The 257,328-nt window shown below is 36.5% G+C and overlaps 17 protein-coding genes and 2 long non-coding RNA genes across 31 annotated transcripts; 13 read left to right on the top strand and 6 right to left on the bottom strand.

Moving 5' to 3' along the window:
• The first annotated feature begins 12,532 nt into the window (after window positions 1-12,532).
• LOC100649962 (ribosomal protein 63, mitochondrial) lies at window positions 12,533-13,342 on the top strand. The gene is made up of 2 exons (XM_003396966.4): window positions 12,533-12,705; window positions 12,990-13,342. Exons 1-2 carry the CDS (start codon window positions 12,647-12,649, stop codon window positions 13,252-13,254), a joined length of 324 nt encoding a protein of 107 aa, XP_003397014.1. The 5' UTR covers window positions 12,533-12,646; the 3' UTR covers window positions 13,255-13,342.
• On the bottom strand, window positions 13,243-17,386 carry LOC100649657 (apoptosis-inducing factor 3). 4 transcript variants are annotated; one of them, XM_012310896.3, is made up of 9 exons: window positions 17,244-17,386; window positions 16,806-16,943; window positions 16,629-16,758; window positions 15,271-15,563; window positions 14,866-15,202; window positions 14,436-14,783; window positions 14,136-14,341; window positions 13,843-14,059; window positions 13,243-13,760 (listed from the first exon to the last, which is right to left on the bottom strand). In XM_012310896.3, exons 3-9 carry the CDS (start codon window positions 16,699-16,701, stop codon window positions 13,501-13,503), a joined length of 1,734 nt encoding a protein of 577 aa, XP_012166286.1. In that variant the 5' UTR covers window positions 16,702-16,758; window positions 16,806-16,943; window positions 17,244-17,386; the 3' UTR covers window positions 13,243-13,500. The 4 variants fall into 4 exon arrangements, with proteins under 4 accessions (XP_012166286.1, XP_012166284.1, XP_012166285.1 ...); XM_012310894.3 differs by having other exon boundaries at window positions 16,629-16,741; XM_012310895.3 differs by having other exon boundaries at window positions 16,629-16,741; window positions 17,248-17,386.
• Window positions 17,387-18,447: 1,061 nt separating this feature from the next.
• Window positions 18,448-19,885, top strand: LOC100649536 (ER membrane protein complex subunit 10). Its single transcript, XM_003396962.4, has 4 exons — window positions 18,448-18,887; window positions 18,956-19,219; window positions 19,306-19,572; window positions 19,653-19,885. Exons 1-4 carry the CDS (start codon window positions 18,828-18,830, stop codon window positions 19,746-19,748), a joined length of 687 nt encoding a protein of 228 aa, XP_003397010.2. The 5' UTR covers window positions 18,448-18,827; the 3' UTR covers window positions 19,749-19,885.
• A 165-nt stretch (window positions 19,886-20,050) lies between these two features.
• Window positions 20,051-23,865, top strand: LOC100649414 (Bardet-Biedl syndrome 2 protein homolog). Its single transcript, XM_003396961.4, has 11 exons — window positions 20,051-20,378; window positions 20,480-20,599; window positions 20,836-21,024; window positions 21,089-21,271; window positions 21,369-21,591; window positions 21,670-21,881; window positions 22,092-22,262; window positions 22,579-22,683; window positions 22,810-23,122; window positions 23,325-23,579; window positions 23,655-23,865. The coding sequence occupies exons 1-11, from the start codon at window positions 20,154-20,156 to the stop codon at window positions 23,747-23,749; spliced, it is 2,091 nt and encodes a 696-aa protein (XP_003397009.2). The 5' UTR covers window positions 20,051-20,153; the 3' UTR covers window positions 23,750-23,865.
• A 1,143-nt stretch (window positions 23,866-25,008) lies between these two features.
• LOC100649178 (ras-like protein family member 11B) lies at window positions 25,009-29,568 on the bottom strand. 3 transcript variants are annotated; one of them, XM_012310892.3, is made up of 5 exons: window positions 29,436-29,568; window positions 29,082-29,352; window positions 28,502-28,724; window positions 27,824-28,010; window positions 25,009-25,509 (listed from the first exon to the last, which is right to left on the bottom strand). In XM_012310892.3, exons 2-5 carry the CDS (start codon window positions 29,218-29,220, stop codon window positions 25,327-25,329), a joined length of 732 nt encoding a protein of 243 aa, XP_012166282.1. In that variant the 5' UTR covers window positions 29,221-29,352; window positions 29,436-29,568; the 3' UTR covers window positions 25,009-25,326. The 3 variants fall into 3 exon arrangements, with proteins under 3 accessions (XP_012166282.1, XP_048264146.1, XP_048264147.1); XM_048408190.1 differs by adding an exon at window positions 27,242-27,316 and having other exon boundaries at window positions 25,317-25,509; window positions 29,082-29,441; XM_048408189.1 differs by having other exon boundaries at window positions 29,082-29,441.
• A 2,060-nt stretch (window positions 29,569-31,628) lies between these two features.
• LOC125385567 lies at window positions 31,629-35,051 on the top strand. The gene is made up of 3 exons (XR_007224989.1): window positions 31,629-32,990; window positions 33,069-34,730; window positions 34,823-35,051. It is a non-coding gene; the product is annotated as an uncharacterized LOC125385567 (long non-coding RNA).
• Window positions 35,052-47,623: 12,572 nt separating this feature from the next.
• LOC100648980 (insulin-like growth factor I, juvenile form) lies at window positions 47,624-63,602 on the top strand. The gene is made up of 3 exons (XM_048408191.1): window positions 47,624-53,986; window positions 58,962-59,235; window positions 60,226-63,602. Exons 1-3 carry the CDS (start codon window positions 53,646-53,648, stop codon window positions 60,319-60,321), a joined length of 711 nt encoding a protein of 236 aa, XP_048264148.1. The 5' UTR covers window positions 47,624-53,645; the 3' UTR covers window positions 60,322-63,602.
• Window positions 63,603-67,994: 4,392 nt separating this feature from the next.
• LOC100648786 lies at window positions 67,995-69,444 on the top strand. The gene is made up of 2 exons (XM_003396957.4): window positions 67,995-68,780; window positions 68,996-69,444. The coding sequence occupies exons 1-2, from the start codon at window positions 68,585-68,587 to the stop codon at window positions 69,208-69,210; spliced, it is 411 nt and encodes a 136-aa protein (XP_003397005.1). The 5' UTR covers window positions 67,995-68,584; the 3' UTR covers window positions 69,211-69,444.
• Window positions 69,445-72,662: 3,218 nt separating this feature from the next.
• On the top strand, window positions 72,663-77,182 carry LOC105665983 (coatomer subunit beta). The gene is made up of 10 exons (XM_012310888.3): window positions 72,663-72,807; window positions 72,978-73,392; window positions 73,468-73,801; window positions 73,879-74,167; window positions 74,243-74,583; window positions 74,672-74,936; window positions 75,096-75,463; window positions 75,580-76,024; window positions 76,098-76,333; window positions 76,536-77,182. Exons 2-10 carry the CDS (start codon window positions 73,025-73,027, stop codon window positions 76,764-76,766), a joined length of 2,877 nt encoding a protein of 958 aa, XP_012166278.1. The 5' UTR covers window positions 72,663-72,807; window positions 72,978-73,024; the 3' UTR covers window positions 76,767-77,182.
• On the bottom strand, window positions 77,181-86,046 carry LOC100643451 (transient-receptor-potential-like protein). 3 transcript variants are annotated; one of them, XM_048408188.1, is made up of 18 exons: window positions 85,729-86,046; window positions 85,382-85,596; window positions 85,080-85,302; window positions 84,754-84,951; window positions 84,024-84,213; window positions 83,454-83,642; window positions 82,562-82,752; window positions 82,312-82,490; window positions 81,580-81,864; window positions 81,080-81,270; window positions 80,893-80,975; window positions 80,617-80,738; window positions 80,363-80,550; window positions 79,876-80,066; window positions 79,310-79,509; window positions 78,946-79,227; window positions 78,078-78,216; window positions 77,181-77,636 (listed from the first exon to the last, which is right to left on the bottom strand). In XM_048408188.1, exons 2-18 carry the CDS (start codon window positions 85,559-85,561, stop codon window positions 77,365-77,367), a joined length of 3,303 nt encoding a protein of 1,100 aa, XP_048264145.1. In that variant the 5' UTR covers window positions 85,562-85,596; window positions 85,729-86,046; the 3' UTR covers window positions 77,181-77,364. The 3 variants fall into 3 exon arrangements, with proteins under 3 accessions (XP_048264145.1, XP_048264143.1, XP_048264144.1); XM_048408186.1 differs by having other exon boundaries at window positions 85,735-86,046; XM_048408187.1 differs by having other exon boundaries at window positions 85,878-86,046.
• A 4,630-nt stretch (window positions 86,047-90,676) lies between these two features.
• LOC105665995 (putative eggshell protein) lies at window positions 90,677-94,115 on the top strand. The gene is made up of 5 exons (XM_012311046.1): window positions 90,677-90,839; window positions 91,414-91,496; window positions 93,240-93,473; window positions 93,626-93,769; window positions 93,948-94,115. The coding sequence occupies exons 1-5, from the start codon at window positions 90,677-90,679 to the stop codon at window positions 94,113-94,115; spliced, it is 792 nt and encodes a 263-aa protein (XP_012166436.1).
• Window positions 94,116-95,205: 1,090 nt separating this feature from the next.
• On the top strand, window positions 95,206-105,370 carry LOC125385571 (GATA zinc finger domain-containing protein 14-like). The gene is made up of 5 exons (XM_048408213.1): window positions 95,206-95,307; window positions 100,638-100,974; window positions 101,414-103,632; window positions 104,364-104,597; window positions 105,029-105,370. The coding sequence occupies exons 1-5, from the start codon at window positions 95,206-95,208 to the stop codon at window positions 105,368-105,370; spliced, it is 3,234 nt and encodes a 1,077-aa protein (XP_048264170.1).
• An 11,963-nt stretch (window positions 105,371-117,333) lies between these two features.
• LOC100648558 (allatostatins A) lies at window positions 117,334-137,605 on the top strand. The gene is made up of 3 exons (XM_003396956.4): window positions 117,334-117,527; window positions 135,036-135,326; window positions 135,543-137,605. Exons 2-3 carry the CDS (start codon window positions 135,066-135,068, stop codon window positions 135,870-135,872), a joined length of 591 nt encoding a protein of 196 aa, XP_003397004.2. The 5' UTR covers window positions 117,334-117,527; window positions 135,036-135,065; the 3' UTR covers window positions 135,873-137,605.
• Window positions 137,606-138,262: 657 nt separating this feature from the next.
• LOC100649022 (protein amnionless-like) lies at window positions 138,263-147,009 on the top strand. Its single transcript, XM_020864065.2, has 7 exons — window positions 138,263-138,399; window positions 138,505-138,802; window positions 140,350-140,654; window positions 141,132-141,255; window positions 141,349-141,583; window positions 143,424-143,577; window positions 146,496-147,009. The coding sequence occupies exons 2-7, from the start codon at window positions 138,524-138,526 to the stop codon at window positions 146,839-146,841; spliced, it is 1,443 nt and encodes a 480-aa protein (XP_020719724.2). The 5' UTR covers window positions 138,263-138,399; window positions 138,505-138,523; the 3' UTR covers window positions 146,842-147,009.
• Window positions 147,010-148,589: 1,580 nt separating this feature from the next.
• On the bottom strand, window positions 148,590-196,494 carry LOC100648901 (cyclic AMP-responsive element-binding protein 3-like protein 2). The gene is made up of 7 exons (XM_012310887.3): window positions 196,090-196,494; window positions 190,429-190,654; window positions 161,885-162,221; window positions 159,212-159,531; window positions 158,105-158,380; window positions 157,041-157,184; window positions 148,590-155,959 (listed from the first exon to the last, which is right to left on the bottom strand). Exons 2-7 carry the CDS (start codon window positions 190,492-190,494, stop codon window positions 155,774-155,776), a joined length of 1,329 nt encoding a protein of 442 aa, XP_012166277.1. The 5' UTR covers window positions 190,495-190,654; window positions 196,090-196,494; the 3' UTR covers window positions 148,590-155,773.
• Window positions 196,495-197,395: 901 nt separating this feature from the next.
• Window positions 197,396-202,511, bottom strand: LOC100648637. Of its 3 annotated transcripts, XM_048408049.1 has the most exons (6): window positions 202,326-202,457; window positions 200,875-200,889; window positions 200,343-200,417; window positions 199,957-200,260; window positions 199,430-199,875; window positions 197,396-199,317 (listed from the first exon to the last, which is right to left on the bottom strand). In XM_048408049.1, exons 2-6 carry the CDS (start codon window positions 200,875-200,877, stop codon window positions 198,769-198,771), a joined length of 1,377 nt encoding a protein of 458 aa, XP_048264006.1. In that variant the 5' UTR covers window positions 200,878-200,889; window positions 202,326-202,457; the 3' UTR covers window positions 197,396-198,768. The 3 variants fall into 3 exon arrangements, with proteins under 3 accessions (XP_048264006.1, XP_048264004.1, XP_048264005.1); XM_048408047.1 differs by lacking the exons at window positions 200,875-200,889; window positions 202,326-202,457 and adding an exon at window positions 201,816-202,057; XM_048408048.1 differs by lacking the exons at window positions 200,343-200,417; window positions 200,875-200,889 and having other exon boundaries at window positions 202,326-202,511.
• A 253-nt stretch (window positions 202,512-202,764) lies between these two features.
• On the top strand, window positions 202,765-204,387 carry LOC105665982. 2 transcript variants are annotated; one of them, XR_007224941.1, is made up of 4 exons: window positions 202,765-203,007; window positions 203,092-203,156; window positions 203,451-203,844; window positions 203,903-204,387. XR_007224941.1 is itself a non-coding variant. In XM_020864256.2 (4 exons), exons 2-4 carry the CDS (start codon window positions 203,800-203,802, stop codon window positions 204,365-204,367), a joined length of 414 nt encoding a protein of 137 aa, XP_020719915.1. In that variant the 5' UTR covers window positions 202,765-203,156; window positions 203,451-203,799; the 3' UTR covers window positions 204,368-204,387. The 2 variants fall into 2 exon arrangements, 1 of the variants encoding a protein (XP_020719915.1); XM_020864256.2 differs by having other exon boundaries at window positions 202,765-203,156; window positions 203,903-203,939; window positions 204,036-204,387.
• A 589-nt stretch (window positions 204,388-204,976) lies between these two features.
• Window positions 204,977-256,963, bottom strand: LOC100648516 (sushi, von Willebrand factor type A, EGF and pentraxin domain-containing protein 1). Of its 3 annotated transcripts, none has more exons than XM_048408040.1 (37): window positions 256,546-256,963; window positions 234,089-234,164; window positions 230,207-230,240; window positions 226,956-227,037; window positions 226,188-226,354; window positions 224,797-224,937; window positions 224,159-224,388; window positions 223,638-223,991; window positions 223,164-223,538; window positions 222,888-223,056; window positions 222,346-222,708; window positions 221,784-221,966; window positions 221,537-221,713; window positions 221,188-221,390; window positions 220,280-220,903; window positions 219,828-219,951; window positions 218,309-219,631; window positions 217,606-218,058; window positions 217,305-217,522; window positions 216,950-217,202; window positions 215,818-216,659; window positions 214,701-215,584; window positions 214,324-214,571; window positions 214,105-214,236; window positions 213,860-214,025; window positions 213,474-213,725; window positions 212,824-213,365; window positions 212,513-212,725; window positions 212,269-212,424; window positions 211,936-212,059; window positions 211,603-211,665; window positions 210,234-210,424; window positions 208,941-209,578; window positions 208,214-208,563; window positions 207,527-207,729; window positions 207,331-207,444; window positions 204,977-205,924 (listed from the first exon to the last, which is right to left on the bottom strand). In XM_048408040.1, the coding sequence occupies exons 2-37, from the start codon at window positions 234,158-234,160 to the stop codon at window positions 205,893-205,895; spliced, it is 10,695 nt and encodes a 3,564-aa protein (XP_048263997.1). In that variant the 5' UTR covers window positions 234,161-234,164; window positions 256,546-256,963; the 3' UTR covers window positions 204,977-205,892. The 3 variants fall into 3 exon arrangements, with proteins under 3 accessions (XP_048263997.1, XP_003397166.1, XP_012166274.1); XM_003397118.4 differs by lacking the exon at window positions 256,546-256,963 and adding an exon at window positions 255,135-255,517; XM_012310884.3 differs by lacking the exons at window positions 211,603-211,665; window positions 256,546-256,963 and adding an exon at window positions 255,135-255,517.
• LOC105665981 lies at window positions 237,137-239,252 on the top strand. Its single transcript, XR_007224942.1, has 3 exons — window positions 237,137-237,918; window positions 237,997-238,160; window positions 238,852-239,252. It is a non-coding gene; the product is annotated as an uncharacterized LOC105665981 (long non-coding RNA).
• Window positions 256,964-257,328: the final 365 nt, after the last annotated feature.

Raw genomic sequence — 257,328 nt, 5'->3', positions numbered from 1 at the left:
CACACGCGAGAACGTACGTGCGCGTTTTTCGTACGCGGAACTCCAGTCACTTTTCCTCGGATAAAAACGTTCCGGCAGAATGTTGACGTCGGCGTAGGTTCGCGCGAAATACGAAGCACTCGAAACAATGACCTTATCAGACATTTTAGCGGCACGTCCGTCTATCGATCGTTCGCAAATCAATGTCCAATTTCGAAATTTCCGTGCCTAGGTAGGTAGGCAATATCGTTTTGTTTCGCGCTCGATCGACGAACCGCGAGCGGTTGCTCTGTGCACGCTCGATGCTTAGATCAATTAGAAAATTTTAGTTGACCGTGAAAACGCGAACCGTTATCGGGGATATTCCCGATATACGAATTGACCAGCGTTTAGGTAAAATTATTTCGCGAACGTTGTCGAGATTCCACGCGTAGCGGACAAGTGACATATCGCTTTCGAGCACGATCGACGCGACGGCATATTACGCGCGACTCGACGAATTTACATTTCTCTCTGCTAATCGGGAAAGTTGCGAAAGAACAAAAGTCGACGATCCGCGAATCACGAAAATCGGATGGACTCGCTGCTTGACGTTGGGCGTACGAACACCGCGCGCGACTCCTGCGTTGAAAATAGGGGCTGAAGCCGCGAGAAAGTATGGATAAAGGGAATAACCGCGACTCTGCAGTCGCCTATAGCGAAACTTTATACGTACGAACGTGCACGCGTACACACGATGGAAACGCAAATCTGCCGGCAATGGCACGCTAAGAATTTAAAGCAAAGAAGAGAAGAATAATAACGATGACGATTGATAATAATAATATTAATAATAATAATAATATTAATATTAATAATAATAATAATAATAATAATAATAATAATAATAATAATAATGATAAGCTACATTTCGCAGCAAAGTTATTGTTTGAGAAAATCGCCCTTAAGAAAAAAAAAAGTAACAACTACAACAACTACAAGAATAACAAACAATATGTTAGGTATGATTCTTCACCTCCTTTGTAATATGTGTGATAAAGCATAATATATAATATAATGACAATTATATATGTGTATATATATATATATATACATACATACATATACATATACATATATGTATATACGCGTGTATACATGTATATACATATTTGTGTGTGTGTGTATATATATACATATATACACATATATGTGTGTGTGTACATGTAGGTACAGGATATAAAATACTAATATATAATTGATAATAACGATCGAAATATTTAATATATTCTGATGGACTTGGAAAAAGAAAAGATAATGGATGTAAACCTGAAATATAGATGTTGATTGCGCGACACGACAGTAGCGGAATGCAGGAGAAACGGATAGGAAAATTGTGGAGCGTGGAAACGCGTCGAAAAGCGGAGAAGCGGAAGTTTCGAATAACGAAAGATATCGCGATGCCGAGCGAACGATGCTTGCATAAGCACAGGCGCGACGTAACACGTACACTGTCGTTCGTGTAATGCGCACGAGTGATTCAAAAACGTATGGGTTACGAAACAGAATGGGAAAAGCGAAAAAAGAAGGAAGGATGAACATTTTGGGGGAACGAGTAACAATGGTAGTCACTTACGATAGATTTGTATTTTTCAGTGTTGAAAAGTTTTTTATACCGCTGTTATATTCTTGTCTAAATATCTTAGTTCAGAGAAAATGCGAGAGACGATGATTGCGTCTTAGCTTGCATGAAATTATATAGGTGCGTCCGAATACACCGAATACGTGTGTGTGTATGTGAGAGAGAAAGAGAGAGAGAGAGAGAGTGTGTGTGTGTGTGTGTGTGTGTGTGCGTGTGTGTGTGCGCGCGCGTGTGAGAGAGAGAGAGAAAGGAGGGTTTATGCGAAGGAAAGGAACGAAAGAAACGAAACGAGTGAAATGGCTTCGATGGAGGCAACGGAGAGAGGAGACGAGAGAGTGCGCGTGAGAAAGAAAAAGAGAGAAAGAGAAGCGAAAGTCGAACGAGTAATCGGAAAAGCACGAACATCGTGTATAACGTAAGCTGCAAAAGAGGAGGACACGATGTACTCGCCACGAATCGACCCTCGAGATTTTATTTTCAACGCGATCTACCATGGCGCGTTCAAAGTTGCACTCGATAAACGTCGAATAGAAGCGGTGCGACGACGTTTTGTTGTCATCGTCGGGAACAAGCGCGGAACGATCTCTAGCTTGATCCGATCGTCTCGAAACGATTATTCGCGAGAAAAATCGACGATAAGAGAGAGAGATCGTTATAACCGCGGACGAGATTGGGAAGGTAGAAGCGTCGTGAGTCTCGGTGATCCTTGGCGAGTGGTCGTTCGTCCAAGAAAGAAAAGGCGTTCACGCTTTCGAGACTCGCTCTGCGTAAACCCCGAGAACACGAGCGAACCGACGACGATTAACGGCGGAAAAGCGAGATTGTAGCGAGCGCGAGATACCAGGCACGAAACACGAAGCGCCAGACGCGATCGACCAAGTCGATCCTACCTCTAGTTAGCTCCTGATATATGCTTGAGCAATCCTATTTCTATCTACCATTTTCCACGTACAATTTTATCGATCGATTTATATTTTTTTAAGCGTTACGATTTTTATCGCTCTCGTATTGTATAGATCGCGTTCGAACGACTAGCGTTCGTTTAGAGGCAATTTGCAAATCTTATTTTTCTCGTTTAATCTGTGTTCTTGCTGGACTTCCCGCCCACCTTCCTGTTCATCGCGTTGTTCTTTCTACGCGCGTCTTTTCTTTTCTTTCTTTTTTTTTTTTTGTTTTTTAACTCGAGCCATACCTCGCAGATAAAACGCGGACGATCGAAGGCGACGGACTGCGGAAAGTTCGCGCGCCCACTAAACGATTTTTCCTTTTTCGAATTTCCGAACGAGTAATCGAACACGTGGACGAACGCGAACCTCCGTTAAACCGTTGCGCGGTCTTTTGCTCCGCGCGAAAACCCATCATCTTTCGTACCTTCGTATTTTCTTCGTTTTCTTTTTCCCTTCTTTTCGAAGTCCTACGAAAGGCAAGCGATCGTTCAGTCGCCTTTCCTTTCATCGTTCTCCAAATTTCTCTATTTTTGTTACATACGATATACGTTCGCTACGAAACGCATTACTACTAGTTGATAATGTTTTTAACGCAATCAATATAGTCGCTGTTATTTTTGCAATTGTCATTATCGTCATTACTATTATTCGATTACTAATTATCATTACCTTTATTATTATTACTATCATTAGTACTATTACCATTATTATTATTACGATTATTATTATTACTGCTGCCAATGCTGCTACTACTACTACTACTATTACTATAATTATTATGATTACGAAGACGGTAATGATTATTATTATTATTATTACTACTATTACTATTACCATTACTGCTATTTCTATTGCTACGTCTATTGCTACTACTACTACTACTACTACAACTACTACTACTACTACTACTACTACTACTACTACTACTACTACTACTACTACTGCTACTACTACTACTACCACTACTACTACCGCTACTACTACTACTACCACTACTACTACCACTACTACTACCGCTACTGTTACTGTTACTACCACTATTACTATTACTACTACTACTACCGCTGCTGCTGATGCTGCTGCTACTACTACTACTACTACTACTACTACTACTACTACTATTACTACTACTGGTAGTACCATTACTCTTACTATTACTATTACTACCACTACTTCTACTACCACTACTACTATTAGAGTGTCTACTGTAGATGTACGCATATATCTGCATGTACCAAAGAACAGTTGAACATATTTGTACATCTGATGTATACATGGACATGTGCACGTTAGGAAACGTACAGATCGGCACGCGTACAGAGAACAAAAGCCGGTAGAAGAGTACTTTCGATGCGAAAACTGGATTTCGATGTGAGTCTCGTTAAAGCTGGAATATCCTGTAAGCGTCAGACATAAGTGTGATCCGTAGATCGTTCGGAAGTAACGTTCTTGGAATAGTTGCTTGTAATATACGCGAGCATCGCGCATCGATAGAGATCTCTGTTCAACCAAAAGCGAGCGAAACCGTTGGTCTGACGCCGATAAGGAATTACATGTTTGCGCGTTGCCTTCGATACGTAAAATCGTATCGCGATCTCGGGTCAGCAACGCGTCAGCTTCGACCGCTTAAAGGATCCTCCGAACGGACGATCATCGCTGCGATCCATTCTTTGATCGTCGAGCTATGTTCTATGATCGATCTCGCGCACGTACGTTGTCAGCGTAGCTTCCCTTGGAAGAACGGGAAGCGTGTCTGACCCGAGGTCGAGGGATCGCATCGCGTCCACGGACACCAGAGTGTTTGCCGTTGAAAAAGAGACGACGAGATATAGCCTTTTTCGATGAGAAAACCGAACATCGTATTCATTGCCACTCTACAGTCACTCGCCTACAGAATGATTTCTGCTACCCTGTTGCTTGGCAGCCGGATCGTAGCGCGCCATCGATAGATTATACGGGGCAAAATACGATCGCGTTCGCGGTACGCGTGAACCACGCAGCTACAAACAGTCTGGATGCGTTCAATGGAAATGCGGTACAGCGATAAGTTCAATGTATGTACGTGTATATGTTTAACGGAGACACTTAGAGCGTAAAACGTGATAAGGCTATAAGACAGTATAAGTTTGGAGCTGGGAGCCGTGCAATGTTGTTATCGGACGAATGAAAGCGGACGGGTATAACAGTGGTAAGAATGCGGAAAGAGAGAACGAGAGCGAGTGCGAGAGATACGAGGAGAAAATAATGGACAAAATGGGAATTTGCCAGGAGCGAAAGTTATCGCGGAACCAGAGGAAAGAAGATATTTTTTTATTTTTTTAACGAGATCTTGGAGACGAAAAAGAGATAGAAAGTTTACACGCAAGAAGGAAATAGCAAAATGCTGGAACAAAGAGGCAGGCGGAAGAAAATCAAGTAACAGAGAGCTTGCGTGTGCGCGTGACTGTGCTTTCGTGTTCTTTGTTCTGTGTGCGTGTTTATGTTCGTAGGTGTGCTTGAATGGTGGGAAATGTATGGTGGAGCGTGCGAGCGAAAGATAGAATGAGAGACGGAGCGCGGAAAATGGAAAAATACAGAGCTAAGTGCATCCCAGAGGCGGGCACAGTGCATGCGTTTTTTACGTAGAAATAGAAAGTCTGACTGCTTTTAATTTGTGGAAATTTTTACGGGAAATAGTTAACGTCTCTTAGATATTAAAGAAAAGTTGTTCGAGTAAAAACAAGCTGAAAAAAAGTAAAAACATTGAGAAAACCACAGAAAAAAAGAACGAAGAAGAAAGGACGAACGAAATTTACAATAGCGACGATGATGAAAAAGAAGATTGAATTTTTTAAATGTCGTTTCGCCTTTGTACGTATCTTTTTATGTACATTTACACGTCGACGTTTGTTTTTATCGTAAAAATTTCACCATTTGTATTCGTAAGTTATCATATAGGAGACTCCTGTTACTAATACTACTGTTTACTTAAGATAGCCCCTTATTTCCTAGCGTATAAAACGATGAGAACGCAAATTTCTATATAATTTTGTAATATAATCGATGCCGAGGATACGAATGAAATTAGAGGAAACTTACAAGTGCAACTTAAGTCTTAACTTGAAGTTACCAAGCTGCGAGTTTTTCATACTCTCGAAAGATATAATTTTTTATTAAAGCAATTTTTTGCGGAGCTCGTTTTAATCGATCATCTTTATTTTTTTATATATACCAGTGGTAGTATTTTCTGCCCACCTCTGGGTAAAAACGGCGTACGAACGAATAACAAAAAAAAAAAAAAAAAAAAAAAAAAAACAAAGTCACGCGACGTCTGTCGTGATGCAAGACGCGATTTTACCCCTTCTTACACTGCATTTCTATTTTTAATAATGTATGCTCTTTCATATTTCGCTGCATCGGGATACGACACGATAGCGTCGCAATAAATAAATCTTTGTCGCGTTTTGTAAATAAATCGTCGAGGGTCGCGTCTTGTATATCGACGGAGGTTTTCTTAGGAAAAATATCGAAGAAAAAAAGGAACAAAAAAAAAAAACGGAAAAGTAACCAAAAAGAAAAAACGAAGAGAAAAATGATAAAAAAAAAAAAAGAAAGAAAGAAAGGAGGAGGAGAAAAGGCGAAAGCAAGAATATTACTAGTCAATCCTCGATCCACGAAAGTTGCACGGAAATTACGAAACGAACGAGAAAACTTTTTTTATTTTCGATTCGTAAAAGGAAAAGACTTTCTTTGTATCTCGATCCCTGAATTTTTGATAAAAACCAATAGGTATTATTAACGCGATTTAAATATGTGTCCTACTGATTTAGAGACTATTTACACGATTCGAGAAATCCTTTTTGTACGTTATTTCTACGTTCACCTGTAATTTAACATTGTCCACGTTATTGTAGCGAATAGCGTATTGTATCGTTGTATGGTGATCTTTATTTTTAAACACATTTTTATTATCGTTGGTAACGTTAAGGGTACTTTAGCTCGTCTGTAACCGAGGAAAGTTTTCAAGTACTTTATTATTGTATTTGGATATAGCAACGTTGACTTGGTTTCCCTTATTTCATATTTTTCTGTTTTGTTAATGAATTTCTATTCGTACTACGGTTAAATGCAAATTATGCATACTTCAACGATATCGTTTCGTGTCTGTTTTTTTTCACATTTCACACACGCTTGCCATACACATACGGTTAAATACACACACACACACACACACACATACACACACATACAAGAATACAGGCACTCTTACACAAAATACGCACATACACACGTAGCACATCCTTCTCCCTTGCTTCCTATAAACTCGTCGAACGATTCGAAGCCCGATACAATCGAAGGACCTCGATCGAGTGTACGACAGAAGGTACTCCCGTGGTTACATTCGGTGAAAGTTACGTTTATATATATATTTATATATATATATATATATACTCTGTCGTGTAATTTTTTTACACATATCTATATAAAGTAGACGTTAGTGGCTCGGAACTGGCACGAATCAAATCCACGTTCGACTTTTACGCTACTTTTATTCTAACGAAACGATCTTTCAACGATAATAAACCGAGAGAGATGCGTAAAACACGATCGCAAGTACATTGAACACCGTGTGGTCCTTCGAGAAAAGGCAAACGAGGTGGACTTGATTCACCATGCAAGTCGTGTACGTATACAGGTTTTTTATATGTTTCCATGAGAAGGAAAGGAGCGAGCGGGATAGAGAGGAGGAGAGCGGAAACAATGAGAGAAAAAAGGCATAGGAAAATAATAGTTTTATCGTTTGGTTTGTTATAGTATTAAAGTTAACGTTAATGGACGATCGATACGATCGTGGCTTGAAAAAAATCGATGTGTCTGACTGAACGAACGACGATCCAAGTGAACAGCGCCTGAGAGGAAATCGCGCTGTACGTCTTAGGATATTGTACACATTACGCTTAACGTAACTTTAAGTAAGTAACTACGCTTAAGTGAAACAAACCACTTATTACTAATTTGATGGTTGCGCTGGTTCGTCTCTCTATTTTCGCCAGTAGATTTATGTAAAATAGTTACACACTCCCTTTATCGCATAGGCAAAGCTCACGGATGAACGAAACGTATCTTCTTTGTCCTTCTATACGATACTTTCTTCCATCGAGAATCTTTTCAATAAAGACCATTCGCTCTATGCAATCACGGTCAACGATTTTTTACGCGAAACGTGGACGCAACGAACAATCGTCTTTTTTTATTTTTTTGGAAAAATTGCCGATCGCAGAACGTTGCACCTTCGTCGTTGGACTTGATTCGGTTCAGTTCCCCGAGACTCTGGTAGATTTCGGAACGCTAGCGTTGAGGTAGAACTTCGCTTCGGAAATAATTATTTCGAGAAATCCGAGTGAAACCACACGAACGAAGGAACGATCGAAAATTGTCGTTAGCGAGCTCGTCGCTCGACGAATTTTACCATTCGATGGAAATCCTCGGTGCAAACCGAGCGCGTTCTCCTTTCCCTTGATCGCATTCGTTCCGCGTATTCCACGTTTTCTCGGATTTTATTACGAACTAACCGATCGTTCGTTAAATATAGGTTCATCGACTTACGTACGAGTCGACATTTTTGTAGAAATTTCGACGAAAGAGAAAGAGGCAGAACGCGATATCGTAACGATAAACCGTTCTCTGCGTTCGTATCCCGCCGACACCGTCTCCACAAGTTCGACTAGCATTTTTAATGAAATTTAGTCTCTTTACCTTACTCGAATCGATTTATCGTGTAAGAACCATTCAACTACTTTTAAACGCCGCATTTGTGCGTTAGGTTAGCATTTAAGTATATCGAAGCAATACTACCTATGTGTATGCGATATATTTCTTACGTCGAGAGGTTTAGATCCAACTTTCTTCTCGTTATCGAAAATGCACGAGATCGAAGTTATTCGAACGAAGAGCCAGCCAGGACTCTTGCTCCGAAACGAGGGAATTCGCGTCGCTGTCTTCTTCTTCTTTCCTTTTTTTCTTTTTCTCTTTCTTTTTCTTTCTTCGTTTTCTCGAACGAATCGAGCGTCGCGCGATTTCGTGCAAAATCATCGGAGACGGATATCGAGGCAGAGCGTCACTCGGCAGGATAAGACAACAAGAAGACACGATATCCTAAAGCTTATCTCTTCTATCGCGAATCTACGTGCAGATCTGTTTGTTTCTTCGCGGACGCGCGATTATGCGTCGACCGATTCTGGTAAAAGTAAACTGTAGCGCAAACTCGCGTCCATCTACGCAAAGGATGTCTCGAATCGAAGCGAAGTTACAAAACTTTCTTTAACCCGATACAAGGTGGGGAGAGTTTCGCGAGGTGCTAAAAGACAAGATAGATCTCCGTTCTCTTTGTCGCAATTATGTTCGAATTCGCGCTGTGATCAGTTCCGCGTAAACTAAACGGAAGGTTGTACGCGATCGTAGGATCGGATTCGAAAAATTTTCTTCGAATCGTTCGGCTCTCGTTCGAATGGCGGAAATTGGACGAGAGAGAGAGAGAGAGAGAGAAAGAGAGAGAGAGAGAGAGAGAGCGTGCGTGATATCGTGGGATCGCGATCCATCGATAGAAAGATCGCGAGAGATAATTGTAGCTTAGCCAATACAACGCACGTACATGATAGAATTTATTTTTTTGGTCACAGAGTACCGTTCTAGGTGCGTAAGTAAATATCGATATACGTTTAGTGCGAACGACGAACGATGGGTTTCGTTGTCAGTGAGGCGAGCGAACGAAAGAAAGAGGAGCAGCAAAGCCGAAAACGCGACGAGAAAAAATCGGTCTCAAGACAGAGCGAGAGAGTGAAAGCGAGAGAGAGAGAGAGAGAGAGAGAAAGATTGTGTGTGTGCGTGTGTGTGTGAGAGGGAGAGAGAGAGAGAGAGAGAGGAAAGTTTTCTGAGCGAGCGTATAATCGCGAAAGATGGAGAAAGAAAGCTCGTGTGTCGGGGGTGCACGGTCTGTACGTATATGCATGTATGCCTGTATACGTGTACACGTGTGTACGTGTGAAGGTGCGTGTTGCGTGTATATGTGTTTGTGTGTGCGCTCGCATACGTTTAATCGCAATTGATCGCGCGACGAATCGTTGGACGCGAATAAATCCGGGAACGAACGGCGAACACGCGCGACGATCGCGACGATCGCGACGATCGCGGCTGAAAGAAGAGGAACTCGCGCGCGTCGTTGATCGGTAATAGCGACCGAGTGAGTTCGAGAGAATTGCGAATGTTTCGCGTCGATTCGAGTTAAGGCGAATTCCTTTACTCGTTGAACGATGGGTGCATGAAACGACGATCGATTCGATCGGCGAATCGGTAAAACGGTATTCTCGAATTCACCCGTGAATTTTCAATGTTACTGGCACTGTGGTTCGCCTTCGTTTCGCGCGATCCCCTTATTATCGTTAACTAAACTTTCTATATTCCGCGAACACGAATCAACCTTGTCGAGTACGCGGCTCTATGTTCTTTTAAAACTTTGTAGGCCAAGTTTTTAGCGATTTTTAAAGAAAGAAAAAGACGAAAAAAAAGCGAAAAATATATATATAAGAGAAAAGTGTTATCGCGCGAGACAACTCTTGAACCGAGATACGAGGGACCGCGTGGAACGAGAGGCAATCCTTCCTTTTCTCTTCCGATCGTATATACATGTATATTACGACCGAATCGAACGGTCGTCTAGAATCTAGAGAGTTTAGAGAGGATTTCGGCTGGCTCTCCGTAAGCTTCCTCCGTATTGTTTGGTTCAGAAGGATCGGGACTGTTTGTACTACGTCCACATCGCAAGGTACGGTGTGGTCACTACATATTGTGGCATTAGTAAAATTAAGATCACGTTTAGAGAATGAAGTGGATACACGTGTCGTGCCACGTAGCGAATATTCGATCTGTTGTACTCGTATTTTCATCGTTTGCTCGTTTTCCATCCGCATCTCTCTTATTCTCCGCTGTTCTCTATTCATAGCGAAATGTTCCTCTATACGATCCTGTTCCAACGAAAATTTCGATAGAATCGCGTGACATACCATAGAACCAGTGAAATTAGTTCGATCGATCAAAGTTCAAAATTTCTCTTCCCCTGTATTCTGATATCGAAAATCACGATAGATTAATTTCGCGTCGATGCGGACAAACGACGACGATAGGAGTACAGCAAAACTCACTTTACGCTGATATACGTGTACATGTATGTAATGTGATCTTTTTGGAAAGAAAACTTAATTAATACGTAAGAACGAAAAGTTGGAAAGATGAAAATTCGGGAAGGTATGCGAGGATCAAGCGTGTATGTACGCGTGCAACAACGTAACTAGTTTGCGAATAATGGATAATTAGCACGCGCCTAAATCATTCCACGAGGCGTTCCCCTCCTATGATTACGGAGGACGAGCGGTCGACACTCGTTGGAACCGGCGGCAATTAACAAATGAAAGAAAGAAAGAAAGAAACGAAAAAAAATGGAAAAAAGTGGAAAGAAAGCGTTAAAAAAGCGACGACAAAAAAATGGGAAACACACATACACATACACACGAATAAAAAAAAAAGAACAAAATGTAATATTAGTAGGGAACCGTAATTTTTCATGCTCGTTTCTCGATCACACTACTCTAATTACCCAGATGTAATTTGTACTGTGTAACTATTACTATTTTTATGAATTTTTGTACATTTTTCTAATTATTTTGTATGATAATCCTTAGCGGAAAGAGTGGCGAGTCTGGCACCCAGCATCCCCTAATAGAAATAAAAGTGTTCAAAACGGTGGAGACAGCGTAATCGACATGTTCGAGAGTGATGAAGAAGGAAAAGGGAGATTTCTAATACGCAACGTTAATACGTTACGCAATTGTACGTGTGCACGAGTGCGAAGACGTTCTTTCTTTTCTTTTTTTACGGGGTTGAATAAGGGTGTCGGAATAGAAAGGATTTCAAATTCGATTTATATAGGAAACAAGTGAAACCAACAGAGGGATTTAATGCGCGTAGATCGTTTCAAAGGAAAGCCACAGTTATTGAATAGCGTAGTCCACCATTTGTCCGTGTAGTTTATCTGCTCGCCTATCTATCTGTCTGCCTGTCTGTCCTTCTGTCTATATCTATGTCCGTCTATCTGTCTATTGTCTATTTATATCTACTTTTTCCGTTTAATTTCACGCACCTTGCCATTAACGAATATCGAAAGTCAGGATATAGATATAAATTAGTCGCGAAGAACATTTATTATCGAGATATTTGAATACTGTACAATGCCGAGAAAGCGAGTGCAATTTACGAATGTAAACGTATAATTTAGGAAGAAATAGACAAGCGAGAGGAAATAATGGGAAAGAGGGAGAAAGAAAGACAGGCAGACGACACTTACGAGAAAATAATGGTGATGAAAACCGAAAGCCTCGCGTATAAACGCGGAAACCGAATGTGTGAACCTCCTTCGTAATTTGACAACGTGTTTGTTATTAATTATAAGAATATCACCTTTTCTTTTTGTCTTAAATTTGAAATGCTATCAAATAGATCAATTCTTTCATGGAACCACGATTTCTTTAATTTCTCTCAACCCTTTATTCCTAAACCGATTCTATCCATTAACGAAGATCGATACAAGCAACATACTAGTAAACATTAATTTGTTACATTATTTCTTAAACATTTTTATATTTACCTCAAAATATTATTATTTTTATCCTTATTATCATTACTATCGTTATTATTATTATTATTATTATTATTATCGTTATTATTATTGCGTTTGACTTTCACCTATTACAAGTTTTAATTAATAAGCGGATTAGGAATATAAATAAAAAAATAATAATATAGCGTAATTTAGAATATTCTAAAATGATTCACGAAAGATTTATCGATTAAAGAACGATACATACACTTTTTGTCATCCTAAATTCGTATTTGAATACATATAATTCAAATCTTCGATGATTCAAAAATTCGACCGCGAATTGCGTAAGATATCTAGATAGGATAATGTAGGTGTCGCTGAAGCCACTTATCACGAAAGTACATCATAAACGCAAAGTAAATAAAAATTAAGTATTAAATATCGAAACAAAAGGGAATTGTATTCGATATGCGTATTACGAGTATACTTTACTACAAAGTTCATAATATCCCATTTAGATTTCGTGGGTATGTACAAATCACTCATTTTGGTAAAATTTTAAGGTTACCTTTTACTTATTCGATCACTATACATATCTTTTTTATTATGTCGTGACGATTCATTAATAAGTATAGCATAAAACACATAACGTAGTGTCTAATACGGTGCTATTTGCCGCAAAAAAAGTATCATTTAAACGAATTAATTTCTAACCGTCTTTCCTACCGTAGCATTAGGACCTAAGGTTATATTTATCGCAATTGCATTATCGTAAACACTATTATTAACAAGAATATTATATTTTGTACAGGAAATACGGTATACGTAAAAAACCAACATTGAAAGATATTTTTCAATTTAAACGGGATCTTGAAAGGGAAGAAGCGAATATGTTGATATTAAGGCATCCTTATCTTACGACGGAGCAATCAAATGGTCATATGAGCCATCTTAAGCAACAGAGGGTTGAAAATCTGATGACAAAATTCAGAGAAGATGCAAATGCGAAATTTAACAGAAAAGTCACTATCATGGATCGGTTAGGTCATTTGAAAGTATCCGAATCTTGGGATTAATATTTATTTTCTCATTAGTTACAATTTGTTTGCCATTTTGTTAAACGTAAAGAATTGCGTTAAATAAAAATATATGATGTATCTACAATATAATTGTATAAAAGCTAAACATAGTATTATGTTAGGCTCGATTTTATTTAGAAATTCTAAAAAAATAGATTATAGGAATACAAAATGCATTATAGAATTCAATATCAGGGTCCTGGTATGAGAATTTCATTTAAATAATTTTTATATACTTTCAATTCATGGATCTACGACAGTTTCAGTTTTGAATCTGGTCTCTAAATCCTTTGGTTTATTTCTTATCCAACCAAATGGATCTTGATTAACCTCCGCTTCTGTTAGTATGTTTCCTTCGTGCAGAAAATTTGCAAAATCTGCTGCTATAGGATCTGCTCCGATGCTACTTATAGCAATAACCTTACCATCTTTAATGTAATATGCAAAAAATTCCAAGTTCTCTAGGGAACCATAAATTCTTACTTTCTCTGGTTCTCCATATCCTGTGAAATTTTCAATAATTATCATGACGATATAACGTTCCATCCCTCTTTTACATGTATTATATGTAAAAGCATAACGTACCAACATATCTATAACTCTTTCCGAATAGTGTTGTCCAGAAAAATGGTACGGTACTTAAGGCAGTAGTTTTAGCACATATATTCAGTGCTGCTATTTTACCATGGTAATGGGCCAACGAATAGTGACCTATTGTAGCTGAAATGTCATCGGAACCAAATAGCGGTGCATACGCTATATCACCACCTGCGTATATGTTTTCAACATTTGTTTTCAAGTACTGAAATTATACATAGAATTTTATTAGTTTCCTAAATTTGATACTTCGATTCATCCACTGTTGAATAACAATCTACCTTATCCACTATGATACTGCCATCTTGTAACATTTTGATAGGAGTATCCTTTATCCAATCTGTATATAATTTAGATCCAATTCCGATGATCACTATATCAGCAGGAAGGACTTCACCACTGGTAAGTACTACTGTACCTACAGCATTCTTGTCATCATCTTTTGCAACAAACTGTGTGATATTACGTTCAAATATAAATTTAACACCTTGAAAGAACAATTATTTTTGATTATTTTTTACCTAACTTGATACAAATCAGATACGGTACAGTACCTGGATATTATTGATATACTTTAGTACCTTGTTCTTCAAACTGCCGTTTGATTCTGTTACCAATTTCTGTACCAAAAACTGTTTGTAATGGAACTTTAGACCTCCCTATGATGGTAACAGATGCACATTTATTTACACAATAAGCAGCTGCTTCCATACCAATGAAACCTAATCCAAGTATTACAATATGTTTGTCTGATGATAATTTGGAGGATATAGCATGAGAGTCTGTGTAGTTTCTTAATACATAAATATTAGATAAATTAATAGGTATATCAGGTTTTCTGGCCATACTTCCAGTACAAATAAATAGATAATTGTACGTTAATCTTTCATTATTACTCAAATGAACAACATTGTCATTTGTATTTAATCCTGTAATAAATTTTATCATAAAATTTGATCATATTTTATACCAAAAGAAAGATAGTTTGTGTTAACTTTTTCATTTTTTTACCTGTAGCTTCTACACCCAGTTTGGTTTCAATTTTATGCTCTTTGTAAAACGAAAGTGGTCTCAAAACTGCTTTTTCAATGTCTATATCAAATGTTTTGGATACCTTTACCCTATCATATGGCACTGTGTTCTCTTTACAAACCATAATAATATTTCCTGTAAAAGCTTCCTGTCGCAAACTTTCTGCACAAGTTGCAGCTGCTGGACCACCTCCAACTATTACGACAGTAGTATTATTATTGGGATCTTGTTCGTACATCTTCTTGACCCTTCTATTGAATTCCAAATCCTTACGCCTTGCTTTCACACGTACAAGACCACTATTATCCACATTTACCTGTTTAATTAAAATTTAAATTTAATTTTATCAAGATTAAAAGTAAACATATCAGCTCACTAAATTACTTGGTAACATGGTAAAGAGTCTAATCCTGGGTAATCTTCTATATCTCCTGTTTTGATGTTGAAACATGCACCATGCCATGGACACCTTATTCTTCCATCTCCTAGCGCTCCTGTATGAAGTAATGCTCCGTAGTGCGTACATTTTGTACCAATAGCATGTAATTCTCCCTTTTGTTTAATCAACAAGACTTTTGCCCCACTTTCTCCAAGTGGCAACAGTTTCATTTCATTTTCTTTGATATCTGTTTTATTACACACCACATCTTCAACATAGTCATACTTCTCTGGTTTACCTAAGTAAATATAAATTATTCAAGTAAAACATTTACTTATATCAATTTGTAACTGGAATAGATTTAATTTTTTTTTTTTTTTTTTATTTAATTTGGTAAAATATTTTTAAATATTCCAAGTGTCAATACAATTGCATATTGATAAATTAGATTCATTAGATTTTTCATTAGATACGTTTGCGTGCAAATGGCAAGTCCTTAACTCACAACTGCAACAACATTTTGCTTTATTATACGACCGCCTAATATCTTCAATTTCTTTATTACACTCACTGCAAATGTGAATTTTCCTTTTCTGTAATTCTGACATTCTTCCGTTATTTATTTTCCCACCAACGTGAAATATTGAGTTAAACGATAGTTTCGTACATTGTTTCGCAATGAATAAGCGCATACTGTCAAGTCGTTCTGCTATTATTCACCGTAACTATTCGTCAATGTTACTTAAACATTTATAGATTAGTCATTAAATGAATTGTAACTTTAAAGTGGACTTTTTGTCATAAAGAGAAGTATAGTGAAACTATTCGAAGGTTTCTTCAAGTACACGCATACATAAAACCATTGATGTTGCAAAACAAGATATTGTAACACATGCAATGCATTCTAACTTATTTTAATGTATTGCAACAAATTATCGTGTCTAGTTTTTTAAACATGTTAATACATGCGGAAATATGATTAGATATGTTGGATGTGTTATCTGATATCCGTAATCATTTATTATCGAACGTAAAAACCCATCATTAATTACATTTATCGTATACGAGAGAAAAGTCGATATTCTGGTAGCAACTACGTATATTTATTTAAATTATTTACATATATAAATCACGACAGTTAGAATTTCATATATAAATTGCTTAAATTAAATGTAGATAATAAGAAAAAATTCTCTATTAAAATATTCCAAGTTAAAATTTTCCTTGTTGCTATAAGGAAACTTTGTCTCTTGGTATGCATCGAATAAATAGAAACACCAATATAAAATCCCATATATTATTGAATAATGTCATATATAATTATGAATCTATAACTTAAGAAAAAAAGATATGTAGTTTTCACCTGTCTTGGCGGATGTGTTTGACGTAGCATTAGAACTCCCTGGAAGAAGTCCTTTACAATTATTTCCACCCATTTGTGCGTTCAAGTAATGCCACTCACGGACGGTATCCCAACTGCGTTATCGTGGTATCTATAAATCATCTGACTACTTCGATTCCTACAATTACTTATACTTACATCGCTAAAGACAGTTTCAACTACGGCGATCGACCTTGTGTTTCTACTGGTAAACTATTTTAGATAAACTTTCACTTATTCGTGGAACAATAGATCAAAAGTTATCAAGACACTACTTCGACGAAGTTATTTTAAAACCTGTTAAAAATTGTAGTACATTAAGAGATTAGCGATAGTTCGTTCGCATAATATATTAAGTACTTAATTTAAAGAGAACTTTAGATTAAATGTTATTGCTTTGATTATATTTTTAAAAAAATATTAAAAACCAACTTTTATATTATCCGAAATATAAATATTTTATCATTAATATTATATAACAGTTTTTATTTATACAATATAGCGGTTTAGTATTTGTTTAATATATTTTCTGAGTTCGTAAAATAAATTTAATTATTATAATATACAAGCTGTTAGTTTCAAGAGAAGGATACGAACATACTATCATTTCAACTTCATTCGACACATTATGACTAACGGCAACTTGTTGCAATGATTCAGAGAGCATTCATTTTTGCTTTTAAAGGAAAGTTGAAATCGATTTTCGTATAAAGCGATGTTGCGCATATGCGATACGGCACGAACAAATGATATAATATAGATTAGCTTGCAACAGATGTGAAGGAGTCGACAGCTAAAAACCCTAGATCTGTTCATGGAGGTTTTTGAATCGGTTTTCGCGATTTTTGTATTACAGATAATGTTTTAATCCAGAAGCTAATTTGATAGTAGTCCCTACATTCGAAATATTATCTTTTAAAATTAGCAACATTATCATGTCGTTACGCAGTAACTTTGTGAAATCCGAAACTGCTTCCACAATTAGCAGGACTTCAATTCCTATTGTTACAAAAATATAGTGAATTTTCGGGAAACAGGAAGATGGATTGGCGCCCATGGAACGTCGACCGCTTTATTCGTCCGAGTACGGGAAATATCTAAATAAAGATCTTAAGTTCTACAGAAATGAATAATTTTATTTATACGACTTTCTTGATAATTTTATATGATTTTGTGTCTAATTGTAAAATTATCATAGAAGGTCAACAAAATCCGTATTCTTGCGAAATAGACAGAGACGAGTATAATGAATCTGTTCTGTCTGAACATTCATAACATGTCACGCATGCGCAGAATAAGAACTTTCTTGTCTTCCATGTTGATTTTTCACAACTAGACATGACTTAATTTTTGGACGGTATTCCCTAGGCGTTTGTATATGAATATCGGAAGCAATTTATACGATCGTGGTTTTTCCTAGGATATATTATATACGTGTTGACATCATGACAGATCATAAGACTGGACTATGAGTGTCGCTCATAATCTAGACGATGTGTTCGTACATGATATTCACTATGATATGATTTTTATATTCTTTAAAATTTAGATGAACCTACTTCTTTTTAATGCATAAAAGTAATACAAACTCATGGTTTCATTACTTCCAGTTATTAAATATTTTATAAAATGGTCTTATAATTTTGTTCGAAGTATATTGTAAAAAGCAATACTGTGTGTAACATATACTAAATCACTAATATAGTAAGTTAGAGAAAAATCACTATAGAATTATAATAGTAATATTGTACGCTATTCAGTATACGTAATATGATTGGCGAGGAAAGTATAGTACTTTGTTGAAATATATAAACTTTATAAATATATACTAGAAACTAGCCAATAAAAATAGAAATAGCAGAAACAATTACGCTGTCATGCACAGCCTAATTTTAAAATCCAATGAGTTTTTAAAATAAATTTAGAGAAATAAAATCCGATAACAAATTCGAAACAATTTCAACAGAATATTCAGTAAAACTAATTAGTAGATGCTAAGGTTATAAATATCTAAACCTATCAAACGTTAGTAGACTGACTGTCAAAGCACTTGCACCATAGTGCAAAAATTCGCACATTCCATTAGTATTATTCGATAAATAAATTGTAAAATACATTAATGTTATAACATGAGATTGGTTTGATTTTTTTATACGTCGTAGAAAATAAATAATTTTAATAATGCAAACGATATATATCTTTATAAGTTTGTTAGTCAGCGTATCATCTTTAGCTCATGGGGTTAGTATACCTTCCAAATTTTTATATTTGATATTTTATCGTGTTTTAAACAGCTATTAAAATTTTAGAGCGAACTCGATTATGACGGCTGGTTACAATTACGATTATGGCACGCATTTAACGACGAGCCAGAGCCCATTTTTATAGAACGAGGTAACGTCACAGTGTCAAGTGTTCGTAGTGGTGCTTCTGTTGTTGGACAAAATGGATTGTTACAATCTCATATAAACGAATTAAAAAACCTTGCTAGACATGATGGCAAATACAGACTTAAAGCAGTAGCTCGGACCTCTTCAGGGAATGAAATAACATTTTTAACTTCTGTACCTGCGGTAATCTTATTCCTCTGACTATACTTTCACTTTATATATACATATATATCTATATATACGACTTATAATGTTTTCTCCATGCATAGTGTTATCTTCTTGGTTCTGATCTTGAAGATGTTATAACAATTTGGCTGGATAGCGCAGCTGAGCCAATAGTTGTGAGTGTATCGTCGCCTGGTCCTTGTAGTGCAAAAAATCCATTTACAAATATGTGGACAACCAACATTATCGTTAAGTATCCTGATGGTGGACCAGTTCCAGACACTGCTACATATATTCAGAAACTTGAACGTGAAAGAGAAGCACGGGAAAGAGGAGATGCAAAAGATAACAGATCTTTCCTTGCAAGATATGTAGGTTTTTTTGTTTTAAACAATGTTTGTATATTTAATTTTTTCAAATTCAGTTTATATATTATTGCTTTGAATTTCAGTGGATGTACATCGTCCCTGCATTAATCTTTGTTGTTCTATCATCCGCAACGAATCCAGAAGCTGGGGGTGCAGGAGGAAGTGCCCAAAGACAGTAACATAAAGTGTATGTGGTGCTTCGAAGAGTGTTTGTGCGGGAACCGTTTATTTATAAACTTGTAATGTACTTTCATAATTATAGTTATAAAAACTATGATTGTATCTTTTCCTGAATAAATTCTATGATTTAATTACATTTTTTTGTTTATCCTTTGTTTTATCATTCTAACTAATAACATGTAGAACAAAAATTGTTTATAATGCAATGTACATACATTAGAGTGCTATAATACTTGTGAAAGTTAGCTGTTATATAATCTTCCTATATGTACAGTTTAGTATACCAGGTAAAGTTCAGACAGGTAAGGCAGGGAAAGATCAATAATCTTCCACCCAATGAACAAGGCCACAAACTGTTACCATTATGTATTAGAATATGTGCAACCACTCAAGCTGACCTTAAAATGGCAGCATTTTCTCTAAATATTCAAAAACATGTGGAACCTGGTCTTGTAACTTCCGGTAAATTCGATGGTTCTCATGCTTGTCTAGCGGCTGCAACTTATGGTGGAAATATTTTGGTACACAGCCCTCATAGGCAACCACAAATAACCGGCCAAGACCACGAACAATCCGATAGAAAAATATCTTGGAGCGGAGAACTCGCGGAACTTCAGATAGGAACTGAGGTATAATTAATTAAATAATTATAAAAATACTAATAAAAACTAACTTCTACTACAAATTAATCAATATATTGTATTGTATATATAAATATGTATATTATTAGATTACAGCATTATGCACTGGTCGACTTAGTGATGACGAGAGAGATATTCTTCTAATTGGAACTACATCTCATATTTTGGCCTATCACATAGAAGACAACTCTGATGCTTTTTACAAAGAGGTATTGCAATTATTAGACTACAGATATTTATGCATTCATTTGAAATTTAAAGGTGCATAAAATGTATATAATATGCAAAAATACATAAAATATACGAAGTATATTACTTGTTATAATATTTAATGGATGATTTGTGCTTAGGCTTCTTAGGTTGCCTGGATATATGTAAATTTGCATAAAAATCGGAAGTTTACTTATCATACTAAAACTCAAATAAATTATATCGTTTTTATTAGATGTCTGATGGTGCAAGATGTATAATCGTTGGTAAATTGAGTTGGCTTCCAAATCAAGTTGCAATCGTTGGTGGCAATAGTTCGATAACAGTTTTAGACTCACAAGGCACAGAGATATTTTGGACAGTACTAGGAGGTATTGTAACTTCATTAGCTGTTTTTGACTTCGATGGAGATGACGAAAACGAGGTAAATTATAATAGGAAATGAATCTAATAAAAATCCTTCTCTAATAAATACAAACAATATTTAGTTGGTCATTGGGACCAGAGATTTCGAAATAAAGGTGTACAAGAAAGACAATCTGCTCTGGGAAGCTAAAGAAACAGCTTCGATTACCACTCTAACCGGCCTACCTAATAGAAGATTCGTTTATTCAGTAGGAAATGGGACTCTTGGTGTCTATGAAATGACTCAAAGACTATGGCGTGTCAAGGTCACTCTAAATCGCAGAATATAAGTACCAAGAAAGGAATCGATATACGATGATTGAATTTAGGTCGTAGGAATGTTCGTTTTCATAAATTTTTCAGTCGAAGCACCGGGTGGTGGTCACGAGGAGCTTTGATTTGAACGGAGACGGTGCACCCGAAGTCATAACTGGTTGGAATAATGGAAAAGTAGACGCAAGGTCATCCAATAGCGGTGAAGTAATTTTTAAAATTCAATTATCCGCCGGAATAGCTGGAATCGTGGAAGCTGATTACAGGAGAATCGGCAAATCTGATTTAGTCGTAGTGTCTTCTATTGGCGAAGGTAGAATAGAATATGTATATACGCATACAGCGATAGACTAAAAAGATTGACAGGAAGATTTTTCAAATTATATTTTAGTGCGCGGCTATGGTTCCGGTTCCGCGATGGATACTCCAGAACCTGGCGAGGCAATGCGCGATTTATTGGCGAAAAGGCAGATCCTCCAAATGGAACTTAGGCAGAGGGCCGCGTCTGTTCCGAATATGTTCCATGGAACGAAATTGGCAGTGAGCTTGATGACCTGCAATGGTGCGGCTCGTGTTGCCCTTGCGTCTGGACCTGGTCTTTTTGTAAGTCGATCGGTTCTTGCATAAACCAATTTTTGTCTTTTTGAAATGTTCTTTAACGCTTTCACAGTACGATAAAATAAAAATAAAACAATTATTTCTTTATTTATATAAAATTTCTCATATTTGCAGCATCAAACGTAAAAGATACACACTTTCATCATTTTTAGATGAAATAAATTTTAATACTGTCGTACATTTACTCTGCCCAAGATGTATTGCGCGATAGTTTTCACCGAAGGAGTGTTCGAAGGCGAAACTCTCGTTGTCCATCCCAGCAGACCTAAGGGGGAGCTGGAAATAGAGCTTCGTCCTCCGAAGAATGCCCCTGTCGATATGCACGTTAAAGTATGCGTTGGTCCAGCTGCTGCGGATTTGTTACAGGTACCATATAAAGCAAGGGGCATTTATAAAACATTTTACTGCACAGTATTCTAGTACAGCAGAATTTCATTTATCCGAACGAAATTCTAGTGCCCGGTTAACTGAACTTTTGCTGGTTGAATTCATTTACCCAAACGTGAGCTCCTATCATGCGAACAAAAGATAATGGATAGTCGATGAGCTCCTATTATATTACACGTATAAACTGTTTATTGCCCGACAAATTCAGACGAGTGAAGTTTCATTGGAAATTTTATTTCGATATATAAAACAAGTTTGTCCCAATTTCTATTCTGATTTCTTTACTCCGTTTAAGGTGTTTGAAATGACGCGCCAATTGCCTAGATTTTGCATGTACCAGATCATCGAACGGCCTGCGCAAATTGCGGAGGACTTTGCGAAAAATAGCGTCACAGCTGAGGTATTAGTTTTAAGTTGTTGAAAATTCACATTTATTTTCATTTGCTTATTTTTTAACTTATCTACGCATCCTTCGAGTAATTATCACCGCTGCTATACAGTATATCTATTATTTTTGGTTAATCAGTTTGCGGAGAGACCTCAAAGAATCGCTCTTTGGTTGAATCAAAGTCTCATTCTTCCGGAAGAGTTCGAAATTAAGGAGGACAAACCAAACAACGGAGGTATTGAGATGTGGCTTCGCGGCATGAGAGACAACAAGATTCATTGTTTCATGTCAGACGCAACGGGAAAAGTAACCGTTCAAACGGAAGATTCTACATTTGCCGGCGACATTATTCAGTCGTTAGCCTTGTACTTGGGCCTTAGAGAGCTTTCTTCCGAAGTTTCATTTCCGGCTGAAGAGAAGAAGATGTTGGACGCCTTGGAACACGTCAAAGGTGACTCAAAGTAATAATTAGATTGCGAATATATTGATGCAAATTCGTATTTTCATAAATATAATTAAAAAGATGGAACATAAGCATTTTTGCATCTTCAAGTTTCCCATAAATGCGTAGAAATCCGCGGTCCAACGATAAGAAAAGATATATTTTATGGCTTTCCGAGAATATCGGAGGATAATTTATTTATTTATTGCAGAGTTAAAGGAGATCGATACCAGATTGCAAGCAGAGGCAGCTAATGAAACAGTTTTACTGAAAAATATTATAATTCGCTTGGAGGATGCAAGAATTCTCGAGAATATCGATGAAATGAGAAAGAGACTCGTACAATTGAAAAATGTTAATGTCGATCTGATCAGGGAACATGAAATCAGAATGAAGAGTTATAGAGAACTCACGGCGAATTTAAAAGAATTAAATCTCGGAGTGCAACGTGCAGCTAGATTAAGAGGTGATACTTTTTATCTTACTTTCACTTATTTTCCATTTGCGAAAAATAAAGCGTTATTAAAATTTGTATTACTAGTTGGGAAAAGTGCCTCAAACACGATAGCCCGTTGTAGAGCAGCGATTCAGGACGAGAATCCGAAGGCTCTCACGCTGGCAATAAGACATGGATGAATTCAGGGGCGAATTTACCTTGACGCTGATATCACTGTAAGCGTTGGGCCCCGGAACGCTATGGGGGCCCCAAAAGAGCTTGTCAAAAAGATTAATAAACGATTATTAGAACTACATAAAATATATCCGTTAGTGTGCAAAGACTGGGATGAAAATTCTGGCTTGGCTAAAATGACGTTTGTTGAATCGACACATTCGTATCCATATACTCGTTCGAATATTCGAGACGCTCGATGGACGGATTTTTATCTGATTCCTCCAACAAGACTGGCTTAAAATGGGAGTTTCGAGGACAGCTATTTTGAGGACTGGTCATCGCATCGTGCCGCCTGTTAATTAACGAGAACCAAAGTGGAAGAACTTTAAAGCAAAGTTCTGAAGCTCAAAACTCGACAAATAGCTCTGGTCGTGATCAAATTAATTGGAGAAATTCGTGGCAGATAGGAAAAATTGCCGCGAGTCTCGCAAATGACGTCATATTCCAGGAATTTTTCGAGGTTGCGGTTTTCGAGATTTCGCCAAAACTTTGGAGCGATTTTACGATTTTATATCAGCAGATATAGCGTAGGGAGTAGCGTAACATTGCCAAAGTTCTAAAAAATGACCTCAAATTCTCGGGATTTTTGAGTGTTTACATGCATTGTCTTGTTTATTTATTTTTTAATTTCTTTTATTCATATCTTCAATGATTATGAAATTTTTCTGAATTTTTGACCTTTTATATATTCCAACTCATGAAAATTACAAGGAGAGTGAGCTAAAGATGAAATCAAAATTACAGAGTTAAAGATCAAAGATACGACATTCGAATTAGCTTTAGAAAATCTATTTATTGATTGAATTTGAGAAATTATACAATAATCTTTACAATTAAATATACATTAAATATAACTTAATCGTAACTCGAATAATCAATAATTCATACTTATTTTTAGGAAATGATTATTGTGCAAATTTTATTTCACTGAATTATTTAACATCAATATAATTTACAGAACAAATACCAGCAATAATTTAAATACATTAATATCACATGTAAGAGAAATATTTCAGGTATTAAACGGAATTTATCGATCGTTTATTTACTGCTTAATCAGCAGATTTTTCTTTAAATTTTTTATTTCTATGAAACATATAGCGATTCGAAACTCCATATTGGCCGATAGTGCATTTTTAATAAATTGTGTTAAACCCAAAGATAAAGCAGTCCAAAAATATCTCTCACTGACATATTTGTGGTTCTTTGGCTTTTGATCATGTTTCAATAGCGCACATTGCAGTTCACTCGGAACAGACTAGGACCACAAACATGTTATCTAATAATCTAAAAATATAGTTTAAAAGTTTAAAATCTAAAAATATATCGCAACGCGTGAAAAGATTGTAAAAAATATTTCTCAAAGTGAATACTAAAATATTTCTAAAAATGAACAAAATACACCTTTACGATATTTTACAATAAACGATCACGATATTACAAATTGACAACGAACAGTCGATATTTCTCGAAACTCGAAGGATTAGAACAGCAGCTTTGTTACAGAGCGCATAGTTTTAAGCTCCTAGCTGGTCTTCGCTTAATGAAGGGTTCCTCGAACGGAAATGCTGAATCTTCGTTTGAGGGGAACAGGCGAGGGGCGTCGAAGAGCGTCCAAGGTGCCATCAGTGGAGGCTCTCACCCTGAAGGAATTTGTTTGTTGGCCAGAATTGCCCGGCAATTCCGTCAACAGCTTGGAGATGTCGGTGAAAACGGCCATGACCTGTCGAATAAAAATAATCGAGTCAGTCCGCTGCTATCGTTACGTAACCTCGCGGGATTATCTGCTCAACCGCTATGACGATTATATTTGATATATATTTTTCTCTCATAAAGTACGTTTAAAACCAGTCTCATTATCGCTCATATCACTTTTTCATTCGTGCTTGTGTGTAACAGTTTGCGACACGCGTAGAACAAGTTATAGACCCCCTTCTTTTTACCTTTCCTTGCTCGTACTTCTACCTGAAATTCTTTCAAAGAAGAACATATGGTATCGTCCATTGGATCGTAACATAATTTTGGTCTGTTTCTATATTTATTATACTAAGTGTCATAGCGTAAGAGAAGAATATTATCGTTGTATGGCGTTGAGATGACGCACTGTGGTAAAGCGGAAGAACCATGGAAACCATTCAGAGTGCCGAGAGGCAAGAATAAAATAAAATAAATAAATAAAATATATTCGTTACACGATATCGTGATTCGCCAAATATAGTCACGATAGTCTCGCTAGAGCGTTAACGAAATTTCGAGATGTTTCGTACAGCATACGTAATATATTTTAGACTCTAAACCGTCATCGTGATCGTTACACGAGGTATTCGTGGTTCTTCGAGTTTCGATCGATTTTTAATAGCGCGTTGCGTTTCGTTCCGACGTTTCTCGAACGTTAAGGTTCGCTTCTTCAGGGCTGAAACGATTTCAGGCGTGTTCCCACCTTCGAAACGTATCAGAATAAATTTGAAGCTCAGTCCTCGATACTCGTACCGATATCGTATATCGTTTCCACCTAGTACACATAATTAATTGTGAAACAAATGTTTAATTACGATAGGCACGTTTACGATGCCGATAACGCTGGAACGATCGTTTCGAGATGGCCGCCGTATCGCCCGCGTTCCGCTCGCTCCACGATACAGATTTTGTTTACCACTCTGCGATCACGCGTAAACGCCATGACCGGTTTCCCGGAGAAGTAAACAATCGTTTTAGAAAAATAACGAGGCTGGCGATTAGGCTCGACCGCGGGATCGGTCGTGACAAAGCGATCTATTCGCCAACCTCTTGGTTCTCTCTTTCTCTTTCTCTCTGCGTTCTTTCGCGATTGAAATAGGCGAGTAATAGCAGAACTCCAGCTGAGATTTCCGATCGACGGGGGCTTTCTTTCGCGATCGGTGACGTGTGACGTTACGTCAACGATCTCAATGTCATATCGTCGCGTACGAGACTCCACGAATATTCAACTCGTCGAGATATCAAACGCTTGTCTGCCGAAGCTTTCGTGTCGGATGACGTGGTGTTGTGTCTGGCTGGCTCTCTACCAAATTTTAGAAAACGAAGAAAGTGCACGATTGTGACCCTCCATCGTTCGAGGAAGAAAAGGAATTTTCGAAGATGTTTCGAATGAATTCGTATAACAGATATGTATATCAGATTATATCGTAGATTTTGAATTTATCGAACCATTTGATCGAACGAAGATTACAGAAGAAAAACACGATAAGTATATATTTTCGTCGACTTCCTCGTACTAATTTCATTTTACGATTATAGGAGAATTTGAATACGACATAATTGAGAATGAAAACAACACGTCGTAAATTGAAGTTTATGAATTTATTTTCCAGGGTTTGTTAAATAGAATTTTAAAAATGGTATATCGCTTGGAGGAAAGATCGTTACGAAACGAAGTGGCATTTGTGCAATGAATTTGTTATCTCGTAATTGTTTACCTTATGAATAGCATAGATAGTAATTTACAGGTCGGATGGTCTGTGACTTAGTCCTTGCCACCTAAGGTTAAAAATCTATGGCAAAAGAGTCAATGTCAGTGTTACGTCAAAAGCTCGTGTTTTTATCGTAATAACGTGAGATGCAACGCCGCACCACGCAATGCCGTGTCAACGACTACTGACTCTTCTAAACGTGCATTTGCACAATTTTCCGCTTTCTATTTTTCCGTTGCCGTTATTTTATTTTCCGTTGTCGTCGTATCGTCGACTTGCAGAGTCGATATCGCGTAATGTTACGCTTTGTAATTTGCATGGTTAAAGATTTAAAGATACAAAGCGGTATTTTTTATAAAAATAACGTTGCTACACGTTGGTCCGTAACATTTCTAACATGGAAAATGTCATCGACGCGGTATTATGTCTTTTTCGAGGTCAGGTTAAAGCGCATCGACGCAGCATTGGCAATGGATCTATTATTACTACGCATCTAATTATGGAAGGTAAAGGCCAAGACGAAGGGTGCTCGGTATACGAATAATTATTTTCATGGCAAGAAAATAAAAATGTTGGTATTAATGTTACCTGTTCGACAGATTCTCTGACGGAAATTTCATGAAACGCGTGGGCCTCGATCTCTTCCGCTCTTTGACGCCCTTCTGCCGTAGAAACTACCCTTTCACCAGGAGTGTACGTTAAATCTGCTTTATTTGCTATCAGGATTACTATCGGTGGAACCTTTCTAGTTTTCCTCGCGTGTGATACTAGAAATCTAAAATAAATATCGGGTAAGAAATACTAATTGTACATTTTTACCAGACAGAATTGCAGATATTTAAAAATATATTTATGACACATAATATAAACAGTGAGATGCGATTCTATCGAAAGTTAAGAGTTTGTGATAAAAATGCTTTTTTAATTCGAAACGAACGTTCATTGCAAATATTTAATAGAATATAATATTAAACAAATATTTATCGTAGAAGAAAGGTTGTAAAGAAGAAGTAATATCTTTCAAAAATTCCTTGAGAATTTGTAAAAAAGATATGTTCTGACGTATCCTGTGTAATGTAACGATTAACGATTTAAAAATAGCTAATTATGTTCATTAGTATATTCGCACGTCACTTGACAAATTATATTCCCCTTCTTTGATCATTAATTCATTACGCTTCTTTATTAATAGAAGCGTTATACAGACTAAACACCGTTATTCCAATCAGCGTTGTTCCAATCGGAGCGATTAATAAATTTTCTTACCGAAGACGAGATGTTTCGTCGAAGCTGACACGATCCGACACCGAGTAAACGAGAACGATAGCATCTGCCCACCGTAATTTCAGTTCGGACGGAGGTGGTAGGTATCCTGGGGGATCGGTTATCTCCCACGCCGCATCCAGGAAACTGTCCACTTTGTAAACCCTCTCGATAGAACAATCGTACTCCCCTATATACCGTTTGGTCGCGAATCGCACTGCCAGGGCTATCGATTGTCGATGATACGTTAGTGTTTGCCAAAGATAGAATCATCGCGTAATATTGATCTCACGCGGAGGCCTCGAACGTTTGAAGATTTGGAAACTCGAGAAATCAGAAATTTAGAAATTTGAAAATTTAAAAATTCGGATATCTGGCAATTCGGAGATTTGAAAAGTCGAGAGTTCGATAATTTAGATTATTTGGAAATTCGAAGATGTTTAAAGATTTACAGCCACAACAAGATTTTAGGAAATAAAAGCTTTGGGAATTTGAAAATCCGACAACTCGAATATCAATGTCAATTACTTGCAAAGTATCTCGAGATATTTGAAATATTATAATTTTTAAATTGGATCCTTACCGGTTTTACCGACGCCTTGATGTCCCAGTAGGATTACTTTGACAATTCTCGGATCCCTGCTAGTAAGGCCGAGATTCCAAGCTATCGGAGGGCTAATTCTCTTCCTCAACGACGTTGCTGGCGGACTGAATCTCTCCATGACTTAACTGTCACTGAATTCCCTCTGGGGTGTCTCATCGATTATGAAGCCTCTCTTTTTCCCGCTGATATTTAATAGACGTGTTTATGCACGCATTCTTCGTGCTACCTTTTCCTCCGATCGATCCGCAAACTGGTAAACGAATGATATTCGTTTTAATTTGATCGTAAATCCCACTCTCTGTCACTCTGTGTTTGATCGTGTTTTCTATTTACCTTCATCAGCTCTTCCGTTAACCGGTTTCTCTCTCTCTCTCTCTCTCTTTTGTAATTGCTAATTATTTTTATATCACGTTCTGCATTCTATATTTTATTTTATTTTATTCTTTTTTCTCATATTATCTTACTGCTTATTAAATCGATATATCCGTGTAGATCCTTCGATTTATTCAATTGCCAATTATAATACACTCTCTTGTTCTTTTACAGGCGCTGATAAGCAATTTGTTTCGTAAAGGAACGAATCTCATTGATTTATCCGATGTCTGCTGTTCCCAGAAGTTGGTTTCTAATTTATTACTTTTATTTTTGCTCGAACCGAGTCCGGGACACAGACAACGTTCAAAATAGAACGTTTATCAAATCTGGAATACCGAATTCGCTCGATAACCAATTATTTGGGTAATACGGTTACACAGGGATCGTACGATTTCATGCGTGCACGCGGTTGGGATTCTGCTTCAAGATTATTATCCAATACGTTGCTAGGAATCTCGTATTAAGAAAGTTAAAATGTCAGTGTACGCTTGAACGGAATATGCTTAAACGAACAAATTTTATTCCACGTTTTTCACTCGTTTTCACACGTAGAATAATCTGCCGAGTATTACCCGCTTCAACCTGGTCAGTAATTCATTTCGTTCACACATACTAAGTAAATTTTCAAATTGAATTTCATCAACGACGAAGCACCGCGTAAAAAACCTTTTATTTCACATCATCCGTTTATTTTTTCATGGAATCACTTTCTTATCGATCGGCGGATCATGATCACCGAGACAGCCTGTGTAACTCGCTAATTTACTTGTCGCTCTCACTTCGATTTTCTCGTGCTCCATCAGCGAAACTGTCACAAATGGATCGAGGGACGTTAAATCGTCCAGGAAGTTTCGAGGGACGCACGTGAATTCCATTTTCAAACTTTCTCGGTCAGTGAGTTCACGTGGTGGCAGGATATCGGGGAATGCAAAGGTCGTTACATACTGGCTTAATCAAGATACGCGATATCAGTGTCGCTGGGTCAAACGTTCGAACAGCTGGTTTCGCAATTCGCGGCCCTCCTCCTGGATGGAATAAAACCGGACATCGCGGCGGCTGCACCCGCCTCAGCCGCACGATCCTCTACTACGACCTGGCTACTGGCCCAAGAGACCGGCACGCGTCCAACAGTTGTTATTACTTTTATGTAAGAGACGCGAGGCGGCTGGCCTTTTATCGCTCTCGTTGCGCCGTCCCGCGCGAATGTTGGAACGACTGTACAGAATCAGTGACTCACTGGCGTTTCGATTTCCCACCGTCGTTTCGTGTGGTAATTCCAATAGTTACCATATAAAACAGTTTAAACATTTACCATAGAAAACCGCGAAGACACGTTCAGACTATCGATATTTGTCAATATTGACGAGAATGTTGAAAATCTGGAAATATCGACAGTCTGAACGCTGAGTCTTTGGCTATGTCTGTCCTTAAGCCTGTCCTGTAATTGCTGGTACAAACGATTCTACTCTGAGAAAATCGAGTTTGAAGATTCGTCGAGTATACTTAAATTTGGCTACGTATCGATTTGATACGAATAACGAGTAAACGATTTAAGGCCTCATTTTCAAGAAAATAGAATTTGTTTAAGAACTGATCCAACGCACGCGCATGATATACTTTCAAATTTATTTTTCTCGAAAACAACGCATCCTATGAAGAAATTGTATTCCACATTTTTGACTTATTTTCATACGCAGTTTAAACCATTGTCGATCGTATTTACCTTCGTTCAGTGCAGATTTAGCCAAGTTTATGTATACTCGAGAAAGTTTTAAACTCGATTTTCTCAGAAACGAAGCGACTTAGTCTTTCGCGTAAAGTCATCCTCCACCCGGTTATAGCACACGTTATCGGACACCCTGCATAAGACATGTTCAAATTTTATTAGAACCGTGACAAGATACGACTACCGCGATTATATTAATTTCGAAGCTAATTCGACAGTGTATGAAGTTGCAACGTACTAGCTAGAAGTTTCAAGATATATACTGGAAATGTATACTTTGTAGAAAATTAGCACGTAACACGAATAAATCGCGTTGAACGTACAATTAGAGCTATCTATCGTTAAATATCGAGGATTGTTAACCCCTTGCGGTCGGTGTATTATTCTGGTAGCACTATCAACTAGTCGAAGCAGACTGTAAATACTCGAACCAATAATTGCCGCCGTTGTGGAGACATTCGATGACAAAGGCTTAAATAGAATAGCTGATCGACTGCCTAGATATTTCGATGTACGTTAATGCGTGAAACGTATGTTCAAGTTTTCTACTTTTAGCCATCTTCGTTAATCGCAAACTTCGTCATTCGAATCGCATCGGACAAACACGGACTCGTGTAACATCCAAACACTGGAAAATCTTTAGCACTGAACGTTCTCAGACAACGCACATTGTACATCTTGGAGCATTCACGCAGTAGATATCCCGCGCAAACATTGTACAGCTTGAAGCATTCAAAGTGTAAGCATCGAACAAACACTTAACGTACACAGACAATCATTTTAATCGTCCATTCAAGTTGTATCGAAGTTTAAATTTCGTTGTTTATTAACTAAACACAATTGTTCGCTTTGGTCCCTGTCTGTTTGTGTACACCGTGGCTGAATAATATATTATACAATTACTCGGTACGCATAACTCTCGTTGAAGACAAATAAACAACATCAAAGGCAAATACAGATCTGTCACTGCGAATCAATTCGTCTGAACGACGTGAACGCGCCTGAATCTTCACTGGCGGTCCCGCTGTCACTAGTCGGCGAAATGATTTAGGCGAGTTAGGCGGGGAGCAGTTTTCGGGCATCGTACGAAAACATACGTATCCGTAATCACGAATCCGGATTCCGATTTCCAGGAATCCCTGGTCGATTTCTTCTAAGCGTGTCCGTGTTTCCTGGTATACCCTGGCCGGCCATTGATAATCTAAATATAAACGCCACGAAGTCGGCCGTGTAGGAGGAAAGCGTGCCGCTCCCCGGCGTGACCTCATGCGCGAGTTACCACGGGGTTATCGCGCGTGTAACTCGTGTCCCTTATCGGTTATCGTTGCCACGGCGGCGCCATCACCGTCGAAAAAATGTGCCCGCCAGTTTCACCGGCTGATTCAAACACGGAGAACGCCGCTCCCTAAGGAATCGACCCTTCGAACGTGACCCGTGACCCTTCGTTCTTTCGTTTCCCCTTCGGAGATGTATTCTTATATCCCGGATAAGATAAGGCGATATTTTGTACGATTGATCGATCCGAAGGGAAGTAAAGATTGGAGATTACAAAAAGGTCAGTCTTTCCTCACTGTTTTCGATTATAGCAGACGTTTTAGAATAGCCTACACGAGGCCACGAGTCAACGATACATGGAGGTTCTAGGGGGTTGAAGATTACGAAAAGGTTAATTTTTTTTAATTGTTTTGAATTGTGGAAATTTGTTGACCAGATTTGTTAGCCCGTTCCCCGTTTAATCGGTTCACCGAGAGGAGACGAGCCAACTCGTTATTCGGATTGCCAATCCCGTGAGTATTTCTTTGTTTACTGATTCCTGTAGCTGTCGTTTTGCTTTATAAATAAATAATATTATATTCGTATTTAAGGGCTGCGAACAAGTCTTTGGCTACCAGGCTAAAAGAGATTCCTGCATGAAGCTGACAATCGACCATGAGATTGCTTTTATGAGTTGTAGAACAGGTGCCAATTTTTCCGCCAGATCGTGGCCAATATCGAGGGTAGGTACAGTAAGTCGCGAAAGTATTCGAACATCTGTACGAAACTTTCTTCGACGCTATATTACGCCTGTTGTTGCGAAATATTTTGAGGTCTCATTAGCGCTGCAATAAGACTCGATTGTATCGATTCGATTACGATTATATCGTGAAAATGTACATAGAAGATAGGAGATAATATTTGGTGGCAGTGCATGTCACAGAGATCATAAAAGTATTTAAAGAGTCCGTTATTCGTAGTATTAATAGGCTAGGACGTTGAAAAATTCGTGCGCGCTAGAATTATTAGCTTATTATTAACTATTAACAGGTTTACAAAACGAAGGTGAAAATTAAAATCTGACCAAACGATATGAGTAAATTGGTAACATTAGCTGATCGAGTATTGTAAAACGATAACGTAGAAAGCGTGGGAAAGCGCGCGAGAAATATTCGTGTATTTTGCAAAATTGTAATTTATCAATAAACTTTTGTAAAAGAAAGGGTTCGTAAATATTATCAAACGTCTCGATAATGCATATTGTACAAAAAAATGGTAGCGAAAAAAATTGAAAGAAAAGAAGGAAAGGACAGATATCTGAATCTCATTTTTAGACAAAGTTACATTCCGGTAATATCGATTTCAATAGAGAACAAGTTATTTATTTTTCAGATAGACCGACTCTGATCGATATTTTTAGTAACTTTATGGTTTTCTTGCTTTAGTAGGATACCGTTATCTAGCCATACGCATGTATCTTCGGAGCCTAAAGAGATCCAATTATGCGCACATAATTTCTGGGGTCAGTCGTATTTCGTGACCCCATTTGTATTTCAGCCTGATGTTTGTTTCTTGTTTTTCACCAAACCCCATGGAGGTCTAAAAATATTGTAAACCGACCTTTGGGTGAATATCTCGAGTCATTGGCATCTACGTTTCCTCACTTGCAACCGAGCTACAAACCATAAATCAGATAACGTAGTCATTCACAAAAATGTTCTTGTGAATACAAGGATTCGATCAACAAATTAATTGGTCGCTTGGTCGTATTACTCTGCTCCAATCGATGAATTATTAGTAGGACGACCATTAATTTCGAGAAACGTAATTTCTGGAACGATAGAGAACGCACGCGATTTCAGTTAATTATGCATCGCAGCGATTCTCTCATAAAAGAACCGGAAATAAACTTTATAGAGGCGTCGCGTCGCAACTGCTTTCAAAGCGGTCGTCAAGTCGGAATTTACAAGCTCGTAAATTAATGCTGTGACGAACAAGAGAGTGTTAGCAAAATAATGTCTCGTCACTGGGTGGTCCTATGATAGATACTGCTTCGTGGAAATATTAAACAGCCTTGCCGAAACACGATTCGGTAGAAATGCGGCGTGGGAGTAGCGCTTACTCTCAAACAAAATTTCTCAAGAGGCACTATGGATCGTTTATTTCGAAAGTGGTGTTTTCCTTTGTTTCGAAATATCGAGGTGTTCGCGTTTCTATCGATTGAAAAGTCCTGTTGAGGTCTACGTACTTTGTCCATTTCTCTATATGTTTAAGTAAGCGTAAATTCATTATGATACTTTTATCATTTACATTACGTTTATATAATATTTTTTTTTAAATTAACTAGACCAGTGTGTTTTTTCAGAGTCACGAATGGACCTGCACCACTTACAAAATAAACGATCTATTTATTTAAAAAATAGAGGAATGATACATAAACGTTATAGTGGCTTATGAAAGTATTTGCAGACTTACGGATACTTTCTATGAATATATCATGTACGTTTTACGATATTATTTAATAATCCAACTTCTAATTTATGCTATAATTTACGAGATAACGGGGGAAAGAGTATTTTTAATAGATTTTTATTAATCGTAGGTTAATCTTTCCTCTGCAAACGAGTTCCGACAATGCAATCGCAAGATGATGGTCTCAAACAAAATTACCAACGCGCGTATACCTCGTAAGTACATTCATGCCGCGTGATTGCTTCTTGGCAGAGGCTTCTGCAGCGGAAAGGTTAATTTCTTGATATTAACTCAAGCAACCAGTTTAAAGTTCCGCGTGCGTCCCGCAGATTACTCAAATTTAACCCAATTAAGGTTCACCAATGGCTCATACATAAATCCAGTTATTTTAACGAAGCGTTTCCAACATTTCTATGACTCTGTCTAGTTATGATCAGATAAATTTACGTATACTTGACAAGTTATGTAACTCGATTGTCTGGAAGATGAAACCTCCAACGTTATTTTATTATTTTTGATTTTCTTGCTCGAGTAATAGAATCTCTCTGGCTTCGATCACGTTACCACGTAACGTAAATTATTTATTCTCGTTCGTAATTATTTATTCGAGTCACTTAAGCTTCGACATCTTAAAATTCACAATCTTGCTTTGTACATTACGCGACATCGCTGGTTCTTGATATAATAACCAGAGAATTAGAAGATATCCTGTACTTCATATCCAACGATGAAGAAATATAGAAAACGAGAATAAAACCCTATGGTGGGTGATCTTAGAAAATAGGCAAGAGAAGTTTATTATTGATACGTTGCATCTGGGAACGATGGACGAACCCATTTTCACAGAAACGACGAACCATCGGTGTGATTCTAATTCCACGCGTTTCCTGAGATACTCCCCGTGATCTCGCACGATTTTCATCGGGCGATAGGGGAAGGATTGCCGACCAGCGTGTCTCCCGTGTACCAACAAATTTCTCTCGTGCGTCTCGTAAAAAAGTCCATTACCCGTGCGAGAATAATTGCGACAATAAAGACTGCCGGTTTCAATTATAACGCAGCTGACCATTAACGGCCGGTTTCCAACGCTCGCGACCACACTCTCGCCTTCTTCGCCAACCTTTTTCTCGCCATCTCTCATTTCCAATTGATTGACCTCTGAACCGATGTGAATGTCCAAGATAGCGCGGCCCGTTCCGTTCCGTTCTCTATCTCTGTCTCTGTTTTCACCAGGGGAGAGAGCAAAGCTTGGATGTGTCATGCACCTTATTGAATATCTCTCGTGTTTGTCCGCGAGAACGGCCATTACGTATGAGCGCGTCTTTTATGTATATAATAATTGTTGCACTGGCTGCCGAGGGGTAAAGTTTCATGTTTAAATATAGAACAATAACAGAACGAGAAGCGGATGAGAACAGCGTAATATTCCGAATATTTAGTCGGCTGCCGCGGAAAAAGCTTCGATTGATAAGGAGGAAGAGCCGAGCGAGGCCGATGCTCGATTCTGACGGAACTGACGGCGGTCGATGGAGATTTCATTGAAACGCGTTTCTTCTATTTTCCGTGAATGCTGGTTTCGGCTAGGTAAGAACAGGTCTCTTTTCTGAAATTATAACATCCAGTTAGGCCTTCTTCCGGAATAACGCAAATCAGTGCCGAAAAGATTCTGCGAAAAGGATAAGCTGACAGTCTAAAGACGAGAAACTCAAGTTTGATAAAACTTGGTAGCGAACGAAAGTTTTATTAAAACACGTTTCGTTTACTTTTGATGAATGTTGGTCTGCGTTAGGCTTACGTGTGAAATTATTAATAGCGGGGCTATAGAAAGCGCGAAGAGCTTAAGGATATAAAAATTTGAGTCGTATGGAACTTCATGGTAGCTGGAAATTCTATTATGAGTTTAAGTTCGTTTAAGTTCGCGTTAAGACATCCATTACGAAACGTTTCTTCTATTTTCGGTAGATATTGGCCCATGAACCGGTTTGACCCTAGAAACGATTGTGTTCGCTTTTAATATACCAAATCGTGTAAATATAAATAGGTTCATCAAGTAGCCGATTTTATATGTATGTTATTTTGATGTCAATGCGATTTGTAAAGAGAAGTGCCGTGGCTTTCATAGATGCATTTCACAGATTAGTTGGACAAAAAATTCGAGTGGAATTGCATAACGCGTGTAATTACACGCGAGAGGCGCATGTTCCGCGGAGCAACGTTCAGGGTGTGTTTTCTACGAACCGGTTACGACAATTGTGTAACCAATGTTTTCTCAGTCAAGCGCTGTTTAGGTTCAACTCGGCGTATTTAGCAGGCTTGGGATCTCTGACTCATTAAGGCCTAAGCATCGAAACGTAATTAAACGTAAACGCATAAAAGCGCAACATGATTGAAAAATATAAATTACAGATACCCGATCATTTTGTAATTCCATTAGCGCTTTAACGAGACACGTCTGTCATGATTATATCGGTATAATTTGAAACCAGTTTGAAGGTGTATAGAAATTACGAGATATTTATTGCAAAAGTACATATATTTAATAAAAAGTTAGTATACAGCATGAGTAGTTATTTTAAATATATGATAAGTATATGCTAAATGTGGTCTCACCGAATATCGAGGTTTAAATGGATAACTGATTACTTAAATATTTTTGCGATCTCTGCGAAATGTACATATACTCGTACTAAATATCTTGTTATTTCTAAATATGTGCCGATGATTACGAAAGTGGTCCAAGTCACGCATTTCTCATTTCGAAATATTTAAAGTCTCGCGTTTAACGCGTGAACGAAATTCTGTTTAACGACGTAATAACCAACTCGATCCTACAATTCCTAATCCTAACCCTAACCTTAACCCTAACCCTAACCTTAACCCTAACCTAACCCAACCAACTTAATCTAACAATTCAATTTCTACTACTTTGCAAAGATAGTTTCAAATGATTCTAATATAAATAAAAGCAGCGCAAAATCGCTTTAAGCAAAATCGAAATGATGTGAATTGCTACTCGTGAATCGCCAGTGATATTCGATCACGTTCGTTCGAAATCGAGACGAAGAATTAGTATTTTACTTTTTAAGATACCGATGTAAGAGAAAGAAAAGAAAATTGAATTGTTTTTTATTTTCAATATTAGACAAAATAAATGTACGTTATATGCTGGTATTTTTATGCAAGCTACATCGAAGTACTTTATTAGAAAAAAAAAAATTCAATCGAGACGAAGAATTACGATCACACGGAGCAAATTCGTCCTAGATAAAAAAAATTACGGTGGCGCTCGTGAATGAAGTTCGTCACGACCGTAATTGTGATTCTGCGATCACTGTGATAAATCACTGTTAGTGACTTTGCGTGCCATCTTCATTTCATAATCACCGACACATGTATCTTCAAAGTGGTTTGGGTCAGATTTCTAGTTAGTTTGTCGTCAGTTCATAATCGTGATCAGACTGGGAAACGTGTATGCAGCCTCGTAACTTTACAAATTTAAAGAATGGCATCCATGTAAATTGTGTTACTTATTAAATATTACAACGAGTAGTATACGTATATTACTGCGTATTTTAGATATTCGGCATATTTTCGTATATTATCCGCGACCTGTGTATTTTTGTATCTTCGGATTTCCTACAAGTGCGTGAAAATCTGACTTTCACTATGGTGCTAATGAAATCTGAAAATGTTTTATATTACACACACGTTATGGACGTAAAACTTTTCTATGACAAGTGTTGGAGCATTTTCGTGAACCAGTGTATGTGTCTATCGACATAGCGAGCAGATGCTATGCGACGTGAAAGTTTTCCGACCGGTATAACGATAAGGGTGTCGTCGACACCACTTCGTTCCATCGACACAGCCAGGTCGATCGTGGCGTCTGAACTTGGACCTCGACGGCGTAAATCAGCAAAACAACTATCGACAGATTGCATCCATAATTGTATTTTTATACTCGGGTGTTCACGCGCTGCTCCCCTAGACAATTTGTATCGGCTCCTCGTCGAGAAATTCCTTGATCGTATATAGAATCGTTGGCAAATAGAGAAACGAGACAAGACAAATGTAATCTTCAACAAGGTAAATGTAATCTTCTAAATAGATAACGAGCAATTATCGTCGTGTCTCCTGTGGCAATCGACAGAAGCTCTGCCTTTGATCTTCATCTGCTCCTCATATCCGCCATGGATATTCCTCTTTCTGCTTTCGTCGGGGATTGAAATAAAAGCGTTATCAGTGATCATTTTTGTAGATTTTTCTGAAGCCTTATGATCGTGTTTTATAGCATGAATTTGGTAATATATTCGGTAAGATCGGTACTTGAATCGATAGAGAGACGAAGATGATTCAAAATATAAGAAACATTCATTTTTCTGCAAAGAGAATACCGGTGAGAACATAGAAAATAATCTTTCTTAACCGTTTTGCGTGGCTCGCTTAGTAGTATCCTCAAAAGTAAGAGCGCAAAAATCTGCTATGAAAATGAAATGTGCAGGTAATATTCCGAAGGGTAATATTCCGATAAGTTTTATAGTCACTGTATGCTCTAAAACTGTATTCTCTTGATTCATTCACCACAGTCGACTCTGAAATGACCTAATCATACAGCTGACCGGGGGGTTAAAAAACCAAAGACCTACGTCTGAGGCGTCGCGACCGATTATTTCGGCGCAGCCTGAAAAAAAGATGGACAAGAATGAGTCAGGTCCTGGTGACAAAATTTGCTCGGTAGATTTGCGTGTCTGCCACTTATTAACGATAATCACGATAACGTTGTGTGTCAATCGTGCAGAGGAGCAGCGTCAGTCGGCCGACGACGATAGCTTGGCCAGAGGTCAGGCCGCGTGCACTAATGCCTTGCAACACTGCGGGGGGCGATGTGCATGAGCAAGGTGCATGATCAGTCAACGACAATGAGGTAAGTACGGATGGTAACACAGATTAGGATGATCCTCGACGAACACTGGCGGAGACCTACTTCTTCCACGTGTCTCTTTCGCGGCTCTTTCTAGCAACGCACCCTCCCCCACCATCCTCTGCATAATGCACGCATCCGTCCAACGAGTCAATTCAGGAAGCTTAGATCGTTCAGCTGTAGATTAGTTCAACCGTGCAGTTGAACCGCATATAAAGCATCGTTTGAATTACGGCATGTTACTTTTGCTAATTAGTAGCACTGTGCATTTTCATCCATTTATAGGAATTTCGAAAGTGTAAAATTGCTAAATTAAATGGGAAATAAGATAAATCGGGTCTTAAAAATAATAGTATCGAATGTTAGAAAATAGAAAAATTCGACACTCGTTTTCAATTCGTAGATGTAATTTTTTCTACACACACGGAGCTCGAAATTAAGTCCTTAGTAATCAACTCGAGGACACGTTGAGCAGACGGACCGCTGCCAATAAATTATAGAGTCTAATTCGAAGGGTTAAGGAGCGAATGATTTATGATCGAAATGGAAACGAGAACCGGGCCACTTGTTCTTAAATTCATCGATTAAAGGCGCAGCGACAGCGGACAATTGCAATTTGGCCTGGTGTCAGCCAGAAAATTATTCCAGCGCGTGCATTGAGACTAACGATCGGCTGAATTAGATAGAGTTACCGTGCAATAACAGTGCACTAGGTTAATACAAGTCTAACTCGATGAAACATCACTCTGTCGGATGATTAGACCGAAAAAGCGATAACACGATCAAATCACGCTTAAAAAGATATATTTCTTTTCGAAAATTTGTCAACATAATATTTTATAGTTTTACAGAATAATTCGTAAATAATTCTCTAAATTAGGAAAGGATCTTTCGAATTTTGAAACATTTGGCATTATGTTATGCTTCGATTATATCAATTATGATGTAAAATAATTTCAAAGAAAATATCTTGTATTTTTATCGAATAATTTGCGAATGATTCCTTGACTTGTGGAAGAATCTTTGAAATCTTTAGACATTTGGGAAGCAGTTACGTTAAGGATGGATTGGAAGATTTTTGAAGAAAATACTCGATATCTTTGTCGAATAATTGTTCAAGTTGAGAAAGAATCTTGTAAATGTCGAGTCAGTTGGGAAACAATTATGCCAATTACTGTTCAGCCAGAGGCACAATCATGTTTCATCGTTTAACCAGGACCGAACGAGGCAATAGGTGAATTAGATCACTAAGCTGAATTATTTTCGCCACTCACTCTGCTCTCGGTTCGCTCGAGTTCCGTCCCATTCGATTAGTGTAAACCCTACCATTAACCTATTGAGTCTGGCCTATCGTAAATGCTGCGTGTTAGGTGCTCGCTCTGGTTCACCGTGACTGCCCTCCTAAATAAAGAAGTGATATTGTAGTAGCGTATGTGCTGAACCGTGTCCTCGTTGTTCGTTTGACGAAATACACGAAAATACGATCTATTCGTTTCTTCGATCCCTTTCCTTTCGTTTCTTTGGAATTTTGCATTTTGATTCTTGTTCTATATCTGACAATGTAATTAGAGTATCGTGATTCTTTAATGTCTTGAATTTCTTCAGCTCTTTAAACTTTTACCGCTAAAATATCTCGTTTCTTCGGAGTTTCGAATTTTTGTTTATACTTGACATTGGATGTATCTCTTAATTAAGAATATCTGGTTATTACATAGATTTCTATAGCTAAAGGAATTGTAATTAATTAAAAAAATTCATTCACGTTCAAAGAATTTGATCATCCTTCGTTACATTTATCAACAAACGTCACAGAAATCTTGATTTATAGGTTTGAAAATTTTAACACTCTCTGAATTTGGGGCAAAGAATTATTTCTTCAATCTTTAACATTATACCAACGTGAATTAAGAAGTTTGCTTTATAATTATCTAATTATACGTAGATAGACTACAGATGGTCATACAAATCCATGTCTTTATAAACGTAATCAAACAAATTGAGTTTGATGTTCGCAAATGGAGATTCGTTTCGCTAAATGTTACAACGCTATGCTTAGCACATTTTATATACACCTTTGCAGATTGTATACCTCTTGTCGTTTCTTTATATCTCTATTTACCAAATATTCACGAACACCTTCTATCTAATTAAATAAAACGTATTCAAACTTCACGTTTAAACTTTTCAATATTGCAAATTTTCACCAGCCTCCCTCATATTTCAAAATACCTGCGTGTCCGAAAACAGAAAATGACAAGCTATTAAAATGTTATCTTACACGTACCCATCTTAGTATTCCATTCATGTTTTAAAAACAAAATTTCTCGATTTCCATCGTAAGTTAATTTATGTGTTCCGCGATTTACGTCAATGATGTGAGACACGCGTGAGCGAGGACGTGCTGACAGGTCGCTGACGACAGTTCGCAAGTTTTGTATTACGACTACGAGCATTATCATGGCGAGTATCATTGGCAAAGCATTTCGATTACAAACGTTCTTACCTACTGTGCGTTCGTTGTAGCCGATCTTCAGAATGATTTCTTCCAAGTTTACCCTACATATTCAATTTAGATCGTCGGCTCGCGTTGCAGTGCGCGTTTATTGCGCGCGTTACGACTTTATTACATCGGGGAGTGCTTCTATGATAACGCTGTGCGCACAGGAGAATCGTCTATTTGAACTTTTGATTATGTGGAAATTAATTTCGTTAGGTTTTATCGGCATTTCGCCGCTTGGATTCTTAGTCGTTCTATGTTCATCGGTTTGTAAACCGAAAAATTCTGTTGCAAATGCCACTTCCATAGTTTTCGCGAATATTTATCCTACAAAGATCCAACTGAAACGTATAATTTCGCGAGAAATTGCATTCGTGTACGAAATGTTGACGGTGACTGCAGAGGATCAACAGACACTGTTGAAGATTCCGGTTTGTCGAGAAAACTCACCAACCAACATGTTTACTTCCCCTTCGATGAAGTTCTTTTCTAGTTATACTTACTTTTTTTGCGTCTCGGCTTGTTCAGCCTTGATCCAGAGAATGTGAAAAATATCAGCGGGAAATGGGACGCAATACGATTGGAAGAATTGTAAACAAGTACAAGGTTCGTCGAACAATAATCCAGACCTTGGAAAATACCAAAATCAATACGAAGTTGATAATTCTCCAAATTTATCAACTTTTGGAAATTCTACGACGACTGCCCTCGACTTATTCAAGTTGTTCAGTCGAACACCATCTTTCTTCACTGTTAAATATTAAAAACGATAATAGGTCCCGTTCTATGAATTTCACGAACTATAATATACTTTTTTCGATTTCTGCTTCAGCTTCGCTATGAATTTATCGAATAACCTAATACTATATTTTCAAGACAAAAGGTCAATTTCATTAGATATTATGAAGGAAGACGGCTGACGGAAGAGGTAGAAGAGAAGCAAGACGCGTGCCGCGAGGTCTAAGGTCGGCTCGTGTACGACCTGAAACCGATATGACGATCGAGGAAATAACAATTGACTCGGTATTATCATGCACAAACGTTAGCCACTGATCCCTCCATTCTGTTCCATCGACGTTTCCTTTGATCCTCGCAACTCTAACGAAGAAATATCATTCGTCGCTATACAAACTTCGCCGGTCTAGTTTCCGCGCAACTCCGACTGCTTTCCACGCACTCTGACTATCAGAATACGGATTTTTACGCAAATTCATACATTTGAGAGTATAATTCAAGAAATACAATTTCGATAGAAAATTATTTTATCTACCGTATGTTACAGGAAGCACTGTATATCTTCTTCGTATTACGCGCATTCTGTGCAATTTGACACTTTCAAATTTCCCATGTTTGCACAAAGATCCGCAGTCTGACGATTGCTATTCGTCGAATGTATTTTCACGATCACCGTACCTTTTCCTTTTTTAATCGAATCAAGAAAGTATTCGAATACTTGTATAATAAAAATTTATACGAATACGTTATGTGCTTTGTACAGAGACATTTAAAAATTAATTAACGCTGTAACGAGACTAATAGCATGTCTCTTAGCATGTTATAATCCTATGTATAAATATAACGAAGAATAAGAAGAATCGTAGAAACTAAGATGAGAAGAAGGCAACGGTCAAGAAAAGAGATTGATCCTGATTCGAGCAATTTGCAATTGTTGATTTCCATACAAATTTGAACAAAAGCTATTTGCAGAATACTTGCAATAACAACGTTATCGTTAATTAATGAAATCATAGATAATTTTAACGATTTTGCAAAACATGTGGGAGATGAAAACTAAGAATATTCCATATGCCAAGTGCGAAGTAAGTAGTATAAACCGGTTGCTGTTTTGATTGACCTTCACTGCTCTAAATCAAAGTTTATCAGAACTACAATATAAAGCATGGAAGTTCGATATGTGCAAAATATTTACATTAATAATCAATCAAGGAACCCAGACAAGTCAGCAAATCGGAATATCACGATCTGTCAATCTTTCTCAATTTTTACATCTCGATTCTCATATTTCATCGTTATATAATTCTGACGTCTTCAAATCATAGCACAAAGGATTAATTAAATTACAATCACTTCGATCGATCGAACGTTTCAAATAATAAAACGCTCAAACTATATTCCAAGTCCGATTATTTTGATATCTTATTCGAGTCCTAGCTTATTTGAAGTCTCATTTCAGTCCCAATCGTCTTTGTCAGACGTGATAAATCCAAACTTTCTACAATTTACTCTAACCATATAAACTTAGAATTTACCTACATATTAGAATGCGTCTACGATATCTACGATATAGAATTTACGACCTATTTGCAATTTAGAATTTATTTACGATATCTACGATACAGGATTCACAGGATCCATCTACGATATGCATAATGCATAATTTTAGATCCATTAAAAATATCTACAATGTAGAATTTAGAATCCATTTATATATAAATGCTGAATTACAATATTCGCATGCGCGTATATTCTGTTTCGCTGTTTTAAGACACATTTTCCATTAGACTCGAAGTACTCAAGACGGGATGAAAACATAGTTCAAACGAAGCTATCAAACAGCGCACACCACATACACGCGATTCATTCATAGACAATTATTGCAATAATTCATTGTATAATGCGGCCACGATATAGCGAGGTCGTAAATCAAACTATGGAATAACTGTACAGCAACAACTGTACAATATTTTCTTCTGAGATTTTAGATTCATTGGAAGTAGAAAACCTGTAACTATCAATTTTTTATTTTAACCACTATTTTGGCTCAAGATTCAAAATACAAGAACGAGGAAGAGGAATCGTAATATAAATATAAACCTTTATTTATTTATATAAACAATATTGTATATACATATACAAAATTATAATATCCGAATCTAAATTAATTATTGTTATATCTACTTGTACATCTACATTACATCTAGATTACATCTACATTAGACTGCAAATATTATATTCCTTATCATAACTATAAACACGGGTTACATTGTGTATTTCTTACAAACAAGCATCGATTCCTAAACGATTAAAATCCATCGAAACAATTATCAACCTCTGTTTTTCATTTTTGCTCGTAAAATACCATAGTACACTGTATTAAAAAAAAGATTGAGGCATCCTGTATACTAATACCATACACTAAATCGTACATTACGTGCTTTTCTGAAAATAAATATCGCTTTCTGAACAAACACGATTCGATACAACGATTGGTACAGTTTTCCACTTTACGAGAAACAAACACCCTGTAATATACCGAATACACTGTGTATATTGATACCGTATTAATACTTTGTATATTATACATTTATTACTCTGTATATTGTATACATCGCATACATAGTTTTTCAACCAAACATCGAAGAAAACAAAATACGTAGAATGATCCGCACGTGTCGCGCCGATATCAGTAGTATAACCCAACGCCTGGTCAGCCCGAAATTCCAAAGACGTTTCGCGAATCTGTCTCGCGCTTAACAATTCGCACGTGTCAAAAAACTATCGCCGAGATACATAATACGTACTCATTGGTGATCGATGCATACACAAACCGAACCTCGGCTCGTCCTCGTTCGAACGAATCTGAACGCGGAGGCGCGTGTAAGCTTTATCGCCCTCCCCCGCAAGCCACGCAGTCCCGATTTCAAAGTGCAGTCAACAGCATGTGCACGTGATTCTCAATCGAATCGGACCTAGATTCGGCACAGCTGCACGACCGCGTTTCCGCGACGCCGCCGGTCTAGCATTTCTTAGGGAAAAATCGAGCCAGTAGAAAACAGATAGCTGGAAATGATGGACAGCGAAACGATACCGCTGAAGTGCGGGCGAACTTAACCCCGTTGCCCATGGGTTCCACTGGGGGGCAGATCGAAGTCTAAACACGATTATGCAACGTTGTGTAGTCTGGTCGACAGTGTTATTATTGATTCTTAGATTGCTATTGTATTATATGTTTATGTATCTTTGACAAAATTCAGGATGCGAAAATCCACATAGTGCAAAGATACGGCAGTATCTGTTGCGGTCGAAAATAAATGCACAGTTAGTGAAAATAGATAAATAGACGATGTTTTTCCAAATACAGCTTGTTTACGCAAAAATGTAAATATCATATTAATTTGAATTATTCGCTGCATGATCTATGTACTGTGAGACATATAATAGATAAAACTGTAATATACAGGGTGCGGGAAAAATTGTATTGCACATTTTTTACTTATTTTCCCATATAGAACAACATCAAATAGTTCGTTTACTTGTATCTAGTCGATAATTAAGTACGCTCGAGTATACTTGATAAATTTTCAAAGCCGAATTTATCGGAAACCGAGCTTCGGAGGAAAATATCTTTTTATTTTTGCCTAAGGAATCATCTCGTTCCCGCTTGTACATAACTCTCGGTCGTAGCTTGTATAACGCTAGTGTCAGTTCGATTATGCTTTATCGATAGCTCTACCACCTGTCCGCTTACTTTTCTTCCCCGTTGTATACAGAATTGTCCTAAAATGTCGAGGACAAACTTTTGGAAACGCGTAGTACTCGCCAAAATTGGCAGTAAAGTCTTAACAAACACGAGTCGGAAAACCATTTGTTTTGGACTTACGAGACGTTTTCTACTTCGAGTAGAATTTACACGCAACGATTCGCGAAAGGTGACGCGAACGTGGTGGCCTGCGACATGGTCGGTCTTGTTCACCCCGTTTAAATCTCTCAGACTCTTATTTGTGGTGACATTTAAAAATTATAGCGCACGGTAATTCAATTGCTTCGCAAACTCTATGAGAAAACGTATCGAAGTGTGTGTTGAAATCAACCGGGCACAGATCGAACATATGTTGTAGAGATAATGTCATACTAACAAAAACATCTCGTAATTCCGAAACGAGTAGTTTTTTGACCCATGTCCGTTAAGACATGTTTGCTCGTTCTGACGAGTACCACTTACATGATTCATTTAGTTTATCTCCAACACTATGCGTGTCTCCGAATATCTGCAACGTTTTAGAACACGCTGAATGGAATTTTGAGAAATTGTCACTATGTTCGAACGAAAAATTTGTTTACTTTTTACTTTACGGAAAATGTATTACTTTTATTGAACGAGATTGAAAGTTTGAAGAAAATTGAAAGTGAGGGTTTTCCAGAAAGTAAGGAGTTCCAGGGACAGACGATTCACTCGCTCTAAGAAATTTTTAATTTTAATAAATGTTTAATAAAGTAGTAAAAGTTGAGTAGAGTGACCAATTTTTCCTTTCCGAAGTCATGATGTACGTTATTGAAATATTAAAATACAATTTCTACCAAAGAAACGAAGATGGAAGGTATAAAATGGAAAAAATACGTAACGTGGACGAGCATTTATTCATAAAGTTTACGAGAAATCATAGAAATCATAGAAACACCAAAACCCGAGAACGTCTGCAACTTTCCGAAACTTGTACGGAAGAAGAAAATATCTCTCGTGGTTTTGATATTAATGATGTTTTCTACGTTTCCATTTCTGGCTCCTGCTGACTCCGCTGGAGTAGCGTTGAATAACCGTCATAGTTATTTTTAAAAGACGATAACTGTAATAAGAGGTAGAATAAGTGTAGAGTATTACACTCTTTAGATTGAATTTTTACAAGTACGAGGATGTCGATGGATGTTTTCAAGAGTAAATGAAGTGAAAGATGGTTGATAATAAGGGTGACTCGAGTGGATATTTTCTTGGCAATTTTTACCAATGAAAATTCCGATATTCAACTAGAATAACAAGATAAAAGGAAGATTCAATTAAAATATGCAAACATTTCTTAGAATTTCTGGAAAATTCATATTAATTAAAGAAATAACATATCGCTGTAAAAATGTTATCTCTTACATATGTATACAGGGTGTCTCAGCTAAATTAGATCGTCTAAATATTTGTCTTAATTACGATCGTGTAAAAAATCTTCCCCGATAAAAGGAAGATTCAATTAAAATATGCAAACGTTTCTTAGAAATTCTAGAAAATCCGTCTTAATTAAAGAAATAACACATCGCTGCAAAAATGTTATTATCTTGTGTACAGAGAGTCTCAGCTAAATGAGATCACCTAAATATCTGTCTTATTTACGATTGTATGAAAAATCTTCTGAGGACAAATTTGTACTATTCCAAAGGACACATATAGTGACGAAAAGAACTTTTTCTCAAGTATACTGTATCTTTCGTCGAAGATATAAAAATTCCCAAGTTTCATTCTATGAAAAACATACACATTTTAATGCAAAAAGAGCATGAATAAGCAAATGTACATTATTAATAACATTCTGCTATTTTCGTGCTCTCCAAGTACTATAAAAAAAATTAACGCCAACGTAGCAGATATAATAAAAATACTTATCAGTGATAAAATAGACAGACAGACAGACTGTTTTGAAAGAGCTAAAAAACTTCGCACACATAATCGCCGTCAATCTACATTACCAAAGAAATTATCTGCTTCGGTTCTGAAGATTTCTTCATCAAAAAATTCCATCGCTACTCAAGAGGTAACAACCCTTTTGATAACTCACGGAAATCTGCAATCTTTCCCTTTTAAATCATTCTACGTTTACTTAATTTATAATTCTTGTCAAGTTTAATACGTTTCGACTTAAACCACAAAATATTTATCAATCTTTTAAAATTCCCAAGAATATTATCCTAGTGAGGAGACACGATCTCTTATTTTTCAAAAAAGAAAGAAAGAAGAGAAGAATTATCTAAAATAAGAAAAAGGAATCATAAATCTTTCAAATCTATTTTTTACCACGGTTGACATCAAGATTGACCAAGTTCAAGATTGGAAAGTAGAAAATAGAGAAACGTGACAATTTTGCAAGCATTATTTCTCAAAGATAGAACATCGATCGGGTGAAATTACGAAACTTACGCAAAGTGGAGTGGATTTATCATTTTTACTGACATGCAACACGCCCCTGACTCTAAAGAAAAAATAAATATTCTTCCGCGTCTCGTTTACAATAGTAGGCGATTCTCCTTCTCCAGTTATTTCTATTACAGCCATAACGAAACTGTACAAAAACTTTCAAAATACCAAAAAAGTGGGGACTCTGATATTTCTAGCGTTAGTTACGATAATACAATATCATTAAAATTATCGTCGCACAGCCGTTCGAGTAAGTTACTTGACGATCGCGTATCAGTGCCGAGCGATAAGCGCTGACGATAAGAAGGAATGCCCTACGTCGACGAATCAGTTTACAATTATGCAAATCCTTACCTGTTTCCTCGCTAATACGATAGATCGGTACTTTATATGCCACGCGATACGTGTCTCACCTTCCTCGTCTCTTTAACCGCTTACGTAGGGATTTCAGTAATTCTCTAACGCGATCACGAGCCAGAGAAAATCGCTATCGTACGAGAAAATCATTATCGCTCGAATGCACGAGCTGTGTGAATGCACGTGACGACGGAGGCTTCACTATACCGTACAGTACATTGATACACGTGGCGTACTCTAATCGCAATGGCGCCTGGAGAATCGCGATAATCAATGAACGTACAAAAATAACAACTCTCCAGTGCAATGTATACAATTTGTTCCCATAATCATACGCAGAAATTACACGTGGCGATTTTTTCCTGCGCTCGAACGATTCATGCCAACATGGAAGACACGTCATTGTTTTTGTACATGTTGATACGAGCGGAGAAGCAATTTGGTTTCTTGTAAACTGAGATATGATATTGTAGCTGTGGTTCTTCTTTACGGTAGATTTCGTTGATTATTCAAGATTATTTGATAATTATTTGAAAACGATAAGATTAGATGGGAAAGCTCGTAACGTGAGTCTGGTTTATTCTACGAAAGATTAGGTGAAATGTATTACAAACGATATCTTAAGCCGATTCTTGCATGATTGTTTGATAATTTCTGTTACGCTACAGATATTTATTGTTTGTTCATTTTCTGCCACTTTGTTTCACCGTATGACGATTTTATTGATTTGTACGACGCTTTTTAGTTCGTTTGATTTCATTCTTGATTCGATGGTCTTTATCGTGTTAGAAGATCGTAAAGATTGTATGAAAGCTTTAATTTTGTATCGTCCGACGCATTTTTGTAATTGAACTCGGACAACACGACCTAATTCTCGATAACACGTTATTCCTTTCGTAATCGACACATATATCTTAATTGTTTCGTATTTTGATATAGAAAAATTATTAATCAGGGAAGGATATGAAGACCACACAAGAAAAACATCGGCACAGTTTCATTGATTTTCGTGTTTTCCTCGCTTAATGAGGAATATGGATAAAGGAACAAAATGGATAAAGGAAATTGTTGGTAATATAGGAGTATTCAATGGTACGAAATGTAAAAAATGAGAAACGTAACTGTATGTCTACATGTAAGTTATTACTCCAGTAACTTCTGCGAAATGAGATTCTTCCGGAACGGTTAAGAAAGCAGCTGAAAATATTGCAAGGCCGAAACCATAGGAGCTGTAAAACTGATAGCCTGTACTATTCTGGCTATCCTGCATGCAATACCAGTAATGCAACAAACATAGACGAAGTATCGATGTTGCGAAACCCGTTACACGAGTCTGTTTATAAATACAATACCATCCGTTTGCATAACCAGTCAGCAAAGTGATCAGAAATAGACAAACATTAAAAAAATCATAACTTGAATTCATCAAACGATCAGTTTACTTCCCCAACGTTGCATCCATCTTTCACAGTTGCAACAAAAATTGAAAGACGAGCTTAAAATAAACGAAACAGACGTTCAACTTTTTACTTAAAAAACTAAAAGTTTCCCGGACACGTTTCAATTACACTCTTGAGGTAAACCGATACGAATGCTGACGACCCGTAAGCCGATACCATCTACAATCACGTTCTCGTTATTTTAGATTGTAGGTCTTTACCAATCGACAAAAACCAAAAGAAAGAGAACAAAACTTGTGGAATTGCTGTATCGGCAGAGTATTACATCGCAACGTAAGTAAACTCGCTTAAATAAAGGAAAATATTGAGTTTAACCGAACTTACTTACATTACAATGCGATATTATTGCGTATGGAGAGAATCATATTCGAGGAAGGTTTGCGTAAAGCATAAAAATCGGGATCAAAACGGTTGAATATTTTGATGAATGAAAAGATCTATATAACGAAGATTAAGCGAAAGAAAAATACATAATGTTACCGTGTAAACAAAGTATTAGCTATTGCAAAACGAAGATTAAACTGGATAAAGGTAAATATTAGAAAATTCTTTTTGACAAAGATCAAAGGGAAGAAAAATACACAGAACTGTTACACAAACAAAGTCTCCTTCATCGTACGAGACAAATTCAACTCCATTGAAATTCGAGTAGATCGGGTGAACCGAAAAATAAGACTCTTCCTTATTCTCATCTATTGAACAGAAAAACCTGTCCAATATTCGAATACTTCACCGGTATCGCCTAATCAAAGTTCAATGGAAGGAATCGCGTTTATAGTGGGACGTCACCTCCTAAATCTCGAGTGGAAACATCGGTCGTTATCTACCCGGCTGTTCGCACCCCCCATACGAGGTTTCTATGAATAGAAACGTCGAACAATCTCTCTGTAGCTGGACGATAATCGGAATTGGTACGATCGTCGGAAAGAAACGAGGGTAGGAGGTCGATCGAGCGTCCCCTGTTTCCCCTCGGCGTGTATCGCGAAAATACGCGGACGTATTTATCGAATTTATCGTACTCGAGACGAAATACAGCGCGATTAACCAAGCCGCGACCACCGCCACCCCTTTGTCTTCCACTGACCAAGGAAGAATCACATTCTTTCTAAATTACAACGCATACGAAGACTACGGGAGAAGAACACGATACATTTCCTATTTTATCACGTTTCCTACCTTTTTCAGGCAAATAATTTTGAAATTCGGCACATCGTCGATCGATGCCATTATTTGACTTTTAGACGATAAAACGTACGAATTTACGTTTTTAATTTACGAGGATAAATACCATTTTTCTAAGATTTCGTTGTATTTCATGATGTTTGAACGGAATATGGAATACGATAGTGGATTATCGAAACACTAACGCGCTACATAACTTCGTCGACTCATCGGCTATTTTTCATAGACAGATCCTAACAGAGCCTAACAGAGTATCTTCGTTTTCCCTCGTTTAATCGTAGAATGAAACTCGAATCGGTGCATCAACGAACATAAAATTTCACGCTTCGTCCCTTAACCTTCGTATCTACTCACGCGTTACTTTATTCCTTCGTCTCCTGGCACAGATCGTACGTACACGTGTTCCAGGTATCTGATGAAAAATCGAGATTGACCTCGAGGAACTAAAAACACTACAGACGTTCTATGACAGTTTCACGCGAATCAGTGATAAACTTGGTATTTTACGGTCGTACATTCAATTGGACAACGGACGTAAGAGATAACCAAGTTCACCTGGAGAATATGACTAGGCTAGCACGTTCGGTTCCTCTGTACCGGCCAAAGAAACGTGACAGAGATCGAGCGATCTCGCTCCATCGACCCCTTCTCTCGATCTACTATGAAGCACACACGAGGACGCGTACCACCAGCAGTCCGACGTGACCTCCCCCTTCTCTATGATCGCGTTTGACGCTCCGCCACCTACTCCTCTGCTGATCTTTTCCCCTCCTTCGAGCTGCGCCTCCTTATTGTTCCACTCCTCTAATCCGTGAAATCTAGAACAAGAACCGCGTGGCGAGGCTAGCCGGTACCAGTGGCACCGAGGAACTCGGTACCAACGGAGGTCTCATCTTCGGGAACGAGAACCGCGCTCCCTCTCTTTCTCTTTTTCTCTCTCTTTCTCTCTTTTTCCTCTCTTTTCGTCGTCGTTTACGATACGACCACGTTGAGCACGTTCTCCGATAACGAGCCCCACGATCGGCAAAAGTGCGCGTATAAAACCGATCCTGGTCACCTGGAACACCTAGTCCACCGGTACACCGTGTCAGGAACACATCGTCTCCGTGCCTCCGAAGATCCACGTTTCCAGTTTAGGATCTGCGAATCGAGCAACTACTCGAACATTCGATCGGCCGAAGAATATTTGTAAAAGTTTCGTACAGTTCGAAGAGTGGACGGATCAAAGGCACGTGTCGTGTTTACCAGTGAACGCGATACCTTTCGAGCAGCTTTCGTGAATTAAAGGAACGGCGATAATCCGTCACTGTGTCGTTCGACTGGTTACCAGTGGGAATTACACGTAGCTGTCTTTTCGAAGAAGCGAAAGTTGTACCATTCGCAATGCCACGAAGCGGTTGCCGCGCGAAAACCACCATGTTTGGAAGAAGCAGAGCGAGGACGATAGTCCTGGTCGGCCTGGTGTTGCTCACGCTCCTCGACACGGTTAATAGCACTCCTTACAAGAGGTCCTTGCTCAGGCTATGCTCGAAAAGTCTCAGCGACGCTCTGTACCTCGCGTGCAAGGATCGAGGTTACAACGAGCCGTTTTCCTACAGCAGCGAGGATAGTCCTATGGATTCCGTGGGCCCGGGACTCGCGGAGGAGTGTTGCTACCATACGTGCACTTATACCCAGCTGCAACAATATTGCAAGCCGGAGAAGTCCAGTTCCGTGGACGCCGTGTGAGTGGATGTTAGTTTCTCCTGTTTTTCTTTTGGTATTTTTCTATACTATAAGCTACGAAACTTTGTACACGCTATTTTCCTTGCTGTGCCGCTTCTGCACGATAGTTAGATAGTTATTTATTGGTTGATCGAGTTTTTTCACGAGTAAATTGATCCCTTGATCGAGTTTCTGGGTTTTAACGGGACGAATTATTAAAAGTTTGGTAGTTACGAGAGGTTTCGAAGATTTCATTTTTAGACATGGTTTTTGACAACTGTGCGTCTTTTTTTGACGCGAAGGTTTCTTCTCAGTCTAGCTTTCGCATATAAATCGCTAGATTTCTCATACGCTTTCTTCTTTATTCGTAATTTTGCATACTTTCATAATCTTCGATATTAGATTCTAGAAAACGAATTTTTTCGTAGAAAGTGGTAGCAATTTTCAGTTACGATCTTTTGCTGTTTTCTTTGTTTACGAAGCGTTTGAAACGTTAATTGAACATTTGAAACTTTGATCGATCTACTGCGGCGCAGTTAATTTTCTCCTTCGACCAAATTAAAAATCAATTCAAGAGACATTTGCAAATCTTCTCGTGATTTCATCGATGGATCGATGAAACGAAGTTAGGAGATCAACGTTATTCTTGTTGTCGATCATGGTCGCTTACCTCAGACTTTGTTAACCTTTCCAATAACATTATAATTTCCAATAACACCTCGTCTTTGCCTTGAGGACCAATCTTCGCCAGACGTGTTTAAATATTCAACGCGACGATCAATTTCTTTCCTGTCTTGGCCGGAAATCATCGACTTCGCGGGATCTAGCCGATTTAACTGTTAAATTGACCCGTTCAACGTCTGAATATTCCATTATGCAAAGATTTTTGCAACAACCTCCAACCTTCGACTCGCCTTGGGTTTTTTCCAGTGATTTCGGCTGCAATTATCGGCCATGAGATTAATTTCCCAACGACCTCGTTAACATTCCAAGTTCGAAATAGCTTCTGCGACTCAATTTCTTCTTTTACTTCTGTTATTTATTCGTATATCGTGCTTCAGTTTTATTTCTCTTTCGATGCGCTCGTTTATCAATTTATTAATAACACAAGGAAGTTGTTTTTCGCAAAGATCGTCTTATACAACGAGATGAATTTAAGGGAAAGCAACATTCGATATTTGTCGATGAAAATCGACTTTACGATTTCGAGTTTCTAATTCCAGTCGATGAATTACGTGGAACGTAACTCAGATATATATTTAAATCGATCTTTGATAAGCCAGATCAACGTTCCGACTTTATTTTTGAAACATTTAGCTCAGCTGTCGAAATCTCGATCCAGATAACGTCTATTCAGTTCATCGATCCACTCGTTACCAATATGAACAAATATAATATATTATTCTTCACTGAAAGTTATTCCAAATCCTTATAAATTAGCAAAAATTTGAGACAAAAGTGTATTCACTTTCCAATCCAAGTGTGACAAATCAGTTCACCCAATCGGTGTCCATTATTTAATTTTATTTTAAAGAACCATCGCGGACCAAAGAATTATCTCAAATCATTAGCAAATATTTTCAAAAATTCGTTTAAAAAATATTTGTTCTATTCCCAATTTAATCTCGATAGATCAAAGCAGTAACCAAGGTAACTCTCTTTGCTTTCAAAAGCTTCGACGAATTGTCATCAGGAATTATTATTAAAATTATACTCTTAAGAATTTATTTGACAAAAATCCATAAACCAAACGTATTAGAGGCACTCAAAGCAGCATCCGTAGCTCCCAATTCGTATTCCCCGATCACGTCAAAGATCTTAATACACCTTGACGGAAATTTATGCAGAAAAATGCGTATTCTGTCACTAGACCAAGATCGACAGATCAAAGCAACGCCCATAGGCGGAATTCGTAGTTCGTAATCGGCATCCCATCCGTTATTGGCTCGAGTACGATGAGAATCGCGAAAAGCACCTATTTAACCGCCTGCCATCGGCGAGCTGTTCTTCCAATCAGCTACTTGTTATTCTTTCGTTCCTCACGATAGAAGGGAATTCATCTCGGTGGACTTTACCACGTCGATAGTAGGTGGCTTCGCGGAGCCGTGGTTATTAGCCGGTCCGGCCAGTTCAATTGTCGCAGAGAAACCGGGAGAGACGAGGACAGAAGGCTCGAGAGCGGCGATTATCAGCCGCTCCATGATAATCTCTGTCGCTTTTCCTAAAGTTCACGGTTGCGTGGAGTGGCCTCAGCCAGGAAGGTTAGTCCGAAGTACTAGGACGATCGAGCGCTATCTCTTTCGTCGCTCGATCTACAGTTTTTTTTCCCCGTCTATCTTGTTCCAACGATCGATAAAACAATCTTCTCCTTTTTATTCTCATTCTTTTTCAATATCATCACCCTCGTACTCTTCTCAGAAGATCTTACGCGCATGCGTGCAGCGTTCAAGCAGCTGGATTATCGATTTCGCGCCTATTGTTTATCGCAGATGTGACGAGGTACACGCGAATAGAGTAGAATTTCGAAACGTGAACCACCGAGGACAATGAGTTGAAATGCAGCTGCCGCTTCGATCAGCCTGTTATTTACTTATAAATGTTCCTGTTCAAAGTAAAGTCTATTGTAATTTATATTTGTAAGGTAAAATTCATCTAACTGGTATTAATTTGTTATTCACTTTTAATCGTGTTACGGTAGAAGTTCTGCTCGAGGAATTACTCGATGACAGGATTATTAATGGAAACGCAATATTTTTATCGATATTGTTTCGTTGGTCTGGGTTCGTTTGTCAAAATTGCAACGAAGTTGCTCGCATCTTTGATTATTCGGTAGAATTTGATTTTTATGTTGAATTTTGTTTAATGGAGTTTAGGACCGATTGGCGATATTTCGATGGGTGAAATTTATTTCGTACAGAGTGAACCGCAGTTTAGATAAAATTCTGTCTAATATATTTATTATGTAATTCTATAATTTATTTATGGTTTATTGGCAACTGGTTTATTTATTAAATCTGTTAGAGCGATTACTCTTGGTTTTGACGCTCGTAAATCTACGGTTGGACTTCGCAGAGAAAGCTTCAGAAAACGAGGTGATATTTTCCACTGTGATCGAACGATGTTAGATACTTTACAGCAGCCTTAACATTCAATTTCTCGCTACTAATTGATAACTATCGCAAACTAACGGACGCACTAACAATTTCTAGCGGATGCGCTATTTTTTTACGTATTATTTTATCGTGTTTATGCTTGTGACGTAACACGCCATCGCATGACTATTATTATCTATCACTTTAGTACGAGAAAAATTATTTTATGTTGTATGAGTCATATTTTAAGCAAATAAGGAATAGGTACCGAAAAATATGTACGTAAGTTGCAGAAAATGAGAATGTTAAACCTACAAACGAAATAAATGAATTTGAAAGGTTCGGTATTTTATAAACGAAATAACGAAAATAAAACGTTTATCGCCGCACGAAGTACATCGATAATTGTTATACTTATCAATTATTAATAATTAAGTATCGATATGTGCCAATCTCAGTGTCTTTCATCACTGGTAACATATTTACTTACCAGCTTATATCAATAATTACACTAAAAGTTTATCTGAATATGTAAGACATTACGTTACATCACATTACAATTTTCAACTGTTTTATTTTTATATAATATCTATATCTTGCCATAGTATCTTTTTAACGTAATTCGTTATCAGGCGTGGTTCTTAACCTCTTACATCCATTTCTATTTACTAGAACTTCGAAACATTTATTTTATAGGGAATATTAGCTTAATAATAATTATGTTATAATTTGTTTTCTCCGTTAGAACTCGAATGCCTATACATTTATGACTGCATTTAAAAGTAGAAAAAACTACTGGCTATGATATCTAGTCGGAGCCTAGTTCTTTAATTTATGCTTACAAGAGCGTGAACTTCCATAAGCGCTTACGAGTACAAAGAATTTTCTTGATATCGAATTTGATTTCGCGCGGTTTGTGAATAAAGTTTAGTATCAAAACTCGATCGTACAATCGCTACGCCAGTGTAACCTACGTGCCTTTGAGAAAAGATTTTCTTACGTTTCGTTTTCCATTGCATGGTCGACTTCGTTAACGTCTTTTCAAACTTCTGACGAAGAACATTAATCGTAATTAAGAATAACTTCAGTTGACTCCTCGTCAGACATGTACACATTGAAACACGACAATCTCTTCACGAATGATTTCTTACACTCTAACGAGTATACTCTTTATAAGAAGTAATTACAGAATATAAAAATTCGAAACATCTCAGTGCACGAGAATAATCGGATTTCATGCAACGAGTAATTTATGGTAGCTTAACAAACCTCTTTATTCGTTAATCAATCATCTGTCAAATGTCTCACTGACACTTTTCTATTTCTTCCTTCGCAACTACGAGTGTTTCGTACTTCATGCATGTCCGGTAGGTTCATTGCTCGAACGAATTAAGCGTATCGGAGAAACAAGGAAGTATATGATCTTCCGTAGCATCTGCACTTTCTTGTTAATTAACCTTTCCGATATAAAGTACGGTTATAGTCTTCCTTCGAATCTGTTTCTTTATAGCGGTAGATTTTATACTACATTATTTTATTATTATTTTAAGGAAATGATCTTACGGTAGAGTTTTGTAGCTCAATAATTTTATACATATATAATGTTCTTTAATGTGAAACGATATAATAATATATTTTAATATCTGATTTATAATCTATGACTGATCTGGAATTTAAAAAGTAATAATAAAAGGAAAATATTTTTTCTCAAATACATGGAATGAAACGTTCTTTAAAAGAACCAGATATCGAAAGGCTCGCATGCACATTTTCGTCACAATATTCATCGTGTTTTGCACTTACTGCGCTTTCGCTTGTAACTTCCGGGCTAAGACGCGAAACAATTTAAGAAATAACGCTGCCGATTTTCATAATTCGCCACGTTTGTTTCTGACTTTCACAGAAACAGCCCGGTCTGGATAGAAAAATACCCGTACCTGTCCACGAGGTCGGCAACCTCGTCGTCGTTGGAAGAGAGATCGAGGTCGGACATCGACTACGTCCACGGTACAATTAAATGTAAAATTCACGGGTCGAAGGGAGCACGAAGGAAGGGGGCTAACATGGACCGTGACGACGACGCCGGCGGCTGCGACAGGAAAAACCCGTTGAGGAGGCATCGCGCCGGCCATTGCGGCTGCAGGCATCGACGACAGAGGCGTCGTCGTCTTGGCAAGGTATCTACCACCGTCGCAAACTATCGTTTCCCTTCTTCCTTCGGACAGTTCCATCTGAATTTTTAAATTAATCTGTACGAAATAAATATTTTCTCTAGATTAATACTACCGTTCAACGAATCAGCAGATTTACAATAAAATTTCCATAGTGTTACAGAATTATCGAATTATAACAGAAATTAAACGAGATCCAATAATAAGCAAACAAAGATGATAAGGGATTAGATCAGAGTCTCGCGCAGTGTTTGCATTTATTTCCCAGTCTGACGTTCTTATCTTCAACGTGCAATTTTTATCTTCTAAATTACTTTTCTCAATGGTATTTTGCAAACGATACAACATCATTACGATATACCGTATAAATATCACGCGATAGTCTCTCGAACAATTTTTTTTCCAAATCAATCTTACCAGTCAGTCAATCTTACCAAATCAATCAGTCCAATAAAAGAGAAAAAACACGGAAACCAAAAGTTAAATTTTTTATCCTTTCCTAAAAATCTTCTCATTACCCAATATATTCTTAAAAAGCACAAATGTTGGTAAAAAATTTTACAGCTTGATATAAATTTTTATCTTTGCGATGCTGTATCGCGGAATTTATTGAGCGACAGCTTAAAATGTTATCTACTTGATAATTGATAATTAGACAAATTCTCGAATTATAAAAAAACTACGAATGTTTGCGATCTAGGATTAAATAACCAGTTCAGAGAAATTTCTACTTACATGACAGTTTGAAATATTAATTAATTAATAAATTGATAATCAAACAAATTGTCGGTCATGAAAATAACGAATATTTGTGTTGTAAGATTAAATAATCGGACTCGCAGAAATGTTAAGTAAACAGTTTCGTGCGTTATTTAGTTAATAATCGATAGTCGAGCAAATTACGAATCGTTGAAATTCCAGACGCCTGTATTTTAGAATCGAAGAACGAATTTAAAGGAATTCGTAACTAATAATAGCTGTTATTTCTCGTTACAGATGCTAGAGAGGACATCGGGCGTGAAATCGGGTGCGCCATTGAAAAAAGAGGTAGAAACGGAGACGAAAGCAACGACCCGTGAGGCGCCATTTTGAAGCACCTCTTTCATCTTAGCATCGAACTCTCTGTGTTCTAACTTCTTTCCTCCTTCGTTCGTGCACTCGTCGAGACAGTCGAAGAGATCACGAACTCGAAACAATCGTAACAAACAAAGAGAGCTAAACGAGCAAAAGGAAGAAAAGCGCGAGAGGGAACAAAATATCTAGGGAAGATGAGGCCAATGGACAAGAAAGCGTGAGGTAGTTGATCCAAGAGGACAGAGGCGGACGAAAGAGAGCGTGCAATCAGTAAGATGTCTAGTCCCATAAAATAGTGAGAAATTGGTCATTGTATTTTCTGGAGTTGCCAAGGAAAAGAGATTAGAGACGAGTAAGAGTAAGTCGTTCGATCGTCCTTCCTTCGAATCTACGGCGCGAATGGTCGACTTGAAAATTTACAATCTGATCTACTCTGCAATTGCTAACATATTAGTCGATTATTTTACCAAATGGATAAAAAACAGGAAGAAAAAACATATAAAAGACGGAGAAAAGATATAAAAGATGGAAATAAGATGGTCAATTTTCGTGGATTTCTCGTACATGGGCCATCGCATCGCTTGAAAAACGACGCTCGATGTCTCTGGAAGCACTGCTCGTGACGCGGAGTATCGACATTCACGAGTAATCGCGGCTGAATCTGAAAAAATGGAGAAGCTATACGTATGTAATAAATTGGAAAAATCGATCCGGGCCATCAGTCGCGCGCGATCTCCTAGAGAAAGACTTAAATCCAGTGTTGTAACACGTCTAACCTAACCCTACACAATAAGTGTATGTATATATATTTTTTTGCTCGACTTTTTCGTTTTATTTTATTTTATTATTATTATTATTTGTCTTCGTGTCTTTCTCTCTCCTTTTTTTTAATGAGACGCATACATACACACATACACACATACACACATACACACAAATGTACATACGAGAGATAGGTTTAGTCGGACTCGTTCGCGATTCTTTCTTTATTTTTTTTTTTTTATTTTGTTTCTCCGTTTCGTTGCTCTCGTTAAGTTGCCGGTCACTTTCAGCTCCCTTGTCGAACAATGATCTCACTAGTATTAGAGCTAAGGAATTCTACATTTAATAAATTAGTGCTGAACGAACTAGTCACTAAGGACGATGGTAAGAAGTACCGAGCAACCGAGAGGCAGACGAAATATGCGAGGCGATCGGAATTTTCTCGGAGAACAAAGTCAGAATCGCGATTCCTTTTTGGATGATGAGGTTTAGGTGGAAAATTTCTCGCTTCGTTTTTATTTGCGTGTCTTTTTGAATAGAAGGAAGTCAATCTGGCCTTTAATACCCCTATTGTGTTTAACAGATTTTACGTGATTTAATCGTATCCTTAAATCAACGTATTTTCTTTTCTATGAACTTTTAATGGGGATGTTTCTTTTTTTGGTTTTGTCGATCGAGATAAACTTTTAAGATTTTGACGAATTTCCATTGTTATCTAATACGATAGGAGGGTTAAACGAATCACAAGAATAATGGAATAAGTTTGGTAATAAAACAAATGAAATCTTACAATTTACGTATCCTATGATTATCCTATTCGATTCAATTCACTAACATCATTAACTAGTAAATTATTGCGAATAAGAACATGCAATAGCGCTGTATCTTTCGCAAATCAAAGAATTCGCTTCTATAGAGTCGAGCTTAGATTCTGCGTGACTCTGAACCATTCGACAATATCCAAAATCTCGCAATTTAAATACCGTAACACGCAATTACCGCTTAACTTTACGAACAGTAGAACCAATTTTCCAATAAAATTGGTCAGATTGACTTCTGAATAGTTCGAATCGCTTAATACAATTATGTAAAAGAGCAAGAGGAAAGTTCTCTGAATTTTTCAGCCTGGACAGCGTTAATTCTTGTTCTGCATGAAAAGAATAGAAACTGTTCCACAGCATTGGAATTATTTCGAGGCAAAATTGAACGATTTAAAAATTTATTTAAACTGTCGAGTTTTACGAAATATCGTTGCGCGAATATTGCGACCCGGGAAGAACAAACTCGATAAGACGAAAGAAGAAAGTGAAAAAGAAATGTAATTGTGTATAGCGAATTGAAACACGAGTAAATAGGTACGTAGATATAAATAAACGGATATATCTGCGATAGAAAATAGCCGTGTCGTTTAACAACGTTCAATTTTGCCTCCGTACTGTATAGTGAGATACTCGAGGCACGCTCGAACGGTGCATAATAATTCGAGGGTCGCGAACCACCAGATGTGTTTGACGTCATTCGCCACTAGTTTTCAGTTGTATTAGTTAATTTATTTAATTCGACTCTCGACTCTGAACGCTCGAGTGTGCCATTTCAAATTCTACTGTTTCGAGAGTATACGTAACGGGTAGCGTATACGGACTTAGCGAAGTATCGAAAGAAGTATAGCGAAACATTTGAAAAATTCTATAGTAATAATTATTCGTATCTTTACTTTTTAATAAGAAATAGAAAAATATGAATAATTATTATTATGGAATATGTATATATTTTTTTAATATTAGGCGTGTAAATAAATTCGATGTATATAGATTTAATAACTTTTTATAGATAATTATTTCAGATTTAAATATTTTCCCGTCTTGTAAATTTCTTATAAATGTATAAATATCCTGTAAAGGAGCACCGTTCGTAACTTTGCCCGACAATCTTGAATATGGATTAGAAGATTAATATAGAAATTATTTTAACGACGAAATTAGTATTATATTCCTGAATAAAGCGCTCGATAAACTTTCGCGAATATTGCATCAATTTAATTTACACGCCTATGTATTAAAACGCGTGAAATGCGAATAAGCTTTCTTAAATAATAAAAGTCCAGATGTAACATATAAAGCATTGATAAGTCTAGTGTAAAAATATTAGAAAATTCATTATACTTCTTCCACCAAGTATTCATAAATATCATTTCATAAGCGCATTTATGTACATAGTTTCTCATTTTCTCGTCACTCATGTTCAATCACTGTAAATAAATCCTACATTCGCCACGGGTCCTGTATAACGAGAAACGATTTAAATATTTATATCAATCGAATAGTTACTTGTTCGCAATCTCATTCCTCCTTCCTGTTCAGTCACGTCTATCATAGAAGATTGCGATTCATACGAGACACGTGGCGAGTTCTTGCGTAACCGGCTTGCAGATAGCGATGGGATCGATTTTCGCGTGCTGTCAAAACATATTCATGGAGATTGTTGTCCAGTTCTATCTGCTAGAATTTGCATAAAAAATACACGAACGCTTAAACTGACATATTTTTGTTCGATTTTTTTTTACCCTTCGAGATTTTTCATACTCATTTTACCCACTCATTTTACCTTTTCTCCCGCTCCAAAATATTTGATAATTATAATATTTACAACGAACGGAACGATGTATTTCATTCTTGCGATCTTTTAATCCGTACTCTTTCGAATCTTTAATCAAACTCCATGGGTGCAAATCCAAAATTCATTTTGAAAACGTGGTTTCATGGTTGATAGTTTGATATCTTTCTCTTAAATATCTACAACCGGAAAAATTATCTTTAATATTTAGCGTTTCCTGGCTTTTGTATCGCTCAAAGCGCGAAGAGATTCCCTTAATGATAGATAATCCGATACAACTTTCAAGTAGGTGAAATTGAAAGGAAACGCAATACCTTTACCTGACGCTAGAACTATCAGAATGGTCAAAGTGACAAATTTATAATTCTTCATAGAAATTTTATATATCCCGTCGATTCGAACGATTCTTTTGCAAAATATACGAATAAAAGCTTATCTTGTCCCTTGCACTATAATTTCATCGTTTTTGTACCTCATCTTTTATCAGTATTTCTAGTATGGAGTCATAATACGTTTTAAAATCTCGAAACCTATAATTTCTACGATATTCGTTACGCAAAAATGGTAAAAAGTGGTTTTATAGTAGATAACGTTAATTAAGAAATGCCTTTAACGTGATATATTTCATAAAAAATAATTAGCCTTTATACAGCCAATTGCCTAATTTCGAAAAACCTAGTAGAAATCAATAGATTTCAAAGGGAACGTTCGTCAAGTGTCTTTTGTAGAAGAATTATTGTTTCTGAGAATGTATTTTGGCGCATCTTGTGGCAGATTGAACCATTAACAGGTCACGTTGATGCCAACGTGTCGAACACGCTAGTCGCGCACAAAGAGCATGAACGAGCACAGCATCCTCGTTCTCTGGCCAGTAGAAAGATGTTCGAGAATTCGGTCTTTATTAGGCGATCTCGTGACAGATAACTCGCGGCACTCTGTGGTGCTTCTTTAAAATCAGAAATCGCTCTTGTTAGCACGCTTGTAGTTAAGAATTATTATCCACTTGTTACTCGAATCTGTAATATCTACTTTGGCCGAGAAATACCAATTCCTATAAAATAAGGAGAAAATCCTGGAATTCATAGAATTTGATAATCGTCAATCGTGTTCATTCCCTAACGGAGATCAACGCTATAAAGGCAAGATATTAGGCGTTTAAAAAAATTGAATCTTCGTGAAATATTAATGTCGCATAAACTTTTTATACAAGGGAATCATGGTTTGGTTTGAAGTTATTGAAAATGTATTGATTGGATCAAAGAGTGACTTTGAGAAAAAGAGGAAACTTTCACATAGATAATTTATAGAAAATGTAAGCAAAGGATCGAAGATGAAGTGAAAGAATTTTCATTTATTTCACGATAGAAATATCACGTTAGAAGTTGAAAAGGCCGAGAAAGTATTTTCATCAGTTCGATAATAAGAGAGCCTAGAAAGTTTTGCGGAAACGTTAAAAATCCAATATTCTTCAAATTGCACGGCATAACTTCCGAGAATATAGCATACTGCATACGCTCTCCTCTCTATAAAACCAGAATTTATAAAACCATAACCTTCAACAGGCAAAGGCGGTATTAATTATTACGACGTGTATAACGGCCGTTTCGAGGAGTACTTTACAGATCCAAAAATACGGTCTTTGAAAGCGCGCAAGACCACACGATACGCGTCGTTTTAGGCGCAGAAATAAACTTTACGGCTACTCGCAAAATCTGTTTCTCCGCGACGTAGGGATATAAAAGAAAAAGAACAAAAGAAACGGCGTCTTAGACGAATGACAGAAGTGAAAGAAACTTTTATTATCCGAAAGATTTACGGTTGCTGTATGTTCGTTTCGATCCCATCACTACCTGCGCGATGCCCATTATTCCGGCAGCTATTAACCGCTGCACACGGTTCGCTTGTAAATTGGATGATAGTAGCAAACCCACTACGGGACATCGTTTCTCTCTCGCAATCCTCCGTGCGAGTGCACTTTCGGCCACAAGCACAGTGCGGAATGCAGTCGACAAAAAACGAAATAAACATTGTTCGATCTTGATCTTATTAGTCGATGAATATCATCGGTCTTTGAGTAAATAATATGTAAGTAAATAATAAATGTGAGCAATAATTCCCTCAATGATCGATAGAGGATTAATAAGGATCATTTGTACATCAGAATCTATCGCTCGATAGTTGTATTCTTGTTTGTCAATTCTCGTTAAATAGAAAGACGCGTATAATTTGAATTTCCAATTAAAAAGTCCCTTTCCTTCTTTAAAGGATAAAAAAAGAAATGGTCGAAATCGCGACTGTAATTTTTATCGTTCCGTGTCGACAAGATGTCGTATTACATTGCTATGTAAGTTTTGTTCTGCTACAAACTGTTACGCTGTATGATGTTAATTTTTTTAGTGAAATTCGCTCGTAACCGCGACTTGATCGAAGAGTGAATTTTTGACGCCTATCCTAAGAAAATTTTTAAAGTAACACAAAAATTCTGTTCTTTATCAAATGCCGGCACAATATCTGACGAAACAAAGGGAAGGAAGGGAAACAAAATGATTTCTGCGTGATACTTACGAAAGAACGGTAAGATTGTTCCTGGCATCGGCGCTATTTACTTAAACGTCACCGCGTGTAGTTAGACAAAGAGGTAGCCATTCAAGACATCTCAACTGAGCCAGGGAGCAGAGAAAACACCTCGCATCCCCTGATATCGAATTTCGGGAAAGCTACACATTGTATCCATCTTTTGATCTTTGCCCTCGATCCTCGTTGAAACGTCGCACTGCGAAACGTCAGAATGTGATCTGCAAACCTGCGAAAGTGGCTTCAGAACGTGCAAACCTGTTCCGCGAACGTTGCCCGCGAATGCGACCTCCGAACGTGCGTATCTAGTGTGCGAACATGATCTGTGAACATGGCCTATGAACTTGGTCCGTGGACGTGGCCTGCGAGCGTGCGAATGTGACTTGCGAACGTGCCAACGTGCATACCTAATCTGCGAACATGGCCTGCGAACATGGCCTGCGAACATGGCCTGCGAACCTGATCTGGGAACGTGGTCTACCAGCGAGCGAGTAGGACCTGCGAACGTTGCCAGTGAATTTTTATTTTTGTTCTCAATCGTCATTGGAATGTCGCATTCTGCTAAGTATCTGCGAATGATACACAGAGTGCAAATCTCGAAACGTGTAAGAACGTTCGATTTTTCATCCAGGATCTCTTGCTTCCATAAAGAATTCGTCCTCCGATCATTCTTTTAGTTAATTCGAACGTACAGATTTTTGGTCGCGAAATTGGCAAGTAAAATTTTGTATTAGCCTCGTACACGTGCATTGTACATACGTGGCCGATGATGTATTAATTTTGTTTAAATGCGGTGATTGTTTGTGAGTCGTAAGTGGTGTTCTATTATTCGAATGGAGATAAGGAGAGTATGAATCGATGCTAGAGTATCTCAACCCTTGAGATTAATGGGATATGTCTCAAGGCAATTTTCATACGGAACGCTGAGAATCGTTATAATTTTGAAACCACGCATCGAGATATATTGGAAATATGTATGCGTGAATCTCTCAGAAGCGAAATTCGACGTTCGATTTGATTATCCGTGTAGATGATTAGCGTGCAAGTGCCCGAAAGAGCTTAGATTATCGCTAAACTGCGGATTTGTATGCAAATGAACATTTTTATGAACGTAGTTTGGAAAATGGAAAAAATGGAAAATTGAAAATCATGGCTTAACAAATGGTTCTTCCAAGTTCGATTATAAACTCCAAAATATTGGAGAGTTTTTCTCTGTTTGCGAAACCTATCATCGTATGGTGTAATTTTCTTTACAAATTCACCAGTGTGTTAGCGAAGGTTAATTGCATTCTTTTTAAATGCAATTGGACATTTATTCGATATTTATTTGTAAATATACAGTGTGTATTTATTAAATGCAAATGAAACCTGCCTTCTAGCGAAAAGTGATGACTATTCGTATTTATATTTCGATGTCGTAATACCGTAATGCGTCACGAGGTGAAATTATGTTATGTCTTGAAAAGTTTGAGTATTTTGCTTACTTCTGCAAGAGAATAAATAAGTAGGATGATCCACATTGTTGCGATATTCCAGTTGCGTTCCATTATTTTACCACAAAATATTTCGAACAAGAGCTCAATTTATAATGTAAACGTAAAAGCATTGCGATGCAAATAAATGAAATATGTTTTCGAAATTTCAACTATGGTAATTCATTTTTCATTCGAAATTAATAAATTTTGTTTCAGAAGCTTCGTTATTGAATTATCAAAAACAGCCTAAACATTGTGACGATCTACAAATAAATTACTGCAAATTTTTACCTTTAGTTAATTAGTCGAGAAATCTAAAAGCTTATAAAGTATTAACATCTGTGAATAATGAACGAAAATGAACAATACGATGGATGAACGAATAATAAATGATAATATAAAGAGAATATATCTGGATAATAATACAATAATAATACACGAATAATAAATACCAATAACAATAAATAATAATGGATGATGATAAATCGATAATGAACGCTCTTGTCCGTAAGAACGCGTTACTTCAACTGCAATCATCCAAAACTCGAATAGCGTCATAATTAATACGTAATAATAATTCCATCTATACCCATTCTTGACCTCGATAACATTTTTAGTGACGATAAAATGATAAACCGAACACAAAATCCGACTATCCAATTAAAGCAAACCCGATTGCAAAGTCGGTCTGGCAACACGTTCAAGCTGATAACTTTCTCGTTAAAAGTACGAAGGACCATGGTTAATATATGGAGTAACCGAAAGACCGGCGAATCGACGATCTCGCGTTCTCGATCTGAGGAAACAGCTGTTTTGTTATTTGTTGCAAGCTAGCCGGAGCAGTATCATTGGTGGATATGTGTCAGATTCGAGTGGCGTTATTCACGACGATGTTGCTGGCAATAATCGAGATCTCCATAGCCGACACGATAAGCCGACAGTCCTTACAGTGTAAAAACATCGCCAGGGATGCGATTATGAATAGCTGCAAGGGAGAAAGGATAAAACGATCCATGGACAATGTCCAGCAATTACTTCGTTATCTACGCGATGGTAATGTTCCACACGGTTGTTTATATTTATATTGGTAGGAATTTTCTAATTTTCTATTAACGCAAATCTTTGAATATTCAATTTTGAATATTGAAAGGTGAATATTTAAAGCGAGTTGAAAATTATTTCTTTTCTCGTGCAACAATGTACAGTGTATATTTTGCCAGATCAGCAATATAAAAGATCAATGGACCGAAAATTGATTTCCTTTACAGAGAATGTCGAAGTTTCACGGCATCCAGAAAATCTCCTCGGCTTCGGCTTAAGCTCTGACGAATTGGAAGAACTTCTGGACGAGGTCGGCTATAGAATGCCTAGAAGTTCGAGGGATCTGAGCAGGAAGATCTTCCAAAGCGTTGCCATGAAATGCTGCCCAAATCCGAAATTATGCTACGATAATCCAGGAATAATTCCTTGCATGGGATATTAACGATAACCTTGCAGTTCATTATTCAACTTTTTTAGAGTTTAGTAATGGATCGCGAGATTATCATTGATATGCCATGCGAGAAACTTTAGTAATCTTAATAATTTTAGTACGAAAGAGAGTTTAATCATTTTTGAACAGAAGATCCGAATGACGACTGTTATACGATCGATCGTACTTAAATTTTCAGCTGTGTGTTGAGAATCTTTGAGAAAATAAAGTACTTATTGACTAGGATGTGCTTTGTCTAAAGATTTTGCTCACCTTATTCAAGTCAATATAGATGGTATTTAATTGGAATTTTATATTCGCACACGTAGTGGATAATGAGTTTTCCACTTCGAAATAATTATATCGCTGTAACAGAGGAAGGTAGAATTTTGAAGAATGAATGGTTAAGCGAGATAATTGCCGGCTTAATACAATTTCTTATCATTACGTCATTAAAAAAACGTAAGAAATTCGAACATGTACGTATGTAAGTAATCGTACACTTCTTGATCACGTATTACAGTGTTTAACTCTATAGGAATTTGGACAAATTGATCAACCTTTATTGTTGATTTATCCTTTCAAAAGTTTCTCAATCCCGCCGTTAGCGTCGAACTTCTTAAAAGGTAAACCGATTTATTTCCACAAGTTTATTCATTGCGAGAAGATGGTGCAAATACGGTGAAATTGCATCTATCTAAAGGTAAACTGTAAAATCGTAGTTAATGGGAAGAATCGATTATTATTATAGAAATTATTATCCGAGCTACTAGTTTTTCTATAGATGCAGTTAAATAAAATTGCAAGAAAAGCTGGACGAAAGTAACGTTTACGACATTCCCTCTCCTCTGCATTTCAATTTACAGAGTTAATTGAAATTGCTTCAGGGGCATTAAATTATATGCATAGACCGTAAAACGACGAACGAAATACCAATTACCAGCGGAAACTGAATCGCTCGAAACGGGACAATAGCTCGTTCAACTATAGAAAATGATTCGGGCGATCGAAACAACAAAGGAGACGCCGACAGCGTGACGAACGCGAAGCTCTTTGTGGCAATAATGAGTGATATTCCCGACGATCGGGTTGAAACTCCGTGAAACTACGCCAATAAGAGATAAAAAAGGACGGTGCCGATTATGGCGGAGAGATGGCCAGAACGAGTTAAACGCGTGTCTGACCCCCTTCGTGCGTGCAACGCCCGGTGCAATAGAAGTTAATCGAAAAAAGTAGGTAAGACAGAGACGAGAAGCAATTGAGGATCGGCTCCGGCGTCACGTCGAGACGCTTGCAATTAGCCGGCGCGCGCGCGATCTAGCCGCTAATTTCGTCTGACGCCATAAAACCGCTTCATCGAGCTGGAATCTCGAAAAATTAACAGCAACCACCAATGGGAATTTCTCGAATCGTGTCTAACGAGATCGATTGCTTTTCGCTGGTTAATAGTTCATATTAGTTTGTCCCAGAACTTTCTTTCGTTTTATAAGGAAATAATAGATGCATTTTTGCATGCATTTTATCCATTTTTCGTTGTCCACCTATTATTTCTTTATAAAAGGAAAGAAACTTTTGAGACAACCTAATATCTACGCCGACTCGCAGAAATATTATGTAAATTTTCAACATTTACCATAGAAAATTTGTATGGCTACATGTACTTGTATTATATAAGATATTTTATTAGTTCGTGAAACAATGTGTAACATATGATATAGAATAATGTAACGATATAATATACAATTATGTAATAAGTAGGTATTACGAAGTTTCATTAATGTAATAGTTTCACTGAATATTGATGTTTATCGACATAATGAATAATTGAAAAAAGTTTGTTTCATATTACACAATTTGCTGTTACGGATGTGTACTTTTAATCCGCTCGAAGATATTAGCCTGTTTCTATATAGATCATAATCCGATTACGATTGAAGTTCGCTCGAATATTTGCTTTTATTCTTTCGATAACGAAACAAGGTTCTCTTATTGCAATAAGATTTGATTAATTTTTGAAAACCTATTAAAAGCTCTCATACTTATAATTCTTTCAATTTCATGCTCTTTCTTAATTTTTTCAACTTTACAAAAATAATATTCGCAGCAAAATGTGAAGAAAACATAAAGGGGAATTGGTTTCGCATATGTTAAATGGAAAATTTTTAAAGATATGTATCATCCTCAATAAAATTCTACATGGATGTTTGTTATTCAAAGAGAAAAATACGCCTGTCAATCATAGAGATCTGATCACGTATACATATATGGTAATATGTCATATGGTCATCTTGTTTATCAATGAAAAATGCTGTAATTATTCGAAACGCAACATAATTATTTTTGAATATTCTATATAAGTGATAACGCGATTATGCAATAGCCTCGAGCGATTCTATTTGCAACAAAATGATTCCAATGCCATAAAGCAACATAATATCCATGTTTCTTACAAGAATTAAATCGCTAAATTATTGTTTCATTTTTATTCTCTTTAATAGTGGAATTGTTCAAAGTATTTTTCTCGCGTGTAATACTTCGTTGGTGAAGTTCGCGAACGGGTTATTCGCTTATTTGAACGCAGTTGCAATCTATTTAGTTCAGTTTGTTTTCTAGGTCAGTAGTGCTCCACTTGAGGCAGTTCGCTAATCGAGATGGTTTATCTTTGAAGGAAATAAATTAATAATATTTAGTAACAATGTATCTCGTTCGATTAATAGGTTAAAAGCTTTATTTAGTAAGTATACGCTTTACTTCTTGTTTTTTTCTTCTGTACTTTCATTTAGGAATTATTTGTGGGAACAATTTTAATTGTATATTTCTTTTATGAATCTTTGCGTGAAGACTAAACAAAAACAAGATGCAAGTGAATACCTGCTTTTTAACAGAATTGTAATTCAATCAGATCGATTAATTGTGCAAGTTAAGAAATTTTCAAAAAATATTTAAATGTTTGTAATTTGTAATACATTTATTATTGGATCTTTAAATTTATTATTAGATCTTTAGCAAAATTTCAACTCATACGAATTTAAAACACAAATTTTTAAATTTGCCTTAACAATATTAATAATTAAATTAACATACACTTTACCTTTATATTCATCTAAAACAATCATTTCTTTAAAATTAATTACGATTAAGAAAATGACGTGTCTAAATATTCTCTGTGATCAGTGACATTTAATAACTTTTTGAGAAGTACGAACAATTCAATATTAAGTAAGTATAAACATTCTTTACCGTGTGATTTACATACAGATTTTATAGAAAGATTTCTTCATACATTTGTATTAAAGCATGATCGTTCGTTGTTTTAAAATCGAAGTATTATAGAATTAAAAAAGAAAGAATGACAGTAAATCTTATACTTGCACAAAAACAAGATATAAAGAATATTTTAGAAAAGACATAAAATGACGAATTCAAAAATATGTGACCTACGTGGAAAGCGTAGACCGTGGCGCTATCTGTCCCTAATCCGAATAGTCCCCTTGTGCAGGGGTTTGGACACGTATGCTGTTTTCTTTGATTCGGGATTCGTATAAATGTCGGTTGACCAATTGAAAAATATTGTTGCTTTTTGTTACCGCACGATTTTCTTTTGATCAGGTATGTCAAGCTCAATAAACACAATCTATAGTATCGTCTTCGATATGGTAAAGTAGAGGTATAGTGGAGGGCAACCTAACCTCACTTTCAATGTATTTTCCGAATAACATATCACATGATCAATTTTGATTATTCAGTCGCAAATTATATACAGATTTCTTAATTTGCAGGTCGTAGAAGAAAAAGTTTTCTGACATAGTGCAAAGTAACCGCAAAAATGAGTACTATTGTCGAACAACCTTGCTATACTTTGATAAACGTTCCAACCGATATCGATCCATTAAACGAACTTCAGTTAAAACAAGATCTGGAGAAAGGCGATGTTCATATAAAGATCGATGCTCTTAAGAAAACCATTCACATGATTTTGAGTGGAGAACGCTTGCCTGGACTTTTGATGACTATCATTAGATTTGTATTACCATTACAGGATCATACCATAAAAAAACTGCTTTTGATATTCTGGGAAATTGTACCCAAAACTTCTCCCGATGGAAAATTGCTTCAGGAGATGATTTTAGTTTGCGATGCTTATAGGAAGGATTTGCAGCATCCTAATGAGTTTGTTAGAGGATCGACTTTAAGGTATTAGTATATCGATCGCTTTACTTTAGTTGTTGAAATGCTAAACTAATTTAAAAATATGCTTGTATATTTCAGATTCTTGTGCAAATTGAAGGAACCAGAACTTTTGGAGCCCCTGATGCCTGCAATAATTGCTTGTTTAGAGCATAGACACTCTTACGTTAGACGTAATGCAGTCCTGGCAATTTTTACTATTTACAGAAACTTTGAATTTCTTATACCAGATGCTCCAGAATTAATAGCAAGATATTTAGAGGGAGAACAGGATATGTCTTGTAGGAGAAATGCATTCCTAATGTTGTTACATGCGGATCAGAGCAGAGCATTGGCTTATTTAGCAGCTTGTTTGGATCAAGTGCCCAGCTTTGGCGACATATTGCAGTTGGTTATTGTAGAATTAATTTACAAGGTGCATATATTTTAAACAAGCTCCTACTGGTAGTAAAAAATTGAGTCCCAAATATTAATAAACGTATATTTTTATAGGTTTGTCTTGCAAATCCGTCAGAGAGAGCTCGTTTTATCAGATGCATCTATAGTTTGTTGAATTCACCCAGTGCTGCTGTACGTTACGAAGCAGCTGGTACTTTGGTTACACTCTCCAATGCTCCTACGGCGATCAAAGCTGCAGCTTCGTGCTACATCGAATTAGTTGTTAAAGAAAGCGATAATAATGTTAAATTGATTGTCTTGGATCGTTTGATTGCAATGAAGGATAGTCCTGTTTATGAGAAGGTCCTTCAAGATTTGGTGATGGATGTACTCAGGGTTCTAGGTAAATATCTAAAGATAAATAAAACTTGTAACTCAAAATATAAAAAATTGCTTAATGCTTTAATTCATATTTTAGGTTCTCCAGCATTGGAAGTTAGAACAAAAACATTAGCTCTAGCGATGGATTTGGTAACAAACCGCACAATCGAGGAAATGGTACAATTACTGAAGAAAGAAGTGCTTAGAACAGCTGGCGGAGAACACGAAGACGCTGGTCGATATCGACAATTACTCGTTAGAACACTACATGCTTGCTCTATCAAATTCTCGGACGTGGCGGCTACAGTAATTCCAGTATTAACAGATTTCTTGTCTGAGAATAACGAAGCCGCTGCCACTGACGTTCTTGTGTTTGTTCGCGAAGCTATCCAGCGATTTGAGAATCTCAGACCACTTATTGTAGAGAAACTGCTTGAGGTATGTATTAAAGAAGTAAAAATTAACAAATTAGTATTCGTTTTCATATCTCAACAAATCAATTTTTAATCTTGCGTTTTACGTATAGGTATTTCCACATATAAGATCGGTAAAGGTACACAGAGCAGCATTGTGGATTCTTGGTGAATATGCAACGACGAAAGAAGACATAGAAGCTGTACTGTGTCGTATACGGGCTGCTTTAGGAGAATTACCATTATTGGAAGCGGAGAATAAACGTCAGGCTGGTGAGAAATTAGCGGAAGATGGAAGCGCACAAGTTATACCAGCACAGTTGGTCACGTCAGATGGCACATATGCTAGTCAGAGCGCATTTAGTGCGGCATCCTTACGTAATTATTTATTACCATCTACCTAACTACTTTAATATGTTGCTGTTTTTTTCACTAGAAAATGATTAAAATATTTGATTTTCTTCAACAAAAAAGAAAAGAGCCGATCTATTTATCGATTTCAGACATTTTATAACATTTATTTTTCTAATATTACAGGAAAGAAAGAAGAAAAACGCCCAGCATTAGTTCAATACATGATGGAAGGTGACTTCTTCATAGGCGCATCTTTAGCTACAACCTTAGCTAAATTAGCGCTTCGTTATAAGAGTCTCGAAATAGATGTGCAAAAGAGCAATCGTATACAGGCTGAAGCGATGTTCGTGATGTCCAGCGTAATGCAGTTGGGTCGTTCGGGTCTCCCTTCTAAGGCAATAACGCACGATGATGCAGAACGTTTGTCCTTATGCTTGAGATCACTGGCTTCCCCGACGGCACTTGTGCAGAAAGTTTTCACAGAGGGATGTCGTGAAGCTCTTGGTAGAATGCTGACAGCAAAAGCTGAAGAAGATTCACAGAATCAAAAGGTTCTTTTTCAAATCTATCTAATATATTCTTCCTTAATTCTTATATAGTCTTGGTCTCAGTACTTGTGCCATATAAATATTTTTAATGCAAATAGTACATTCTTTTGCTCGTACAGGCAAAGGAGAAGCCAGGTAGCGTTGTCCAAGTAGACGACGCGATACAATTCTTACAGTTGAGCCGTGGTTCGGACTTGGCAGGTGGAGCTGGTGATGTATTCGAACAAAGTTTGAGTGCTGCTGTCGCTGGAAGACCCGGTGCTAGTGGAGATGCGCCAACTCCCAATGCTTTGAGCAAGGTTACTCAATTAACTGGCTTCTCAGACCCTGTTTATGCGGAAGCTCTGGTTCATGTTAATCAATACGACATTGTACTCGATGTATTAATCGTTAATCAGACCGAAGATACTCTACAGAATTGTACGGTAGAGCTTGCTACGATGGGTGACTTGAAACTTGTAGAGAGACCACAGCCTATTGTGCTTGCTCCTCGAGACTTCGCAAGCATTAAAGCAAATGTGAAAGTGGCATCCACAGAAAATGGAATAATATTTGGAAATATAGGTAGTTAATAAAGATTCGTGCTGCCACTTTGTTTATCAAAGACATATAAGAACGCGAATTCATCGATTTTCAGTATACGACGTATTCGGCGCGGTATCTGATAGGAGCGTAGTGGTGTTGAATGACATACATATCGATATCATGGATTATATAATGCCAGCAACGTGTACCGACCTGGAATTTAGACAAATGTGGGCAGAATTCGAATGGGAGAACAAGGTGTCTGTAAATACGACGTTATCAGACTTGAGGGAGTACCTCGCTCACTTACTAAAATCTACAAATATGCGTTGTCTCACTCCAGAAAAGGTATTGTACTTTAAATTTAATTTTTTTTTTTTATAAATATGTATATATATATTTTTTATGAAACTTTAATCAAGTTTAAAAATAGTGAGAAAAATGATAGCAAGATTCTTAAAAAAGGGAAACATTTGCATTGTCATTAACGGTGGCAAGCGAAACCTTAAATGTTAAATTTCTAAAAATAGGGGAACAAATATATTTTCAGGCCCTTTCTGGACAATGTGGTTTCATGGCAGCGAACATGTACGCGAAATCGATATTCGGTGAGGATGCATTGGCGAATATGTCCATCGAGAAGCCACTGAACAGACCAGATGCCCCAGTGGTCGGTCATATTCGTATTAGAGCGAAAAGTCAAGGCATGGCTCTGTCGTTAGGCGACAAAATCAGTTCTACGCAGAAAGGTCCACAAAGCAAAGTGGTGCAAGCCGCTTAGAGAGTATAGTTACTTGACCTATGGTATCCTCAGTATTCAAGTTATTTCCAAGGTGGAAAAAACGTGTAGCCAATCGAGTTCGTTCAGATGAAAGAACACGTAAAATGCTGTCAAAATGGCAGTAACCATTTGCCTTCGTCAATTCCATGATTCAAAGTTTCTTCGAACGTCACGATGTTGAGATATATTTTATACGATTAGTGCATTAATTAGTGCATTAATTCATGCGTTGTTTTAGTTTTGTTTCCTCGTACCCAACGCCATCCAACCACAACACCGATTGTACCCGTGAGCGAAGAAATATATACATATACGATACTTTAGCTGTACAAGCTTGTATTTTATTCCGTTAAATTGACGTATCTAATACATACACATATTTTTTAAGAAATAAAAAATGAATACTTTACACCGTTCTTTCGATGCTGATTTATTATCTCCTCTACGTATGTCGTAAAAATGTATAGTATACAATTTGTCTTTTCAAAATGTTGGATTTAACAGTTTACTTTAAAGAATATAAAATAAAGAAATTCAGTTCATATGCCTAAATGAAATTTCATAAGCTATGTTTGTTTTATATTATTTATTCAGTGTTTCACAGCCAGCCACCTCTTCGGGGCGACCTATTATTCAATACTCGTGGTGATCGAGACGTTATATCCACTAATTTTTCTTTATCCTCTGGCATGTTTAAATTCTTTTTCGGACTCAGCGTAGGTTTCAATCGCGACTTTATCGTTTTGCCATCCGTATGACCAGATAACGTCGATTCTGTGTCAGTATTAGGTTTCTTCATGGCCCTCACTGGTGAACCGTATGAAGACTGGGGATTGTTCATTGCGTGGATGGGCAGTGCCGACGATGTTTCTGTAAACACACGTATTATTAAAAGAAGAAGTTCATTTCTTCAAATGGAATCATAACTACTAAATTAAAAAAAAAAAAAAAAAGATAGAGAAATTAATTTCACAATTCGCAATAGAAATAGCTTGCAGAATTTTTAAAAAATATTCTACTCAAGTACGCACAAAGTTTAATGGAAAACAAACATGGAGATATAGAATAAAAATATATCCATTTTCATCTACAAACATTATAGATATTTAACTGAATTTCTTTTTATACAGACGATCAACGAAAATATTTATTTATATTGATTTATTATTATTATTTATTTGAGTGAGAAAACAGTTCCCTTGCATTGAAAACATTTATAAGAGCTTTGTGAAAGCAAGTGGTATTGATTAATTCTGCTGTGAATGTAGTAATAAAACAGTGCTCTTTAAATAAAAATAACAAAGTTCTTACCAGTCGATTGTTGGTAGGCCGTGGTTGAAGAGTTCGCGGACTTCCTTTTGACGACTCGCGGCGGCGTACGAAGCGGTACTGGTGGTGCAATCTTAGCGGGCTTCTCATCGACATAGTCCATTGACATCACGGGCTTCGTCTATAAAGGAAAGCAACAACCCATTACGTGACTCCCTTTAGATGGGATCCAAACATACGCGCGTGCAAAGTTCAAAAAAATTACAATCTTTGAATTAAGAAACTCGTGTCTTATAATTAACAATATCGTATTTTATAAGTATTCAATTCTTTCCTGATGTATTAAGAAAAAATTAAAACGCATTAACAAAAATCGAGGATTTTTAAAGAACTTCTTTCTTTGAATAATGAATTTGCTATTGGGAAACAATATTTTTCGGAATTTTCATAGGTTCTAAGTTCGAGTTTCGATAAAAAGAATTACGGAGATCTTAAATTTGGAGAACTAATATGAATTTTCACAAAATCTTTTTTTAGCTTTATATTCAAAGATTGAAGTTTAATATTTTGCAAGAAAATTTACTAAACAGCGAAATTTTTAATTTACGAAAGTTAATTAAATTCCGCGGAAACCAGAATTTTCCATTGGAGGATTAACAGGATTTTGCTCAAAATCGTTTTTGATTTTGATACTCAAATATAAAGAATTATGCTTCATTGAAAAGTATAATCTTCTGAAAGAAAAATATCAGCTTCAGGCTACTAATTTATGAAAGTTCAATTAACTATGATCGACAATTTAGATTATAAATAAATGTAGAAACAGACAATAGATATATCGACATAAATAAATATATAAATATATAAATTTTTATTTATCTAAAGTTTTAATACACAAAGTGGTACTTACTTTAACAACAGTTTCATTATGGTTTGCTGTGAGAGTAAGAATCGGAGGTTCGGCCAATGTTTCATGCGGTTTTTCCTCAGTTTCGACGATGTCCTGAAGAACATGAAGAATCGTCGAAGCTGTGCTTTCAGGTAGCTCTACAGGCGGTATAGGTGGCAGGGAGCTCTTATTGTTCAATTTCTGTGCTTCTTCCATGGCTGCTTTCAAATGCAATTGATTTTGAAGAGACGCTTTACTGTTACTTTTACCAATTTGAGAGCTTTTTATCGCGCTATCCACGACCTGCAATATTTCATTAATTGTTTCTTCACTCACAACGAATCGAATGTTGATTTCATTACGCGAGTTTAAATACGATTTTCACCTGGCTCCAACGATGATTAGCAGATTTTAATACAGCCAATTTGGCAATCCTTTTCCATCTGGTGATGTTATCTTCGTCTTCGTCCGGTTGCTGAAGAGAATCTGACTGTTCTTCGGATTCCGTACCCGAGACAGGAACTGCTACCTGGAAGTCCTTCATCAGCTGCCGCTCCCAGACCCTCATCTTTTTGCCTAGAATGGCTAATTGTTCACAGAAATGATGAGAGTTAATTAGTTGTAAGAATTAATCGAAAAGTTGAACGAGTCATTGAAGTTTTAAGTAAAGATTTTAATTGATCGTAGGAAAAGTACTTTATTTATTTCAATTTTCTTATTCTTATAAATATTCCATATTCATTCGTATTGTTCATTGATATATTCTTATTCTGTATTCTTATTTTGTATTCTATATTTTATATTTTTGTTGTAGAATTTCCTTATTTTCTCATTTGTCGTTTTCTTGTTTGCCAATACTATATTTATTATTTAGCAATTTATCAAACATCAACTACGTCACAAGGAACAGTTTTAAATTTCTTTTCTCTTAAAATCCTCGAAATCACTTACTTCTTTCTTTAGTATCAGCCCCAGCAATATCCATGCCGTTCCTCTGTAGGATATCCAGCAATTCGCATCTCCAAGATGACAAATCTGATTTTAATTCGTGAACATCGTCCTCGGTAACAGGATCCATTTCGTGTTCAGAATGCGAGTTCACTACGTACCGCCATATCAGAGCTCTCATCACGGCTCCATACCTGATCAGAGCAAACAAGAGCGTCGTAAAATTCGTAAAACGCCATGGTAGATATGGTAACTCTTAGCATACTAAGGATCCTTTCATCCAGGAGGATTATTAAAAGACCATAGTCTCATATTTAATATCTAACGAGGAATAATATCTCTAATATATTTATGTCGATTGTCAGAAACTGAAATACGAACTGAAATTGAACTATGAATTTTTCAAATAACCCACTGTATGGCTCGTAAGTCTTAGAATTATTATCAATTTGTATTATGCGATGAATTATAGTTAAAGATCGATTATTACTTAGACTCGTGTGCCCGCTTGCGATCGCTCGTTTCTCTTTCGAATTTCTTCTTCTGCAGACCGCACAGTCTGAAGAGTAATTTCGGTGGTGGAAGAATATTGAACGGAGGCGGAAGCGTATCGCCATCCTCGAAGTAGCTCATCCATAACTTCGTCCGCGCGAACTTCCATTCCTTGTCCGCGCGTTCCTGTTTTACGTGGGATTTTACGAATCGAAATTCTCTCCTTCTTTCGTGTTATGAAAAGTGATTTACCTCGATGACAGCGTAGCTGTTGCTCATCATGGCGATGAGAAGATTCAGCAGAACGATCACGTTGATCACAGAATATGAACCAAACATCAACAGGCCCCAGAATCGAGTGTAAGTCTTGATTCCTCGAAACAGAAATCGACGTAACGAAACCAAGAGCTTTTTTGATGCATAGTAATCAAAATTGAGAAACATGATCTTACGAATTTATGATTTATTTAAAAAAAGAACAACAAGATAGATTTATAGCATAAAAGTTGGATTATTCTCTCGGTTTACCTGCGAGTTCGAAGCTTTCTATGCCAATTCCTCCGAAACTAGCCCAGAATAAGCTCTGGCACGACTCGAAGAGATTGCTGAATCTGTTAAAGAATATTATAAAAAGGGTAATTATTGGGTTGAATTGAGAAATTGGAGAAAATAATTTTTAGTAAATGATTGTTGATTACGATGTACGAATACTAGCCTTCTCCATCTTAAACAGGACTCGCTGGTAGGATCCCAAGATGGGTCCGCGATGTTATCGTAGCATTTCCGCCTCTCCAATTCCGTGAAGTACCAAAGCAGTTGGTTTAGGCCACAAGCAAAGGCGAAAAGTACCAACGTGTAGATGAAGAAGAACTTTACGATGTCTATCACCATTCTACCTAAGGATATCTGGAAGAAAACGTATTTTCCATCGATGATACTGGAGATCAAGAACGACCGAGCTCTTGAAAAAAGATCAGAATTGGAAACAAAAAGAGAATTTTGTTCAGATTTTTGTTGGAATTTTTAGAATCGTAAAAGTTTGTAATTTTGTAATTTTAGAAAATTTTTGGAATTTTTCCTTAACATTTTATTCCTTTCTTTCAAATATTTCTGTTTCCTTTATCCATTTTATATATATCCTTCTTAGCATTGTTTTTTTCAATTTTTAATTGACGTTTTTAATTAAAAATTCACGATATCGGGAATGACAGATACCTGAAGAGGCCCTAAATGAGGATTGATACTGAACAAATGAATGAGTTTCAAAGCGCTGAAGATGTTGGCGGCTGCGAACAAACCCTCCGCTATTAGCTGAGGATCGAAATCGCTCCATGTTTCTCTCGGGACCAAAGCTGCCATAGGATTCTGATTAATCTCCGCTCTTTGTTGAAGGTACGCGGCAGTTCTAAGAACCACAGTTGCGATGTAGAGAAAGTTTTTGGTGAAGTCGATGAAATTCCACATGTCTCGTAAATATGCCTTCAAGCCATCCACATAGGCCTTGAAATTTGTAGCATATTAATTTTTGTTATTCGATTCTACAACATAATGCGTTAAATCTACTATTCTAAAGTAAACTCGGTTTTATACGTGTACATTAGTTTCATACGAAATCTTCGTATTCCAACTATTTCTACATGTCCTAACGAAGCTTCGCGATATTCGACAATTCCTAACACGAAAAACTTCTTTGCATTTTTCTCGAGCTTATAATTCTATAGAATCCTATAGAACTAAAAATTAAGATGCTTAATGAAGTAGCTGTGGTATAATTTTCTCTGGATAGAGATTTTTCAAAGATTCCAAGATCATCTCCAATTTTTTAAATAACGTACATTCTTCTGATAGAATGTATTATACATCTTTGACACAGTATATATTTTTATATGAACTCGAAGGCCTACAGTATAACGTAATAAACAAAATAGAGAAAAAAGTAGAAAGTACCTCTCTCATTTCTTGCCAAATAAATCCAAGAACATAGAGAACAACTACACCCTCTAGAAACGAAGGGGCTGCGCCCCTTTGTCTTGCTAATTCCATCTCGATATCTCTTTTTGCCTTCTCGCTGCCGAATATCTTTACTATTTCCACTTCTGCGCGTTGCGACACCAGCATCAAAATAACTAAACAACGATTATTCATCGTCTGACTTGATCGTTTCATTCCAACAATTATTAATATCATTGTGACTTACATAGAAAGAAGACGTATGAGGCAGCGTGAACGAGAAATTTGACGAATGGCTTTCGCATCATTTGACCAGTTTTCGAGTTTGGCGCTAGTAAGTACATTATCGAGTAGAATGGAAACATGAGGGCAGTTTTTGCAAGAACACCGCACTTTTGCCACGTGGTCATACGCCGAAAGCCAGGCAAGCCGTCGTACCTTTAATGGACGAACGAGAAGAAGATAATTTAATACCCAAAATATAGTATATGTTGTAATATTTAGTGATCGAAATAAGTCTTTGGTTAGATTCTGCTTCTTTATGGGACCAATAATGTGAATTTGTATAAACATCCACAGGCTATCCGTTATATATAGTTAGGTCAATTGGTAATTTTATAAGAATTAATATCTTTATTTTAACGAACCACTGATTATGTTACAATTTATGCCATAAGGAAACGAAAAATCTGTTAAGTAACTGATTTTTAGGAAATTGAACTTTGCCCTAACTACGGAGCTCAATTCAATGACCTTTACGAGGAACAAGTATCTTTATTATCTTTACTGTTCCAAGATTCTTTTGCCTTGGTTGAAAAATTCTAATTAAAATAAAGCTGTATCTTTAAGAGAGATCTCCGAATATCCCTCTTAGTATAATTTCGTCATCTTAATGTTCTTCTTAAGTTCTTCATCTGCTTCTTTAATTTCCACCTCGCAAAATGATTTTTATGAATCATGTTTTAATATCAGTAATCGGTTTTAATATCAGTAAAACGTGACAAGAAGGTCCGATAGTTACAGTGTAATTGAGTTCATTGTTAATGTAATATACGAAATAAAGTTTGCAAACAGCCAGTGGCAATTTCACGCGGATAATTCAGGAGCAGAAAATCGAGGGAACTTTGTAACGAACTCACCAGATCGCCGCCAACAGTTGCTGTACGTGGGAATGGGCGACGAAAGTTTTCTGCTTATATTGTATGGCCAATTCTAATCTAGCCAGCTGTTTCCTAGTGACCAAGTTCTCTTCATCCTCGGGATCATAGTTAAGGATCGTGTGCAATTCCGTGGTAGTTCGCACTTGTTGCAGCAGATCAACGGCGAATCTAATTGAAATGAAATCGACGAAAGCTTTTAAGGATATTTCCAGATCTCCAAGGTTTACATATTAGAAAGGACATTTTGTAATTTCAAGAGAAATAGCCATATTTTTTACATTTACTTTTTTATAACTGCAACAGTTCTACATTGTATTAGTTTTTTTAAATTTAGCTTTACATCTTTTAAGAATATACGATGCAACGTGTTTGGTAACACGTTGTAGAAAATTAAAAATTCTACAAGCCAAAATCTGACGACAATGGTAGAACGAAACTGTGTTTATTTACAAGCCTAAAATTTATTTGAGAAATTTTAAAACTACCCACGCGACAAAATGAAATATCGATGGACAAGGTAAAAACTAAATGAAAGAGAATGAAATTTACCTCTCCACCTGTCGTCGAAGCTTCAGATATTCGCCCCTGCTTTCCGGTTCGGCAATCGTCAGTTCGCGAAGTTCCCAGCTTAATTGAAAAGCTGTTAGCAATGGATCTGGCGAGCTGAGCGCTATTAAGCTTGGACTTGCCAATGCTTTGTACTCGGAAATCCTCGTGGACGAAAGTCTCAGTGGGTCGCCTGGTATAAAAACGAACGATAATGTCAGTGTAATATACGTTTTAAATCAGATTCAAGTTTCAGTTTCTAGATTTATACAACTTTGACATTTTTATAGTGACATTTCGAAAATTGTTGAGTAATCCTTTTACTTTCTTCTTCTTGAACCCTTAATTGCTACACTAAAATGGAAATACGTTCGTAGCAATGGAACTTAACTTGATCGATGATTATCTATACACTTGACGTCATGCGCTACTCGAGAACGAATTGTGACAATGTTTATGACGGCTAAATTCTTTTAGAGAAACCTTTGCAAACATTTATTCTTTTTCTCGTTCGGAGAAGTTGCGCGAAAGCATGAAAAATAAATCGCGTGACCATCGCGTAATTGTAACAACTATAACCTTGTTTACCGATGGCTTATATTTCAACGCACGGTATTTTTATCGAAATCTTTTTCCTTTGATAGAAAAAAGACGTAAAAGTCTTTAAAGAAATACGAACATTTATTATTATTTATTTGAGAATTTATTTTATAGGATTGCTCGAGTGTTTCACCTGTGGTTGATCGCAGACAATCGGCACATCCACATTTAATGTCGTGTGGCATGGGCAAAGTGGCACCGCGATCCAGCAACAACTTCAAAATCTCGTAGTTGTTCCGCTGTGCGGCCAAAATCAGAGGCGTGATTTCTGGCGGATATCTCGCGGATGCTGGATCGATCTTCTGCCAACTGTGGATCACATCTTTCGTCGCTACAAATGCAGATTGCATGGATATTTTATAAGAAACGTCAGGTTCGATCGTTTACTAGTTTCTCAATTGTCCACGTGTTTCGCCGAATTAAAAGATTCGATAGCAGGATGGAACATCGATCACTCACAGTTTTCCTCGGCCAATAAATTAGCAGTCAGCAATTCTTCGTGTTCGAGCAGCAACTCTACAGCTTCCACAAATTCTTGATCGATGGCTCGGAGAAGAGCATCCTTCGTCTCCACACCCATCACCACCAACAATTCAACCATTTCCAAATTCTCCGAATCAATGGACAATGACAAAGCGCCGCGTCCCAAACTATCCACGCAATTTATGTCCAGCGACTTCCCCTAAGATTTAAATACGTTGTACCCTTCTCACGAAATAGAAGTCGATTAAGAAAAAGCATCGATTGGATCAAAGACTCACGTTGACGCTACCCTTATTGGCAAATTGAATGAATCTTTTGACGTTAACTAGATCGCCCCGTTCCACTGCTAATAGATATTTCTTTTCTTCGATGTTCAAAGGTCTTGGAAGATGGACCACGTAGCTTTCCGTCTCGTTCGGAGGAGCTTCTACCTCTCTCTCTGTCTTCTCGAAGCCCATTTTCGACTACGGCCTTAAGGACAATTTTCGAAGTTCTATAACACGAAGAAGATCTTTTATAACACGAGTCTTTAAAGGACAAATATTTTTTACATCTGCTATTGTTGTATTTTAATTAACAGGGGAATTAGATCTTAGGGAAAAGAAGAGATTTATAAATATTTAACCTTTACCCCCAATCGCAACACGCGAATAATGCGAGCTATCTAAGAACCGAATTTCCACCGATTTTCCAGTACACACCAATCTTCACTAACACATTCTCGTCAAACCAAAACTCTGGAAACAACTACAACTCTATCTTTTATTTATTCACCTCCAAACTTGTTTTTTATTAAAAAAAATCTCTTGATTAGATTCTCCAATTTCTGCACCACACTGTCACAAAGTAGTACGAAAAATCAACTACGCTTAACGATTGAAAAAATCATTGATGTATTCAGAAAGAGTCAGGTTCGCGAAGAAAGTTTTGTAAGCGAACGACACTGACGAGAGTCGATTTCGCTTATATAGGGGATGATGGAAATCGAATTACGAGTATTAACCGAGACCCTGTTTATTTGCCTGGTCGCTTAAGGCGGTGTACACACACCGACTAATTTGCTTATCGATATCTCGTTAGCCACACGATGGCTTGTCAGAGGGTGCTCTCGAAGAGTCATCTCTGACAGTTATACCTTGTCTATAGACAGGCTTTTGCATATAAAATAATAATAATAATTATAGTTAATAAATAATTAATAAGTAATAATTAACGAATAATTAGTAATACCGTATGCAATAATAACTACAATAATTATTATTTTACGCGAAAGATCCACAGGAAAAGGGGGGAATGACAGATTTTTACATTTCTCGATAAAAGAAAATTTATTTTTCTGTATACTGGGTGTAACAGAACGTGCGAGATCCGCTTCTTGAGCTGATTGTACACCTAAAAACAATGAAAAATGTTCGTATAAACATGCTCTGGGCTGTCTTTGTCTATGGGGTATAAAAATTTTGTAAATGGAACAACACCTATTGAAAATGTTGAGATACCAAGGTTCGGAATAGAACAAGCTTTGCAACAAATTGGGGAAACGCCAGGAACCATTCAGAGTGTAACCGGATCCACGACAGGACGTCTATAGGCTTGGAAATGGAAGGTGGTAGTTTTGAGCATCTTCTGCGAAAGTAATTAGATAACACGAAGTCAGAACAGAAAATTCGCTACATCTTATAAATGAAGACAGATAGGACATATGTTTTTAGATGTACAATCAGCCCTGGAGGTGGATCCCACGTGTTTCATTACATCTTGCGTAATGTCGCAACTTCATATTTTCTCATAGATATTTTATGAAAGTAAAACGGTTTATTCTTTATTTTATTCTGCATCATTTTCAATTTTTACTTATAATTCTAAGTAATATATGATGCATAAATCTGTAAGAAAATGTGATAAAGGAAAAAAGAAGAGAGGAATCTTAGAAGATTTCATATAAAATGTTGGAAATTTATTAAAAAATTCTCGAGATAAATATGCGATGGATATATTTTTTTATTTCCATGCCTTGTGTGGCTTAGATATTAAGCGATGAAGTATAAAGCATCGTTAGAGTTATATGATCAGTTTACTATCCCAAAAAAATGTAATTCTTTAGACGCGTTTTAGCGTCCTCCGTCGTTATAGTCCTGCAACACGATCATCCTTGATATTCTTTTCACAGGATCTTTTTACGCGGATTGTTTGCTCGAATAGCCCCTAAAAGTTACGATACCCTTAACTCGCGAATCTTTCGAATCGATTTGTCCACCGCTAAGCATCTACTGCTCGATGAAACTTAGCACGCGATGAAAGAGAAATCGCGATATTTCAAAGAAATTATCTCTCGACGATCGGTGAAACAGATAAATACGTCTCTATACGTATAATATTTACTTGGTACGCTTGACAAAAGCGATTTGAATTTCAGATTTTCTAGGAACTTCAAGTGATCAAAATTCTCCTTCCTTTCCTTTCATTCTCAAAGTCTTTAAGCTCTTCCCCTTTAGCGTACATAATGAACGAGGATGCATAAAATACTTGGAACGATGCACAAATCTCTTCTTAAGTTCAGTTTCTTTGATCGCACCCATAAAGATATACATTTGTATGGAAATTCATAGTCTATTGATTAATTAATACGTGTCTCACAATATCCTCACCAGACATCACCAAAGTCTTCGCGACATCTTGGAAGTAGCTCAAAGCAGCGACGAAACACTCAAACAGCATTAAAGGCCGATTATCCGCGCAACCTGGCTAGTTACAAATTGCGAAATTCATTAAACTGGACTATTAAAGAGTTCCCTCTTATGGCTTAGCAGGTCGCCAGATATCAGAGGAACGAGGGATGAAAAAGAGCCAGCTAGCTCTTTTTAGCTAGGTTTGCACTGCGGCTTCATCCACTTTTCCCCTCGTTCCAGTCGATGTTTGCTCGATGGCTAGCGTCCATGAGGGTGTTCAACGATCGTAGATCCAACGCAGATTATCCATCGGCTTCCGTTTATATGCTTCTTTCCACTTCGATCTCGTTGTTTCGAAGAACTTTCTATTGACTATCGAAGAGCTGTTCCGTTACGGATAGTTGCGTATCAACAGGTATTTCGTCGAGAATATTCATGTTTGTTTCACGAGGTGATTTCTTTGGAATTTTCTATCGTAATTGTCTTTTAGCTCTTGTTGTTATTTCGCGTTACAGTATTAGTTAGTTATTATCTCATGTTTTCTCGTGTTTTTAAAACTAATATTTACTCTTAATTGACGAGGTAATTCTTTTGGAATATTTTAGTGGGTTTACAATTGTCGTTGTTATTTAAGGTGAAATTATTACACAGCTGTTACTCTTTTAGTTATTACAAGTGGTATAAGTGGTAATAAAGATATTTTTAAACTGTGCGACCTTTGACTATTTCCTTTAATTTTGTGCGTAGTATACTTCGAGATTTCTATCACATTTGACATTTGACGTCAGTGCTATCTAGCTTATCCGCGTTTTGTAGCTTTTCAGAATATTAGTTTCAACCCGAGTTTTTTCGCCCTTTAATTTTAATTTCAATTTTTTATCGTAATTTGTAGCGTTTTATTTACAGTGGCACAAAATTTTTGTGACGTTTAAAATCCCATTTCCCTCGTGATTTTTCCGAATTTTTCAGAGTTAATATTTCACAACGATGGCGAATGTTTGATATAATATTTGATTGAGAGTAATTCTGAAACATAATCTATTTCTATATTAGTTTATGCGATTCTATATTGCTTCGCATAAAGCTCAAGCTATTATTTATAACTTGATATAATTATTTATAATTTATGCCTAGAATTCGCGTTGATATCGCATAAAATACCGTAAAAACACAGACCGTCACAGATTTGACAATGAAACGTAACGTGTCGAGCAACTATTATTCTTAGGTTGTTAAATTTAAAAAGAAGCTTGCAACTGAAGTTGTAAAGTTATTCGAGGATTGTCGAACGCAAGAAAAATAAATGGACCAGCGGTGCTGACTCAAGGAAACTGTGAAATGTCAACAGCTTGGGAACTCGTTTCTCAGGTGCAAAAATAACACGCTAGTACGAGAAGAGAAAGACTTAGAGCTTATGGCGTTCCGTGAAAATGCTCTGGTAATACTTTATACACATGCTACGTTGTGTTAACTAAAAGAACGTCATTTCTTATTTACGTTAATTGAGAATGATCGTACAAATCATAAGACATCGTTTTCTTTCACTCGTGAAAAGCTTTTTTTTATCATTTCGTAATTTAATTTCGTTTAATCATGCCAATAACACACTTTTCTTCTGAAACACCATGCTACATGACGTATAAATGGTTACTGTATTGATTTATATTAATGGCGATATTGATAATTTTTATTCAAAAATATCGACAAACACTTTTAAGACAAAAACAAATATACGTGTAAAATGATAATACGAAAAAGTTTTGCGGTTTGTTCGTCAAAAAATCCTAAAGAGATCTAAAAAGTCCTTGATCATTTTTTCTTAAACTCTCGTACCCCTTTTCGGATATTATGCATTCGTTCTCTCGTTTTCAGGATAGGTTTGAGCTTTCAAGTTCGAACTTTTCGCACGACTTTGCGAAGGTTTTAGTTCCTCGCCCGCATGTATTTACGTCTGTTCCATTTTCCTGAAACTCGAAGCGTGACTACTATACTTTGGCTGCTAACGAAATTCATAACTTTGTTACGTCGTGACCTATAACACGAAATATATAAAAACAAGAATATAATATAGTAAAAGTATAATACGATATGCACGCGCAGATAAAAATAACAAAATTCAGAAACATTTCAATTCTAATACTCCAGCAAAGTATTAAACGACGCGCGTTATCTTATCGATAGATTCCGGATATTTCTGCGTTTGTGACAAAAAAGCACAGAGTATTCGCTTTGATATTTGCTGCGTGACGCAAATCATTGTCATTGTTTAATTGTATCATTTCGTTCGGTCGCGTGGCCACAATTATTTTTGTACAAAATTCGTAAAATAGAAATTATTGTACAAAGCCAATATAAAAACGAGTTTGCATAAAAGCTCGCAATCTACGTATCGATCTTGTCAAAGAATAGAAAACGATAGGAAAGACAGTACGAAAAAATAAATAAACGCGTGGATCCTTTCGAATATTGCAAAGAAACTCTCCGATCTTCTTTGCACAACTATCTATAAGGGAAAGCGTTTGGGATTGTTAAAAGAATATCTATGTCGATGAACCTTCTGAATAGACACAGCGAATAAACGATTGCGTTTAACAAGCAATCGATGTCAAGCGATGGGAAATGTATCGCGGAGCGGATCGAGTGAAAGCATCTTTTTTCATCGTTCATTCGGAAGCGAACTTTCTTCGTGTCGGAAAAACGCGATCATCGGACACAGAGCGGGAAGGAAAATAACGCGAGAGAGGAACTACGCCTCGAATAAATCTGTCGATCGGATCCGAGCGATCTTCAGTGTTTGCTTTCGTTGCCATCGTTAAATAACGAGACTTCTCTTGCATCATTAATTTACATATTTGCTTTTAAGATCTACGATTCTTCTTTATTTTTTGTATATTTCTATACACCATGGCAATACGTTGCGAGATATTACATTTTACAAGATTCATTCTAGTTTTGATAATTGGTTCGATTCTGATTGGTAATTCGTTTGGTGACGAGAAGATCGAAGATGATCCTGTGAACTTCCGGCACACGAAGGATCTTGAGGTAGCTGCTAGTGAACACGAAGGTAAGTAACAGTTTTACAGAAGTCTATTCGTAATTGCTTCGATATTTTGTTTAGAAAATGATAAATATGTTCATATACATACTTTTCGAAGTAGTTGGTTTAATTATTTTCTTAAGGTACGTTAAATCATTATCTGAGAGAGATTCGCTTGTCAAAGTAAACGAATTTATTCACAATAGGCATTTATTAATTTCCAGAAGCAACTTTCCTAAAGTAAATGAAAGTAAATCGAATCACATTGTTAAAATAATTCTTTTGTGTCTTATTTTAAGGTACGATTCAAAACTAATATTCCTCGATTTACAAAACTATTAAATTAATAATAAAAATTCGTGGCTAATGCTTCAAGCGTTCGAGAGATCAAAGGAATCATTCTTTGTAATTGTCACCTTTGTTTTATTCATTTCTCGATGCAAGAAACGGTAGACTTAATTAATACCGAAATAGAACGCCTTCAGTTACTCGGTAAACCTTAATAACTCCAATTAACACCATCCTTTCATGGAGTTCGAGAATTTCTTGAGAAATTTTCGGCAAAGGGTGAAAAGCTTTATTCGGTAATTAATTCAAACAGGTGGAGGAAGGCAAGAGGAAAAGGGCGGTGGCACCAAATACGAGGAAGATCATCATACCGTTGACGACGAGAAGGGTGACAAGGTACAGCACCATTGTTCGAACGAATTTCTCGTACAAAATCGTTCAACAGTTTCTACGAATTGCACATTCGCAAAAATTCTTACCAAAGTGTTTTATTAAAAGAAGGATAAAAGAAGAAAGTAGAAAACACGATGTTTTAAGCGTGACGTTATTTTGAATTGTTTTTACGTTAAATAAATTGCAGATATTTATGCAAATTCATATCTTCATAGATGCGGATAAATAAAGTGCGTATTTTATTTTTTAACTTTCGATATTTCATATATTTTTGCATTTGTATATTTTTTTTTGCAAATGTTTGCATATTTACACTTGTCAAAAACGCATAAATGTCCGCAGTGTAATAATGACACCAGAACATTCCTTTTAAATTTATCGAACGATTTCATAGAAGCTTTCGCAGTTTTTATACAAATCGTTATTGATGAATTAATTTTATCGTTCCCTGAAAAAGCCAGAGGAAATAAATTAACATACAAGCGATACATTTAAAATAGAAAACGATAGAAGAATGCTCGTTGAAATGGTTTAACGTTACAATAAAGGTCATAAAGATGCAGTAACAAGATCCATTATTTCTTAAAAATATCTTTTCCCAAGAATCATTATTAATACATAAAAAAATACTTTATTGCGAATTATAAAAGAATACTCGTAAAATGCTTCGATACTACAAGAAAGACTTCCAATAACAACTCTCGATATTAATATCTTCGATAAATTGAATTTTATAATCATTACGTTGCACGGAAGGATAACAAGCGTTGCTTTAATCTATCAACTTCTCATTAATTTACGCGTTAATGTCAATCAAAATATCCATACACTTGCGAACAACAGTGTAAATACATTATTTTTCAATCTGCTCTAAATTTCTCTCCAAATTTTTCAAACACGTCCAATATCATCGTAATTTCATCATAAACTCAGCAAACCGTAATATTTCGGCGTTAATTGATAATCTGGCTGCAATATCACAGCTGTAACAAATTTCCTTGGGAGCATGCAACACTCCTCTTCTCCTGCAGCCGTACTCGTCATTGTCGACGTCCAAGACTCTCTTCCCTTTTTATCGCCCGTAATATTAGTGTCCACCCGGTGTTCTTAAGGGATTATTTATTATACGGTCGTCGTTGCGCGAACGATATCTTTGCAGAGACTGAACGACGCTTCTTTCTTCACCGGGAAATTCTTCGTAACGACGAGACGGTATTTTCGCCCCTTTGTCCGGCACACGCACCCTTCGATATTGCTTCTCGCGCTCGTTTCATGGGCCACTGACCACGAGGCAATTAATTCGTTAACGGACTCGTTATTCGCCCAAAAAATTCTTTTCGATATAGCCATTCGGAGAAAATTCTTTGATTTCTTCCAAACCAGTCTCTTTTATGAATTAGAACGTTGCTGTTTTGCAATTCTTTTTTGTAATATTTATAACGGCGAGTAAACTGCGGATTTTTATGCAAACTCGTATCTTTTAAGAGTACGATTGATCGAGTAGATCCTTGTTAGAATGTAGTTGTTTTATATTTTATAGGAAGCACAGTACTTTGGATATTTTGTATAGCTTCTCATATTGCGTGCATTCCATGCAATTTTGCGTTTCCAAATCTCCTATGATCGCATGGAAATCCGCAGTTTGTAGCAATTTGTAGCTGTATGGCATTTCGCCCGTATTTGTTGTGCGATCATATTTTCATAACGCGGATGCCTGTTTCATCGATCACGAATGCTTGAAAACAGGGTTACAAGGTCTTCCATGAATTCGACAAGGGTGAGAAGGGCCACCATGACAACGAGGGCCACAAGCAAAAATACGACGAGAAAAAGGGGAAAGAGGAAAAGGAACACGAGGAGACGGATCATTATGACGAGAGTCACCATGGCGAAGAAGGCGAGAAAGCTGCGAAATTCGACGAGGAGGGCAAACACCAAAAAGGCTACAGCACCAAAGGAGAGCACAGTATTTCTAAGAAGGTTTTTATTTCAAACTGTACAAACTATACTTCAACTATACATAGGGTGGATAAAAGTTTCTAAAGTCGATACGTGGATATCTTAAGAAAAATGTAATTCTCTAGACACAGAGAGTTTTATTAAGAAATTATGATACGAGACGAGTGTTGTAGGACGAGTATGAGAAGAAGCACGATTTTTACGATGAGTATCACGAGGATGGGGAACATGAGAAACATGGAGGGTATCACCACGAACACGAAGGCAAGAAGGGTGGACACGAGAAGAAAGGACATACGGACTCTGCTCGTCGCGAGGTTTGTCAAAATATAGAAATTAATTGGTTTCTTTTCTGATAAATTTATCGTTTATTTATTTGGTTCGTTCGTGGATCAGTTTTAATTTATCCAAATCGTAAGAAATTGTTACATGATTTCTAAACGTTCAAACGTTTCTAAACTTGTCAAATTCGATATTCATTGATATATCTATCAGCATCGGCATGGTAAAAAGAAGAATCACGAGGAGGGTCATCATCATCGTAAGCAGAAGGGTCGCAAGCTCGCTGAAGGCCACGATAGTCATCATCAACACGATAAGAAATATGGAAAGAAGGGTGGACACGAATCAGGGAAGAAATGGTTCGCCAGCAGCGGTCATTAAATTCTCAGGAGATAAAGTATGTTTTCTAAATATGAATTTATGCTTCGAAAGATTAACTCTTCAGCTAGTCATGACAGCGAATATCCGCGTCTTAAAACGATTCAAAGATTCGTTAAAAAATATTTAAATGATTAATATATGACAATTTAGAAAACTCTTAATCCGTTGTATAGAATTTAGAAGAAACAGAATTGATGATTATGGTACGTTATACACATATTATACATCCTTAGACGTAGAAATCATTAGAGATAATTATTCAGTAAAATATTAAACGATTTTCGAACAAATTAGGGAAACTGAAAAATCAATAGCGCAACAAAATATTCATCGTTTAAAATCGATCAAATTAAAGATCACAGTGTATAAAAGATATGCATAGAAATCATAATAAAATCGCAATTTGTACGTATGAAATATTAAGTAGCGTTGGCCCTTAATCCGAACCGAAGTTTATCGATTAGAAACGGCAGGCCGAAAGTCACTGTGCACTTTCGCCGTGATGAAATTTTCAAGGGAACCAACATGTCATCGTTCTCAGAACTCTAATGCAAATGCATAAGAACATTCGGAGGAAGTAGTCGAACGTCGAAACAGAATGCAAGCGCGTAAATAGCGAGGCAGGTGTGTGGAATTGTGTATATTCGTTGACTGTTCGAGGTGACAGCAGTAACGAATGCAAGTTCGGCAGAAAGCAAGGGAACGAAGACTATGCTGTTTATGAACGACGTCTTTATTCGAAAAATTACAAAACTTTATCGCCTGTGCAAATGTCAGTTAATCACTTTTTAGTAAAGTCTGTTAAATATATACGAACACGCGTCAAGAAACTATTTTTATTCAGAAAAATTCGGCTGTCAAAGCAAAGGTTGAATTTATGCAAAGATTTGTTTGACATACCAAGTATTATACTTTGGATATGTTATATATTTTCCCATATTTATTATATACACTTTTAAATTTTCTACAAGTGCATACAAATTATTATAATTGTTAAGTGAATTTTTATCGAACCTTGATTCCTTTGTCTGTCTTTCTTTACCGATACGTTTCTTCGAATATTTTTAATATGCGATATATGACATTGAATATGAATATTTTGTATGATAATACATGCAACCTGCTACAGAAATCTGCATCACTTTTTGTACATGAAATTGTACGACAAGCATGGGATGAGGAAGTCACTTTTGTAAATCCTTTATGAGCTTTAAGGGGATACGCTTGAAACCAGATAATAATAATTCTGGATTATCCATGTTGATAGTATGGTGCAAAATATATCTCTTTGCGCACTCCAACGTTTTGCAATATTTCGATCGTCTAGTTGGATATTTATACATATTTAGCAGTTTTATCTCAAAGGATTCTCAGAGTTCGTTATTCTAACTAGAAGGCTATGTTGCTATCACATTTCGAAAATTGAGTTGTGAAATTAGAATTACTGAGATTATTGTCGAGGGGAATTCTCGTATAATATATTTGCAACGGAATGAGATGTAAGAGGATTAAGAAGAATATTCTACTTTTCAATGTCGTTATGTTTATTTTTATAAATTAAATTTAGAACTGCTATCAAATTTCATATTTCGTCGCCTGAAAAAAAGGCAGAAACACTGGCACGTAAAATGGCATTCTTTCTTCAGAGAATTATGAATCTATATGGCAAAGTTACGAGCCGAGATCGATCAGTTATATATAGCGAAACATCTGGACGAGTAGAATAAGTCAAAAAATCGCGTTGGCCGATCAAGCGAGAATTCGTTCTCTCCCGATCTCTCGCGACGATTATTCCGGCGTGAAAAGTGAAAATCTTGGCGTGAAATTGGCCACGGTCCGCTAAAGCGCTTCGTTGTCGCGCTGTTGAATGAATACGACCGTAGTATCGACTCGAGATACCGCGATTGTTCTGGCGACAGGAAGCCAGACGCGTCCAGTTATCAAACTATTCCGTGAGATACAACGTTGATTCACGAATTCAGCAGTTAATCAGTGCGCCCGAAAATGATTTTCTGGTTCATTTCAGGCAATCGTTATCATATTTTTCTCGCAAATTCATTCTTTCTAACGCCATGAGAATTAACAATCCAACTGTTTATTTGTCAAAATGGTAACAAAACGAAAAGTAGAAGAAAGTTGATGAAATTACACAAGATAAGCATCGATCAAGCGTTTAACCACTTTTGACACGCGAATGTCTCAATAATATTAAGAAGCTACAATAAAAATATCACAATATATTAGCGTAATTATAATGTAATTAATCGTAACGAATTTGGACAGAATGGCGACGAAATTTAATAATACGATAAATACGAAATAAAAACATTGGTACTGTGTGGATTTCACGTTCCGTAGCTCCGTTGAAACTTGTTAATAAAGCACTTGAAGATTTTTTGTTGCATAAGAAAATTTCTACCTATAAAGCAGCAATGTAATGTTATCCTGACAGACGAATGGACATTTTTCGAAGTTGTAAAATCTCTGTTTATTTTAAAAATTGGTAAAAACGTTCAAACCACTTGGATAATATTTTCTAAGTATTTTGACAACTCTGTTTGCGCACTGTTTGAATATAACGAAGTAAAATTATCGTTAATTCACACGAGTAATTCACAGCCAGAGAAATAACGTGGAAATGCGAAGGGAAAAGGGTCGTTCAAAGTCAGACAGAGCGCGTGACCTGTTAAAATTACTTCCTCCGCCATTTTTCATCAATTTATTACCGAAACATTATAGCAGCGTTATAAAAGTACTATTTATCATTTTCAATTCACGCACTCACTTACAAAATTTCAGTAATAATACGCACTTTCTTCTTTTTCTTTTCAAATCGTTTTCATATCGTTCCAACCGATCCGATTATAATTGAAACTAAATTACACTTTCCCTCCGCTTTTTTTCATAGTTTTCTCTTCGTATTGCGACACTGTTTCTCAGCCACGGCTGAGCACGAAATAAAAACAGAAAAATGCCGTGATGCCGTTGCTTAAATACCACGCTGCAAGGGCAAGAAGATGGTCGGATCGAATGGTAATTTCAAGCGATAGCGTTGAACGAGGCCAGTCGTTTTCCATGAATCGAATAAATTCCTCGAGATGAGCCGAAGATTGCCCCTCTGGACAGTTAACGAACACAGTTTTGCAAGCGTAATGGCGGCGCTCGTGGGAGGAACAACGTCAGAAGCTCCGACGCAGCCCTTCGTCGATCTTCGTCTTGCCACTAACGGGCGAATTAAACGTTACAACCAATCCGGGAACCTCTTCTTTTTTCCTGTCTTTCTATTTTCACTGCCCACGCGAAGCGTGTCTTCGCAACCCCGAAACGCTTTTATTGGAAAATGAAAGCAGATGGATCGGGGAACGGCTGTTTCGCTACTAAACTTTAAAGCGTGACCGTGTCACGCACGAAAATGAAAGTCTAAAGTGCATTTCCAAGTGCGTCCGAATGGACGTCAAGGGCGGGTTTTCGAGAGGGTATGGAATACGATGAAAGTTCTAGAGAGTTTGGTAAATAGAACATACTTGGAGATGTACATATGCCGAAGAGAAATATGTTGGACGTATGGTGGATGTAACTTCGTATAAAATGTTTGAGGTTCTCTTTTCTCTTCTTTTCCTATTCTACTTGCTGTTTGTTCGTTTGATATCGTGCGATAAAAATGATATTATCGTGTAATTATTATTCTCGTCTTTTAGATATCGTTATTAATTAACATGTAATTATTACGATATAGATATTTATTTCTGTACTATAGTAATATAACGAAGAACCAACTGCAATTGTTTCAATATTTCTTTGCACGACATCTAATAAACTGATTCTCCCAAGTGTTAAAAAGAAATCGGGCCTTTTGGTCGAATTTTAAAAAGGTTGCTCTGTCTTGAAGAATGTTCGCTTACGCTAATTGCTGTACGTATAATTATATCGCGCATAGCGTTTGTCGATTTGTCTAACTATTGCACAGTAAATCGATGAAAATTTCGATTTTCGGTTTTGTAAGCAATTTTGCTTGCATATTGATTATTGACATGAAAATTTGACGTAATCGAAGCGAAGTATGATTTTAATTATAGGAACGAGCACACGCAGAAAGGTAATTCGACGCGTAATTTGAATTAATAAATAATTTGTTTCGGATAATTGTTACGGACGATTGGAAGTGATAACTCGATTGAAATGAATCGCGTGATCGGTAATCGCATCGCTCAATTCGTCGACGACGGTTGTGCATAATTAATCTCGATACGTATACATTTACGCAGCGCAAATCATAACGATATCATGTATATAATACGTCGGTAGAGTTTTAACGGAATTGTGCAGCGCGACGAAGATAAATTCGTCACAGGTGATTGCAAAGTAGCAATCGATTTACCGCACCAGCGATGGTTACTTCATTAATCTGTTACAAAATGTCTAGCTTCGATCGAAAGATGAGGCTGCAAGATTTTTCTTTCGATCTGGAAGAAATTTTCAAAAAAATATTCCATGTAACTGTTTCGTATACGTTATTAAGCGTTTAAATACAATATTTATATCGTGTATGTACGCGTAATTATAATGTAAAAATCATAAAAAAGCAGAAGACCATAAACGGGGTAAGAAGAGGAAAATTTGCAATTATTAATTTGTTTCTTTCTCTGTTTTAAACCATACGTAATAGAAACGCCATACGATAACCGTCCCATGTTTCTGGAACAAAAAATCGAACAAAAATCACGTGTAATAATCCTGCAACGAAATGTCGTGACAAGCGGAAAAAGTATTTCATCGGATTCTCGTACACAGTGCAATTAAACCACTTTCACGAACCGCCAGCTACAAGCAACAAAACTAAAAATACAATTTTCCCTATATTTTCGCTGGCAAACGAGAACCAGGAGCATGTCACGTTACGATTATTCCAGTAATTAACAGTTCGCGAGGATTTTACTTGTTTTAATCGAGCAAAATCCAACTAGCGAACGACCAACTAAAAATAAGAAAAAGAATAAAGGAAGTTTCCAAATGAAAAACGAGCCAGTTTTATTACTGGGAATACGATGAATTCTAGATAAAAACGTTGAAAAAGGAACAACGAGGGCAAAGGTTTGTGCAATATCGTCGAATAAGAGATGGAAACTTTGAGATGTTTAGCACGATTCGGCCGAGCGACCATCTTGTGCAACTTTATAAATGGAGAAAGGAGGAAGCTGAAAGATTCGATCGACAAGGAGTCAGGTTTGCTGGCTCGATCGGGTAAATCGAGGCTTCTAATCGGTGTGAAATTGTCATATCATTCGCGAATGGCTTTCTGTGGTGAGAAATCACCCGATATAATTGCCTGGTCCAGGTAGAATTGCAGCTCAGTTTACGTTCTGTGGCCAACGAGACATGGGAGCCCGTGTGTTATCGGCAGCCGGCCTGCTGCTTTTGCTGTTTTGCCTGGTAAAGTTCGCCGATATCATAAATAATAGTTTAAAATTTTGAATACTATTCCTAAAACAGTCAAATGATCAAAAATAGTCGACAATTTTTCTAGGCTGTTAAATATACGTACAGTTTGTGTTTTTAATTAATTGGGGTGAATCTTAGTGAAATCGATGGATAATTTAAATTTTAAACGACACGAGTGAAATATAGATCGTACAAAACGGTTGTTTAGTATAAATTATACAAAGAAAAGTATTTTACGTTAATTTCAGTGCGACGATTACTTATTTTGAAGGCTCCTACGGGCTTTTTGGTGGGTTTGAAGCGTATACGTCGGTGTAGGTGAAATTGAGCGAAGAATGTGAATTCAATTTAAAATTGTTTGAAATAGTTTTAAGCAATGAACGTTTTTCGAAACATCGTAGTATAAACTCAATCGAATAAATGCATACAATTTATTTGTTAGAGCCTCGTTAAAGCTTTCGAAGGTATAATTTTAATTTATTCGAAAGTATTTGAATTTTCACGTTTTTTACATTTAGCCATCTTACCAACTTTTCTTTATACTGTACATACGTATATGCTTTGGTATATCCTAATTATTATAACAGAGAACGAACGCGTAATGCGTGGGAATGTACAGAAACTGATGAGTTGCAGATTAAAACGCGTAATTTTAATTGGACTTTTTTTCGCTTTATTCCTGCATGGGATTGTAATTCGTTATAGAAACTGCGCGACGTATAAATACGACTACGTGTAAATTAATAAATACACTTTATCTATGCATTACAATAATTAATATTGCAACATTGCGATAAAATGGATAAAATATAAATCGAGATAGCCACTTGTTCACGATTTCTAGAAATTTTTGTTCCAAAAAGTTGTCAAACTTTCTAGATGAAAAAAACGAGAAAAATATTCACTTTCTCGTGCAACGGTATTAGATCCATATATTTTATTCGTTACGTAACAGGCAACTGTCTCGTAAGATTATAATAAAAAGTTTCACACAAAGAAGTAGCATCATGCTTCAACCGTAACCAGACATAATCGATTTTCTCGGTTGCAAATCCTTTCAATTGCGAAATGTATCTTTGACAGGGCACGAGATCGTCGATAATAAATACGAACATCACCAGGATAAGGAGAGTCCCTTTGAACCCAAGACAAATCGCACTTTTCGATGTCCATAATGCTACAAAAATCAACGATGAGATTTTATCGTTAGCAGAGAGTCAAAATGCGATTCCTGAGAAAAATAGCGTTAAAGGCAGGTTGGACCAACGAGTGGATCGATCGAGAATAGTGTTGGTAAACGCTGGTGATGTAAAAGGCTTGGAAAATTTAAAGCATGTCCTGTCTGTCGTTGAATACGAACCGCAGAAAATTAGTAAGATAGGAAAAAGGAAAATTGTGGACTCTCATAACATCAACCCTGGTAAGTAAACTAAAAAGTAAATTTAAACGAATTGTAATACAAGATATTACTTTCGTATCCTTAGTTTTCTAAAAGAGTACCATTTATGTTTGTAATCAGTGGTAATTATATTAAAAAATCATGTATGCGTCTGCGCATGCAAATACATTTATCTAAGTAGAAATACATTTTCAAATTCTCAAAAAAAGAAATAACTTCAAACGAGGACGTTAGGGGAAAAATACATAACAAGTTTACTTTTATGTATTTTATATATTTTATATTGAAATTATAAATTTTACTTGAAAGAATAAATTTTTATTTATATTGAAAAATTCGCTTATTGATTTATTCGACAAATTAGAAAAGTCAAAAGATAGAAAATTCATCTTCCATTAAAAGATTCGTTCAACTTTCTTTAATCTTAAATGTCATTTCCGAAAAGCAAACTATTTTTCAGATACCGTAGTTCCTAGCCGTGAAAGCGCGAGTCCAGCAACTCCAGACGTTACGAACACTTACTACGAAGTACCACGAACCGAGCGACCCAAGAAACTCGCAACAATACCGCAATACTATTCCAGACCCAACCAAGGCAGCCAGAAACCACTTAAAATCGATTCAAAATCAAAATCTCAAGACCCAGAGCACATATACCGAGTCACAGTCTCGAAAGCAATCAAAGGAAAGTATTCTAGAACTCGTTCCCCGCAAACTCTTCAATCAACTACACCAAAGGATGAAACGAACATCGAAAATGTACCTAACCAAAAGATCACTACTCCTCTGTACAACCCTCACACGTTAACCACTGACCCACAGAAAAAATACTACGCAGACTCCGTAATTACTACAACACCTTCCGGCAACGATTCTTATCCGTCGAAAGTTAGTAGACGGAAGAAAAGTCGCAAACGAATGACGAGTAAAACTGCGCAACAAGTAGAGTCATCCAGTTTCGCTGAAAATACCGAAAATTATCCTAAAGAATTCCTGAAGGCTCGAGAATCGATAACGAACGAAAATAAGAATAAATCGAGGAGATTAAGTTTGCAAGCCAAGTTACCCAAGTATGATATTGCGCCAAGACCATTTTCCATAAGCAGATACCCTAAAGAAAGCCAGGAAGACAATTCGGAGAAAATAAATGGTAAAGGAATAGCCTCCGACGAGATCCGAAGCATCGACGATAGAAATATTCATGGAAATACTGCGAAGATAGATAGTGGTCACTCGAGTGGTTACAGAAATTCTTTGCCTGGATTAAATAAGAAATCGTACGAAAGGAAAGATAGTAAAAGCAGTTCGACGATCCGAGTGAACGTGAAAGATGGTTCTTTGCCTACCGATCTTCGAAAATCTTTGAAATCCGATGCCAATAGAGTCGGTGTTCCTTACGAGGATTCTCAGATCTCCGAAGAAAATGGTTCTTTCGAAGATAAAAGTTCCACCGATCATTCTAAATCCGATGCTGATAGGCATAGTCGTAAGAATTCCCAAATCTTTGTGAGAAATGACTCGTTGGAAGACGAGGCCTCTGTTGATCGTCACGAATCTTCTAAATCTGATGCTTCCAAACTGAAACATAAAAATTCTGAAAGGAAGTATTCCGACAGAAATGGTTCTTTCGAAGATGAAAGCTCTACCGATCGTCAGCCATCCTCCAAATCTGATGCTGATAGGCATAGTCCTTATAAGAATTCCCAAATATTTGAGAGAGACGACTCGTTGGAAGATGAGGCCTCTGTTGACCATCGTGAGTCTTCTAGATCTGATGTTTCCAGACCCACACATAAAAATTCTGAAAGGAAATATTCCGACAGAAATGGTTCTTTCGAAGATGAAGGCTCTACCGATCGTCAACAATTTTCTGGACCCGATGCTGCCAGACTCGGACATTATAAAAGTCCTCGAAGAAAGTTCTCTGGAAAAAATGGTTCATCCGAAGATGGAAGTTCAACTAATGAACCGACAAATGGTAATAATCGATACAACAGTGGGTCGGGTCTAGGTAAATCTTCTGAAGAGTCATCAGTAATCTCATCGAACTCGAATTCTTATGAAAACATCAAAACTCCAGCAGTTACTGTTCATTCGGTAAATCCCATAGTTTCCACTCCATCGCCTTACACAGCATCCAATTTACATTCAAATAACTACGTTTACTATCCGGCATTATTGCCCACTCGGGCACCGGTAAACCAACCTGAGCAAAATGACGCAAAGATACAAGAAAACGATGAGAAGGATAGTATAGAAGCTTCTGATGGTGTGGCGGAAGCTACGAATATTGCAAACGACAAAAGCGGGAATTTGGAAAAAGGCGGGAAATATGAAATACAGAGAAAGTCAGACAAAGATCAGACTGGAATTCATGATTTACAAAGTCACGAGTATATTCGCGACAGTGAACGTGTATCTAAAGATGTAAAAGATGGTTCCGATGGATTTACGAAGGACGAAGACAGTTATGGCCAATATGCGCAGAAGTATGACGACATGGTGGAGGAAGATGTTGCAACCGATGGCTCGCATAATAACGAGAGTCATCAGAGTGCAAAAGAGGGTGCAGCGAGTGGCAACGCAGGTGGAAAGGGTGGTGAAGGGAAATTTGAGAAGGGTGGAGCCACGGAACGCAAGCAAGAGCATCATGAGAGCGATGATGAAAAAGGGGAGAAGGTAGGACGTCAATGCGATTGGATGGGCTATTAATTGCTTTAACTCGTAATTAGTAATTAGCGTTTTACAGTCACTGGTAAAACTCGAAAGTTCACGTTGGATGGAGATTAGGAGAGAAAACGTGATTAGTCTTACGTATATTTAATGATTTTTTTTTATATCAATGGCCGAATGTTTCTAACGATTTTGATCATAAAGAACAATTATTCCTACCCTTTAGACGATATAAAATTACGAATTCTAAAAGTTCTGAATCGTCGAAATGAAAAAGAAATTATTACACAGAATTTTCATAATTAACGATGCGCATAGCGAATCATCCATAATATTGCATTTTCAACTAATTTGATTACGTGTTACAAAATTCTGTGAATTCCGTTATAAAAACCTTTTTATTACGAATTCGTAATAAAAATTATTAATGCCTGCGAGTTCTCAGAAACGAGGATTGTTTAAAATTCCGAACAATATTTTCACACTTATCCTCGCGTATATTACGTTCCCATATTTTTTTTTACTTTTTCTGTGAAAATTTTACGATAAAATTTTCCCAACTTTTTCAGATTCTCGATAATCAAATGCACAGTGATAAAAACCAATAGCGCTTCGTAGTTCCCAAAGATAGGAATATCGAAGAACTGCGAAAAAAAATTAATTAAATGGTTTCTACATCGTTAAAGCTATCACTGATACGGAAGTTAGTCGCCGTGTGTCTAATTTGTTTTTCGTAGGGTTACAAAAGCTGGCATGAGGAGGAGAAAGCTGATAAGGGTCATCACGACAAGGAACGGCACAGCAATTATTTCGACGAGAAGGATGGCGAAAAGAAAGATCATAAAGAGGAGGGTGAATACCACCAGGAACACGATGAGGGCGAGAAAGGTGAAAAAAAGGCGGCATTCGACGAAAATGGGAAACATCAGAAGGGTTACAATACCAAGGGACAACACTTCGTGCACAAAAAGGTAAGTTTCATATGGGGTGGACTGATCTGTTTTTATTAAATTGAAGAAACCATTTTTTGCCTTTATTCACTTTTATCTAAATAGAATTAAAGGGTTGATCAATAGTGAAAAAAACAGAAAGTACACTTTTGCCTTTATTGTCTCTTTCCCAAATAGAATTTTCTAATTATTTATCGTAAATAATTTTAGGATTTATGTTTGATTTAATATTCTATTTTAATTTGAAGATTTTGCGTAATAAGGTTTGGCGATTCATTGTTTAAATTTAAAGAACATTTTTTTTAGTATTTTCTATTATTGGTCGATCCTTTATTTATTTTATAGACAATTCCAAAATACACGTCGTTAGAATTCTTCAATTTCTGTCTTTACTTTGCCTTATTCTCTTTCATTTTACAATTTCCTTTTTTATCTTACAATTTTTATTCCAGGATGAGTTCGAGAAACGAACCGAGTTCTTCGACGAGTTCCACGAGGACGGCGACATGGAAAACGACGGCGAACATTATCACGAGCACGAAATGTCCAAAGGCGGTCACTACAAAGAGGGTCATCATAATAAAGACGACCACGAAGAAATGCATGGGAAGAAAGGCAAATACGAGAAAGGTGGTCATTACGATGATGAAAAAGGTCATAAGGTTAAAGAGGGCAAGGATAGTCACTACGAACATGAAAATATGTATGGGAAGAAGAAAAATCATCATGATGGAAAAAGATGGATGTATAAGAAGGGCGATGGCGGAAATGGGGCTGATAAAAAGGGACACTGAGTCCATTTTTTTTGACAGCTCCAGATATTTTTGTTATTTCTTGTTGATAATTCGTTGTTTGTATAAAAATCAAATACACATATGCGTTTATAAAAAATACTACAGGAGAATTTTAACGTAACGACACATCAAAAAGAAATTTTCATGTTGCAGATCTACGTTGTCTTTAGCCTGACTAACTAAAATTTTGGTTATACGAAAAAAAAATTCCTTACGATTTTTTATAGTTTTGAACTCTACACCCAAAGTTAAAGCTTTCGTACAATTAATATATTTGTATGTATAATATAGTATACGCTGTATAATATACATTGCTCGCGAAAAAATTGCGATACTTGCGCAATGTCGTACTTGATTCGACGAGCAACTAATAGCGTTACCATCTGGAAGATCCAAAAAGACCTGCAATGGCTCAATAACAACCTGTCAGTGACAAAACGAGTCAAAAGATAATTTAGATAATTATAAATCGATGAACTAGTCGATTGTTCGTTACTAATTACTATCAAACAATTATTAATTACGAGCTTAAGACACCCCACTAAATTTCCAATTTAATCGTTGCACCTATTCTACGACGTTTGTAAGTAGCATTAAGATTTAAATATTTTTACCAAATTGCATCGTACGAAGTATCCAATGTTCAACAAATTATGCTTCACCAAAGTAAAGAAAAAAAAAACGCGTATAAAAGATTCCTCCGTTCTCCTAGTTGTAGAACAGCATATAAAATGGTACTTACAAAAAGGTAAAAATGTTTCTTGAGACAACCAAAATTTAGAGCCAGATTTAGAATCCAACTAATACTTACCGTGAAGAAAATTGGAAATTTCATACGTTGCAACCTAATACACGTGCAAATTGTTATACTCGCTGTTTTTATTACACGATACTTAAATAAAGATTGTTAAACTTATAATAAATCAATTAAGTTAAACTCGTAACGAAGTACTCGAACGGTAAAACTTTGACATTTAGCTATCATAGCGAGAGTACGAGCTCGAGGCTCAATTTCATTCACTTTAGCTGCACAGACGCGAAATTCATTTGCTCGGTTCGAGTCAGTTGCTCTTGTCACCGCCACTTCCTCTATGAGAAGAAATGCCTGGTGTCTATAAAAAATGGCCGGCTGCGTGAAACTACACGAAGAAACGGTGTCGTTCGAAACGTAGAGAGGAAAGAAACCCTGTTGGACGAAGCTTGTTGCACGGTTCTCTGAAATTGCTCGGCAAAGATGTTCCGTGGGAGGAAACGTTCCTTCTAACTGTAGATTCTCGACAGTCTGACAGGCCAGGAAACGTGGGAGTATTCCGTGCAAAGTTCCTCACTTCGCGGCAGGCTTCTAGAAGGAAATTTGGAAAGTTGAAATTTCGCTGCCTGATTTACGGGATGAATCGTTAGCAAGTGTTAAGTTCGTGTTGTGGCACGAACAATTATTATTATCTTCGAATCGTAAAGGAGAAATACCATAATATCGGAGAATATTATCACTGAACTAATACATCCGAGGGGTATAAAAATATCAATAAGTGTTGGCCTTTCGTGTCCACAGTTTGAGCATAAGGAGCATCGTTATAATTAGTTTGCGAATATTTGTGGATTTTTGGGAAATTTAACATTCCAAAATTCTATAGCATGCATATAATGTTCAAAAATAGGTACATAACGTACACAATACATAAAATATTTATAGCAAGATGAACTTCTTTAATTATGAAAGAAATAAGATTGCGTAAACACGTAGGCAGCATGATCGTAATAGATCGATCGTTATGTTCAAAGATTATATTCCAAATGAGTTAAAGTTGGAGAATGTAATACAAAATGTACAGTCACGAAGTAGCTTGAAGAAGTTCCACGAAATATTAAAGTAAAACACTTTGGCGAAGCATTCAAAAGAAGGGCAAGAAACTGCAAGAGATTATTAAAAATGGTCTATGACAAAAAAGTTGAAGATGATAATATTTCGAACGAAACTAGGCTCATCGTAAATGGATATCAAACAAGATAAGAGACACGTTGAAGTTAACAATAAAAAGGACGAAGGCAAACGCTTCGTTATTTCAAAGAAATGAACAGAATATCTGTCAACTAAAATATCCTACGTGCAGAATGATAGATCGTGGCGAAACTTTGGAGAAAAATTGAAGAAGTGCCTCGGTCGTGTCGATTAACCATCGATCAAAGTTTCTTATGCGTTTTTTCAAATTCTTTTGAAACATTTTTATTATTAGATTGCGGTTGCGTTTGCAAATTGAAATGTGCAGAAATGTATAGAATACGTATAATATACAAGAATATATGAGATATTCAAAGTAAAGTATTATTCATAACGGTTAAAGGATAAAAAGGATGTTCGTTTATGTTCTATTTCTTTAATGATGTACATACAAATTTAAATTCACGTTTATGCTTACGGCTGTCTACTTATTACAAAAGTTTTAAATATTTCTTCTCGACAATTCAATTATTCGTAGTTTAAAAATATCCACATTTAATATTCATTTAACCATAATATATTCGATATATAGCTTCGTAAATCATCTTTCGAATCGCTGTTAAAAATTCGAAAGTACAAGAAAATAATTTCTTCCGCCACATCGAGCTACTTTACCATCTTTCTAAAGGACAAAACGAGTCGTCTTAAAATCTCCTCATCACCACTCTCCCTTGAATCTCTCCTCTATCGACCCACCGGGTTATTAGTCGTCGCAGACCAAGATCGCGCGAACTATTCCAGCTGACATAGTCGCGGATGTCAGCGACAGGTGATTTACAATCTCTGATTCCGATATCGCGCTCCATCTTCCAATAAGATAAAAGGCTAGCAGGCTGTGCGCGAAAGTAACTCACGCCAACGCCAGGTCGTTGCTAATAGCGCGGATATTCGCTGGTCATTAAATAGGAGGTCTCACGCGACACGTCCGCGGATGAGCCTCGTGTGAAGGAACACCGGTTATTCCACGGTACCATCGAGCTAACGTCACGTATCACAACGCGAACGATGCTTCGACGCGTGCCTTTCGATTAACAATAGGTAATAAAAATGATACCGTTATCGACCAATCTCTTTTGTATATTATGAGATAACTTGGATCGATGTCGCGCGATTTCTGGCCGGTTCTCACGGGACGGGTTAACGCGAAAGCGAAATTAATACTGCATGACGCACAGTATTTTGAAATTTGTTTCGTTAGGATGGCAAATGTATCGTTTCGGTACTTAATATAGCAGAGGCTTAAACGATGTGGTTATTTCACACGATTGTAGGAGAATTTGTAGAGTCATGTTGGGTATCTTGCATTTTGGTATCGTGGTATTTTCCCAATTTGCTATTTGAGACGAAATTTTTGAAACTGTTATCGGATATTTTATATTTTTCCATCTCGTTGTTTCCCATTTTCTTCTGTATCTACTTCGCTATCTTGATATATTGCCATTTCCCGATTTTTCTATTTTCGTATCTTCCTATTTTCCGAAAATTATAGACGATCGATAAAGACATTGGAGAATACAAGTTGTACGTCAAACGTGAATTAGAATTTTTTCAAACTGTACACCGGACGATCGTTGTATCTATTTAATAGATTTTATTTTGTCTATATCTTTCCATCGCGCACAACTGTCAGTTGGTATTTGACTAGTTGAAATCCGTGACGCGAGCGAAAGTAAAAATTCCTATCGATTAATATTTATCCAACAGCTAGCGATAAGATTCAGAAGTATCTATGCATATTTGACTATGTTATCGTTAATAGCGTGAAAATTACAGCAGGGATTTCAATAAGGGAGTGGAAAATTAAAATATATCAGCAGTGTTTTACTTTTTTTTATTTATATTCTCGTATCGCGCTATCGAACACTGGGATTGAAGATTAAATATAGGAACATGAACAATCAAATTGTTTCTTTCACTCGTAGTTATTAATCATTTATATTAAATCTACCAAAAGTTCTTGTATTTTTCATCGAATAAAAACTAATTCTTCTAAATTTATTATGCTTTCCTATATTTTATAGTTTCAAGAATTTTCTTCCGATCCATTTCTGAATCTTAAATACCACATTTTATAAACTACCCTAATCAAGTCGAAGAACAAAATCTTTAAAATTTTAATTAAAATCTTATATGTATTATCAATTTTTGAGAATTTCCTATCATTCTTCGATTACAATCACACTAATTTCTCCATAACCAGCCTCGCAATTCTAAATGTTCCATTAACATAAAATCCATAAACTGTTCTCCCAAAAGGAAAAGAGATTTCCTTCCTAGACGAAGAAACACAAATGAGAAGAAAAACAATCGAACGAAAGACATCTTTATTCGACGATTCTTCGTTTTTCCAACGGGTTTCTCAACCTTTCTTCCTAATGAGACGAATACATCGGCTCCTACGTTCTATGCGCTCCTTTAATAGCCCGTACGCCTACTCGTCGGTCTGGCAAAAGTCCATTGACGTATTGTCATGTAAAAGACGTGTTTACCGTGTCTCTTTCCGTTTTTTCTTTCTTCGAATCGATTTACACTCTGGCTGAAAAGTTTATTGTCGTATTATGTGGTCAATAATATAGCCAACTTTTGCTTTTCAATATTCTCCACATTAAATACCGAAAGGTTCAAGTGGAATATCAATGGAAATTTAGATATTTTACGATACTAAAGCCAACATAATGCACAAATTATGTGGTGAGGATATTGACAAGTGACGGGGATATTGATAATAGTATTGACTGTGAATGTTGGAAATTTAATATTTTAATCAGTATTTACATTGTGATTTGAGGTCTTCGAAATTTACGTCAATAGCGAGATACCGCAGGTTAATGGATGGAACACAATGCATATTCATATCTAATGTTTTTAAGAAACATTCTTTTTGCAAGCCGTCGAAACGCGTTCTGGTTTATTTCAACGTAATTGAAATAAATAATTTCAACACCCCGAGCAATATTTTTCATTTGCATTTTACAGTTGGTGCATATAGCACAACACGCAGTGACGTTTCGAAGACGAATTTGACAATTTAATATATTGTCGATACTACTGATTGTTCGGTACGAACCCCTTTAAGATTTTAGAAGAAATAATTAACACGTTGATTGTCGATGACGCTTCGTAGGCGTCACGGCTTAGTTGCTCCCGAAGACGGATGAGGCCACGTTCGCGTCAAGCACAAGTAGTTTTCGAATGGCGTCGAGAGGTCGACGAGTTTTAAAAGCAATATTTCAGTACAATGGAATTTATTTCAGTCATTTCGGGCCAGCAATTAGCGTGTTAAATAAATAAATATTTTATTTAAAATATTGAACAATATTCGTACACATAATTCTTATCTCTCTCAAAAAGAAAAAAAAAAAGAAAAAATAAGGAAGAAAAGATTTCTTTCATCCAGAAAAGCACAAGGTTGCAGCAAACTTTTGAGCGAAAGTGTACATGGAAACGAAAACTTTATGGAAAGAAAAAAAGAGAATATTTGGAAAATGCCGGACTGCCTCTCTGTTGTTGGCTGCAAAAGGGGATTTCCCAAATCCTGCGATGGCAGATCGATCGAATAAATTGAATAAATTGAACGTTCATATTGAATCGAGTGGAACAAATGGAATTGTTTATTTTTCATCGGATAGCCGCTTACACGTGTCGATGAAATTCGATTCATCGCGGTTGTGTGATGTCTCAATCAACGTCAGACATTTTATTCGACGAATTAAACGCTCGTTGTCACGCGACTATAATGTCCGCTACAGTGCTACATTATACCGTAAAGTATAATTACGATACAAAGGATTTCGTTGCGTCGGTGTTAATTAATGTTTTAACGCGTTGCCTAATTGCGATCGATTGTCCAACGTGGCTAACGACTAGGTACGTGGAGTTTCAAAAAGTGTCGAAACACATGGCTCATGTTCATTGCGTCAATTTCGTGTACCCAGTTGCAGTTTTAGTCGCAAGCCTATTCTTTCTTTCCTAGAACGTCTGGATTTTCTTTTCGAATATGATGAGTTGTAGGGGTGTTCGTTAAAAATAAAATAAGGCTGTTTCTTATTGTTACAGAAAAAGTTAATTAAAAGTTAATCATATATATTATAACCATAATTAAGGTGTTGGTTCATTGTCATTTTAAGAAAAGGAAAAAGTTACAAATTTGTTTGATCTTTCTCGTAGACGTCGCGCAAACCTAATCGCATCTCGTGAATAAAAGTCGACCGATGTCAACTTTGAACTGACAAGCGAGTAACTGTAATGCATAGCAATCTTACGGTGCATTAATGCATCGCAAGAAGTATATCCCACGCTGTGGAGAACTTTTTCCATAAGCTGTCGCCTGCACGAACTATGATCTTCGAATAAAATCAGAAATTTTTCCAAGCGCCATCGTATTCAGAAGGTAAAAGAAAATGAGATGAAAATTATTGTAATTTATGCGCTTTATTTTTCCTGCAAATTTTCATTCGTTGCCCTTGCCTTTCGTAACGTTTACGATTCTCTGACTTTTCCAATTATCGTTCATATTTCACAAATTTTGTTTTCTACGAGGTTGTATCTAACTCTGGTTTAAATGGTTGCATTCCAGCTGCAAAGAACGCTTAACGAAGTTCTCATCGTTAATTAGAATTATATTGTGGCTCAGGAAGCGTTAGAACTCCTCCTAGTAAGATTGCAAACTATTAAGCCTTTACTTTTAATTAAGCCGATTACTAAAGGGGATTTTGTTGATCCATGCCATCCCAACTTTCGGAAACTTCCTCTTTTTATTTTTTATTTGACGTACAACAGTTGAACGAAGCCATGTTCCTTCACTAATTGTGATACGATAATCATAGCGGACTAATATCTTTTAAGTAAGTCTAAAAAGATGTAAAGAATGTTTAAAGTTAAATAATATTTTAGATCCAAATCCCATTATATCGCAGCTATCCCTTTTTTATGATAAAAAGGGATATCTAAAAATAGGTATTTTAATTTTTCGAAATATTTTCTAGTTTCTAGAAAACGTAACTTTCATGATTTTACTTTTAATCAGAGAAACAAATAAGCTATAACTTCATAAATGTATACGTAATTTTTCCACTGTCATTTTTGCTCAAAATTAATTTTCTTCGTTGAATCCCGAAGAACTTGATTAGATCTAACTTATTATTTAATCAAATAACTCTGTAAGAACGTTGGGAAGATAACATAAAACGAATAACAAAATTACCGAATCAAATAATCTTTGTGATTGTCGTGTTGGCTAGAGAAAAGTTTGCCATCAGCGGCGACCGAAGTTAAATACGCGAAACGTGGTGAAATGTTTGCAGACAGTTCCGCCGGAAGCTCGCCGCTTTCAGGCAAGTACATTAGCACATAAAAATATTCGAACACTCGTGGAAACCTCTCGCGAATATGTTACTTGCGTTATATGAAACATTAAAAAATTTCATTAATACCATCGTAGATGCTCAACTGTCACGATTATACTGATAGAGTTCGAAACAAATCCCAAGATATATATAATTACAAGATTATTTGGTGTAAATAAATCATTTCGAAAAGATCTCACAAGTATTTAAACAGTCGAGTATCCATTATGTTGATGGACCACAATACTCAGTGGAACCATTTGTGACATTTATCATACGACGAAGATTCACGCTGAAAATACTAATTTTCTACCAAAAATATCTTGTAACTTCTATATGCATTTTTAAATTCGTTTCATATTTTATCAATGTAGATATAAGAGTCACGCGTCTCTTTGCAACGTTGATGTTTCAAAATGTATTATATAACGCGTACCATATATGCATAAAAGTTTCCTGTGGCAAATATTCAAATACTTTCGTGAGACACTGTGCGCTACGAGATTTCTCAGAGTTCGTGAACTGACAGAAAAGTCGTAAATGCCTGGCCACGAGCCAACGTGGAAAGAAAAATCACGTGCATTTGCATGCTTTTTGAGACCAAAAAGGCGAGCTCACGAACGAGCTCCGCGTATCATGTAATTTATCTTTTTTCTACCGGGTGTATTGCTGATCGAAAATATTTTCATTTTGATGGATGAGTCGTTGAACGTTCGTAATATGAAAGAATTTTTTAATCGAGAAGTAACGCCGATTTCAAACTCAATTCTCTCGAAAACAAAAATTAAATCGAACAAGTTTTATCCTACATTATTTTTACTTGTTTTTCAACGTAGAGTACTTTCCTGACCAATTCTAGCACGCGTCCTGTGTTACACTGCATAAAAAAAAAAAAAAAAGGAAAAAAGGTCCTATGTTGCATTCCGTAAAAAAGAGAAGAAGAATGTCATGGAAGGAAATTCGAAAATTTTCCTTTCCGAGAAAAACGGAATTTCATAAAACGAAGCAAATGTTACAGATCTCCAGCTTCCGGTGAATATTATCACACGATAATGACGACACGTGCATCCGTTTCATCATTCAGGACTCTAGTGAATTTCACGTGGTTTTTGGCATTTTCTGTCAGCCTGATGTTTTGTTGCAATCCTTTCACCAGATAACTGTTCCGCGAATACGACCTATGTATCCGGCTACGCGACTCCTACGATATTAAGAAAATGATCTACGTTAAGTTTCCGGTTTCCTGAACAATATTTCAGATACGTGTATCAGGTATACGGAATTATATTGAAAGGATAAAGGTGAAATTCAATGTGAAATGAATCATTCGAATAGTTCATTTTTACATATGCTTATTCCCATAGCTTTAGGCATCTATCCTCAACAATTCAACTATTTATAACTTCAAAATACTCATCTTTAGTATTTATTTAAAATAATAGGTCCAAATTCCAGTTTAAGAAGTAAATAAATCAAATATCAATAAATCAAGTATTCGCAAAATTTACATGGGGTGAAACAATTCATTTTTACACGTACTTACTATCCACATTTCAGGCATCAATTTTCACTGATTCAACTGTGCATAGCTTCAAACTATTTACATTTAATATTCATTTAATGCGATATTTCTAGATTCCAGATGAGAACTGTAAATTAAGCGTACGCAAAATTTCGGATACCCTGACTGATCTAATCTCCGGCGATTTCCTATCCCTCTAGCTACCCCTGATTTCAAGTATGTATACTTTACGTCTTCATAACCGGATTCTTGACGCAACTAAAACCGTCCCAATAAAGTGAGAAGCAAACATCCATTCCCCGTGGGTCGGTGTCGTTTAGTCGAAACCATCCTACAATAGTGTTTTCACAACCAGCCAATTAAGCTGGACAAATCGCGGATCAAATAGCGCCACGTTTTTAGTTTGGCCGATACCTGAAATATGCGCGTTGACGTATGTCGATTTTCCATGAAAGGAACCCTGTCATCGTTCGTGTAATCCGACGAAAAAACCAATAAACTCGTCGTCGTTCTTTTGTCGACTCTCTTTTTTGCCAACATCGTCGTCAAAGGGAAGTGATCGACTCGGATATCCAATATTTGATGATTCCAAGAATTTGACGAAAATAAAAATATTTGGGTAAAATTAGTCATTTGTTCGCAACATCCTCCATATAGATAGTTTCTGTTTATTTACTAATTTTAATTTCATCTTATTCGAAACGAAGGGGTTTGGATAAAGACTCTTATTGTTATTGCTATTACTATGCTGATGTTAACATCTATGATCATTTGTTAAATGAAAATAGTTGCTGATGAAGAGAGTCGTTGATTATTTGTTAATTCTAAGTCTTCACTGGAATATGAATATTCATTGACTTTAAGAATTCTAAATATTCGCGAAGGATAAAGGTGTTTGAATGAAGATATTGCAGCCATTTTATTCTGGTCTGGAATAAAGATAGTTTCTGTTAATTTATTAGTGTTAATGTTGAAATTTTATTCATTCTGGTATTAAGTAGGATATAAATGTTTCATAGTTTCAAGAACCGCAAAGATTCGCGAAAGATGAAGGTATTTAAACGAAGATAATTTTTCTTGAAATTTATTGTAATTTTAAAAACGATGTATATGGAGATTTCGTACGATTTGAATATGAATAATTATCGATATTCGATAATAAATGGATTATTACGATCTAATATGATAAATTTGGAATTATTTTTATATGTAGTATTGGATGAAATTATTTTAACATCAAAGAAAATGTCTGAACTTTCTATCTGCTTTCTTTTTCTTTTAAATAAATGTTAAGCGTAACAAATTTTACACTCACGTAACGATAGTAAATAAAACACATGGTTGCAAAACAACTTAAGCCATTAAAGACCAACGTTGCGTTAATGCAACGTTTCATTTGCAATTTTTGTTTCCATCAATTTACGTTATAGAATTCTGTTTTTTAAAACGTTGCAGTTATAAAAGAGAATTCTAAGATTCGGTTAATTCTTTCTTTCTTTCTTTTTTTCGTTACCATCCCTATCATGTAGATTTTGTCCATATTAACATGGACAATATTAAAACAAAAGTTTCGTACGCGGCAATTTTATCTATGATAGCTTTCAAGAACTATGATATATAAAACAGCTCAATTTCAGTTTGGCTCAATTGAGCTAGGTTTCCATCACGTAGGTCGAAAGCAGCTGAACTTACGTGAACCTCGCAAAGGTTGAGTGGACGAACCTGTTGCCTGCGCGAGCAACCAGAAAATAGGAAAACACTCATTAAATAAAAAAGAGGCTATATGTCTCATGGAGTGGGCGTCCGACGGAAAAACGAAAAGTTAAAAAAGGACGAATATCCTATATTTGAATTTCCTAACGTCATGGACGCTTGGAGGAAAATCAAAATTCCTTGGAACGCGAGATACAAACTAGAACCCTCTCTCTTTCTTAGTTTTAGAAAATCTTGTGCAAAAGTCCTCCATTCTGTCGCGAATGATTTTAGAAAATTGAAATTTCTTGGAATACAAGTTACAAAGTCATCTCTTTTTCACTAAATTAACTTTTCTTTGACGGTAACAAGCAATTCGAACTGGTCGTCGGATAATTATCAAACCACGAAAAAGCATAAAAATGCACAGAACTGCAGCATTTCTTAAAACGCAGTTTCAAATTCACAAGAAATACTCATTTCATTCTTAGAAAAGTAGAGAAATCGCAAAATACAACTATATGGAAGGGTAAATTCACAGATTGGGTTACATTCACGTACAAAACTTTGGTTTTTAACGATCCTAAGTTCGCGAACTTCTCCATTTCACCCGTTATGCGTACATGGTTGAAACATCAGCATTTAATATTCATTTAGAACATCATTAAAATCCTACATAACCGTAATAAAGAAAGAACAAACAGAAAGATAAAATTGGATTATTCTGGCGTATTTTGCCACATTCTCTTACTTCGAACATTCCAAAATGTACTTTATCAAAATGCCTATTCTTAATTCTCCTCCTGCATATAGATAGTTCTGTTAAAATTCCATATAAAACAACAATGCCCGAAACCATGTTTAACCACAATGAAAAGAAGAAGAAATAAAATAAGTACGATAAATAAAACAAAATAAAAGAAACGAAATGGAATTATTAACACGCGTAATTATTAATCGAATTATTCACACGCGTTTTACCACGCCGAAAAATACTACGTTTCACCATAAATCAACTATCTCACAAAAATTTTAAAATTCGTTTGGCCAGAGGAGCCTATTCTCGACCCTTTGTCTCTGTCCAAATTTATTTATTCACTTGAAACGACATATCCAAAGTTCTGCTTAACAGAGCAACAAATAACAACGAGGGAATAAATTAAATATAACGAATAAAATAGAACCGAGTTGTTCACACGTATTTTATCAGACCGACTTCGAAGGCAGCTCGCGACGAAGAGAATTGAATGCCGATCGCGAGAAGCGCGCGTATGCGCACACGGTGTGTGCGAAAAAGACGACTATACCGCGATCAGGGTTGGACAGAGAGAGATGGAGATTGAGAAGAGCAGAGGGGTAGTCGACACGCGCGGCCCACGGCACACAGGCGGCTTACACGCGTATAAAGGGTGGCGTCGCGATGCCCTGATCGGCATATCTCGTGTAGACAGCAAACTCGCGGCGCCCGGCATCGTACACTCAACCTCCAACACCTTACCTACGATTGTGAACCACGTGAAACGGAAACGGAGCTACGGTTTCGACTCCCAAGGGAACATCCACCTCGATACATCGTCTACTTTGCTTCTATAGCAACAGGTGAGCTGATCGTTTCTTCGATATCGCGGCTACCGGTGTATTTTTCTTACTATTTTTCTATTTCGTTCGGTGGAAAGAATTTTTGGAGAATTCCTACGACATATAAACTGTGAATGGTTATAGCGGTTGAACTTTGTAAGAAAACATTGGTGTTGGGATTTCTTTTTGAAAATAACTCGTACGAGCTACGAACAGGAATATAAATATAAAGGTTTGATTTTGTGAGAGAAGATTGATAGGATTCTTTATGAATCGATATAATTAATAGGAATCGAAGTTTACGGGACAAGTTGGTGTTATTTCCTGAGAATTCGTATAAGCTAAAACATGAAAAGATTTTTTAAGAGTTCATTCATACATATATAGTGTTTGAATTTTATGGAAAAGAATTGAATGGCTTTGGCTATGATGTCTAAGCTAACATTCAATGATATTTTGTTTGAAATTAGTAGGAAAAGACAATTTTGAAAAATTAGAATTTCGACCTATGGGTTTGGGTTGAAAATCTAAATACAAATGTGCATGTAATAAAATATGATAATTGAGAAATAAAAAGTATAGTTTCTATTAATAGTATTTCACTTCATCTGTAAGATGATTTTGAAGTTGTATATTAAATCTTGCTTCTTAACTCTTGATAATGAGTATTCGAAGATTTATAGGAGGTGTAGTGAGGTGATTAGGTGGAAAACTGTGATAAGTGATACAATTTTCGTGCGAAGATTTTGATACAATGATATTTAAGGTAGCTCGATGCTTTCGATCTTGAAAAGTAGAAATTGTCAATTCTGAAGCGTTTAGAATTTTGTTTTTAGATTGGAGGGATGGTTTGACAAAAATTACGAACTATAGTTTCTATTGATTTGGTTTGTATTTTAGTGTCGTATTTGAAATACATTTCAAACACTATTCTACTTATCTTCGAATCTATAAGTTTGCTGCACTAAAAATCGACGGATTCTCTCTTGAAAAAACTCGCGCGTAATTGGATTCCATGGGATGGATACTTCCATACCGTTCCACACAATTAGGATCCCCATGTAATAAATCGAGCGCGATGTTATAAAAGGGATATTCCTTGCTTAACGCGACGTTGTTCCAGCCGAATACTAACGTTGAGATATTAAACCTGTCTAACGCAATTGCAATTGAAATGTTTTTACAACATTTTTGAGACGTCCATTCAATTTGGTTAATGCAGACGTCTACTCCGCGAACGAAATCTCTTAAGAAATTTGACGATTCGTAATTTGCACGACTATGGCGCAAAGCGGAAATTCTAATCGTTTTAAACGCAGTACAGTGCAAGAAGTGAAAGCCTCCCCCTTTTGATATCAGTAATTTCGTGTGACATTCGCTAGAATTATCTTACTATGCCAATAGTATGGCGAATTTATAGAAAATTTATAGAGAATTGTTCAAGAACCGTCAGATTTCCAATTTCTGGATAACTCGAGATATTTTATTTGAAAATTTTGAAATTTACTACTGAAATTATTTTATTTTATTTATTTACGATAGAGCAGAGTGAAGGCTTAGAGTGAAATATTGAAAATTGAAAACCGGAATATTATAAAAGTCGAAAGTCGAAATAATCGAAGTTTGAACGAATAGCATCGCTGTAAATGGTTGATTTAGATTAAATTTAAATTATGTAGTTTATCTTAGTTCAATTTGCCTGTTCTACATTTTATACGATAAATTTTATTCGTGGTTTGTATCGCGAAGGACATAGAAGGATACAGAAATTTAAAATACCTAGTTGTTAGTCACCTCTGACTTCACAAATTAAGGGATGAGACCGTAACATCAATCAGCCAGAGGCAGAAAAGGAGAGAAGGGGCGATTTTTTATTCATGAGACCAACAAAACGCTCACCTGTTGCTCGAAAGAAGAAACTATGTTTTAAACACGTTCTTGAAATATTAATGAAAGCAGCGTTAAGCAGGAATTCGATAGATTGTTTCTAAAATTAAATTCAACTTTTCAATAATTTCTCAGTGTATTAAATTTTAATTTCTATAATGTTTACGATATTTGATTTTCCTCTTTGAACGTTCATACTTTCTTATTGAGCGAATTTTTCGTAAAATTAATTAAATTCAAATATCTAATCATTTCTTGATATGTTAAGTTATAATTCTCGATATAATTAGTAATGAAACTTCGATGCTCTCTTAAAGAAACGCGAACGAGCTTATCACACTGACATTAAAAATATTAAATTATATCGTATCGTTATATTTTCACTCTGTTAATCGTCATATATCTTGGAAGCAGCGTGTAGATAAAAGTCGAGTCAATTTTTACTATCCGTACCATTGGGGGAAAAGTCGTTGGTAGAAGAAAAGAAACACGAAGAAAAGTGGACAGAGAAATTAGAACTGTGGAAAAAGTTAGAAAAGACGAGGACGGAATGCTGGAATGAGAAGCAGTGCCCGACTCGAAATGTTTCCGGTCATAGTAAACGTCAGAGAGAGTCCGGAAGAATTCTAAAAGTACAGTTGTAAAAAGAGACGACAGAAAAGTTTTGCAAGGACGTACCCATCGGTGACAAATCGCATGGTATAAAAGTAATGTTAGCAGTTTTGTTCTTTTCGACGAAGAAATCAAAATGACGACTCGTTGTGCTTTTTATGAAAGAGACGAGAACGCTCGACGAAAACAATTAACTACTGTTTTCAAAAAAAGAAAAAAAAAATTATAAATTGTAATTTTAATCTTTCTTTTCTTTTCTCGTGAGATTGACGGCAACTAGTTCTTTTTCTCGTCGCTTGTAACCGAATCAATTATACATAGCTGTATGAAATATAGCTGGTTTGATTTAACGTAGGATACTTCGAAAAAGATTATTCTTTTAATGGAAAACTTTATTATTCCGCGTGCCAAGATTCATCAAATTACTAAATTACGATGGGGCGCGAAACTTCTGTGAAGGAATTTCTTATTAACGCTAGCACTTGAAGAATTTCAATCTCCGTAGAATCCTTTCTTCAATTTACATGCGTATTCTAGTAAGTATCACATTTTCGGCCATCTAATAGTTTAATTTTTCTTACTAGCTTCATAATCAGCGAATTACTTTTTATCAAAACATTGAATATACCGTGGAAGTACGAAAGGTAAATAATCGGTCATGATCATTTTCCGAGACTGGAGTAATTAACGCGTTTTGTTTAAAATTCCACATATAATAAAGTAATGTTAAATTGCAGAGAAATAATAATTTTACATGATCATATAAAGGATTTATCTATGAAGACATTCAGATGAAATTTTATTATTTTAATTGTGTTGTATTATATTTCATACAAATTATATATATATTTTTTTCTTGTTGATTCCTTAATTTTGACATCACTTGTTGGATAAGATAGTTAATTGTCAGATTCGAAACAGTCGAGAATACATCTAATATTATTACAATCGATATGTTCTAAATGTTCAATGGATCGTAAAAACACATATTTAATTATTTACGATTCAATAACTATTGCTTACGAAGTTATTAAGATTTATTAAAATTATTGTACAAATTATAACAGGTTTCGGAACTAGCTTATGAGATATAAACCAGTTGGGCTGAAATGTCAAATGTTACTTTTCTATCTGAATAACAAAACACTTTTTTTCCTAAAAGATATTTCAATCGTCGCTTGAAAATGATCCTTCATTTATTATTTATCGACAGGGCATTTTCCCGTGTTTGCGTGTTTGCCACGCGAAAACATCGTCTTCAAACATAGCAAACATTTCTCTACCTTGTATAAAAACAGTTGGCCGATCGTTGGGCAGATTGTTCGTCAACCCGAAAACGCTGGTGCTCGCGTTCGTAATTATTTCACTATTTTTTTGTATCACGCGGATAGAATTTGTTATTTGTAAACTATTTTTGCATGTATTACAAATATTTACATTTACAAAAATATATGTATTTTTATTTTATTAATGGTTTATCAATGGAACATGACGTCTCTTTGATCTGTCATTCACAGTAAAAGGTAAAAAGAGTTTGAAAATTTTTAATTATGCGAAGAATGATCGATTTGCTCGCGATGTGTCTACGAACAAAAATTTCTCATGGCCCACTTTGCGTTTGCATAACAGATGACTGACTTGGATAATAAATTTTCGCTATAGCGACAGGTCGTGGAGGCGTCAAGAACGATGCACGATAAAATTGCATGATCCACGATATACGAATGTTAACTAATGATTGATGTAGCCGCAAAAGACAAGTGACGATACAACAAAAAAGTATCTCTTCTTTCATGACATCCGTTAGCAACGTGTAACGACGTTAAATTCGAGCTTTGTGCCGATGTGAACAAGCATTGATGAGAGTTTCAATAAAAACGTAATAAGAAACAGGATCACCCTACTTTTTTCCAGCCAATACCGAAGTAACTTGATTAATTGCTCAGGGAAAATAGCGAGTTTAAAAATGAATTATTCATTAATGAGAAGAGTCATGGACTACTGTTGATTAGTCTAATGACATAAACAATCGCTTGATCTTGCTTCAATTAGTTGCGACAAATGTAAAATAAAATTAACATTCATTGCCCTGATGGATACGCTATAAAAATATATATTTTCACGAATGTAAGCAAAGAAATGGTATTTAAATATTCAGATCTGTTTTATCTTTTAAATAATGGAAGCAATCCTCTACTTTAAGCATTTTTACAATTTTTTGATATTACGTGTAGATATTCTGTACATGTTCGCATATTTATTTATACATTTATTTGCGTAAACATTTGTAGTCTGCCAGTGGAGAATCATGTTTATTAAGGACAGCAAGAGTACGTGTAGAATTTTAACAAAAAATAAAGATTTTTTAAATCTTTTTTAAAAGAATAAATTAAAAAAAAAGATAAAAAAGATACGAATGTCGTTGGGTGTACCTTTTGAAATCAGAAACGAAGAGTTTCTTTTAGTTTCTTTTTAAAACATTATGTAGATAACGAGGATAACATGTATAATGTATTTTCACAAACGTATATAGATAAATAACAATCGTTTAGCTTTTATAATCACAGTAAAATTAAATACGAGATTTGTATCGTTTGAATAATTACTACTGAATATACACCGTATATGGGATTATTCTGGTATACGAAAAAGGAAAACCATTTTATTTCGATACAATTGAAATATAAATTACGTACATTTTTTTGGAACCGTTATCGCACTTCTCGTTTTGATTTTCATTTTCAATTACTGTATTCTCGTAGTTATTACTATGAAATATATCTACTTATATAATTAATTATTTATTCAAATTAATTAAATCATTTGCACAAATAAATTGATAAGTGATAATTGACCATCAGCATTCCTAAACTGCGATGATACATATAATTATTATTCTTATATATGGGGTGTCAGAAGTAATGAAATTGCTTTAAAATTTTTACGGAGAAGTATAATTTAAATGGTTTTCTCGCACGATAATTTCCCCGAAGCCATTTGATAGGTTTTTTTAAATAAGTTCACGGTGTAATAGTTAAGTTTAAAAGCCCTTTAAAGATTCAGAATTCTTTCAAGAGGAACATATATTATTAACAAATTTTATGACACTATATGGAGGAAGAATTTCATGTTGAAAAGTCAAAGCTTGTGATCAAAAAAATTACCTAACAAATGTTGTAGAATTGGAAATTACGATTTCGCTCGAATAACTATTCGAACCGTCGGAAAGTTTTACTTACGGAAAGCTTTGATAATAAATCGTTACTCCCATCAAACTTTTTAGCTCTAAGTCAATTCGATACGCCCGGAGGATGTTCCTCTATTTAAAAAAAATGAAACAAGATAATGAATACACTAATTTCTAACAATAAACTTCTAAACGTAAAATTTTTAGACAAACTTTTTAGGTCGCAAAATATCATATAAATCTTGAAAATTTCACAAGATCGTTATTCAGAATGTCACTCAAACTTTCACCATAATTCGTGTTTCAAACAGAATCTAAAATAAAAGGATGGGAAATTCATTAGCAGCGTTCAGCACGAGTATCGAGTAACACTTTGACTAAAGTAAGATTTTTTAATTATCTCGACGACAAGACTAAAACTTCGAGTTCCTCGCAATATCTTCGTTATTATTTACGAGCATCACTGGTTCAATAAAATTGATATCGAAACTTTCGTTCCATGGAAGCAATTGCCTCTTCTTCCGAGGCCACGGAATAATCGAATGCTCCGATCGGACGCGAAGTTTTCGTGCTGTCCGAGTTGTTAAGATTCTAAGAGAATATTGGTCGAAACTTTGATCGTACGTGATAGAAGTATACAGTGAATGCCTTTTGATTCGCTTCAAATTGCGTTACAGATCTAGAAAACGGATTCATTTCGTGATCCTGGCGCGAATCTTTTACAAGTCCGTGCAAATTATTACGGTCGATCTGTTACGATGTGGAGAGAGTTTATGATACGATCGAAAAACATTAGAGCGACGGAGAATTTATTAGAGTCCAATTCTTTCCTTTTCTTATTTTCTTCCAGATAATTCACAATTCTTTTGTGAGAACATTCGATGAATTCGGAAATATTGGAATATTTAAGTAGTATAAGTCAAGGATCGCAGCTAGTACAGGTCAATGCTAATACAGGAACGCGTCTGTAGGTTTGGCAATTGTTTAAAAATGTCTTAAACCGTAAGATTATTTACTCGTTTGCTTTTTATCTTTTTCTATTAATAATTTAAATAGTTTTGGAGAATTTTCTACGAGTTGTAATTTATTTAATAATTTATATTGGCTTCACAAATTACTAGGCTATTATTAAGCAAGATAACCCTTTTCTAAATGTAATTAAGTGAACTGTCAACGATAAAGATATCTATACTCCAAATATTTATACTGCAATTATGCATATTCGAAATATTTATATTCCAAGTATCTTGTATTGTATTCCAAGTACAATAATTATTTATAAATATTTATATATTATATCTATCTATCTATATGTACATCTACATATCAATTACGTATACTTTAACTATTTTGTTCCTATTAAATATATTTAAAAATTTTTAGAAATCAAACATTTCACAAGTGTCTAATTTGTATCTGCAAGATCACTTTCATCGAAATAATACACGTGATTATTACAATCACGAAGATAAATTTTCTTTCATCACGACAATACAACGCTTCAACAAATATTGACGACCGTACATAAACACTTATTACGAACACTTATTATTATCATAAAATGATCGTAAACTAGAAAATAACAGAACATAAAACAGATCGTGTACAACATAAAACGATCGTATATCGGAAAAACACGTAAAATACTTTATGTCTATGCGTCGATCAATATCAATTGCTACTTGCTACCTCAATTTAGAATTTCTTTATCTCGTAATTTCTATTATGACATCCTTGTAATACGATCGTTTTCACGCGTTTCCATGAACATTGTGTCCTAAACGACGAGAAAACGAGAACGGTGGGTGGAGTAGAAAGGAAAAGCACGGATTAGGCGAGGTTATTAAAACAGCGTTATTAGCGAATCTTTTGTAGCTTATAAGCAGCGTGCAGTGCACAGTTATTGCTTATCTCGCGCGTATGAAATCTGAAAGTGGGCTAATCAGCCTGCCATGACGAACCACTGGCTCACGACAACTTTTCAGTTTACTACCAGTCGTTTAATAACAATTCTCTGTTTGGTGCTGCGTGGCTTTCTGCTTTAATATGTGTTGCTCTTTGATAACCTATGTAAATTGCTCTGTTCTCGCGATCGCTTAAGTAGCAAGGATTGCTGTTCATTTCGCGATGAATAATTCGCAGACTTTGAGAGTTTACTCGGTGATTTGTCAGTCTGGCCATCTTTTTCTAGATTTTAATTCAACGTCGTGAACTGATTTTATTACAAATAGAAGTGATTAATCACAGCTTTGAGGCGAATAATTCTTGGATCTCCCAAATTGATTTAGCGGTATTTTGTCAATTTATGTATTTTTCAGGTGGCAGATTATAAAATTCAATTGATTATTTTGGAATAAGCGATCGTTTTATTTCTCGCGTTGATTTGTTCGACGAAACAGAATTTTTACAGTGATACGTAATTAATTTTTTTTAATTACACCTCATTCTATCGATCATTTCGGAAGAAATAATTTCTGGCTTCTGTTTATATTTATTCAGCGATCTTTCGGTTCTTTAGAAAAGATTAAGTAGAATTGGCTTCATAACATTGGCTAACTTCGGTAGCTCCGATCCTTGACCCATACTACTTAAACCTTGAGGTATTAGGATTGAGAAAGATTAAATAGAATTTGTTTCATGACATTGAGCAACTTCACTAGCGGCGATCGTTGACCTATATTACTTAAATTTTTCGATATTATCCAATATTATCTCCAACTTTGAAAATTTTGAATTCTCTATGTCGATTCAGTGATATCTAATTGAATTTAAATTCATCACACTGAAAATTATACAAATTTCCTCGGTCTTCTCGAGATATATTTCTTACAATTAGACTTTTGCGTGTCTATTAAGTTATTTTCGTAATCAAATTTTCAAATTGTCAGTATTGAAAGTAAGGCAAATTAGATATCTTTATTTCGATATTTTAATATTAAATTTATGATATTAAAATTTATAACACTAAAAGTAAGAAAAATTCTGATCCAGTGTAAGACACTTCATCAATTTCACTGATAAAGATTCTGCATACGAGTGGAATTATATTTTAATAATTTCCACAAATAATTTTGAATGTAGAAGAGTCTCTCGATTTAACGTATCGATAATCCCTTTTCTCTCGCTCAGTGAATCGTATTATCGCGTAGGATTACCAGCAATTTATTAATATTCTACGTTCTTATGGCTGATCTCTCTCTATAAATATACGTTAAACGGAAAGCTTGACCCAATTCGATGACACGATTTATGACCACAAACACGGGTATCTAACAGTTTCGAATACGAAACCACACTTTACCATCTCGTCTTGTGTTCGAACTGTGCTACAACTTGGAAATTCTCTGCCATAATGTAACGGTTCTTTGTATTGTATTTCAATCAGACGCATCAAGAAAGGAAACTAGCGAAAGCGATGGCCGTGGTAAGGCGAAACTATTCGTAGTATCCCATTTTGGAACTTTGACGAAACTTTCGATAGTAATTTCCTTTAAAATAGTATAATCTGGAACTTTGATGAAACTCTGGTTATTAGAAGTCTCCTTCTAATTATTGCAATATTTACCTTGTACCTTTTCAAATATTAGTACTTATAGAATCTTTATACTATCTAAATAAAACATTAGAAAAATTATATCAACGATAGGGTGTAACTGTTTCAAATTATCGTCCTAAATTTTAGCATTTGTAAAAGTTTCGAATGAAATTACGCTTTGTAAAAACTATATCGATGATGATGATGTTATCACACGAAGGTTTCCGCAATTTCCAATATTACAGAACACAAAATTTAATATAAGAAATTTATTTCCCATTCTTCCAAATATTAATAATACCATAAAATACAAATAGAAGATTGAAAATTGCTATATTGAATACAACGATGCTATATCGAAACAAAGATTTAATTTTTGGCCAATCTCTCTTCGACAACAACCATAAAGAACTTTAGATTCAGACACCAGGCATAAATTCATATTTAGAAAATACAAGATTCTTTTTAGTCGATGCTTAATATCGAAAGTTTCTTGCAATTTTCAATGTCAAATCGCCCCGACGATTGTTGGTTTTTTGTACAGAAACCATGAAATCGCCCCAAGTACGAAGAAGTTTGCCGAATCCTGTTATTTCTAGAAATGAATTAAAATGGTAATTTGTCTCTATAAATTTTAAACATTACAGTATCCCATCGCCGAGATAAAATTGGAAAGCTGACATTTCGCCTTAAAGAAAGTAAAAGAACAAAAGTACGGGAAGAAGCAATATTTGGTCCGTTAACGAGATTGCTATCACTTTCATCGACAATGTCATCATTGATAATGATTCACCGCGCGTGAAATTCACCGTTCGATGCAACGTGACATTACAATTTTTACGATTCCTCAGCTTCACGGTTTCATCGTCGTATCGTTCTTTTCTCCGTATTTCTACTTTCTTTACGTTACTTTCACGACTTGCTTCGCGTAAAATTTACTGACCGTGTCTCGATATCTACGTCAACTTGCTCCAGCTGTCCGTCTTTATTCTTTCTCGTTATCGTGCTGTACAATGTGCCACATATACAGTGACCCGCGCAATTATGATCAAATAGTCGGAATAATCAAACTTTTTTCTCTTCGATACGTAAGTCGATTCTATCAAAATAACATAAGTGACCTAACTATAGCATTTTTGTTTTCGTGTGCTTAAGCGAAGAATTTAGAAATTAAAAATTCAAACGATTCGACGAACATACGAGAAACAAAAGGTTCAAACAATTTATGCAATTTACGAAGTGGAATTTCCAATCGAAAGTTCGAGGAATCAAAAAAGTTGTTATAGAAAATTAAAGAAACGGAAATTGTTACGTTGTTTTGGAATTAGTTCGTGGAACTTAGTCGTCTCTGCTGTACCGGAAGCTCAAGCGATGTCGTAAAGAGCAGTGGAATATGGAAGACACGTTAACAAGGTTTAATTTCACGACATGGGGCGCGTTTTCTCTCTCTCGAGGGAGAAATATCGAGAAGCGAGGATAATCTCGTTTCCGGGGCGAAGTAGCACGTATACGTATGTACCTGTTCACAAGTCTATCGATGAGATCGACGATGATCGCAACAATAACGCGTCTCGAGCTTTTCCTACTCGAGTTCTCGTATATTGTTCATGGACTAGCTACTCCTTTCGTTTTTATGTCGCTCGTCTTCTAGAAAGATCGTAAAAATTGCTTTTAAAAATTCTTAAAGTCTAGCGATAGGTAAAAACGTTAATAGGATCAAGTAGGATATATTCGAAAAATGTTGATAAAGGAATAAACACGAAGATACAGTTTTTATATTGTAATATAATTATATTATAATAATTTCATCTAAATGAAATGAAATTATATTTCTTCGTAAATGAAACGATAGTTGCTAAATAATAATAACACTGTAGGTATCTTTGAAACAGAGAAAGAACCACCACTGAACCATCAAAAAAGACCTACCCTATCAGATCTTGAATTCCCTCAGGATAGTTCGTCCATTTGGTCAACGAGACCAATTTCATTAAATCGGATGAAGAGGGCGAAGGTAAGTGGGAGTCAACAAGGGTCTATCGGAGACAACTTAAAATTTCATTAACGAATCGTCGATGGGTTTGCCACGGAGCACGCGTTAATCGCATTTCCGGTTACCAAGTATATCATAGGGGGTGGCTTCCTGTCGCGAACTAAAAAGCGATCCTGCGTCCAGTCTTCCACTGTGCTTTTCCAAAGCATCCGGTTAAACTACGATTGGTGTAATATAGATGAGATCGCTAATGAATAAGCGACGAAGTGAAAGAAAGAACAAAGTAAAGTAAACGAAAGTAAATAAAATAATTATTAATCTCTTAAGTTCCGGCTCCGAACAGCCAACACCATTATTATCAGAGATAGTTGAAGGAAAGGTATTTTATATCTAAACGAAACCTTATGTTTAATTCTTTTAATTTTTATAGAGACCAAATATTTCTCATTTACTAAAAGTTCAAGTTAACACTGAATCATAGAAATCTAACCAACCAACTAGAACACAACCATAAATTCGTAACAAAGTTCTAAAAAAGTATGTTAACTATATGGAAATGGCCAATGACCAATAATAGCAATTTGTGGCGGAAACAATTAAAATTACAACTTGGCAGCGCGACGACTCAAATCTCTGACACAGATGTCAATCAGAAACTCGCGAATTTGTCAATGATTTTCGAAACATAGTCGAATCACTGGCGTTTCAGCCCTGCCAACTGTCGTCCATCGGAAACTTTCCCAAGTAACGATTGAATTAAGCTCGTCGTCGAGTCAGACCAGTCAGACACATTCCGTATGACTTCCGCGCTATCGATCCAGCGATGCGTACTTGTTTGCATATGTCTGCATACGTTGATGATATTCCATTTCATTCAACCAACACCTACGATCGGTATATAGTTGAACACTTACGTTGCACTGTCCGATATTTAATTGCCGACGAAACGCGGAAATTGGTCCGGTAACGTCATACGACAGCACTCGAGAGAACTCTCGTAATTCGTTTTTGAAATCGACACGACTTCAGCTGACGCGATTTTCTTACGTATTCAGTCAGTGTTTTCATTTCATTATATTCATTTTTGATTTTTGTTCGTAATTCAAAGAAGCATCTATCGTATTTCGCGGCGATTGGAACGATGCTTGTACTTTTATTTCTAATTCTTTCAATTCAAGGGACATTTTGTCGTCGTTCTTTTTTAATAAAAAGTTAGAATTTTTGTAATCGACTTTGACACGATCTTCTTAGGCATATACAGTGTCTGTAAAAAGTACTTGTACACCGTTGTATCTATTATAGTATTTACTTTATTGTAGTACCAATTAATTAGCTGCAAGTATATCAAATTCCGTATCATTTAGCAGTACGTGAATGCATAATGCTTTGTATAATGGAAAGCAGTTAGAAGTTTCTTTAGAAGAGAAATTACTATATCAACGATCAGTTACTACGTTATTAAGAAAGAAACCTGTCATGACAAATAACTGTATTATAACAAGAAGTCGTTTATTTTTTCATACGTTATTAGAATAGTTCATTTCAGAATAGGAGACGCAGTAATGAAAAATAAATACCAGTTCGATTTTATGAAAGAAGAAATTTGTTCTGAATTACGCACACGAACGTTTAAAACACAGTCCAATATCTCTTTTCTTCTCTTTCAAATGTAATCGTACCTTTCGATAATTTAATAACGAGAGGAAACTTTTGAACTTTATTTCGAAATTTTTAAAGAAACTGTAATGCCACGGAGTATATAATTACCAAATTATTTTTGTAGATTAAGACAGTGGCTGTAAAATTGCACTTCTATCACTTTGGAGATTACCAACTAACGACGTCGTAGCTCGTGAGCTTAAAACTTGTGAGTAAGCGAGATTTACGAAAGCCTTTTAGGAGTTTCTTCGCGGATTAAAGAAACGCCATAGTAGGAAAGGAAATAATTTTTCAGTGAAGATGATCGGTACAGGTTTCCCCGGGAAGAAACTCCAAACTCCAAAGTATCCCGACACTCGCTTATTTTTGACGGTGTGTATTTCGAAATTACGAACAAATCAAACTGCATAATGCGAAGATTTATATTTTTGGATACGACCAAAGAATCAATACTTAAATAGAGATTCGTTTTGCCCGTCAAAAATAATTATTAAGAAAATGAAAAACATTAAGAATTACGTAAAACAGAAATACTTATCGCAACGCACAGCGTCGAGAGAGAATAGTCAGAACGCAAGAAATATTATTCGTCTCTAAAGGAGCATCAATAGAAACGCAAATACCTGTCGTAACACAAAACATTGCTTACGGAAAGCCTATTAAAAATAGGAAAAAATGAACACATACCAGATCTCTCAAAGTGCACGCAGCAAACACGTGGAACAGGCTGATTCAAAGCAGTCGGATAATCGATATGAAGCACGATACAAGACACGTGATTGATGTCCCCAAACGAATCAGATAAATCACATCTCGGCATACCCATCTTCCCGTTTCCCTTCCTTTCACGCCCTCTTTTCAACGTTTTTGCCAGTCCAGTGACTCGAAATTCATCACATTCGTGCGAAAAAGCCAAAGGAAAGAGCTTTGATGAACCGAGACGGTATGATTATTCAAAGCAATTTGCAATTTTATAGGAACTTACTATTCCTCTTCGTTTTTCTCGCTTCTCTTCCTCTTTATTCTCTTTTTTTTTTACGTGTTAATGCATCTTCATCCAGCGAAGATCGGAAAGGCAGATTTACGTCGGCGAATTAACTCGGCGGGACGAAAGTCCAGCGAATTGATATTTCTCGCGCAATAAAAATACGAGCGTCGCTGTAATTAAAAACTAAATTCATTGGTCGAGAGAGAGTCGAGGCACCTGTTGCGATGCAGACAATTTTATAGGGTTTCTCGTTTATCAGAGTTTACTCTCGAAACTACATTGAAACTACATTGATTATACCTACCAAGTTTTCTAGAGAGTTGTATCTCTATTAATTCGTGGAAATTCTGTTCGCGGATATCGAAATATCGAAAGATTCGGTCTTCAAATTTCTATTAAATCGAGGAAATCGTTGAAAAATTTCTTTATTCAGGAATTTCGTTTTCGATTTGTAATGGCTTTAGTTAGAAAATTTCTCTATTCGTAGAAGTCTATTCAGTTGTCGTATTTACTAATTAACTGAACTAACTAAAGTAGATGTACCAAATCAAGCATGTGAATGCTATTTAAATATTTACACAATATTTATAAAATACACGTAATCGTAATTATTAATACTTTATCAGGAAACAAAACGAAAATCAACGAAAAAATAATTTCTCTCCCCAAGTATACTTATCCTGGGATTTTTCAAAAATAAAATTACCAATTTTATGATAGAATTCCAATGCAATGCACGACGATCTTAACAGTATTTTAGAATATTGAATACGGGAGATGCCACTATCGAGCTTAAGCGAATTGGAACTCAGTTAATCCGATAATCATTAGGAATTCGTGGTCGCATTTAGGATGAGCGATTACACGTGTTGTTGTACGATACTGAAACCGCGTATCGTTGGTTATCCGTTCGATATTCGATATAGAAGTCCACTGGATATCGGTATTTCTTGGTCATACTTGAGTACGATTAATGAAAACGATCAAACGCCAAGAATTTTCACGACAACGATGGTTCTATTAAATAAATATAAACTTTTTGATCGTCGTTCATCTTTATTTTGACGTTTCGTGAAATGAAAATAAAGAATATTTTATTCTTTTATTTATTATGAAGAATATAAGAATACAACTGCAAATATAATACTATGATCCATTTCTTTTTCATTGTCATTACTGAAAAAAGCAAATATCTATAGCAAAGACTAATAAGTCGTTATTTCGACTAAAAACTATTCTCTAAAAACGCAACTGCAACACCGTTGATTCTCAAAATTTCGGATCACATTCTCCAATTTTATAGTCACGTAGCAACATTTGAGAAACTTTCCTGTAAAAGATAGCTTTCTTCATATTAAGAAAGACGTATCTTTAGCGAAATTTGTCGTTGTTTCACGCAAAATAATTTTTCTCTAAGAAAGAAACACCGTCCCAAAAGGGTTATTAACACCTCTGTACGTTACAGCTAGCCGATTCGTGAAATTAATTCCGAGAATATCGATTCGTACCCTGAGAAGCAAGATTTCTCGCGAAGCTCGTGAAAATTTCAGTGGTACCTACCTAACATTTACCAGGACGTTTCATTTCTGTGAGATACCCGAGGAAATTAAATCGGCCTCGATTTAAAGTGGCAATTCCGAGTGAAACGAAAGGCCAACACGGGGAAACTAGGATACGCGTTCCCGGAGCTCATCTCGTTCAATTTACAGGATTTACAATTGTTCGTGGCTCTCGAAAGAATCGTTGGTAGCGTCGGATTTTTCGGCTGAATCGTGGATCGTAAACCGCGATCGTTTTACCACTTTTCACGTGCTTGTTGTAAAAAGAGAAAAAGATGAAGAAGAAACAGTCGACGTAAAAAGTTGTCTTAATATCTGTTAGTCCGTATTAATTACCCGGATAAAATTTGATAAATCATTAAAATAGAAATTTATTGGAACTTTAGTCGTGTCTTTGGTTCTTAAAAGAACCAAGACAGTACGGTCTTTTAGTAGTAAAAATTTAAAGATTGATTTATTTAGGCTGTGAATTTTTGGAAATCGAATATCATATTTTGTCAAATTTTAATACTACTTTAGTAATTATTTCGTTAATTAAAGGCACGATTCTTTGGAAATTAAGTAAGTTGAAAATACTTAAAAAATGTATTATTTTATAGATTTTACTTGATGCGGGTTTGTGGAATATATGTAGAAGAATAGATCTTTGAAAATAAAGTATTTTTAAAGTACGTAATACGTGGAATGCAGTAAATATGGTGGAAGCGAAGAACGTAAAGAAATTCGCAAAGGAATATAAATGGAAATGGACTGACAGTGGTCAGAAAAGCGAAACGAATATACTGAAAACTATCGCACTGTATAAATATTACGAAACGGTATAGCGCGAAAATATTTGAACTTTCTATTTCTTTAAAAAATACATCTTCTCGTGGAAAGTTAATGTACCAATATATGTAGAAAATAATTTATCCAAAGAATCTTTTTAAAAATTCCCGAATTTCTATAACCTACTGCTTCCGAGCAAACAAACTTTAAAATTTTAATTTAAAGCAGATATAATAATTCCTCTGCTAGGTATAATAATACATTGGGAAATATATGGTTAATTAAATAAATAATGACAACGAAAATATCGAAAATCTATGCGATCACTTAACTTTTCCGCGGTGAACTCGTTAAGAGTTTCAGTTTTGCATTTTCGATGTAAATCTGTATTGTGATTATGATGAAAAGTTTTCGAATAAAATCGGGTCGGCAACGAAATTTCAGCAACTGGATTCGGACTGGGAAAGTGGAAATCCTCAACAGATTAGATACACGGGAAAGCAATTTTCGAGGCAATGTGTCGTGTCACTTGCTATTCATGATTTGTGAATTTTGAAACCCAATTCGAAATTAGGAAACAGATTGCCTCCATTCTGGTAAAATGTCTCCTGATTCGAATGGTTTTCGATGAAACGATATTTGGACGACAAATATTACTATAGTTGGTTGCATACGTTTAGAAAATACATCCTACAACTTCTGATAAAAAATTCAGTCAAGCGAGATTAAATATTATAAAATAATAAACTGTTGATTAAACTTTATATTTATACGTTACATTGTAGAAATCACGGATTAATGATCTTTATAGATTTATTTATTGTAATTTAAACAGGAAACGATGGTTATTTAACGCGAACTTAATGCAGTAATGTGATATAACTAAGACAAATAACTTGATAATTCACAACTCACAACTAACAGTTGACAACTCATAACAACTCGGCAACTAATGATCAACTCGACTCCACTCAACTAACGACTCACAGCTTACAGCTCACAGCTTACGATTGATTAACCCGCGACTAATCGCAGCTTCCTCGCTACTGCAACTAGTCGCAACTCGATTGTAAATAACAACTCACTAAAGGCTACCTTTTATACCACGGTTTTGGTATTCCTAGTATGCGCGTGTGTTCCACAGATGTGGATGTCAAGTACACCTTTTGTAATTACCCAATGTCGTAAAGGGCCACGGGTATATGGCCCATAGAGAATTCCCATCTTCTCCGGCCCGTCATCGCTTCTATTGTTTTCTACCTGTAATTCATCGGTTTTTTCGTTTTCCCCAGGCTTCTTCCCCGACACTACAATATTTAATTGCGTTTCTATCTTTTACAGGCCAGAATTAAACGGAAAGAGAACTTTACAATGAAGATTAGGACAGGTTTGTTAACGTCGAGCGTAGCTTTCTTTTATTTGATTGGGATCGTGGAAAGGCCAGTTTTGGCGATGGAGGAAGCACCGCCTTATTCGATGAACCTTCATGATTATAATTCTATGTTGAATTCTATGGAATTTGACGACTCTGTGCCTGAGAAAAGAGCTTATACTTACGTTTCCGAATATAAGAGGCTACCAGTGTACAACTTTGGTATTGGGAAACGTTGGGTAGACACAAACGATAACAAGGTAGGAACATACCTAAGAAGAAGATTCTTTTACATATTACGAAACAATATATTTTTCTAATGAAACTTTTCCATGTTAGAAGCTTCCTTTCGAAAAGAAAGATATTATAAACGCGCGCAAATTGATAATACAATAGCCCTGTTTCTCTCGATATAGCCAACGCATCCATTCCTCTAAGATGCGATTCTACGAAATAATTAAATTCCATAATTGCAGAGAGGACGCGACTACTCGTTCGGTCTTGGTAAACGCAGGCAATACAGTTTCGGTCTAGGGAAACGAAACGATAACCCGGACTATCCTGTCAGATTAAACATGGACTATCTCCCCGTGGATAATCTCGCTTACCATTCGCAAGAGAATTTGGACGATCTTTTAGAGGCGAAACGTAGCAGGCCCTATAGTTTTGGATTGGGTAAGAGGGCGGCTCATCCGAACAACGGACAGCCGATAGGACCAAAGAGACCAAACGATTTGATGAGCCAAAGATATCACTTTGGCCTTGGCAAGAGGATGTCCGAAGACGAGGAGGATTCGTCGCAATAAGACTCTTTGCGAAGGATGTCTTGCTCGACGATCCATTTGAACGGTGTCGTCGACGTTTATGGCAATGTAGCTCTAATTCGATGTCGCAGAGTTTTATTGTCAGACGAAGTATATCGATAACGCAACAATAAAGACGCGTTTGAAAGTTTCAACGTCTCTTAAACGAGTTCTTCGTCTCTCACATCTCGTTCAGGCTTTGTGTTCCATTTTCATCATCTACCTATCGAATTCTCTTTCTTTACGTCTGATAATATCGGTGGTGGTTTTTAATTTGGTTGATGTTATACGAGTAAAAGTAACCGCAGAGCTGGGTGGATCGTTCCATCGTTTAGACGATGCTTGAATCGAATGGAAGAGCGGCGTTCCTGTCAAAGTTGAGCAAATGTTATTTGAAACGGAAATAAAGGAGCGTAACTTGAGGCGATGCGTCGATTTTAATTAATTGTTTTCGTTCGAAATTTATTTTCGTGAGAATGAATTTTACCTTATGCCGAGATAATACTTTTTCATTTTAATTAACGTTTTGGAATGTATTAAGGAATAATTTAAATACGGCTTCTACATACACATACAAATAATAAATCCAGACTATTTCACGAAATAGACCGTATATTGCTTTCCTCGTTTCAAGTCCTCCTTTCGATTGTACACTTGAATAATAAATGTGTGCGAGAAAGTTTGTCTCTTCGGTACAATTTACGTAATAAAATCAGAAATCATGCGAAAAATTACTCTAGAAAATATTTACTCGAACAAATATGGAACCCGATATAATCGAATAATTCGGAGAAGAATCATATTCATCTTTAAATACGTCGAAGCGCAATTATTTAAGAATACCTACAAAATTGATCTAAAAGGGAGAACATGTTATTTAAACTATCGATTTTCAAATATTTTATTTAAACAATACCTAAGATTCTTGATCGATATGGCGATTATTTTTGTATGACGATGTTTGGCTCGGCTTGGTGGTTAAGACGTTTGTACGAATAAAATGTGTTTGAAACGATCGAATTACGAGTGTTTTGAGATTTATACACATGGATTTGAAAATGCTTTATTAGAAGGTTCATATCGTGTACATAGATTTGTTCAAATAATAAATAAATAATATTGAAAATGCTGAGTAGCGGAGAATCATTATTAAATAATTTCTATCGTAATAAGCAAAGTTCGTATAACATATTATGTAATAAATGTAAATTTCAATAATAACAACATAAACTATGTCGCTTTAAAAAATAATGTCTGGCGAATAATTTATCTTTGACGCTTTCGAATAACAAATGAACGATTCTTGTGATAATTTTCCAAAATAAAGCATTTTTAAAGCTACGAACGTATCGTGTATTCCTTATTTTATTTATATAAATAAATTTTATTCGTTGCACGAATAGGAAATTCTATAAATTAACAGCAATATCCTGGAGCTTGTTAACGTTGTTTCAAATAAACTGGTATTTTATCTAGGTTGACAAGTTATTGCGAGATGGAACACTGAAACGGTTTGTCGTTTCGCTTTCAAATCGAATTTACCCAGCTCTGTATCCCTTTTTTCATATCCATTTGCGACTGTGAATTTAAATAAGGCTATCGTTCATACCGAAATATACAGAAACATCGATTCATTGAATTGCATACATTCGTTGTACTTTAAAAATCCTTATGAATGTTACCGTTTTACGTAAGATGTCGATTGTCATCAGAATAAAAGATACTAGATACTTGTAGTTAAGTATTATTTTTACAGAATTAAGAATATTCTAGCTGAACCTTGTTTAAATTTTTGTCCAGGTGTTTATCCAATAAATGTTCTTCAAAAAGAAAAAAGAAAAAAAGAGAAAAGTGATGATGCCTTAAAAATCCTTGACAAACCTTATCGAGGATAAACGAAGGACTTTGAATGTCGAGAAACGCGAATGCTTCCAGAATCATTCGAGATAGACTTCGCGTCGGCTTTGATATTGCAGCTGTCATTGTTGCAGTGATCGAATTTCAGTCGCCTATGAAAAGCAAGAAAGAAAGATAGTTAATCTTAAAAAATTCAATTAAAGGATAAGAATATTACATCGAAGATCTCTGGTAATAGAAAATACGAGAGGTTGCTTTTAGACAGCAAGTAACATGAAAACTAGAAAATTAACAAACATGAAAGTAATACGTTTACCTTTTTTGATTGTTACAAGATACCGCAATATTATATTAAGATTCGAAGTTTAAAAATAGAAAAATTGACCGTTCCTAATGATACAAAGTATAGAAATGTCTTCGCGAACGGGTTTCTACATCGTCGTTGTAAAAAGATCGTCGAAACTTAAATTATCACGATAAATAGGCCGAGTCTGCAGCAGCTTGCCATAAATCTCTACGCACGCCCCCTTTCAACTCCGATTATTCGCTTCAGTTTCCGATCGTTTAACTCGACAATCGTTCGTCCCTATTCGCCTAAACTCTAACCGAACCATTTTAATAAGAATCAATTCTCTCTCGACTCGCACGAAGCTTTAAATCTTGAAATCGAAAAGTAAAATCTTCGATTAATTAAAAGAACTTTTTACGCTACTCGTGATAAATCAGTGTTGTTAAAGGAACGAGAAATTTCAGAAATTTGTAAGATTTTAATTTATAGGAAACCGTTGCTCGATATCATGAAACGTGGAGTTCCTTACGATTCTTGGACATTTTTCCAATCTTTGTTAATTATAAAAGTAGTTCTCGGTGTCGAGAAGCATTGGCTTCCAAATTTAGAATGGGAAACGGCTGAAAATTGGATTGGGAAACGGATACCGGAATTAGACAGTTACGTGACATTTCCTTTGGATATGAGACACGCAGTGGGAATTGGAAAATCGATCGACTTAAGGCTGTCTGGAATCGATTTACCTAGATCTGGATCTTTGGTCTTGCCCAGCAATGGAAAATTACAGGTAGGAATTAAGAAACACGTGTGAATGAACAAATAACTGACTAAAGACATATGATATTTCAATTAATCGATGATCGGCTGCGTGATATAAATATTACTAGTTGTTAGATACGTGCTGTAAATTTAGTTCATAGGTTACCGGATTATGTATTATAAATAGTAACAAATTAACGTGACAGTGTATTCACAGGTGAAATTGACATTTGTGAAGCTTCATTTTGCAATCTTTAGATAAAATTATTATTTTGATAATAATTAATAATTACTATTTTAGTAATTGATATTTTGACAACGTAATATTATTCTAGATGTGATTATAAATAATTGTTTTTATGTTTGATAGATGGTAGATTTATAGTAATGGTAAATTAAAGTACCAAGTTTAAAATGAAATTGATCTTACTAATTGTAAGTAGAATTTTTCGATCGCTCGTTAATTTTTCCACCATCGAAATTATTAACATGCCAAGAAAAAAAACTCGTAATAAAATACATATATTTCGATATACACGATACACAATTAGCCCGAAGATTGTATCGACATTGTGTCGTATTCTTCTCGTTCGTTGTTTAATAGCCTGCGAAACAGAATCGACAAACAAGACGTAAATCTAATTCTTCTGCTTTTGAAAGCAAGATTTAACGAGCAATATCGCAGAATGGTGGAAATAAAATGAGTACGATGTTTCAGCAGTTGCTTCGGTAAACTCAAAATCAGTAAAAATGAAATGGAAACTGCGAGTACGAAAGAAAATGGAAATATATTTTGAAATTACCAAGTTTACGAAATTGTTGACCTTTCTTTTCAAAATTTTAATTATGAAATTATTAACCATGAAGGAGGATGTTAAAGACAGCCATTTTTGAACTTCGTTGCGAACGAGAAAGTCTCGCAAGACAACTAAGTGCATCTCTCGAGGAAAATTAAGAAAGAACGACGGAAAAGACGGTGATGAAAAAATGGCAGCGATCAAACTTACCCATGCCTTAGCTTAATCTTCGTCTTCTTCAGATACCGACACGTCTACGAAATAATTCCTCGGAAATCCTGCTGGCGAATCAATTAAAGTTTGAAATCTAGCAAATCCAAAGTACTACAAGATCGCTGTTGGCTATTGCTTTCACGTAGCAATTATCGTAGCAACAATCCGATGGTAATTCAGATTTTCCCGATTTCAAACTTCAATTGATTCATCAGCGGAATTTCTGAAGAATTATTATGTCGACATGGATGAATAATTATTCTCTAGCTGGATCAGAATTTGAAGAAAATGAAGATTAAGTGCAACACAGGGGTAGATTTGGCTGCCGCTTTTTCATCTTTACACTCGTTCTTCTTAAATTTCCTATCGAATCTTGGATAAAATAAAGTTTCTTGTTGCTTGACAGATGCTCTTAATATTCTTGACAAATTTTTCGTTCGCAATCAGGTCCGCAAATTGCCATTCTTTAAGATCGTCCTTTTATTTTCGTTGGAAAATTTCTTTCTAGCTAACAATTATTATGCTTAATCAGTTCATTAACCAATTAATCGATCAATTATAATAGTTTAGCGAAGCAGGAAAATCAGCAAAGAAAATCAGCCAGTGGTCAAGGTCGGGTCACCTATTCTGGGCTGACCCTCAAAATTGGGGCGGAAGTTCAATAGCAGCGCCGCATCTCGAGCAAGTACCATGTCGCCAAGATAATATCGTACTTCCTAGAAAGAATCAAACCTTCAGCGTACTTTTGCCAATGAAGAATATCGAAGTGAAATCGGTGAGAATGATGGACGAAAAGCAACCCTATAAAGCGTGGCAATGGGCAGACATGGTTCACAGTAGAGAGTTCGAGAAAGGAATATTCACAGTAAAGTGCGTCTCGCTGAACAAGTTTTTCGGAGTAAAAAATTTGCAAATTGCAGGATTTACGATTTTCCAAATGTTCGAATTTCCAAACTTTCCAATTTTCAAGCTTCCGAATTTCGACGTTCTTAAATTGCGAAACCTTCCAACTTCAGAGTTTACCGATTTTTTAATTTTCCACTCTTTCAGCTTTCAAATGCGCAAATCTTGGAATTTTCAAATAACCCGAGCGTCTAAATGTTGGAGCTTCCAGACTTTGAAATCTTTGAACTTTTAAATTCGTAAACCTTGCAAGAAATTTTGCAATTGTCAAACCTTCGGAACATTCAGACTACCAGATTTTGAAACGTCGAAACTTCAGAGTTTCGTGTCTCCGAGTATTCATTCAAATTTTTATTAAACTTTCGAAACGCCGCATCGAATTAAACAGTCGCGACTTTTACAAACCTACGATATTTAAAAATGATGCAAGATAAAATTCTACAGATACGTGGGCTATAGTTGCAAGGAGTGTCCCTGCCAAGACGATCCAAATGGTTACTATCTCGAAGAAATTTGTGCTATTGAAAGACCAAAGTGTGGATTCACGCCCTGTGAATATCCCATATGGGTAAATTCAGCCAACAATTATTATCCTTTACGCAAATTCCCATAGATGTAATAAATTCTTGAAATTCATTTTTGAAATAACATTCGAGCGTAGGTGGAAGGTCACTGCTGTCGATACTGTGGCGGTCGACTGTCTTTAACAAACAAAGTACCTCTATCAATGGTTCAAGTATTAACAGACGAGGCTTTAGAAAGATACGCTGAAAGGCTCGCTTGGCACGTAAGACCTACCTGGAACGGAGCTATCGAGGTTTTGATAAAGAAGAAGCTCGACTATTCGGAAATCGATATCTTGGAAGCTACAGAAGACGCAAAGAGAGCGTTGCAAAGTAAATTCTCTCTAATTTAATCCTTTCATTTTCTATTCTTCTCGTTGCTTCGTTATCTCTAAATATGTACGTAACTAATGATTTTTCTTTTTATCGTTTCTGTTCCATCGTTTCTATCCATTCTTTTTATCGTTTAATTCAATTCCGTAGAAATGAGAATTAAAAATATACGGACCGTCTTAGAAATAGTCGTACAATCGGTCGGCTAGCGATTCTACGTGGAAAAATAAGTGGAAAAAGGAGAATAACGTTTTTTTATTTAAGGCTACGTTTTCAGAAGGAACGAACGAGTTTAATTAAACACTCGCGTGCAAATAGCCGTGTGTTAAGTGGAAGTTTCGAATGACGAAACTTTTCTTTCTGCTCGTGTTTTTATTATTAAACATGGACGATGTCACGATTTGATTTCTGTCGTTATTGTTATCTTATCACTTATCGATTATCACTTTCCTTTATCCTGTATTCAATTTCAATCGTCTAGGACACCCTGTATATGCCCGCGTATATCAGAAGTAGAATTAAAAATATAAAAATTAATTAAATCGAATATCGAAAAATATTGGAATTAAAAGTATTATCTCAACATAAATTTGTGTAGCTGTGGCCATTTTTTTAGATTATTTTCTCTCGTTTTAATCGTCGTAACGTATGTTTTGAACGAAACAAGTCCCTTTTTAAAGATCTCGCCATATTAAAAATTGACATCGGATGTTCTCTATTTGTGTAAAAATATGCAGAGGAATAGTTACACGCGATGCAGGAAATAAATTATTTATTTCTCGTGAGGAAGAGCGAACTTTCAAAATGGTTTCTATGGATTCCATGAATAATCATACAGTTCTTGAACGAGACACGGCCTGATAATATCACTTACTGTATTTTCCACTACATAGAAAACAATTAAGCTGACCCACTACTCTAGCTTCATCGACGAGGCAACCATCGTTCTTTCGAGACATTTCCCCTCGAAACACTTTCTATGTTTAACATTCCCATTATTTCTTATGCTCTTTTCACAAGAAAATATTATTTTACTTATCACTTTTAATACGTTTAAATACTTTACGTTTTATCTACTTGAAATTAAGTAAAACTACTAACTTAAATTGGCGACTGTCGCGAGAAAGTTATAATGATATAAAATATTCCTCAATTAGCGAGTCGTTAAAAAGAAACTTTCCAACGGCATTAATTTCAGTTTTCATTCATTCTAGATTAATGAAAGTTATTCTTCTTCTAGACAAGGTAAACTTTATATTTTATCAAAGAAAGTCGGAAAATTCCCTGAAACTTTTTAACAGAATATTTCCTCGATCAACAAGCGATTAAAAAGTGACTTTCAATGCTTCTTTAGTTTCAATGTCTACCATCTTTATATCAATGAATTCGATTTACAATAAATAAAACGAATTAACTTATTGCTCGGTTTTTATATAAATAGAGTCTAATATAAAATCGTAAATTATTATGGCGAAATATTAAATCATCTTTTCCTTACAAAATAGCAATTATTAAGTCTTCGAAATTAATCGGAAGAATAACATTTCCCAATGAGCTAAAAGTCCTGAAATTGATTACGAATTATCTTAAAAATGGAGTACTCTTTGCATCGTCTTCGACTCGATCGTATTTTTCTCTTCTCGAGGATTTTTTAAATTTGAGAAAAGTATGGAACAACACTCGTTCTTTATACGTCAGAATATTTCTTAAAACATGAAAAATTTGTTTGCTTCTTACAACAAGAATTTGTTGCTTCCGTTACAAGATTGAAACGTAAAAATGGAGGACCACAACAGATTTAAATCTTCCTTATTTTATCGTGCTTTTCTCTTTTTAATAGGTATGAAAATCGAAGTTTTCTCTACAGAAGTAACTGGCTCTGCCGTGCAAGATAATCGTATGGCTATTACATTGGTTCCCTTTTTGGGAATGCCAATGATCGTCCTTCTTCTTCTGTTCCTCTTCTTTTTATACTTTGGCTACTCTTACAGGCAGTAAGTACTTGGTATAATTAATTAATGGTCAAGCTAAGGAGATAATATCCTTTCTTCCAACTCTTTTTCTCATTACGAGGCACTATAACGTCACGATATACAGTCTTTTATCCTTTTTGTACCTTCTGAGAATTCTAGTCTCCTGCAGGATTAACTTCGGATAAAAATGGTCGAAGAAATTTATGAGCTACAGCCAGACGATACAGAGAGCAACAGAAATATGATAATCCCTCCTGCTTCTAAATTTACCATAAAAGCGCTTTACATATTTTAACATAAAAACTATTCATTTATTAATCATTCGCAGATGGATTAACAAACAGTGGCGAGCGCGTCAGAATTCTCCGTTGCTAGACGAAACGTTCGAACTTTATTAATACTTTTGAATTGATTAGTCAAATTTGTAAATTGTCAGTGTCAAAACTTCAAAGTTACAAAGTTTCGAGATTTCCAAATTTGCCACGTTCTAATTTGTAAATTTTACAACCATAGGATTCACAGGTTTGCAAATATCCGTTGACGTTCAAATTTACAAATTTACGAATTTTCGCCTTCAATGTTCTCACAGTCCAAACCTGTAAATCTTCAGATTCCCAAATTTTCAAACTTCGAACGTGTAAATTTTCGAATCTGTGGATTCGCCGATCGTCGAACCTTCGGACCTCCGCTTTCATGCACCTGTTAATGTCTCCGCAAACTGTGAAATAGCCGCTCGAACTACGAAAACACGATCCTTTGAATTTCCATATTTTCGCATTTTCAAAAGATTCCACGTGCAAAGCTAACTTCGAGTAAATTAAAAATCTCTTCGCGTTCTACGCTGCCAATTAAGCAAGCAAATGAATGAAAGAGAGAAGGTTGAAGGAAAAGGGGAAAAAGAAAGGAGAAGGCGGAATTAATAAATCGTCGAAAATAGCTGGGCGATGCATGTTTTCGCGAACGACAAACGGAAGCGAGCTGCTCAACGATTACGTGCGACTCGTTGGGAAAACGGCGATGAAGCTTTCTATAAGCTCGTCCCGTTTGACCCTTATGTTCCAGCGACACGTGGGTGTCGATGACGAGGATCGTTGAGAGGCAGAGACAACACGGGGAAAGAGAGGAGCAAAGGGAGAAAAAGAAGTGAAACGCGATGGAAAAAGTAATTACACGGAATATGAAACACGAGGCGCAGTTTGCAACTGACTGCGTTTCTCCTTCGCTCGCAGCCCCGTTAAACCGGATGTTTTCGAAATTAACCTCCCTTCGGCATACTTTTAAACGAGACTGAACCAAATGTTTTTGAAACATTTATATGTCTCTTGAAACGTTTAATCGTGAGAACGTTTTAGCGATCGAAATAAGATTGAAAAATCCGATGCGAACCGAATAAATTTGAAAATCGAGAGGTTTGGAAATTTGCAAATTTGAAGGTTTGAAGATTGACGAATTTGCAAGTATCGGTAAAATTCGGTGAAAGATATTTCTTCCAACGTATTGGAAAACTTTAGCGATGTAAGATATTGTCCATTACGTGGTCGTGAGTGTGTACATCTTTATTTCACTGAGTTTGAGCGTTTGAAATTTAGTCGGGAATCAATTTGATCTTGAATTTGAATTTAATATTGATTGAATTGAATATTGATTTGAATCAATATCTGTTATAAATTCCGTTCGAGTAGCAGAAATTCGAATCGCAATCTCGGTGATTTTAAATAACGAAATCACCAGCGAAACAGCACTGGTTGCTTCGAATTGCAGCAATAGTATCAGTGTTTACGTACGGTAAACCGAACTGCATATTGGAACGTGTGTAACTTCAAAAGTTCTCTTTGCTGTCGATCGAATCATTGGAAAGCAGTACGGTGGTAATACACATGTACAAAGCGAATGTAGACACCTAATCAAACAGTTTGTGAAATAACATTTTCAATCACCGAAGGAAAAACGAATCGTAGGAGAGAAGCAGAAAATAATATTTCCAAGAGAAGATTAATAAGGAAAAAAAGGAAGGATATCTCTGGTAGATGCAAAGGTTAAAGAAAATAAGCGATAGAGCGTAAATTATCGCTCGTGTAAATATAATTATGAGAAATAAAGAATATAACCAATAGTGAGATGCAGATTCATGAAGCAATCGAAGAAAAAGGAGAAGCGGAAAAAGACGAGGAAAGCGAAAGGTCGAGAAAAGGAAGAAACGGAGAAGTCTTTATCGTGTTATTCATTTCTTCAACTACGAATGCAAACTCGTATTCCACAACTACAGGAACGCCACTGTTATTAAATATTTGTCCACTTAATCAGGCAATATATAAAATGAAGTTTCAAATTGTTAGAAAAAACAGGGAAATAAAAAGAAAACATAATTTCATAAAGTAACGAACGAAAGGAGAAAATGAAGAATAAAAATGGGATATTGTTTCCTTATATAATTAGAAACTAGAAAATAGAAACTAGAAACTTTTGCAATTTAATTAACTCTGTTTCATCAAAGAGTAATGCCGTTTATAAGTAAAAATATCGTAAATTTGTAGCTTTAAAAAAGATTGCTTAAGGATAATTTAATAACCCAAAGTGCTAAAAATGTTATAATAACGTTTTATGTCACTGATACCTTTTCTCTCATTTGTAATGAAAAATTCTATGTTCCCTAAATAAATTTCAAAATATTCTAAGGCATAACATGTTCTTCCGACGAAAGCAGTTTTCACTATTCTTTGAGATCAACGGCAGATATTCCCAAATTTAGTTACCTAAGATAGATGTTTGAAACTTCAAACCTTTTGTTTTAAATGCAAGTAAACTAATGAAAGTAGTGTTAAAATGTACTTTTTGCTGCATTTGACCAATGTAAAATCCTACGTTTAGATTTGCGATGTAACTACGATACGTATTTAAGTATCCAGAATTTTAATCAGATGTCTCGTTATTATTTGCAGTTTCCTGCTGGGCTTCTCGGAGATCTTTTCTTCGATAAGGGATGGAATTCGAGTGGACAAAACGCAGGGTAGCAAACCGTTCGGTTTTGCTCGATTTGAAAATAGTGCAGAGAGTAACGTTCAAATTGCCAACGTCGCCAACGAACCAAATCTCGAAGATAACGAAGCGGATGGAAACGATCCTTCTTCCGGTGGAAGATTCGAAAATCCTCTGTACAGATCGAGAAGAAAAGGGCGCAAGGAGGACGAGGAGGTTTTAAATATGGAAGCTCCTCTCAGTTTATCGACTCTTAAGCGTAAAGTGGATAATCAAATTGAAGAAGCGGATCTTGACACCGATCAATAAAACGATAAAAATTCTCTTGCCTTTCTCTTTTGGTGGAAATTACAGCATTTCACCGCATAAAGTTATATTATTTGAATTCAAATACAAAGCAACTTTTATTACGTTGTAATATAAAAATGATTCGCTGTATGATCATTCTTTTTCAATAAACGTTATAACCATTGTGAATGTGCGTTATTTCGAAACTGACAATATTCTCTTTCGTGCGTCGTTTGATATTTTTTAAGAAATGAAAACTAGAAATATTTTTTAACGATAAAAAATTCGCTACAACCGAATCAAAAATTATCAAAGACACCTTTTGGATTAATCGGACCAGAGAATTCAACGACGTAAAAATTTGTTTGTTTCTAAAATTCGAAGGACGTCCAGGAAATGAGAAGAGATCGAAACAATGTTATCAGGAAGTGGAGGTCGATAATTCATTACCAGAATCTTAATTAAAACGCGAATGAACGGTCGATTCAATTGTGGAGCCCTATCAGATTGGGCTGTGAAATGTGATGCACGAATGGTCTTATTTCGACGGCATAATTAAGTTGGCATATCGAGTAAAATACGTAATTTTTTCACTTAGAATTACGAAGAGAATTAAACGAGCAAAAGTACTTCTTTGGTAGTTCGCTTTAATCGAATTCCAAAGTATCGGTTACTCGATATTTTGATGAAAACGCTCGATGATCCTGTGAAACCTAACAGAAGAGTAAACCCGATAAGATTGCCAATGCGAACAGTGACGTCACATGATTATTTCACGTACGTGCAAAATCAATTAGCTGGCGAAGGTTATTTTCGTTTACAATCGTTCCATCTATCGTGCCATGTATTACAAGTACTAAGGAATTTGTGTAGGAAGATTAAGAAGGGATTAGAAGACCACCTAAACCCACTAGTAAACAACTTATGTTCCAAGTTAATCCCAAGGAGACTGAGCAGGAAACATCCCAATGAACTAGGACGCTCAATAATCTACGAACAAATGTATTTAACTCTGAGGCACGGACTGCTGGGAATACCGTCTACGAACTATTATTCCAGCTCGTTATATCGATTTACATAGTCATAACAAAATTGTAAATTATCTGGAGAAGAATATAAAAGTAGTTTAGAAAGATCAACTCTAAAGGTGACGTAACGAAATTTGGGAAATCACGGACGAACTTTCTTTAACGCGGTGTTCGTTTAAAGGGAAGAAAATGGTCTTGAGACACCAATTGATTTTTGATTCGATGTAGCATATATAATTCTTCGTCTTTTTTTTTCATGTGCGTTAATATAATATATATTCAATTATTTTATTATATTTATTATAATTTGCGAATTTTTATACAAACGTTCCTTTAGTTCGCTTGGAGATTTTCATTAAAAAGAACCATAAAACCTTGTGGATATCAGCCGATGTCACGCATACGCGTTCTTTATATCTTAACGATATTCATCGTTATTTTCAAGCGAAAATAATTAAAGTTCATCGAGTTATATGTCGTTTAAAAAAACCTGTCCAATCGCTCGGCACGATCCAACTACGCTAATTATCTAAACTGAGAAAGTCAAAATCTCCTAATTGCTGTTAGCTAGTGCGAGTATATTTATACTATGTGAACGATAATGAAAGAACAATTTGAAAAATGTAAAAAATAATATGATATTATATCGTCGACAGTTCTTATATTTTGCCAGGAAATTGAGCTACGCCAGACACGAAATTGGACTAGTGGTTGAGAATTGAAAGGTCGAAAACAAAAGAATTAAGTCACATGTGTTTATTCATTTGTCATACAACGTTCGAAGTTAGACGAACGACCACGTGCACCGGCGTCCACGTGGCAGCGACACACCATAATCGCGTAAAGACATTTACTCGTCGGGATAATAGGATAAGTCGTTGCACAGCTAACACGAGGACACGTATACCGAGATATACACAGTTAGTCTCTGCGGATAAATAATATAATGTACGCGATACATCAGATATTTGGTGCAGGGGCACACAGATGCAGCGAATGTATTTTACGAATCGAGGATCGATCATCGATTCGCGATAATGAAATCGAACGAACGTTATTTGCGTGTACGTGTCTGTTTGCGTGTGATTAGCCTGCGGATCTTTAGGCATTTATATTTGAAGGTATGAAATGCGAGAAGAATAGAAATTTGGAAGAATAGCAACTCTTAAAATGCATACAACGTGCAAAAATATACGAGATGTCCACGATAAAATTATGATATCTAGTTTCGTGGTACGAATCTCTGTTTACAGATTTCTTGATCCATTTCTTGATCGTTCGAGTGATAAAAATATGAAATTCCATAAATATCCACAGTCTATGGTATGCCGATCGTTCTCTCGTTGTCTATTTTGTAGATTCGTAAATGTGTTTGTGTACGTTTTCTTTAGTGTATACATATATTATCTGTTTATATAGAAATATCTTATGTATATATATATGTATATTTATATATATATATGTATATATATAACCATTTATATAAAGCTTCGTTTATAGAATATATTAAATTCTTTCTCTCTCATTCTCTCTCTCTCTCTCTCTGTTCCTCTCTTTCTCTCATTTCCTCTGGATAAAACCGCGTTCAATTGGCATTTTGTACAAGAAATTATATACGATTCCCTGCGCGACAGGCTATGATTCTTATCTAACGATACGAGGCTTCCTCCGGCGAATTTACGTACATACTCGTATAATTGTATAGCAGGAATTACGGTTTCCGCGAATCATTGGATAACACCGGCGTGTAAATTGCGTCTGTTTCTCGCGAATAGGATTAACAGGGACTGTAACAAGTAATTCTTCAAATATCTCGAGATTTATTAATTTACATAGACATTTGATCGACTTTGAAACAACCTAGAAACGCACGGATCGAAGAGCGTGAAGTTATTCGAGAAGAACGCAAGTGGTGTAGAAGTTGGCAAAGAGAATTTAGACAATCTTTGAAAACGGAACGATTCACGGAATCTTGGAAATTGTGAAATTTGGGAACACTCAAATTAGGGAATTTAGAAACTCACAATTAGATGCTTTGAATTTTTAGCGTGTGGGATTTGATAAGCTAGAGATCTAGAGATTTCAGGATTTGAAAGCTTGAAATTTGAAGAATTTTAGATAATTTAAAAGTTTGAAGATACGAAATTGTAAAAAATTTCGAAAGTTGGAAACTTCGAAGTTTGGGAATTCGAAAGTACGAAGAGTTTAGATAAAATTTGACAATTTCAACGTGCAATTCGAAAATCAACAAATTTGCTAGTGTAGGAATTCGGAGATGCAAAGTTACGGAAACTCGAGAATTCCACTATTTGGTCATTCAGACGTACACAGTTTCGAATAATCGAACAAATTTTCCAACTTTTAAATTTCCTTCAAATACCAAATTAACATATCTCTACCTACGCACTGGAACTACATTTATCTGAACTTGTCACGGGACAAACAGTTTATTATAATTAGAGTTCGCCGATTCTCCTTGCTGCCTATCGTTTCTCATTCGCGTAATAGCAGCGCGTGTTCAGATAAACGAATTCAACCAGCAAAACTTCGATTCATCGGGCAGTTAAAATTTTCTTCGAATAAACAAAGTTCCACCGTAATATTATCCAAGCCGGAGATACTTTCCATTGGAAAATTCCTCTACGTTCTTCCTATTTACAAGACCATTGCGACCAACACCCTCTACTTGATGTAATAAACGCCCGTAGGTGTTCGACTCTCAGCTTTAATCTTTAATGCATCGATATTACCCCATAAGTGCAGGTGTCACGCCACGATCTCGTACCGCCGATAGGGTCAACAACTGAAAGCGCGAAAAACAGTATCACCTTTAAGAACGTTATAAGCACATCGGTCTTTAAAGTCGGTAGGATTCACGTTTGCGGATGTGCTCAGTCAGGCGTAAGTAATTGACAGACGCCGAGTTAGCCTGCCTTTTTTACACGTCTTGCCGCTTTTTTTACCCTTAGTACGTAACGCACGAGTGTGCGTGTCTTTCTCGTATTTTTTTTCTCCTCAATAGCGTACTATAAACACACGTGACACTGTTTGGTAAACTCATTAATTTTTTGCTCAATCTCTTGGCAGTTTTACGAGTATCTTTGCTACGATAGTTTTCTCGAGTTTGAGTAGAGATCGCGTTTCTTTCGATAACTTTTTTCACGGATTTTCGTTGTTGTTCGCGAAAGTTGAATAACCACACCACGAATTGGTTATATTACAAATACGAAACGACTTATTTTCCAGGAGCCTAAGTTGGAAATATATTTATCGTCGATTACATTTTTGTAGATTCGGGAAACTCGAAGCTTCGGAAATTTGGAGAATTTGGAACTTGAAAAGTCAGAGGAATAAAGTTAAGAGAAATCGAGACGTTTAAAGTTTCGAAAAGATGAAAATTTGGAAATTTCAAAGTTTAGGATTTGAAATTTGGAAATTCTCTAGATCTCAGCTTCCAATATTCGCTTAAGATATGGGTCGTGTTTAAAATTCCCTGTTCCGTGGGCTTACGACGGCTAGACAAATTGATCGAAGTCGAAGTTTTCGCGAACTTCAATTGGTTCGAAGCCTGGATCTAAGCCAGGAGGAAAATTTTCCGCGACGCGTGATCGCGAACGATGAGATCGCAAAATCGCGCGAGGAGCCTCGATCGTGATCGAAAATGTGTTCGATGAAGAAATCGGAAACGCGCCATCGAAGTTCTATGTACCGGAGCCTTCAATTATTCTGTTAAACGTTCTTCAACCATCTTTGATATTTATTAACACGTTTGATGCCATGTCAGTTAAAATTTATCCTACCCTTTGATCGATTAATCAGGTTTTCTGCAAATGGGAAAAATCGTCCCCTTCTGATTTTTCTTTCCCTTTAATTTTTTAAAATAAAACGGTAACTTTTGAAACGCCATTTTTCTTGTGATTAAATTAGCAGACTTATGGCAGAAATATTTTCTTTGCTGAGACAAATTGAAAGATTTGAATTTTGTCAATTTGACAAATTGAAGAATTCTGAATTAAAAAGAAAAACAGAATGTCGATTGTTATTATCGCAGAGAAATATGACTTTTGGCAAAAGAATATTTAATAAAATAAATCCTTTGAGTTTACCTCAACACGTGATAACAATTATCACGTCACGATAAGTTACCAAATTGTTTATCCAATCTATCCCATAACCAATCTTTCGGACAACCTGTTTGAAATAAAAGATAGAGCTTCCAAATTGTAGACGTAGTCTGAACCTAACACATTTGTTATTGTTTAAATGACCCAGCGAATTCTGCATAAAAATAGATGTTCCAGACGCTGAAGCTCGTTCGGCTTCGAGCTTTAAATAGCCAACTAAAACAGACAAGAACGGTTCTATCATTTCCCAGAATTTCTCAAGCGGTCCTCCACTTCAAATAAAATCGTTCTCTTTTCAAAAACATACTCCGACATTCGTTTCTTCTTTTACTTTTCATCAATAATACACACGCAGACTTTTACGCGCGCTATGTACGTCACGTAACACAGTGCGATATGTTAGATGGTTGGAAAATTTCATAGAGATATTACAGCAGAATTTGAAGAAAAGCAGAATTTTCCATCTAAATGTTCCCATAATCAAAGTTCTATCATAGTCTTCATATAATTTTGTAATATAATAATTTTTTTTTAACTATCATGGCACTTGATGCGTTAATAAAATTCCTATGTATTTTAAAATTCAAGAAAATGCAATCGTTTGGAGAATTTTTTCTTCTCGTGCTTAACTATATCAGCAAGACTTCACGGCCGAAAGTATCATACTTTCGAAGATCGTTATAGTAATCAATGGCAGCGCTCGTGTTCGAGACAAGTAGAACCATTCGTCGACCCTTCTTTTAACTCTAATTCACACGATCGTGAACATTATCGGTGATATTTGTACCCATTAGACAATGAAAATTTGTCGCTTTTGAAATTCGACGATACATGTGATCAGTGCGAGCATAGAATATGCAAAGTGTGGCGTGATTCGTTATAAAGTTAACAGATTACCGACTTTTTGTTAAAATCGAGGATTAGATTTCTTAGATATTTTTCGAACAATTAAGTTTTATACGATTCTTTGTGCGTGTATTTGTAAACCATTGTTATTTTCTAAATTGCAAATCTCTCGAGAAATTTATTTTTATCGAGAAGTTATATTTTCGATACCGAGTGTTTGTCTTTTTATAAAAACACTTCTTACACAGAAAATATCTTTTTCGCAGAAAACGTTCTTCGACTATTTTCTGTTTTACTTTCTTATTTTTTTTTTTTTTAAATAAACTTTTTCGATAAAGAACGCGAGAATTTTAAGAATCCCGAAGGAGTTCAAAAAACAGAAAAGAGAAAAGCCCTGCTTATTACGTCTAGAATACAATACTTCTCGAAAAATATCCGTTTCTAGAAAAAAAGATTCGAATTTCATTTTCCATTTTTCGTTGCAGTTTCTCAACCGTTTGCAATCCGAAAAATCATCTTCCTTCATCGTACTACGAATCACACCGCACGTAATATAGTATCATAGTATAACAGAACAACGAAAAAATTACATCTATATACTGTGGCGCGTTCTTTGAAGAAATAATCAAAGTCAACATCATTGCACACGTTCTTCTTAAAACCACAATGGTGCGAACCATCTCGACAACGTACGGATGGTTAAATAAACGTCTTCTTTTACAAATATAATATACAAATCTATATCTCGCGTGAATGGATCCTAATCTATAAATAAATTCCTAAATATATATATATATATATATATCTCAATCTAACAAATTTTCTCTGGAGAAAATAGACGTACACGATCATCTTGTATTCATTCTAGATAAAATACCACATTAATTATAATCACTCATTATCTATATAATTTATATAGTTAACGCGTTGGACATTTATCGTTTCAATTGTATGTCGTCTTAATATTATATTTTAACTATTCTTCGTTCTCTATATTCGTTTCCTAATTTTATTATATTATTTGGACGAAAATCGAAGAGTCATCATCGCTGTCAAGCGAGCGCAAATATCAATCGACACTCGATTGAAAATGCACTTACGCTCCTAAATACTTTAATAGTCTGCGCGAACGCTTATCTATCGCTAAATGTCTACCTACAAGTTTAACTCTTCGTAATTAAACTGGGTCGTTACTCGTCCGAGCGAAATTTTGATTTTTATCGATAGGAATTTTAAATATTTGACTTGATAAATGACTTTATTATACAATGAAGAGATCGATAAGTATTCTAGGCATTTTTTACGTTTTTAAAAGTCCAGAATACTAAGGATATTTATCTTGGATGGAAATGACCCAGCGTAACTACGGAGTGTGGAAAAATATAATATACGTCTGCCTTTGGAGGGTTAATCCTTGTCGTTTAATTAAATTTCGCACGTCTTTTGAACGTTTGTTAAAATTTCGTTTGAATCAAAACTCTCTCCATACGCTTTATCGAACATTGTGGAATAAGTTGTCTGTAAAAGATGAACAACGCCGAAAAGAAAGTTACGTTCTCGAACGTAGAATTCGATCTTCGTTTAATACATTGTAATAATGTCGAATCTCGTTACGAGTCGCTATCCTTTAAAAATGTATTCTTCTTTAAGGAAACTAAAATGCGATCAATTTTAAGAAATTTGTTCTTTACATTTTGATTTCAATTTCCGAGGTAAATTGGACATCGCTTCTGTTACAGTCGACTTTCCGAAATAAAGTGTGAAACGAACGTTATATGTACCGAATGTTCCAAAATAGGTGGCAGAAGGTTATTGTGTAAGCAAAACTAAATTAAAAATAAAGAATGAATTTTTTTTATTTAACATTTTGTTTTCGAGATGATCGAATTTGAAAATAGGTCGGATATGTGTATGTTCGGTTCATTCTAAATCGAAAGAAGATGGTATCGTTGCTCCGAAGGTTGAGTCTACGTGTAAAAATAAGTTGAAAATGTAAAATAATATTTTTCCTTTAAAGTCTCGTTTTCTAAAAAATCGTCGATAGACACGTGCCCTGTCGAGAGTCAACTGAACGCACGTGTATCCCGCTTCAATTTTCAAACGCGATTTTCTCACCAACGAAGATTCCAACGAAAAGACTTTATTCTTGCTTTTCCCATTCATTTTTACACGTAGAATAACTTCTTTATAGTCACTTTAGAGCAATTTTACGATTTTTTACTCCAATTTTAAGCTCTCGATATATTACACATTTAGATCGTATAGCGATCGACCTTTCTTTCTACGCAATATGTTACAATTCGATAAATTCGATTCATTAGATGCGATACAATAACAGAAACGCAACGAAACACTTCTAATAGAAGAGAAAAGAGAATAAAATTCGTTTTCAATTCGTCGTTCGCGATGGAAGAAAAAAGATAAGCGAATCAAGGCACTCCCTGCAGAATTGCACCCTCCGCCGACTCCTGTCTACGGAAAACAGGAAGACGAGGCGTATCCAAGGAATATATTTTCATCGCGAATCGTTCTAGTCAACCGACGCTCGATTCGTTACACGAGGAAGACTTTACACAGGAATGTAAAGGAAATTGCACTGTTCCCTTGGAAAATGGTCTATTTGGGAAATAGTCCGCAAGAACATTTGATCCCATAAAAACTCGATGGATCATTCATCGAAAGATATCCATCGAAGAAACGTAAGTTTTCTTCTCTCCCTTTTATAATCGAAGAAAATTGCAAATTGTCCAAGGATCGAAGGAAACTACATAGAAGATAAAAAAAAACACTCGCGATTCGACGATCAGGAACACGTTCTAAGGCCCTTTATTTGGCCACCAGTCTTCGCGAAATCGCCCTTCCGACCACTATGACCGCGATTATAATGTCTTCTTGATAATAACTCAAATCGTCGGTTTGTAGTTTAACGTTCAACGTCGTTTCAAAACGGCGCGCCTACGAGTTTTGTAGTTGAAGAAGTGCTTGGAGACGTTGAAGCTCTTTCAGTAATTCGCGATTCGTGTCTTCTAAGGCTGTTAGTCGGTCCCGGTAGGAGGAGTTCTCGTTCGTGAGCATTGTCACGCGTCTTTCTAGGCCGTCCATGTACTCCTTTTTCTTCCGTCGCGACTCCTGGGCTGATATCTGAAACACGAAACAGCCGATCATGCGTCGAGTTTTGTTCTTCGTTAAGCGTTAAGTTGGTCGCGCTATCGACTGACTCGATCGAACATTCCTGCCAAATTTTGCTTAATAATTTTTACCGCCGTCATGTTGAAATTATATTCTCATGTCTGTAACGAATAGCTACGTCAAATTTCTGGAAACCAATGCATTTTTCCCTTGTTCCATTCTGTGTCCAATGAGAAGATATTGTCGTATAAATTTTGTTGAATTTAAAGAAAGAATTATATGGACGATATGTTGTTCGTTGTGCTGTATAGATGAAAAGGGAATTAAAATGAATTCATTCGTATAAGAAACAATTAAGATTTAGATACGAAACATTAAATACGTAGACAACGTTAAATTAATACGAAATGAACATTATTAAAAATAACGTGTTATATAAATAGGACACGTTAAAAATCGATATAGATAGGAAATATCGAAAACCAAGTAAATAGATGATATTAAAAATTAAATTAATTTATTCGCACGGCACAAGAATATTAAGCACGAGAAATTGAATTAGAGTAAACAGTTTAAAATTTTGCAGAAGGTGAATTTGTTTGATTAAGTTTGGTTATTTCAGTGTATATTTGAAGAGTTAAGCGTTTCCTTCAGCCGTTGATTTATAAACGAAAAAAGCTGTACCGCAAAAAAAATGACTAGCGACAAAGTGTTTGCTTTTACGTAATTATCGTCGTCAGATTTAACACAGACACAAGATATTGGGCAAGTTTGTTCTCAAATGTTAATTAATTACGAAATTTATCATCCATCGAAATCGAAAATAAAATTAAAATGCAAGCGGAGAACAGAACTTGTCTAGAATCAAAGATTAAAAGCAAATTTTATACTACGCAGTAATAGACAATTTCAATGGAAAACCAGCATGAACGCGGTATAATTATTCCCAGATCGCGGATGTTTGCAGGTTTATGGGATATACAAGTAAAAAGAACATGCGTAATGTTCGAAAATACGTTTTGCGTTGCTAAAAATATGAACTTGCATAAACATTCGTTGCCTAATTATTTTCCAACAAGTATTCGACACTCACCTTGTTCTTAATTTTCCTACGAACTTTCTTCAGGGACTTCTCTTCTTGTTTCGTCAGAGGCAGTTTCGTAGGCACTGGATATCCCTCCGCGATCAATGTCCGCTTTTCCTCTTCGGTCAACGTTAAAACACCCGTCGACCCTTTCTGTAAGATGAATTTAACGCAACGTCACAATCTACGTTCATCTTTCTCTGTGTTTATTTTATCGGGAGGAATGTCTTTTTTGGATTACAAAATATAATTTTTTAAACCGTAAGTCCGATCAAACTCAATAATATTTCTTTATTCGACCGAACTTATTTACGTTACGACCCAATATTAATTGACGTAGTGGTCCGTTATATATCTTGTCAATTATATATCAGGTCTGTATCACAAAATTTGAAAAATCATATTTCGCGCAAGACATCAGATATTTGATTAATTTTTAACAAAATTTTCTGTCAGAAGCGATGTACCTTCCTTTTATAAAACTCCTACGAAAACATGTATAGAACGTAAATCACGTAATTAAATGTAAAATACGTTACATAAAATGTAATAATAATAATTTATTTGTACTTCAGGCCCATATCTTATTATATTACAAGGTGGTTATTGCCTTCTCATTTCTAGTTTCTTACACAATATTATGCTCTTATATCGAGTTCTTAGTTACTCTATCGGTATATTATCATTTATTTCGCATAAAATATTTCGTTCATTGACAGAGTGAATAACGAGGCGCCAAGAAACGAAATGTAAAGAAAAATATGATATAAGCACTATTACTTACGCCACCTCCTTGCAATAAATAAACTAGCGGTATGAGCATGCATACTTTTTCTGAGAATTGAAAATTAATCGAGTATTTATACAACGACATGGAAAAATCTGCAATAAAAAAGGAAGAAATCGTTGGTATCGCTGGTGACATAGGCTCGCTTATAACGTAAAAACGTTTCATAATTACATTATAAATTTACTGCAAGGTTGTCGACTATCTTATAACTCAAAGTCGCTTATTTTACATATTCGTCTGGAAAAAAGTGGCGTTAATTAAAAAAGATTCCAGTTTGGCTCACCGGTTGACAGGAAATCAAGGGTGTGTGTATCGGCTGTCTGGTGGTGTGCGTGCCGTTTGTGATGTAAAGTCTGGGCGTGAGCAGGCCTCTGAGATTCTGTGCGTGCGCGGAGCTCTGGGAATCTCGGCGTTCCGGCGAACAGGAAGCGGAAGCGGTGCCCTCGCTGTCGGAGCTGGCGCTGCTCGGCGGCGTTGGCGGTAGGCCCTGCCTGGACGCGCGTAGATCCGCCTGTTTCTCATCGCTCGCCTCCCCGTTGTACTCTTCTACCTCCATACCCTGTGACACACAAAGTTTGTTTTCTTTTAGCATCTTAATAATTCTTAGATGCATCAGGAAAAGATATTCGTAATTTGAGATCACCGAGTAAGAATATCGAGCGTCGACGAAATGTTGTTTTTGCAATGGTCGAATATTCGCTCTTCTGTTCCTTTTCGAATTAAAATTCTGTCGATCAAAATCGTAATTACATAGGAAAACGAAGAATATGGCGTGCCATGAAAAAGTGAGAAATTGTCGTGTCGAGAAACATCGTAAATGTTACGTTTCTTTTTTAATTTTATTTGCATTTGGATACGCTAGAGCGTAAAAAGGCAAATTTTGAATTAAGAAGTAAACACTCCATTGAGATGTAAAGAGATAGAATATTTACAAAAATTTGCTTCAAATAAAAACGATAGAAGTTCGTTCAAACAGAATTCAACGAAAAGTGTTTATGTGAAAGTCATTCTGCTGTAACAATTACACGTGTTAAATTACGGAATAGCTAACACATGTCGTTACATCTATACTAACATCGTTCCACTCTAATAATTAGCTACGTTTCGGTAGTTGACGTTATCTGTTGGAACAGGTGTTTGCACGCGTTTACGAATGACTACAAAACACGGACATTCGCGCTTGAAAGTTCCTCCATCGTTTGAATAATCGTCGTGTTATATATTGTTAAGACGTGGATCTCAATTTTTAATAATCATACACTTCGATCTTTGCTTTTACAAAATTCATTCGGCAAAATGTAAAAGGGGATACGTAACATTTGACACATTCCCTTTTTCACGAACAGAATTCTATCTGTAAGAATTCTAGATGAAGAAAATATGGAAGTACCTGATAATATTCCTCGTCATCCTCCTCGCTATCGCTGGTCTGCGACATGTGGTTCTTCGAAAAATGAAGACTCTGAGGAAACACCATGGTTATCGTGTTTTTATCGTCGGTTATCGACGTTTGACAAGACTCCGAAGGACTGCTAGGCGCGCTGATCGGTTCACCTTTGATCTCTGTACACTCCACGTCTTCAGGTACTACATTGTTTCTTCTCTTTAGGATAATCGTTGAGGTAGACGACGCGGACGACGACGAAGGCAGCTCGTCGCGTCCCGACGCGGTATTCATCGAGATCGCCGGGAAACACTCCTCCTCCATATCTGCAAAAACAAAAATATCATCCGTTTTTTCGCTTTACTTCACATTTTATTCGCATAAGACGATCGTTTCCAACAACTTTGAATCTAAATTCTCTCGATCTTCGTATGTTTGCACGCTATCCCATATGTATTATTCTGTACACAAATAAATACCCAAGTATATAGGTACTATGTATCAGTTCTAAATATTTTTCTGTCTGTCGTTGCATTGTAAGAAACTGAACAGACAACGTTAAGGTCCAAATTACGTGTGCAAATGTGTACAATGAAATCACGATAAGCAAACGGATCGCGACAACCGCTATCAGATCCAGTCATTACACGTTACTGTGATATATCATCGAGCAATACGATGATACGAAGTGGGTCGCCTCGAGGAGTTAATGGATCAACGACGTATACAGGCTGTATAAATGAAACTGACGAGACACGTTAACGACGGTAGGATATTGCCAATAGTACGGGCTTCCCTGAAATTAGCAGCATTATCAGACTCCTGTTACACCTGTAACGTTATATCCCCCTCTATCAGAGATTCTGCTATAGCTTTCAAGTGTATTTCAAGTGTATCGTGCATTAGCGTTACCCCGTCATTCGCGATGCACCGTAATGATGTTGAGGAAGAAGTTCTTGAAAGTCGAATGTGGGAAGGTGAGGAGGTTTCTCGCGACTGATAGATGTGCCGGTGAATGGAGGTGCAAGTATTAGTAGGATCGTAAATTGTAACGTTAGGACTTTGTGTAGTTGAGAATCCTGGTACTGAGAATGGATGGCGTATAGTAGTTACGCTACAACGTTAATATTTGTTGGATCTGCTAATGACGACATTAGATCTTTTTATAGCACGCACTTCTTGCGACTAGATTGCGCATGTTTCTGCGAATTTGCATTTTTATGAACACAACCAGAGAGATTGAACCTTAGCAGAAATGTGTCTTATCTACGGAATATTATAGGGATTACCATGCTGTGAGTTTGTATGCGTTTATGAGAAATTTGTAGATGCAAACCCGCATTGGATACGTCTAACGACTACGTTGGTAAAGAAAGGTACACAGTTGGAAATAGCAACGGAGCTGTAAATAGTATTAAGATTTTGTTAAAAATGAAAGTTGACAGTAGTGGAGACAATAATAGAATTTGCAGAGTTTACTACATACGGATATAGCAGTCTAGCTTCTTTTTTGGTAATGTGTGTGACAGACTAATATTAGTGACAGAATTAATATCAGTACTATTATCATTATTGGTATTAGTATTATTAGTACCAGCGTTTTAAGAATTATAATATCAAAATTTTGCTGTTGGTGATATTAGAAGTCTTTGTGGTTTTGCACTTAGATTCTCATAATTTTTTAACGATAACGACGATATTAAAATTTGTTGCAACTGACGCTGGTAGAAGTAAGATTCCTTGGATTTAATACAGTTACTAAAGTTTCCTGATTTTGCTAAGATTACGAATTATATTACATAATACGATAATGATATCTGGATCTACTGTAGGATATACTCTTATGTGCTATTACGATTATCTAAGATTATTTGCAGTCACGAGCACATTATTGGATTCACTGATAAAACATTAAGAAGGCACGATTCACAACGATCTATGAGAATATACTAAGATACTATACTAACTATGAATAAGATAAAATCACAAAATATGTAGTATATAGATCAAAGAATTCATTAGTAAATTTACTCGATAAATCCTGACTAATATAAAAATATGTGTTTTACCAAATAAAGTAAAAATCTGGCCTTCGTATCTCTCTCATATATCCACTCACAAAAAGTGAAACAATCACACATCAAGCGATATCTTGCAAGAAACCATTCGACTCTTATCTAATGTATTTTTTGGTATCATCAACGAGATATTCGCATTTCGAAAATATTTGTGAAGAATTGATTTTTCTACATCACCTTACGTAATTATCCCAAATAATGAATTTGTTCGAAGAAATCGTTTTATTAAAAAATAAACGATCAACTAATTGGAGATCTAATTAATCATTTTATGAAATCCACTTATTATTCCTTGTCTAGCGGAAACTCATTTTTATCAGCAGCGTTAGATATTCTATTTTTTGCATCTATGTGGCAGTAAAAAATAAGACTGATAAAATAATAAGATGTAAATATTCGAAGATTAATTATCCTAAACATTGGATAAAGATATCGTAATTACTAGACGAGGAAATGAATTCTTTCCAACTGGATTCGCATAACTTATAACTGCTATTGGTGCTATTAATGATTTTGTAACGTTAACAGGGTTTCCCGTTGACTAATACAAAATTTCCCAAAAGAGATTGCAACTATAGTCCAAGTTTTCGTGTGTTCTTACCATCGATTCTGCTTCGAATGTCCAACGATTTATGATGATCCAGATTGGTAGAATCGATGGAGGAACTAGTGGTGGAGAGAGAAGCGCCAACCCTATCGGCGGACGATCCGGAATTAGGTGTATGGGGGTTGGCACCGGGTGTCGCGGGGCTTGGAGGAGGACTCGACGCCAACAAACTATAATTGTGCTCGGACTTGATCGGTCGTGGACCTCCGAGGGCGGCATCCGTCATCAAACGATCCCTTAACACAACTCCCAGCGAGGATTTATCTCGCACGTTTAATGCGATGCCCCATTCTTCCTCTTTGGCTCCCATGAGAACATCCTGGCCGAGTCCCTGCAAGCAAAACATCGTTATGTCACGAGTTCAAATTTACGCAAATTCGTATCTCCATGAATATAATTAAAAAGATGAAGGCTAGGCAAAAATTCGCGTTGAATAATCATAACACAACTACGTTTTCAACATGTTATCATAGTTTTGCGCGTTACGTGTATCGTGCACATTTTCGTACTTAATGGATCGAACAATGATCGACTTAGGTAACAATACGAACGACTTAGGTAACATTGTCAGAAAGAAGTGCGCAGGTATTACATAATATGTTCGAAAGATAAAACGTGTAAAATTGGCGCGCTAGTCAACGAATTGAATTAATTTCCGAAATGTTTTTCAATGCTGTGCGACTGTAATCTTCGAAATTTGAAAAACTAGTTCGATTTTACGAGGATCGATGAAGAGACTGTTTTCGTTTAGATTTTAAAGAAAATTATTAGGTGCAATCGATGGCTCGGGCTCCTCGAGCGACTGTAACTGGAAACGACTGGAATCAATACTGGAAACGGATGGTTTGTCTTTAAGAGGATAATTAATAAAAATCCTCTTCGATTATATTTCGATATACGCATACTTCGATTCGTTGCGGTGCGAAGGCAAAATACATAAAATTCACGTAAAATTAACGCGTTAACGCGTCGTTGACCGACTACCTTAAGCAAAAATTAACAACTGAACTTTGCGCATAAATGCACGAGTTCACCGGTGACCTGTCAACAATGCGTTAAAGCATAACCCGGTTAACAGGTTAGAGTCTCGACCCGTCTTGGAAGTTTCCGATCGCTGGAAAGGTTGCTCGTCTCTCTTGTACGCTCGCTAGTTGCCAGGCACATACGCGGCCAAGCCAAACCAACGGAGGACTCGCGGTGCGAATCAATGGACGGGGGGGGGGGGGGGAGAGCAGCGTTCGAGGCTGTCAATGGCTGCCAGTTGTCTCGTTGCCGAAGGTGTCAAGGACCCCGCATCTAAAATTGTACGTGCTCGTATCCCGAAGCGGTCACGCTTGCCTCGACCAAAGAGAAGGGCGCTAGTCGGGCCGGTCAAGTTGAAGGCCGAAGCTGCCAACCACGGGTACAGTCCCTCTTCTTCGCCCTTCTTCCCACCAGGCCAACGATCTTACAAGTGGCCCTTCCCTTGGGCCCTTCGCGCTTCAGCAATGCGGAACTCGACAACAGTCAAGGTCAACGCGCAAGGTTCCGCACTTTCTTCCCTCTTTTACCGGAGAACCATCGAAAAAGCTAAGCTAAGCAGTGCTACGCCGTGGGAAATTTAAAAATATTTGGTCGTTCGCACGGCAAAGTGTTTACTCTGATTTCATTTTTTGACATTTTTTAGCGCGTCGAAGCGCTCGATTCCAGCTTATCTCAGGCACTAGGTCGTCTCAAAAAATTCGCTTCATCGGTAAATATCGAAATAATAATAGGCGCGATATTTTATGTTTTATGTCGCGTTAGCGAGGTATCTACGATACATCCTGGTCTATCAGCTTTCTTCGTCTCTCCGCGATTCAATCTTTGACATCTTGCCAATAAATCGCAGAAGTTTTGCAAAAACGCCACTGTACGACTTTCCGAGAGATGGAGAAATTAATAGACCAGATGTTGTACATGACGTAAAACGTAAAATATTGCTCATCCATTGCTTGTTAACAAAGCGAAAAAACAACCTCGGAGAAAACCCAATAATTTCGTCAACTTTCTATGGTCTTCGTTTTATGGAATCAATCGATTGGACAAATAAGCGGCACAGTGCGAGGAACTGTTTCCATCGAAAGCTAAGCTAAGCCTATCGAAACAAATATTTTGAAACTTTGCGCATAGCGCTGCATAGCTTAGCTCCGCCTTCCGGTCACTGCCCGACTTCTCTTTCTTTTATTTTGTTTCGTTTGCAGATTCTGTTACGCATAATGGTTTATGACCGAGTCGAGGTGATGATGAGTTTTAGGTTTTATGGGAGAAGACTTTGGACGCAAGATTGTTGGGTTTATGGGATCGATCGTTAGACTTTTAGACCCAAATGTTGAGCTTTTGTGGTCGATTGTTTTTATTTGTTCTAAGGAGATTTAAAGATTTTTGCCGTCTCTTTATCTTCCAATCAACGTATGTTCTGGGCTATCTTTTATTTTTGTTGAACTATCCCGTACCTTATTTAAATTTCCGGCGATTGCTATCGTACGTTGTCGTCAGATTTCTTTATGAAATTTCCTGAAATTCCTATACTCTAACGATACTGTTTATTTCCTCCGATCACGATAAAAGTTTCTAACGATAACTGTTACCTTTCCTCATGAATATTAAGATGAAGCGATAGGAAAGTCGAAGCGAAGATTCTTACAGGTACTTTCTACGATACTTCTCTTCGTCGGAAAAGAAAAAATAAAATAACTTCAACCTTCTTACTCCAGCTACTTTTGCAAAGACACTGAATGCTAATAACAATTGTAGAGCGTGTTATACACTCGAAAAATCGGACGCTGAACCCGAAAACAATCGTTGAAAAGGAAGGAGAGTTTCGCGTGAAATTCAATAACTTGGGTGTCTATACCACGGGTGAACTTCTATTATATTTTGCTGATCGGTTGCGAAAGTCTCGACACGTTTTGAGGTGGATACCGTTACACGTGATTGCGTTACATGGTTGCAAGGGGAAAGATATTCTCAGCCTCCGTTCGAAAGTTGATACAATGTGCTCTTACTAAAAGTGAACGTCCATACAGGATGTTTCAGAGACAAATTATCCGGCAGTGACGAAACAGTTCCTAAATCGAATTACTCGGAGAAAAGAATTAGCTGTATAATAACCTGCGAAAGTCTTTGGCCAGATAGATCGTATTCGTATACATTCTTCGTCACGTTCTTTCAACGCTAGAACCAGCAAGTTTGTCAGGATGATAGATTTTCGATTTCTAGCCTTTGCAATTGTTAAAAACATGTATATGCGCGTGGGTATGTTTTTTGATAAATATTAAAATAAACATTGTTTCGAATATAAACGAATAGATAAAAATCAAGTAAAAGTTACAAGTTTGTTAAAGTAAAGGATCTGAAACGCATTTTAATAGGTTTGATAGTTCTGGTATTAAAAAGAAGACGATTAATCCAACGAACGTTCAAACAATCGTGGCACGGGCGCAATTCTATTCAAAGTTCTTCCGTATCGTCATTTATTTGAGTCGCGTCGCGGCTTTTGCTCTTTCTCCTCGCTCGTTATGGGTCGTTTCTCTAACGGACGGCAGAACAAAGCCGGTGATTTTCCAGAAGCAAGACAATTATTCTGCCCTAGACAATTAGCAACCAACAATCTGGGACCGTGGCTCTAGCTTCGCGACACTTTTTCAACGTGTTCTTCCAGCCGTTCCAACCACAAAGAATTCACTATATTTTCTTCACCTATGCTTCCACTTTACTTCGTTCGAAACATGAGACATCGAAAACCATAAACGAAACAGTGGGAATAGAATAAAGACGCGAACTAGAAAATTTTCTCCGTCTTTTGAAGCGTTTCGTTATAGCAATGTCTTTCCGACATGCTCTTTTAAACCATATCGATTGGAAAGAAGACCCTGCTATTTTTTCTCGACCAAGAAATAGCGAAGGAAGAAAAAAAAGAAAGAGAAACGAACGAAACTTTGTCTTTCGAACTATCTTCTCCCAGCTTCACAACACTTTTCCAACGTTCTTTTCCAATCGTTGCATCCACGAAAAAGTTCTATTTCATTGGATTTTATTTAATTAAGGGAGAAAAGAAAATGAAAAAGAGAAAATAAACTGAGAGACAGAGAGGAAATGAAATACGTGCGAAGAGAAATACGAAGTAGAAAATTTTCTTGGTTTTTCAAACTAGCTGTTTCCAGTTTCTAAAGGAGAAATGTTGAAGCAACCGGTCGCGTTGCCAACTGAGAACTGACACGTTCAACGACTGGATACGCGAGATCTGTTGCGCTTCAGCAATGCGGAACTCGAGCCCAAGGTCGCGACACCACTCTTCCTTTTTCATCTCCAACGATCGTCTCTTTTCAACCTGGTCTCTCTCCTCTGGTACGTGCTCCTTCTACCCCCGTCCGCTTTTCCGTTATGCTTCAGTCGCAGCATCGCCGTTTATCCAGCTCCTTACACGGTTTCACTTCCGCCGGAAGTCGCTAACGGGTCATTTTACCGCGGAACTTGCAGATAAGGGTGCTTCCGGAGATTTTTCTTCGATTTTTAACGTCGTTCGTCTCGACTCTGTCGAGTCTCTTCGGAGGAAATCGGGTTCCGGTTTGAAGTGCATCGACGGATAAGATTAAAACACGTTTTGAGTCTGTTGAAGCGTTTTGAGTTTATAGGCTGTTACGTTGAAACGAAGCGTGAACTGCAGGGTGCGTGTAAGGGTGAAATTTGAGGAATGTACCGCGACTTTATAAGTTTTTATATCGAATTTAGTTTGTAATTATTATTTGAAATACAAATTTTCTGGAATATTTATAATATTCGATATTTATCACGCTGCAAAGTACAAGAAATATGTTTTTAGACCGTAAATTACGGAGACTGACTTGTCACGTTTCAACAATTCTCGTCAACTCAAAGTACTATTGTTCATAAACGCGTTTAAATCGTCAAAAATATCTTTTTTAAACGTTTCTGACGCGCCTTTGATATCGTTCGCTGTTTAAGCTACGAAATAAGTTAATTCATCGCTATTAATAAAATTATGAATTATAGTTAGTTGCAAGTACGTACTAACTATGTTTCAAGTTGAACAGAAGCTTGATTTTACTACTGACATCGACATCTTGTTATATCGCAGACCGTTCGAACTAACCCATTATCAAGCAGAAGTGCCAATTAAACATCACCTGTTCTTTTTCGAAGTCTGTTCGATAATCCTCAATTACAGTTACTCGTTAACCAGTTGGCCAACACTTAAGAACCAATTTTAATTGTAACTTTCCATCGAAATGCATCCTTCGGTTCCATTGAAAATCAAACTATAATATATGCAATCTTAATCAGTTCTAAATCAATCTTAAATATGCTTTCAGTTTCTATTTCTATCAAAGAATTATTCGCATTTATTAGTAAACTCTTTTTCATTTCTGTTAAACAACTATCAATTTTTATTGCCTCCCTGTCACTTGCATAACAAAGCAATGACGTAACGAAGTAGTTCTCATAACTTTTTATCATTAATTTCTCGGATAATTTATCTTCAGCGTCACTTTGTAACCATAAACAACGTCGAGTTAGCCTCGAGAAAGTAATTGTCACGTCTATCACAGTAGTTTTGACGTCGATATTAATTCGCCATGGAGCCATACGGGAAGTGCAAGAGCCGACGGTGTCGTAGCTCAGCAATTTTCTCCGACAGTTATTTCGCTGGTTCAGCCCGTTCATGTCAGTGCCTTCGCGAAACCGTAGAAATCTATGGTTGCTAACTGCTAATTTCCGCTTCGACGTTGCGACAAATCATTTTTCTTCGGTCGCGGTAAAGCGATTCCTTTACCAGCCCCTCGAACGGACGAGCGACAGTCACGTTTTCGTCCAACCAACTGTTGTTCCGATGCTTGAAGAAGCATAGTAATAGTAAACTCGTGAGAGTTTGTTTGAAAAATAGGGAAACCACAAGTTTGATGGAAATTAATTACGACAATCGCTTGATCGGATATCAATAAATATAATAATATGTCTGATCACTGGTGATACTCTATTTTATTCAATTCGTCCATGGTCTCTATAGAATACACGAAATATATCGAACAAATCTCTTTTCGATCGTGATACTATTATATTATTCGATTCTTAAACGATCGATTGCCAAATTTAACAAAAATACGTGAACGCAGTTATTGATTATAGAAATATGAGAAGATAGTAAATTTATAGCTTTCGAAAGTAGCCTAACGTGTATGAATATGTTATAAAAAATCAAATTACGAACAGGTTTCTAAATTTGCTTACTGGATGTGAACCAATGTAGTTTATACATAATTAATTAGGAAAAATTCAACATACGTATATTATATCAACATGCAATACATAATATAGTATACAAATCTGTAGAAATGTAATATTTTTGCAAAATATCTAAAGCGAAATATCCATCGTAATATTTAGGAAGAGTCTCTATTTCACTCTCTCGGTTATGTCTAAAAATATAAAATCGCATAAACAATGGCTGACTGCTAATGAACAATCGACATTGTCTATCATTTTCGCAGCGATAAGAGCCAAGGATACGTCAGCCATTGGAAAATTGACACGAGCTCGTCACATTTCACGAATTCCTACGTACGTTTTTCGTACCAGCAGCTAACCATCATCGTTTTCCTTCTAATGGAAGCATCGATCCACCAAGGTGTTATACGTTGTACTATAGGTGACCATGGAGGGCCTAGTTCACGTAAAAAGTCGATATAACGTTCGGGTCACGTTCATGGTTGCTCGAAAACCACTGCTATCTACGTTCTACGTCCGAGTTCCAAGTAATCGATACTTGCATTGCAACTTGTACATTAATTATTGTACTGATACGAATCCATCGCGACACTGAGAAATAAAGAAGAATTGTCGAAACTGTGGCGTCGCGATGAATTACGATCTTTCTAATTTCTATTAATTTATCCGGTCTTTGATGCAGATAATTTTGAAGATAATTTTTTAATTCTTATGGCTTTTTGCCATGTGTATGCGGTACGAATTTCGAGAAGAATTTTTAAATCGTATAATAATATCGCTTGGCAAATTTTAAATCGTTCATGCTTAAAAGTAAATGTACACCATCGGATTAGAACGACTGAACTTGAAATATTTTTATTCGCGATTGAAAAAGCAGGAGATGTACGAAGTGAATCCGTAATATCATAATTAGTTCGTATTATATATGTTTATATTACTGCCTCGATTTTTTATAATATTTTTTATGACAACATATACCGCAAGATGTATTAATTGGATCAAATGTTTGTTTGCAAATTACGAAATTTAATCCTCGACTAGTAGTATCCTAGAATCACAGGTGACACACGCGATAGTTGGGGCTTCAGTTTAAATTAGGTTACTTAACTTTAATCTGTATTCTGTACTTTACGCCATATCGTCAATGATAATCTTTATCGTGTAAAATGCAGAATATAATTAATACAACCTGATACAAGCAGCTGTGTGTCACCTATAACCCCACGATACTGCTCAAGGTTGAGGATTTAAAAAAATCAGATTAAGCGTACTATATTATTAGGATATCTTTTATTTCCTTTCGTTCGTCTAGTATACTATATCTAATTATTTCACGGTGGAGCAGATTTTTAATTGAATGAATCATACGGATGAAACAGTTTCTAAATCGAGTTATTCGCAACTTTCAATGTCTAAATTCCAAATAGAGAAACGAGATCACGTCGTTGAGAGGCTTGTTTTCTTCGTTTTCAATTAGAAAATTATCGAGATACGATTATTGAAAAATAGTTAGAGATATGATTATAGAATTATCGAAATACATTTATTGAAAGGTTATTTGTAAGATACGATTACAGTACGAAACCATAACCGTGCATATTTACCATAAAATTGCCGGTAAATAAATGAAATTGTTATCTTTGTTAAGCACGTTTTGTACGTGATCGAACCTCTCAATTGAATTTCCTCCTGCGAGGACGATATTATTAAATTATTAAATCTGAAAATTAATAATTATCTATTTGCTTCGTACGCTTAAATAGATTGTTTAATCGAATATACACCGATTATTTAATAGTTAGGAGAGAAGAAACAAATACGCGAAATGCCTTTATACTAAAAACGGCCGTAAGAAGAATTACGTTGTCAGTAGAGAAGTTATCAATTGATTTGTATAATCACCAGGGAAATACAGAAAAACGAAAGAAATATTACACGATATCATTCTACGAAACGTTTATCGTACGTTTAATTATGTATGTAACACTGCATACACAATCATAATATTGATTATTTCATAGATCGATGCAATAAATATTAATAAGTTTAAGTATTATGATCGTTTAAATTCAGATTTTTAAATTTAGATATTTATTACAAGTCAACCAATTAATCCAGAAGATCAAATATGCGATATAATTCGTTTTTGATATCTGCTGACAAGAAGAAATAGCATAATATAAACGTGATTTTGTTCAATATTAGTACTTTATTTTTATCTGGTCCCGTGAAATGAAAACCGGTTTAAAGTTCAAAACGGGCATAAAATAAAAACCCAAAAAGTGCTGGAAAACATTTAAAAGTTGAGACTGTAAAAAAGAAGTACAACGAAAACCGGTATTTCCCGTTCAGAAACAGGAAAACAATCGCGAATTTGCAAGGAACGAAGCAACAAGGCGTGCAGTTATGCCAAGTATCCGACAGAATTGACCTTTCTGTTCGCCAACTCGCTGGCAAACTCTAGATGTATGGAAACGATCGTAAAAATCGTGGTCATCGAGCGAACGTAATTTACAAACTTTTGTGGAAGATTACGCAGTTGCTAACAATGATTTTCATCGAAATTAATTAAATAAATTTAGGTTATTACTAAAATAAATTTCATGAAAAAATTGTAACTAAACTTTATCATTAAAATACTCACTGTCGATAATTCAGAAATACAGATCGATGAATTTAAAGTTAAATAAATTTGGACCACTGTCGAATTAAATTTTCAAGAAAAAAAAATTCTAAAAATGTGTGGCAAAGAAGCTTGTCGTAAAAATTGAAGTCAATGAATTTGGAATTAAACGAATATTAAATTTCATAGAGCCGAAACACACGAGTACAAATTGAATTCAATCGCCGCCTTGTTATCAAAGGACCGTGTTATAGACAGCCTAAATTACCTCGCAGAAACTCAGCTTTACTATGAAATCTAACTAAAGGACAACGAGCCGAATATTTAATTTTAATTATCCAGATGTGGCTATAAAATAAAGCCAAAATAAAAAAGAAAGCTCTATTAATTTCATTCCTAAAAGATTCTACAGAACTAAAAATTAAACATTTCTTCCGTCTGACCTACATTTTGGCTTATCTGGTTTTAAGAATCCGGTTTGACAAACGAATATAAAGTCGCCGGCTGTAAATCTACCGACGTGATTATATATTCACGTGCAATAAAACGTTTCGATTAAGCCGTTACGATCTTGATTGTTAGTTCTCGATAATGTCCACGTTCGTTCGTCACACAGAAACGACTGGTTCCCTTCTGAAGAACACCTTGCATGCGCGACCAAATATTCAGAGTTACGTACAAGATCTTAAACCGACATTAAAGACTCGTGCGTGATGAGCAGGTTTCCTTTAGGGTTTAGAGATTGTATATTTGCTTAGTCTTCGAAGACACGGAATTCCCGGTTCTTGGATGCTTTGGATTTGCAACTTTTATTGCATTACATTTAGAACGTTGAGAACTTAACGGATGTTGGAGTTTCAACGGAGAGAAATTAAAAAGAGGAGTTAAAGTTGGTAAATTATTGAAAGTTAAGTTCTTGGAGAAGACTGGACATTCTCAATTTGTGCGAGGAAAATTAATTTTTCAAAGTTACGAATTGAAAAACATCTTTCAAATTTCAAAATCGATGTACAAATGTAAAAGCTTTAATGATTAACAAATTCGCAAACATCGGCGTACAACGAAATTCGCAAATCCCAATTTCCGCCCAAAAATTCAGTCCAACCTCGCACCTTCCTAATTCCACCAACACGCCCGTCTTCGACGTCTTAAATTCTAATCGCCTAAAGCATCTCGAATTCCAAAGGGTCGAAGAACTTTAGAGCAGAAAGAGAGCCAACAATTTACCAAGTAAGTAAATCTCCTGCTCCTAAGTAAACCTCTTGTAAAAGTTTCCACTCGTCCCGCAAACGTAAGTAGTATCTTTGGTTAGTGGAGAATCTACGGCGACCTATAGGATTCTAGTTGGCAGAAGTCACTTTTACCAGCGTGTACCAGCCTCGATGAAGTCACGAAAAAAGGTGAACGTCCTCGAGTCCCATCGAAACCGTCCCGTCACTTAGCTCGCTTCCCCTTCTCTCCCTTTCTACGTTCGTGCAACTATCACGAGCAAACTACGGCGAAGACGAAGACGACTGGATCGTTAAAGATGATGAAGACAACGATGACGACAGATCTTCCTTCTCGTGGTATGCACGACCATGTGGCTCGTTTCAAAACCCGATGCCCTCCAGTGGACAGGTACTTGACTGTGTATACCTGTTCGGATAGACAAGTAGACGATACCAGGAAAGTCGAGAAACTCTAGAAACCTTGAAATACAGCCGAGCAAAGAAGGAATATGGGTATCTGGATACTGTGTGCCGGTTTCAATACCGGAAGCACGCTTCACTGTATGGATTTAACGCTTGGTTTACGGTAACCGATGATAATATTTCGAGTGATCAAGAGTGATTCGAATTTCGCGCGTTATGTTTTTCGGGTCTTTTTTGGTGGAATTGTATTTCTCTATTATCGACAAATTTTGTGTAATTCGAGGAACGTACGAAAGTTCGCAAGTTCAAAGATCACGGCGAGATTAAAGGAGCATCGATCGCCGATATTTTAACGAGCTTGTGATCGTAGAATTTTTTAATGGAAGGATTAATTGAAAGGAGACCGAGGTTAAGAAGAAAATTGTTTGGCGTTAAGCAGGGGAAAAATGCTTCTGAAAATAAATTTCAAGGATAGTTCGATCACATTTTACGTGAGTCACTGTATACTTCCTGATTGACTCACTGGATTGATCGTATCGAATCACTTTCAGATTAATTAGAATTTAAAACGCGTAAATATACTATAACACGTTAATTAAGAAACAGAAATAGTAGAAAAGCCGACGATTGCTGGATAAAACGCGGTAGAATCAATTATCCTGCGTGAAATACCTCTAAGCGATATTATTAAATATTCGTTAAATTATTACTATTACGGCAACGAATATAATATATAATACATAATCAGAATACTTACAGAAGTTGCAAGATATTTAGTACAAGTATATATTTTGTGAAGATCACGAACGTATTTAAACAATTTTCAACGCGTATTTTATCCTTAAAATGACTACGTATACCATCAAACTAATTTTCTATTAAATACGCGTTAAATATCGTGTAATCTCCATGTACATTTTCAGACTGGATGCTAATTTTAACAATATAGTAATAACATACGCGTCTCGCTACGATGCTTGTGAAATCTCAAAATGTTTTATATAACACGCACGATATAGACATAAACAAAATTTCTATGGCGAGTATTCAAACACTTTCGTGAGCCAACGTAATATATAAATTTCGAAACGGATTACCCGAAGAGCACACGAATCGACCATCCAATTTCTGACGTAGAAAAGATCCACAGGTTCAGTTCGTGACGAAAGAACTGGTCACGCATTCTAATATCCTCGTAACATCCTCGAGAGGTTCTCGAATGACGTAATCTCTCCCCCTGTGAGTCCCTATGAGCTTCCATGGGGCCACGAGCCGCAGGTAGCATCCGAAAAATACCAATGAAAGCGGCTCACATCGGTGAGGTATTCGCGGCATGGAATTCGAAGTCGAGTTCTCACGTAACTTGGGGAGTAATGTACGCCTCGATTTCCTCTCGCGAGACTGACTCGAACACGCGGTCGATCGAGGGCATAGAATTCAACAGGTAGTCGACGCCTCTGGCCACGGGGATTACGGGATTTACACGCGGCTCAGCACCCAAGGAAAACGCGCGCCGTATTTCACGAAGACACCCCTAAGAAGATCAACTTCTCGGCGGTTTGCTTTTACATTCGAACGAAAGTCGCTCATGGTCGAATGGACGAAAGAAGTAAAAATGATAACTTAGTGTCTGTCGCTGCTAGACTTGCGTTGTTATTATTGCTATTTGTTTTATTTAAAGTCTGGTCGAGTGGTATAAGATCATTGTTCATGGAAGTCGATGATCTTTTGTTGAAGCGGAATCGATGCGAGGATATCGTTGTTATCATTGTCGATATTATGATCTTTTCTTTCTTACGATTATGTGGGTGATAACCTCGAGAGTCTGGCACAGCAAGCGTCGCGTTTGACAGGAAACTTATTTTCCAATTCGTGCTTATGTGTCGGTTAAGCATGTCCTGATCTTATTCTAGTTACCACGGTTTGTTCTCGCGAAGTCTTTATTTTAATATTCTTGGTACTTCCCTTTTGTTCGGGGCGATTTCCTTTTTAGTATTTGCATGATTCGCTTCTATCGTTCTCTTCGAGGGATGAAAAAATTTTGTTCGATTAACGCAAAGAAGGAAAAGTTTTTATCGCTGTGAATGTTTTATTGGCATCTGTTTCTCCGTATTTTCAGTATTTTGACAATGTTTCGATATTTGTATTATTTTGAGCGTAAATAAAATTAAATTAGAAAGAAGAAAACGAAACCTGGGTGAAAGGAAAAGGGGCGTTCTTTTTATCTTAACTTTATAGAGACCCTATTTTTAGAATTTTATTGCGCAAATGTATTCGACACAATAAAAAAATGTCGCGCGTTGCAGGAAATGAAGAAAAGTACGACACGGTTTTATAAATATGCGCCTCTTTGAATGCATTGTTACGATATACAACTTCCGTCTTCGTAGGCGTTGTTGTCCACACATCTGTGCCTATGTATACACGGCTTTTTAATTACACCAGCTGATGACAGCAGCGATATCCATGTAATAATTATTCGATAAACTACGCTGATAACAACAAATTTTATCCATTCTCAGAACCAATGGAAAGACCTACAATATTATTCCCTCTTTCTATTTAAACGAACACGTTAAACGGTACTAACTGGACATTTCAAGAAATCAGCGATGCTGTTCGACTCGTCTGGCGAGGTTAATTAAATTTGCATACGTACGAGTATCGTTTGTTTATCGCGATGCTAAAATTAGATGGAAGAGAACGCGGTATGATTCACGAATAAAATAAATATTAGTAATATTATCACATTACAAAAATCTAGGAAAAAATACTGTACGAATTTTTTCCAAATTAATTACGCGTGATCGAAGTAACTGAAAATGAAAAAGTGAATCGCAGATGTGTGTTTACATTTAATTTAACATCTTAATAAAGACGTTCTATAAACGAAAGTTTGATAAACAACGTTCATTGCACGTAAAGTTTAATAAACAATATATCGAATGATATAGTTTTGAAAATTTGTAAGGAAACAAGGAATTTCCAATATATATATGTTGGTCGTGATTCACAGACGAGAAGTGAAAAGGAACGTGCGCAACGTGGAATCGCAGGAATGTATTGTGCACGCTATTTTCTGCATAAGGAATATCGCTTTCAACGATAAAACGCCTCGAAGCGTTTCTAAATCGCCCTAGAAAAATTGTTTGGCATTTTCATGCGCGCATCGACACACTTTAGCAAACGATATATCATTTCGATAACAGTCACGCACTTATAAATATCGAGTGATAAAAACCGCCTATATGGAAGCAAAAATACAGAAGAAAAATTAACAACACCTGAAAGACATTGAATCTAATTGCAAAATTTTCACTAGCGAATAATACAGAGAGACTCGAAAACAGGGCAAAGAATGTCAAACAATTCAAAGACGTTATCAATGACGAAAATAAATGACATTCTACTAGCATTCGTTCGGTGTGTTGAGTCGATAGCGTTAAAATAAAACGGATCGTAACTTCGGAACGAATCCAGCGAAATTATTTATGTTTAAGCGTGTGACGAGCGATAAGCGACAGTTACACGCTGTAAAAATTATCTGAAAACGCATTCGTGCCTTTCGTTGTTTAGATAGCGCAGGACGGATTTAAGAAACTATCGCGAGCAACAGTTCACGATTTATCGCGAGACCTCTATTCGAAACCTCTAATATCGAAAATTGCGAATAATTTTACAGCGACAGGCATCTCGCCAGTTTCGCCAGGAAATTTCAATACTTCGTTAACTTACTTTTATCCGTTTATATTTATGTATTGTAGTTAAGTACCACTTATAGTCACTTTTATTATAATATTAACCTTTCACCCATTTCTGCTTATCTCTATTATTGATCGTTATAAACTTAACTTTTGTACCATATTTCTAACACAGACATAGATATATGTAGCGTGTTTGAACATTCTATTCGTAGAATAACGCAAGTTTCGCAAATCACTCTCTTAAACAACGCCATAATGCGTTAATATTTTGTTATTCGCTAAACCAGGAAATCCACGTTTAACTATGCGTTTCGCGTTGGTATCTGGCAAATCTTCGTTATACTGCAACTCTTATTAATTAACATTATCACGCTCGCTGCTAGTTTATGATTGATATTTATTACGATGAGAAATAAACTGGATGTTATGGGTGGTTAAAATATGTTAAATACAATTACGCGTATATAAGATAAAGATTATATTGTAATCTTTCATAATAAATTTTATTATCTTCTACTTTTTTTTTATTATCTTCGTAAACACTTTCTAAAAATACGAAATACCAGGCTTTTATCGTTCTTTCGATATAATCGTTGCTTTCCTAATATTAAATCTTTCTTCGATAGGAAAATTCGAGAGGATGGGAAATGTTTATGTATCATTTATGAATCATCGTTAAGCCTTCGAATGAATTAACTTTAAGAAAATACGTATAAGAATCACGTGTATATCGCAAGAATAATTTCCGTATTGCATTTTTGTAATACAGTGTACGATACAAACTTAAAATATATAATATAAAGTTTCGATCATTTCTATCAACAAAAAATAAAATACACAAAACATGATTGTCTTTTTTTTTAAATATCGTGCTGATACGCCTGCAAATCTTTTACCAATCAAAAAGCAATGATCTCGAAACGACATAAAAATCGAAAAAGAGCAATCATCCCGACGATTACCCTCTCGAAGCAAACTACTTTTCACTAAACGCTGGAAAACAAGAAAAAGAATGAAACAGGTTAAACGGTTTTTTCTACCCGGTGTTTCGTGTCTGCCTTTTTAACTGTGGAGGCGCATGTTTATCGGTCGCGTGACGAAAAAAGAAAGAAGAGAAACGAACAGTTTGCATGTATACGAGGCGCGATAAAACGAACGCAAAAATTACGCACTCGCATGTACATGCGCCGATAAGGTTTTATCGCAGGTGGTCTTTCCGTCGCGTCCACTGCTCGACTTTTCCATTTTCCTCGCAGTTAACGCTTGCCTCGAAATTCCGTTTGAAAGGTGTCAATAGCTCGTAACTACGATTTCAGTGGTCTTATCAGCCAACTGGTTTGCCAATTATTCATATAAACCAGTAATCTACATACAAAATCGTAAGAGTAGTTTCAGTTTGATGTTCGCGACGATGAATTATTTATGGAAACTTTGGAATCGAGAATTAGTCGAAAGAATATAACACGAACTAAATATAATATATACAGTAGTAATAGATGATAAATAACAATAAATAAAGCGATAAGTGAGAAAGAAATAATGTACACTGCGAGGACGATATTATATGCAGGATGGTGTACAATTTATGGTGCAAATGGAGTTAGTTTTTACGAATAGTTTTAAGAATGAAAAAAATAAAGAAATCAGGGATAACAAAATCGTGTTGAAGAATCGAATTTTAGCGAGCGAAAGTAATCTTTGTTTAGGTTCTATTTTATTGATAAAAATTTGATTCTACCTAAAAAGAGCAAAACGATCTGTCAAAATTACGTCCAAAAAATTCACGTATTTGTGCAATTATCCTCAAGCTTTTATCATTTCGTCCTGCCTTTTCCCTTACGACACACAAGTATACATGTACATATACCTGTATATCGATGCGCGATAACGATAATGTATCAACTATATCGTGGATTAGAGTAGCGGTATCATAAAATTGTGGCGCGGTTCGTTTCGACATTAGACGAGACTGAAAATATCAATCGTGGGATTTCTTGATATCGTAATTACGCTTGGATTCGACACATGATGCAATTCATATTTTTTCTTCGTTATACATATTCGTTCGTATTATAGAGAAAATATTATTTATGCAAACCACGAGTCGAAAACACGAGTTTATCGCTAATGACAAAACATTCTGTCAGTTTTACGACGATCTTTTCACGAGAACGATGTGGATCTATAGACAGAGGTTAGATAACTGAATTTCAGAAATACCGATTTATTGATCTTCTGGCTTATGAATATTCTTCGAAATCCTATCGAACTTCGATCAGTCAAGAATATAATTTCAATCGTCACGTTTATTATGAGCTGATAAAATATTTATTAAGTCGATAATAGAGAATATTTACATCGGCAAATATCCATTATTTTTGCAAATATAGTGCAAAGTGTATGAAATATCTAGTAAAAGTAAGTAGCAAATATAACGGTACTTTAACTTGAGGACCTAAAAGGTTGATAAAAAAGTTATAGATATAATAACGCAACGTTGTAAATTTATAAAGCTAAAAATATTATAAAATATAAAATTCTTACAATGCTATAAAATCTCTATAAAATATTCGCTTCGTCTACACTGTCAATTGTACGAAACGATCGATACTACAACGACTTTACGAAATATCCGACATTTATATTAAGAAATCAAATAAAGCAGTATTCACTGGTTCGAAAATATTCCACGAGCCACGGAACGTATTTAGAAATCCTACCATCTCTTTGCACTTCTCTCTATGTGGAAATTAATGGAATCCAGCTTGTCATTTATCACGGTAATTTCACGTCAAGGTGAAAAGCGAGAAAGTAAGGTTATCATTCATTCTCCAAGGTCGTTTTACTCCGTAAACGTTTGGACTTTTTCTCGGAATAATTTTTATCTCAAAAACATTCTAATTTACCTTATGCTCTTTGCGATAAAAAGCTTATTTAGTATTAATGAGATAAATTTTCAGTATGTGCAACTGTGCGAAAATTGAAGAATATTTTGTAACATTTTTAAAGGCAATGGAACGTGGAACAACCCCTTTGACTCGTTCGATGAGAGCTGGTCTAAGTACGGCAATCGTAGATTGCTTTATCTGTTTCCTCCGATAACGCTCGAACAATGGCTGATAAAAAAAGAAGTAACAGAGGAAAATACCGTGGTTATTAAGAGAGGAAGCGCCTATATTGAATTAGATCGCCCGTGTATTTTGAAGTCGTGGAGAGACGCGATAAAGGGAAGCGTTGACACGCTTTCATATGAAAATAAATTGAATTAAAATAAAGGGAAAAATGGAGGAATCGAAGAACGAACCGATTTCATATTTTCAGATTTCCAATTTAAAGGTTACTGAATATTCTACTTTCTAAATTGTTCAGATACTATCGATCTGATGAGTTTTCGACGAGATATTTGCTTCGAACATTAACGAATCTTTAATACGTGAAAGCTAAAATATGAACGAACATATTATCGTATTATCGAATTCCTAAGCTTCGTGTTTTTCAAATTATCATCTCACAATTTCGGAAAATATTTAACAGAAGTTGCAACTTCTTCAAATTCTTATCTACGGAGACTCGAAAGACTAGAACTTTTCGAATCGGAACACGTTGCCTGACAAATAGCACGTACACATTTCACTCGTGATAAATCTATTTACCTCGATGATATTAATAAATGATTGTTATAAAAAGTCCATTGAAACTTTCAGTATGAAAATTAATATGTTAATATATAGATCGATTAATCAAACAAATCATTCGATCACTGACGGTAGATCGAATGTGAACGACCGAGTGACTTTACTGCTCACAGTGTCAAGTTAAAAAATGTCTTTTATAATATCTAATATCGAATAATGTCATAACCGCAATTATTTATAAAAAACGAAAAAATGGCAAACGTCGAGCGCAAGCAACAGTTATCTAAATGGACAGACAGAGCTATCGTAACGTCCTTGCAAAAACGTTTACGGTTAACTATCGCCTATGTAATACGAGACGCCATTTTACAAAAAAAAAAACGAATATTTTTAGCTCGATGGAATATAGTAATACTCGTTTTACTGCAGAAAAAACGAAGAAGATATTAGTATCGTAGAAACGTACAATTCTATCTGAATTTTCAAGTGCTCGAACTTTGAAATTCTTTAATTTTTTATTTTTTCAAATATTCTAACTTTCTATTTTCCAAGCCCCAAAATTACCACAGTTTCGAGCCTCCGAATCTACGAACTTACAAATTCCCAACCTTTCCAAGCTTCGTAACATGAAAATTCCCACTTTTATAACTTTTCGACGCTAATACGCGGAGATTCGCTTTAATTTCACACTGAATCGCCGATATGCCGAAAATATTCAAAAAACCATCGCTCCTAAACACGTCAAACATACTAAAACCTAAACCACGTGCTATTACCGATTCCAAACACAAAATTACCATTTTCTTCGCTTCGAGAAACCAATGTTCATCCTATCTAATATTTACCCTTTAAAACACCAATTCGCATAAACTTCCGACTCGATATTTGTCGCTAAAAAGTTCGACAAGAATGCGAAAACGAATAAACACGATCCACGAAACGAAAGGGAGCATTATCTTTTTCTGTTTCCAAAGGAGGAAACACGAAGATACCGGACTTTCGAGAAAAAGTCGATCCACGACATCTAGATCGTAGAAGGCAACGAACATTAGAGGCCACGGTACGGTGAACTCCTCGTGAACAACCTTCATCCTTTCCAATTTGTTCCTACGGGTTGTACTGATGCGTGACAGCGATCAAGGAAGCGAGACCTGCGTAAAAAACGCGCGTACGGCCGACGGGAATGCTGAATGAACACGCTACCTCTCAACGAAACGAGCCGGGACCGTTTTCCATTCCAGCCTCGGTTTCATAAATTCAAGGAAACTCCGAGTTATGGTAGTAAAGTAAATGGCTAAGGCATTTCGTTAATGATTGGGGTAGACCGCGGATTTTTATCCATACGTAGGAAATTTTAAAGTATAAAAAGTAATGTGTAAAAATATGAATACGAAATATCCAGAGTATAGTACTTGCTATAGTACTTCAGTGGATGAAGCAAATTTCTACGTACATAGTATGCAATTCAATTTGTTTAATTATTACAGCTTTATGAATATATGAATTTGCATTGAAATTCGCAGTCTAATAATGATGATTGAGCGGTGTTGTAATATTCCGCATATCTAAGATATTTTAGTATGTAAGTAGATAATTTAAAGATTAAAGTAAGCGCGTGATAATATTGTTAATGAGATTTGAGTATTTTCTATAGCTAAGTGAATTATTATTGATGAAATATGATTTAATATATGTGTGGAAAATGATTTTGTGCGTGAGAAAATGAGAACAATGATTTGAGAATAACTACTGGAATATATTACGATATTCCAACTGGTTAAAATATTTGAGCAATAATGATTCTGGATCAGTAAATTCTAAGTTATGCTGATATCTTAAATGGTTGCAATATCTTGATAATAATACGATTAAAGTATATTATTACGTATATTACGTATATATTAAACGTTCTGAGTTGAATCAATTATTCAAGAATCGTGAATTCTATCCTATTTCATTAAAGAGAAGCATGATTTTAGATAAGGGAATCCTAAATTAGCGATACATATCGTTAATGGTAAAAATTGATGGTTACATCGTAAGCGGTTAGAAATATTTTTCGTCGTAGATGAATTATTAAGGAAGCGTGAGTGATCATTTTCTTGATATAATTTTAATAAAATAGTACATGGAAAGTTAAGAAAACGAGCAAAGTAAAATTGCTAATTTAATACTTGCGATTTATCTCTTAATAATTTTATCTGAATTCAGCTAGTAAATTCCGAAATATTAGATGTCACAGCGAAGACCGATTAATAAAGTCACAGCTACTTTATAAAGTATACTAAAGATCAAGGCTACGTGCAAAAACGTACATTTCCTTCTTTTCTTTTTCTTTTTTTTTTTTTTTTTTTTGCCAATGGACACATGTAGATAACGACGTAACGGAATTAATGGCAAAACATGGATTATGCACGGCCTGAATAAATAAACGATAACAAGTGGAGGATGTGCAACTTTATCGCTGGAACGATACCAGGAAATGCATTTTTTAATGATTCACGCTTCCCCTTCGACTTATATACATTTCTTAAGAATTATATAATTTGTCAATAAAATAGTTTGATTTGTAAACGTACACTTGTAGAATACCAGCTCGGATTTATACAAACGTTTATCAGTGAAATAAATTAATTCGTGAATGTCTATCTACAGAATTCGACTTTAGATTCGTACAAAAAATTTGTATATTATAATTCCTAGAATTCTGTATACTACATATATGCATACGATGCTATCATAGAATTAATCCTTATTAATTTATTTCCTGAAATCGATCAACGTTATATTAATATTTTATTACGTACGATATTACATAAACGCGGAGACACATCATAGCAAGAAAATTCTTACGATTCGTGACATCATTCAAATCGTTAAAGCAAAGTCCGAAAATCCAATCTCCTGAAATATCATACGCTCCATAAAATTAAAGGATCGCTAAATGATCCAACAGATATCCATCTTTGAAATGTTGCAACTTCGTGAAAAAAAGAAATTAGCAATTTAGTGATCATTCGATTTTGCGGACGAGTGTATTAAAGAATATAATCAAATATTACTATCCGATATTAATTAATAAACATTATACGTGTCAGTGATATGATCTTGTTTTCTTTCTTCTTATCATTTTACGAGAGAATGATATCGGAATTCGATAGTGCATTTATTGTTAGTGTTACAAAACAATTTAAAACATGATAAATCGTCACGAACGTGTGGCATCGTCACAAAATATAAGCGTTAGAAAGAGAGTGATTTCGTGGTATCGCGAGTGTAGCTTCCTTCTCAGCTACGTGTTTCCGCTCGTGAACTCGGTACACGGTTGCTTCCGGTTTTTGCACCAAAAACCAGCCAACCACGACACTCCTAGTGGTGGTTGCCACTAACACGACGTTATGCTTCGTCTTATCGCGAGGCCTAATTAGATTAGATACTTAATCAACGGTCATTGAATAGGGAAGACACTGTTCTCAAAGTCTGGTAAACGTATGAAATCGAAATCGCTTCGATTTACGTGAATAAAATCACAAATCTATGAAAACAAATAGCTAATAAAAATGATTTGGCGAAACGCTTTGACAAGCTATTAAATAATCAGTGTCTATATTCGATCAAAATTACTTTGATTTTATACAGAGTGCTCGGTAGAGTGATAGATATTTTGTGCAACTTTTATTATATTTATATTATTTAGAGTTTCTTATAGGCAAATATTTTCAAGTTTGGAAATAACTCGATTTCATAAATAAATAGAGGGAAAAAGGGAAGGAAATTTTGTGTCATTTAATGTTATTTAATTTATTAATGAATATTTAATATCTTGTCACAGAGTTTTTTCTTAACAATCAATGTTTTCATAGATCTGTAATTTTAACAACATAATAATAACACGATAGTAAATATTTATGAAAATGGAAACAAAAGCATTTTACTTTGTTACATACCGCATATCATTGACCGTCAACGAATCTCAACCATTATGTTCTACAGAATATATTTTTTGCAATATTTATAGAGTGGCACCGTTAATCATCACAATGAGCATTCTATCAGAATGTGAGAAATACCTACTTCTACGCATTTCCTTCTTTAAAGCTTATCGTTCAACGATCGTTTCTTAAAAGCTACGTAAAGAAAAATTGGAACACGTTGATTTCATGAATAGATGCAAGCATTTTCAACTGGAATTATTATTTGCGATTCTGATATATTTTTGCCCAAACCGCCGTGATTATCCCCACTACAGTTTTAATAAGAAATATCAATTTACAGATAGACGGTACATATTTCACACGAGTTGTGAAAACAAAATATTCCTATTACCATTCCAAAACATACATTTCCATAATGTACCCATTAAACACAAGCAATTTCAATAATTATTTTTAATTCTTTTTATACTACGTATATATTTACATCATAGGAAACGTACATTTCATAGAGGTCAAAAAATTAATTAACCAGTCGATCGTCGGTTGTACCAATAAGCTTCGATATTTAGTGAAACTATCTCTGTCGCTATTTATATGATTAAGGCAATCATCCATACCGCATACTAATTTTTTAATAAGCGTACGTCTGCGACAATCGTCTCGTAGCTCTTATGTGCATTCCCATAATCATTAACAACAGTCGTTAACGCTAATAAAATTTAAACAATTTCTATATAACTCACGCCATAAATAAACCATGAACTGGGAAAAATGTTCCATATAAAATGTTCAATTATTTTTCTCAGTCAATGCGTATATTTTATAAACTACTTAGAGTAAGAAATTCGAGAATCTTGCGAATAAAGAAGATACACCAATTAGCACTTTGTGATTCCTTGAACGAGGTCTCAACTTTGCTTTTTAAAAATTTCTTTCAGGCTAGTCGAGACCTAGTTCAGTCCCAATGGTGCTTTAAATTTTATATCAGGGTGGAAGTGAACATCAGAAGTGTACGACGTTGAACTGGAGCACGACTTTCGAGGCGATTTTGTTGCCACCATTGCTTCAGACCGTACGATCCGAGTCCTTGGCGACTCGTACCCTAGTTTTACCGCAATTTAGTACATGTGATACGTCCCACATCGTTTTAAATCGTCACGGACCAGCCGCTTGCACAACGATCGCGTTAAAAATAGCGATGTCAGAAAACGACACTGTAATTGGGAGAAATCAAAGAAACAATCTTTGATCCCGTGCAGACATAACAAATCGCCGGCACGTTAGGAGGAAGATCCCGACCAACGAGGCTGATTTATTCCAGAAAAAATTCTTCGAATCCTCACGCTTGTCACGAGTTCCAAGGAGAATTCCACTAGTCATATAGTTAACTATTATTTTATTCTAAAAGGACCATTTGTGCTAGATACAAAGACTGACGATGTGGCGATAAATTAGTCACGGTTCTCAACTTGGAATAATGATTTTCCTTTCACGCCTTTCGTGGAATACTATGCGGCTCTTTGGATATATTATATTAAGAAAGAATACGTGCCACTATTACGTTTTAAAGACGATGATGTAGAAAAGAAAGTAGCAGATGCTCGCGTCGCTCGTCGTTCAAAACATTAGAATTTATAAGTAACTTTTTGCAATATTCAAGCGAAATGAATTCCACAAACAGAATGATTCTACGGAATTCAAATAGGAGGAAGATAGTACTATTAGATTGCGTTTGAAATTCAAATGCATCAGTCGGTGAAAGAAAAACATAATTATAATATGCACTACTAACTTATATTCCTCATACATTTAACGTCTTAACCGCATGCATTTTTATATGATATTAGGAATAAAATATAATAACAACGAACGATAATATTTAATAATATCGATTATCAACGATATTTAAAGATCAACTTCTCCTAACATTTTTCCCACATGCAGTGCCAGAATCTCACCTTGAATGTCGCAGTGTATAAAAAGGCAAACGCAGACATAAAAAGTAGTTGCAAGAAATAAACGCGCATATGGTCAAGGCGAAAAGCTTCGTATCGGCTCGGTTGCCAACCAAACCTTCTTCCTAACAAATCTCTGTCCGTAATAGAAATTGAAAGGCAATCTGTGCCTCCGCGATGGCTCGTCATATTTGGGGGAGGGGGTCAATCCCCTTTTACTCAATTACGTCATCTCTCAGACGGTACTGTAGAGGCGTATACTACGCTTTCCAGCGAACCGAGTCGTTAAACTTAACGGTGACCACCGCGGGAAAAACCTGCGTCTGTTGTTCCGCGTAACAAAGGAAAAGACGAGACGAAAAAATTGAGAATGGTCTGTTGGCGAAATTTAATTACAAATTTTATTCAAAATTATATACCAAACTTATCTCACAATACGATAAATTCAGAAAAATTTTAGCTGGAATAGCCGAAGATGGCTTTGCATCGGGTAACTCCGATAAATGTTCTTGATCCAACTTAATCGTTATGATAAGTCCACGCATTAATTTCCAGACAAGTTTTTATACAAATAAAAAGGAAAAGATTCTTGACCTATATTGAATCAATTTACGATCGCTCGCTATGCCCTGCATTAACACGTAGAAGACAAAATTTAGACAAAATAAAGTACTTCCAATGGCGGGAATTTAAATACGTAAGATAAGGTCTTTGTATCAAATTCTCTCGATTTGGTTTTGCTTTCAAGCTTTTATCTCCAGTAATAATTACAAACAGAGTGACTTTCCTACGTTTGTAATACTTTAAGCTACAAAAAGACCTAAAAACCATGTATTATCGTATTTATATATAAATTCTGTAGACCGTATATTATAGAGAAAAATAAAAGAATTAAAATAGAACTTTTCATAATAAAATTCGCTAAATATACACCTGCTACTGTATATCTTCTTCGGTAGTAGTAATTAAACATTTTTTACTGCTTTTAATAGCTACTATATGCCTCTAAACTTCCGTTAGAACGATTCAGAACCCGTTCTTCCAACCAAGTATGTACATATTATTTTATGAGAATCTATGTAAAAACAGACACTCGTTAACCCAGCGATCCAGAATTCGCAGACACGACCGGTTATTTTTACAGACATTTTTTACGACATCTTGTTCCATCGTTTCACCTAACGTTATCGCGATTTTTCTTTATTGCGTAACGAAGGACAAAAGGCAAATCTTTGTCTTTTCCGTCAGAGAGAACACGTAGATGGTGCACGGTTACGTACAGTGCGCCACACTGACGGTATCTTCGTAATCGCTCGTAATTAAACTAAACTAAGGTCTTAGTATTAAAAAATCTTTTACTCGTTAAAAATGGAAAGAAACGTAATTCGAGATAACAATGTGACACACTTTGGCTATTCACTATAACGTAATATACGAATACGTAAACTCTTGTTTATCTTTCAATAAAAAAAAAGAATATAATGAACATGTTTTTCTTTGAGCCTGTATAACATGAAAAATATTAACTCTGGCGCAAATATTTCTTATAGTAACTCGTGCAACTATTTGAACATTTACTATAAAAATAGTGACGTATGTCACGTATATACTCGACTGTCGAGTGTAAGCGTGTTACATAAAACATTTTGAAATTTCATTAGCGCTGCATGAGACACGACTATCGCGATTATATCCGTAAAATTTCAATTTAATCTAAAAATGTATTGTACGCAAAAGTTGGAAAACGTTTACTGCAAATGTACATATTTGATGAAAAATTAGTATACAGCACGAATAGCTGATTTTAAACATATGATAAGTGTTGAACATCGTCCCACTGAGAATAGAGACTTACTGACACAATGGGCAATTGATTGTTTCAATATTTTTATGATCTCTGAAAAATGTACACTTGCATTAGCATTGACCACAAAAAGTATTTGCACTTTGCCTTCTTCCGAATGAAATATCTTATGATCGCGTTCTATATACATTTCATTTTCATAGAATTAAATTTTTATAGTCATACTCTTAAATAATACGAAATTTAATATACTTGAAGCCAATTGATCAATATATACACTGTACATACACGCAATAACGAATAGCAATAATATTCAAATACTTCTCGTAACCACCGTATAGGATTATGATAAACTATAGCTTGGTCCTTGATGGGTTAACAAATTAAAAATCATTTACTCGTTATAAGAATGTGCGGGGAGGAGGGGGAGACGTAATTCGACGACGCGATAGCAAATTCACGCATAACCATGTCGTTAATAAAGATTCCATGCTCGAAGGAACATGATCGTTAAGGAAGGTTGGTAGTAAGGAGGCACCAGGTCAAGTGGAAAGGAAATTATGCGATGAATATTCGATAAGAAGGTAAATTTCATCGGATCCTGTCAAAGAGTAATTAGCAAACGATAATATAATTGATCGGTGAGGGAAGAAGAGGCGTCGAGAAGGCGGTCAGTGACTAATATAGCTGTAAACACGATGCAAATGACGTAACTATGCGAATCAGGATGGATTGTATTGGACAAATAAACGTTCGTGTAAATATTAACTCAACGATTATCGCGCGTTCCCTGATTTAATTCTCTCGATTTTGAAATATTTTCTGAATGGATTTGAAAATTATCAAAGGTGACAATTATGAATGAGGCTTTAAATTTATGACGTAAATAAATTTCTGTCTACCGTTTTGTGTTGCAAATTGCCGTTGTCCATATAATATCCAATTCTTTATTTTCGATTAACATTTTACTACTATAGCGCTTGTTCGTGATAAATATGAATCGATAGTGTGGTAAACTTGTAGCATAAATATCAGCGTCTTTGGAACATTCTCCTGTCGCGAACTCTTTTTTTAAGTAGATCAACGTTCAATGTTCAACGTTCGATCTACCTGGAATTGAAACTCCTCTGCTGAAATCTATACGTAAGTCATAATTTTATCAAAAATATCGATAGTTTATATAATTACAAATTTTTAAAATAACGATAAAAATGTTTAACGACGTAATCGAAATGTAATTCTTTCGCTTCCCCCAGCACTGAAAAATGCAAATGTGGGAGCGTAAGGTGCGACAAGCTGTTTATACAGGTGAATAAACTGACACTAATATGTGCAGCCTTTTACACTCCAATATTAAACATTTCTCGTTGAACGATATTATAAAATGAATACTCGATGTAGATTTAAAAATATTTTTATCATCATGTGTATGAAGAGTAACCGAACCGTAACGAAACAGCTCTTCTTTTCCTCCGTGGAAACTTGAGTTTCGTAAAATAATTACGACAAGATATTCCATTACAATTACGTAAGTTCCACTCTAGAAGGTAAAAATAGCCGGCATAAATTAATTAAGAAGTTAAACAGTTGCCGAGTTGAAATATAATATTAAAACGCTTATTGGATGGGTCTTAAACGATTTACAGGGCTTTAAATGTCAGGTTTAATTAAGAAGCGTCTAATATCGGAAAATAATTTAAAAGTTTGAAAGGCCGCAAATTCAAAAAGTTGAAAATTTTAATAATTCGCAAATCACAGAATTAAAACTCGCGATTTCACAAAATTTGATCGAAGGCGTTAAAATTTTCAAGTTCATAAATTCCAATATTCTAATATTCTTATATTTCAAAACTTTTTAATTTTAAAATCCTACAATATTTAAATTGCGAAATTAGGCTGTTTGAAGATTTAAATACTAAAGAATTCTAAGTTTTGAGAAGTAAATTAAAGAATTAAGAAATTCGCAATCTTTACCTAATACAAAATAACTGGACGTTCAAATAACCATCGCAAAGAGTCAATATCATCCACTTTAATTTCCTCAATTGAAATTAACCAACATACTTTGCCACGAATAACCTAACCCAACGACTTCCTCTTCTAAAACGTCCATTACGCCCAACGAATCAATACCAAAGATACTTGCAACCGCCTCCAGAAAACGCAAGAAGTGAAATACCTCGATTCAATCTCTATTGTTCATCTACAGGAACCGCGGCAAACTAATTACACGTTAACAAGCTTCGGCAATGCAATCTGTCAGCAGAGGCAGGAAGCAGAAATACGAAACACGCGTCTTACCTATTTTTCTTCGACGCTCGTTTCCTCTCGTTCGTTTACCTATCGAAAACTTTCTCGTATCGCGAGGATTCAACGCGTGAGAGAAATAGACTATGTCCATCCTCGTGTGAGTACAGGTAACGTTCCTGGCACACATATTTTGCAAACACGGTTTTTCGTACCAAAAGTGCAACAATTTTTGGTAGAACAATGTCGGAAAATTAAAGAGAAACTTCGATGCACAATAAAGCGAACTTAGTAGGAGAACGATCTTCTAAGCCTAATTGTGATATACGATTTATTGACGAAGAAATATCAGTCGCGAGGGCTGCCCTATTATCAAATGAAAGAAAATCAGGACATTTTTGTATATGGCAGTGAAGACGAAGATTGGCTAACTTTAAAGTTTATACGAATTTTCTTTCATCTTCGATACAGTACAATCTCTTGTATTCGAACCTCTATTACACAAATATATTAAAAGTTAAATATGTCATTGTATTTATTATTTTGTTGGTATTCATTAAATAATATTTTATTGTCGTATAATTTACTCCGCGTATAATACGGTACAGATTTTCGCTCTATAAGATGATTAGGTACCTGTGTATAAATTGTATACACGTTATACACGCAAATTATGAATAACAATCAGAAGCAATAGAGAGAAAATGAGGCAAAATAAACGACGATGTACTTACCGGTTCGGAGAGATAGGACTCCCACAGTTCCCTGAGATCGCTGCTTCCCACGTCGTAGAATTCCATGATCCTAAGCTTGCTCGATCGTTCCTAGTGTCGTGCCGTTGCCAGTCAATGGATTGCCATACAGTCTGCCCATGGAGGATAAAGAATATCAGAAGAATACGGACACGATCTCTCCTCGAGGATTCATTGTCTTCCAAGGATACCGGCAGACCGACACTTTCTGAAGGCAAAACGTTCGAGAAGGTTGAACGATCGGTGTACAGTAGCATTCAAAAATATTTAGATACTTTATCTTACTTTTGATCAGACATCGTTTAATTAGATAGTTTAATCGAACTACTATCTTTAATTGGAGAAAATGAATTTCTTATATAGAACGTTTCAGCGATCGTGACACGATAATCGAGGAAACGATTCCACGTGAAAAAATAAGTAAGAAATGTAAAAATGTATTAGGTATTCTTTTTTAATAAGAATTCCTTCCTCTTATATCAAGTCACAGCCTTGCCAATTGTTTACACGATTACCGAGGCGCTCTATATAAATTGGTTATCCTGCACAGAGTTCAGATAGTCGAAGTCCTGCTGTAGAATATTGTGACGCGAAGCAGTAGGAAAGTGAATATTTCGGAATTCTCACTTCTTGTACGGTCTGTTCTATCACATGAGAAACTCTTTATCTTCGGATTGTTTGACTTTTGATTTCTAAACTGTGACTCAGATTCTTTTAGACTAATGGAATGACTATGATAGACGGTTACCTCAAGTTGATGAGATAAATACATAGATAATAAATCATACATAGGCGATTCGTATACGCATAATTAAATATTTTATAACTTTAAAATACTATTATGATATAGTAAACCACTAAATCTTTCCGAAACTAATTCGATAATACATCTTAAATAATTTTTCTAATATTGCTGGAACCGATAGGAATATAGAATTCTATCGAAAATGGGACTGCATTTCTCATTTGAAAAATTATTTTACAGTTTTGCATTATTAGATTTCCCATAAATGCACAAGCATTCGCAGTCTATTTATAAGCATGTTTCTGTAATTGACGTTATCTTGTCTTCCGCATAGTCAATATAGAATGATCGAACTATATTCGATCCCAATTAAGTATGGCAAGTACCATTTGTAATTTCGAACGGTCGTTAATTTTATTCCTACGTTTTCCTCTTTTTTCCTTTACCTTTATATAGGTCAATGACGACGAGAAGAATTTCTACGCTAGCAAACAGTTTCAAAATAATTATAGTAGCTGAGAAAAATATTTGATCATTTAGCATAGAAAACTTGCGCTAGAAATTTTATATTTCATTGAATTTCGTTTCGTAATGAAGTGTCACAATGTTTCGTATAATACGTAATATATTCGTAAAATGTTTCTACAAATGTTCGAATATTTTCGTCAGCAGTTGCATGTATTATAAATTCGAGTAGAAATAATTATATTTTTATAGCGACGTAGGAAAAAAATCAGAGAAATTGAACGAATTATTGTTTTCGCTTGTGTCTCTATGACATGGAGAAGTGCAAATCGGTTGAATGTGAATCGTAACGTTTGCGAACACGATTTGGTATTTAATATATTCTATTATTCTATCAGTGTAACACGATGCAACGACTGTACCAGAGCTTGTATACTGTAACGAGATCAATGGACCTGTCTGTATGAGTTAAGTACATATGTATATATGTATAGTGTTCTCGCGGAGGGAAGGAGAATCGAACGCGTTGCGAAATGAACTGCGACGCGTTCGCTTGGAAAACAATGGAGAATTTCTTCAAAGACAAAAGAGTATCTTTGCTTTATTTTTAAAAGAGACTCGTCGAAGCTTCATTTATATATTTATTTCGAAATTTTTATTTCGATCTTGATTTCGATTTTTTAAACCTCCACATACGAAATAGATGATTGCACGAATAAAGCTTAGATGATTCACGTAATCCTATCTTATATAAATATTATTAACGTCAACAAATCCGTGTTACAATCGGGGAAGCATAGATTTTAGATTTAAAACGTGACAAATCCGTTCTTATTATATAGCATGAAAAGAACCATAAGTTTAGGTATAGTCCTTCTAGCCCTCGTAATACTAATTGTCGGTTATCACATTACAAATTCGTAATTGCAGTCGTTAACAGGGTTAAGTATCGAGTTAAGTATATCGTTCTAGCGAATAAAAGAAGCATGAGAACGAAAGGAATTACGGCCATGGCTATAAAAGAAAGAAGGAAGGAAATTTCCATAGGGTTCCCATTGTAGTTTTTTTGACTCATATTCTACACAGAGTACTGTTACTCAAAATCCTGTTGAACTATAATTTTCAATTTTAGTCAACGCTAATCAGTTTTCTTTCGTATAAGAGTTTCATAGTATAGCGATGCAAATACGACAAAAGAGCGTCACTAATACTAGGATTTTAAAGAATCGTACTGCATATTCTCAATTAACTATTTCATTGAAATTTTATTGATGTCATCTATATAATATATATTCATTACGAATATGAAAATGTAAAAAATAAATTATCTGTAATTTAACAAAACTAACGACACAACAGAGGAAAGAAGAAGCCATGGAAACAACCACGCTCGAAATTACACTATCGACAACAATCCAGATTTCACGAAGAAAAAGAGTTTCCAGGAAATGAAACAAAATTTCCGAACGGTAAACGCCCAACGAGTGCTCGTTGTAGTATAGCGCGCTATGTTTACACAATTCCGACAATTATCAGCAGCTGCGGGTACATTAGCGAGGTCTGTTGTTCTTCCTGAGCACACGTTACTAAATGTGCGTTAAAAAAACGATCGTATAACAAACTTTTAAACGGTATGTATGTTGGACTCTTCTTCGATCGTTCAACTAATCCGCCTTTCTTTATCTCTGTCCCGCCAATAAATTTCAAACCAATCATCGGCCTCGTGTTAATCGTGTCCGACCTTTTATTCAACTGGGAAGAGTTCCACATGATCACCGATATCAAACAGAACCGGTATATTCCAAGGAAACACAGTTAAACATAAAAACAGGTTCGCGAAACTTTAATGTGAAAATGTATCGAGGTCCAAATTTCGGTTTTTTCGTATAGTGGATTATTAGATCCACCCTAGTAATCGCAACATAGTGGAATCGTTAATATGTAACAAAAATACAAAAAATATCTGTTTATATAAAAAAAAAGTTACAGTATAAGAATTCATATGTTATAGTTAATTTACGTTACGAATATTATTGGCTATGAAAACATTTTTTGGTTATCACTAAGTATTGTCGATAATGAACATTTTTTTGTTACTTCCGACCATCGAAGCTTTCCATTCGTATTATTGATAATTAGTATCCCTCTAAAAGGAAAGGAACCAAAAAAGTTGAACTTTAGCAGTTACCGCAATATAATGATTATTTTATTTAAAATATTTAACATGTATTATTTTACTCCTGTAAAAAAAGGCAAACATGGACAAAAGTGGTTTTTGCTATGTACTTTTTAATTATTTTAACGAAAATAATTTATTGAACAGGTACTTACGTGTTATGTACATATGTACGTATCTTTGATCGATAGCGGGATCGAGATAACGAGCGGTAACATTTTTTCCGCAACATAAGCGTAGAGTATGATAGATACACCTTTGATTATCGTTTGAACGAAATACTATGTCGTTAAATTTTTTCCTCGCGTTTTTATAACTACGGGGCAAACATAAAATCCTCATTTCTTTAGAGATTGAAACGATTCGAAACATTTAGTAAAGATTATACATTTTTGAATGTTATTGATTCTCTTCTAACAGAAAGTTCATACAATTTTTCTACTCCAATTTACACGATAGTTAATTGAAATGATAACAAAGTTTCGAGAATTAAACTTAGCCGCTCGAAGTGGTAATTTTTATCATTTTCTAAGTAATCTTTATGTTTATTAATAACTAGTAATTTTTTCTGTCAAAAGCTGATAATCCTACAAACGTTCAGAACATTACCCATTACTATTTTTATTGAAAAATTTTTAGAAACTTATTTAGCCTTTTACAAATAACTGAAAAACGAAAGCAATAAATAGTATTCAATTTGTAATAAATATCAACAGGTGTTCTAATACTATCGATACGTTAGTGTATGTAAGTAGACGATTAAAAAATTACATAGTATGTATACATATGCAGAAAATTAACAAATGAAAGTATACATGTATATAGAGAGTTAAAAGGTATATGTATATAATACATACGTAACTATCAATTCATACGATGTTATAGGAGGTTTATTAACGTTTAATAGCTATCCGTCTGCTACTCTCGTCTAATGAAAAGGTCATACTCGAAGTAGAATGTGTATCATGATGAAATTGTCACGTTTCGTTTTACGATATTGCAAAACAGATTGGCATATACGTGAGAGATTCGACTGCCTCTTTGTATACAAATATTTGAGCAACATACGAGATAACGTTTTGAAAAAAGCATCGACAACTGTTTTATCAACGTTGACGCAATGCCGGTTGTGTGAACCGCCCTTCAACGCGATACAATGCTTTTAAACCGAATCAAACGCGCCCCTCCTACCCGCATTCAGCTTCCACATAACGCACCCGGTATTATCATTAACGTTTAGTTTCACATTCCCATTAAACGCCACCATGTCGCACTCTCTACTATCCTCTCGTGAACTCTATTTCCATTATAACCGTCCTTAACATGAGAAAATATTTCAAAGACATTAACACATTGCCGACCGTGCGAATTGGCAATAACACTTTTAAACTCAAGCACACATAAAACACACAACGCCCAAACAATAAAATAACGATCGTTTTATAACTCGTATAACTTTCACAAAATACATGAAAATAAAAATTTGTTTGAAAATTTAATATACAATTAAAGTATGGTGATGTTTAAAACAGAAATTTTATAATTTGGCAATACGAAATTGGCAAACATATCAATTATATCCTTTTTTATCACTGAAGAGATTCAAATAAGGTTATGTTTGTTTTTGAAAATAATTAACTAACAAAGGATAAATTGAACAAGACATACATAAGTTTCTTCCGTAATTTCAATGAAAAATGACTATCAGCATCATATTTTATTCTGAACTATATTGTTACAAATATTAAAAATTTATCTAAACATATATTATATCGGCTCAAAACGAACGCGATGTATGTATCACTAAGTAAAATGAACAGATCTTTCCAATTGGCCTTACAACAATATATTCTAAAATCAATAAATTGTCTATATGTTAACATACATAAACTTTGTTCAGGTAGTGCCATAAATAGAACGCAATTGGAAAAATAAATACGAAAGTACTAAATGAAGATAGAGTTACAGCTGGATTGGCGCGACAAGTGGTTGTTCAGAGTGATACACAAACAAATTCGACGAAAATAGTACAATCGTCCCTAGTTGTGAGTAATTTCTACACAAATCGTCAAGAGGATTACCCCTTCGCCTACTAATACACCCACTCGATGCAATCGAAATGCACCAGATGGAACGAAGTACCGGCTCAATGTGACCGACTTGCACGCGCGTACACGTGCACTCGATTACAAGTATATTTGTATCTCGATAAACAATCCATTTGCAGAAGATATATAACGTACGAGCTAATACTTACCGAAGAAAAGCTGGAGAACCGCGAATTCCCGTTGGTACAAGGAAAAATCACCCCGATGGAACGAGTAAAATTACACAAATATCTTGAGCGTAACAGAAAGGCCACAGCACTGATCGAACGGAACCCGCACTGTACCATACGATGCACTGTTCGCAACCAAGGCGCCAATGAACATGCAGGAAATCGGGACAGCGGGATCGATAGCCAACACCCGTACACCTATGAACGTATCGGGCCACCAATAGGTTACACGAAAGCAAGCTCTTCGCCGTAAGCTCGCCGCCAAACACGGATGACCTGACCTTCGATCGGTAAAGTCGACTTCCGTATAAACCAAAGACGGAACGATACACGCGCGTTCACGTTCTCCGCGTAAATGCGCGATCGGTCGCACGTGCTGCCCGGCCGAACCCTCGTTGGTTCTGTTGGTTAACCAATCAACGCGGACCACCTGTTAGCAGCGTACTGAACTCTGGTAGCACGCCGCGCAGGGAACGATGCGCGCGCAACCGCTCCTTTTCCCGCTCCGTCATGGCGGTCAGTAGTTTGAAATCGGGTTCCACCGGCTTACGTGCGTCGCGATAATGTTCGATAATTGTGTTTTGCGTGTGCAGTGTGGTTTGGGTTAGATTCGAAACGATTCATTCGGCAGTGAAAAATTGTGTGGAGTGTTGAGTGTTTGGGAAGTGGCTAATGGACGAAAATTTTTGGAAAGGGGTGGATTGATGGAATGGCGGATAAGATCTCCTTGCACAATACTGGACCATATTTTTATAGAATTACTACAGAACAGGGATAATTCGAGCTTATTCCAGTAACTGTAAGTATATTGTTATATCTTTAAGATTAACGAAGCTCGAGTATTATGATATGTAATGTAACATTTCAAAAAGTTATGACACGGGTAATGAAGTATCTGATCATATTAACCTAATAAACAATGCTAAATTTTCCGGTTAGTATTTATTATCCGGAACCTGTTTAGTGGTGTATTATTAAAATTCTATTTAAAATGTAGTTAGTGATTGCAATTGATGTTGTAAAAATACTCGTATTCACGCTGGTATCGACTTCAACATGGATCCCAATGTGATGTCCACGCACATGGCGGGAACATTTAAAAATTTAAAAGTTGCAGTACACCAGAATTTACTAAGAACAAATAAAATTTAAGTTTCCGTTGAATGTCTAAATACTCAAATTGAAACTATGAATTTAAGAAAATATTTTTATAAAAACAAAATGAATTTTTATATATAATAATAAATTCATGTGTATTTAATTTAGGTTAATGAAAATAATATTATTTTTCGGAGGATATACTTACATTTATTAACAAATTCTTTACACATTTAGGATGTAGAATTCGAGTTGTATACATATTTCATAATATAAACAATAATATACATGTTTTTCACAGTTTAATATTTAATATGTAACATGCAAACATAAGACAAAATAAGATATAAAAATATACATTTTATTATATTTATAACATTCTGTGTAAAGATAAAACATAAGTTTAATAAAAATAAGATATCGAGAATTACATTTCACTGGTTAGGAAACTTCCAATAACGTTCTCAATTATTTTGAAATAAGATCTTCTATATTAATATAGCTTATATAGTAATCTAGATGCAAAAATTATTACCCGTACGATTCTTTTTTTATTTCCATACACGTACAAGAATTTTCAATATTCACTACAGCATAGTCTGAAGGAACGAAAAAACAATTCTGAGTGATTGATTTGTATTACATTGCTTAATAATAGAATAACATCTTCGTAATATTGTGATAAGTGTATGCAATATCACTATGGATATTAAAATTTCTTTACAAACAGAATTTACAGGAATTATTGAATTCAGATAAATGCCTTTGTTATCCGACAAGTTAAGTTATTATACAATGAGTGTCTACAAAAATAATTCTCTTCACTACGAGGTAGATTCTGACAAGCATGTTCTTTATTCGAATATCAATTGTACATCATGCTACTATTGTGCCCACGCCAGTAAAAAAATTATATTCTTACCGATCATAATTTATCTTGTTCTAACCTCCATATTTATACTTTTTATCAGGTACAATACAAGGCTGAACAAAATATGATTATGTAATCTTTTTTCTTTTTTTTTTTTTTTTTTTTTTTGGCAAAAGAGATACTATTTTAGATTTTACCCCACTTCTGCCTCTTTATCTTTCTTTTTTTTTTTTTTTTTTAGTTTGTTCATTTCAATTATATGAACATAAATTTCGTTATAAGCATTATAAAACATTGTAAATAGGATGTCTTTGAACAAAAACAGAACAAACACAAACATATTGTGCAACAAACATTTACGTAAGATGTTAATATATACACCTTTCCTTCGAATAACGTTATATATGTATGTATACATAGAATTCAACAAAAATCTGCTTCAAACGGTTGATAAGAAAAAAAATAAGAGATGAATTAAATATAACAATACAATTTGAAATTATTCATCGCATTAATAGTCGTAGTGATATAGATTTATATATAAATGAAAATGATGCATCGCTTTCTTCTCTTATATGACAAAATATATATATATATAATATATAAGGCAAAAATTATGATAGAAATGAAAAATCTTATGCGATACCCGCCGCATAACGATCATTCGAAACAAGTAGAAGAAACGCTTTTTAGAATTCTTTTTTCAAAGCGGACCTCAATAACGCACTGCGCATCGATGTTACGAGTTTTTCAAGTTCCTCAACCTTCATCTTCAATATCCTATTGTCCCGTTCCAATTCGACCGCTTTCTTCGCCATCTCAGTTTCTTTCGCTTTTTTATTCATACGTGACTTCCGCGAAGCTTCGTTGTTCTTCTCCCTGGACTCTCGATAATGCAAAACAGACGTTCGATCGTCCGAGTCTGACTCTACGTAACGTTTTCGCTCTATTCTCTCCCGTCGCGCTCGACTATAAGGTTTCTCTATTTTGTTGCTAACTGATATCCTCGTACGTTCCGCTCTCCTCGTTGATACTACAGGTACGTCTGAAGAAGACGAAGTTATCGTTGACGATGGTGTTCGATTTCTTGTGCACTCTGGGACGACAGTCTCGTTCTTCTCCGTTTTCACTTTCACGCTAGTTTGTGGAATCATTGTGGATAATTTGGAGGGTGACCATGATTTTGATGCTACTGAAGAATCTGTTGAAACGCTACCTTCCGGAGAATGCATTTCATCCTACAAAGCCGTATACGATATTTTATTGAACATTGTCTTACTTAGTCAGTGTTACTTTTTTACTTATATGATGTTAACATTATTTGGATTTGAATTACACCTGTCAACTTACATCGCAAAGGTACGACAATAAATCGAACGTATCCGATCCAGTGGTTTCCACTGTTCGTAATACATCCCACGTTTCACGTTGATTCTCGGTGGAATCGAATGAAGTCGGGCAAGCATCATTCAAATCAATTTCTTCTATATGATATCTGGATTGGAATGGTGCACTAACATCTGTATTATTCTGTTTGCTTGTATTTACATTAGTTGATCCTTTTGATATTTTTAACCACAAATTGGATGTGTTTGATTCTGTTGGACTATTTTTCCTCTCGTATTTGCTAGTTACATTTGATGTAGATTGCAGGCTGTGACAACTGTCGTTCAAATGTTCGGTTATCTCCGCGGTACTCATTTTCATGTTCCACTTTTCTTCATCTGTTACACTCATCAAATCTTTCAATACCCCCTCTTCTGAAGACAAAACACTGTTACCCTCGTATTTCGTACCTATAAATTACAATGTCAGAATGAAAAATAACATACATTTCTCTCTTAATGCAGATATTCATGTAATAGATAGATACTGACCTGATAGTTTAAAAGTAGGTGATTCACCTGCATGAAAATCGCATTGACCCTGGAATGGATCCATGTAACCGCTTAAATCTTGAAAGTTCTCCTCCCATATGGAGGATGCTTCTTTCTCGGTTTCTTTTGTTACATTCGTTTTTGGCTGTGGGAACACCCATGGCTCGTTCAACAATTCTGTCTCCATGGTCGGTGTTAGCAAGGGAACTGTATCCATTTGTGAAGGCTCTTCCTCTGGTGGCCACGATCTCACGCCACGAGAAGCAAATGACAGGCACGGCTGACGATTGCATGGCTTTGTTACCTAGAATATAATTTCTTTAAAATTTTATTACCACCACTCGGTTCTTCAATGGAATCTTGTTAACACCTAAGAGGACACATACGTTAAACACGCCTCCTTTCTCAAATGAAATGTTGCTGGCTGTTGGGTGTTCGTAAACAGGAGGGATTTTGGATACCTATGAAAAAGATTAATATTTCCACATTTACGATACATTAGGACTTCCTATACAATGGAATTATGACTCTATCAGATAGAAAAATGATACTTTGAATACCTTTCTAATATTAAAACAATTTCCAAATGATTTTGCTTTTTATGCTACAAAATATACGTCATCTAAATCATATAAAACAGGCAGTACAGTACAGTTGTGATACCAAATTTATGAATATGTAGATAAAAAATATCAACAATTCCATCTATAAAACGTGATTACAAACCAACAAGGATCTAATTTATAAAGATAACAGAGTTAATATTTTACTGAAAAGATAATATTTCCTATGTGTTAAGGGGATCATGTGAAATGTATTAAACACAACATTGGGTCTTAATTCACTGTGCAATCAGCAGACAGAATTTATTGAAAACACAGTTAGACATTTAAACCAAGATCTTTAAACCAGGTATACCATATTCGGGCAGGTCTGTTGGCAAAAAAATCAAAGAAGTTTAGTAGTTTAATATAATGTACAAAAACAAAACATATGAAAATATAAAATACACACACTATATATATATATATATACATAACTACAACTAAACGTTTCTTTATTTGTGCAATATAATTCGATGATTAAATATATTAAAGGTATACATATTTCTAAAGTCATTTCTAAAGTGGAGACATAGAGAATACTCTTGCTATCATTGTTTACATGCCATACGCACACAAACGTTTATGTACATATAAAACATGCATGTGTGATCAGATTTTTGATTTTTCAATGATTACATACTTATTAAACCACGGAGTAAACGTTTAGTGTACTGTTATTCGCGCAATATCGGAGCAAAGAGTGCGATTCGATAATCGTACGTTTTCAAACGCGTTCTGACATCAAGCCAATCGCGTTTCATTTGTAGGCAACAGCCAATTTTTATCGCTGAGTCGTTATATTTTTTGATATTTGATACGTTGCTTATCGAATAGAAAAGAGGTGGAAAAATCTTGATAGGCATGAACATTGATAATTATCAATTATTTTATATAATTTTATGAAACTACAAGAACTATAATCGATAACTTGTAGTATAGTATATAATATATACATACAATATAATAACATAGCCTTAAACGTCGAATAAATTTGTATTATTATTATTTTTACTAAGCATTTGTTTATTGAAAAAATATGCTGAATTAAAAATTATGAAGTAACTAACATAACAGTAAAACAGATAAAATATACAATATCGTATCTAAGAAAAGCCGAAATTTTCCAATTTCTACGAGGAATACTAAATAACATTTGTTAGTTTTGATATGAATTATATCATGTATTACTATAGATTTTCAATACTTGAATCGTGTATCAAGATACACATAAATAGAATCAGAAAATAAAAATACCAAGATTATCGATTGCCATAAAAAAGCCGTCGATAAGAATCGATATGCCATCGTTGTTTTTCTACCTCTAGGACACGCAGGGAAAGGAAACTTCCATTCTACGTTGCTAATACTAATCTCGTTACGTAATAGGCAGTCTCAGCGCATGTGACTAAATTTTCGCAAACCGGTTCACGTTACGGCATTATTCGTTTGCACTACGTTGCGGTGAGAAAAGCGAATTTGCGCAGAAAATGATAGAAATCAGTCGCGTGATACACACCAGATATACAATGACTCGGGACCTTTCTGGAATACTATATTTTGCACAACAGCTAGGACGTATATAGGCGAGCGCTACGTCGTCCGATCGATTCGCACTGTTTGCTACATAGTTGCGGCGTAATTTCGTGTACTGCCAGTTCAATAAATGACAAAATTAGCTCGATCTATGGTTATATAATGCAAATAGACACGACGGCCAGATCTAACGTATAGGCAGAACACGATAAGTTGAAATATATCACTCACCCTCCTTGAAACAATAGGTGTTGTACCTTCCACTTGGAACGCGAGAACTATTTTATGTACCGACAATTCTAATTTCTTTGTGGAATACGTGTTAATTCGAGAATTTAAACGATTTCGTACGCAACTCGAGCACTAATCCTTCGCACTGACACACCTCTCCGAATCTTCTTCGCGGAATGCGAGCTGGAACGTCGGTAGTGCGGGATTAAACACGTAACGGTACCAACACGCCTCCGATCCGGTGTCTGGTTGAACGTCAGATGCTAGAGCACGTCATTTTCGACCAATCTGAGCGTAGATGAGCACACTAGCGACCAATCGTTGCAAAGAAACGCTGCAGTGGGAAGAGGTCTGACACGTAGATTCGATATGGGACCAGGGAAGTTCCAGTCGATAATCGTATTTTTCCACTTTTCGACACTCGTAACTTAAGTCGCCCTACGACTAAAATTCTCCCATATTCTATAGTCATGTTAGGGAGGTTTGAGATTTATTTTTGAACGAGAAGTTTGTTTGAAGCGGAAAGTAATGTTACTGCGTATAAAGACGAGCAGAAAGTCACTACTTATGTAAATATTTGTGTCGCTCTTCTAGTGACATATAGTATGAGGTCTGTTGCATGATGTAAAAATATAGGTTCGTTCGAGCACATTGAAACAATGATTACGTGACAACGTACTAGGTCAGTTACATAAAAATGTGATGTATTTGTTTTTTTGCGGTATGTGACTAATCTATTTTGGAATATGCCGCATTAATAATTCAGCAACTTTATCGTTGGAGTGAATCAGTTCCGCGAAGAACGTAACGTGTTACTAGATGGAGTTGATGGTACGTGTTATGTATCCACGTGATACGATTACGAAAATGGATAATATTTGGAACTACGCAACATTTTCATTTGCGACCATGATCACTTCGTTTATTAATAATTTATTTTTGTTTTATTTCATTAATTTAAAAATAAATATATTAAAAATTTATTTAACATCATATCATAGATCGTATAATTAATATAAGATAAACGATGCGATATAATAATATTAATTACGTATAATTAATCACATTTAATTAATGAATCAACTATTTCAAAACTAAATGTACATAATATTCTGGACATTTTAGATACATTAGGAGTTACGTAATGATTAATCACAATGTTAGCACAATTATGATGCAACCTCTTACGAACTGTCACTATAACGAAATACCTATAACCAAATTTTGCACTTTGGAACGCCTGCGTTAAACTTAGGTCGAAGTGATTGGAATCGAAACAATGAACAACTATTTTATCGATCAAACAGTCAATTCATCGTTACTCCTCCATCCAACGTACTAACCAAAACCACAATGGACAAACAAGAAAAATAATATTCTCAAAAAAATAGGGAAAAATGTAGTTGAATACAAGACATCGTAATTAATCTATTAACTCGACAATCATACAACTGGAACAAAGCAAACATAACTCATGATGCATAAATTAGATTCCACGGATTTCGCAGACCACGTAAAGGTAACACGATAATTGTCGTAATTATGAAACAACAATAAGTGGCTTAAAATACTTCCAGTTGCTATTGGAACTGATGACAGGCAATTCTAAGCAAGGTACATGAATCACGAACCTGTTTAAGTCGTATACACGTATTATCATCTTCCTATAATTTTGCCAATCATATTTTGCTACGTTTCGTCCGTCGATAGAATCGGTAAACCACGAAAACAAGGACTATATTATCAGCTCCGATGAATCAGATATTGAGAACGAAGATAACGACAAGACAAATGAAAACGAACAGAATTTTGGCAATGGACGTTATTACGACACGATTTTTCGCTTAAGCAAATCCTATGAAGATCACGCGAGGAACACGCGAAAACACTTAAAGCCGGACACGCGCAAAGATGCCTGGGACGATTTTGTGTTCGAGGACAAAATGTACAGAGTAATCCCTTTAAGATTGGACGAAAAAATATTCAAATCAAAATATACAACTTCTACTAATAAAGGTCGATTCAAACAAAATGATAAATAATAAAAAAAGAGAAAAAGCAATATCTTATCGTAATATTTATTTATATGGTAAATTTTATTAATCGACGGACCGTAGATATTCCTGTAATTATAGCACATTTAAAAATGGAAAAATGTACAGTATGCAGTAACGTACCGTCCAAATTAAAATATTCATTGTAAGTTTTTTTTTTTTTACTTTTTTATTTTTAGTTTCTATTTTAGTTTATTTAGCCCTCATCGTTCCAATTATGTTCACAAAAATTACATAAAGAAATTGCATAGAGATTCGCGGTCTATTAATAAAGAAACAATCGTTTATCGAGGTTTTTACGATAAAAGTGAACAATAGCTTGGATTAATTGAAATCCAACTTTGATAGATATAAGTCCACCTAATTGGCGGGATAAATAATACAGAAGAGAAAACAGTACTCTAGCAGAATATATATTTAAACTACAAAATCCAGTTTCAATCCATAAGAATTAATCCAAACGAAAGGATAAGTAGTAAAAAGAAAACAGTATTTCTTCGTACTATATTTTATTAAAATCTTCAAATCTAAAGAGCCATCTTCGATCGACGGAAATCGATCTTCAGACGAAAGAATAAATATAATAAAACTACAGTATCTTGTAATATATTTTATTAATAAAAAAAAACAACCGTTTGTTAAAGTTTTTACAATACAAGTGAAAAACAGGTTGGTAGGCATGGTTCAATGTACATTCGCGATCAGTTCTTGGGATCGTTCGTTCCATCTTTTCCATTTCTTTTCTTTTTTTTTTTGATTGTTTTCTTTCCCCGGTTAATCTGCACGAGTCGCCTACATGCAACGTTTTTATATTACAGCGAGAGTGATACACATATTATCTATAGTAACAAAATATAAATTCGCTTAATGTATAAGGGGGACAGTGAACTTGAAAGGGGAGAGAAAAACAGGGGGGGGGGAGTTGTATTAACATACATGCACACACTTGCTCCTCTCGTTCGCATCTCGTTATAAATCGTAGGAGACAGACAGAGAGAGAAAGACGTGGAAAGTTAATCGATAGAAAATAAAAAAGAGAATAGTCCTTAACTAGGCTAGGTGGTATTATAAATTACATAAAATTACAACCTCACGCTTAATAGTCTTTTTTTTCGTTGCGAACGTTTCGTTCTCTCGATTTCGTTGATCGATGTGTTAACGGGTGCCGAAACAACGATCCTACTTAAAAAAAAAAAGACGACGGATCGTCGTTCCAGGACTCGATCTCGTCTCTGGATAAATCGATCAACGCAACGTCACTTTGTATCATTGTACACGTTCGACGAGAATACACGCGTTCGAGAGGTTCACGCGGGTTCGATATCGACCTTTTTTTCCACGCCGGAAACCACGAATCTCCTCGAACGCGCCACCCCGGTACGATCCTCGTCTGGGAATAATAAATAAATTGGTCTCGACGATGGGACATCCTTTATAAAATCTGCGTAACTAGGATGTACTTTTCTTTCTTCTTTGTATTCTACGATGGTAGAACGCGGGTCACTCGTCGTGGTCACTGGCCCTCGCTATCGCTGTCGCTTTTGTCTGGAAAAATATTTGCGCACCTCGTTAGAACTATTTTTTCTCATTAGTTTCCTGGAAATTTCAAAGTTTTGGCTCTGAGGATGAATAGAACGGATAAGAATTGAGCGGACCATATTTCCCGACTGTGTTTCGCTTTTTTTATTATCTTGGAGCAAATTATTTCCTAAATATCTTCGTGCCGCGATATACTTTCATAATAAAAAAATGATCTGCAACCTTTCTCTTTAACATTTGTATAAGAAGGAATTTTTAAGAGGATAAAGAAAACGCACAAAAAATAGATTTTTTATATGTAATATTCTAGACTAATATTTAAGTAACTTAACGTTTAATATTCTATGGAGTATTCTATAAAAATAATTACAACTAATTGTAAGAATAACTGCGGTGACCATTCAGAAAACATCCTGCCACTCTCATGGGATCATGATCCATAGGTTGAGAATCCTGATGGATTGGCAGAACGAATGAAAATGGCGGAAGATGCGCGGAATGTTTTTCTGTACCGTCATTTCTATTTTAATACAGTACGGCAGATGACGCGAAGGCGAACCCAACGACCTATTGCAATTTGACCTTTAGATATAGAAAAGTTACGGTCGTAGGTACCACCGCATTATCTGAACAATTATATACATAAGTATAAATACAGGGTGTTCCAGCTGAAACAGGCCACTTTCATACCTCCGTTGTTTCTAATGATACGAGAAATGTTTCTAGCACGGTATTTGAATGCTTTCAATGGAAGAATATCCTATGGAAGGAATATTTGTCGAATTCTTTGTAAGGACACTAGTAGTTATCTTTTTCGTAGGAAAGTATACATATATGCTCCTCAAAAATGTTAGAGGATTGATTTTCATTATAATTACTTAGTTATTTTTATTTTTTTTAACGATTGTCTTAAAGTTAATTTTTATTAAGCGTATAGGCCTTTTATATTTGTGCTGGCTCGTTCAGTTCGGTAGAACCATTCGTAATAGCGAATCTACAATCATTTTGAGCAGTGTATCTCGTATCCGCCGTTAAAAAAATCACTTAAAATGATAACCTTCGGGTTATCTTGATACTTATAGGTACTACAATCTAATAAATTATAGTTACCCTTAATGTGATAACCAGACTGCGAAGTTATCTATGCAAACTGATACTTTTATAGACACTGATAAGGAAGCGACACTCTTAAATTCTAAATCTGCTAACACGTATTTTATTTTTGATATTTTACACGTATATCTTTACGTTTGTACTCATTCTTGGTTATCTTTGTGCGTATTATAATATATTATAAATGCATAAATATCCACAGTCCAGTCACATGTTTCGCGAGTATTTTTACAAATTCCTTTATTATGGAAAAAGAAAGAAGGAGACACTGAAGGCTTATTTGGAAATGGTATGCCAACCTTTCTTGCCAGGATACGCATGACGTTTCAGTCTATCGTAAAGGTCGTCTTTCGTGCCGTAAATACTGGCGTTGGAGCGTGCAAGACTGTTCATTTTGCCATTGTGCAGACTCTCTGGAAAGAAGACGCAGAGAGAAGTCGTGAAAGTTGTGAAACTTAATGTGTACTTCTCGCAGTGTCCCGTTTTTATTCTCACCTTTCATGTAGGTCTCGTTGTAAAAGTTAGGCATTTCCCAGCCGTCCTCCTCATCGTCGTAATAGTGAGCGTAGGTACTATGGTGGGACGGCGCGATAGATTCCGCGTACGGTGTGGGCGCGCCGTAATAGAAGTTCACTTGCGAACCATTTTGGTCTGTCGCTGGTGTTAGCATCTTTTTAGGTTCCTTCTTTCTGGAAGCTCTGTAGAGAGAATTTATTTTATTTTTCACTTCATATTTCTAGGAGATTGTTCTGGTCATAGAAAATTCCTCGTTTCATTCACCAATTTATGGTATTATTCGTATACAGCAATGATTTATATTATTACTGTATATTGTTATTATACAGATTACTATGATATAGTCATATATCGTGTATTAGTATGTAAATATTACGGTTCAGATTATTTTTACGAAAGGCAATTTATATTCTTTTTATCGTTATGCTATTATAATTGGAGTCATATCTTTTCTTTTCTTTACAAATATCCAACAGCAGATTTTCAAAACGCTAATTCACGTACATTTTACGATCTTTAAATTTAGTAATCGATTTCGTATTACCAAAAACGATTATGTAGAAAAATTCATAGATTTCCCATTTGGTGGAGAAATGAATCTATTAGAAATTAACGAATATATAGTTCGATCTAAAGAAAGAGTTGATAATTTTGTGGCCCACTAACCTGACACAGATCATCCATACAAGAAGAACGACGAAGATGATTAAGATAACTCCACCAGCAATGCCACCTGTGATATAGAAGAACTCAGACTTTTCCGTACACCGTTTTCCGGTGAAACTTCCGCTGCATCTGCAGGATGGTTGACCTCGCGAATCTTTAAGACATACTCCTTCGTTATCGCAGTAGCCCATGCAGACATCGGTGCACTCGGTTCCGGTTCCATTATATCCTGGCTTGCACTCGCATTTGAAGTCGCTCGTTTCCGGTATTAGCAAGCAATACGCGTTCGCGTCGCAGTGCATTTCCGCGTCGCTTGTCTCGCATGGATTAGTGCAATCAGCTTTGCTGGTCTAATTAAAAAAAAAAAGAAGCAACACATTTTAATTAAAAATATTGAATTAACTCTGTCGATCAGTTATCGGAGCATGGTATTTCTATCAATCGTATTTCAGTCTGTATTCTACTTATTAAAAATACTGAAACGCTTAGAAACTTAAATTTTGAACATTCTGAAATCTTCGAAAATTCAAAATTAAAAATCTCAAGTCCTTAAAAATCGAAAAGTTAACACGATTCTGAAATTCTCAGAAACTCGAGTATCTAAAAAATTTCGAAATTCTTAAAGAGTAAGAATTATGTTAGAATTTACGGTGCTAAGAAAAGTTTAAACGAACCTAGTTCTACCATAAATGTTAAAAGTCACAGTTGCACAGAAAACGAAACTCACCGCGGCTGTTCCTTTGGTACTGGTATTAGGAGGACAAGGTATGCAGAAGGTTTGCTGCGGCTCCGACTGATACGTTCCCTTCTTGCACTCCATACATTCGTTCAGCGTTCCGTTCAAATACGTTCCAGGTTCGCATACAGGCAAAGAACATTCTTCTATCGCCGCAGAACCCATATTCGGTGTCGTTCTGCCAACAGGACACGCTTGACAGGCAGCTTGAACACCCTGAGTTCTGTAACTTCCTCTTGGGCAGGGTTCGCATTTTCCTTCGACAGCCAATTGCTGTCCAGAGCCACATTCGTCTCTGCATTCTTCACGAGACACAGCTTCCGCTGTTCTAGTAGTTTTTCCCAGGCCGCACAATAAACACGAGAAACTACCCTCGTTAGGTTGATAGAAACCATGGCCGCAACTTCGACAGAGACCAGCCAGGTCGTCGTAGTATTTTCCGGCGGGACATTGTTCCTTGCAATCGGCTGCGCTTCGAGCACCTGGTCCCACCGTTACGCTAGGACGTCCTGCTATCACCGGACAGGAACTGCATTTCAGTTGACCTGATTCGCTCTGATAGCTTCCCACTGGACAAGACAGACACTGTTTCGTTTCTTCGTCGTAATACGTTCCCACGGCGCATGGCACTGTAATTAGAATGAATATGGGGTTAAATATGAGGTTTATGGTTTTTTGGACAATCAAGGAAGACATCTGAGGACATAGAAACTTGATGAAAATGAGATATACGTGGGGTTCGAGATATTGGAGGGGAATTTAGATGGCTGTTTGAATATTCTGCGTGGGAATGAATAGAGGAAAATTACAGAACATTTAAAATTACAGAAATTGGGAATCTCGTGTAATTCACGTGAACGTGAGAATTGGGTTTGAAGCTTAGAACTTTTGGGGGGATTTAGGCGGGTGTTTGAATATTCTAATTCTTTATGGGCAAATTTGGAACATATCTAAATACGTACGTGTTCTAGCCGATGACATAGGAAATTACAGTTAGTCTAATTCGAGTAGAAATGGATTATGCGGAATGCGTTTAAATGGATATTTGAATATTCCAATTAGGAACGTAGGTGTTTACGTAAGTATTTAGATATTCTAGTCGTAAACGCAGCGATTTAAATGAGGCGAATGGGAAGATATTCTGAATAGGACGGAGGAATTTGAAACGTGTACAGTATTCACCCATTTTATTTTTCAAGGCCAAGACTAATCTTTTTAACTGCAAGGAATTAAATACCGCAACAATTTGCAACAACTGTTTCAAAATCTTTTAAATATACTTACCACAATCAGGTGCCATAACGACTTGTCCAACAGGACAATCATAATCAGACTCCAACATCAAAGAAGCTGGATCTGGCACGGTATTGGGCAAAATATCGTGAACGTCGAACTGATCTTCCTCCAGGATTAATCTCTCCAATAGAGTTTGAACAGTCGCTCTTTCGTTCGAGTTTGCGTTCAAAATCGGGTCGCTATAAAATATGAAATTCAATTGATAAATTGGAAATCGATGAGTGGTATATTTTAGCGGCAGGCAAAAGGAGAGTATGCGCAAGTATGTACAGCCGTTATCTGAAGGCGGAGGTAATCAGGCAGCCTTTCCATTGGTTCCTGGCCAGTAGTGTCACCTATTATCGACACCAATTAATTTATATACCTACGTAATGTTTAATGTCTAACACATCCTGGAATTCTAATGTATTACATGCCTGAGGCAGAATGTCGTTGGGAGGTTTAATCTTCTGTTAATATCGCGAACCGAAGCTGTTTGGTATTTAAAACAATCGATAGTTTTTAACATATTACATATCCGATTTCTATGGATTTATAAATTCTGAACAAAATTCTTCGCTAAGTTCCAAACAACGTATATACGTAAAAATTGAAAAATTAAAAACATCAGATCGTATAAAATAATTTTCACAAAAATATTTGTGAAAATTTCGTTAAGAAGTTTACTGGATTGAAAAATATGCCCTGTACGGTTTCCGAACGATGAGAAATAAAATATAATCCGTTAAAACTATTCATTGTTTAATCTAACAGCTTGGTTTCAAGTCCAGTGTTACGCGGTTCCAGTTAAATTGTTATTCTACTATCGACTCGTTGGTTCCTGGTAAAGTGTCCCATTCAACTAGTTCGTCGTGTGTGAACAGTTAGTAACAACGTGCATACCAGCGTTTACTTCGTAATTGTCGGTTAGAGTCGACTTAACAGTTGTCAGAATCTCGTTCGTACCATAACTATTCCATAAATAAATATTCACATCGTCGACAGAAACAAATAAAAATAATATAAACGACATTAAAACGACAACTTATTAAAATCGACCATCGCTCGATTCTCCTCTTATAAATACACATTTGACAAGAACGGTTCCTCGTCACGTTAGAAGAGCCGACCTATTTAATTAGTCTAATTAGTTCGAGTTTAGTAACATTATGATATAGATTACGATTATTGTTTTTCCATGTACGATTCATGCATCTGTGATTTCGCTCGGAATGGTAAAATGCTTCATGTAACGTGGATCTTAATATATTTAAAAATGGTGAGATGAATGTCGGATAATACCGAGACCCGAATGACGAGAACACATGTACAATGATACGTTTCGCACGTGGCTTAAATCGAGTTGCTGTGTCCTTACTTTATCGCCGGGAACGAGATCTCCACCTCGTAGGTATCGCTTCCTTGCCGAGCTTGTCTCGTTCTACGATGCAACACAAGTAACAAATGCTAAGTACCAATCATTCTCGCACATCCTATCTGATGTTATTTTTCCATGATTTTTCGAAGCTGTATCGCGATGTTTAGTAGATCATAAATTTCATTGCTATAACTAAAGTGAACGTGATATCCGTTTTAAATAGAAATTTCACTTCTATTTCTTTCTATTCTATAATTTTTCATTCTATTTGTTTGAACAGCGCGGAGATGTTTGACGTGGAGATACTGTTGGTTGATAGGATAAAATACTTACGGTTCAGCTGGCACTACTGCTGAGATTATGTAAGTCCCACCATCCTCTTCGTTCGTTTCTCTGGTGGTGCGTATGCGATGATCGCATTGAACATCGATGTGCAAATCTTTACATTCGCGAGTTCCTATGAAAGACAAAATACATTCGTTAAGAATTTTTTAATACAGTACAAAGTTTGATATAACGAGGTTGTGGATTAAACCATCTAAGAGCTGAATCGATTGCTATTTTAAGCTTTTTTCGGAACTTACAACGAGAGCCACAAATTTTCTTTTATGTCGAATGAAAAATAGTTCTACAAATAATTCGTAAGTTATACAAAATATTGTTTACCTTCGTACGAATATGAGCAGAAATTCCAATCTCTATTCAAAGAATTCACAGCATCTCGAACTTTCTTCTTGAGCACTCCTTGACCAGCTTCGTTACATAGCACTGATGTTGGGAAGTTCATTTTGATTCTGAATACACGCTGCGCTGGTGTGGCACCTGAGCAACAGATATAACAGTATGATACATGAATTAGAACAACAAATGAAAAAGAAAAATACGAGAAGCAATTTAACGTTAAACTTACTTGTACAAGCTGGATAGATGAGAGGAAGGGACGGATCGTTGGTTGGTCTCCAGAATCCTTCAGCTCCGCAGGTGTAGAATTTCGGTACTTCTTGAGAGAACCTCAATCCAGGGTTGCAGAATATCTCGCAGACCTTGAACTGACCACCAGAGCCCCAGTCTTTGCATTGTTGCGTGCCTCCAATTGGATCTGGTAATTCTGGACAGAAGTCGGCTGAAAGATGAAACAAATTATCCCTGAAATGTCTCTGTTTCATAAAAGTCGCGTAATACTAGAAAACACAATTCGAATTGTACATAGAGTTCACTTACATAGTACATAGACCTTGAAATTGCAGCTGGCAGAATTTCCAGCCTGGTCATAAGCCACGTAACTAATATCGTACGTTCCCCACATTAATGTTTGTCCTGACCTATGTCCATTCTTCTCCTGGATCCTCACTATACCAACGTTATCGATGAATTTCGGTTCATCCCAGCTAACTATAGCTGAGCCGTTCTTGGCGATCACCCAAAGGTCGCCTGGACAGTACTCCATTTTCGGTGGAATTTTGTCGGATTCCAATTGTTGACACTTGGTACCGCCGTATCCAGGTGGACATACTCTTTGTCCACAGTGTGAAGGCACGACTCTCTCTACTCCTCCGACTGTGTCATCGTAGCCTGCCCAAGTTAAGACTAAACCTTGGTAGAGAACAGGTTCGGTACGACAGTCGCGAACTTGTTTCTGGATCTCGTTCGTGATATGTAAGGCTCGACTCCAGATTTGTACCTTGGTCAGATGTCCTTGGAAGCCTGATTCCGTGTAGCCTTTCGTATTTTCGCTCTGTGGTTTACCAAGCACTGCCCAGGCACTGAAAGATGGAGTTTTTATAAATTTATGCGTGGTTAAGCGAAGCATAGTTAGATGGGACAAGCTAACTATACGTATGTATTCTAGATAACTAAGACAAGGTACTTACTAAGCAGGAAGAGATCTTCCACTTCCATAACCTTCCGTCTTGCTGGCAATTAGACCCTCTGTTATTAAGACCAATTCTCCACCGTTTTCACCATTCCAAACTACAGCAACGTGATGCCACTGGCCATCGTTAATCGTTGCATACTCTCTGAATGGCAGATAAACATCTTGCAGATCGTGGAATAACGACACTTGGACTCCATTGCTGTGTGCCTGGATCATAAGTCTTCTATTTATAGGAACGTGTGGAGAGCTGAAACAGAAATGAAGCAATTTCTATGATTATTGTTGTAATAATATAACAACGCGTTAACAATAAATTATTATTATTGGGAAACTTTAATTTAAATCTATATCTAAGAAAAAGGTGTCAATATGAGCGTCTACCTGACTGAATAGAGAGTGAAGAATATTCCAGCTTCATCTTTTTGAGTATATTGCACCCACATGGCCACTGTTAAGCTCTTTCGCCCTCCAGTAAAGAATGGAATCACTTGGGCTGCGCTACTGCGCGCTGGGTCGCTGAAGTACAAGTCGTAATCCACTTGGATAGCTGAAAGGATATTACCAATTATTACACGCATATTTTAATTATTACAAAAATACTATATACATAAAATAGATATACTTACACTTTCTACAATCGTCACCAGTCAAGTTGAAAGGACATTGGCAGAAGAATTTGCCAGTAAGATCGATGCACGTCGCTGATGGTGGACATGAATTCTCTTTGCAGTCGATTATATCATCCTCACACGTTTTGCCTGAGTAATATTTATACGATAACACTTTGTCTATGGTATTTAAATTTCTACCTAAATTATTGTCTTGTAATTTATCGAATAAAATACCTGTGTACCCTGATGGACAAATGCAAGTGAATCCAGGACCCTCGTCAATACACGTAGCTCCGTTCTTACACGCGCCAGCCTGACAAGCATCATATTCGTATTGACAACCGATTCCAGTATAGTCATCGGGACAAGTACAGTTGAGCCCAGATCCAAAGTCTTGGCAACGTCCATTGTGCATGCAAGGATTGCCAATACAACGCTCGGGTGCTGTTTCACATTGTTTTCCATCCGTTCCTGACGGACATCTGTTACAAAATATTTTAAATCGTTACAAACAATCCGAATCTGAACAATAACATGAAAATACTACAAATGTCTGTACTTCTACACAGTACGTAAATTAACAAATCACACCAATCTACCATTGTACTTACACACAAAAGTAATCTATGAACAAATCCACGCAAGCCGCATCATTTTGACAAGGATGATTTTGGCACATTCCAACGTCCACCTCGCAATGAACTCCAGTCCAACCTTCGGGACACATACATTTAAACCCACCGACCTCGTCTCTGCACGTGGCGCCATTTAAACAAGGATCGGATGCACAGTCATCGATATTGATCTCACACGCTGATCCGGTATAACCCTCGCGACAGTGACAAACAAAAGTATTATCCAAATCAACGCAACGATCTGTTCCAACAGGGCTGCATGGGTCACTGAGGCATTCATCCAATTCAGCTTCACACTGAAGTCCAACGAAACCCGGTCTACATTTACAAACGAATCCTTCTAACTGATCTACGCAGGTCCCTCCGTTTTGACAAGGTTCGGAGGCACAGTCATCGATAGTGTGTTGACACTGTTTGCCTGTATAACCTGGTTCACAGGTGCAAGTGTATCCATCAACCTGATCGATACATTGGCCATTGTTCTTGCAAGGTTTGCTAGAACATTCGTTGATATTCGTTTCACAAGCTGCACCTGTCCATCCTGGATGACAGATACACTCGTGGCTGAATAGATTATCTACGCATATTCCATTTAGACAAGGATTTCCTGAGCATAAATCTATTTTCTCGTGACACCGTTTGCCGGTGAATCCTGCAGGACAGTCACAGCTGAAATCGGCTACTAAATCTGTGCAGTTGGCGCCTAATAGGCATGGTTTTTCAGCACAATCGTCTGTGTTGATTTCACAGCTCTGACCCTCCCAGCCTGGTAGACAGTCGCATTTGTAGCGACCTTGTTGCAGTGCTACGCAGGTAGCGCCGTTATTGCAAGGATTTCCACTGGCTGTGCATGGGTTTATCTACAAGTAGACATTATTATTAGACGTTAATTGCTATTTTGAGCAGCAAGAGAAACTGTGAATTTTTCGTTAACGATAGAAAATTTGTCCCATGATAATAAATAAGGGAACAGTATGAAAAGACAGATATTGAAATGTTAATTCTCAGAAGTAGGAGAAAAATCTTAAACTTGGCATATCTTTGATTATTCCAACAATTACCAACTCTAAGATATAAATGGTTCAATACTCACAGTGATATCACAATCGACTCCAGTGTACCCAGAGCGACAAAGGCACGTGTAGTTGTTAAATCCAGGTTCGTCTTTGCACATAGCTCTCTCAGGACACGTATCGTTCGAACAATCTGACTTCTCTTCCTGACAATTAACTCCAGAATAACCATTAGCACACTGACACCTATAACCCTGTGGCAAGTCTATGCACGTAGCTCCATTATAACAAGGCTGAGAGGCACATTCGTCGATATCGATTTCACAGCGCCTTCCAGAGAATCCGGCAGGACAGAGACATTGGATACCGTGTCCCATGGGAACACATAAGCCTCCATGTTGACACACACTGTCGGTGCACTGCACCGGTTTGCATTCTTCTCGTCCAACTGCTCCTGCACCATCGGTGTACATATTTGTCGGACATTCAACGCAGGTGGTAGCTCCGTGTTGAGGTTGGAAAAAGTCCTTAGGGCATTGAGCACAGGGGGCCAGTCCTGTGTCAGAATACATGCCAGGAGAACATTTGGCTCTGCATCGATCTCGACCTGGAGCAGCTGGCTGGTAGGTGAAGGTTCCTGCTGGGCAGGTCTGGCAATCTTTGTAGCCACCAACTGGCGGCTCTCCTGTATAGCTGTTTCTGGGACATTCCAAACATGGTACCAGACCTGTTGGAGAATAGGTACCGTATCCACAAACGGGGACACAGTCGTCTATGCTCTTGGAACCCTCTTCTCGAGTGTATGTACCGAAAGGACAGCGTAAGCAGGATCCTTGGCGGTCGCTATTTTGGTAGAATCCTTTCGGACAGGATGTGCATTGCTTTTGCTTTTCTCCAGCGAATGTCCCGGCTGGACAGTGCACTGAAAGTGAGAATAGAGAGAGTTAGAAGCTAGATTATTTCTTCTTAAGCTAGATTAGTTCTTGTGTAGGCTGGAGAGTAAACAGTATTAAAGTCTAGTCCATCTGTAATAGTTTAATAGCAAAGTAGTAGGACAAGAAGTGATTTTGTGTAAATGTTTTCGAAAACATCTTTTTATAAATTGAAGATAAAGTAGAGTTTTAATTTAGAAATCTGTGTTCTTTTAAAAACTGAAGCACATTACTGTGCATGCTCATAAAAGTTTGGAAATTCATATCGAAATATACTTACGACATCGTGGGACATCATTAGTATCCATGTTCAAAACTTCGCCAATGCTACACGTGAAGCCACGAGTGATGGATGATTTTAAGGCTCTAAGAGGAGGACACTGATTTCCAATGGCAGAAACGTTTAATAACGGTTCTATAACTGCACTGGTGGAAGGAACTGATAAATCGAAGATCAAGTTCAGCGTGGAGCCACAGAGATCGTACAATTGAGGTTGACGTATAGCTGGTACAATGACGAGAATGAAGTCCATCTAAAACACACGTCCATATTAGTAATTTTCTTTTTATCAAAAGACTTATCAAAAGCTTCTATACAACAAACAATGTATTGAATCTTGCTCCATAATAATCACCTTCAAAACATTTTCTTCAAGAAGAAATGGTACTGATCTCACAAATGACACGTTCATATTAACATTCACAGCAGAGCAACGTTGCGTCAAGATATTATTCAGATTCATATAATATTGAGACATAAGATCCTGATACTGCGGCAGGCAGGATCTCGAAACGGCGCCATTGGCTCTGTAAGTTACTGCTGCGACCACGTGATAGTTCGCCTGTTGTGTATCTACAAAATACAATACACATGCATGTAAAAAATGATTCAAAGAATGTAGTATGATTAAGATAAAAAAAATTGAAGAAACTTACTTTCCGAGACACAATCAGGAACGACGGAAGAAGGAGACCAGTGTTTAACGACGTCACACGTAAACTTCTTCACAGTTGCACCATCGGTGAAACGGAAGCCATTCTTGCAAGTGGCGCTACACTGAAGTCCCTTATCACCAGGAACACACTTTAGTTCTCCATTAGCCGGTGGTTTCAATTCCCAATCGACGCAAGGCGTTGCTTGAACAGATACTTGGAAGTGACAGGATGCCCTATTTCCACTAGAGTCTGTCGCGTAAACAGTCACATTCTCGAAGCCTCCAATTGGTATCACTGCTCTTTCTGGGACAAATGTAATCTTCACTGGTCCAGAAACATCCGTAGCATTGATTCTTCTGCGAGTTTCGTTGAAATTGACGGAGTAACTTTCTTGCTTGTCTATTAACTCTATGACGTAGCTTTGGGGACAGCTCAGTTTTGGTGGTGTCACGTCTGTGGATGGCCAAGAAATAATTATATAAAAATATAGAACTTCCTCGAAAAATTTCCAAATTTGTTAACAAGAGAATTACTAATGATTGCTATAAATCTTACGTTTCGAATGCCATCATATATAAGGGAACTTTTAAAATTTATTGATTATAAAAGCTTGAAAGGAAATAATTCTCGAATAATTTCAATAATAATTCTAATGTTGAAACAGGAAATAGGCTACAAAAATGAAGATGGAATATATGCTTACCAGGCACAGTGATGTTGATCTCACAAATAGCCACATTTCCATCATAATCAAAGGCCACATATTTCACCACAGTATCCTGGAACACCTTCAGCGGTGTTCTAAAACTATGAGGTTTGACTTCCAATCGCGCAATACTTCCACTGTTATCAATAGCCGTGGGTTCAGTGAAATTCACAGGCAATAATCCTCCATCCGTTCCCTTTTGTACCACAATCGGTTGCTGAGGACAATTCTGGAACACTGGTGGTTCATTGTCCACGCAAGGAGAGAACCCATAGTCGTATCCCAACAATGGTTCTGTCACCGGTTCCTCGCAACCCATTAATTCAAACTTCAAACAAGCGTTATCCATGTAACTAACAATTCCAAGAATGACAAACCGAGCTTGGACATATTTAGGCAAAGTGATCATCGCTAATTCTCCGTAATTCCCAGGATCTCTCATAGTCAGATTAAAATTAGGGAAGTAGACGACATAATTTTCAATCTCAGCCTGTTTATAGAAGAACCTAATCTCCGTTGGCCTGCCAACGATGTCATTCGTCACCACACCTTTCACCAAAATTGCCTTTACTCTATAAACCTGACCCAAATCAACGCTGACATAAGTGAAGGCTTCTTGTTTACCACACCAGCCGGTCACTGAATTCAAACGAACGTTCTTAGCCTCGTAATTAGGTCTTTCCGAGGTTGCATTGATGGCTGAGTCTGGGATACGTCCAGAGGCTAGACCGAGAGGCTTCACGACTTTGCATTCTGGCTCTCGAACGCAGACAATTGGTCGAGGATTAATGAGAATATATCCTGGTCTACTGCAACCAAATTGAACTTCTGATCCTTGCTCGTAGCTTCTGGCTACTTGGAAGCCATCGCTAGGTCGTCCAGGGTCTTCACAAACGGGACCTTCGCATCGGAGGTTCCCAAAGTCCCAGATTCCATTTGCTTGACACCTGACTACATTGTCATGACGATTTGTTTGCCCAGCCAGTTTGAAGGTGTCTTGACAACCGAAGAAGAAGGAAGATTGGTATTTGGTGTCCAAATATTGACCGTATTCCGCGCCAGGTGTTGGAAGAGGCTTTCCACAGTCGGCTCTTGGACAGGCTGGTTGATAACCTGATAACCAGTAATCTGGTAGACCTGGTTTCGGATCGTACACGCATTGACGGAAGCCTGAGGTAGCTGTATTACGCAAATAACGACCGTTGCTGCCACATTTTAGGGTGACGTTTTGTTTGAATGGTACCAGAACGCTGGCTTCGTCGCTGCGGATCACCGAGAGGCCTTCGTTCTTGTCGTCTGGTAGCGACACACATTTGGCATCTGTGGAAATGTGTGTGTGTGTCATTTGCTCCATATATTATACTATCTTGAGTATTGAAAAATGTAAAGGATATTATTTGCACTACTATAAGATATAGGAAATATTAAATAACACAGAAAAATATTTTTACGTGTTCTTTCAAATTATATCTTGGATAATTTATTGTAAAACAGTATTTTCAACGATCCTACTTACATTGACATTCGGGAGTGGTTCCATTCCAAGCTCCACTGGACGTGCAAATAACAGCCGAGGAACCAGACAACACATATCCAAAGTTACATTGGAATCTCACAAGATCACCAAAGTGATGTTTTTGCTATAAACAAAATAAAAAGGTAACGATATATAAATATAATAATGGAATTGTAGAGGACGAGTCAGAAGACGATGCGAATCGAGAGCGACTCGTGTTGATGTTTTGCCTTGGGACATCGACGCCGTCTTGACATACCAAACGAATCGACAAACAAACTCCGGGCAAAACAATGTCGCCGCTACGTGCAATCGTCTTCCACAGAATACAATAATAAAATAAGATGTTTCGTGTAAAAAATAATATAGTTGTAATATATAAAATTTCATTCTAAGTGAATGTCAAAGACATTAGACTATAATTATTCGAAAAGTATACATAAAATTCGAACCTTGGTCGACAATAATTTTCCATTCTCAGGCGCCGATATGGCTGGACACATAACTGGTACGCAAGTCTTGTTCTTCTGAACCAAATCCCCATCTCTTTCACCAGTTTCGTGTTTCTCTATGTAAAAACCAGCAGTTCCATTGCCTTTGTACAATTCGTATCCCGTATTACACATACAAGCATAGCTTCCAGGATTGTTTATACATTTCTGGTGACAACCACCGTTATTAATGGCACATTCGTTGATATCTGTACACTCTAAACGAGTGCATCCCATGATTTCGAGTTTCATACAGGGTGCTCCAACGTAATCTTGAATTCTAAATTTAATATAACGCGCCTCGATGGGAACTGGCAAGTTTAGAACAGATAAAGTAGGTTCTAATATTCTGAACTCTACCGGTGTTCCATCAGGATTCGTGTAGTCTTTAAAAGTGTCTGTTAGATCATCGGTGTATTGAATTCGTACTGCTGATGTGTAGGCTATGTTTCCATCTACTCTGGAGACTACTTGCGTACGAAAACCGCGGATGATCGTTGGAGCTTTCATATCGATCATCACCCAGTTTGCGCCTGGTTCGATGTTGTTGCCGCACCAACCATCGCCATTATTCAGTCGAACGCCCTGAAATTTTCAAGATCTTTTTATATTTGACAAAGCGGGTAGCAGTAATTGACTTTGGCACATCGCCTGTTGAAATTCATTATAGATACTAAACAAATATAAATAAATATATTGCAAATAATATATATGTTATTGAATTACATTCTAATTTTTCCCACATTTGTTAATTCCTTCTTCGGAAGTAATAAGCCGTGCTTGTAATGAATGTACTACAAATATCGTACATATCGTACACGCATATATACTTCCGCGAGTCATAATGTGAGTATGAGAATTATACTCACAGTTCTGGTGTAACCATTCTCAGAGCTTGAAACGGTGATAGACTCATCCGGGATACCACCATTGATCAATCCAAGATCGCCTATAGGTCTGCATTCCATAGTTGGAGCGAATCCAGGTTTGCATTTGCAAGTAAACGCACCAGGATTGTTGATGCACTCTGTGGAGGCTAGGTCGCATTGGCTCGATGCACACTCGTTTATATCTGTAGAAAGTAAATTTTATTGCACAGTTTTCTTATTTAATAAGAAGACGATATTAACCATTAGGATTTAGGTTTAAAAGATGCTGGTATGAAATATCCATTAGTTACAAGATGTAAGTCTAAATCAAGGTATTTACAATCCTTACCTTCGCAAGTGGGTACATTATCAAACAGCTGATTGGGTCCACACTGTATGATATTCGACCCGGATAGTTTATAGCCTCTGTTGCATTGCACTCTAGCTTCGTCTCCATAAAAGTAGTCCTTGGTCGTGTCGACTACGAAACCGTTCTTGATCGTGGGTAGCAACGGACACTTTGCACCTACACGAGAAAGTATATTCAAATAGCAAAGAGATATTTTGCAATTTGTTACAAAGAATCGAATACCCACGAGAACACGTTGGTACTTCGTCGGACCAGGTCCCATTGCTCATGCAGAGAATCACAGGATGTCCGCTTCTAACGTATCCTGGCTCACACTCGAATCGTACAATTGTTCCGTAACTTCGCCCACCTCCATTTAGGATAGTTATGTTCGAGTGCGGCGCTTCCGGAAGCGGAGAACACTGAGAAGCTATAGAGGGAATTAATTAATATTTGATATTTCTCCTTTACATATACCTAATTTTTAGACTGTTCAAAGTTAATAGTTTTAATTCTCCTGTTGCTTTACAGCATTCTCCTGTTTTTAACACTCAATTTCCAGATTTTTCAAAGTTGATAATATTCGAAACTTTAATTCTTTCTTAATAAATCTCTTTACGATATCGAGTTGCAGTCGTGGCAGGAATTAAGGTCCTTATTCGATAAAAGTTGCTTGTATTTACGAAAAATTTAAAGAAATATGATTTATCGGATATAATACGTTATAAGTTCTTTAGAAGATAGGTTGCAGTTTTAGACTAGACTAGATTACAATTATTTCCCTGATACAAACTATTAAAATTATTTACCCAAACAAGATGGCTTCTTCTCCCATCTCCCATCAGCCATGCACGAAATTTTCTCGGTAGGTCTACCAGATGGGAATGCAAAACCAGCGTAACATTGATAAGTAGCCAAACCTCGATAGGTAACATTAGAGGATCCAATGGAGAAACCATTGTCAATTTGCGGTACCGGTCCACAGTAAACTTCTTGACACTTGGGAATGTAGGTAACAGACCAGTTCCCTCCAGGAAGACACTCTGTGGTAATCTTCGCTTTACCAGTGGCAAATTCTTGGCCCAGAGGACAGGAGAACGTCACTGTTGTACCGAAAGCTGTGTCCCTGCTTGACGCTAATGCTCCTTCGCCGGACTGAAGCTGAGGACAATCTAAAAAAATTCGTAGATTTAATGTATCAAACAGTATCGTAACTTCTATCGATTTTATACCAGTATGTTTTAGTCTTTCTTGTGTTGTGACTCTACCAGCCTAATAATAAATAGTAATTATCTAGAAAATACCTTTTTGAGGATTAATTTGGAATTTAGACTTTACATTTGAATGTTACCTGCTGAGAACTCTGCTTGCCAGCCAGGACTGCTATGAAGAGCATCGGAAGTGAATCTAACCAACATTTCCCCGCTCTCAGCTGTCAAAGTGATCTTTGGTCTCGTGTTCGACGTGAACCCACTTCCAGGATGCAAACGGAGCCCATTAGTATTTGGACCATCGTATATCTATTGAAAAAGTTAATCGGTTAATTACCAAAAGGTCTATTCTTTTCGAATCTCTTAAATAAGAACGATAATAATTATTTTCTCGGAAGAAGATAATTCTTAGTTACCTGGACAAAGTCAGTCTTATGAACGTTAAAGTTGATAAACTTCAGGGACAGCGGTCCTCCTTGAGGATTCTTCACCCTGTACAAGCACTCCTGGTTGTTAGGATAATCATTCAACCCGAAAGATGGCGACTGAACCGTTCCATTCCTAGCAATTATCGTAGCTTTACAGCCTTGAGTGTATCGAATGCTGAAACCTCTTCTTGAGTCACCAAGACTAGTCTTGAGGTAGAGGTACAAGTTACTTCCAGTTGACATGATCACCGTAGGATTGTCTTCCGATTTGCCTGTTAGTCTGGCTATCGGTCTGCTCATTGGTGAGTCACCGTCTCTAATTAGAATGTAGTCCCGATTCATCTCGAGATCCAGATCTTCGATCTAGGAAGTAGAATTAATTACTGTTAATAAAAGATCGAGATGCAAAATCGAAATTTATCTTCTCATTAGAAATTTAATTCTTTTTTTTTTATTACGTACTTCGAGCGACATTATACGACCGGGTTGAGCTTGCAGAATGTACAGACATTCCAATCCTCCAGGATAATTCTGAGGATATCCTGGAGAGGTGAGGACCTGTCCCTGAGGAGTTGCTCGAAGAATTCCACCGCAAGTTTGCGGTTCGGTTTTCCACGAAGCTCGGAAACCTTTCCTTTCGACCGACGAATCTGTGCTAAATTTGATGATCATAAAGTTCGAGGCGGATACGAATAGTTTGTTGGTAAGTTCTTGCTTGCCGGAGAGAGTTGCCAGGTTCACGGATTTTTCTTCTGTCCTACCACCGACCAGGATCTGTACTATGTCGAAGCTCTTTTCCGTTTCGAATTCTTGGAACTGAACAAAAAAGAGAAAAGATAATTCCTTGACGTTAATAGAGTTCTCTTACGATTCTTTGATAAAGAGTGTAACCTGTATTTTTATTTGATATTCTTTACTGGCTATCGTGAGCATCGAAATAAAAAAAGAATATCAACATGAGAGTTAAAATGGGGGTCTTGTACCTGTAACAGGATATTATGGCCTTGAGGGCCTTCCAAGGTCCACTTGCAGTTGCTGAGGGGTGCATATTTGTGCGGATAATTAGGACTCTCGACCACGTCGCCACTGCTGGCCATATAAAACTGGCAATTAGCCGGACAATCTATTTCGTCCGAAAAATCACCGCAATCATCCTGTTTGTCACACTTAAACGCCGCGTTCACACACTTTCCGTTAGAACAGTGGAAAGAGCCTACGAAAATTCACGAATAATATTAACTATAAAGATGGATGGATGGAAAGAGTAGACCAGACCGCGAATGTTTGAAGATATGATAACATAAATCTAAGAAGTATAACATTCGAAAATTTAAGGAATATCTAATGCACATGATAAGATATAAAATAAATATTTTTACGATTTCTACTTTAATTTCCGTTTTCTCAATTTATATTCAATTACGTGTATTCCATTTATATAATTTCAAAACTGTTGTTTGCCAAGTTAGAAATTATGAATTGGCCATTTTCATCATTGCGGTGGGTCTAGTATTAAAAGTTCGAGTAAATTTCTCAATTTCTCTAAGATATTAAATTATTATATTATAAACATTCGCAGTCAGGCGATTAGGGTTGTGTGTGGTCGTGGAGAAATGATTACCTGCTGGGCAGGCGCTGGCACGGCACATGAAAGGAAGCAACGATTCGCACGTGGTCAGCTCCCACGTTTGTCGGTCATCCGTCAACGCGACGTCCACGCATTCACCTGATTGCGGATTCGGCTGCTTCGACGCCCAGAAACCTGAATACCAAAGCTGTTCAGGCCCACTGTCCTTCTCGTTCGATGGAATTTCGGGGAAACGCGAGGCGCTCGATGAAATGGCCAGGAATTTAAGAAAATTGGTCTAACTTTTGTCATTCTTTTTAATTGGTCTTGTGATAGTTTTATTGTTTCAAGGAATTTGTTAGAGAACTTTCTATGAAAACGAAGCAAATGTTTCAATAATTCGTTGACAATTTTATAGAGCTGTATTACTTGAAATAGAGAATTTTACAATTCCTTTGGCAGTTTACCTTCCAATGTCAAATACAAATATGTGACGCGATAATTTTCGATATCCGTGGAACATCAAAAAGAAAAGTCGTAGACTTTATGGAACGTAGAAATCGAAAACCGAATTTACTGGTAAGGAGCGACAGAATTTGCGTTAGATGAAGATGGTTGGAGGAACAGCTAAAGAAAAGAAAATGTTATGCAAATATATAATGCACCAGACGAGTAAATTGCAGCTTGCACCTGAGCAGACGTAAAAGCGACGGTATCTGGGCATTGTTGTGGGAAAAGTGTGTCTTCGTGTCGTATACACGATGCAGTTCCGCGTTTCCGTGACCCCGATGAAAACCGGCCTGCACGTGTGTTCGATCATTAGAAGGACGCCAATTCCAGAGCAAACTATTGTTGCCTTTGACTCGTCATATTTTCCCAGTGTGTTCTTCGATTAACACGTATGTAAATTCATATATCAAATTTCAGAATTCTTATTTTTGATACAATTAGTATTCCAAATATATATATTTAGAAATATACGCACAATATACTAGTTGTACCAAAAATATGACCGCTGTAAAATTTTGTACGTGTATTATTAATAATAATATAAAGAAATATTTATAGTATTCTGAATATATATAAGTATTAGATAGCTCAAAAGTATTAGAATCTACCGTTTAATTGTTAATTGAAAAATTCTAACAAATTTTTCCTAATTCAACGACTTATATCGTAAGGCACACGTGATACGAATTGAGTAACAGATTTATAATGAGACAATTAGAAAACAACATGGCAATGTGAAGCGTGTAATGTGTGTCAAATACCAATAGGTGTGCTGATACTTATGGCCGCCATTGGATAATGAAAAACATTTTTTGGGTTCATCTATGATCCTACGTCATAACGATCTCGTGTTCGAATAACGATGGCGCCAAGGAAGATTTAAGAGTCAGAGGTGGAGATGTCTGGAAAGTCGAGCGAAGCGTGATTTTACAAACCGGCGTATTGGGAGACGAGCATTCCAGCGGCCGACTCGAGCGTGTTGGTTCGTAAATCGTCGAGGGAGGCCAGGCCAAGCCAGTAACGATCCAAATGCCGACCGATCATGCTCGCGGACATGTTGTTCTCGCTGTACGACTCCACCACCATCAGTTCGCTGCCGTACCTGTAATCGCATCAATTCGTCCATCTCCTGCTTCGTTCTAGCGTGTAATGACGCGGTTACACAGGCATTCACCGAGTTTCCTCGCGATGCTCCGTTTTATTTTCCTTCCTCTGTTCTCATTCCTCGTTTCGCAACGTCGACGCGTACGAGTACATAAATGGACATGCATCGAGTCATTCGATAGAAGATTTCGATCGAAATCGATGATTTTCTGTGACGATCGAATCACTTTTGTCTAATGTTTGGATCGCAGCAAGTTTGATAGAGCGTCTGACGTGTTTAGTACCGAGGATTTTCATGCATTTATTATTTATGTCAAATTTATATCGAAAGTATAGAAAATATAGAAAATTTTGAGCCAGTTTAAAGAAATCTCTACGTCAGTTCCCGATAACTGTACACGGATCGGAAGTTTGTTATCTACGACGCTGTAGGTACAGAATGGATCAAATAATAATTGGTAATACGATAATTCGCAGATTCGTCTATCTTCGCGGATTACCAACGAATTTTCATCGATGCACATGAAACGTTGAATTATTAAAACCAGTAGCACCGAGAGAAACACGATGAAAAGGCTATTGACAATTGATCCACTTACCTCCTGCATAATTCCGCTGCCTTTTCCCAAGAGTGCCTGATGTTGAAGAATTTGTAACAATGTATACCTTTCAGTTCCCATCCTGTACAAGAAAAATATCAAGTTATATTTCTCTTTACGCGATCGTGCCACATGGCATACAATAACAGAACAAAATTTGTCCTACTCCAAAATTTAGTAGAACAGTGGACGAGTTCAACCTTTTTCCCCCTGTTTTCTCTATTTATCATACTCAGAGGTATTGCTACATTCATAGTCAGTATCTAACGACCACAAATCTAAATCAAAAATATTACGTCACCATTAAACGATCAACTATTCCTATCATGGCTTCTACGATAAGCGTTCTAATATTTTCGCGAACCATTGTACCATTGTCTGATCGATTTACGAGCGAAGAGGTGAAACTTTCGGTACAGGTTCGACGCAGGAAACGCGGTTAACCGGTGACCTGTAGAGACAGGGACGGACATAACGACCTCGATCGTTTTTAATGCGATTCAGCGGTGTGTGAGCACCGAGAGTCAAAGGTAGGTCGCTGGGTAAGCGGGTAACACATTATAGAAGAGATTCGCCGAGTCGGCTGAAACGTTTCTCGTGCGCTCGTGTTGTTCACCTTTCGATTCTCGAGCATCGGATTTTTTACGAATTTGACTATTCCCGATTTTCGACAAATCCAACGAATGTTTGACTTTTTAACGCGTCGATCGTTGTTCCGTGTATCTGATAGAGTATCGCTATTACTATTTCGTAAAAACGAATAAATTCTATAATTAAATACTATAATTAAATATAATGAAATTTTACAACGAAGCATAATTGCACGTACGAATAGCATGGTTGATCGAGAGATTTGAAGATATTGATTGGGATTGTCGTAGGTATTTAACGATAATTTCCGCGTCGAAGCGATTTCTCAATGGTTTCTCGATGCCAGCTTGCGTTAAACTCACAGAGAAATACTCGATGCCGGCCTTCCTTTCTTTCAAAAGGTCAAACGGCCATGTTTATACCGACCATGCGGTTCTCCTCGCGACTATTAGCATTTCTTGATTGAAACAACGCATGCAATATATTTTCCCTGATACGAACGTTCGCAAATCATCGTGGAATGTATTAAACGAAAGATCCGCGTACGTGATTGTTAACACTGTTTCCAAAAATATTGCAATCGATCTATCCCTTTTTCAATCGTTGCTTTCTCTTCTCCTCCTGTTTAACGTTCTCTTTTTTTCTCTTCCTTAAGCAATATCGTAAACAGTATCGATCCATTAGGTCCAAAGATACATATGTGACAAGGCTACGAATTTTGATAAAAAACCAATATCATAACTAATCGTCCGACAAGCAACATTTCCAAAGCGTTTGAGAAGATAACGAAAGCATACATTTAATCCCATAATCAAGCACGAGGATAATCATATTGAATCTTAAAATTAATCCTCCAGAGGAAGAAAAAATTTGATGGAACCGTATTTTCGTTCGTGCTCCTCCTTTGTTAATATTAATATCGATATTCGGTTTACTGGAATAAATTTTACACTCGTACTGTCATATAGATTCCTCTAAATAACTCAACAATTTTAATCCTGAAAGGAAAAGAAGGTCCGTATCTTCGTCACGACGATGATTTTAGGCCTTCGATAAATTTTGTTCGCATCGCGATTCAAAGATCACAGGACGAATTATTCAGGCCCTCGATGATCGAGCATGGTTCCAAGGTCTTGGAGCAGGGTCAGCGAGCTGAAATAAAGTTATTTTCGAAGCTCGAGGAATTCTTGCGTCCGAAAGCGGTAGATTCGTGCTCGCCGGCACAGGTCCGGCTCGATCGAACATGAAACGTCTCGAGCTCACGCGACAGAACACGGTTAACGATCAAGTAGCTTCATACTTGTACGTGCAACCTACTTAATTGCGCTGCCAGTAACGAGGAAAAGTGGAGCAACGTTGCGAATGGCCGAACTCTTATCCTCATTGTCCCTCGCGTGATTTATTCGCCGTACGCGTCTCGCTTTCGTATTCCTCCTCAAATTTTTTTTTAAAAGAATAACCAAGTTGTGCAACGTGCAGTTCGATCGTGGAAAGATTAAGGTTTCAGGAGTAAGAAAGGAGAAAGCACAAGTATGAGAAGAGCTTCAGAGTGACCAGGCTCGGCTATTTCGAATTACGAGAACGAGAAAGATCTTGATATACGACGAGGAATAAATATTTTGATTTATTTAATTCTTTACTAAAATCATCGAAGAAAGAAATACTTTAGTTTCTATCCGAAATGATACTGGAAGTGCATCATGGTAAGTAAAGAATGTATCTGATGGAAACCATTAGCGATAGTAGAGTTTTCCAAAAAGCAGTGTTAAATTCCTATGAGAGCAAGGGGAGGAAACAAGCTCGTAACTCGTTAAAAAGGAAAAACGAAAGAAGAAGATGAGGACAAGAAAGAAAGTTTGTTCGATCGAGAAATATATCTTTGTTACCTTTTTGGAAGAAAAAGGATGAATAAGAATGAAGTAAGAATTAATAGAAAAATTCTAATAATTAATTAATTAATTAATTAAATAATTCTAATCCTTGAAATGTTTAATGATTGTTATGATCGTTCACGCGTGTGCGTTTAGAATTAAAAAGGTAGTACGTAAGGACATACTCTGATATTTCAATATATCCCTGTGTTGTCTTTAGTTTCGCCTTTCTGCTTCGATTATTTCGTTAACATCGACTGTATCGTGATTATTGAGACAATAATTACACAAATTACGCAAGTATTTGTTTTCGCAGTTTGTTACTTAATAACGCAATATTTACCGACAAATTTAAGATGACACGCTACTTCGATGTTCAGAATTCTTAACATATTCGAACATTTCCGACTCAATTTTACAAAACCTGATAAAATAATGGAACGATATTAACGTTATAATTAACGTATAACAACATTTTATAATATTAAAACTAATATTAATTTATAATATAAATTACGTTGTTTTCTATTTTCACGAAGAAACATCTGTCTTCCCTTAAAAAAAAAAAAAAGTGAATTTCTGGTAGATTCGTGGCCACATAATAGGGACCCTATGCTTTAAAAAATTTTGAAGCACGACCTGGTCCACGAGTTTAGTAGTCTACCTGGCCAAGTATAGATCCACCAGGTGCGACCTTTTCAAGGCGACCGATAGTCTGGCCTTCAGCCAAGAATTACTTGCTTTAGAAATCGTGATAGTATCGAGAAGTATATTTTTAAAGTTACTCACCGTTCGGACAGGTGAAGACATTTGTGGTAGGAACCTGTAACAAAGAAACATAGCAACGCGTTAACGCTTTATGGCGTAGTAACTCAAAGCACTCGACCGCTTTAGCCTCCTTTCGTCCCGATAAAGCGACAGGAATTTAAAGTGAAATAAATTTTAAGCTTTCTTGTAGAAATCGTAAGTGTATTTTCTTGCACTTAGGCTTTCAATATAAAAGCGTATATGAATTTTTGATGGATGCGTGTATGAAGGTAAAAAGATTCATCAAGGTCGTTCCTCGATCTTTTAAGCATTCAATTTATTACTAAACCATTTTGATATTGAAGTTAAGATATCTTCGATGAATTCAGTCGATCGTTTAATCTCCGAGTGGCTCGATTTTTCTTGAAATTATTTTTACTTTTATGGACAGAGTAGTTGATAAAGTATATAATGAATTCTGTAGATGTTAAGTGAGAAATTTGGAAAAAAGTGGAACGCAGCTAAAATACATCAGTCGGTAATTTTTCATTATTCCTATAAGTTTCAGCATAGCGCTAAACAAATAAATTAATGAATAAATAAATAAGTAAATAATTAAACATCCTATCAGTATATACACAGACATCTAAAATAGTTTATCTTCTTGTTATTTCTGTAACTTTATCGAACATAAACGCAACGCATAGAACTAACATTGCAACCGTAACAGTATTTAAAACCAGGAAATCTCCGCAAAATCGTCTCTTATTCACCCAATTCCCATCAATATCGATTCGATCCATCTAACGTCACACGTAACAGTATCGACGCATCCGTATCTACACCGTACAGATTTCTCTGATAGAAAAAAGCAATATTTCACACATACCGAATCTAATGACTCGCTACAATTCCACTTCACGAATGACGAAACCCGAGGACGTTCGTGCCTGAGAACGTGGGATAAAAGTTTTGAATCGAAGCCGGAAGAGCGCGGGAAATACGAGTTACGACGTCGATTGCATAAAAGGACGAGGATGTCGCGACTATTCTACACGAAGAGGAAAGTTCTTCTTATTTGTTGGATTTCCCAAAGAGAGATATTTCCATATTTATTATATATATTGTAACTTAACAATTTAAGAGTAAAAAAAGGAGAAAAGCAGAGAAGAAAGGGGTTAATCCTTCATCCGCTTATTGGGTCGTTTTCGACTAGCAGTTTTAAGTAATTTCTCATTTTTCCCGTGCCTTTGTTTAAATTTTGTTTTGCTTAGAAGAATTAAGGCAACGTGTGGCGTTAAAAACTACTGGATGATATTTCAGAAACGTAAAAGAGTGTATAAGAAGTTTTTGGAAGTTTTTAAAACACAGCAACCTTAAAACAAAAAAATTTGCGTTGACTCAGACGGCCTAGTATGCGAACGATGTCAGTAAGAATAAGGTACCAGATGGAGGGTTTGGAGTCTCGACTTAAAACCTAATCCATTTTTGTTTCTGCTCGGTCTAGAACACGAGCAGAAATTTCTAATTACTGAACGTTCTAAATTTTAATCAATTGGATAAACTATACGAACATAGATAAGATACGTCTAACAATTTCTGCAAACTTTAATTAACCCTACGAAATTGCAATTAATCTGGCAGACGCGAAATCTTTTTATAAATATATATAAATAGACAGATCTTAAAACTTGTCGACAAATGGAATAAATTATTAACGTGCCAAGAATTCTTGAGAAATCGAGCCGAGATAATACACGAGACCCCTGTATATCTGTCCGCAGTAAAAGAAAATAAGGAAAATCTTACAAAGAGAAATTTCTCGTTCTTCTTATGTTTCTTCATTTCTTTCTTTTTTTCTTTTTTATCGTGTGTCTAAGGCCGCATGCACGTCCTAAGGATATCAGTGACCACCCAGTGAGAAGGCTCAGTGAGACAGAACGTATTTAAACTAAGTAGTACGGAGCAATATCTTTCGGAGAATCAAGCGGTTCCTGTATTTCTCTTACGCGAGTCTTTCGTTATTTAAAAGTTGTACGAGTACGCATCGAATGGCGCGGGCTCGCAGCAGCGAATGGAGATAGAATAGCATTGTTATTCCACTGGAGAAAGTGAAGGAGGCCAATCTAGCGGAGGATCTGTTGGTTTTGCGCTCATCTTCGCCAGAAAGCGGCACCGTGGTTCGTACGTAGAATACGACCGTGAGTTCTCGCGAGTTTTCTTCGCGTACCAGAATATCAGTGACATAACGGTGTGCTGCATTCCTTCAAGGTGCGACGTGAGGCACTCGTGAGAGGAGAAACGGAGGCCGATGGAATTCCACGCGGCCAGCCAACGATCACTGGTATTCGACGCGTCAACGGATCTTTCCATTTTTTCTTCCTCTCATTTGTAGGATTTTGACGAAACGTTGGGTTTACTTTGGCGAATTTTATTCCTTTCTCTTTGATTTTGATCTTTATTTCGATTATCTCGCGTATAGAACTTTCTCCGACGAATAACGATCGAATTTTGCATTACAACGAGACGATAAAAGATAATAATACAGCGATGCTCGCAAGTAGATATATAGACACTTTGATCGACCTGTGTCGTGTTAAAAAATACGAACTAACGAGCTAATAATCGCAGGCAATGAATACTTGCTATTTCCATTTAGAATCGACAGATGTGTGCATGCGCTATGAAATATAAGTCGATCATTTAGAATATTATCGCAGGTATGTCAAAGTTAAAAGTGTTTAGTAGTTTTCGATATCAATTCGGAAGAATCTTTTCGATCTTATCCGCACCTTCGCAATTAAACGAGCCGAAGATACTGAATTTCTCGACTAACGAAATTCATAACGCGGAAGTGCAAGGTCAGTTCGATAGAATTGAAAAATTGGCGCGAAAATCAAAGTTGTCTCGCGCAGTTGGAAATGCACGAAACGTTTTCCTGACGCGTTGACGCTTCCTATACTCAAAATGTTGCAACTGTGCACAGTTGGTAACATTGTTTGCGCTTCGGATAGGGCACACGCGTGTACACGCGGCCTGAAATTCACTTTCACCTCGCACACACACTCCACATTCAGGTCCCGAGCAAACGGCCAGCCAATGATGGCAACTCCTGTGGGGCTCGACATGCCAATTACTTCATAATCCTCGGCTCGATTTCTCAAGAATTCTACGCGAGTTGTTGTATAGTGAAACGAGGATCCTTGATGCCCTGCTGGCACACCAAGATGCTACGTTCAAACCGACAAATCTTCATTTAATCCTCGCGTGACGCCCTCGCGTTTGCGTGTGAATGAACGGTTCGAAGATTATACCTTAGACGTATCACTTTCCGAGTAACTTTTATATTACAAACTGAAAATATCGGAGGATATTGTTTTACGATAAGACCATAATTTAGCTTTTAATTTATTACGTTTCTCGATTTGATCGTTTTCTTCGAGAAACGACAGGTCTTCCTTTTTTTTTAAAAAAACGCGGAACTGCAACTGTGATGTGCAAAAATCAAAGTGGTTCTTACCTCGATCAAAGATGATCGATTTCAAACACGATACGTTTAATTCAAATCTTTCATCTCGAATACGTCGTATACGAGGAATTTTACGATTTACGAAACGATGTTCTCGATAATTTTGAAGATACTCTTAGAATCTGATATTCACGATGGGAGCTACGATATATCCGATAAATGAAATTTCCCTCTCGTTAAATGTATAAGCGTATCGTAGTAAGGTAAATCGACAAGGATGAGATGGGCGATGAATTGAATTGTTAAAAATCACGTTGTGACTTCTCGACCCGATTTCGATCGCTCCATTATATTCGCTTCGCACGACGGAATATGTTTATACGCAAGTAAGTGTGAAACAATGTAGATCGCGATGTCATCGAAAAGCCATAGCGGAATAATAATCGAGCGCTCACCTGAGACTCCGTTAGCTGAAGATGGCACAAGAGGACGGCGACCCACACGGCCGCCAATTCTCTTATCAGCATATTCCTGTAACAGAGAAGAAAAGAGTCTCGTTTGAACAAGCTGTTCATTAGCATCGACCGTTCATTAACATCGGGGAAAAGAGAAGACGAGGGAGATGTGTTTGAGCAGTAACATGACTCGAGGACTATATGCAGACCTTGACACTTTCGAAATACAGTATTTGTATTTAAACGAGGTTGATCTCTTCGTGACACAAAAACTTTATTACAATTAGAAATTATTATGTAAATTTCTTCGTCTAAAAAACATATGGTAGAGTCTCAAGAGAATAATTAGAGAAAGTGAAACTAGTTTAATTAAATGCTCGCAAAAAGGTAATTTAACCTGGCAACGGAAATGTTCAGTCTCGATTAACAGTTAATGAAATAATTTTGTCTGTCATGAATATCTGTAATAATTCGAATTATTGATACTTAATTTTAGAATCTATCGTTTTACTTAATCTTCTGCATTTTACGTGGCAAAGAGTGTTATAATTTCGTAGAACGGCGAATAAAATAGACTGTGCTTTGGCATGAAGTATCCTGGCATAAAAATATCGTTTGAAAGTAAAATATCAGGTATAAGGATCAAACGAAGCTGGTCAGTGTTAAATATTTAAATACAGAGTTCAGCGAGGCTCGTCGTTCGCCTACGGAATATGCGGCACATAAAGTCGGTCTATGTATAGGATGTACGTCGGTTCCCATAAAATTCCTTACGGTTTCTGCGGCTGAATTGTGGCACAGCAGTAGCATACCCTGCCGCGTAATCGAGAAACGTGATAAATCTCCGCAGACATCGGGTTATTATTTAATGACGTTTCATTATGCCGGTCATCCTTGATTCGAACAAGGTTAACGTCGTATAGTCTAACGATAAGTGCGAGTAAATGGTGCTAGTATGGAACCAGTCTTCTTTAAGAAGTCAACAAAAAGAATCAACGAAACGTCGGTTCTAGAGAACGATGACTACACCAGATTCCTGGTGAACCAAATAAACGAACACGATCTTTCGATAAAATAAGAATACCAAAGTAACGAAGAGGAAGACAGGGTAAAGAAATCAAAGTAACCGCATCGAAGGTTTTACCATCGACCCAAAAATCCTCACCGAAATAATTCTACAGAGCAATAACTCTGTCAGATTCCCGCCGAATGCAAACGAACGAGCGAACGAAGCGCAGCAGGAGGCCAACGACTTGGATTTCTCCGTTGAATCCGCCACGTGAACGGGTGCGTTCGTCGCGAAGGAAGACACACGCTCCTCGGTGAATCCCCTTGGGAACCGTTATACCGCCACCGATAATCGACAGAGTCGCGGAGAGGCGAAGGTGGCAGCGTTTGACTCGACTCGCTCAAGTCCGGCCAGATTTCCCGCAAGCGTAATCGTAATCTCGTGGCGTGGCCAGCCTAGACGATGCAGACTTCCTGTCGATTGCAGGTAACGGGTCTTCCGGCCCGGTCGAGCGATCACAACGTTCGTTCAGCGCGTACACAATCACAGAAATATTCGTACGCTTTCAATGGCCGAACGCGATCGACATTTTTCTACGTTAGAAATTTCAAAATTGTTATCGATGCTGACGTATGTTGGAATAATTAAGTTTGGCTAACATCCGATACTAATATTATCATATTGTATTCACTATTATTATATGTATACTATATATATATATTTATGCGTGTATATGTAAAACGAGCATCGTTAAAATGCCGAGTCAATCGAGGAATTCTAACAGAGTAAATATATTTGACGCGCGAGAATCGACGATTAGAGGAACGACCTAATTATGCGTTTGAAGAGTGGGAATCGAGGTAGCAGCTGGTTCCTTTCGCAATGGGTACCGTTACCGTTATCGAGTGCTCTCTGCCATTGCATTGTCCGCTTCTCTTTGATTAATTCCTTTGAGACGGACGTTGATGTTCTCGGGAGTTGTATTTTTTCACTGGATCGATGCGGAGTGTTTGTTTCTTGGGTTTAGGATCGGATACAGGGTTTCGTTATCTCGTACAGCGGCTACGAAAGATATTTGCACCCCATTGTATTTATTTCATATTAATTACTACGAAATGAAATTTTGTTCCGCATTAAATATACAAAATTTCCCAAATAAAGAAATTACTTGCTCGCACGTAGAAAGTTACCAAATAAAGAAATGACTGTATCCGAAAGAAACGAAGAACACTCTTCTTAAATTATTATACTCGTGTATACACTACACATACCCAACTAGAAACTCTCAAAAATTCGTGAAAGCACGTTAATTTACCTTCGTCACTGTCTTTTCTATTTGCCTACGGTATTAATGCTCTCGTCCTCCCATTCAAAATTCTCATCCTCTAAATTGAGAATAAAACGCTTCCCAAGAAGAGAAGAATTCTTTGTCGATTTCCAAGTATTTAGCATGGCGAATATTGGGAAGAAAAGAAGAAAGTAGACTGTAAACTCACTCTTACTTGAAGCCAAACCGAAAAAAGGAAACTAGGAAATAGTCGCCGAGAAGGAGCTAATTAGTAGCTCGTGGAAAAACATTTTGTCTTCTTATTTGAAGCGAGTCGTTAACATGTACGACTGACATAGTAAACTAAAATAAATACGAACCATTAAAATTAACTAAATACATCCCTTAGACGTCATTGCAAATCAAATCGTAGATCGTAGATCGTGGATTTGTTTCTTACAATTTTATGATTCATCGAATAGGATGATAATCGGATAATATGTAATTTACAAAAGCGTTAATATCCGAACTTTATAAATACTGACATTGGTACTTATTGCACCGAGTCACGATCTAATTGAGTTTTACTACAATTTAATATCGCCAATTAACGCTCTTATCAAACACTTTATCGGCGAAAGTTTTGAGAACGGCGTGTTGCACAAGTTGCTCGTTCTCGAGGTAGCTCGGAGAGCAACAGGAGCGCCAATTGCACGTGCACCGCGCACGCACGCACGGTTCGCGCGACGAGTTGCGGCTAATTGCAGACCCACGGCTGACGTAACTGCCCGCCAGCTCGTGGGAAGCGAGTCGCACACCTACGAGTTCGTGAAAACCCACCGGGTGGTTCGCGAAAGTTTATTATTTTGCCGGCAGCAGTTCATCGCTGCGTTGTAGATGCGCTTTTATGCAACGCCCCATTGTTCGTCACGATGATTGCGCCGAAGAAACGCCTAATAGGACGACCATAGTTGTCTGCGACGGAATTTGTTAATCTCGCAGGTTTCTAAAGCGAAGTGAGTTAAGTTTGGTGCAACGAGTTTTGTGCTCTTTCAGGTTGAGGGCGATTATGGCTTCTTTGGGAATCATCGGTGGATAGTTTTGCAATTGAGAATCGTGCTGTGTATCGTTTAAGAGGATACGAATTCGAACGTAATGTTTACTCCTCGATACAATTACCTAGCTTACACGACTTGATAAAAAATACTATGTAAAAAGTATTGCCAGAGGAACTCAAACCGCGAAGGTTGAACAGAAGGTTGTTTTGAAAGAAACTCGAAGCTCGGTATGTTGATGTTGATTGTGGTAGACACAGCGACCCGAAAAATTGATCGCGCGTACTCGGATTTTAAACGAAGTTATCCCTACAACGAGACAAACTAACAAGGATAGGACTCGAACACTCGAATTATCGATCGTATCATTTATCGCAGCTTTCGCGTCAGGCTGAACTAAAAATGAGAAATGTAAACGGCCCCGAAACTGAAGGGAAACCTGATACGCAGCAGACTAAATCACCGTCATTTTTCCAACAGCACCTGTTGACTTATACAGGTAACGCGTTAATGGGAGATCGGCGACTTGACATGCGATCAATTTTTCGAGTCACTCTATATATATATAATATTGCAGGAAAGGGAAGGAGCACCGATGATCAATCTGCACGAACTCTGCTCTTGATAAGGGTGTTTTAACTAGCGATAAGACTGCTAGAGGTTGCTCGTAGAAAGTCTCGCGAAAACAAGTTGATCGAGTGCATAATTCGACATTAATCGAGCTCGACGGGTAAAGTACAGGTAAAGTGTACGATGATGCAACAAAAGTTTGAATGGTAAATGATGCAAGAGCGAGAAGAATGAGTATGAGAAGTACCTGAAAACGCCGAAACTTAACCATCGCTAATTATAAGCACGAAAAGATTTTAATGGAGGTATGATAAGGAGAAAATATTTTGGTTTAATTGCCTATTAAAATCATACAAAATCTCTTTCGCTAATTTTATCGATTCAAAATGATATTAAAAAGATCATCGTGATAACTAAGAAATATATGCGACGACAACCATCCCACGTCAATAGAAACGATAATAAGAATGTTCTTTCGAAGACTTTTACGCAAGCGCGACGTTTGAATGCTTTTGATTCATAAAAAAACGTAGACGTATAGAGACATTTAGTGTGATTAGCATTGTTCGTGGAAAATTTAGAGATATCTCTTGGATGCACTTGCTAAGAAATTGTAGTTTTTAGAGTAGAAAAAGAGAATACTATAGACGCGTGTTGCAAGTTGCCTTCACGCAGCAATTAGAGTATATCAAATTAGGAAGGCGTTCCTCTTCGCGTTGTTGCTACGGGATATTTGCGTTTCTTTCAGCACGGAGCCCTCGATTTACGATGCAGCTCGTTCAATCTTTATCAATTTGAACGAAACTTATTGAAACCATAAATCAAATGGCGAAAGGTAGTTTAGTCTCTGTGTTTATTTCAGGATGGACTGAACGACAATTTCATAAACTAGACAAATTCCTAGACTAAATTCTAAATCTGGTAAAAAATTCTGAATCCGAAACAAAAGAAGGTATAGGCTAAGGCAAAAACCTAGAGGACAAAGAAACATAGTTTATAAAAACGATAGAAAAACTAGGAAGACTAATAAAAGGCCAAAAAATAAACAGACAATTACGAAAATCAATCAGAACCAGGAAACTGAAAAAACGTAAAAGAACGAAGTAAATCATTGCATCTAATCGTTCGTAAAAGTGGAAGTTTCGATATATTTCCTTTAGTCCCGGCTAAATCCAAACAAACTTTTACGATAAATACGTCAGAGATAAAATTACACGATCAACGATTCTAAAAATTTCAATTATAACATCGTCGTGTAATTATATATATATATATTTTTTTTATTTATTAGAATATTTACAATCAATTCTCGTTGAGAATTTTCAGTAACTTAGTTTGGCGTGATACAATGACATGGATTATAATAATTTTATATTGTTGATTCTAGTAGAAACTAAGGATTTAATCTAGAGGGTATTTTCTTTTTAGTCTGCGGATCTGGTCCGTCGTGTCCAGTAGTTGGGTGACTAGTGGGTTGTGGTGGTTGTTGACTCTTGTGTTATATCTTGTGTTATATTATATTCTGAACTTGTGTATTTCATCTTTGACTGTAGGTATCTTGAGGTCACGGTGGATTGTTTCGTTGGTAACATACCAGGGTGCATTTAATAGGGATCTTAGCGTTTTCGATTGGAAGCGTTGGAGTATTTCAATGTTGGAGTTACTTGCTTTTCCCCATAGTTTCCGTAGGTCCAGACAGGTTTTATTACGGCCTTGTAGAGGGTTATTTTGTTCTGTATGTTTAGTTTGGAGCGTCGGCCCGTGAGCCAATAGAGTTTTCTTAGTTTTTCCTTTAATTGCTTTGATTTCTCTGAGATATGTTTTTTCCAAGTTAGCCTCCTGTCCAGGGTCATGCCCAGGTTTGTAATTATATGTATCTACTTTCGAGGTATTTGCGGTGGAATTCCTGTTTGTTTTCGATATAATTAAATATAAAAATTATGAAGCCACCCAGATTGAAAAAAAGAGAAGGTAATATAAATATAATTAGATAAAAGAAAGTTTAAAATCGTTAAACTGCGTGAATTAGTTACTTCTGCGCTAAACATTTTTATCGCATTGGTAGCAGTCATCTATTCCGGGGTATATATTACATTTTAATCGTTCTTCTCGTCAAATATAATTTCATTTTATAATGTTATGGCGTTTCTTTTTTCTTGCATTATAAATTTCCTATTTTTCCGTTCATTTTAAAAATGTCAGAAATTTTATTTTATCATTTAACCGCTTCGCATCTGCGGACCACATATCTCGCGACACGACATTGTTCGTGCGTCTATCTTTCTGTAATTACAACTCTCGCCCTAATAAACATAAACGCGGTATATCTCGTCCGTGATATCGTACGAGCAACATTGCGTCGCAAGATACCTCGTCTCCGATAACGGAGCGAAGAATATTCCAACAATGAAACACTTTGGCTTGGGGTTTCTTAAAACGGATTAGAACAACGTAAAGAAGTGCCCAGGGCAAAACAGACAAATGGAGGGAAATCGCGATATACGGCTGTAGGTCAATACTAGAAAGTATTCGAATTTCCTGGTTTACCAGCACGAAACGGCGCGTGTAAAAAGCGAGCAACCGCTGTCAGACACGATTCCACCAGCCTTTGGCGTGAAACCACGCACGATTTCGTGCAAGTCGTTATTTCCTTGGATCGCATAATACGATTTATAAGTCGACCCAAGACCATGTAAGATACTAATAAAATAACACGAATGATACTTTATTGGAAACTATAATAGAACAGGTGTTAGAAGGATGAGCGCCATTTTGGTGATAATTTGGTCGATAAAATTGATAAGGACAATGTACGATTGCTCGTTTTAGGAATTGCAAAAATAATTCATTCTTGAATTATGGTTCAGAAAAAGAAATTTTCGAAAATGGAGTTGTCTGGGAGTTAAGGCATTGCATGTATAACGTTTAAGTAGTCTTTATAGTTATGGTATATATAAATTTATAATTAACGATAAATGCATTTTGATGTTGTTAAAACTAAGAAAATGTGGAACATAAAGAAAATGATGAAAACCAGCGAAACAAATTGGCATATGTTTGGATAATTTAGTGTCGTGAAATACGCGGCACTACAAATCCGACAAGAAGCAACTGAAAAGTCAATACTCAAGTAAGTATACACCTGAGACTCTTTTTACACTTTACAAGTTCTTACACGATTCACATTTGCACGGTCTCTTTTACACGGATTTTAACACGTGTTAAACCAATTATAGGTACTTCTGGCTTTGTAAAAATTAATAATAACGAAAAAATGTGCGACAACGTGTAAAATGAGTCTCAGAACTGTAATTGACAAGTCGATCCTCGAGATCACAAAGATTCTATTCACCGATTATTGCCAAAGTATCTCGAGGAAACTAATTCCTTCGAATAGTTACCCAGCTCGTCGATCGAAGTACCGTTCTAGAAAATCTTTCGCTTATTCGCCCGAGATTACCGTTCATTAGAGTAAAACGTCGAGACGATAGTTCTCGATGCGTTTACCGATCGCAAGGCACTCGTATCTACATCCTGCGGGGAACTTATCTCTCCACGTTTGCCGACACCATGCCAAATAACGGTTTCGACGTAACCAGGAAGTGGTGGTAAAACGGTAATTACGATGATACTGGAAACATACTTTCTAACTGGACCCCCGGCGATATAGTTTTAACAGCTGTTACATCGGCATAAATTAGCCGGGCTTGAGGCTTGCATTTACAGCTGTGCATCGTATTTAATCGGTTTAGAAAATCAAAATATCGTGTACTCATTTTTGTCCAATTTTTGTTCAATTGCTCGCGCAGTTCCGCGTGATTTTGCAACGTGACCGATCTTATTTCGATACGTATCTTATATTTCGAGTGGTAATTTTATGGCAAATAGAACAGGCTATTATTAGCGATACACACGGGTTTGTAAGGTAATGTAAGGTTTTCTTTAAATTGGTTATGAAAAAAATCGTGAATACATGGCAATGGTTTAAACAAGGAAATCGGTTATTGTTATCGAAGGCAATTTTGTTACATAATTTCCTTTCTATGGAGTTATTTCTTTATAGGATATCCATTGTTAAAATGACCATTATCTCTACAATTTCTTATACTTTTAATCTATTATAACGATTTACCTAAAATCTATCTTGATGAAAATCATAACGAAGGATCTTAAATAATGTTAAATTTCTTCCTTATAGGAAATAAAATATCAAAAATCTTCTGAAAAGGATGTTAAATAGCGGATCTCTAACGTGTGAACGAAATACCTTTTATCTAAAATTATCCGCGTCTATAAAATCGATGAAAAGGACTTTTAAGTCAAAAACGTTTGGCGAAAGAAAATTTCCAAATTAAAAATCTTCGTATGTTTCTAATCTTCTTATCTGTTAAAGTATTTAAAACGCATAGTTGACATAAAAATGTCGTCGAACTCTACGAACACGATTGTCACGAGACGCAGTACCGGTTGGTATTGTTCAGCGACCACTTCCGTCGCCTTAGATGGACTTTCGCCGCGACTTCCGCCCCTGAACGAAATTGGTAATCGATACCAGAAGGTTTCACGATTCGAAGCACGGAGACGCTGACCTTCGCAGCAGGTTTTACGTAACCTCTTACGGATAATGGTAGATATTCCTGCGAATTCCTAATTGAATTATTTATAGAACGACGTCTGATTTTGTCAATCTGCATTCAGCTCTAAGTACAAGACTCGTTTGGATTCCTTTACCTCTTCGCGATTCTTTTTTTTTTTTCAACGAATATCCTGCTTTACTTTCGAACGACGATATTATTTGTTTTATACTTTTGATTGACAGCCTGTTTAAGTAATTTTTGCATCCAAGGAAGAATATCGTTTTCCTTGTCCTTTCATTTAATAGTTCTTCTGCACTGAAACATCGGATAATAATTCGTTAGCGATCAAAAAGCAAATTTTTAATCAAACAGAAACACCGTTCTAATTATTTTTTCTTCTAAGAATTTCTAATATCATAACCAGGACATCTATCTTTCCCGGTAGATACTCTTTTTTATTTTCCCTAATATATAACTGCTACCTTTCGCAATTCTACAAATTTTTATGCACAAAATAGGAAACAGAATGTATTAGAGATACATAACATAAAATGAGACAATTCACTTGCATTCATAGTAGTCTTTTATTTTCCTTCGTTTCCTCTAATAAATTTCTCTCCGATAATTATAGAAATTTTCCATACATAAAGAAGAAAATACGTCTTAATAAACATACAATGAAACATTTCACTGCAACTATATCTGTTCTACTACATAAACAATTTTAAATATTCTGCCATTATTCGAACTTTTTCTTTTCTTCTTGCTTCTTTTATCTACCTTTCCTCGCAACAAATTGCACTCCTATCGTTATATAAATAATTTCTTTTCTCCGGACCAGTAATCGCGCAGTTCTTGCTTTGCGTCGCTCGAACGACGTTAACGTATTAACGTTAAACGCATTCGAAGCGTTTAAACACCGTAGAAACTCCAAGCTGTTAGGAAGTGAATTTAGTGTCCCGTTCGTACAACGGTGAATGGGTTTTAATTTCATTCTCCCATGGGTGAACGAGCAACCGACAAAAGGAAGACATTCGTTCACTTTCGTTGCGGATATTGGCGAACTTGATCAACGTCCGCTTGCGTATCGATATCGTAGCTTACCGCGGATTACATCAAATAACGTCTACGATAATATCCAGTAACGTTGTTTCTACGTACAATTATCATTCTAACGTGTTCTCTAAACTTTCACTCTACACAAGTTCTTTACTTATTAATGGGAAAATAAATTTGTTGATGTTTTCTTTGTGCGGCGATTCTATACTTGCATTTATTTTGGTTGGTGAAAATTCTCGTCCAAGTACTAGACTGATTCACTGTGCACATCATATAGGTACGTTATACGCGTATTTCAAATTGCCTCTTATGAGCACAAACTTCTAGTTAGGCTTCTAGTTTTACGTTAATCCTAATATTCTATAAATATTATATATAAATATAATATATATCGATCCATTGTTTATTATGAACTAGTCGTAGAATTGCTAATACAAAACATACTATATACTGCGTTCGCTTATTTACGTTAATCCCGCGTTAAATTCCGCGAAAAATTCAGAGATCGCAGAACGTCTCGCTAATCTATCTGCGAACTATAAAAAAATTACCTCAGCAACTCACATCGATGTTAAAGACGTACTAAAATTATATCCTACGATAAAAGTGGAAAGATTCCAGAATAACTGATCCTTAAATTGCAAATCTCCGAAAAAGTCGTAGAAAAATGACTTGATCGATCTAAATTAATATTGAGAACGTATCGATATTAAGTCCTACGATAAGTAACCTACTAATCCCATAGGCTATGAATTCCCAAAGACCTACATAAATATTCCAGCGCATTTCATCCTATAGCAGAACGCACTCGGTAGACTGTTATAATTAAAACGCGTAATTGTGAGAGAGCACTCTTGTTTCAGAGAGCGCATTGCCTCGTAATATGCAAATGGAAACTGCAATCAGTCGGCCATTTGTACAGTTCTTTGTGAGTCGTTCGCGGTTCTTTCGATGAATGGGCCGACACGTGACCTAATTACCTTACGCGTTATTACCATGTGCATCATAAACGAAGCACGCGTGTCCTTTCGTGGATCACCGGCAAGATCCTTCTCGCGTCAGAGGATGTGATCTAATTTCCGGTCATCATCGATGCGCTCGTGATCGCGTTGTCCGACTTGTTACGTCCCACGGCTAACGGGAATACGGTCGACTGGCATGATTAATAAAAACGCGCTCGCGCGCGCCAGCGTTTAATAATACATCGCGAGGCTAACGTTCGCGCAATTAGAATACCATCGTCTTTTATCAACGACTAGCGGAAACTAGAGCCGAATTGTTCGATTTCACAATGAGTTTCAGCGTTCTTTAGACTTACAGCTAGTTAGAACGTTCTTGAACGCAGCGGTTCACCAAAATATCTGGTTTCTTGTCGTAGATGACTCGTTTTATTTGGAAAAAGCGTTTCAAACGAAACTTAATTTGCCTCGGGATGGACATCTTGTGACGGTGACAGTTCTTACATACTCGATGGCTTCGAAATTTCAAAGATTTTCTTTGCTCTTTTTAAACGAAACTATAAATTTTTTTATACACCAGTCGATGCATTTCCTAATTCTGTAGAAAATAACGCGATTCGTATACTATTTACCGTAGGAAATGCACGAACCGAGAGTTTGTTATATTCGTTCTTGCAAACAACAAACAATAATAACAATGATATAATATATTCTCGAACAATAGACGAACGTCTCAAAAAGGAACATGTTATACATTCGTAAATAAGCTTTTCACTAATAATTCAAAATTCAGCAAACGAAGACACCATGACAATCCGACGGATGAACAGGAAGTGAGAAGTCAAAACCGAGCATCGATTGCGAATTCAAGGAGCAACGTCGCCGTATTCATCGGTTGGTTGGTCGAAATTGCTTTTAACAAGAAAGTTTCGCGTGAGCGGCGAGGGCAACGCAAAATTAAACGCACGCACGTAAAAACAGCCGGCTTCATAGTGTGCAACGCGTGTATAGCGAAGATAGGGTTAAGAAGAGGGCCCCCTCGTAACAAAGCCGGCTCTCCAACTTCCTTTAGCCGTGTTATTCCCACAAGAAAACCTGAAACGTACACCTACTACGAAAAGCTGAATCCTTGCGATGCGTTCAACGTCTGACACGCGCAAATTTCGTTCGTCTTCTCATCGTCGATCGGTTTTTATTTTAAACGGAACATTGTATAATTCGTGGCATACATCGTGCGCATCTTGATTTAATAAAATGGTATAAAACGATTCATTTGGAAATCGAAGACTCGTAAAAACGAAAGACTATGGTATCTTTTGCAATGGAAGATTAACGGATCGACCGATCTTTCTTTTCCCACGATTTATTTCAAGATAGCGTCGTTCAAATCTTCTCTGTCCGAAGCTTTGTTTCACGAAATCCTTAGAACGGATGAACGAACGAACGATTTAGCGTATCTCTTTCTTAATTCAACTATTTCTTCTCCCTAAAGTTGATTTCTGCAAAAATTCTCGAATGCGATTTCAATCTTTATCATAACTCGAATTATTTTAGAATAACTTCACGTCGAGGAATAATTTCAAATCGTAACTTTTGCAAAAATTGTTCTCAAAACTCAAGAATTCTCTTTCTTAAAATCATCGCCGTAGAATTCCAGCTTCCGAAAAAACTTTCAAATCTTAAACTGTCTACGTACGATTCCTCGACTGAACTCGTCACACCAATTCCAAATGCAAAGTAACTATCGACGATGAGGAGAGAGGATCGAGACGCAACGTTCTTCGAGCCTCTTTCGTCATCCAGAGGCAAGAATTATTGAGCAAGCGCATTCCTAGTTCCTCCAGCCTTCTAACGTAAAACCTATCCAGTAACGACAGACCAGCAACAGGTGAATTTCCCACTCGGTTATATCGAAACCAGGTATCGACACGTGTTTCATTCGATCCTCTCGAAGAATTGCATGGTTAAATAGACAATTACGATTCGATGGTGGTCAGATTAATTCTGAAGCTGAATTCCACAGCGTAATTATCGACTCTAGCAACGTTCTCTACCGGTTGCTCGATTTTGCTTTTGCTACGTATATATGCGCGTCGACTGGCTCTACCGTTAACGTCGTTGATATTCAACTCATTAGTACGATGAGCTCGGCGAGCGTGATTATTGTCGAGTTAGTAACGAACGAGGAGCGACGATCATCGGGAAGGACACCATTAGATACCTTTATATATGTATTATACGCAACAGAGATAGCTGTTACGATTAAAGTGTATTTTTATGCATTTATGGGAAAGCTGAAAGTGAAAAAGTGTGCCTAATAATAAGGAGAATAAAGGTACACGTAAAATGTACATAATAAGCAAGAATATTGAAAATATCCAAAGTATAATGCTCTGTATAATGCGTAACAGAGTAAACCATTTTTCCCAGGATCCATTTTTTTAATTATATTCATATAGATGTATATTTGCGATCTAATCGCGATTATATTATTGGCAGAATTCGAAATCGATCTGGTAACGTATATAGAAACCACGAGACATTTACCATAAACATATGGGCGCGTTAGAGTTTCAATCGCAACATGTCTTATACGACACATACGATATATACCGTAGCTACGAAAGGTAATTGCACGTCGTTCTATTTATTACGAAATTTACATGCTAATTAGTAAAATTCAAGTATCATACGTTAAATTTGATACTTTCGTATAACTACGAAAATGAAAGAATGTTGAAGCTGACAAGAAAAAAAAAACGGTTTATTGGAAAATAAGGGTTAATGCAAATACCTCCTGTGGCCATTATACGCGAAAGCATTTTACGGTATAAATGTTCCTGATCGACTGTATATCATGGAAAATACCTTGCAGCGATATTTTATACACGAACCATCAAGGTTAGTGGTTATTATGATTCGAGAATAGATAACGTCACGTTGCTGGTTACAGCAACGAGCACGTTCGTCGTAACAGGGAAATTTGCTTACTGCTCGTTTAAAATGTCGAGAAGACACGTATAAATGTGTAATAAATGTATAAGAGGAACGCCTTAGTGAATGCCAAGCGTATTGTATGGGGTGTGTCGGTGTTGTGCCGCGATGCGGTCTGACCACATTGCAATATTATCTTGCAATGATATTTCGTAACTCTGGCTTTTGAGTTTCCGTTTCTAACGTGGTTCGAGCGAAACTTTTCTCTCTGAATACCTGTTTTCCTTGATAATTACGTGAAACCATTCGTAACCAAGGCATAAGGCAATTTAATTCGTTTCAGCCAAACACATGTTCCATGCTTTTATGATTAAACATCGTGTTCGGTCGAATTTGTGGCGTTTCCGTCGAATTTATCGAGTTCAAATTTTTCTTCGTCGTTAATTCTAAAGCTTGTTATTACACCACGAGTTTGAATTTTATTTTGTTACATCTCGATGTGATTCGATTATTTTCAATTTCCATCGCGGTCCCCAAAGAAAATTTGACAACAACGAAGCAAAGTGCATGAAAAGTTCATCTAACAGAACAGGCAATCGATTTCGCCGATTTCTTGCCAATCGACCGACATACTTGAAATATCCGGGATACAGCTTTCTTGTCGGTTCATGGAGCGGACACGGCTCGCGAATTTACGACACTGTGCTCAGTGTGCGGTGCAGTTAGTCCTGATAGATAGCCTGAATAGCGCTTCGGTAGCGCGCAGGGCGTGGTCATAGTTGCTTGGTTCCATGGAACAGCTATATCCACGTTCCAACGTGTTGGAAAATGTTTAACGATCGGTCGCAAAATTGTTGCAACGAGAAAGCAACGTCGATATCGCGTGGTGGGAAGTACTTCGATTTTTGGCTTTCTTCTTTTCTCTCGCCACTAAATACCTACATACCAGTGGGACTTAACTTTTTGGTTGCGAGATATTTGAAAGTATCGTCCAATAAGTACGTACGTACGAAGTAGTTCGTGAAAGTATTTAAATATTCGATGAATACGAATGATCTCATCGGATATTTGTTGAAAGCATACCTACACTCTGCAAAGATTACCAAAGTATTTGATTGATTATTTACTCATCGTATTTATTCATTGCACACGTCGTATACTGAACCACAGTTTGTATGCGACCATCTCTAACTTTGCATGGTAAGTGAGCAAGTAATTTAGCGAATGGTTCCATGTGACATAATATTTTACGAGTACAGTGAATGTTAAGATGTAATGCAGGAATTTTTTTTATTTTATATTCTATGGCAAATGGTCCACTTTCGGCTAGAATTCATCTATTTGAAATCATTATGCAATATGCAGGTACTTTGAAGAGAAATTTATCTGAATAGCGATTTAAATTCATTAGTTACAACGAGGATAAAAACGTACGATATGCTGCCTGGAAGATATCTTGATGTCTTGTAACCCTGAGATCTTCGATATCTTTCACTTGTAAGAACGTCATTGTTAAAATATTACAGCTTCTGTACTTTGTACATGTTACTTTTATAAAGAATTTTTTTAAATTATTCTGTTCTCGTTACCCTTTCAGAACCCAAATTATCTCGGTTAACACGTTGACCCTCGCTCTAATTCCATGTACGAGATTGAAATCTACTACAGCGTAAGATTTAATTTCATCAAAATATTATATTATATTTCCATACTTTTGTTTTTAACGATGTTATCTAGGTCGTTCATATTGTCCACGACTTTTTAGTCAACGAAATTTATCTTCTTTTTATTATATTTATTTTCGTTATAAAAAAATTTAACGACTTGAGTCACTGACGATCCAAGTCGTAGCAGTCAACGTGTCAAAGAATCGAGAAACATAATCGGGCGAGAAGCTGTTATCGAGTACGATGAAACATTGTCCAGGAACGCGATTCGAAATTTGTTACGCGATTGGAATGTCTTAGGACGATGGTACCTGTCAGAATATAACGGTACCTTAACCAAGTTACGCCTCGGTTCGCGTAAATTTGTTGTTTAAGTCACGATCCGTGCATTACAGAGTGAATTTTGTCGCGTTCTAGTTAGATTCGATTATATCTTCTTCTACCGTGCATCCTGCTAACTATCGTGGGAAGATGAAGTCGCTACTGGAATTTAACGCAGGACGTTCAAGTACCTACGTTTGTTTCATTTTATTTTACCTGAATTTAGTTTAATTTAACTTCGATTTACTTTGTTTTATTTTATTCCAAGCGGAGCCTTGATTATTATTATTAGTCTCAGCACAGTTTATTATCATTATTATTATTATCTATTTTATTTAAATTCACATCAGTTCAATGGTACGTTGATCTGGATTAAAGTTAGCAAATAGCGACTGAGATTGAAACGCTCCATATAATTTTACGATTATTGCGTGGAATGTGTAAATAAATTTTAATCGTAGAAAAATTGCTAAGATGGAGACACAGTAATATACTCTTCGATGTAGTTATTTTGTTTAGTTGCATCTCGCACCGTTGCAAACGTGCTTAGGTTAAATAAATTCCTTCAGTGAAGGGGTCCAGATCTCTAGTATATTTCTAAGTTAATCCAAGTAGGTTTATTAGCATTATATTATCAAAGTCCTGTTACATATGTCGTCACAAGGATAATTGCAAAATAATTTGTATGTCTGTAGTATTAAATTAAACCTTAGTAGTAGATCGAAATTAATTTTTCTTATAAAAACGACACCCTTTTTTTTGAATTCCATATCGTAAATGTAACTCGATATTACAAAGAAAGGATTTAATGTATTCGATCTAAATCGCTAATAGAAAAGAACATCTTTCGTCCTATCTATAAGAAGCAACATGAAATTCTGTTTTATTATACATCTTTCTTAAAATTGACGCATTTGAAAAATAATTGAAAGAATAGTCGGGTCAATTACGCAGCGTAAAGGTTGTTGATCTTAATTTCTCCTACACGAATCCTCCGGATCTAAAAATCTAAACGTTAATCTCCGTTAATCTCCGAACAAACAGTTTCATTCTCCTACTTCTATATTTTTCTTCCTCCGTTCGATAATAAAATCAGACGCTTCAATAGCCGCATTATTCCGTACCTAATTATAAGAAAAAGAAATCCCACGTTCGAGCAACGAATACCTAAATAAATATGAAAACGAAAGATTCAATAACCTGGCCATTATTGGTGCAGTTATTACGAAAACGCAAACCCCAAGCATGATTAGCCGAACCGATGAAAGAACTTGCTAAAGGAACAATCGAGTGGATGATTCTCTTCTTGCTTGCAATTCAATGCAAAATTATCGAGTTCCAGTCTACATGTTTTCTAACCAAGAGGAAGTCTTAAGGAAATTTCGTTGGGCGAAACAGGTCGATGTCAAACGGTCGAACGAAACCGTAACAAATAGGCGGTTGCAGAGGTTCCAAGACTCGCCTCTAACCGTCTACCCACGCATTCGTCGAGCATAACTCGCCTACCTGGCCTAACCCAAAAGCCACATAATTCGAACTTTTTTTTTTACCACGTTCGTATAATGACTGGTCATGTGGTCAGGACTAATCTAAGGAAAGCAGAACCAGTTGTGCCTGGTCACTGAATTCCAAAGTAATCTATAGCTGGTGTATAGGCGTTTTCACTTGTCCGCCGCTATTAGGTAGATATCTCCGATGGAAAAACGAACGAACAGCGATATCGAGGTTAAATGTGTAGTATAAGGTGTACAGGATGTTTCACGTAGGCTGGTATGAATGCAATACCTTGCGAAGAATATGGTAGTTGGAATATTTACTAAATGGGAATTTTGGAGTTTTTAAACCGAGTAGAAAGATATAATTACTTTTAATTTTGTTATAATTTTTAATTACCTTTGCGTAGGTATTTTCAATTCGTTCGTTATTAAGTTAGATTTCAGATGGAAAATTACGATAAATATAGTTTCGTATTCTTCGTCATTTTCTTTCCAATATTTCAAGAAGCTGTTTCCTATATTTTATATCCCCTTTCCTCTGTTGAATCATTCCAAATAAAACATCCTGTACGTGCTGTGCGACATTTAGGTCAAGGTAGTAGTATTTATCGAAACATTCTTAAATAATTTGCCGAAAGAAATCATAACCATCTAGGGATTTATTTGTGTTATTGCAAAATCGATGAGATAAATAGGCTAACAATTTTGCACGATATTTTATTATAATATATTCGTTGATTTTTATCGACTCGACCATGCTGTTGTTTCATTACCTCATCCTTTGACAACATCCAACGATTACATCTTTATCACGTACTTACTATTTTCATCAAACGTGTTTGTATAAGCACATGGACCCGTATAAGCGTATGAAGTTAAACGATGAGAAAATATAATAATTTGACAACAAAGGTTCTACATTTTGTGCTGATTTTATTATAAAAATTAAATGTCCTATGTTATCGTTCTACGAATATTTGAGAGTTATTTAAAATGAATTTACAATTAAAATTAGAAGAACCAGTCTCTATTATGATTAAAATTATATGATACGAGAATAAAATGGATATACGTAATTATATTTTAATTTCAATAAAAGTCAACGTTAATTATAACTAGGTACGATATGTACGTGTTTTCACGTAGTAATTGTTAAATTATTATTTAAATTATTATTCAGCCAGCATTTATCGGTACCTAAATCTAATTAAATAAATGTAAATATATGAAAACGGATAAAATGAATTTAATATCTTAAGTCGAAATAATTTAAATGACAATGGCTAATAGCTCAGCTATAACTTTCTATCGTGCACGCGAATAGACCAACAAGCAAAGAAACCAGCGCAAATTACGAAGAAGGAAACGGTGTATTGATTCAAATAAGCTTTCCATTTGAGGAGCTGGAGATTTTTTTCCGTTTTTATTAACAAAATTGTAGGCGATTTTCTTAATTCCCGTGGTCGGTCGCGGTATTAGACAGTCGATTCGCGTGGTCAAGGAACGTAGAACGCTACGGGGCACTCTCGGATTTCGTCGTTCGAGGAACGAGCTTTCTCTTCCATCAATTCAGCTCCGCCATTCTTGCGCGACTTCTAGCTCGCGAATTTTACGGCACGCGTTTTATGTTCTAGCGACGAACCGGTAGTTCCTGTTCAGGACGAAAATGGTGGCTACATTGTTCTCTTATAAGGAAGAAATCCGCGAGGAAGGCTATTTTTTATAATTAGGAGAGATTTAAACATCTGGCTCGATAGGAACTTCGACCGATAGCAAAGCGAAAGACTAGTTTAATGGGAAAGGTTTAGTTTGCTCGTTTGGGAATCTAACGTAACTTTATGAATACTCTTTTCCTATTCATACAGAATTATATTTTTTAACGGATCTTCGACCAACTAATTACAGACAGAACGAAGATTTTGGTAGGAATTGAAAACCAGTCAACGGAAGATTGAAAAATTAATTTAAGTATTTCTACCACTGTCCTAATTTTTGATTCACTTTGATGCTGTAAACAAGTTTCGCCAATCGGATTCAAAATTTCACGCTTCTCGAAGTTCTTGCATCGTAAAATTTTACGATTGTCTATTCATCATTTTGCAACGACTTTTGCAAATATCTCTCACATGCTTCTTCGATACGTTTTGGTCGATTATTTTCCACGCGTACAAGATAATCCGATCGATCGTTTCCTTGATAATCCGTATCGATTATCGTGTCCTGTACGAGGCCACGAATTATCTCGATACTTACGTACAAGGATACGTTATCGTTAGGTGTAGGTTTAAGGATCGCGGTGCAACGTAAAATTTTATTTGTAGCATTTTGTGCTACGAATATTTTTCCAATGGATTGAAATGAAAATTCGGAATAAAAAATCGCCAGACTTTGCGATCTTGCGGCGCAACCGAGGCGAAAATGAAAAACGTAGCATTACGGGAGATTTAATCTGCGATCCCGAGGCTTCCGTTTCCACATTTTACATAGTTGGAGTCGATGTATGCGACAGCTCACTGAGCAGAACGAAAATCGCGCGAGTTCTGCGCTGAAACGAAGTCTAAGAGAAGAAATAAGGAGTAACATGCCGTTTCGAATGCTCAAACGCTCGGAATAGAACAAAATGAAACGTCAGAAAATGCGTATCTTGCATTTCCTATCGTTCTTTCCATCCTCTATCAACTCGCAGTAGCAATTATCCTCGTTTTATCTTCCTCGATACATTGTAACCGAACTGCAGATGTTTATGCAAATTCATATTTCAGATGCGGAAAAATTGGCATAGTCTTTGGAGTAATTTAATAATAGATTGTCGCGTATTTTGTATATCGTTTATTCATTTAAGAAGAAATGCAACAGAATGTTGTATATTCTTCTCATCCATTGCGTTACGTTTATCGTATTCGTTTCGCAAAATTTAATTTAACGTTATTTACAGAACTGTGAAACAAGTTTATCGACAGGGAGCATATCGCGTAATTGCGACTAATTAATTCGATGAATCGACTATTGATAGATTACGAATGTTTATGCGAATTCGTCCTCGCTTTCATAGACACAATGGAAGAGATCAAGCGTAAATAGAGATACGTTTCAGTCTCTAAACCTTGCAACAAACACATTACCCTGCGAAATTCTGTAGATTTTTATAATAATAATTTCTGCACCGATGTAACATTTCGAAATTAAACTTCGAAGAAGACATCAAAGAAAGCAGTGCACTTAATCTTCCGATTTAACTAACGTTATAACCATCCTTCTTCCTGCGTTCTTCTGCCAACGTCCATCAAAACGAACCATATTGCGGTATATCGAGCTCAGGCTCGTTAGAAACTGTTTCTAATTAGCGTCTTTCTAACTCGACCAAGCCTAACCGTATTACTCGCAACATCCTCATCAGCAACCTAAGCAACATCGTTATATCTGTAACCCTAACTCTACTAAAAATTCATCAAGATTGGCAACAACTCTCAAACATTATGTATAAAAGGATAAATTGAAAGGAATGTCTCACGATGAAAGTCTCAAGGTTTCATTCTTCGAGCTACAGTCTCAAGGCTTGCTCGAAATCAAAAATCCGTCGAAAGTGTCAACAACTGAAACTCGTACTCCGAAAGAATAAATTCAAAGTAAAGTCGTACGAAGAAGATTTCAAGTTTCCGATATTAGAACCATTTTTTATCGAATTCACTTCAAATTGTCAGTAATTTTCAAACATTATCTCTCTATAAAATAAGTTCGAAGCAGTCTCGAGAGAAAAGGTTGCGTTCTTCGAATCACAGTCTTAAGGGTTTCTTAAATTTATCAAAAATCTTACTTCAAACTTTCCAAAAATTCGTAAAAAGTGTCAACAACTCTCAAACTCGCGCGTCAAAGAATAAACCCGAGGCAAAGTCTCGCGACGAAAGTTTCAAGATTCCGTGCTTCCAATCACAGCCTCGAAACATTCTTAAATTCCCCGTAAAATTTGCCGAAAATATTCCAAAAATTCGCCAAAAGCGTCAACAGCTTTGAAAGCCACGCACCGAGAGATGAACTCGATGTAAAGTCTCGCGACGAAAATACGAAGGTTGTATCCTTCGGACGAGAGTCTCAAGGTTTCCTCAAATTTCCTGCAGTTCCCTCGTAAACTTACTTTGTTTGTTGCTCTCCTACGTTCCACGCCGCGATCCCTGTCCTGGGTACATGTACACGGCACAGAAGGTCTCCGCGCGAGTCGACGACAATTCACTGCACAAAACCGAGCCTCGAGTCCACGCTTGAAGCAACGAACAGAAAACACAGTTGTACCGTTGGAAAATCCTCTTTAAAATTCTCGACGGCCACAGTTTCGACGCGAATGGCAGAACGTCGATGGAAAAATCGATGTGGAATCGGTCCTCGTGAAAAAGTCTCGGATAAAAAAATGACAAAGGGGAGACGAACGAAGAGCAGTTGGATTCAGGGTCACGGAGCTCTTTCCCTCCGGCCCACCGGTTCGAAACTGAGGAACCCGGTTCTCTCTCTCTCCAGGTGAACGGCGCGAGTCACCTGAGTAAGAGGCTTCTCTCCTCGGGAAGACACGCCGATAGGTTGAACGAGGCGAGGGAGAGAGAGAAAAGGAAGCAGACGTGAACGTAGGCGAGCTGGAAAGGCGGAGGAGAAGCAGACTCGGCTTGACTCGTGGCGTCAACGGAGAAGGCCGAGCGAGACTCGGCTCCTTGTTTGTTTATCGACGATGGAATTGCACAGGGTTGAGTCTCCGATCTGTTTCCATGCGTTTCGAGTATACGGGAAATGATCGGTTTACGCCAAAGCGATTGCACAGCGCGGTTGCACTTTGCACCGGTGCACCTATGAAAAAGTTGTACGGTATAACGATAGAGCGTGTTAAGCGGTGCAACATTTTCTTCTATCATTTTCTTCTAACTTTGCTGGCAACAGAATTATAATACCAGTTGCTAGAAGCAACCTGTATGGTGGATCTATTGGTGGATCTATCTAAGGAAAACCATCTAGAAATAATAATTTCAGGACATCGGAGAAGGTTTACGTCGAGGATAGTTTGGAATTGCCAACGAGGTTACTCTCTGATCGGTTTCCGTGCGTTTCGAGTTTCGTGCGTACGAGGAATCAGTTTGTGCAACAAGAAATTTTATCGTCCCAATTAGAAAAGAAATCAAAGAAGAAGAAACTGCACCTCGTAAACCACAGCAACTGCATCTGTGGAAACGGTCGTGCAAAAGTTTCAACGATTGGCTAGTAGATGCGACCAGTATGGAAGATCGTAAAAAATTGTTTTCCCGATAGTTTTTTCATCGGTCTTCCATATTTATGTATTCCCACTCTTGCACTCGGATGCATTTTCTTATTCACGTTGCATCTTGTTCGTTAACGCGTTTTCTTCCTAACATTTTCTCTCCTTGTTTGCCTAAAGTTGCTATATAACGTAATAAAACACAAGTATGAGTAATCCGACGAGACACAAACTTCGTCTCCCATTAACAAAACGCTATTCGCTCATTCAGTAGGTACACGAGCTCACTCGTTCACAAAATATGACTTACCACGGTGCCGACTAGACATCAAGCTTCCAAACTCTATCGATGATCAACGACCTGTTCTATGTTCGATCGCGTCGAAAAATCATTTGGTTCCTTCGCTGGAGACATCGACGCTCGCATAAGAAAGATGGTTCAGTGACTCCGACGCGTGGTCGCGTTATTGACATTCTCCGTCCACGTTTCTACGTATGCAGCCACTTTATAATTCGCGTCTCCTATTCGCATCCCAACGTCGACTACTCGCATCTTATAATTTGTAACATTTGTTCCGTCTCTGTTAAGAAAGCGATGCAACGTTACCGATCACCGCGCGAACTTACGTATCACCGAATCGACCGTGTCGCTACTTGGTTGCTCCAATTTGGAGTTTCATTGTACTTGCTGCACCGTTTATGTTCCCCTCGTACCACGCTGATATTCGATATTCGAGTCGGCGATCGCGACAGAGCGAAAACTGCGGACACATCATTTCCGTGATACGGTTTCGTGGTAGAATCGCGATCGTCGTTGCACGTAGTCACGAACGACGTCATAAATAGCCGGAGGCGAGCGGCTCGTGTGCAACTTTAACCCGACCGATTAATTTCTGGCCTAACAGGATACCTAGCCGGTCACTTGAAATACCGAGATCGCGATATATACACGTAGCATCCGCCAGGACTAATTGCATAACGGGCAGTCGATTTTTTAGCGCTCGATAAACGATGTATAGGAATACGTAAGTACACTCCTCTGCACAAATTGCTACGTGTTTCGCGGTCTTCGAGAAATTTTATTACACCTTTA

Source organism: Bombus terrestris, chromosome 8, assembly GCF_910591885.1.
Source record: "Bombus terrestris chromosome 8, iyBomTerr1.2, whole genome shotgun sequence".
Classification (NCBI taxonomy): Eukaryota; Metazoa; Arthropoda; class Insecta; order Hymenoptera; family Apidae; genus Bombus; species Bombus terrestris.
Note: the sequence above shows the minus strand (reverse complement) of the source record. Positions and strands in the feature narration are given on the sequence as shown.

Excerpts from the sequence above, each read along its gene's own strand:
- LOC100649962 (XM_003396966.4), top strand. The coding sequence starts at position 12,647 with ATGCGTATTACGAGTATACTTTACTACAAAGTTCATAATATCCCATTT. Across the intron at positions 12,706-12,989 it reads ATCCCATTTAGATTTCGTGG|GAAATACGGTATACGTAAAA; the intron begins GTATGTACAAAT and ends TATTTTGTACAG.
- LOC100649657 (XM_003396964.4), bottom strand. The coding sequence starts at position 15,957 with ATGCGCTTATTCATTGCGAAACAATGTACGAAACTATCGTTTAACTCA. Across the intron at positions 15,203-15,270 it reads ACTCTTTACCATGTTACCAA|GTAAATGTGGATAATAGTGG; the intron begins GTAATTTAGTGA and ends TTAATTAAACAG. Across the intron at positions 14,784-14,865 it reads ACTGGGTGTAGAAGCTACAG|GATTAAATACAAATGACAAT; the intron begins GTAAAAAAATGA and ends AATTTATTACAG.
- LOC100649536 (XM_003396962.4), top strand. The coding sequence starts at position 18,828 with ATGCAAACGATATATATCTTTATAAGTTTGTTAGTCAGCGTATCATCT. Across the intron at positions 18,888-18,955 it reads TATCATCTTTAGCTCATGGG|AGCGAACTCGATTATGACGG; the intron begins GTTAGTATACCT and ends TTAAAATTTTAG. Across the intron at positions 19,220-19,305 it reads TTTTAACTTCTGTACCTGCG|TGTTATCTTCTTGGTTCTGA; the intron begins GTAATCTTATTC and ends CTCCATGCATAG.
- LOC100649414 (XM_003396961.4), top strand. The coding sequence starts at position 20,154 with ATGGCAGCATTTTCTCTAAATATTCAAAAACATGTGGAACCTGGTCTT. Across the intron at positions 20,600-20,835 it reads CTGATGCTTTTTACAAAGAG|ATGTCTGATGGTGCAAGATG; the intron begins GTATTGCAATTA and ends CGTTTTTATTAG. Across the intron at positions 22,684-22,809 it reads AAAATAGCGTCACAGCTGAG|TTTGCGGAGAGACCTCAAAG; the intron begins GTATTAGTTTTA and ends TTGGTTAATCAG.
- LOC100649178 (XM_012310892.3), bottom strand. The coding sequence starts at position 29,220 with ATGGAGAGATTCAGTCCGCCAGCAACGTCGTTGAGGAAGAGAATTAGC. Across the intron at positions 28,725-29,081 it reads TCAAGGCGTCGGTAAAACCG|CCCTGGCAGTGCGATTCGCG; the intron begins GTAAGGATCCAA and ends GACAATCGATAG. Across the intron at positions 25,510-27,823 it reads TCAGAGAATCTGTCGAACAG|GTCATGGCCGTTTTCACCGA; the intron begins GTAACATTAATA and ends TTTATTCGACAG.
- LOC100648980 (XM_048408191.1), top strand. The coding sequence starts at position 53,646 with ATGCCACGAAGCGGTTGCCGCGCGAAAACCACCATGTTTGGAAGAAGC. Across the intron at positions 53,987-58,961 it reads TCCAGTTCCGTGGACGCCGT|AAACAGCCCGGTCTGGATAG; the intron begins GTGAGTGGATGT and ends TGACTTTCACAG. Across the intron at positions 59,236-60,225 it reads GGCGTCGTCGTCTTGGCAAG|ATGCTAGAGAGGACATCGGG; the intron begins GTATCTACCACC and ends TTCTCGTTACAG.
- LOC100648786 (XM_003396957.4), top strand. The coding sequence starts at position 68,585 with ATGTGTCAGATTCGAGTGGCGTTATTCACGACGATGTTGCTGGCAATA. Across the intron at positions 68,781-68,995 it reads ACTTCGTTATCTACGCGATG|AGAATGTCGAAGTTTCACGG; the intron begins GTAATGTTCCAC and ends TTTCCTTTACAG.
- LOC105665983 (XM_012310888.3), top strand. The coding sequence starts at position 73,025 with ATGAGTACTATTGTCGAACAACCTTGCTATACTTTGATAAACGTTCCA. Across the intron at positions 73,802-73,878 it reads TTGTAGAATTAATTTACAAG|GTTTGTCTTGCAAATCCGTC; the intron begins GTGCATATATTT and ends ATATTTTTATAG. Across the intron at positions 74,584-74,671 it reads TTGTAGAGAAACTGCTTGAG|GTATTTCCACATATAAGATC; the intron begins GTATGTATTAAA and ends TTTTACGTATAG.
- LOC100643451 (XM_048408188.1), bottom strand. The coding sequence starts at position 85,561 with ATGGGCTTCGAGAAGACAGAGAGAGAGGTAGAAGCTCCTCCGAACGAG. Across the intron at positions 84,214-84,753 it reads TTGTCTGCGATCAACCACAG|GCGACCCACTGAGACTTTCG; the intron begins GTGAAACACTCG and ends TTTTTATACCAG. Across the intron at positions 81,271-81,579 it reads CTCATTTAGGGCCTCTTCAG|ATATCCTTAGGTAGAATGGT; the intron begins GTATCTGTCATT and ends GTTTTCTTCCAG.
- LOC105665995 (XM_012311046.1), top strand. The coding sequence starts at position 90,677 with ATGGCAATACGTTGCGAGATATTACATTTTACAAGATTCATTCTAGTT. Across the intron at positions 90,840-91,413 it reads AGCTGCTAGTGAACACGAAG|GTGGAGGAAGGCAAGAGGAA; the intron begins GTAAGTAACAGT and ends TAATTCAAACAG. Across the intron at positions 91,497-93,239 it reads ACGACGAGAAGGGTGACAAG|GGTTACAAGGTCTTCCATGA; the intron begins GTACAGCACCAT and ends GCTTGAAAACAG.
- LOC125385571 (XM_048408213.1), top strand. The coding sequence starts at position 95,206 with ATGAATATTTTGTATGATAATACATGCAACCTGCTACAGAAATCTGCA. Across the intron at positions 103,633-104,363 it reads ATGATGAAAAAGGGGAGAAG|GGTTACAAAAGCTGGCATGA; the intron begins GTAGGACGTCAA and ends TGTTTTTCGTAG. Across the intron at positions 104,598-105,028 it reads AACACTTCGTGCACAAAAAG|GATGAGTTCGAGAAACGAAC; the intron begins GTAAGTTTCATA and ends TTTTTATTCCAG.
- LOC100648558 (XM_003396956.4), top strand. The coding sequence starts at position 135,066 with ATGAAGATTAGGACAGGTTTGTTAACGTCGAGCGTAGCTTTCTTTTAT. Across the intron at positions 135,327-135,542 it reads TAGACACAAACGATAACAAG|AGAGGACGCGACTACTCGTT; the intron begins GTAGGAACATAC and ends CCATAATTGCAG.
- LOC100649022 (XM_020864065.2), top strand. The coding sequence starts at position 138,524 with ATGAAACGTGGAGTTCCTTACGATTCTTGGACATTTTTCCAATCTTTG. Across the intron at positions 141,256-141,348 it reads CCTGTGAATATCCCATATGG|GTGGAAGGTCACTGCTGTCG; the intron begins GTAAATTCAGCC and ends ATTCGAGCGTAG. Across the intron at positions 141,584-143,423 it reads CGCAAAGAGAGCGTTGCAAA|GTATGAAAATCGAAGTTTTC; the intron begins GTAAATTCTCTC and ends TCTTTTTAATAG.
- LOC100648901 (XM_012310887.3), bottom strand. The coding sequence starts at position 190,494 with ATGGAATTCTACGACGTGGGAAGCAGCGATCTCAGGGAACTGTGGGAG. Across the intron at positions 162,222-190,428 it reads AGTCCTATCTCTCCGAACCG|GGACTCGGCCAGGATGTTCT; the intron begins GTAAGTACATCG and ends TTTTGCTTGCAG. Across the intron at positions 157,185-158,104 it reads CCTTGATTTCCTGTCAACCG|AAAGGGTCGACGGGTGTTTT; the intron begins GTGAGCCAAACT and ends TTCATCTTACAG.
- LOC100648637 (XM_048408047.1), bottom strand. The coding sequence starts at position 201,866 with ATGGCATATCGATTCTTATCGACGGCTTTTTTATGGCAATCGATAATC. Across the intron at positions 200,418-201,815 it reads TATGGCAATCGATAATCTTG|GTATCCAAAATCCCTCCTGT; the intron begins GTATTTTTATTT and ends TCTTTTTCATAG. Across the intron at positions 199,876-199,956 it reads ACCTACTTTTAAACTATCAG|GTACGAAATACGAGGGTAAC; the intron begins GTCAGTATCTAT and ends TGTAATTTATAG.
- LOC105665982 (XM_020864256.2), top strand. The coding sequence starts at position 203,800 with ATGATGCATAAATTAGATTCCACGGATTTCGCAGACCACGTAAAG. Across the intron at positions 203,845-203,902 it reads ATTTCGCAGACCACGTAAAG|TTGCTATTGGAACTGATGAC; the intron begins GTAACACGATAA and ends AAATACTTCCAG. Across the intron at positions 203,940-204,035 it reads GACAGGCAATTCTAAGCAAG|AATCGGTAAACCACGAAAAC; the intron begins GTACATGAATCA and ends GTCCGTCGATAG.
- LOC100648516 (XM_048408040.1), bottom strand. The coding sequence starts at position 234,160 with ATGCTGATAAGAGAATTGGCGGCCGTGTGGGTCGCCGTCCTCTTGTGC. Across the intron at positions 226,355-226,955 it reads GCAGCGGAATTATGCAGGAG|GTACGGCAGCGAACTGATGG; the intron begins GTAAGTGGATCA and ends ATGCGATTACAG. Across the intron at positions 217,523-217,605 it reads TCCTGATTGTGTCTCGGAAA|ATACACAACAGGCGAACTAT; the intron begins GTAAGTTTCTTC and ends TGTATTTTGTAG.